Source organism: Haematobia irritans, chromosome 3 (assembly GCF_050003625.1).
Source record: "Haematobia irritans isolate KBUSLIRL chromosome 3, ASM5000362v1, whole genome shotgun sequence".
Classification (NCBI taxonomy): Eukaryota; Metazoa; Arthropoda; class Insecta; order Diptera; family Muscidae; genus Haematobia; species Haematobia irritans.
This window is the reverse complement of record NC_134399.1, coordinates 130,527,649-130,816,006: the sequence shown is the minus strand read 5'-3', so window position 1 is coordinate 130,816,006 and position 288,358 is coordinate 130,527,649. Positions and strand designations below refer to the sequence as shown.

The window sequence follows — 288,358 nt, the reverse complement described above, 5'->3', positions numbered from 1 at the left end:
TTATCAAATTTGCATTCTCTCTTCGCGGTTTATTAATAAAGGTACTCACGTACAAACAAATGCCCGTTTAAAAATCCAAATTATAACGGATACTTCAAAATAAAAAATGTTTTCTTAATTCCAAAAAAAAAAAACTTTAAACCAAAGACGCTAAATCCTCAAAATCAATATTTCAGTTAATTTAATGGTAATTTCTTTAAATCAAAAATGTGTTTCTTTACTTCAAAGAAATGCGACTTTAACGGAGGGACGAAAATTTACAAAGTTTTTGTCCTAAATTTAATGAAAAAAATTTTTGAAGCAAAGATTATAAACTTTATTTTTATTACAATTTCATTATTTTAGAGAAATTTGTCTTTAATATTTTGTAAATTTCGCATCTTAAAATTTAAGTTGCGTAATCTTTAATATCACGTTAATTTTTTTTTCAGTGTAGACTGATTTCACTTATTGAGGGTATAGAAGGCCCACTGATCATGAAAATTGCTTGAAACTGAATGCAAAATTTCCAGATTTTACTTCTCTTAGTCATTTAAATAATTGGGATGAAAATTCACAGATTTTAGATTTCAAATCAAGGCGTTATTTCATCATTTTCTTGTACAGTTACAAGAGATGTTTATGATACCTCTAAAACTCAAACAAAAAATTCAAAACTCAAAAAAATCAGAATCTGATCTAGTCTTCATAGGTCAAATTTTTACATTTATCTGTGGGAAGCGTACTGGTTGAACTGATCTGCTTGGGAAAATATCTGTCATCAAACTCCCCTGAAATTTTCAAACTAAACTATTATATTTGATTCATGGTGGTGGGTACATTCACTCTGATCCAAAAAAAGACCAAATTATGACTGTTTCTATCAAAGGCACCCCATGGTATGGAACATGGACAAAAAAGTATCTGTACAAAATTTCTTTAAAATAGCTCCATTATAGACCGTTGTAGCGATTTCTACGTTTTATAAAATGAATTTAGGAGTTGAACCCATGATCCTCTACACGAAGGGCATGCTAATATTGTACCCAAATTGTAGCCCCAATCTACTCCAAACTTACCTCGTTTATTCATTAACCATGATTACACAATACTTACATCTTTTTACCAACTGAAAAACTCTCTCCCTGTCTCTCTCTCGCTCTCTTTCTCAATCATATGAAATACAATAAACTCTCATGAACTAAAATTAAAATATTTCTCACGGAGAAACAATGGCACAATGAAAACTAGCAATTCAACCAAAAATTTTTACTCTTCTCAAATTGTTCCATTAATGGAAGTAAAGGAAGTGATACTCTACTCTACAAAAGATAGATCAAGAGTTGTTGCCCGAATTGGTCAGAGACGCTTTGTTAAAGCATTTCCTTATAAATCATGTAATTAAACACAAGATTATGTGTACGGGTAAACTGACACCTGAAAAATACAAAACTCCAATGGATGAAGATGATGATGACAAGGTTTTGTGGTTTTTTTATAGTCATTCTCTATTTAACTTATCCACGGGTTGTATCATTTACACATTATTTAGTGAAAACAGTGATTGAGAGAAGTGAATGTACGCACCGTGTAAAGATGTGATACTAATGAAACAAGTCATGTAGATGTTACGCTTCTTGAGGGAATAGACGTATTTTTTTACTTCTGTTGCCACTCGAGCCAAAAATAATCGACCAAAATTTGGAAACAATTTTACCAAAATCTACAAAACAAATCTTATTTTGCAAAATTTCATTTGTCAAAATTTATTTCTATAGAAAATTTTTTCAAAATTTTATTTCAATAGAAAATGTTTTCAAAATTTTATTTCAATAGAAAATTTTGTCAAAATTTAATTTCTATAGAAAAATTTCTCAAAATCTTATATGTATAGACAATTTTGTCAAAATTTTATTTCTATAGAAAATTTTGTCAAAATTTTATTTCTATAGAAAATTTTGTCAAAATTTTATTTCTATAGAAAATTTTGTCAAAATTGTATTTCTATAGAAAATTTTGTCAAAATTTTATTTCTATAGAAAATTGTGTCAAAATTTTATTTCTACAGAAAAATTTCTCAAAATCTTATATCTATAGACAATTTTATCAAAATTTTGTTTCTATAAAAAATTTTGTCAAACTTTCATTTCTATAGAAAATTTTGCCAACATTTTATTTCTATAGAAAATTTTGTCAAAATTTTATTTTTATAGAAAATTTTGTCAAAATTTTATTTCTATAGAAAATTTTGTCAAAATTTTATTTCTATAAAAAATTTTGTCAAAATTTTATTTTTATAGAAAATTTTGCCAAAATTGTAATTCTATAGAAAATTTTGTTTTTATTTCATTCCTATGAAATATTTTGTCAACATTTTATTTCTATAGAAAATTTTGTAAAAATTTTATTTCTATAGAACATTTTATAAAAATTTTATTCCCATATTATATTGTATATTTCTATCATATATATTTTGTCAAAATTTTATTTCTATAGAAAAATTTGTCCACATTTTATTTCTATAGAAAATTTTGTCAAAATTTAATTCTATAAAAAATGTTGTCTAATTTTATTTATATAGATTTTTTTTAATTTTTTATTTCTATAGAAAATTTTGTTAACATTTTATTTCTATAGAAAATTTTGTTAACATTTTATTTCTATAGAAAATTTTGTCCAAATTTTATTTTTATAGAAAATTTTGTCTAAATTTTATTTATATAGAACATTTTGTCAAAATTGTATTTCTATAGAAAATTTTATTTCTATAGAAAATTGTGTCAAAATTTTATTTCTATAGAACATTTTGTCAAAATTTTATTTCTATAGACAATTTTGTCAAAATTTATTTCTATAGAAAATTTTGTCACAATTTTGTTTCTATAGAAACTGTTGTCAAAATTTTATTTCTATAGAAAATGTTATCAATACTTTATTGCTATAGAAAAATTTGTCAAAATTTTATTTCTATAGAAAATTTTGTCAAAATTTTATTTCTGTAGAAAATTTTGTCAAAATTTTATTTGTATAGAAAATTTTGTCAAAATTTTATTTTTATAGAAAATTTTGTCAAAATTTTATTTCTATAGAAAATTTTGTCAACATTTTATTTCTATAGAAAATATTGTCAAAATTTTATTTCTATAGAAAATTTTGTCAAAATTTTATTTCTATAGAAAATTTTGTCAAAATTTTATTTCTATAGAAAATTTTGTCAAAATTTTATTTCTATAGAAAATTTTGTCAAAATTTTATTTCTATAGAAAATTTTGTCAAAATTTTATTTCTATAGAAAATTTTGCCCAAATTTTAATTCTATAGAAAATTTTGTTTTTATTTTATTCCTATAAAATATTTTGTCAACATTTTATTTCTATAGAAAATGTTGTCACAATTTTATTTCTATAGAATATTTTATAAAAATTTTATTTCTATATTATATTCTATATTTCTATCATATTTATATTTTGTCAAAATTTTATTTCTATAGAAAATTTTGTCATAAATTTTATTTCCATCGAAAATTTTGTCAAAATTTTATTTCTATAGAACATGTTGTCACAATTTTATTTATAAAGAAATTTTTTTTAGTGAATTGTTTAAAAGTGCACACATACTTTTATCGAGTACTGTATTAGTGTCATTGTCATTTGTCGCATGTTATTTGATATCCATCATACAAAATAATGCAATTCAAAGTAATGTTTGTTATTTATTTTCGGCTAGACGGACAATCACCATCACTCAGTCACTACTCTAATATTTGGACAACACCTCCCAAGAAAATGTACGTATAGACACATATCGAAGACGCATGCATTACATACGTGCTGCCGGTCGGTCATTTGTGGAGATTTCCTTCATTTGAGCCTAACCCTTTTGCTCAAGCCTAACCAACCATAAACTTAATCGTCGAATGTGTCTTTTTGTAAAGAGGTTTTGATGTTTTGTTGTTTTTTTTTTTTTTTGTTTTGTTTTTTTTTTTTATCAGCAAAAATAATAAAAACATACCTCCGTACAACTTTATATTGCTGGTATGTACGTGTAAAAAATGTTCTTCTTTACGACATAACAATACACGCTTTTTTGTTAAATTCTCAATTATAAATTAGTATGGGTATGAGGTTTTTTTGTTGCTTATTTTTATTTTACATAGTTTTATTTCATCAGTTTTTATTCGCCCGACTTCATCCCATATAAGATTGCATATTGGGAATTTTTTTTTCACCGCTATCATTTTAAGACGCAAAATACCATTAAATTTACAAGGAAAAGGTACAAAATTGTTGGTGGTGGTGATGATGATAGACGCCCAAGTTCTTTATGTCAGAGCCGTTGTAGGTTTTTGCCTTTTTGTGGGGGAGGAGAAAATAATGCTAAATAAATTGAACAAGCATACGTGGAAAAAACATGTTTACTGCAACTTTTTATAGGTTATTTCAAGCATTAAATTGTCACAAAAATCATGAATTTTATATTTGTGAAAAAAGAGTTCTGTGGTCCAGAAAAAATGGAGGGACTATAAGCATTTAAATGGTTCTCACAGATAGTTCTACTAAAGGGGAATTTTCTTGGGTATTATATTTTTGAAACACTGGTTTAAACAGCTAACGCATGTTTCCTTTTTCTGTTTCACTGTCAAACAAGGCCGTAGCCAGGATTTTAATTCGGGGGGGGTTCAACTTAAAAAAAAAATATTCATATAATCTCATGTGTAGAAAATTTTATTTATGCATAGGTATGCATACAATATTTTTATACCCACCACCATAGAATGGTGACGGGGGTATAATAAGTTTGTCATGTGTTACAAACACATCGAAATATCGATTTCCGACTATATAAAGTATATATATTATTGATCAGGGAGAAATTCTAAGACGATATAACGATGTCCGTCTGTCTGTTGTAATCACGCTACAGTATTCACTAATGAAGCAATCGTGCTGAAATTTAGCACAAACTCGTCTTTTGTCTGCAGGCAGGTCAAGTTCGAAGATGGGCTATATCGGTCCAGGTTTTGATATAGTCCCCATATAAACCGACCTCCCGATTTGGGGTCTTGGGCTTATAGAAATCGTAGTTTTTATCCAATTTGCCTGAAATTTGAAATCTAGAGGTATTTTATGACCATAAGGAGGTGTGCCAAAAATGGTGAGTATCGGTCCATGTTTTGGTATAGCCCCCATATAGACCGATCTTCCGATTTTACTTCTTGGGCTTATAGAAACCGCAGTTTTTATTCAATTTACCTGAAATTGGAAATCTAGAGGTATTGTAGGACCAAAAATACGTGTGCCAAAAATTGTGAGTATCGGTCCATGTTTTGGTATGGGCCCCATATAAAACGACCTCCCGGTTTGGGGTCGTTGGCTTATAGAAACCGTAGTTCTTATCCTATTTGCCTGAAATTGGAAATCTAGAGGTATTGGAGGACCACAAATACGTGTGCCAAAAATTGTGAGTATCGGTCCATGTTTTGGTATAGCCCCCATATAGACCGATCTTCCGATTTTACTTCTTGGGCTTATAGAAACAGCAGTTTTATTCAATTTACCTGAAATTGGAAATCTAGAGGTATTGTAGGACCAAAAATACGTGTGCCAAAAATTGTGAGTATCGGTCCATGTTTTGGTATGGTCCCCATATAAAACGACCTCCCGGTTTGGGGTCGTTGGCTTATAGAAACCGTAGTTCTTATCCTATTTGCCTGAAATTGGAAATCTAGAGGTATTTTAGGACTATAAAGAGGTGTGCCAAAAATGGTGAGTATAGGTCCATGTTTTGGTATAGCCCCCATATAGACCGATCTCCCGATTTTACTTCTTGGGCTTATAGAAACCGCAGTTTTTATTCAATTTACCTGAAATTGGAAATCTAGAGGTATTGTAGGACCACAAATACTTGTGCCAAAAATTGTGAGTATAGGTCCATATTTTGGTATAGCCCCCATATAGACCGATCTCCCGATTTTACTTCTTGGGCTTATAGAAACCGCAGTTTTTATTAAATTTACCGAAAATTGGAAATCTAGAGGTATTGTAAGACCACAAATACGTGTGCCAAAAATTGTGAGTATCGGTCCATGTTTTGGTATGGTCCCCATATTAAACGACCTCCCGATTTGGGGTCTTGGGCTTATAGAAGCCGTAGTTTTTATCTAATTTGTCTGAAATTGGAAATCTAGAGGTATTTTCGGGTCATAAAGAGGTGTGCCGAAAACGGTGAGTATCGGTCCATATTTTAGTATAGCCCCCATAAGAACGATCTCCCGATTTAACTCCTTGGGTTTCTAGAAACCGTAGTTTTTATCTGATTTGCCTGAAATTGTAAATATTATGGTATTTTAGGCTCACAAAAACGTGTATCGGATTAAGTTTTTATCGGTCCATTTGGTAATGCCTCCATATAAACAGACTTCACTTCTTCAGGGTGTAGAAGGCGCACTGATCATGAAAATTGGTTGAAACTCAATGTAAAATTTCCAGATTTTACTTCTACAGATTTAAGATTTCAAATCAAGACGTTATTTTATAATTTTCTTGCACACTTACAAGAGATGTTAATGATTCCTCTAAAACTCAAACAAAAATGGTTCTTATAAAACCAGAATCTGATATAGTCCTCATAGGTGAAATCTTTAAATTTATCTTCCGGAAGTGTCCTCAAGCCCTGCTGAAATTTCAAAGGAAACCCTAATATTTGGTTCATGGTGGGTATTTAAGATTCGGCCCGGCCGAACATACTGCTGTAAATATATACTTGTTATAATATTAAATTGAGCCGACGGGCTTTTTGGCCAGCAAATAAATGAATGACTTCTTCAGTCGGCACATTTATTCGGCGATGAACCGACATTAATGCCAATCCTTTGAGTCTACTCTCGCTAGTCGAATTTCTAAGATACGTCTTTAATCTCTTCATTGTTGAAAATGAACGTTCGGATGAGCACGTAGTAACTGCAGGGATGGAAAATGCAGTTCTATAGTACTTTTTTCAAACCTTTTTCACCCCGGTCAGTACCATAGTACCCCCGCGAATGATTTAGTACCTTTTGTGTAGACATTTTTGAGTCGATATCAGATTTATGGTACAATAGCTTTGACAAAATATTTTAATATTTTGAGAAATTACAAATTACAAATATGGCAAAACAGACCATGTGGGAAAAAAATCTATTTCGTAAAAGACATAGTCAAAAACAGGATTTTATTGAACTTCAAAAATGTTTTAGTCGAAAAACGAATGCGATTCTACATTATCGATTTTTTATTTCGGTAGAAAATGTTGTCAAAATTTTATTTCTATATAGAATTTTTGCAAAATTTTATTTTTATAGAAAATTTTGTCAAAATTTTATTTCAATTGAAAATTTTGTAAAAGATTTATTTCTATAGGAAATTTTTGCAAAATTTTATTTCTATAGAAAAAATTTTGCAAATTTTTTTTTTCTATAGAATTTTTTTTGCAAAATTTTATTTCTTTAGAAAATTTTTGCAAAATTTTATTTATATAAAAAATTTTATTTTCTTTAAAATTCAGTCTCTTGACAATAATATTCCAGTGAAATTTTTGTTGAAATTTAGTAAAATGTACCTTTCCGATCAAAACCTACCTTTTTGTACTTTCCTAAAAATTGTATTTTCCATCCCTGAGTAACTGGCAAAGTGACCAAAATTTTTAAAAGAATATGCACGTTTGGAAATATCTCTTTATTGCTTCCATCGCTAAATTAGGCAGGTTCTTTTCGCAGGTTTTGCGCCATTTCATTTACACATGTGTGTTTGGCTGTTTCGTTGTTGTTCTATGGCCAAACAAAGCGAGTCATGTTCACAAAAAGAACAACAAACACACATAAAAAGCAGAAATACATTTTCCAAAAATGAAATTTGTGGTGCGAAAACAAAAAAATTTGTTATTTTCGACCGTCGTTTGACGGACTTTTCAACTAGTATTCTATGATTTGTGCAAGTTTTATAGGTAAGCGTTTTTCAAAATAAAACCTCCAGCTTTTCTTCAACATCTTCGAAAAGATTTTTCTATGCAGCTAAAAATATATATTTATTTATATAAAAATATTCATTCATTTCGGGGGGGGGTTTGATCCCCCTCATCCCCCCCCCCTGAATACGGCCTTGCTGTCAAACATCTTCAAATCATTAAAAATTTTACCAATCTACCAAGCAGTAAGAAATCTACAAGTTTTGGTAGAATTCGACCAACTGTGGCAACCGTGGAAGCAACCCCTTGTCTATCTCCACTATAACTTTTCTATAGAAATACAATTTTGACAAATTTTTTATAGAAATAAAATTTTGACAAAATTTTCTATAGGAATAAAATTTTGACAACATTTTCTATAAAAAAATTTGTCAACATTTTCTATAGAAATAATTTTTTTTTTTTTAAATTTTCTATAGAAATAAAATTTTGTCAAAATTTTCTATTGAAATAAAATTTTTTCAAAATTTTCTATTGAAATAAAAGTTTGACAAAATTTTATATAGAAATTAAATTTTGACAAAATTTTCTATAGAAATAAAATTTTGTAAAAATTTTCTATTGAAATAAAATGTTGACAAAATTTTCTATAGAAATAAAATTTTGTCACAATTTTCTATAGAAGTAAAATTTTGTCAAAATTTTCTACAGAAATAAAATTTTGTCAAAATTTTCTATAGAAATAAAATTTTGTCAAAATTTTCTATAGAAATAAAATTTAATCAAAATTTTCTATAGAAATAAAATTTAGTCAAAATTTTCTATAGAAATAAAATTTTGTCAAAATTTTCTATAGAAATAAAATTTAGTCAAAATTTTCTATAGAAATAAAATTTTGTTTTGTTTTGTTATTGTTGGTTTTGTTCTTTAAGCATTGTTGTTGTTTTTTTATTTCAGCTTAAAACCATACATTGACTAAACTACAAGAGTAGCTTAACCAACAGAGGAAAAGAATGTTTGTCAAATTTATTTGGGCAAAGCCCTATAGACTGCAAGATGGTTGGATGGACGCACGTTTCGGAATTACCACATTCCTCATCAGCATCCTCTACTTGCAGCAAAACTATCAACCAATTATCAGAATAAATTCAATTGAATTTATTCTGATAATTGGTTGATAGTTTTGCTGCAAGTAGAGGATGCTGATTCAATTGAATAGAGGATGCTGATTCAATTGAATTTATTCTGATAATTGGTTGATAGTTTTGCTGCAAGTAGAGGATGCTGATGAGGAATGTGGTAATTCCGAAACGTGCGTCCATCCAACCATCTTGCAGTCTATAGGGCTTTGCCCAAATAAATTTGACAAACATTCTTTTCCTCTGTTGGTTAAGCTACTCTTGTAGTTTAGTCAATGTATGGTTTTAAGCTGAAATAAAAAAACAACAACAATGCTTAAAGAACAAAACCAACAATAACAAAACAAAACAAATGGAAAAAGAAGAGGAGGCACGCTCAAAATAAACCCAGCCATGTGAATTCAAATCGATGATTTGACAGTGGCATAGGAAAAGAGATATGTTTGTTTCGAGTTTATTTCGGCATAAGCCGGCTATCAATGTAAAACCTTTTTTCGGAGGGTTCAAGTGTGGTTTTTGTTGGGTTTAATAAACTGCCTGAATTTATTCTGATAATTGGTTGATAGTTTTGCTGCAAGTAGAGGATGCTGATGAGGAATGTGGTAATTCCGAAACGTGCGTCCATCCAACCATCTTGCAGTCTATAGGGCTTTGCCCAAATAAATTTGACAAACATTCTTTTCCTCTGTTGGTTAAGCTACTCTTGTAGTTTAGTCAATGTATGGTTTTAAGCTGAAATAAAACAAATAAAATTTTGTCAAAATTTTCTATAGAAATAAAGTTTTGTCAAAAATTTTTATAGAAATGAAATTTTGACAAAATTTTCTATAAAACTGAAATTTTGACAAAATTTTCTATTGAAATAAAATTTTGACAAAATTTTCTATTGAAATAAAATTTTGTCAAAATTTTCTATTGAAATAAAATTTTGTCAAAATTTTCTATAGAAATAAAATGTTGTCAAAATTTGCTATAGAAATAAAATTTTGACAAAATTTTATATAGAAATTATATTTAAATCTAAAGGTATGTTTCTATTGTTTCGTGGGCGCCCAAAACTATGCTCTGTAAATACAACTGTTTGACTATTTGCGTTGCTTGTGTGTTGATGGTTAACATATAACGATAATTGTCTGTTGATGACAATAACAACAACATAGCCGAGTGGATAATGTGTTGACTTAAAAATGTTGAATAAAATTTTTATAGAAATAAAATTTGGCAAAATTTTTTATAGAAATAAAAGTTTGAAAAAATTATCAAGAGAAATACAGTTTAAAAAAAATTGTGTAGCAAACAAAATTTTGCAAAATTTTCTATAGAAACAAAATTTTGCAAAATATTCTATAGAAACAAAATGTTGACTAAATTTTCTAAAGAAATACAATTTTGACTAAATTTTATATAGAAAAAAATATTTCTATAGTAATAAAATTTTGAATACATTTTTTATAGCAGTGAGTAAAGGGTGATGCGGTCAAAATTTGGTCAATATAAACTTGACGTATTTCTTTCAATTTTGCATTTAAAAAACCTGAACACCCCTCATTTTGAAGGTGAGTGTGTGTAGAATGTTGCTCCTATTTTGATTTTGGAATTCACTCTTCAGCTGTCAAAATGCCGTCCAAGCAAGAAGAGCAGCGTATCAAAATTTTGCTCGCGCATCGCGAAAATCCGAGCTACTCGCACGCAAAGCTGGCAAAATCGCTAAAAGTTGCCAAATCAACCGTTACAAATGTAATTAAAGTGTTTGAGGAACGTTTGTCGACAGCCAGAAAGTCTGGATCGGGGCGAAATCGAAAACCGGAAGCCGCTGAGACGACAAAGAGAGTTGCCGGTAGTTTCAAGCGAAACCCTAACCTCTCTCTCCGAGATGCCGCAAATAAGCTGGGTGTATCGTCTACAACCGTGCATCGAGCCAAAAAACGAGCCGGACTATTGAATTACAAGAAGGTAGTGACTCCAAATCGCGATGATAAACAAAATACGACGGCCAAAGCGCGATCCCGGAGGCTGTACACGACGATGCTGACGAAGTTTGACAGCGTGGTAATGGACGACGAAACCTACGTCAAAGCCGACTACAAGCAGCTTCCGGGACAGGAGTTTTATACGGCAAAAGGAAGGGGAAAGGTAGCAGATATTTTCAAGCACATAAAACTGTCAAAGTTCGCAAAGAAATATCTGGTTTGGCAAGCCATCTGTACCTGTGGCTTGAAAATCAGCATTTTCATAGCTTCCGGGACTGTCAACCAAGAAATGTACGTGAAAGAGTGTTTGAATAAACGTCTGCTGCCTTTCCTGAAGAAACACGGTTGTTCCGTACTGTTTTGGCCGGATTTGGCATCTTGCCATTACGGTAAAAAGGCCATGGAGTGGTACGCCGCCAACAACGTACAGGTTGTTCCCAAGGACAAGAACCTTCCCAACACGCCAGAGCTCCGCCCAATTGAGAAATACTGGGCTATTGTCAAGCGGAACCTAAAGAAGACCAAAAAAACTGCTAAGGACGAGCAGCAGTTCAAGGCAAACTGGCTTTCTGCGGCGAAGAAGGTGGACAAGGTGGCTGTACAAAATCTGATGGCAGGTGTCAAGCGTGAGGCCCGGCAATTCGGATTTGGAAAAGCGAAAGCCTAACTGAATATTTTTCCTTAATTTTATACTAATTGAACTTGAAAAAGAAATTTAATTTGATTTTTTAAATAAACGATTTCACCGATTTACACGCGTTTTCCCTTGACCAAATTTTGACCGTATCACCCTTTACTGCCTGGCACCGCCTAGGCATGGAGTCGACTAAGTTCTGGCAGATTGAAACAGGTATAGCGTACCAAGAATCCTGAATAAGTTGCCAAAGTTCATCAGAGTTGGACGGACATTTTCCTCTTATTGAAGTTTTTACGAAATTCCACAAGTTTCCAATCAGATTCAGATCCGGGGACTGTGGGAGCCACTCCAAGACAGTAATGTTATTGTCCTTAAATCACGTTTGTGTGTATTTTGCCGTGTGCTCGGGGTCCTTATCCTGTTGGAATATCCATTTGATTGGCATATTATCTTCAGCATACGGAAGCATACTATTTTGGAGAATTTCAACATAATTGACTGCTTTCATGATGCCCTGTATACGGTGCAAGGGTCCCACACCATTATACGAAAACGATCCCCAAACCATGATGTTACCACTGCCATGTTTGACGGTTTTAATGGTGTACTTGGGGTTTGTCGCTGCATTAACTGGTCTTCTTACGTGATGTAAACCTCGATCTGAGTTGAACAAATTGATTTTGGCACTTCGAGCTCTTAGATTTTCAAGAATAAGTGTTTTTCGAATTGTTGAAGTATCAACATCAATATTTAAATCATTTTTGATTTGTTTAGACGACGCAAATGGATTTTTTTTACACATGGCACTATGTTTTGGATATTTTTTTTTTTTGTTACTGGGTCACAGTGCTTCGATCTTGTTTTTGTCTTTATACGAACCAATTACTCCTTTTTATTCACTGTGCATATTAATTTTCATCGAGTTTTCTAACTTATTTAAGCGAATTAACTTGCTATCCCTACACGCTCACAAAAAATCTCTTCTGTAACATATACTCCCAAACATATTTTGCTTCAAGCATATACATTTTTGGCTATTGCCCAAACATTTATATGTTTGATCTCTTCCAATATATAATATGTTTGAAAGCATATTGGTTTAAACAATATATGTTTGGGTAGTCAATTTCCAAACATTTTGTATTTTTGCATCCAAATTCAATAATGTTGTCTTCCAAAAAACAATATGTTATTATGTGAACATATAATATGTTTGGAAGCATTTTGCACCCAAAAATATTATATGCTTAAAAAAATTCTCCCAAACAATATTGTGCTCAAAATTTTATTTATTTATTTATATATTTACAATCATAATGAATTATGAAAATAAACAGGTAATATAGGTGCTAACAACATAGGTTTTCGACCTGAATGCTCAAAATTTTGTTTCTGCCCAATTGTATATTCCCCCACATCTTTCTCACTTCCACGAGATTTTTTAGTTCTTAGCACCTTTTTCTGTAATACAAACATTGTAGAAGAATTTATTCAATTGTATGCTTTTTTTTTTTTAATTTTACCTTTTGCCGGACGGGGATTCGAACAGCGGACCACACAGTTTGTAAGGATCAAAGAAGTAGCTGATCAATTGCCCAAGGAAAAATAAAATGTTAATTTTGTAATAACAAGCAACAACCACCAACTTAATTCAATATCGCTCCCTGTTAAATAGCGCTCCAAGCTACTAAACACATATATGTTTATAGGCTATTTCTAAATTAATATATGTTTGCATCCAAGCATATTATATTTAAAAACATTTTATGTCCCAAACACAATATGTTCTAACATATTAACATATATGTCCCAAACATGTTATGCTAGTTTATGAACATTATATGCTTGCACTCAAAAATATTGTGTTTAAAAATTTGTTTTCCAAACATATAATGTTTATAGCCAAACATATGAAAAACAGTCTTTTTCATCCGTGTATAATTATGCACAACCTAACGCAAGACTTTTTGAAACGTTAGCACATTTTTCACAATTTTGTAACGGGATTTGTTGTTGTAGTATGTAAGCAAAACAATTTGTTGTACTCTATCAATCATTCTCTCATTTTACTTGCATTCGCAGGCAATCTTGGTCTTGCCAGTCACTGTCCATATTATTTCGCACATAACTGTATGTCCCAAACATGTTATACCAGTTTATGAACATTTTATGCTTGCACTTAAAAATATTGTGTTAAAAAATTTGAATTCCAAACATATAATTTTTCCACCCAAACATATGAAAAACAGTCTTTTTCATCCGTATGCACATATTATATTTATGGATAATGGATGTCACAAACATAATATAGTCTAACATATTAACATATGTGTCTCAAATGTTTTACGCTAATTTATGAACATTATAGTTTTGTATTTAAAAATATTAAAAAATGGTGTCTTATAAGCAATATAATTATACTATATAGTCAGAACAAACAGGACATGCCTCTAGATTTGTTTTATTCAATTACAAAATTAATTGAATGAATAATTTTTTAATTGAAATTGCTTCAATCAAGTAGCTTTGAAAATTTTAAAGCCTCACAATCCTCCGCCGTAAATGCAAACAGTGACCGACACAATTATCCCGTGGTTTTCGGCGATATACAAAGACTATATTAACTTATTGTATATTCCACAAAAGTTAATTAAGTAGTTTTTAATCTTTTAAATCCTTCCGGAGCTGATGGAATTACTCCGGCGAAAATGTAAATAAAGTCTGATAAAATTATCCCGTGGTTTACAAAAGCAGACAAAAGTTATTTTCGTCCCTAAAGCGAGAAAATATTTCCGTCCTTTGGGAATTGAATTGAATTATACAAATCTAGAAGAAATGCCGAGAAGTTATTCTCCACAATATGGTACTTTAAAGATGATTTAAAATCTACCGTGAATACATCTTATTTACCACTATTGAAACTTTCATAATTTAAAGGATACTGCCGTGTTTCATGTGAAATCAAAGAATGTTTTTTTATGGTTTTAATGGAATAACTTCAAAGGAAATAACGTGAGCAAATGAAATAAATAAAATCTCTATGGTTGGTTAGGGTTTATGCGAATACTTATGGAAGCCAAGAGAGATTATTATCAACACTGTAGAAACTAAAGTCTAGACTACTGAAGCCCCCCCCCCCCCAACCAATTTTACGAAAGTAATAGGAGGCGAGCATAGCTTCCTTTTTAAAGCCCCCCAAAATAAATTCAGCCTCTGGCCAAGCCAAACAAGCCGGTAGCTATCAGTTTGCCTTCATTGCTCTACTCTGCATTTTTTTTGTTTGTTTTCAAGGAGAGTTCATCAAAATGAATTTTCTTTACATTAAATTTAGATTATGGGAATTTTGTGGAACGCCGTGGGAAAATAATTAACTAAAATATGAAACTATTTAACACACAATGGGATCATTAAACAGTACAAACATCCCAACTAGAGTACTTAAAGTGAAGTGAGGAAGACTCAATGGACTGACTTAGAGGCCACAAGAAACAAACAAGACTAGCAGTAGCACTTAATTCACATTGTTTGGTATGTTCATGTCTCTGGGAGTAACATGATAGAATGTATTAAGCTGGGTTAACTAGAATTAATAAAATAAATTTGTAAATTATTTTCGAAAAATAGAAATGTTTTTTTTTTTTTGTAATCGCCAACGCTTTTTATTTATCCAGAATAAAGCTTATAAACCAAAAAAAAAAGTAATTCTTTCCTCCCAATTTTTAGACAGACAAATATCGTTTCCCATTAACAGGTTGGCTGATAAGTCCCCCGTAGGACACATAGATGTCGTCGCTAGTATTAAATGCATATTATTTTTATATAGTACCAACCTTCAAATGATTCGTGTTTGACGTCTGTAAGTCAACTAGTTTGTGAGATAGCGCATTTTGTAAAGCAACTTTTGTTATTGTGAAAAAAATGGAAAAAAGGAATTTCGTGTTTTGATAAAATACTGTTTTCTGAAGGGAAAAAATACGGCGGAAGCAAAAACTTGGCTTGATAATGAGATTCCGGACTCTGCCCCAAGTAAATCAACAATAATTGATTGGTATGCAAAATTCAAGCGTGGTGAAATGAGTACGAAGGACGGTGAACGCAGTGGACGCCCGAAAGAGGTGGTTACCGACGAAAACATAAAAAACAAAAATCCACAAAATGATTTTGAATGACCGTAAAATGAAGTTAATCGAGGCAGCAGAGGCCTTAAAGATATCAAAAGAACGTGATGGTCACATTATTCATCAATATTTGGATATGCAGAAGCTCTGTGCAAAATGGGTGCCGCGCGAGCTCACATTTGACCACAAACAACAACGTGTTGATGATTCTGAGCGGTGTTTGCAGCTGTTAACTCGTAATACACCCGAGTTTTTCCGTCGATATGTGACAATGGATGAAACATGGCTCCATCACTACACTCCTGAGTCCAATCGACAGTCGGCTGAGTGGACAGCGACCGGTGAACCGTCTCCGAAGCGTGGAAAGACTGAAAAGTCCGCTGGCAAAGTAATGGCCTCTGTTTTTTGGGATGCGCATGGAATAATTTTTATCGATTATCTTGCGAAGGGAAAAACCATCAACAGTGACTATTATATGGTGTTATAGGAGCATTTGAAGTTCGAAATCGCGGCAAAACGGCCCCATATGAAGAAGAAAAAAGTGTTGTTCCACCAAGACAATGTACCGTGCCACAAGTCATTGAGAACGATGGAAAAAATTCATGAATTGGGCTTCGAATTGCTTCCCCACCCACCGTATTCTCCAGATCTGGCCCCAAGCGACTTTTTCTTGTTCTCAGACCTCAAAAGGATGCTCGCAGGGAAAAAATTTGGCTGCAATGAAGAGGTGATCGAAATATCACCAGCATTACTGAGGTGGGATAATCCACCGCTGAAAAACTTTTTTTGGTGTTCGGTCGAAGCAGGAATCGAACCCACGACCTTGTGTATGGAAGGTGGGCATGCTAACCATTGCACCACGGTGGCTCCAAAAAAAAAAAATACGGTGGAAGCAAAAACTTGGCTTGATAATGAGTTTCCGGACTCTGCCCCAGGGAAATCAACAATAATTGATTGGTATGCAAAATTCAAAGCGTTGTGAAATGAGCGGAGGACGGTGAATGCAGTGGACGCCCGAAAGAGGTGATTACCGACGAAAACATCAAAAAAAAATCCACAAAATGATTTTGAATGACCGTAAAGTGAAGTTGATAGAGATAGCAGAGGCCTTAAAGATATCAAAGGAACGTGTTGGTCACATTATTCATCAATATTTGGATATGCAGAAGCTCTGTGCAAAATGGGTGCCGCGCGAGCTCACATTTGACCAAAAACAACAACGTGTTGATGATTCTGAGCGGTGTTTGCAGCTGTTAACTCGTAATACACCCGAGTTTTTGCGTCAATATGTGACAATGGATGAAACATGGCTCCATCACTACACTCCTGAGTCCAATCGACAGTCGGCTGAGTGGACAGTGAACCGTCTACAAAGCGTGGAAAGACTCAAAAGTCCGCTGGCAAAGTAATGGCCTCTGTTTTTTGGGATGCGCATGGAATAATTTTTATCGATTATCTTGAGAAGGGAAAAACCATCAACAGTGACTATTATATGGTGTTATAGGAGCATTTGAAGGTCGAAATCGCGGCAAAACGGCCCCATATGAAGAAGAAAAACCAAGACAACGCACCGTGCCACAAGTCATTGAGAACGATGGCAAAAATTCATGAATTGGGCTTTGAATTGGGCTTCCCCACCCACCGTAATCTCCAGATCTGGCCCCAGCGACTTTTTCTTGTTCTCAGACCTCAAAAGGATGCTCGCAGGGAAAAAAATTGGCTGCAATGAAGAGGTGATCGCCGAAACTGAGACCTACTTTGAGGCAAAACCGAAGGAGTACTACCAAAATGGTATTAAAAAATTGGAAGGTCGTTATAATCGTTCTATCGCTCTTGAAGGGAACTATGTTGAATAATAAAAACGAATTTTGACAAAAAAATGTGTTTTTCTTTGTTAGACCGGGGACTTATCAGCCAACCTGTTACTATAGTCAGGTGTGCCAAATTTGGTTGAAATCGGTTCAGATTGAGATATAACTCCCATATATATATTTCGCCCGATATGGACTTATATGACCCCAGAAGCCAGAGTTTTAGCTCAATCTTATTGAAATTTTGCGCTAGGAGTACAATTGTAGTGTAGTCAAGTGTGCTAGATTTGATTGAAATCGGATCAGATTTAGATATAGCACCCATATATATTTTTCGCCCGATTTTAGGTCATATGACCACAGAGGTCAAAGTTGTAGTCCGATTTCTGTGAAATTTTGCACAGGGAGTAGAATTAAAATACTAAATATGCATGTCAAATTTGGTTGAAATCGATTCAGATTTCGATATAGCTTCCATATATATGATTTTCCGATTTGAGCCAAAATAGCCAGAATCTCTATAAAATCGCCACTGCTAAGTCGAAAACTTGTAAAAGTGACTCAAATTTTCCTTTATTTCTAATACATATCTATCGACCGATAAATCATAAATACACTTTTGCGAAGTTGCCCCAAAATTGGTTCAGATTTAAATGTTTCCCATATTTATTATACCCTGCGCCACACTGTGGAACAGGGTATAATAAGTTTGTGCATTTGTATATAATGCCAAGAAGGAGTAATCATAGACCAACCTTTTAGTATACGGATCGGCTTAGAATTAAATTCTGAGTCGATTTAGCGATGTCCGTCTGTCTGTTGATGTATTTTTGTGTGCAAAGTACAGCTCGCAGGTTTAGTCCGATTGTCCTAAAATTTGGTATAGGGTCCTTATCCTTATTGATTTAGGAAAAAATCGGTTCAGATTTAGATATAGCTGCCATATATATTTTTTACCGATCTGGTCATAATTGGCGTGTATATTAACCGATCTTCCTTAAATTCCGTACATCCGAATATTTTATGAGTCTCGAAAAGCTTGCAAAATATCAGCCAAATCGGTTCAGATTTAGATATAGCTCCCATATATAGCTTTCGCCCGATTTACACTCATATGACCACAGAGGCCAATTTTTAACTCCGATTTGGATGAAATTTTGCACAGGGAGTAGAATTAGCATTGTAGCTATGCGTGCCAAATTTAGTTGAAATCGGTTCAGATTTAGATATAGCTCTTATATATAGCTTTCGCCCGATATGGACTAATACGGTCCCAGAAACCAGAGTTTTACTCCAATTTGGTTGAAATTTTGCACAGGGAGTAGAATTAGCATTGTAGCTATGCGTGCCAAATTTAGTTGAAATCGGTTCAGATTTAGATATAGCTCCCATATATAGCTTTCGCCCGATTTACACTCATATGACCACAGAGACCAATTTTTTCCTCCGATTTAGTTGACATTTTGCACAGGAGTAGAATTACCATTGTAGTTATGCGTGCCAAATTTGGTTGAAATCGGTTCAGATTTAGATATAGCTCCCATATATAGTTTTCGCCCGATTTACACTCATATGACCACAGAGGCCAATTTTTAACTCCGATTTAGTTGAAATTTTGCACAGGGAGTAGAATTAGCATTGTTGCTATGCGTGCCAAATTTGGTTGAAATCGGTTCAGATTTAGATATAGCTCCCATATATATGTTTTTCTGATTTCGACAAAAATGGTCAAAATACCAACAATTTCCTTGTAAAATCGCCACTGCTTAGTCGAAAAGTTGTAAAAATGACTCTAATTTTCCTAAACTTCTAATACATATATATCGAGCGATTAATCATAAATAAACTTTTGCAAAGTTTCCTTAAAATTGCTTCAGATTTAAATGTTTCCCATATTTTTTTACTAACATTGTGTTCCACCCTAGTGCATTAGCCGACTTAAATTTTGAGTCTATAGATTTTGTAGAAGTCTATCTAATTCGGTCCAGATCGAGTGATATTTAAATGTATGTATTTGGGACAAACCTTCATATACAGCCCCCAACACATTTGACGGATGTGATATGGTATCGAAAATGTAGATCTACAAAGTGGTGCAGGGTATAATATAGTCGGCCCCGCCCGACTTTAGACTTACCTTACTTGTTTTTTACTAACATAGTGTACCATCCCAGGGCATTAGCCGACTTAAATTTTAAGTCTATAGATTATAACTTTTGTTAAGATGGAGTCAAATTTAACTGTATGTATTTGGGACAAAAACCCTTTTATATAGCACCCAACACATTTAACGGATTTGATTAGTATCGAAAATGTGGATTTACAAAGTGGTGCAGGGTATAATATAGTTGGCCCCGCCCGACTTTAAACTTTCCTTACTTGTTTTTTCCTAACATTGTGTTCTACCCCAGGGCATTAGCCGACTTAAATTTAATGTCTATAAATATTGTAAAACACATTTGACGGATTTAATATGGTATCAAAAATGTGGATTTACAAAGTGGTGCATGGTATAATATAGTCGGCCCGCCCGACTTTAGACTTTCCGTACTTGTCTGTTATACAAACAATGTAGAAGAAAGGCGAATGGTAAACATTTAAAAATTTTACCTTTCGCCTGAACTAAGAATCGAATAGCGGACCATACTAGTTGAAAGCCAACACACTATCCACTTATTGTCATCAGCAGACAATTATCGCTATATTCAAAAACAGTTATATTTATATAGCATAGATTTGGACGCCCATGAGCGAATGTAAAGAAACTTTATTTAACAGAAACATACATTTAGATGGCCACAGTGGTTAGCATACCCGCCTTGCATACAAAAGGCCAATACCTTTCTTCGACCGAACACAATTTTTTTTGGAAACGAAAATAATATAATTTTACATATATTCCAAAAATGTTCGGAAGATTCCGAAAAAATATTCGACACTACATACTGCTATATAAAATTTACATACTGCTATATAAAATGTAAAACTTCAAATTGCGTCTTATAAAAGTCTTAAAGTCAGAATAGAACAGTGCTTGACATAAACGAAATACACACAAAATTTTTTTTTTCTGATTCAATCACGAAATTAATTGTTCCAATTAATTTTTTAATTCTTCAATCAAAAAATTATAGTATCAATTAATAATATAATTAAAAGTCAATTTAAAAATTAATTGATCCAATTAATTTTTGTGATGGATTTTTGTTTCAATTAAAAAATTTGTTGAATCAATTAAATTTTTAATTAAATATTTTTTAAAACTTAATTAAGAATTTCGTGAAATTGTTTTCTGTGTAGACTGTGTTTTTGGATCAATCATTTTTTTATTGGAAAAATAAAAATTTTTTAAAATTTTTTTTTGTGATAAAAGCTTGAAATTTCAGAAGAAATTCAAAAACCTCTATATGTTTTCAAAACTTTTTTTCTTAGCGCATAGTTTGAAAAGTATGCATTTTATTTTACCCTTTCTATTGTACATATATGCACATGAATACATAACGAGAAGTTGAGTTGGTAACAGATGTAATATTTGTCGGTAGAACACCTTATACGTTGATGGAATACTTAACTCTCTCATTTTATAATCAGAACGGACCACAGTAGTTTTGATGAAATAATGCATTGAGCAATATCCACAATGCCGCACCCACGAAGCCACAGCGGAATCCATATACAGGTTGGGTACTAAGTAATGCAATAAAATAAATCGCGATATATATATATATTTTTTTTTGCATTTTTTTATACCCACCACTATTGAATGGTGATGACCATCGAATTATCGATTTCGACAATGTAAAGTGCAGTATAATCTACCTAATTCGCAAACTCGCTTATCCGACTATCCACACGTAAAGAAACCGAAACACGCTTGGAAAATGTGTATATGTAAATATTTTTCTATTGGTAGAGTTTTTTCAATTGCTCCGAAAATTTCAAAGTTTTGTCACCAAACAAAAATTTTTTGTAACAAAATTTTTATTTTTGCAATAAAAAAATATTTTTGTTCAAAAACACAGTCCATTTCGTTTATAGCAAGCACTGTTCTTTTCTGACTTTAAGCCTTAAATGAACACACATTTTGACCAAAACACTTTTTGTGTTTGGTCGAAGCAGAGGTTGAACCCATGACTCTTTGTATGTAAGGCGGACATGCTAACCATTGTTCAACGCTGACCAAGTTTCTTCACATCGGTTTGTGGGCGCCCAAAAATATGCTATAAAAAATATAACTGTTTGACAGTTTGCGTTACTTGTGCGTTGGTGGCTATAGCGACAATTGTCTGTTGACAGTTACACAGAAAAAAAATTCACAAAAATTTTTCAATTAAAGTCTTAATTGAGTGTTCAATTAAAAATTTAATTGATCCAACAAATTTTTTAATTGAAACAAAAAGCATTCACCAAAATTAATAGTATCAATTAATTTTTTAAAGAGTAAAATGTGAGGGAAGATGTAATTAGCCAGAAAAGAATTCTTTTGAATTAGTTTTTATGAAATTGTTTTTGCATCCCATAGAAGAATTAACGTTTATCACAAAAAGTACGTACTTTCCTCCCAAACAAACTTCCTTACAGCGAAAAGCAAATGGAAAACGATTTTTGTGTGTCTAAAATTTCGTTTGGGAGGAAAGAATTATTTTTGTTGCGTGCAGTAGTCCGGATAGCTAATTTTTCTCTGACATTCTTTAAAAATTTTCTCTGTGGTCCGGATAGTATAAACTAAAACAATGCTAACAAACAGGTGTAGGAAGTCAATTTTCGTGTTAATAATTTATAGGATTTTATACGAGTAAGAAGAAAGCAAGGTACTTTCAGAGAAAAATTGTGGGATATGATAAATTATCTGCTAGCAATGGTTGTCGGGAAAATTTTTAAATTTAACCCTTAAATGTACAAGGTCACCGATTCCTCCGAAGAAATATATAATATGCAAAATGGTAAATAAATACCAAATTTTTTATAACCTGCACCATAGGATGGGGTATATTAACTTTGTCATTCCGTTTGTAACACATCGAAATTTTGCTATAAGACCCCATAAGTATATATATTCTGGGTCGTGGTGAAATTGTGAGTCGATCCAAGCATGTCACAAGTAGTTGTTATTGATGTAGGTCTGATGGTATTGCAAATGGGCCATATCGGTTCGGTTATATAAGGAAGCCTTTAGTAAAACACACCTTAAGCCAACAAAACTGGGTAAAATAAAAAGAAAATTTCGTTAAACCTGTTCAAGAGGCTTTGCAGCAAATAGTGAATTTTACCGTATAAATTTTTCTTGTGGCAAAAAAATTGGGGCATTAGAGGGTTAATATTTTATTTTAAAAAATTGAATAAAAAGTCAGACTTCAACATAACTGGACAATTAATTTATAATAAAGCAACTAATAGTTCCATAATTTTTCCCACACCCTCAAAAAAATCGCTTCTCTAACATATGTTCCAAACATATTTTGCAGGAAGCACATATATTATTGGATACTGCCGAAACATTAATATGTTCGTTTTATGTGAGCATATTATATGTTTGGAAGCATTTTGAGTCCAAAAATAGTATATGCTTGGGAGAATTCCCCAAAGAAGATTGTGCTCATTCCCTCACATAATTTTCACTTCCACGAAATTTTTGAGTTCTTCGCATCTTTTTCTGTAATACAAATATGCTGTTTTTTTCAAATGTCTATTCTCTGGTTCCGAATATTCATTCTAATATTCAAATTAAATAATATTTAGACTTAAGCATATTAAATTTTTGGCCTTATCATGAAACAGTTTTCCGAAACAACATATAAGCGGTTTCACAGAAATTGCTCTCATTTCATTCTCTCGCTGTGTTATGTTGATATCTCTTTATTCAACCCTCCCGGTTTCCATCTCTATTTCTTTCTCTATACTAACTCTCTCTCCCTCTCTCTCTCTGTCGCTCTCTGAATAAAGTATCCCAACATATATATGTTTACTCGAAATTTGTAAATTTATATATGTTTACATTCACACATATTATTTTTATGAAATATTCATGCCCCAAACATAATATATTCTAACATATTAACATATGTGTCCCAAACATTTTGTGTTAGTTTAGGAACATTACATGTTTGTTCTTAAATGTATTGTGTTTAACAATTGTGCCCGAAACACATTTTGTTTATATCGGAACATATGAAAAACATATTTTTCGAACAGTGCAGCAAAAAAAATTGGAAGTTGTTCTAAAGACACAACTTTATGATAAAAGCACTTCCAAAAATGTCCTCATTAAGATGCTAATTGTTTTAGCTATACAGGAAGTTTTTAAATTCAATTTCTACAACTTTTTTTTCATATTTTTAATGGGTATTTTTTTAAATACGTTAAAAAAGGGTAAAAATTAATAACATTTTGCCGCAAAAAAGCCAAATCTATTCTAGAAATATCGATAATTTTTGGATATGTTCGAGGTCAAACGTTTCGGTGTAAGAATGCATTAAAAAAATAAAAATTTTTTATTTGGAAAAATATCACACAAATTTATAATTCACATTCAAAACACTGAATTCAGATCACACCCTAGGTTAAAGTGGCAGCTCGATTAAGATTCAGGCTCACTTAGACTATTCAGTCCATTGTGATAAAATCACACCCTAAAAAGTCATTCAAATTCAGTGCATCAGCTGTTGAAATGGTGGACATCCGTCCTAGGACAATCCCATGTTAAATTCATAACTTCTGCGCCAATTTTCCACCACTTCCGGATCCAAATATAACATTTTCACTACCTTTTTGGTAACGCTTTTTTGCTGGATATATAAAAACAATGGAAAATCGTAAATAGGTTTTCAAATTCTGGGGGGGCTAAAATTTTTTTGGAGGTGTCTAAGCCCCCTCCCCAGAGGCCTTCCTACGCTTATGCTTTTACGTATAACCCCCATATAGACGGACCCCCACATTTGGCTTTCGCATCCTCTAAGAGAAGCAAATTTCATCCGTTCCGAAATTTGGTACATGGTATTAGTATATGGTCTCTAACAACCATGCCAAAATTGGCCCACCTCGGTCCATAATTATATATAGCCCCCATATAAACCGATCCCCAGATTTGACCTCCGGTGCCTTTTGGAGAAGGAAAATTCATCCGATCTGGTTGAAATTTCGTACGTGGTGGTAGTATATGATATTTAACAACCAGTATATGATATTTAATACCATTTTGGTAGTACTCCTTCGGTTTTGCCTCAAAATAGGCTTCAGTTTCGGCGATCACTCCTTCATTGCAGCCAAATTTTTTCCCTGCGAGCATCCTTTTGAGGTCTGAGAACAAGAAAAAGTGGCTGGGGGCAGATCTGGAGAATACGGTGGGTTGGGAAGCAATTCGAAGCCCAGTTCATGAATTTTTGCCATCGTCCTCAATGACTTGTGGCACGGTGCATTGTCTTGGTGGAAGAACATTTTTTCTTCTTCATATGAGGCCGTTTTGCCGCGATTTCGACCTTCAAACGCTCCAATAACGCCATATAATAGTCACTGTTGATGGTTCTTCCCTTCTCAAGATAATCGATAAAAATTATTCCATGCGCATCCAAAAAACAAGTATATACAGCACTATGTTCGGCCGGGCCGAATCTTAAATACCCACCACCATGAACCAAATATTAGGGTTTCCTTTGAAATTTCAGGAGGGCTTGAGGACACTTCCCGAAGATAAATTTAAAGATTTCACCTATGAGGACTATATCAGATTCTTGATTTATAAGAACCATTTTTGTTTGAGTTTTAGAGGAATCATTAACATCTCTAGTGAGTGTGCAAGAAAATTATAAAATAACGTCTTGATTTGAAATCTTAAATCTGTAGAAGTAAAATCTGGAAATTTTACATTGAGTTTCAAGCAATTTTCATGATCAATGCGCCTTCTACACCCTCAAGAAGTCGATATATATGGAGGCATTACCAAATGGACCGATAAAAACTTAATCCTATACACGTTTTTGTGAGCCTAAAATACCAGAATATTTACAATTTCAGGCAAATCAGATAAAAACTACGGTTTCTAGAAACCCAAGGAGTTAAATCGGGAGATCGTCCTTATGGGGACTATACTAAAATATGGACCGATACTCACCGTTTTCGGCACACCTCTTTATGACCCGAAAATACCTCTAGATTTCCAATTTCAGGCAAATAGGATAAAAACTTCGTATTCTAGAAGCCCAAGAAGTAAAATCGGGAAATCGGTCTATATGGGGGCTATACCAAAATATGGACCGATACTCACCATTTTCGGCACACCTCTTTATGGTCCTAAAATACCTCTAGATATCCAATTTCAGACAAATTGGATAAAAACTACGGTTTCTATAAGCCCAAGACCCCAAATCGGGAGGTCGTTTTATATGGGGACTATATCAAAACCTGGACCGATATAGCCCATCTTCGAACTTGACCTGCCTGCAGACAAAAGACGAGTTTGTGCAAAATTTCAGCACGATTGCTTCATTATTGAAGGCTGTAGCGTGATTACAACAGACAGACAGACAGACGGACAGACGGACATCGTTATATCGTCTTAGAATTTCTCCTGATCAAGAATATATATACTTTATATAGTCGGAAATCGATATTTCGATGTGTTACAAACGGAATGACAAACTTATTATACCCCCGTCACCATTCTATGGTGGTGGGTATAAAAACAGTGACCATTACATTGCCAGCGGACTTTTGAGTCTTTCCACGCTTCGGAGACGGTTCACCGGTCGCTGTCCACACAGCCGACTGTCGATTGGATTCAGGAGTGTAGTGATGGAGCCATGTTTCATCCATTGTCACATATCGACGGAAAAACTCGGGCGTATTACGAGTTAACAGCTGCAAACACCGCTCAGAATCATCAACACGTTGTTGTTTTTGGTCAAATGTGAGCTCGCGCGGCACCCATTTTGCACAGAGCTTCCGCATATCCAAATATTGATGAATGATATGACCACCACGTTCCTTTGATATCTTTAAGGCCTCTGCTATCTCGATCAACTTCATTTTACGGTCATTCAAAATCATTTTGTGGATTTTTTTCGATGGTTTCGTTGTTAACCACCTCTTTCGGGCGTCCACTGCGTTCACCGTCCTCCGTGCTCATTTCACCACGCTTGAATTTTGCATACCAATTAATTATGGTTGATTTCCCTGGGGCAGAGTCCGGAAGCTCATTATCAAGCCAAGTTTTTGCTTCCACCGAATTTTTTCCCTTCAGAAAGCAGTATTTTATCAAAACACGAAATTCCTTTTTTTTCATTTTTTTCACAATAACAAAAGTTGCTTCACAAAAGACGCTCTATCTCACAAACTAATTGACTTACAGACGTCAAATTTTGACACGAATCATTTGAAGGTTGGTACTATATAAAAATAATATGCATTTAATACTAGCGACGCCATCTATGTGTCAGACCGGGAACTTATCAGCCAACCGTTAATTAACTTCAGGAATAGTACCGTTTTGAAACAATCTGCTGAGAAAAGTATCTGCACTGAAAAAAATTATGCCTGGTTCCAAGTTGACCTTAACCAAATGAAATTTTCTTTCATGTTAAAATACACTCAAAAAAAAAGTTTACTAGTATCCAAAGATTTTGACCTTCCCTTAAGGATTTTGGTATTGATTCCGAGCCAAAGATGCGGCTACTTTAAAATAAAGAAATTTTTTAGAGACCTATCTGGCTTTAAATCTAGAGCCAATAAAATTAAAATTGGGATACAGTTCTCATTTATCAAATTTTCATTCTCCATTCGCGGTTTATTAATAAAGGATACCTCAAAGTAAAACATGTTTTCTTAATTCCAAAAAAACTTAAACCAAAGACGCAAAATTCTCAAAATAAGTCTTAGCCTATATTTGTAGCGTTTCATCTTAAATCTAAAGTGTCAATATTTCAGTTATTTTAAGGACAATTTCTTTAAATCAAAAGTGTGTTTCTTTACTTTAAGGAATATTAGCTTTAGTTCAAAGACATGCGACTTTAACGAAGGGACGCAAATTTACAAAATTTGTGTCCTAAATTTAATGAAAAAATTTTTGAAGCAAAGATTATAAACTTTATTTTAATTAAAATTTCATTATTTTAAAGAAGTTTGTCCTTAATATTTTGTAAATTCGCCATTCCAAAATTTAGGTTGCGTAATCTTTAATATCACGTAATGATTTTCTTCAGTGTACCCATTATTTAATTCGAATCATTTAACTATAAGGACAAAACGACTTTATTAAAAAGGTTATCGTCTTTGGATAAGGAAAGAAACTTTATATCAAAGATATGTGTCTTCTATGCTAAGCAAAATTCGCATTCGAATTTTAAAGGCCACTAAATCTTTGGCCTCACGACAATTTAACTATATTAGGCCTTTATAAAGTGTTCTGAAGGCCTGTTCTTTCATATCGGCTGGTATAACCACAGTGCGTAACTACCAGACACTCGTAGTTTAAACTTCCAATTAATAAAGTCTTGGGATTCATTTGCTCGGGCTAAAATCATCCAACATCACAAAAACACCAAGAAAACACACGCGACCACTGGGGTTATTTGAACTCGCGCCATGTCTTTGCTAAAATGAATATTTTACTTGCATAGGACATGTCTCACATTGGGGCTTTATAGTAGTAGCCATGGTGTTCATCAAGGCCTTTCTCTGTTGCCATTTTCCCACTCAACAAGCTGTTGCGCTCTTTGCGTGCTATAGTTGCAAAGATTTTTCCAGGCGTTGTTAAATGGAAAAATATGAGACAACAGCAGTAGTAACCACTTCATGAATTTTATATGAATTGCTCCAGGTAGCCTTCTGTTGGTGGGCGTTTTTTTGCGTGGAAATAACTCTTTTTTTCTTTTGCCTTTGCGTTAAACAGCAATTATACAAAATGAATGCTGCTTTAAGATTGGAAATATATTTGAATTGGAAATATATTTTTGTGATATTATAAGAAATTTTCCTTGGGATTTTTTTACATGGTGAGAACCAACAAATATAAACTTCCATATCAATTAGCTAGCTTTTTTTTTTGTTTTTGCAAAGCTATCAGGTTGGTTGAATATATTAAAAATATGCGATTTAAAAACTAAAGATTCCTTGAACCAAAATTACTAGTGTTCCCATTGAATTTAGTTGAACTTATTTGAAATGATTTTAAATGCACGATAGTTTTTTGTTATAAATATCATTTAAAGCAAGTGATGGAGATTTTTTATAACAAACTGAAGACATTCAAATAAAGCTGGTATGTCACACACGGTTGTCACAGTTGGTAGAATTCTACCAACTGTGATAAAATTTTGACAAAATTTTCTATAGACATAAAAATTTGACAAATTTTTCTGTAGAAATAACATTTTGACAAAATTTTCTTTAGAAATAAAATTGTGACAAAATTTTCTATAGCAATAAAATTTTGACTACATCTTCTATAGAAATAAAATTTTGACAAAATTTTCTATACAAAAAAAAAATTGACAAAATTTTCTATAAAAATAAAATTTTGACAAAATTTTCTATAGAAATAAAATTTTGACAAAATTTTCTATAGAAATAAAATTTTGACAAAATTTTCTATAAAAATAAAATTTTTGAGAAAATTTCCTTGAAACAAAATTTTCTAAAGATATAAAATTTTGACAAAATTTTCTATAGAAATAAAATTTTGCCAAATTTTTTGATAGAAATAATATTTTGACAAAATTTTCTATAGAAATAAAATTCTGACAAATTTTACTATAGAAATAAACTTTGACAAAATTTTCTATAGAAATAAAATCTTGACGAAAATTTCTATAGAAATAACATTTTGACAAAATTTTCTATACAATAAAATGTTGACAAATTTTTCTATAGAAATAAACTTTGACAAAATGTTCTATAGAAATAAAATCTTGACAAAATTTTCTATAGAAATAAAGTTTTGACAAAATTTTCTATAGCAAAAAATTTTTGACAAAATTTTCTATAGAAATAAAATTCTGACAACATTTTCTATAGAAATAACATTTTGACAAAATTGTCTATAGAAATAAAATTTTGACAAAATTTTCTATAAAAATACAATTATGACAAAATTTTGTACAGAAATAAAATGTTGACAAAATTTTCTATAGAAATACAGTTTTGACAAAGTTTTCTATAGAAATAAAATTTTGGCAAAATTATCTATAGAAATAAAATTTTGACAAAATTTTCTATAGAAATAAAATTTTGACAAGATTTTCTTTAGAAATAATATTTTGACAAAATTTTTTATAGATATAATATTTTGCCAAAATTTTTTATAGAAATAAAATTTTGTGCAAAATTTTCCATAAAAATAAAATTTTGTGCAAAATCTTCTATAGAAATAAAATTTTGACAAACTTTTCTATAGAACTAAAATTTTGAATAAATTTTCTATAGAAATTAAATTTTGACAAAATTTTCTATAGAAATAAAATTTTGACAAAATTTTCACAAGAAATAAAATATTGAAAAAATTTTCAAAAGAAATACAATATTGACAAAATTTTCTATAGAAATAAATGATTGACAAAATTTACTATAGGAATAATATTTTGACAAAATTTTCTATAGAAATAAAATTCTGACAAAATTTACTATAGAAATACAATTTTGACAAAAAATTCTATAGAAATACAATTTTGACAAAAAATTCTATAGAAATACAATTATGACAAAAAATTCTAAAGAAATAAAATGTTGACAAAAATTTCTATAGAAATAAAACTTTGACAAAATTTTCTATAGAAATAATATTTTGACAAAATTTTCTATAGAAATAAAATTTTGGCAAAATTTTCTATAGAAATAAAATTTTGACAAGATTTTCTATAGAAATAAAATTTTGACAAAATTTTCTATAGAAATAAAAGTTTGACAAAATTTACTATAGAAATAATATTTTGACAAAATTTTCTATAGAAATAAAATTCTGACAAAATTTTTAAAAGAAATGAAATTCTGACAAAATTTTTGAAAGAAATGAAATTGTGACAAAGTTTTCAAAAGAAATACAATTTTGACAAAATTTTCAAAAGAAATAAAATTTTGACAAAATTTTCTATAGAAATAAAATTTTGACAAAATTTTCCAAAGAAATAAAATTTTGACAAAATTTTCTATAGATATAAAAATTTTGGCAAAATTTTCGATAGAAATAATATTTTGACAAAATTTTCTATAGAAATAAAATTTTGACAAATATTTCATAGTAATAAAATTTTGACAAGATTTTCTATAGAAATACTGTTTTGACAAAATTTTCTATAGCAATAAAATTTTGACAAATATTTCATAGTAATAAAATTTTGACAAGATTTTCTATAGAAATACTGTTTTGACAAAATTTTCTATAGAAAAAAAATTTAAAAAAAATTCCTATAAAAAAAATTTTAAAATTTTCTATACAAATAAAATTTTGACAAAATTTCCTGTAGAAATAAAATTTTGACAAAATTTTCTATAGAAGTAAATGTTTGACAAAATTTACTATAGAAATAATATTTTGACAAAATTTTCTATAGAAATAAAATTCTGACAAAATTTTCAAAAGAAATAAAATTGTGACAAAATTTTCAAAAGAAATAAAATTTTGACAAAATTTTCTATAGAAATAAAATTTTGACAAAATTTTCCAAAGAAATAAAATTTTGACAAAATTTTCTATAGATATAAAAATTTTGGCAAAATTTTCGATAGAAATAATATTTTGACAAAATTTTCTATAGAAATAAAATTTTGGCAACATATTCCATAGAAATAAAATTTTGACAAAAAATAAAGTTTTGACAAAATTTTCTATAGCAATAAAATTTTGACAAATATTTCATAGTAATAAAATTTTGACAAGATTTTCTATAGAAATACTGTTTTGACAAAATTTTCTATAGAAAAAAAATTTAAAAAAAATTCCTATAAAAAAATTTTAAAATTTTCTATAGAAATAAAATTTTGACAAAATTTCCTGTAGAAATAAAATTTTGACAAAATTTTCTATAGAAATAAATGTTTGACAAAATTTACTATAGAAATAATATTTTGACAAAATTTTCTATAGAAATAAAATTCTGACAAAATTTTCAAAAGAAATAAAATTGTGACAAAATTTTCAAAAGAAATAAAATTTTGACAAAATTACCTGTAGAAATAAAATTTTGACAAAATTTTCAAAAGAAATATAATTTTGACAAAATTTTCTATAGAAATAAAATTTTGACAAAATTTTCAAAAGAAATAAAATTTTGACATTTTCTACAGAAATAAAATGTTGACAAAATTTTCTATAGAAATAAAATTGTGACAAAATTTTCTATAGAAATAATATTTTGACAAAATTTTCTATAGAAATAAAATTTTGGCAAAATTTTCTATAGAAATAAAATTTTGACAAAATTTTCTATAGAAATAAAAGTTTGACAAAATTTTTAAAAGAAATGAAATTGTGACAAAATTTTCGAAAGAAGAAAAAATTTGACAAAATTTGCAAAAGAAATAAAATTTTGACAAAATTTTCAAAAGAAATGAAATTTTGACAAAATTTTCTATAGAAATAAAATTTTGACAAAATTTTCTATAGAAATAAAATTTTGACAAAATTTTCTATAGAAATAAAATTGTGACAAAATTTTCTATAGAAATAATATTTTGACAAAATTTTCAGAAGAAATAAAATTTTGGCAATATTTTCTATAGAAATAAAATGTTGACAAAATCTACTATAGAAATAAAATTTTTACAAAAATTTTATAGAAATAAAATTTTGACAAAATTTTCTATAGAAATAAAATTTTGGCAAAATTTTCAAAAAAAATACAATTTTGACAAAATTTTCTATAGAAATAAAATTTTGGCAAAATTTTCTATAGAAATAATATTTTGACAACATTTTTTTATAGAAATAACATTTTGGCAAAATTTTCTATAGAAATAAAATTTTGGTCGATTATTTTTGGCGATATCGACCAATTTTTGTGTGATTGGGGATCGGCTACATATAACTATAGACCGATATGGACCAATTTTGCCATGGTTGTTAGCGGCCATATACTAGCGCAATGTACCAAATTTCAACCGGATCAGATGAATTTTGCTCCTCCAAGAGGCCGCGGAGTTCAAATCTGGGGATCGGTTTATAAGGGGGCTATATATAATTATGGAGCCATATGGACCAATTTGTGCATGATTGTTAGAGACCATATACTAACACCACGTGCCAAATTTCAACCGGATCGGATGAAATTTGCTTCTCTAAAAGGCTCCGTAAGCCAAATCTGGTGGTCGGTTTATATGGGTGCTAAACGCAAAAGTGGTCCAATATTGCCCATTTGCATTACCATCCGACCTATATCAATAACAACTACTTATGCCAAGTTTCAAGTCGATAGTTTGTTTCGTTCGGAAGTTAGCGTGATTTCAACATACGAACGGACGGACGGACATGCTTAGATCGACTCAGAATTTCACTACGACCCACAATATATATACTTTATGGAGTCTTAGAGCAATATTTCTATGTGTTACAAATGGAATGACAAAGTTAATATACCGCTATCCTATGGTGGAGGATATAAAAATGATTGAATCCGCGATTTTCGTTATGAAATCAAAATAAAAATTTTATGAGTATGTTAAGCAAAATTCATATTCGAATTTCAAGGACAAGAAATCTATGGCCTCACGATCCCAGCAAAAACTAGGTAACCACATCTCATTACAATTGACATTACCAGGAGTAAAGCTGTCATTACACGTTGCATTACATTGCGGCGAGTTATAATGACTAACTTGTAATGACAAAAATAAATACTTCTCGGTAATTTTCGAATTGTTATTCTCAAATTTTTAGGCAGTTGTAGTTAATATAATTATTCACATAATCGAGCACTTACATAAAAAATCAAAAAGAATATGTAATGTAACGGTAATTCTGAAGATTTTTCCGTTAGGAATTTTTTATCACAAATATTTCATAATAATTGTGTTTAATGACATTATCATATTATGCTTTAAATAAATGCTTTCTTATACCTCATTCACATTACACTTCCAAAATGCGTTTAAACTAAATTTCAAATGTCATTTGCCTTATAAAAAAGAGACTTAAAATCCACTTTTAGTAGATTTCGAACCTTATGTGAATTGGCTATTGGATATATTGTATCGTAATTCACGAATCCAACTACCTTAAACAACCTACATTTATTTCTATTTTAAGTGTGAAATTAATTTGAGTGTAATCTTATTTAGATTATTTATTAGAATTTTTGTTTATTTATACAATATTCGTTTCTATTCAAGTAGTTCTCCTATTACAGCACCACTCGCCATATTTTGATCCATTGTAATCGGCGATAGAAATCAATATTTTCGAGATTTGGTTGCCTGAGACAATAAGTGGCTATTTTGCAAGTTTTGGTGTATCTACGAATAAGTCATTACATATTAGGTGATTATATGCTTTAAATGCACTACTTATTTTATGGCCGATAGTATGCCTGGGAAGAAGTACTTCCCTCCTAGGACATGCGTATGTAAATGTAATCCGAAGCGATGCCAATTAATAAGTGGTTATTAATTTTTAAATAGGCTTACCTACAAGATTACCGGGTAATGAGAGTTTTTGCTGGGGATAATATATTTTTTTCAGTGCCTAAGGGCTCTATTAAAATATAATTTGATATAAATTCTCTCCAAAAATCGTATTCGAATTCTAGATGAATATCGAATTATTCTTTCAAATTTAATAAAAATTGTAAAAATCTATTTCTTAACTAACATTATTGAAAAATTTTATGTGACCGACTTTTTGGTGATATGTTACATTTGTGACCGGTTTAAATCGATTTCTGAAATCATGAATTTTGTGTTTTATTTTGACAAAGAAAAAATCGATGAATCGAAAAATGACTTTTGTATCCCTATTAACGTTAATTTAATCCGCATTAAACCATATTTGCAATTTATCGAGAATTTTGCTTTCTTAATTTTAATCAAATTTCCAAACCAATGAAGCAAAATGTAATTCGTAATAACCACATTTCAACAGACCTTGGGTATGGGAGGCTATAAAAGTCTATTTCAATGTGTAATTGATAACGTGAGACGGGATACATACAGCTCACAAAGCACTTGTGCACGCAAAAAAAATGTTAACATGATTTCAAAAATTTTGATCTCCACTGTGAGATTTCGATATTGGAAAATTTACATGATTTCAAAAATTTGGTATCCACTGAAAGATTTCTCTATTTATTCTTGGATACGTCTTCTTAAAAATAAAGATACTTTTTAGGAAGCAATGCAGTTTTCAATAAAGGTTCTATAAAACTAATTAATTATTAATTATGCTATAGATATAATTTGGCGAATTGCCTTTTTTCCTACTCACGAACAAAAAGTCAACGAAAATTTCTATAGGCGATGTAATTCTAATTTAGTTCATGAAAATTAGAAGATTATGAAAAATCATTTTATACGAACGAAGTACACAATTTTCTAAAACCCAAATGCGTATAAAATAGTTCATATTTTTATACCCACCACCATAGAATGGTGACGGGGGTAAAAAGGGTGATACGGTCAAAACTTGGTCAATATAAACTTGACGTATTTCTTTCAATTTTGCATTTAAAAAACCTGAACACCCCTCATTTTGAAGGTGTGTGTGTGTAGAATGTTGCTCCTATTTTGATTTTGGAATTCACTCTTCAGTTGTCAAAATGCCGTCCAAGCAAGAAGAGCAGCGTATCAAAATTTTGCTCGCGCATCGTGAAAATCGCAAAGCTGGAAAAATGTAATTAAAGTGTTTGGGGAACGTTTATAGACAGCCAGGAAGTCTGGATCGGGGGGAAATCGAAAACCGGAAGCCGCTGAGACCACAAAGAGAGTTGCCGGTAGTTTCAAGCGAAACCCTAACCTCTCTCTCCGAGATGCCGCAAATAAGCTGGGTGTATCGTCTACAACCGTGCATCGAGCCAAAAAACGAGCCGGACTATCGACTTACAAGAAGGTAGTGACTCCAAATCGCGATGATAAACAAAATACGACGGCCAAAGCGCGATCCCGGAGGCTGTACACGACGATGCTGACGAAGTTTGACTGCGTGGTAATGGACGACGAAACCTACGTCAAAGCCGACTACAAGCAGCTTCCGGGACAGGAGTTTTATACGGCAAAAGGAAGGGGAAAGGTAGCAGATATTTTCAAGCACATAAAACTGTCAAAGTTCGCAAAGAAATATCTGGTTTGGCAAGCCATCTGTACCTGTGGCTTGAAAAGCAGCATTTTCATAGCTTCCGGCACCGTCAACCAAGAAATTTACATGAAAGAGTGTTTGAATAAACGTCTGCTGTCTTTCCTGAAGAAACACGGTTGTTCCGTACTGTTTTGGCCGGATTTGGCATCTTGCCATTACGGTAAAAAGGCCATGGAGTGATACGCCGCCAACAACGTGCAGGTGGCTCCCAAGGACAAGAACCCTCCCGACACGCCAGAGCTCCGCCCAATTGAGAAATACTGGGCTATTGGCAAGCGGAACCTAAAGAAGACCAAAAAAACTGCTAAGGACGAGCAGCAGTTCAAGGCAAACTGGCTTTCTGCGGCGAAGAAGGTGGACAAGGTGGCTGTACAAAATCTGATGGCAGGTGTCAAGCGTGAGGTCCGGCAATTCGAATTTGGAAAAGCGAAAGCCTAACTGAATATTTTTCCTGAATTTTAGACTAATTGAACTTGAACAAGTATATACGGCCGTAAGTTCGGCCAGGCCGAAGCTTATGTACCCTCCACCATGGATTGCGTAGAAACGTCTACTGAAGCCGATGGCAAGGTATCATAAAACTTCCTAACAACGTAATATATACCACATAGTCCATACGTGGTATATATTAAACTACAAAACGGGCGATTAAATACGTATATAATTAAGTTTAAAGTTTCTATAGAAATAAAATGTTGACAAAATAAAATTTTGACAACATTTTCTATAGAAGTAAAATTTTGACAAAATTTTCTATAGAAATAAAATTTGGAAAAAATTTTCTATAGAAATAAAATTTTGACAAAATTTTCTATAGAAATAAAATTTGGAAAAAATTTTCTATAGAAATTAAATTTTGACAAAATTTTCTAAAGAAACAAAATTTTGACAAAATTTTCTATAGAAATAACATTTTGACAATGTTTTCTATAAAAATAAAATTTTGGTAGATTATTTTTGGCTCGAGTGGCAACCATGATTATGAACCGATATGGACCAATTTTTGTGTGACTGGGGATCGGCTATATATAACTATAGACCGATATGGACCAATTTTGGCATGGTTATTAGCGGCCTTAGACTAACACCACGTTGCTAATTTCAACCGGATCGGATGAATTTTGCTTCTCCAAGAGGCTCCGGAGATCAAATCTGGGGAACGGTTAATATGGGGGCTATATATAATTATGGACCGATATGGATCAATTCTTGCGTGTTTGTTAGAGACCACATTCTAACACCATGTTCCAAAATTCAACCGGATCGGATGAATTTTACTCCTCCAAGAGGCTCCGGAGGATAAATCTGGGGATCGATTTATATGGGGGCTATATATAATTATGGACCGATATGGACCAATTCTTGCATGGTTGTTAGAGACCATATACTAACACCACGTACCAAATTTCAACCGGATCGGATGAATTTTGCTCCTCTAAGAGGCTCCGGAGGTCAAATCAGGGGATCGGCTTATATGGGTGCTATATATAATTATGGACCGATGTGGACCAATTTTTGCTTGGTTGTTAGAGACCATATACTAACATCATGTACCAAATTTCAGCCGGATCGGATGAAATTTGCCTCTCTTAGAGCAAGCCAAATTTGGGGGTCCGTTTACATGGGGGCTATACGTAAAAGTGGACCGATATGGACCAATTTTTGCATGGTTGTTAGAGACCATATAGTAACACCATGTACCAAATTTCAGCCTGATCGGATGAAATTTGCTTCTTTAAGAGCAATCGCAAGCCAAATTGGGGGGTCCGTTTATATGGGGGCTATACGTAAAAGTGGACCGATATGGACCAATTTTTGCATGGTTGTTAGAGACCATACACTAACACCATGTACCAAATTTCAGCCGGATCGGATGAAATTTGCTTCTCTTAGAGGGTCTGAAAGCCAAATTTGGGGGTCCGTTTATATGGGGGCTATACGTAAAATTGGACCGATATGGCCCATTTGCAATACCATCCGACCTACATCAATAACAACTACTTTGCCAAGTTTCAAGTCGATAGCTTGTTTCGTTCGGAAGTTAGCGTGATTTCAACAGACGGACGGACGGACGGACATGCTCAGATTGACTCAGAATTTCACCACGACCCAGAATATATATACTTTATGAGGTCTTAGAGCAATATTTCGATGGGTTACAAACGGAATGACAAAGTTAATATACCCCCATCCTATGGTGGAGGGTATAAAAAGAAATTTAATTTGATTTTTTAAATAAACGATTTCACCGATTTACACGCGTTTTCCCTTGACCAAATTTTGACCGTATCACCCTTTAATAAGTTTGTCATTCCGTTTGTAACACATCGAAATATCGATTTCCGACTATATAAAGTATATATATTCTTGATCAGGGAGAAATTCTAAGACGATATAACGATGTCCGTCTGTCTGGCTGTCTGTCTGTTGTAATCACGCTACAGTATTCAATAATGAAGCAATCGTGCTGAAATTGTGCACAAACTCGTCTTTTGTCCGCAGGCAGATCAAGTTCGAAGATGGGCTATATCGGTCCAGGTTTTGATATAGTCCCCATATAAACCGACCTCCCGATTTGGGGTCTTGGGCTTATAGAAACCGTAGTTTTTATCCAATTTGGCTGAAATTGAAAATCTAGAGGTACTTGAGGACCATCAAAAGGTGTGCCGAAAATGGTCCGTATCGTTCCATGTTTTGGTATAACCCCCATATAGACCGATCTCCCGATTTTACTTCGATAGAGGTATTTTAGCACCATAAAGAGGTGTGCCACAAATGGTGTATATCGGTCCATGTTTTGGTATAGCCCCCATATAGACCGACATCCCGATTTTACTTCTTGGGCTTCTAGAATCCGACGTTATTATCCAATTTGCCTGAAATTGGAAATCTAGAGGTATTTTCGGGCCATAAAGAGGTGTGCCGAAAACGGTGAGTATCGGTCCATATTTTAGTATAGCCCCCATAAGAACGATCTCCCGATTCAACTCCTTGGGTTTCTAGAAACCATAGTTTTTATCCAATTTGCCTGAAATTGTAAATATTCTGGTATTTTAGGCTCACCAAAACGTGTATCGGATTAAGTTTTTATCGGTCCATTTGGTAATGCCTCCATATAGACCGACTTCACTTCTTGAGGGTATAGAAGGCGCACTGATCATGAAAGTTGCTTGAAACTCAATGTAAAATTTCCAGATTTTACTTCTCGGGTGTAAATATGCAGATTTAAGATTTCAAATCAACACGTTATTTTATAATTTTCATTTAATATAAATTTTCCCTAATATCTTGTACAAAGAAAAAAATTTCACGAACATTTTTCAAATTAAAATCTTAATTGAGTTTAAAAAATATTCAATTAAAAACTTAATTGATTCAACAAATTTTTTTGATTAAAACAAAAATCAATGACACAAATTAATAGTATCAATTAATTTTTTAATTGGCTGTCAATTAATTATTTAATTAATAGTATCATTTCTGTGATTGAAGACATTTCAATTATGAAATTAATTGGATCAATTAATTTCGTGATTGAATCAGAAACATTTTTTTGTGTAAATTATGTTGCATAAACTTTTAAGATTATACGATAGAAGATACGTCTCTGGAACACTCTACCACCCGATTTACAATGCATCAGCAACGCATCATCTTTTACGAAGAGTATTCAAAATTTATTTCAAAATTAAAATATTTATCATTAAAAATTTGCTTGTAGATATAATGCAATGCAATTGAATATTAAAAGTAATTTCTATATATATAATTTTTTCTATTATTATTAATACAACTTTTTATTTATTTTAATCTTAATTTATTTTCTTTTTATCTTTAAATTTAATTATTGTATATACTTATTATAAATCGGAGATGTTTTAACATTTATAATCCTGCACTTTAATTATAAGATTTTAATCTTGTTGTGTAGGTACTCAATAAAATGAAATGAAATGAAAGATTGTGGTAATCTTTTTCCCAGTGTGACATTGGCACACATTCATGTTCACGTTATTATTTTCAACATTCATTGTTTCAATGAATCTACTGATGGAGGTAAAAGGCAGAGGGTTTTTTATCCTGAAAATAAAACGTGCCATGCAACCAGCTACCAGGCATGAAAAACTCACATGGGAATGTCAACAGCATCGGATTAATGAAAAAAACGGAAATAGTTATTTGATATACCCGTGATATGTGGAACTCATCAAAGCTAAGTGACTTTAAATAACGTGCGTATTAAAATCTCGTTTAAATATTTTAATACTCTCACAATAATGCCACTTAATCATGTACTTATTGGAGAATTTTGTTTAACGTTTACCATGAAAAAAGTCTATGCAGCATAGTAAGTATAAAAAAATTGCGGTTTTATTGGATGTGTAAATTTAATTCAAAATGTTCACATAATAAACATAAGAATTATTCGATAATATTAATAATACGAGGGTTGCCTTCTCTATTTTAGGATTAAAGGACAAAAACAAATATTAATTATCGAAAAACGTTTTAATGATTTGTTAAAATATTCCCCCTTAATACGATCTATGCAATTTTGCTTGCGTTCGAACCAATTGTCTGATAGAGTTATCTGCAAAACATGCATTCTGAATGGATCAACAGCTTCTTCAGGTGTCGAGAAACGTTGAAATCTCATTTTATTTTTTACATACAGGAAGAAAAAAAAGCTATTCAATGCCAAATCAGGACAATATGGCGGGTGACCTATCTCATCGATATTTTGAGTGTTCAAAAATGCAGTTGTTTGAGCTATGATCACGGTTGCCACTCGAGCCACATATAATCTATAAAAAATTGGAGAAATTTCTACCAAAAAACTATAAAACAAAAAAATCTTCTGTGGAATTTATTTTTCAAAATTTTATTTCTTTAGAGAATTTTGCGATTTTTTTTCTATAGAAAATTTTGTCAAAATTTAATTTCTATAAAAATTTTTTCTCAAAATTTTATTTCTATAAAATATGTTCTCAAAATTTTATTTCTATAGAAAATTTTGTCAAAATATTATTTCTATAGGAAATTTTGTCAAAATTTTATTTCTATCGAAAATTTTGTCAAAATTTTATTTCTATTGAAAATTTTGTCAAAATGTTATTTCTATTGAAAGTTTTGTCAAAACTTTATTTCTATTAAAAATTTTGTCAAAATTTTATTTCTATAGAAAATTTGTCAGCATTTTATTTCTATAGAAAATTTGTCAAAATCTTATTTCTATAGAAATTTTTGTCAACATGTTATTTCTATAGAAAATTTTGTCAAAATTTTATTTCTATACAAAATCTTGTTAATATTTTATTTCTATAGAAAATTTTGTTAAAATTTTATTTCTATAGAAAATTTTGTCAAAATTTTATTTCTATAGGAAACGTTGTCAAAATTGTATTTCTACAGACAATTTTGTCAAAATTTTATTTCTATAGAAAATGCTGTCAAAATTTTATTTCTATAGAAAATTTTGCCAAAATTTTATTTCTATAGAAAATTTTGTCAAAATTTTATTTCTATAAAAAATTTTCTCAAAATTTTATTTTTATAAAAAATTTTCTCAAAACTTTATTTCTATTGAAAATTTTGTCAAAATTTTATTTCTATAGGAAATGTTGTCAAAATTTTATTTCTATAGAAAATTTTGTCAACATTTTATTTCTATAGAAAATGCTGTCAAAATTTTATTTCTATAGAAAATTTTGCCAAAACTTTATTTCTATAGAAAATTTTGTCAAAATCTTATTTCAATAGAAAATTTTGTCAAAATTTTATTTCTATAGAAAATTTTGAGAAAATTTTATTTCTTTAAAAATTTTTGTCAAAATTTTATTTCTATAGAAAATTTTGTCAACATTTTATTTCTATAAAAAATTTTGTCAAAATTTTATTTCTATAGAAAATTTTGTCAAAATTTTATTTCTATAGAAAATTTTGTCAAAATTTTATTTCTATAGAAAATTTCGTCAATTTTTTTTTCTATTGAAAATTTTGTCAAAATTTTACTTCTATTGAAAATTTTGTCAAAACTTTATTTCTATTGAAAATTTTGTCAAAATTTTATTTCTATACAAGATTTTGTCAAAATTTTATTTCTATAGAAAATTTTGTCAAAATTTTATTTCTATAGAAAATGCTGTCAAAATTTTATTTCTATAGAAAATTTTGTCAAAATTTTATTTCTATAGAAAATTTTGTCAAAATTTTATTTCTATGGAAAATTTTGTCAAAATTTTATTTCTATAGAAAACTTCGTCAATTTTTCAAAACTTTATTTCTATTGAAAATTTTGCCAAAATTTTATTTCTATACAAGATTTTGTCAAAATTTTATTTCTTAGAAAATTTTGTCAAAATTTTATTTCTATAGAAAATTTTGTCAAATTTTATTTCCATAGAAAATTTTGTCAAATTTTATTTCTATAGAAAATTTTGTCAAAATTTTATTTCTATAGAAATTTTTGCCAAAATTTTATTTCTATAAAAAATTTTCTCAAAATTTTATTTCTATAGAAAATTTCGTCAATTTTTTTTCTATTGAAAATTTTGTCAAAATTTTATTTCTATTGAAAATTTTGTCAAAACTTTATTTCTATTGAAAATGTTGTCAAATTTTTATTTCTATACAAGATTTTGTCAAAATTTTATTTCTATAGAAAATGCTGTCAAAATTTTATTTCTATAGAAAATGCTGTCAAAATTTTATTTCTATAGAAAATTTTGTCAAAATTTTATTTCTATGGAAAATTTTGTCAAAATTTTATTTCTATAGAAAACTTCGTCAATTTTTCAAAACTTTATTTCTATAGAAAATTTTGTCAAAATTTTATTTCTATAGAAAATTTTGTCAAAATTTTATTTCTATAGAAAATTTTGTCAAAATTGGATTTCTATAGAAAATTTTGTCAATTTTTTCCTATTGAAAATTTTGTCAAAATTTTATTTCCATAAAAAATTTTGTCAAAATTTTATTTCTATAGAAAATTTTGTCAAAATTTTATTTCTATAGAAAATTTTGTCAAAATTTTATTTCCATAGAAAATTTTGTCAAAATTTTATTTCTTTAGAAAATTTTGTCAAAATTTTATTTCTATAGAAAATTTTGTTAAAATTTTATTTCTATAGAATTTGTCAAAATTTTATTTCTATAAAAATTTTTCTCAAAATTTTATTGCTATAGTAAATTTTTGGATAGTAATACATTGAAAAATCTACGAAAACATCAAGAATTCTACCAATCTACCAAATAGTAAAAAAATCTCTAAATCTAATTTTAGGGAGAATTCTACCGTGGCTGTGATGGCAAAATTCGCCATGCAGCTCGTTTTTACCCACAAGGGTCATGGAGAAGGAAAGTATACTTTTTTCTAATATTATTCATTTGCAAATGTATTATTGAAAAAAATCTTTTCGAGTTATCCTGTTGAATTATTGTTTTGTTTTATTTAAATTAAAACGAAAATTGAATAAAATTTCCTTTCAAGTTAAATTTTAAATAGAAAGGAAAGGAAGATAGGGTAACGCCATCTATTGGATTTGAGAGACAATGACCAGTTGGGCAGTCAGCTGTTTATGACAACAGATGTGCGATGTGTGCGTGGGCACCCAAACGGCTATAGAAGAAATAGATGAACAGCAGAACGGGGCAGAATTTTATGTGGACCAGAGTAAAATTACGAACCCTTTGAAGGGGATCACTGGCTCAGCGTAGCGTCACGTGCGAAGTATAATCTTCGTTGGACAAACTCCTTCTCCCTTTGCCTGCGAGGTATAATCTTCTTCAGACGAACTCTTTCCCCCGCGCCTGTGAAGTATAATCTTCGTTAGACAAAAACATTCCCCGTGTCTGCGAAGTGTAATCTTCATCAGACAAACTCTTCACCCGCGTCTGCGATGGGTAATTTTCATCAGACAAAAACATTCATCCCCATCTGCGAAGTATAATCTTCATCCGACAAATTTTTCACACACATCTGCGAAGTGTAATCTTTGTCCGACAAACACCTTCACTCGCAACTGCGAAGTGTAATCTTCGTCAAACAAAGTCTTTCCTCCGCGTCTGTGAAGCATAATCTTTGTCAGAGGAACTCTATTCCCCGCGCCTGCGAAATAAAAGACAAAACATTCCCCGTGTCTGCGAAGTATAATTTCGTCAAACAAACTCCTTTCCCGCGCTTGCAAAGCATAATTTTCGTCAGACAAACTTCTAAAATGTCTGCGAAGTATAATCTTCCTCAGACAAAAACATTCCCCCGCATCTGCGAAGTATAATCTTTGTCAGGCAAACTCCTTTTTCTCGCCTGCGAAGTATAATCTTCGACAGACTAACTCCATTCCCGCGCCTGCGAAGTAAAATACAAAGATATTCCCCCGTGTCTGCGAAGTATAATCTTCGTCGAACTCCTTTCCCGCTCCTGCAAAGTATAATGTTCGTCAGAGTAACTCTATTCCCCGCGCCTGCGAAATAAAAGACAAACACATTCCCCCGTGTATGCGAAGTATAATCTTCGTCAGACAAACTCCTTTCCCGCGCCTGCGAAGTATAATCTTCGTCAGAGGAACTCTATTCCACGCGCCAGCGAAGTAAAAGACAAACACATTCCCCCGTGTCTGCGAAGTATAATCTTCAGCAGACAAACTCCTTTCCCTCGCCTGCGAAGTATAATCTTCGTCAGACGAACTCCATTCCCCGCGCCTGCGAAGTAAAATACAAAAATATTCCCCCGTGTCTGCGAAGTATAATCTTCGGCAGGCAAAAACATTCCCCCATGTCTGCGAAGTATAATCTTCATCAGACAAACTCCTTTCCTCCGCGTCTGCGAAGTATAATCTTCGTCAGACAAACATCTAACACGTCTGCGAAGTATAATCGTCGTCGGACAAAAACATTCCCCCGCATCTACGAAGTATAATCTTCGTCAGGCAAACTCCTTTCCCTCGCCTACGAAGTATAATCTTCGTCAGACGAACTCCATTCCCCGCGCCTGCGAAGTTAAATCTTCGTCAGAGGAACTCTATTCCCCGCGCCTGGGAAGTAAAAGACAAAAACATTCCCCCGCGTCTGCGAAGTATAATCTTCGTCAGACCAAAACATTGCATCGCATCAGCGAAGTACTCCTTCAGTTGCGACTGCGAAGTTTAATCTTCCCCAAACAAACTCTTTCATCCGCGTCTGCGAAGCATAATCTTCGTCAGACAAAAACATTCCACCTGTCTGCGAAGTATAATCTTCGTCAGACCAACTCCTTACCCGCGTTTGCGAAGTGTAATCTTCGTCAGACAAACTCCCCTCCCGCGTTTGCGAAGTATAATCTTCGTCAGACAAAAACATTCCCCCGCATCTGCGAAGTACAATCTGCATCAGGCAAACTCCTTTCCCTCGCCTGCGAAGTATAATCTACGTCAGACGAACTCCATTCCCTGCGCCTGCGAAATATAATCTTCATCAGACGAACTCCATTCCCTGCGCCTGCGAAGTAAAATCTTCGTCAGAGGAACTCTTTTCCCCGCGCCTGCGAAGTAGAAGACAAAAACATTCCCCCGCGTCTGTGAAGCATAATCTTCGTCAGACCAAAACATTGCATCGCTTCAGCGAAGTACACCTTCAGTTGCGACTGCGAAGTTTAATCTTCCCCAAACTTCGCTTCGCAGACGCGGAGGAAAGAGTTTGTTTGGGGACAAAAACATTCCCCCTGTCTGCGAAGTATAATCTTCGTCAGACCAATTCCTTACCCGCGTCTGCGAAGTGTAATCTTCGTCAGACAAATAGTTCAAATGGCCCATGCAGGAGAGTGACTTCCTGCATGTGCCATTTGAACTATTGGTTGTATATTTACCATTATTGAGTGATTTCTTGTGAACTCGCATTGTCGTAGTGAAGTGTGATCCGTCTTTGGTTGTTGATTTTCTTGATTTCTCGGAAGACAACTAGCAAACAAATGGATTTGGGTCATCTTGAAACACCCATACTTTCGGGTTTATATGCGCAAATAGATGTGTTTCGAAGCAACGCGATCTATTTGTGGAGCATTTATTTCGAGGAAGTTGGCATACCCAGAGAAGGAAAATGATCACCTCTTAGAGCAAAACGTAATTTTTGGACGGCGAACATGTAACATGTTTGTCGCAACCATGATATTTGCTCGGACATTTTTTTCTGATCTCAACAAGAATTTTATGTTTGGCTAAATTAGAGTCGAAATTAGTCTATATATTCGGCGGTGGCGTTCACTGCAAAAAAGGGTCGGCGGCGGCTAAAATCAGCAGCGTGACTCGGCGGCTTCATTCTCTGGTAAAGGTATATATGTTTATATATTAGAGCTTAATTAGGCCAATCCTGACATATGTGTCGAAGTCTAATGGAGTGGAAGTACAACTATCCAAAAACTCATAAGTAGCCAAGACATATGATGTTAATTTCTCGCAAACTACATTGTGTCTCCACATCTCGTCCACGCTTCCAATTTATCTCTTGGTAATGCTGAAGAGAAGAACTGACTTCCTTAGACATGTCCTTCCGAAGGTAAGCAAGACTTTCATTTTCCAATGCTAACCAATTTACGATTTCACCGATTTACACGCGTTTTCCCTTGACCAAATTTTGACCGTATCACCCTTTACAAGTCTAAAAGTGGCAACGCGGGCCGAATTGGATGAATGTGCTCGGGAGACACATATATAGATGTGGACCAATTCAACGGTCAGAAGGGCGACGAATTTACTATCGGATGACTCAGAGAAAAAAAAAGACTGGAATGGAGGAGAGTAGAACAACAGTCAGAATGTCCGTGAACCGGGCACCTAGAATTGAGAACACATCTGCGCAGAACAGGAGCAGCATGGGATGGTGCATGTAGTAATTTTGTCACTACCTTTAGGTTAGGTTAGGTTAGGTGGCAGCCCGATGTATCAGGCTCTCTTAGACTATTCAGTCCATTGTGATACCACATTGGTGAACTTCTCTCTTATCACTGAGTGCTGTCCGATTCCATGTTAAGCTCAATGACAAGGGACCTCCTTTTTATAGCCGAGTCCGAACGGCGTTCCACATTGCAGTGAAACCACTTAGAGAAGTTTTGAAAACCTCAGAAATGTCACCAGCATTACTGAGGTGGGATAATCCACCGCTGAAAAACTTTTTGGTATTCGGTCGAAGCAGGAATCGAACCCACGACCTTGTGTATGCTAGGCGGGCATGCTAACCATTGCACCACGGTGGCTCCCAATCACTGCCTTTACCACCATGCCAAGTTCCAAAGATTTTGTCTTTGCGCTAAAGATGTTGTTATTGATTCCGAGCCAAAGAAGCGGATAATTGAAGCAAGGATACAGTTAAGACATAATTCCCTTCTAAATTTGAGTTTTGCGTACTTGATCCTAGGAAAAAAATTTTAATTTATTCATTTTTTCAGCTTTCTTCTTCATGTGCTGCTTCAAAGTGCTTTAAAAACGTGTTAACCAAAATCTAAATTTTCAAATTCAGACTCGACTTCAAGTAGAAATTATGCTGTGATTGAAGTAAAACTCGTCTTTAAAATAAAGTTTGGAAAAACATGTCCTACTTTAAAAGGAATTTTTGCTTTGTTGTCAAGATGCAAAATTTCAACAAATTTAACAACGATTTCATTAATTTTAAAGAAATTTTCACAATTATTAAAAATAAGTAGGCCTTAGTCAAACAAAATCGGGAGACACAAGATACCATTTTTTTGAGTCGAAGCAATTAAATATAAAGACAAAACGACTTTATTGTGAAGTTGGTCGGCTTTTGGACAAGAAAAAAAACTATATCAGAGAAATGCGTCTTCTAACATATGCTAGGCAAAAACCGCATTCATATTTTAAGGACAATAACATAGATATTTGGCCTCAAGACAATATTTGTTTAGTGTAGGTAATTCAGAACCTGACCCAGCTTGAAAACAGGTAGTAGTGAGAGTTTTTTCTGGGTATTGAGAAAAATCAATGGACTCCGAAATTTAAATTAATTTCAAACATATTTGAATAAATAACAAGTATATACGGCCGTAAGTTCGGCCAGGCCGAATCTCATGTACCCTCCACCATGGATTGCTTAGAAGCTTTTACTACAGACTGTCATCCACAATCGAATTAATTGGGTTGTGGTAACACTTGCCGATGGCAAGGTAAAAAAAACTGCGTACCACCGTCTTCTCAAGGTTTAAGTTAGGTTAAAGTGGCAGCCCGATTAAGATTCAGGCTCACTTAGACTATTCAGTCCATTGTGATACCCCCGTCTTCTCAAAGAAGGCCGATTAAGTACGAATATAATTCAGTTTGACAAAATTTTCTGTAGAAATAAAATTTTGACAAAATTTTCTATAGAAATAAAATTTTAACAAAATTTTCTATATCAATAAAATTTTGACAAAATTTTCTATAGAAATAACATTTTGGCGAAATTTTCTATAGAAATAAAAATTTGACAAAATTTTCTATAGAAATATAATTTTGACCAAATTTTCTATAGAAATAAAATTTTGACAAAATTTTCTATAGAAATAAAATTTTGAAAAAAAATTTCTATAGAAATAACATTTTGACAAAATTTTCTATAGAAATAAAATTTTGACAAAATTTTCTATAGAAATAACATTTTTCCTAAATTTTCTATAGAAATAACATTTTGACAAAATTTTCTATAGAAATAAAATTTTGGCCAAATTTTCCAAATTTGGCCAAATTTTTTGACAAAATTTTTTGTAGAAATAAAATTTTGACAAAATTTTCTATAGAAATAAAATTTTGACAAAATTTTCTATAGAAATAAAATTTTGACAAAATTTTCTATAGAAATACAATTTTGACAAAATTTTCTATAGAAATAAAATGTTTACTAAATTTTCAAAAGATTTAAAATGTTGACAACATTTTCTACAGAAATAAAATTTTGCCAAAATTTTCTATAGAAATAAAATTTGACAAAATTTTCTATAGGAATAAAATTTCGACAAATTTTGCTAGATTATTTTTGCTCGAGTGGCAAGCATGATTATGAACCGATATGGACCAATTTTTGTGTGATTGGGGATCGGCTATATATAACTATAGACCGATATGGACCAATTTTGGCATGGTTATTAGCGACCATATATTAACACCACGTGTGCAAATTTCAACCGGACCGGATGAATTTTGCTCGTCCAAGTGGCTCCGGAGTTCAAATCTGGGGATCGGTTTATATAGGGGCTATATATAATTATGGACTGATATGGACCAATTTGTGAATGGTTCTTAGAGACTATATACTAATATCATGTACCAAATTTCAGCCGGATCGGATGAAATTTTCTTCTCTTAGAGCAATCACAAGCCAAATTTGGGGGTCCGTTTATATGGGGGCTATACGTAAAAGTGGACCGATATGGACCAATTTTTGCATGGTTGTTAGTGACCATATATTAACACCATGGATTGCTTCTCTTAGAGCAATCGCAAGCCAAATTTGGGGGTCCGTTTATATGGGGGCTATACGTAAAAGTGGACCGATATGGACCAATTTTTGCATGGTTGTTAGAGACCATATACTAACACCATGTACCAAATTTCAGCCGGATCGGATGAAATTTGCTTCTCTTAGAGCAATCGCAAGCCAAATTTGGGGGTCCGTTTATATGGGGGCTATACGTAAAAGTGGACTGATATGGACCATATACTAACACCATGTACCAAATTTCAGCCGGATCGAATGAAATTTGCTTCTCTTAGAGCAATCGCAAGCCAAATTTGGGGGTCCGTTTATATGGGGGGCTATACGTAAAAGTGGAAAAATTTTCTATAGAAATAAATTTTTTACTAAATTTTCAAAAGATTTAAAATTTTGACAACATTCTCTATAGAATTCAAATTTTGACAACATTTTCTACAGAAATAAAATTTTGCCAAAATTTTCTGTAGAAATAAAATTTCGACAAATTTTGCTAGATTATTTTTGCTTGAGTGGCAAGCATGATTATGAACCGATATGGACCAATTTTTGTGTGATTGGGGATCGGCTATATATAACTATAGACCGATATGGACCAATTTTGGCTTGGTTATTAGCGACCATATATTAACACCACGTTGCAAATTTCAACCGGATCGGATGAATTTTGCTCGTGCAAGTGGCTCCGGAGTTCAAATCTGGGGATCGGTTTATATAGGGGCTATATATAATTATGGACCGATTTGAACCAATTTTTGTATAGTTGTTAGAGACCATATACTAACACTATGTACCCAATTTCAGCCGGATCGGATGGAATTTGCTTCTCTTAGAGGCTACGCAAATAAAATTTGGGGGTCCGTTCATATGGGGGCTATACGTAAAAGTGGTCCGATATGGCCCATTTGCAATACCATCAGACCTACTTCAATAACAACTACTAGTGGCAAGTTTCAAGTCTATAGCTTGTTTAATTCCAAAGTTAGCGTGATTTCAACAGACGGACGGACATGCTTAAATCGACTCAGAATTTCACCACGACCCAGAATATATATATATATTTTAGGTGGATTGACAAAGTTAATATACCCCCATCCTATGGTGGAGGGTATAAAAAAAACAAGAAAAAATCATTTTGTACCAAAATTTAAGTTCCATACTCTTCAATATTACATTAATATTTTTTTCAGTGTACTCTTTCACACTATTTACTTGTTGTTGACCTAAGAGAAGTCTTACAGATCGCATTAGACGAAGTGTAATTAATTTCAAATCTTATTGTCAAGTCATCTCAGTGTAGTAGTAGATTCTACTGGAAATTCAAATCGATTCAAAATATGAGTGAATTATTTTTAGAAAAACAAAACGTTGCTCGTTACGACATTCATCGTCATCCAACTGTATTGTTGTCGACAAATGAATGTGAATCAAACCTTCTACAAGTTTGCAGCAACAGCACCAACAACAATAACAAAACGTTTAAAGCAGAGCAATCGACGAACTCACGTGTCGCAAATGCGTGACTTGCCGTTCGCACAAAAAACACTACCAAGAACAGCAGAGCACACTGACGTTGTGAGGCCACATAATCGTCGTTGGCCCAAAGACTGATTGCACTATGGCAAATTTATTACCAAGCGTTTTGAGAATTATATTTTGAGCATGTCATCAAACGTTACACCCTAACTACACGCATACACTAATAGAAAAAATTACATTCCAAAATCGTGAACGGGAGGTAACAAAATGAAACGGAAACGTGCACGAAAAATCAAAATGGGATGTTCTCGGGTTCGTCCACGTGCGTTCACGATTTCATGAACGGTTTTCATTTTCCTTTGGCTATGAAAAATCTTAAAATATTCGTTAGTCGTTCTTATGACGACTTCATCGTTGGAGCAGACGATCCAGGTTCGAGTCACGGTAGCGGATTTTTCTTCTAATTCGTAACCATTAGTTTTCAGGTAATGAACGCTGGTTGTTGTTTTGACAACGCATGGTGCAATTTTATCGTTGTCAGATTGACATCGCTGTGCTCCGTTTGACACCACATGTCTGTTGATTCACTTTCATGAACGGATCATTTTGGAAGGAGAACGCCGTTCATGATTTTTTGTGTAGAAGGAATATGGTCACTTCAAACAATTTTCAAGAGCACAATGTTATTTTTGACGGGGGACATGGAATATGTCACCTCAAACAATTTTCAAGAGCACAATGTTATTTTTGACGGGGGACATGGAATATGTTTGCCGAAATCAGATACATAAATGCCGGGAAAACAATATTGTTGCATCAAACATGCTCTTGAAATATGTTTGAGGTGATCATATTCCTTCTCTGGGAGCCACCGTTGTGCAATGGTTAGCATACCCGCCTTGCATACACAGGGTAGTGGGTTCAAACCCAGTTTTGACCAAACACCAAAAAGTTTTTCAGCGGTAGATTATCCCACCTTAGTAATGCTGGTGACATTTCTGAGTGTTTCAAATCTTCTCTATGTGGTGCAATGAGGAACGCCGTACAGTGGTTCCAAATCGCTTTTTTTGGAAATAATTCTGTAACTTTTGAACGTATAAAGATTTCAACATAATTTTTTCTGTGTGTGAAAGCTGAAGTGTTTTCCTCTAACTAGTGGGTCCACGGACTGACCTATCGGCGTTGAAAGTTTGTCACCTCGTCACCGCAATTTTGAACCGATTTCGATGATTTTTTCTTTCTACTGCCCCCACTTCGTAAAAATTTTGCAAAAAAAAATTGCACCCGCACGCGACATTTTTTGTAGGGGTTTACAAGTTCTACCCAGCATCGAAATAGCTTCAAAATTGCGGAGTTGACAGCTAAAACAAAATCTCATGCCCCCGAGGTGACCAACTTTCAACGCCTACAGGTCAGCCAGTGGACCCACAAATTTGCAAACTTAGAGGAAACCACTGCCGCTTTCATACACAGAAAAACATCCAAAATTATGTTGTTATCTTTATCCGTTCAATAGTTACAGAATTATTTCCAAAAAAGCGATTTGGAACCACTGGGCGCCGTTCGGATTCGGCTATAAAAAGGAAGCTTAACATAGAATCGGGCAGCACTCGGTGATATTTAAGAGAGAAGTTCACCACTGTGTATCAAAATGTAGTGAATAGTCTAAGGGAGCCAGAAATATCGGGCTGCCACTATATCTAACCTAACCTTCTCTGGGTGTACTGTAGCCAGGATTGTCAATTATTGGGAAGCAAAAATAGCTAGATGTTTCTTTACTTTAAGGAAAATTTGCCTTAGTTTAAAGACATGCAACTCTTCGTTAAAGTTGAAAATTTTCAAAATGTGTGTCCTAAATTTAATGAAAAAAAATTTTTGAAGCAAAGATTATAAACTTTCTTTTAATTAAAATTTAATTATTTTAAAGAAATTTGTCCTTAATAGTGTGTAAATTGCGCATCCTAAAATTGAGTTTGCGTAATCTTCAATATCACGTAAATATTTTTTTAGTGTAGGCGTGTACACACAAAATTGTTTTTTTCTGATTCAATCACAAAATTAATTGAACCAACTGAAATGTCTTCAATCACACACAATTGAAATGTCTTCAATCACACAGAAAAAATATCACGAAATTATTTCCAATTAAAAAGTAGATTGAAGTTGAAAACTTTATCAATTAAAAAATTAATTGATACTATTAACCTTTTAACCAATCTAGAAGCATCAGGTCAATTATTGAAAATTTGAAATTATCAATAAAAAATTAATTGATGCAGTTAACTTTTTAATCAAACTCGGAAGAGTAAGTCAGTTAAAAAATAAGAGATATTTTTTTTAATTATTTTTTACAAATTATTTTTTGAATCGAACTAAAAAGGATTAAAATTATTTATAGAAAGTGATTGATTTATAGAAGTGATTGAATAGTGATTAAAAATAGTTTCGCTTTTAATAAAAAAAAATAATTGAGTTTTGCAATCAACATCAATTAAAAATTTAATTGAATCAATAAAAAATTAATTGAAATTTGCTAATGAAGTCAATTAATTTTTAAATCAAGTATTGTTTTGAAGCCCAATTAAAACTGTGATTGATACTACCATTTTCGTGATTAAAGACATTTCAATTAAAAAATTAATTGGACCAATTATTATTTTTAATTAAAAATTGACTGAATGTTTCTAGTGTGATTAAAAGGTTAATAGTATCAATTAATTTTTTAATAGAAAAAGTTTTTTTTTTTTATATAACAGGTTGGCTGATAAGTCCCCGGTCTAACAAAAAAAAACACAATTTTTGTCAAAATTCGTTTTTATTATTCAACATAAAGGGTGATTTGTTAAGAGCTTGATAACTTTTTTAAAAAAAAAAACGCATAAAATTTGCAAAATCTCATCGGTTCTTTATTTGAAACGTTAGATTGGTCCATGACATTTACTTTTTGAAGATAATTTCATTTAAATGTTGACCGCGGCTGCGTCTTAGGTGGTCCATTCGGAAAGTCCAATTTTGGGCAACTTTTTCGAGCATTTCGGCCGGAATAGCCCGAATTTCTTCGGAAATGTTGTCTTCCAAAGCTGGAATAGTTGCTGGCTTATTTCTGTAGACTTTAGACTTGACGTAGCCCCACAAAAAATAGTCTAAAGGCGTCAAATCGCATGATCTTGGTGGCCAACTTACCGGTCCATTTCTTGAGATGAATTGTTCTCCGAAGTTTTCCCTCAAAATGGCCATAGAATCGCGAGCTGTGTGGCATGTAGCGCCATCTTGTTGAAACCACATGTCAACCAAGTTCAGTTCTTCCGTTTTTGGCAACAAAAAGTTTGTTAGCATCGAACGATAGCGATCGCCATTCACCGTAACGTTGCGTCCAACAGCATCTTTGAAAAAATACGGTCCAATGATTCCACCAGCGTACAAACCACACCAAACAGTGCATTTTTCGGGATGCATGGGCAGTTCTTGAACGGCTTCTGGTTGCTCTTCACTCCAAATGCGGCAATTTTGCTTATTTACGTAGCCATTCAACCAGAAATGAGCCTCATCGCTGAACAAAATTTGTCGATAAAAAAGCGGATTTTCTGCCACTGATTTTGGTAATAAAATTCAATGATTTGCAAGCGTTGCTCGTTAGTAAGTCTATTCATGATGAAATGTCAAAGCATACTGAGCATCTTTCTCTTTGACACCATGTCTGAAATCCCACGTGATCTGTCAAATACTAATGCATGAAAATCCTAACCTCAAAAGAATCACCCTTTAGTTCCCTTCAAGAGCGATACAACGATTATAACGACCTTCCAATTTGTTGATACCATTTTGGTAGTACTCCTTCGGTTTTGCCTCAAAAGAGGCCTCAGTTTCAGCTATCACCTCTTCATTGCAGTCAAATTTTTTCCCTGCGAGCATCCTTTTGAGGTCTGAGAACAAGAAAAAGTCACTGGGGGCCAGATCTGGAGAATACGGTGGGTGGGGAAGCAATTCGAAGCCCAATTCATGAATTTTTGCCATCGTTCTCAATGACTTTTGGAACGGTGCGTTGTCTTGGTGGAACAACACTTTTTTCTTCTTCATATGGGGCCGTTTTGCCGCGATTTCAACCTTCAAACGCTCCAATAACGCCATATAATAATCACTGTTGATGGTTTTTCCCTTCTCAAGATAAACGATAAAAATTATTCCATGCGCATCCCATAAAACAGAGGCCATACTTTGCCAGCGGACTTTTGAGTCTTTCCACGCTTCGGAGACGGTTCACCGGTCGCTGTCCACTCAGCCGACTGTCGATTGGACTCAGGAGTGTAGTAATGGAGCCATGTTGCATCCATTGTCAGAATCATCAACACGTTGTTGTTTTTGGTCAAATGTGAGCTCGCGCGGCACCCATTTTGCACAGAGCTTCCGCATATCCAAATATTGATGAATGATATGACCAACACGTTCCTTTGATATCTTTAAGGCCTCTGCTATCTCGATCAACTTCATTTTACGGTCATTCAAAATCATTTTGTGGATTTTTTTTGATGTTTTCGTCGGTTACCACCTCTTTCGGGCGTCCACTGCTTTCACCGACCCCCGTGCTCATTTCACCACGCTTGAATTTTGCATACCAATCAATTATTGTTGATTTCCCTGGGGCAGAGTCCGGAAACTCATTATCAAGCCAGGTTTTTGCTTCCACCGTATTTTTCCCCTTCAGAAAACAGTATTTTATCAAAACACGAAATTCCTTTTTTTTCATTTTTTTCACAATAACAAAAGTTGCTTCACAAAAGACACTCTATATCACAAACTAATTGACTTACAGACGTCAAATTTTGACACGAATCATTTGAAGGTTGGTACTATATAAAAATAATATGCATTTAATACTAGCGACGCCATCTATGTGTCAGACCGGGGACTTATCAGCCAACCTGTTATTGTAACAACGAATTTCATGTTTACGGAGACCATTTATATGGGAACGAAATTAATTGTAAAATTTCCTTATAAACAAAGAATAATTATGGGTATCGGTATTCATCCTATTTCTTAACGTGGTTTTCATAATGTTTTCATGGATGTACACTCGTTCAACTTTCACTAAGGCATAGAAGGAATAGTTATACCAAATTCAAAAGTAGCAAAATTGAAATCAAAAATAGTTAAATTTCTAGCTAATACACGCAAAAAAATAATTCCTCCCAAACGAAATTTTAGACAAACAAAGTTCGTTTCTCATTTGCTTTTCGCTATAAGGAAGTGTATTTGGAAGAAAAGTATATACTTTTTGTGATAAACGTTTATTCTTTTCCAGGATGTAAAAACAATTTCATAAAGACTAACTCAAAAAAAAATTTTTTTTCTGGCTAATTGCATTTTCCCTCACATCTTTCTCACTTCCACGAAGATTTTTAGTTCTTAGCACCTTTTTCTGTAATACAAACAATGTAGAAGAAATTATACGATTTTATAAATTTTTAAAATTTTTTTACCTTTCGCCTGGACGGAGAATCGAACCGCGGACCATGCACTTTGTAAGCCAACACACTAACCACTGAGCTATGTACCTGTTATGGTCATCAAGAGATAAATATCCATATAAGTTATATTTATATAGCATAGCTTGCGGCGCCCACGAACCGAATAAACAAAGTTTATTTAACAGAAACAAACATTTAGTTTGGCACCGTGGAGCAGTGGTTGCTACGTCTGACTCTCATGCCAAGGGTCGTGGGTTCGATCCCTGCTTCGACCAAAGTTTTTTTTTTTTTTGTTTACATACATTCTACATATGTTCGGAAGATTCCGAAAAAATGTTCAACATTACATTGTACTATATTAAATTTTGAACTGTAAAATGTGTTTTATTAAAGACCAAGAGTCAGAAAAGAAGAGTGTTTGATATAAACGAAATGGACTCTGTTGTTGTTTCAAAAATAACTTTTTTTATTGAAAAAATAAAAACTTTTTAACAAACGAATTTTTTTGGTGATAAAAGTTTAAAATTTTCGAAGCAATTCAAAAAACTCTAACAAAAGAAAAACGTTTTCGGTACACGTTTTCCAAACGTTTTTTTTCTTTGCGTGTAGCACTTAAACACGTTTTCTAGCAATTCAACATAAAAAATAGCTAAATCTAACTATAAAATAGCTAAATTGGCATCACTCACTGTAGCATACGAAAATGGAATGCAATTTACACCATAGAGAAAAAAATTTCTTAAGGTATAAATCGTAGTGTAAGAAGTAGTTTTGAACTAATGCCGCCTATACACTTTTGTTTAGTTTCACTTTATACCCATAGTGCAAAAATTGGGTTACTAATATTCTTTTGCACTCTGCAATAATAAATTTTGCAAACATGGCAATGAGGAGAGAAAGCCATCACTTTTACTTTTATTATAGAAACGCTAGACAAAAGCCATGACCACAAAGGGGATTCGGACGCCAGAAACATACACATTTTACTCAAGATAAACTGCGAGAGAGACAGAGAGAAATCACAAAGAGAATGAGAATACACGAAATTACCTATCGACATAAAGAACTAATAAGTCTATTGTAGCTGAGCAATCGTTAGTAAACTGCACATGTTTATACATTCATTCATTCAGGTCGATTATTTTTTCTATTTAACACCATGTTAATCTCAGATCTACGATTATTATGGGTATATAACGAACAGGTATAGTATGGTATGGTCCATAATATTCCTAAGTTGAGTAAATTTCGGAAATCCTAGAATCTCAAGAAGTAAATTTGTGAGATTGGTTTATACACCTAAAGAAAGTTGACTTGAGATGCAGCTACTACAAAATAAAGAAATTTTTCAAGAAGCTATCTAGCTAGACTTTACAATTTTAAAACTAGGTTACAAACAGAAAAAAATATCACCAAAATATTTCCACTTGAAAAGTCTATTGAAGTTGAAAATGTTTTCAATTAACAAGTTAATTGATACAATAAACTTTTTAAAAAAGATAGAAACATTAAATTAATTAAGTCAATGATTGAAAATTTTTAAATTTTTAATTAAAAAATTAACTGATACAATTTATATTTATTTTAATCAAACTCGGAAGACTAAGTCAGTTAAATTCAATTGTTAACTAAAACTAGAAACACTAAGCCAATTTAGAAAGTAATTGAAAATATTTAACTTTTTTAATTAAAAAATTAATTGAGGTTTGCAATCAACAGCAATTAAATTTTCAATTGAATATTTTTATACCCAATTAATATTCTGATTAATACTATGATTTTCGTGATTGAAAATTAATTGATCTAATTAAAAAATTCATTAGATCAATTAATTTCGTGATTGAATCATATTTTTTTTTTTGTGTGCTGATCTAATTTATCGAATTTTCATTCTCTTTTTGCGATATATTAACTGTTTGCTTAACTTCAAAAAAAAATTTTAAACCAAAGATAAAATAAATGCTGCATTTGATCTTTAATTAAAAGATTCAATATCTCAGTTAAATTAAATATTATTTCTTAAAATAAAAAATATTTTGTTTGTTTTTGGGGTTTTTTTTTAACAATTTTCTCTACTTCAAGGAAATTTTGCATTGTTAAAAAAATTTAAATGAAATTTTTCTCGAACTTTTATTTTTACAGATTAGAAAATTTTCTCAAAACTTTATTTATATATACAATGTTGTCAAAATGTTTTTCTATAGAAAATTTTTCCAAAATATTATTACTATTGAATGTTATTTCTACTGTTTTTTTCTATAGAAAATTTTGTCAATATTTTATTTCTATAGAATATTTTCTCAAAATTTTATTTCTATAAAAAATTTTATTTCTATAGGAAATTTTCTCAAAATTTTATTTCTATCGAAAATTTTGTCAAAATTTATTTTTTGAAGAAAATTTTGTCAAAATTTTATTGCTATAGAAAATTTTGTCAAAATTTTATTTCTATAGAAAATTTTGTCAAAATTTTATTTCTATAGAATATTTTCTCAAAATTGTATTTCTATAGAAAATTTTGTCAAATTTTGTTTTCTATAGAAAATTTTGTCAAAATTTTATTTCTATAGAAAATTTTGTTAAAATTTTACTTCTATAGAAAATTTTGTCAAAATATTATTTCTATAGAAAATTTTGTCAAAATGCTATTTCTATTAAAAATTTTGTCAAACATTTTAATTCTATAGAACATTTTCTCAAAATTTTATTTCTATAGAATATTTTCTCAAAATTTTATTTCTATGGAACATTTTCTCAAAATTGTATTTCTATAGAAAAATTTTATCAAAATTTGTTTTTCTATACAAAATTTTGTCAAAATTTTATTGCTATAGAAAATTTTGTCAAAATTTTATTTCTATAGAAAATTTTGTCAAAATTTTATTTCTATAGAATATTTTCTCAAAATTGTATTTCTATAGAAAATTTTGTCAAATTTTGTTTTCTATAGAAAATTTTGTCAAAATTTTATTTCTATAGAAAATTTTGTTACAATTTTACTTCTATAGAAAATTTTGTCAAAATGCTATTTCTATTAAAAATTTTGTCAAACATTTTAATTCTATAGAACATTTTCTCAAAATTTTATTTCTATAGAATATTTTCTCAAAATTTTATTTCTATGGAATATTTTCTCAAAATTGTATTCTATAGAAAAATTTTATCAAAATTTGTTTTTCTATACAAAATTTTCTCAAAATTTTATTTCTATGGAATATTTTCTCATAACTTTATTTCTATAGAATATTTTCTCAAAATTGTATTTCTATAGAAAATTTTGTCAATTTTGTTTTTAGAAAAATTTCCCAAAATTTTAGTTCTATAGAAAATTATTGCAAAATTTTATTTCTATAGAAAATTATGTCAAAATTTTATTTCTATAGACAATTGAATTGCCTCTTAATTGAAGAGGAATGTTATGCACAATCTACCAAAATCTCCAAAATTCTACCACTCTACCAAACAGTAAAAATTCTACCATTTTTGGTTGAATTCTTCTACACTCAAAAAAAAGTTTACTTGGATCCAAAGATTTTGACTTTCCTTTAAGGATTTTGGTATTGATTCCGAGCCGAGGATGCGGCTTCTTTAAAATAAAGACATTTTTTAGGGACCTCTCTGGCTTTAAATCTAGGATCGATAAAATTAAAATTGGATACAAATCTCATTCATCGAATTTTTATTCTCTGTTTGCGATATATTAATAAAGGTATTCATGTACAAACAAATTCCAGTTTCAAAATCCAAATTATGCCAAGTACTTCAAAGTAAAAACTGTTTTCTTAATGTTAAAAAAAAACTTTAAACCAAAGATTCAAATCCTTAAAATAAGTATTAGCCTATATTTGAAGCATATTTATCTTAAATTTAAAAATTCAATATGGCAGTTGAGTTAAAGACGATTTCGATTTTTCTTTATTTTAAGGAACATTTGCCTTACTTCAAAGATCTACAACTTCAACAGAGGGAGGCAAAATTTCAAGATTTGTGTCCTAAATTTAATGAAAAAAATTTTGAAGCAAGGTTTATAAACTTTCTTTTAATTAAAATGGCATTATTTGAAAGAATTTTGTCATTAGCATTGCGTAAATTTCGAGTCCTAAAATTTAAGATGCATAATCTTCCATATTAGGTCAATACTTTTTTTTCAGTGTACTACAACCCCTGTTGAATTCATCATACCGTCTTTGACGGAGCTTCATCGCTAAAAATTGAATTAAGTTCACCCATGCACTGTTGTCAAAATTCGTTTTTATTATTCAACATAGTTCCCTTCAAGAGCGATACAACGATTATAACGACCTTCCAATTTTTTAATACCATTTTGGTAGTACTCCTTCGGTTTTGCCTCAAAATAGGCCTCAGTTTCGGCGATCACCTCTTCATTGCAGCCAAATTGTTTCCCTGCGAGCATCCTTTTGAGAACAAGAAAAAGTCGCTGGGGGTCAGATCTGGAGAATACGGTGAGTGGGAAAGCAATTCGAAGCCCAATTCATGAATTTTTGCCATCGTTCTCAATGACTTGTGGCACGGTGCGTTGCCTTGGTGGAACAAAACAGTTTTTTCTTCTTCATATGGGGCCGTTTTGCCGCGATTTCGACCTTCTAACGCTCCAATAACGCCATATAATAGTCACTGTTGATGGTTTTTCCCTTCTCAAGATAATCGATAAAAATTATTCCATGCGCATCCCAAAAAACAGAGGCCATTACTTTGCCAGCGGACTTTTGAGTCTTTCCACGCTTCGGAGACGGTTCACCGGTCGCTGTCCACTCAGCCGACTGTCAATTGGACTCAGGAGTTTAGTGATTCAGCCATGTTTCATCCATTTTCACATATCAACGGAAAAACTCGGGTGTATTACGAGTTAACAGCTGCAAACACCGCTCAGAATCATCAACACGTTGTTGTGTTTGGTCAAATGTGAGCTTGCGCGGCACTCATGATATGACCAACACGTTCCTTTGATATCTTTAAGGCCTCTGCTATCTCGATCAACTTCTTTTTACGGTCATTCATAATCATTTTGTGGTTTTTTTTGATGTTTTCGTCGGTAACTACCTCTTTCGGGCGTCCACTGCGTTCACCGTCCTCCGTGCTCATTTCACCACGCTTGAATTTTGCAATTATTGTTGATTTCTCTGGGGCAGAGTTCGGAAACGCATTATCAAGCCAAGTTTTTGCTTCCACCGTATTTTTTCCCTTCAGAAAACAGTATTTTATCAAAACACGAAATTCCTTTTTTCCATTTTTTTCACAATAACAAAAGTTGCTTCACAAAAGACGCTCTATCTCACAAACTAATTGACTTACAGACGTCAAGTTTTGACACGAATCATTTGAAGGTTGGTACTAAAGGGTGATTTGTTAAGAGCTTGATAACTTTTTTTTAAAAAAAAACGCATAAAATTTGCAAAATCTTACTTTTGAAGATAATTTCATTTAAATGTTGACCGCGGCTGCGTCTTAGGTGGTCCATTCGGAAAGTCCAATTTTGGGCAACTTTTTCGAGCATTTCGGCCGGAATAGCCCGAATTTCTTCGGAAATGTTGTCTTCCAAAGCTGGAATAGTTGCTGGCTTATTTCTGTAGACTTTAGACTTGACGTAGCCCCACAAAAAATAGTCTAAAGGCGTCAAATCGCATGATCTTGGTGGCCAACTTACCGGTCCATTTCTTGAGATGAATTGTTCTCCGAAGTTTTCCCTCAAAATGGCCATAGAATCGCGAGCTGTGTGGCATGTAGCGCCATCTTGTTGAAACCACATGTCAACCAAGTTCAGTTCTTCCATTTTTGGCAACAAAAAGTTTGTTAGCATCGAACGATAGCGATCGCCATTCACCGTAACGTTGCGTCCAACAGCATCTTTGAAAAAATACGGTCCAATGATTCCACCAGCGTACAAACCACACCAAACAGTGCATTTTTCGGGATGCATGGGCAGTTCTTGAACGGCTTCTGGTTGCTCTTCACTCCAAATGCGGCAATTTTGCTTATTTACGTAGCCATTCAACCAGAAATGAGCCTCATCGCTGAACAAAATTTGTCGATAAAAAATAAAATTCAATGATTTGCAAGCGTTGCTCGTTAGTAAGTCTATTCATGATGAAATGTCAAAGCATACTGAGCATCTTTCTCTTTGACACCATGTCTGAAATCCCACGTGATCTGTCAAATACTAATGCATGAAAATCCTAACCTCAAAAGAATCACCCTTTATATAAAAGTAATATGTATTTAATACTAGCGACGCCATCTATGTGTCAGACCGGGGACTTATCAGCCAACTTGTTATAAAGCGTCTTTATCTTAATTCTAATGATTCAATATTTTAGCGAATTTAAGGACAATTGCTTTAAATCAAAAATGTGTTTCTTTACTTTAAGGAAAATTTGCATTAGTTCAAAGACATAAGACTTTAACGGAGCCCCAAAATTCCAAAATGTATGTTCTAAATTTAATAAGCAACATTTTTGAAACAAACATTATAGACTTTATTTTAATATCACGTAAATAGTTTATTCAGTTTATGAACCTTTCCAAATTTTAAACAAGTCGTAAAATTTCTGCGATTCTGATTACAAACCATATATCGCCACGAACATGTTATAGTAGATGTATAAATTCGACTTACACTTACCTTTCATTAAAAGTGTTATGTTAATAATTTTTTTATCGCTAGCATGGAGGCTACCTTTATATGTATATGTGTTTGTATTTTGTTTCTCAATTCCACATACACCGAGCTTAAGCGTCAGCCATCTCGAATACAAAGGGAGAATACAGCAGAATTCTATGCCACTGTCTATATGGCAACATTTTGTCAGGCAATTTATTCCATTTCTTACTCTCAGACAAGTCAATCATTAGTTTATGTGCGAAATTGTCGGAGTGAAGACCTAATAAAAAAACAGAATATCTCAGTGCAACAATTGTTCAAATTAAAAACAAAAAGATAAACAAATAAGCAAATCAAAAACAGAGTGAATGAAATAAAATAAAATAATATACAAATGTATGTAATTTAAAAATATATATATATTTAAAGTTACAAATTTTCATTGTCTGGATTGAATGAATAAATGAATAAAATTCAATATAAATTAAATAAAATTAAATGTAAAACTGTAATTAAAAAAAAAATAATAGTGTCTGTTGATTTAATCAAAGAAATTGTTCTACTAAAAATTATACATTAAAAACAAATTTAATAAGTACATGCAAAACATACTAAAAATTTTTTTATAGTGAATATTTAGAGAAACTTAAATATAAAATAAACATTTTAAAAAATTCAGTTATTAAACATTTTGTAACTATATAAGTTAAATATTTTCGGGGGCACAATAGAAAAACATAAAAATAATTAAAATTAAAAAAAAAACATATGAATTCATGAATTTTAAAAAGAACAAATATATACATTTCAATATAGAAATTGTGAAATAAAATAAATAACAAAGCAGTTGGTCAGAGTGCAGAGAATGTATTAAAATTTTATTCGTGCGGTACAAAAAAAAACATAAGATAACAAAAAAATCTAACAAAAAAGCTGACAAGCATACAAATAGTACAAATTTTCAATTTATTCAAAAATAGTAAGTTTATTAAGTTTAATAAAAATGTAAGTTATACATCTTTAACTTTTCACAACGAAATTTTTATCAGAAATTTTTTTTCTCCTGTAATAACGCAGAATTTGAAACCAACCAATCAAAATATTGATTGAGTTTAGGTCGAAAACCTTAGTTGTTAGTACCTTCATTTTATTGTATTTATCTTCATAATTTATTATGATTTTAAATAAACTAATAATAATAATAATAATAATAATAATAATAATAATAATAATAATAATAATAATAATAATAATAATAATAATAATAATAATAATAATAATAATAATAATAATAATAATAATAATAATAATAATAATAATAATAATAATAATAATAATAATAATAATAATAATAATAATAATAATAATAATAATAATAATAATAATAATAATAATAATAATAATAATATTGATTGAGTTAATTAATTGTTTAATCAAAGTAATAGTAAGATTATTAATTAATAAAAATGTAAGTTATACATCTTTAACTTTTCATAACGAAATTTTTATCAAAAAACATTTTTCTCCAAAAAAAATGCTAGAAAATTTTGTCAAAATTTTATTTCTATAGAACATTTTCTCAAAATGTTACTTCTATAGAAAAATTTGTTAAAATTGTATTTCTATAGAAAATTTTGTCAAATTGTTTCTTTAGAAAATTTTGTAAAATTTTTTCCTTAGAAAATTTTGTAAAAATTTTATTTCTATAGAAAAAATTGTATTTCTATAGAATATCATGTAAAATGTTTGTCAAAATATTATTTCTATATTTTCATAACGAAATTTTTATCAGAATTTTTTTTCTCCTGTAATAACGCACAATTTGAAAAAAATCCAATCAAAATATTGATTGAGTTAATTAATTTTTTAATATTCAGTAATATTCAATCAAAAATATCACACATTTTCAATTGCATCGATTATTTTTGTTTTATTTGATGTCGGTGATTGATATTATCAACTTCGTGATTGATATTATCAATTCCGTGAAGCATTTTGAATTGAAAATTATTTGAATCAATTAATTTTATTATTGAAAAAAAAATATTTCTGTGATATTATTTTTTTTACAATAGAAATTTAACCATATACAAATATTTTCTCTTTAACGTAATTACTTTGATAATTATTTCAAGACTAAAACTTCTATGAAATACAGTGAAACCTCTGAAACTTGAACGCTCTGAAAACCGGATACCTCTCATAACTAACCAAATGCCGTGAAATGTTTGCTATATTAACACATTAAAATTAAGCTCTCACAAATGTTGATAAAATTTAGGAATGTTTCACTTTTGAGAGGTTTTGCTGTACTTTGAAACCCAACTTTCACACTGCGAAATTTTCTATAGAAATAAAATTTTCACAAAATTTTCTATAGAAATTAAATTTTAACAAAATTTTCTATAGAAATAAAATGTTGTTATGAACCAATATGGACCAATTTTTGTGCGTTTGGAGATCGGCTATATATAACTATAGACCGATATGGACCAATTTTGCTATGGTTGTTAGCGGCCATATACTAACACCACGTTCCAAATTTGAACCGGATCGAATGAATTTTGCTCCTCCAAGAGGCTCCGGAGGTCAAATCTGGAGAACGATTTATATGGGGGCTATATATAATTATGGACCGATATGGATCAATTCTGGCACGGTTGCTAAAGATCATATACTAACACCATGTTCCAAATTTCAACCGGATTGGATGAAATTTGCTTCTCTTAGAGACTCCGCAAGCCAAATCTGGGGATCGGTTTATATGGGGGCTATATATAATTATGGACCGATGTGGACCAATTATTGCATGGTTGATAGAGACCATATACCAACACCATGTACCGAATTTCAGGCGGATCGAATGAAATTTGCTTCTCTTTGAGGCTCCACAAGCCAAATCTGGAGATCATTTTTTATGAGGGTTATATATAATTATGGACCGATGTGGACCAATTTTAGCATGGTTTTTAGAGACTATATACCAACACCATGTACCGAATTTCAGGCGGATCGGATGAAATTTGCTTCTCTTTGAGGCTTCACAAGCCAAATCTGTGGATCGGTTTATATGGGCGTTATATATAATTATGGATCGATGTGGACCAATTTTTGCATGGTTGTTATATACCATATACCAACACCATGTACCAAATTTCAGCAAGATCGGACGAAATTTGCTCCTCCAAGAGGCTCACAATGGACTGAATAGTCTAAGTGAGCCTGAATCTTAATCGGGCTGCCACTTTAACCTTTAACCTAAGAGGCTCCGCAAGCCAAATCTGGGGATTGGTTTATATGGGGGCTATATATAATTATGGACCGATGTGGACCAATTATTGCATGGTTGATAGAGACCATATACCAACATCATCTACCAAATTTCTGGCGGATCGGATGAAATTTGCTTCTCTTTGAGGCTCCGCAAGCCAAATCTGGGGATCGGTTTATATGGGGGCTATATATAATTATGGACCGATGTGGACCAATTTTAGCATGGTTTTTAGAGACTATATACCAACACCATGTACTAAATTTCAGCCGGATCGGATGAACTTTGCTTCTCTTTGAGGCTCCACAAGCCAAATCTGGGGATCGGTTTATATGGGGGCTATATATAATTATGGACCGATGTGGACCAATTTTGTTAGAGACCATATACCAACACCATGTACCAAATTTCAGCCGGATCAGATGAAATATGCTTCTCTTAGACGCTCCGCAAGCCAAATCTGAGGGTCCCTTTATATGGGGGCTATACGTAAAAGTGGACCGATATGGCCCATTTGCAATACCATCTGAACTACAACAATAACAACTACTTGTGCCAAGTTTCAAATCGATAGCTTGTTTCGTTCGGAAGTTAGCGTGATTTCAACAGACGGACGGACGGACGGACATGCTTAGATCGACTCAGAATTTCACCACGACCCAGAATATATATACTTTATGGGGTCTTAGGGCAATATTTCGATGTGTTACAAACGGAATGACAAAGTTCATCCTATGGTGGAGGGTATAAAAATTGTACAGAGATAAAATTTTGTTGAAATTCAAACACGAAATTAATAATTACATTTAATTTTTTAATTGAAAATTTTCCAATTTCTTCAACCACGTAATCATAGAATTATTTTGACATGATATATATACTTGATTAAAAATAGAATTGATTTCGACGACATTTGCAATTATTATTTTTTTTATTGATTTAATTATAATTTTAATCGCAAACCTCTATTAATTGTTTGAGACAATCAATTATATAAATTCGAGTTAACCTCTTTTTTACTTCATTGATTTTTTAATTGATTCAATTAAAAAGTACATCCGATCTAGCACTTTCTTATGTATTTTTAATTTATAACTATGGGTTTTCCATGGATTTGAGTTAAGAATAACAATAAATTTAATAATTTAATAATAATAATAGTGCACCTCGCAAAAACTCTCATTACTACATAATTTTCGTAAGCAGTTTTTCACCTCAAGTACACAGAAAAAAATTTCACGAAAATTTCTCCAATTAAAATCTTAATTGAGTTTTAAAAAATATTCAATTAAAAACTTAATTGATTCATCAAAATTTTTAATTGAAATAAAAATCAATCGCACAAATTAAAAGTATCAATTAAATATTTAATTGGATCAATTAATTTTTTAATTGACTGTCAATTAATTTTTTAATTGATACTATCATTTCTGTGATTGAAGACATTTCAATTAAAAAACTAATTGGATCAATTAATTTCGTGATTGAATCAGAATTTTTTTTGTGTGTACTTACGCATTTTTTGATGGTATATATAAATATATGAACTAATTATTTCCGAGCAAAATTTTCAAAAATATTTTTAATTAATTTAATTTTAATTTTTTAATTTAATTATTTTAATTTTTTTATTTAATTAAAATATTATTTAGGATAATTAACATTTTAATCGAAAACATTAAAAAAACGTTAATCATTTTCTTACTTGCTTTATTTTCTAGTTTAATTAAAAAGTTAATTATGTCAGTTAATTTTCTAATTGGTTTAGTAAAATTTTCATTTTTTCTGCGAAGCAGACATTTGTCTGGATTTAAAAAAATAAATCAAAATCCCTTAAATCAAATATACATAAAATAAATCTTATTTAAACAATTTAAAAGTGCATTTCTGATTATTTTAAATTAAAATGGAAAAAATGCATATTGTATACAAGCTTTCTTATTTAAATTTTGAAGATTCTGCTAAGAAAAAATTTAATCCAATTTAAACGTGAATCGTATTTGCGACCAATCAATATTTTATCGTACTATTAGCTTAGCTTAGTTTCACCGAGTTCAGGCCAACGATTTGATATCATGGGTGAACGAAGAAAAAAAAAATATTATATAAAAAATATTATAAATAGTAAAAAGTAAAGGGTGTTTTTTAAGAGCTATAGGAATAAACTACTCTTTGAATTCTTTATATTTATATCTATTCATGAATATATTCATAATTGTCCCTTCAGATCATCGTTTTTAACCTTTTCATTGAAGTTTTTAGATTTCATATCAGATCTTATTGACAAGTCTTATTACTATGATATTTTTTTTTTATTTGTTTAATTTTATGATTCATTATTATTTTTGCCATTGTTTACGGATTTAAAACGATTTGATTATGAGATCTACATTACAAACATCAGAAGTCACATGTATTGAGCACATTAAACATGTGTAACATAAACACTGACATTTGCGCAAAAGTCGATAAAATTTACACTCATCGTGAGACAAAGAGATTGGCGTTATAGAATGTCTCAGTGCAGTTAAAATCTCAGTACATTCAGTATCTCACCCACTCAGCATATCATCGCATTTAATACAAACAGTGTAAATGTGTTTTTGCTGTAGAAAAAACAAATTCTACACTATTTTTGGTATTGTTTACGTGTACTGCCTTCTGCCAGAGATGGGAAGTAGTATTGTTTTTATCACACTTTTTAGGTTAAAACAGGCAGCTGTTTGTTGTTATACAAGACAAAAAAAAAGATTGTTAGGTCCACTGTAATACGAGGAGGGTTTACGTATAGTCCCCATATAAACCGATTTGTCGTACGGAGCCTCTTAGAGAAACAAATTTCATCCGATCCTGTTGAAATTTGGTAAGTGGTGTTTATATATGGCCACCCACGCAAATTGGCCCATATCGGTCCATAATTATATATAGCCCCCACACTGAAAAAAATATTGTCGTGAGGTCAAAGATTTCATGTCTTTAAAATACGAATACAAATTTTGCTTAGCTTAGAAGACGCATTTCTCTAAAATAAAGTTATTTTCCTTGTCCAAAAGTCGATAAACTTTTCAATGAAGTCGTATTGTCCTTATAATTAAGTGATTTGACTTAAAAATGGGTATCTTAACATGACAGAAAAAAATTATAGGCTAAGGTCAACTTGACTTTAATAATTCAGAAAAATTCTTTAAATTTAATGAAATTGTCTTTAAATTTGTTGTCTTTTTGCATCTTAACTACACAGCAAAAAATCGTTCAAATATAGGACATGTTTTTCAAAACTTTATTTTAAAGAAGTTTTTTACTTCAAACATAGCATAATTTCTACTGGAATTCGAGTCCTAATTTGGAAAATAAAGTTGCCGTTAACTCGTTTTTAAAGGACTTTTATAGCATATGAAAAAAAAAAGCTCAGAAAGCGAAAAATTAAAAATTGCTTCCTAGAAGCAAGTACACAAAACCTAAATTTAAAAGAGAATTGTGTCTTAAAAGTATCCTTACTTGTATTCTCCGCTTCTTTGGCTCGGAATCAATACAAATTTTTTTAAAGTAAAGACAAAATCTTTGGAACCGAGTATGCTTTTTTTTCAGTGCATGTAAACCAATCCCCAGATTTTGCTTACGGATCCTCTGAAAGAAGCAAAATTCATCCGATCCAGTTGAAATTTGGTACCTGGTGTAAGTGTATGATCTCTAACACCTATGCAAAAATTGGTCAATATCGGTCAATAATATAATATAAACCCCCATATAAACCGACCCCCAGATTTGGCTTGCGGAGACTCTTAAAGACGCAAATTCCATCCGATCTGGTTGAAATTTGTTACGTGGTGTTAGTATGCGGTCTATAACAACCATGCATATCGGTCCATAATTATATATAGCCCCCATATAAACCGACTCCCAGATTTTGCTTGCGGAGCCTCTTAGACACACAAATTTCATCCGATCCGGTTGAAATTTGGTACGTGGTATAAGTTTATGGTGTCTAACAACAAAAATTGGTACATATTGGTTTATAATTATATATAGACCCCATATAAACCGACGCCCAGATTTGGCTTGCGGAGCCTCTTAGAGACGCAAATTCCATCCGATCCGGTTGAAATTTGGTACGTGGTGTTAGTATGCGGTCTATAACAACCATGCATATCGGTCCATAATTATATATAGCCCCCATATAAACCGGCCCCATATTTGGCTTGCGGAGAATCTTAGAGACGCAAATTCCATCCGATCCGGTTGAAATTTGGTCTAACAACAAAAATTGGTCCATATTGGTTTATAATTATATATAGCCCCCATAAAAACCGACCCCCAGTTTTGGCTTGCGGAGCCTCTTAGAAACGCAAATTCCATTCGATCCGGTTGAAATTTGGTACGTGGTGTAAGTATAGGTGTCTAACAACAAAAATTGGTCAGTATTGGTTTATAATTATATAGCCCCTATATAAACCGACCCCCAGATTTGGATTGCGGAGCCTCTTAGAGACGCAAATTCCATCCGACCCGGTTGAAATTTAGTACTGGTGTTAGTATGCAGTCTATAACAACCATGCATATCGGTCCATAATTATATATAGCCCCCATAGAAACCGACCCCCAGATTTAGCTTGCGGAGCCTCTTAGACACACAAATTTCATCCGATCCGGGTGAAATTTGGTATGTGGTATAAGTCTAACAACCATGCAAAAATTGGTCCATATTGGTTTATAATTATATATAGCCCCCATATAAACCGACCCTCAGATTTGGCCATAATCATATATAGCCCCAATACCATCGGTAGCTATTACCACAATCCAAGAAATTCGATTGTGGATGACAGTCTTTAGTAGAAGTTTCAACGCAATCCATTGTGGAGGGTGCATAAGATTCGGCCTGGCCGAACTTACGGCCGTATATTTTTGTTCTTCAATAAATTGTCGCATCAACCCAAAAAATAGTACATTCCCTTCATATTTTTACCCCTCTCCAGATATTCTTTGAGAATCACCCTTGTGAATCCCAGAAAAAGATCATCTTGTTGGATATAGTCCTGTTAACGCCAAATGCAAAATCCTTAATTTAAAAATTTCACATTTTCAGGTATACATGTGAAATGCCAATAGTTCTTCGCACCTTCATATGGGGATCTTCCAATGAGGGATAGTACAGTTTAGACACTTTATACAAGGCGACGTGGGCGCGGCTTACATTGAAATTGATAAACCAAGTTTTAACACGATTGTAGACATCCAAGAAAATTTATTTCGAGAGTTTCCTTCTTAAAACAAGGGAGCCACCGTGGTGCAATGGTTAGCATGTCCGCCTTGCATACACAAGGTCGTGGGTTCGATTCCTGCTTCGACCGCACACCAAAAAAGTTTTTTAGCGGTGGATTATCCCACCTCAGTAATGCTGGTGACATTTCTGAGGGTTCAAAGCTTTTCTAAGTGTAACGCCCGAACGGCTATAATGTGGAACGCCCGAACGGCTATAAAAAGGAGGTCCCTTGTCATTGATCTTAACATGGAATCGGATAGCACTCAGTGATAAGAGAGAAGAAGTCACCAATGTGATATCACAATGGACTGAATAGTCTAAGTGAGCCTGATACATCGGGCTGCCACCTAACCTAACCTAACCTAACCTTCTTAAAACAAAAACTGAAACACCGACCCATTTTGCTCATTTTTCATTATCATGAAATCCGCGGATACCTGGTTGCACTTAATAAAACCGGTTAAAATAAAAATAACAGTCCGATCTGCCTGCCATTTCGACGGTATATGTTTATAAGAGTGTAATACAAAGTATGCCAATTTGGAAAACATTAACTGTTTCTTTCTTTTCCAGGAGACGTTTTTTAATTTTCTTAGAGTGTATGTTAACTTTCAAAGCCAGAAGTAAAGGAAGTAGTGTATTTATTCATATAATATTTAAATAAGCTAAATATTCTAAGACAAAATATTAAAATTTTACTCCCACGTGTCTTGTGGCACTTTGTAAAACTTCCATCCCTGTCAATTCCAATGCATGAGTGACTTCTGTAAACATGGTTGTTATTGCCGTCGTAATACTGACTGCAGGTCTGAAGCCGGCTGACATATGTTCAGTGCACGTGAATTTAACTGAACCACAATGTACAGAGAGGAAGAGAGCCGAGTGTATGAACGAACACTCGCATTGTTTACGTCCCTCACACAGATGTGAATGGAATGCGTGTCTCTTGTATAATGCAAACTAACTACACAGTAACAAAAGCGCAATTCGAACTGAGAGTACAATGTGGATAAACAGGTGATGTAAACCGGCATGCCCGTAAACATTGAGAGCCATAGGTTGGTTCGTAAAAAATTTGGTATTTTTGCAATAAATGCGCTATTGAGCTGGTCTTTATAAAATTGTTTTTAAATCCCATTTAACATAATACGTCATCGTTTATCACAAGATAGGAATACTTTTTTTCCAAATAAACTTTTTATCGCTAAACGATGGTACACTCAAAAAGAAAAAATTTTAAAAACAACTGTATCACCTCACCCAGCCAGATCTTACTAGAGACTATGGAAATGTGGATTAGCCAACACTGAAACATATGTATAGTCAGGCTTGTAAGATGGGTATCTGGCATTTTCTTTTCAATAGCATAATAATACCAATTCCTTCAGTCCTATCAGGCTGACATAAAAATAGTAAAAAAAACAAAACTTTAGTTAACAGGAACATACCTTTATTTGGCCACCGTGGAGCAATAGCCAGCATGCTCGCCTTGCATACAAAGGGTCGTGAGTTCAAAAGTTTTGTAACAAAAAATTATTTTGGTTATAAAATTTTGAAATTTTCGAAGAAATTAAAAAAAAAACAAGTGTAGAATGAGGTACTCCAGTTTTATAAAAAAAATTTAATTTTATTGAATAATAATTATAAATCAGATTTTCACACAACAAATTTTTTTTTTAGAATAGAGAAAAAATTCTAGTGACAGGAAAAAGCAATTTAAACAATTTGCAATGATGTACTGTTTTTCCAAACGTTTTTTTTTTTCATTGCGTGTATACATGCTTCTTAGAAATTCCCCAATTTTTTTTTTAAATTAAGCATCCAACTTTAACTTCAATTCACTTGTTCTTAAATTAATTTTCTGATCATTTCTATCTAATATCAAACCCTTACTCAGCAGTCAACTTCACCTTGAATAGACTGATTGACCTTCAAATTCAAACATGAGAGACTATGAATTCACACATCCTGAAATAAATACATCCGATGCCTTCAAATAATTTTTTGACTAACGAAATACAACTTGGAATATTTTCGTATAAAATGAATAGGCCATGAATATTTCATGGAAACATTTAGATTTTCTTGCATCCACTTATGAATGTGTGTGCAATGTCGATAGACTACAAGCAGCACAAGAGGAAAAAATATTTGTAATTTCTAGAAAGAAATTAATTCCAGGTATGTGGAAGCACTATCTCTACCTCGCTCGTGTTGCTTTTATATCGAATAGAGATAGCATAAGGCCCACATGTTCGCATCGATATACACTAGCACATTGTTTAGAGTCGTGAATGCTACATTGGTGAACAATGTAATGACGGTGTTCTTGATGATGGAACATAACGTGATAAGCATGACGATGATATTTGGTGGTGTATCACTCAGAAACGGATTAACGAATTGATGAATAGTTTTTCCATCATTTTTTCTCTGATCCTGCCTAAGCAAAAGTTATAGAAGAATATATATAGAATGTTTTAGTCCGATATAGTTTAACTTAATTTTAATTAATTTCACTCAACCGCTACTTCTGGACCTCGCCAGGGCAAATCGTCGGTTACTGAAAGTACTATGGGGAGGTTGACTGCACTCAACGAACTGCTGCAGTTGTGGTGAGGGCACCGTGTGAACAATTCGCCCTGCAACTTTACCCCTTTGGTAATTAGGTGAAACCAATGAAAAATCTGGCGAACACTCATAATCCTCATTTATTAACGTTCTGCGTTCTGAGGCTATGAAATCGGAAGGTTGGTCAGTTTAAACGATTATGGTGAGGTTGTCTTAACAGTCAGTGTTGCCAGTATTTATATCTGGCTCTTCTCCCCAAATTAAGACGCTTTCGTCCCCAAAAACCCCCAATTGAAATCAAAATTCCTCACAAAAATCCCCAATAAATTTTCGTCAAGTTGTTATGAAAAAATAAAGAAATAGGTTCTTCGGTAGTGTATCGGTAATAATTTAAATAAATTTTAAAAAATATACAATTTATTGTCTTACCATTTTGCGAGCTCCAATAAGATCAATATTTCGAAACACAACACCAGGACACCATTGATTGTCTTCCAAATGTTCGAAAAATGAAAATGGAAGTTCAGTCACTATGTATTTATGAACGAAAATTTATTTCTAAATACTCAATAATAATAAAATTAAGCGGTAGATAAATATGAAGGTCATTTCTATATCAATTGGTTATATTGTCCATATCTTGGATCAACACTGATGAGAGGACAACGAAATGATTTCACAATGCACAGTGGTCGATTTGAAATATTTAGGCGGCCAAAAATATTTTTGGACGTTAATGGCTTCGAAAGACTGTATTTTAAAAAACTATCTATTTATTTTAAAAAATAAATAAGAAAAACATATATTTTATAATAAAAACACATTTTATTATCATAAAAAAATAAAAATGCATTAAATTTTCTTATTGAAAGATGTTTCTATCTCGACTTCTTCGTGCTCAATACTTGATTGTGTGTGGAGCTCGGCAGGTTCTCATAGTTCTATAACTTCACTGGAAAAAAATCTTGTGTGAAGTTTTCTTTAACGATCTTTCACTACTTACGAGTGGATCTGAAGTAAGAAGCAATCTTTGATAAATATCACGGTTGCATTCTTCCCTTGAAAATTTTCTTGAAAAATTGTGTCTGTATGACCGAAAATGTTTATTTCGTGCTTCTGCAGCCTCCTCCGACAATTGGCCGATTGGCAACAGTGCATTATCTATGATGGTCGGTAGATTTATGCATTGTTGGAGTCATGGGATACCAGTCGTATAATTCCACATACATTTGCGCGATGTTGAAGGCATATTCTTTGAATTTTGTTGTATTTATTTTGTGTCCACTTGAAATCGCCTCTAATAAGAATTTAAATCTATGTATTAATTCGTGGTTAATGCCTGTTATGTCCGCCGCTAATTCTGTGTTTTCAAAAAATCTCCTACTCGTATTGCCATCATTGGTATTACCTAAATTGGCTTTAGGCATGTCCACCAACAGCCCAATTTTTATTCCGCTTAGAACTGGGACATGCCTTTCTTGGATTTCTGCGGGATTCTGCGGATCTTGTTTTTTTATAGAAAAGCTAAATGTGTAACGTATTCAATAAACAAAAAATATGATCCGGACGAATCCTGATCCATAACAAAATTGATTTTGAAATTAAAAAAATTAAAATTTTTATGTGAAAAAGAGGGTATATTCACCACCGAAAAATATAACGAAAGTTAAAAATAAAAGTTTAAACTATTATTTATTTAATAGAAGCTTACTTGAGCTATGGGAATCACTTTCACTTCACTACACAACTTAAAATAAACATACATGCGTATTGCGAAATTTGATATAATTCGGGCACCCAAATAGAAATACGTATCAAGTCAACGATCAAATTGCGTCTAACTGCACGGAAGCGGTAACGTATGGTTGTTGAAAAAAAGGGTGGGGGGTAATTCGAGGAAGTGTTTACTATACGTAGACGTCAATATTTTGTGCCTACTACGTATTTAAGACTTTTGGCCGCCTAATTACTCAATATCTACCTATGTGCAATGTCTTAACCTACCTGAGTAAACTTATAAAATAGCGCTTGGGTCCCCAAAATGAAATCCTGTGTCCGTTTCTGGTCCAAATGCTTCATTCAAATTTATGGAAAATCACACGAACTCCCCAAGTCCTCAAAATTGTCATCCCCATCGACGAAAAAATATCTCCAATTTCTCAGACAAGGTAACGTCATTTGTCAGAATATGGAAAATCAATTAAATATTTGGCGAATTGCTGCAGTAACTCATAATCGTTTACCGTGCGAATGTATAGCCAGGGCTATACCTCTCTAATCGTTATCTATGAGAGAATGTCATTGGCTATATATCTTATAGTCGACGATATTAGTTTTACAACCAACGATAGTCGACGTTAGTGCCGTCCACAATAATGCGTTTTACAGATTATCAGTTATTCCGCACAAAATGTCGGTGTTTGTAAAGAATCTTACAGTGTGTCGGATCGATACGACTTGTCGGCGATGACTAAATAATCCGTAAATGTGTTATCGATCCCATAAACATGCAGCAGTATCGATTATGCCTTCGGACTTAACTTATAATGTGCACAATATATGGGATATGTTCGACACGAGCACTGTCGTCCGGAATAACTGATAGTCTGTAAAGCTCATAATGTACAGTGAAATGTCTCACAAGTGAACATCCAAAGTCGCCAAAGATTTATCCACATGCCCTCAAGCTAAAGCAGGAGGTCGGTATGAAACTCTTACCGATATCAACCAAATTCCACATATCTATTCCTAATATTAAGGTGTACAAAACCCACACCGGGTAACCGCTTAATCGGTTTCAATCACACACACCGAAAACGGATAGTGACAAAATTTGAATTGTTTAATCGGTTAACGGGTCTTCTGTATTTTAATGAAATTTCAATTACGATGCCTAGAAAACCAAGAAGTCTAATCGCGTAGATCGTTCTTCATAAGCCATTTGGGGGACATACAAAACTTGGTCGCATGATACTCGACAAGCCTATTGGTGCCTCTAGATTTCCAATTTCAGGAAAATCGGATAAAAATGGCCGTGTCGGGAATCCCAAGAATCCTCAACACGAGAGATAGCCTATATGGGAGCTATATCACAGCTCGGACCGAAACCGAACCCATGAATCCTCAACACGAGAGATAGCCTATATGGGAGATATATCACAGCTCGGACCGAAACCTAAACCGGGTAGTGACAAAATTTGAATTGTTAACTCGGTTAACGGGTCTTCTGTATTTCAATGAAATTTCAATTACGATGCCTAGAAACCCAAGATGTCTAATCGCGTAGATCGTTCTTCATAAGCCATTTGGGGAGATATACAAAAGTTGGTCACATGATACTCGACAAGCCTATTAGTGCCTCTAGATTTCCAATTTCAGGAAAATCGGATAAAAATGGCCGTGTCGGGAACCCCAAGAATCCTCAACATGAGAGATAGGCCTATATGGGAGCTATATCACAGCTCGGACCGATAAATACTATATTTGGCTTTCATATTTGTTGACCTAGGTTAGGTTAGGTGGCAGACCGATGTATCAGGCTCACTTAGACTATTCAGTCCATTGTGATACCACATTGGTGAACTTCTCTCTTATCACTGAGTGCTGCCCGATTGCATGTTAAGCTCAATGACAAGGGACCTCCTTTTTATAGCCGAGTCCGAACGGCGTTCCACATTGCAGTGAAACCACTTAGAGAAGCTTTGAAACCCTCAGAAATGTCACCAGCATTACTGAGGTGGGATAATCCACTTTTTGGTGTTCGGTCGAAGCAGGAATCGAACCCACGACCTTGTGTATGCAAGGCGGGCATGCTAACCATTTCACCACGGTGGCTCCCGTACCTCTAGATTTGCAATTTCAGGTAAATCGGAATAAAAACCCATTCCAAGAGGTAAAATCGGGAAACCGGTCTATACGTGGGCTATATCAAAACATGGACCGGTACACTTATTGTGGACCCAGAATACCTCTTGATTTTCATATCTGATAAACTTGCGGTATGTAGGTTAGGTTAGGTTAGGTTATGTGGCAGCCCGATGTATCAGGCTCACTTAGACTATTCAGTCCATTGTGATACCACAGTGGTGAACTTCTCTCTTATCACTGAGTGCTGCCCGATTCCATGTTAAGCTCAATGACAAGGGACCTCCTTTTTATAGCCGAGTCCGAACGGCGTTCCACATTGCAGTGAAACCACTTAGAGAAGTTTTGAAACCCTCAGAAATGTCACCAGCATTACTGAGGTGGGATAATCCACCGCTGCGGTATGTACATATTCAGGTTGTAGGGTCGATTTATATGACGGGTATATCAAAACCGGACGTTATATAATCCATCTTCAAACTTCAAAATCTCTGCCAAATTTCCGAAACATTGCATTATGGAAGGTTGTAGCGTGATTACAATAGACAGACAGACGGACATTATTATATTGTCTTATTGCATATACTAATATCGCGTACCAAATTATAACCGGTTTGGATGAAATTTGCTCTTCAAAGAGGCTCCGAAAGTCTAAACTGGGGATCGGTTTATATGGAGGCTATATATATGAGAATAAATCGATATAAACCAATTTTTGCATCGATGATAGAGGAACTATACTAATATCGCGTACAAAATTTCAACCGAATCGGACGAAATTTCTACCTCCAGGAAGCTCGGGAAATCAAATCAAGGGATCTAGTTTATATGTGGGCAATATATAATTATGGATCGATATGGAAGAATTTTTGGTTATAGCGCATATACTAACACCACGAACCAAATTTCAACCAGATAGGATGAAATTTGCACGTCTAAGGGGCTCAGCAAGCCAAATCTGAGGGTCGGTTTATATGGTGGCAATGCCTAAAAGTGATCCAATGCAGCCCATTTGCAATACCATCCGACCCACATCATAATAACTACTTAAGTTTCAAGTGGATAGCTGGTTTCGTTCGGAAGTTAGCGTAATTTCAACAGACAGACGGATGGACATCACTAGATCGACTCAGAATTTCACCACGACCCAGATTATATATACTTCATGGGGTCTGAGACCAATATTTCTATGTGTTACGAGCGGAATGACAGAATTAGGTTAGGTTAATCCACTGCTTAAAAACTTTTTTGTGTTCGGTCGAAGCAGGAATCGAACCCACGACCTTGTGTATGCAAGGCGGGCATGCTAACCATTGCATCACGGTGGCTCCCAGAGTTAATATACACGCAAACAAATAATTCTTTCCTCCCAAACGAAATTTTAGACAAACAAAGTTCGTTTCTCATATGCTTTTCGCTGAAAGGAAGTGTATTTGGAAGAAAAGTATATACTTTTTGTGATAAACGTTTATTCTTTTCCAGGATGTAAAAACAATTTCATAAAGACTAACTCAAAAAAAATTTTTTCTGGCTAATTGCATTTTCCCTCATATCTTTCTCACTTCCACGAAGTTGTTTAGTTCTTAGCACCTTTTTCTGTAATACAAACAATGTAGAAGAAATTATACGATTTTATAAATTTTTAAAATTTTTTTTACCTTTCGCCTGGACGGAGAATCGAACCGCGGACCATGCAATTTGTAAGCCAACACACTATCCACTGAGCTATGTAGCCGTTATTGTCATCAATAGACAATTACCCATATAAGTTATATTTATATAGCATAGCTTGCGGCGCCCACGAGCCGATTAAACAAAGTTTATTTCACAGAAAAATACATTTAGTTGGGCACCATGGAGCAGTGGTTGCTACGTCTGACTTGCATGCCAAGGGTCGTGGGTGCGATCCCTGCTTCGACCAAAGTTTTTTTTTTGTTTTTTTTTTACATATATTCCAGATATGTTAGGAAGATTCCGAAAAAATGTTCAACATTACATTGTAGTATATTAAATTTTGAACTGTAAAATGTGTCTTATTAAAGACCTAGTCAGAAAAGAACAGTGTTTGATATAAACGAAATGGACTGTGTTGTTGGTTCAAAAATAACTTTTTTTATTAAAAAAATTAACATTTTGTAACAAACGAATTTTTTTGGTGATAAAAGTGTATACTTTTCGAAGCAATTCAAAAAACTCTAACAAAAGAAAAACGTTTTCGGTACACGTTTTCCAAACGTTTTTTTTTTCTTTGCGTGTACGCTCGTACTATGGTGGGGCATATAAAAACTATCGATAGCCCTTATTATTGTTAATTTACCACATATATATCGATGTCTCCATTCCAAAGTAAGCTAAGCCTAAAAAGTGAATTTTACATGAAATAAGTTCAAAGTTTTTTTTTTGGAATTTCTCAAAAACCGTATAAGATATAAATTAACTCTTTTCGGTCTTAAAATCATGTTTACTGTAGATTTTTTTAGTATATACGAATTCAAAATAGTGATAATAGAACATGGCTAAAAATGATTTAGACCACTTTAGACCGAACAAAGCTTTTTTCCCTTTTTGAATTGGAAATTTTTAAAACTTAAATCACAGACTACGTACAATATTAACCATAACTTTTAATAGAAGCGTCCAATAATTTCGAACAACGAACTCCATCAAAAAACGCTAAGTCGACTTAGCGTACTCTGGAATGAGACATCGATATGTACTGTCTCAAAATGCTGGAATTTGATTGGATGTTAGTAGGATTTTCCAAATTGACATCCCTTCTGATGATGGTGATGAGTGTGCTTTTACACGCACATTTACACTGACGGGAAATATTCAAAAGAACATGTGCTGCCGCGCTTCAAAAAACACCGATGTTACTGACACGTGATACAAAACGGATACATGATACATAGAAGCAGATATAATCAAATTGATTTCATCAACAAACTTTCAGTTCAAGACTCAATGGCCACCAGTGATAATAGAAATAATTTGATATCAAGTTAAAAATAAAAGTAAATTGAAATGCTAAAAATAAGAATAAACAAATAAATATACAAAAAAAATATAACATAGATTTATAATTAAAAAATATAAATATTATTATAATAATTATAATATATTTTTATATTTTCAATAGATTATTGTCTGCAAGAAAATAATGTGATTTGAAAAGAAGTGCACTTTTTAAGAGGGAATAGTACAAAATAATATACGAATACAAAACGGAAATTTATATATCACTTCAAATATAAACTACTTACTGTTCTTAAGTATCAGCTGAAAAAAAATCCAAGATGGAAGGAGAATCTACAGAATCAACTCACAACACCAAGGTGTCCGATTCCGCATATTCCAACAGTTGCAGTAACAGTCAATCACAAAGAAGGTAATTGTTATATTTATCATTTTGTTCATTATTTTACAAGAGCGAATTAGTGTGCTATGATTTGAACCTATGAAGCATTGGTTGTAGTGGTTAACAATATTCCGAAATGGGGTAGCTGTCATAAATGGTGAGAATAATGTTGTAGTTACTAAGGTTCAATGGTTTGTATAATTTTAGAGTTAGGAAAAACAGAAAATAATTTGAAAGTCTCACACCCAGAGAAGGAATATAATCAAAAAGATCAAAATGTTATTTTTGGATGGTGACTATGTAACATTTTCATCGGAAATTATGTATCTGTTTTCAGAAAGCATTTTATGTTTGACGAGAGCACAACATTTTTGCGATAAACATGTTACGTGGTCACCATCCAAAAACAAAATTTTGCTCTTGAAACATGGTTGAGGTGATCATATTCCTTCTCTGCGTGAACATTTTTGTTGTTGTTGTTGTAGCCCTTTGGAGTTGGTATTTTCGAGTTTTTCGGGAAATAAGCATAGTCCAAATGGGGGTTTGCAGTCCTTGGACAGGGTTGAAAACCCTGTGTCCGCCCCGGGCCGTAGACCCGACTGCAACGAGGGCGGGTGTTGTTGTTGTTGTAGCAGTTTATTGTGATTTCATCCATTTTTATGTTATACGCTTTGGTACTTCAGCTTGTGGCCAGATCGAGGAACTCTGCGACTAATGTGGGGTGCATCCAGAGTGACCTGGCGGTAAGTCGGGTTGGTTTAGCTGGGCAAGAGAAAAGATGACGCGTGTCGTGTGGCCCTTGGTTGCAAATTGGACATACGTCAGCTACGCTGCTATCAATCACTGATAAATAGGAATTGAGGCTGCTGCACTTGCCTGATCTTAACTGGGCTAAAACTACCCTAGTCTGCCGTAGGAGGTCTCTTTCCTCCGGTGCTATGGGCGGTGGACGGACTCCGTGTTGCATACTGTATTAACGACCGTAGGTTTTGGGGTTCACACGGAAAGCTGCCTTGTGATGTAAGGTCAATGGCAATATTTCGCGCATTCATCCTGTATTGCTGTATTCAGAAGATAGAGGCAATTGTTAGTATGACCTCTTATTTGCGGTCATACTAACAAATAGGAGATATCTGGTTATTAACCAGGTGCCAGACTTCTGAAAATTAATCTGTGGTTATCAACGTCCGCAACATGTAAAACTTTCACAAACACGTCCGCATGTGCTTGCTCCTGAGCCGCTTTTGCCCAGTGCTCCCTATTGTAGCCTAGCATGTATCAATTTGCAATCTATGACCCTTCTGAAGAGTAATCAGATGGGTGCCACCCAATTATAGTAATTGGAAATGTGAAAAGCGTCATAAATGATTAGATAGAATATCGACAATTATCGGCTCGAAATCTGGCCTTAATCCAAGAAATGGATCACTGGATTTACGATAGCGGAATTAGACCAATCCTTATATAAGAACCGATAAAAGTGGTGAGCAAATACAACATAAGAATTTTTCAAACGAATCCATCCGAAATGCTGCTTTGAATAAATGAGGTCTACGTTAACTTGAGGACGTAAGAGCTATGGAGATATAGATAAGAAGCGATCATTTTGAAGATGTTGGGAGATTAGATGGAGATATGGAAAATGAAAACCAACCATCACAAGATAAAAAAAGGGAAAAGGCGAAGAAGACTGCGCCAGGATATGAAGACCTTGAAGCACTACCCATTTTACTGTCCTGTATTTACGAGATATGATCCCACTATATGAAGGAAGAGATGATGATGAAAACTTTGTTCATCTTGAAAACAGCGACTGGAAAATGGTAGCGGAATATATTGTGGGTACAGAGTTTCTAAAATAAGAGGAAGATAAGATGAAAAGCGAACACCGACTTGAGTATGCTCGTCTAAGTAATACAGGGAAAACTTGATCCCTTAGGTTAGGTTAGGTTAAAGGGGCAGCCCGATTAAGTTACAGGCTCACTTAGACTATTCAGTCCATTGTGATACCACATTAACTAAAAGTACCTATTATATATGGGCACTTCTAGATTTGACCGCTGAACCTTCTCTATTATTTTCTTCTGTTGAACCAACTAGATTGTTCCAAAAACATTAGCAGACTACTTAAGTTAACGTTTTGCAGGTCCGCCAGTAATCTAAAGCTATATGCCCCAAAATACACAAAATGCAGGACACTCACACAAGAGGTGTTTAATTGATTCCTTTTCCTCCGCATCATGACAGCTCATTATAATTCGCGCCAATAGTTTTTGCAAAATCGCCTATCAGACAGCGACCCGTTATAGCAGATATCAGGAGTGAAATCTGACGTCTTGAGTACACTAGCATATCTGTGTCATACCAACAGATTCTAGTTCCCCTAGAATATGTCAAGTACTTCCTAGCCTTGCTAAATCATCCGCTTCGCAGTTCCCCGGTATGTTTCTATGGCCAGGCACCCATATTAGGTGAATATTGTACTACTCAGCCATCTCGTTGAGAGATTTGCGGCAGCCGATGACCGTTTTCGAGTTGAGGAATACAGAGTCCAAAGATTTTATTGCAGATTGACTTTCTGAGTATATATTAATGCCCACATTTTTTGGAACATCACTTCTCAGCCAATTCGCCACCTCTCTTATTGCTAATATTTCAGCCTGAAAAACACTACAGTGATTAGGTAATCTTTTCGCTATTCGAAGTTCCAGGTTTTTAGAATATACTCCGAAACCCACTTGTCCATCCAATTTAGAACCATCAGTGTAGAAAACTATATGACGTTTATTCCCTGGGGTCTGTGTGCACCACGCCTCACTGTTTGAAATTGGAGTTTCAAACTTTTTGTCGATCCCTTGATCCCCGTTGGATGCAGACGGGTGATTAGATACCTGAAAATACTAGATCGTAGCTTAAATAGCACCCATCTGGTCTTCCTATGTAGCTATTTTCTCTTCCACAATAAAATGGTATTTCATCCAGTCCGATACTTCCCAGAAATGAGATAATGACATTGTGCAACACATCGACGTATCAAATCGACGATGATTAAAGTGATTCCAACAAATGTTACCCTCGTGGACGTAACATAATTTACTACTATATTGGGTCTTAATGTGTCAAAAGGATGGATGTTTCATCGTACAAAACTGATGCATACCGGGACAATTAGCATGGCACATTCCTGCGGCCGACCTCTACAGTATGCTTCAAAAACGTCATAACATATTGCACTAACAATTTAAGATAGCTCTACGAATTATGTGGATTTGCTGTAGGGGCGCCATCGGAATTTTTCGCTCTAATCGAAAGGCGACGCGGGTTCGTATCGGTCTCTTCTTACTGCTTCTCTCACTTGTGCAAGAACTTCGTTTCTAGCATCGACCAGGTTTTCACCTATTTGGGACAGATGTCGGAAATCAAACCTAAAGATTTATTAGCCTATAGTGGAATCTTCTCCCGTCTAATCGAAGTAAATAGCTTTAGGTTAGCCTTACCGTAGTTCACAAACATTCTGTTCTCAAGAGCTCTGTAATTAGGTCAATCATTACCATAATCGGGAGGTGGTCAGAGACCATCGTTATCTCTCCATGTCCTTTCGGAGTACAAGCTAAGAGCTGACCATTATTATATCCGGGAAGTTTCGGAAACCGCCGTGTGGGCCCTCGTTGAAGGGTGCTCCTCGTTCATGACACAGACGCCTATATCTACAGTAGAATCCGCTGCACCGCACGGAGTAGCCTCCCTTCGTAGCGGTCCCGAACAGACTGGACACTAAAAATGCGCTGCGTTGTCTTCAATGTCGTCGGCATAAAGGAGGGAAATACTGAGTAGATTGGCTGAATTTTCTTAAGATAGAGATAGGGAATGGGGTATTGATGATACTTAGGTTTCCCACTGAATTTAAATTTTGAGTGTCGAAGCAAATGTGCTTGCTTATCGTTGTCTCTTATAATCGGATCCTGCCCCTTTGAATGTTTAGCTCAATGGCAAATGACTTTCTTAAAGCGAATTTTGGACCGCGTTTTAACCAGGCAGCACGGTGAAAACCTGAGTATAAAGATGTTTTATATGGTCATCGATCTTCACGAAATATCGCCATCCTTAATTTTTCTTCGTCAAGTAGTTTAAAAATGCCTCTTTCTTTTCTTACAGTGGCAGTTCCAAATCTCGTCTGAGTGGAAGTCACTCATCAGGCAGCAGTGGTTATGGCGGCAAGCCATCCACACAAACAAGCAGGTTAAAACTTAATCCTCTCAATAATTTGTTCGATCAAACTAATTTTAGATATTTTCTCTATTTCCCAACCTTCAAGTGAAATTCATCTCACAAAACGTGGAAAGGATAAAGGCAGGAAAAAGAAGAAGCAAAAATGTTCATCCACAGCTGTGAGCAATAATTTGGATTCACAAGAGGATGTTACCAAGGCTAGCGAAACAAAAGTTGACGAAGAAAATGATCTCAATGATATAACTATGAGTAAGTAATTACCGAAATAAATAAATTGGAATATTCATTGACTCTTCTCCTTCGAGAATAGCTCAAAGTAATCGTCAAAAGGAAAATAAGGAAAACTTGGAAAATGACATCAGTGAACATAAATCAGAGAAATCTTTGCATCATTCTCCCATCCCATCACCATTATCAGGTAAGTTTAATAATGTGAATTATATCTTTATTTTATATACAACTGGAGGGAATATCCAAACATTTAATATCCAAATATTTTGTCAACATTTTATTTCTTAGAAAATTTTGTCAAAATGTTATTTCTATAGGTAATTTTGTTAAACTTTTATTTCTATAGAAAATTTTGCCAAAATTTTCTTTCTATAGAAAATTTTGTCAAAATTTCATTTCTATAGAAAATTTTGCCAAAACTTTATTTCTATAGAAAATTTTGTCAAAATTTCATTTCTATAGAAAATTTTGCCAAAACTTTAATTCTATAGAATATTTTATCAAATTTTATTTCTATAGAAAATTTTGTTAAAATTTTATTTCTATTGAAAATTTTGTCAAAATCTCATTTCTATAGAAAATTTTGTCAAAACTTTATTTCTATAGAAAATTTTGTCAAAACTTTATTTCTATAGAATATTTTGTCACAATTTTATTTCTATAGAAAATTTTGTCAAAATTTTAATTTCTATAGAATTTTTTTCAAATTTTATTTCTATCGAAAATTTTGTCAAAATTTTAATTTCTATAGAATTTTTTTCAAAATTTTATTCCTAAGTAATAGAAATAAAATTTTCTCATAATTTTATTTCTATAGAAAATTTTGTCACATTTTATTTCTATAGAAAATTTTGTCAACATTTTATTTCTATAGAAAATTTTGTCAAAATTTTACATCTATAGCAAATTTTGTCAAAATTTTATTTCTATAGAAAATTTTGTCAAAATTTTATTTCTATAGAAAATTTTGTCAAAATTTTATTTCTATAGAAAATGTTTTCAAAATTTTATTTCTATAGAAAATTTTATTTTTATAGAAAATTTTCTCAACTTTTTATTTTTATAGAAAATTTTGTCAAAATTTTATTTCTATAGAAAATTTTGTCAAAATTTTATTTCTATAGAAAATTTTCTCAACTTTTTATTTCTATAGAAAATTTTGTCAAAATTTTATTTCTGTAGAAAATTTTGACAAAATTTTATTTCTGTAGAAAATTTTGTCAAAACTTTATTTCTATAGAATATTTTGTCACAATTTTATTTCTATAAAAAATTTTGTCAAAATTTTATTTCTATAGAAAATTTTGTCAAAATTTTAATTTATATAGATTTTTTTTTTTAATTTTTATTTCTATAGAAAATTTTTATTAAATTTTAATTTCAATAGAAAATTTTGTCAAAGTTTTAATTTATATAGAAAATTTTGTCAAAATTTTATTCCTAAGGAATAGAAATAAACTTTTCTCAAAATTTTATTTCTATAGAAAATTTTGTCAAAATTTTATTTCTATAGAAAATTTTGTCAAAATTTTATTTCTATAGAAAATTTTGTCAACATTTCTATAGAAAATTTTGTCAAAATTTTATTTCTGTAGAAAATTTTGACAAAATTTTATTTCTGTAGAAAATTTTGTCAAAACTTTATTTCTATAGAATATTTTGTCACAATTTTATTTCTATAGAAAATTTTGTCAAAATTTTAATTTATATAGATTTTTTTTTTAAATTTTTATTTCTATAGAAAATTTTTATTAAATTTTAATTTCAATAGAAAATTTTGTCAAAATTTTATTCCTAAGGAATAGAAATAAAATTTTCTCAAAATTTTTTTTCTATAGAAAATTTTGTCAAAATTTTATTTCTATCGAAAATTTTGTCAAAATTTTATTTCTATAGAAAATTTTGTCAAAATTTATTTCTATAGAAAATTTTGTCAACATTTCTATAGAAAATTTTGGCAAAATTTTACTTCTATAGAAATTTTTGTCAAAATTTTATTTTTATAGAAAATTTTGTCAAATTTTTTTTTCTATAGAAAATTTTGTCAAAATTTTATTTTAATAGAAAATTTTCTCAAAATTTTATTTCTATAGAAAATTTTGTCAAAATTTTATTTCTATAGAAAATTATGTGAAAATTTTATTTCTATAGAAAATTTTGACAAAATCTTATTTCTATAGAAAATTTTGACAAAATTTTATTTCTAGAGATTTTTTTTTTAATTTTAATTACTACAGAAAATTTTGTCAAAATTTTATTTCTATAGAAAATTTTGTCAAAATTTTATTTCTATAGAAAATCTTGTCAAAATTTTAATTTCTATATTTTTTTTTTTTTTAATTTTAATTACTACAGAAAATTTTGTAAAAATTTTATTTCTATAGAAAATTTTGTTAAAATTTTAATTTCTATAGAAAATTTTGTCAAAATTTTTTTTCAATGGAAGATTTTGTCAAAATTATATTTCTATAGAAATTTTTTTCAAAATTTTAATTTCTATAGAATTTTTGTTTTTTAATTTTAATTTCTATGGAAAATTTTGTCAAAAGTTTAATTTCTATAGAAAATTTTGTCAAAATTTTAATTTCAATAGAAAATTTTGTCCAAATTTCATTTCTATAGAAAATTTTGTCAAAATTGTATTCCTAATTAATTTTGTCAAAATTTTGCTTGTATGGAAAATCTTGTCTTAATTTCATTTCTTAAATAGAAAATAATTATTCAAGCTTGAGATCGGAATTATACCAGAATTCATAAAAAATTCGATGAAAAACATTTACAAACGATCTCCAGCTTCAATAATTATTTTCTATTTAATAAAAAAGAAATATAGAATAAAATCAAAATTACTAAATTTCCTTTCTATAGAAAAATTTTTGTCTACATTTTATTTCTATAGAAAAATTTGTCAAAATTTCATTTTAATTTTATTGTATATATTTTATTTTTTCATATATCTCGTTTTATCATTATAGCAAATACCAATCAGGGCGTAAAGTCAGAGAAAACTTATGAATCTGCACCAGGAAAATTAGAAAGTTCAGGAAAAACTGAAAAACTTAAAGAGGTAAGTAGCAAAATTTCAAAAAAAAAACACAATTCCTAACAAATGGAATGAACTACATGTTTGCTATGTTAATAGGACAGTTTCTGCTGCGTTATCTCAATGCATGATGGTATCGTCCTCTATACCACACCCAGTATTACCGATGTACTCGGATTTCCACGGGATATGTGGTTGGGACGATCATTTATTGATTTTGTCCATCCAAAAGATCGAGCTACATTTGCTAGTCAGATAACCACTGGTATACCTATTGCCGAATCCCGCAGTAGCATACCCAAGGATGCTCGCAGTTCTTGTTGTGTAATGTTACGACGTTATAGAGGTCTAAAATCCGGAGGCTATGGCGTCATTGGTCGTTCGGTAAACTATGAACCCTTCCGTTTGGGATTAACATTTCGTGAAGCTCCAGAAGAGGCCAGATCAGATAATTCTTTACCCAGTGGCACAAATATGCTTTTAGTAATATGTGCCACACCCATAAAAAGCGCCTACAAAGGTAAGTTGTAAGCAAGTGGAGTTATGTTGATGGTGAATAATGACTTCGATTTCGATTATCCCATTTTACAGTTTGTGACGAATTACTTTCTCGAAAAACTCCTAAATTTACAATACGTCACACAAAGACTGGCACAATTTCCACAGTGGATGGTGGGGCAGTTTCGGCATTGGGCTATTTGCCTCAGGATCTTATAGGACGCTCCATACTCGACTTCTATCATCATGAAGACCTTATAGTTCTCAAGGAAATCTATGAGACTGTAATGAAGAAGGGACAAACAGCTGGAGCTTCATTTTGCAGTAAGCCCTATAGGTTTTTGGTACAAAACGGATGTTTTGTTCTTTTGGATACTGAATGGACTAGCTTTGTAAATCCCTGGTCTAGGAAATTGGAATTTGTTATTGGCCACCATCGTGTGTTCCAGGGTAAGATGACATTTTTTTTATTTATCCAAGAAACTATTCTACAATTGTTGGTGTTTTTTTTTCTAGGTCCAAAAAATTTAAATGTTTTTGATCCTCCCCCAAATAATAGTAAGCCCAAATTATCAGAAGATGCTTTGGCACGCATAACAAGATTGAAGGAAGATATAGTCAAACTTCTAGCTGAAACAATTTCTCGTCCATCCGATACAGTAAAACAAGAAGTATCCCGACGCTGCCAGGCTTTGGCTTCCTTTATGGAACCTTTAATGAATGAGGTAGCACGTAATGATCTAAAATTAGATTTACCCAATGAAAATGAGCTCACCGTATCCGAACGTGATTCAGTAATGTTGGGTGAGATTTCACCACATCATGACTACTATGACAGCAAAAGTTCCATTGAGACACCACCATCATACAATCAACTGAATTACAATGAAAACTTGCAACGGTTTTTTAACAGCAAGCCCATTACGGCTCCAACCGAATCGGATCCCATAAAATTGGAACAATCCTATTGTACGCCCGCCGATACCAGCAGCAATCTCAGTCCCATTCAATGCTTTGAGGATAGTGGTGGAAGCGGTTCATCTCGAAACTGTACTTCAGGCAGTAATGTGAATATGGGCAGTGTCACCAATACGAGTAACACTGGTACTGGCACATCTTCGGGTAGTGCTCCTCTGGTAACACTTACCGAATCATTACTTAAAAAACACAATGATGAAATGGAAAAATGCATGCTCAAGAAACACCGTGAGTCTAGGGGACGTGGTGGTGGTGAAAAGAATAAGAAACCTATTGATAAGGCAATGGAGTATAGTGGACCAGGCCATGGACTGAAACGGGTGGGTTGTCATTCATGGGAAGGTGATGCCAATAGGCCCAAACAACAACACACAAATTTGGTGGATATGCAACGTGAATTCATGGAACATCATAATAACGCACAAGCCTCCTGCAACACTAACAAAGTATTTCATAATCGCCAGAATGTCCTGGATAGCAGTGCCCTGAGAATTCCGTATCCGGCTAGTCTAAATTACACAAGAAATGTGAATTTATGGCCCCCATTTTCTGTGGGTCTCTCTACCCATACCACTCACACCTCACCCATTGCCCAAAATAGTTTTACACCTGCCCCACACAGCATGTTCCCAACGATATATTATATACCCGCTCCTGCACCAACTGCCGCCACTTCTGCTGTTCAAATTAAGCGTAACATAGCCGATATGCCCAGTACTTCAAATCAAACTCTGCCCTTACAGTATATGACCGGGGTCATGTATCCACATCCACCATTATTTTATACACATCCAGCAGCTGCTATGATGTATCAGCCAGTATCATTCTCAAATGTCACCAGCAACATGAGCATGGCAGCGGAAAGGAGTAATCCACCGGTTGACTATAGGACGGTATGTATGCAATTCGAAATAAGAAAAGAAAACAGATTTACAAAAATATTAATTTGCAGAATCCAAATCTGATGATAGCACCAACACCTGCCAAACCCCATCAACAACAATCTCAACCCCCTCAGGGAGCTTTTCATTCCATAACACCAGTACAAATACAACGTCCCTCATCACAGGCAACTTCGGTAAAAGCCGAACCAGGATCGAATATAGTAAGTTAATTAACAGAATAGAAAAATATAAATACAAGTATGCGAATTTATTGTATTTCGCTGAAGATTATTCCGCTCTCCAGAATTCAAGGCGGGCATGACAACAACCACCGAAGGTTTTCCAACAGCGATTCTTTAGAGCAATAGACCCGCAAACTCACCTAGAACTAACACATAAAGCTACATACTTCCACAAAATAATAAATAAATTTGATTGCATGTACACTATCTCAAACAATTGTCCATACACCAAACTGTTGAAAATATATTTCATCATATAGAAAATAATTATTCAAGCTTGATCTTTAAAATACAATTTACTTGAAACTAATATAGCTTTAACAGTTTGGTGTACTGCCATTTCTTCGAGATAGTGTATAATTAGTCATTATAATGGGAATCAGAGGATAAACAAGTATATACAGCCGTAAGTTCGGCCAGGCCGAAGCTTATGTATCCTCCACCATGGATTGCGTAGAAACTTCTTCTAAATACTGCCATCCACAATCGAATTACTTGAGTTGCGGTAACGCTTGCCGATGGCAAGGTATCTTAGATCCTCCTAATTGTAAATAAGTCCATAGGTGGTATATATTAAATTAAATAAGTATATAATTCTGTTTGACAAAATTTTCTATAGAAATAAAATTTTGACAAAATTTTCTATAGAAATAAAATTTTGACAAAAGTTTCTATAGAAATAAAATTTTGACAAAAGTTTCTATAGAAATAAAATTTTGACAAAATTTTCTATAGAAATAAAATTTTGACAAAATTTTCTATAGAAATAAAATTTTGACAAAATTTTCTATAGAAATAAAATTTCGACAAAATTGTCTAAAGAAACAAAATTTTAACAAAATTTTTTTTTAGAAAAAAATTTTGACAAAATTTTCGATAGAAATAAAGTTTTGACAAAATTTTCTATAGAAATAAAATGTTAACAAAAATTTCTATAGAAATAAAATGTTGACAAAATTTTTTATAGAAATAAAATTTTGGTAGATTATTTACCATGAATATGAACCGATATGGACCATTTTTTGTGTCATTGGGGATCGGCTATATAACTATAGACCGATATGGGCCAATTTTGGTATGGTTGTTAGCGGCCATATACTAACACCACGTTCCAAATTTGAACCGGATCGGATGAATTTTGCTCCTCCAAGAGGCTCCGGAGGTCAAATCTGGAGAACGGTTTGTATGAGGGCTATATATAATTACGGACCGATATGGACCAATTCTGGCACGGTTGTTAGAGACCATATACTAACACCATGTTCCACATTTGAACCGGATCGGATGAATTTTGCTCCTCCAAGAGGCTCCGGAGTTCAAATCTGGAGAACCGTTTAAATGTGGGCTATATATAGTTATGATGTGGATCAATTCTCGCACGGTTGTTAGAGACCATATACTAACACCATGTTCCAAATTTCAACCGGATCGGATGAAATTTGCTTCACTTAGAGGCTCCGCATGCCAAATCTGGGGATCGGTTTATATGGGGGCTACATATATTATTAACCGATGTGGACCAATTTTTGCATGGTTGTTAGAGACAATATACCAACATCATGTACCAAATTTCAGCCGGATCGGATGAAATTTGTTTCTCTTTGAAACTCCGCAAGCCATATCTGGGGATCGGTTTATATGAGGGCTATATATAATTATGGACCGATATGGACCAATTTTAGCATGGTTGTTAGAGAACATATACCAACACCATCTACCAAATTTCAGTCGGATCGGATGAAATTTGCTTCTCTTTGAGGATCCGCAAGCCAAATCTGGGGATCGGTTTATATGGGGGCTATATATAATTATGGACCGATGCGGACCACTTTTTGCATGGTTGTTAGAGATCATATACCAAAATCATGTACCAAATTTCAGTCGGATCGGATGAAATTTGCTTCTCTTTGAGGATCCGCAAGCCAAATCTGGGGATCGGTTTATATGGGAGCTATATATAATTATGGACCGATGTGGACCAATTTTTGCATGGTTATTAGAGACCATATACCAACACCATGTACCAAATTTCAGGCGGATCGGATGAAGCTCCGCAAGCCAAATCTGAGGGTCCGTTCATATGGGGGCTATACGTAAAAGTGGACCGATATGGCCCATTTGCAATACCATCCGACCTATATCAAACACAACTACTTGTGCAAGTTTCAAGTCGATAGCTTGTTTTATTCGGAAGTTAGCGTGATTTCAAGAGACTGACGGACAACATGCTTAGATCGACTCAGAATTTCACCACGACCCAGAATATATATACTTTATGGGGTCTTAGAGCAATATTTCGATGTGTTACAAACGGAATGACAAAGTTAATATACCCCCATCCTATGGTGGATGGTATAAAAAGAGTACTCACGAGAGATTATATCCCAATACTTACTCATATTGGGTATATACTTTGAATTTAATCATGGATTATAAATTACATAGATGGTTCCTAAAATTGAGACCAAAATAAAGTAAATTAGAAAATTGATTGAAAAGATTTACATTTTTTGTTGAAGTTCAAATGCCGTTCTATTAAGTTTTTATTAAAATAACATTTTAATTTTCAAGTATAATCCCGCCGTTAGGATTTGTCTATACCTTTTCTGCCTTCCGGTGCGAAAATAAGAACATTTTTCTAACGTCAAATGTCATCAGCCCCGCCTTTCGGCATCCGAGCTTTTTGACATTCATACTTTGTGACACTCTCGATTTTTGGCTTTTCTTTTACGAAGGTAAATAAATTTTGGTTTTTCTTCTACGAAGGTAAATATTGTTTCACGAGCAATAATTTATTAAATAAAGCCCAATATTTTGGTTCAAATTCTAAACCATTGCCTTTTTATTTATTTTACTTTTATGCGCATACATTGGTCCTTCGAACCGGATTAATTATCCCAATTAACATTCTAATTAAACAAAAAATATATATTCCAATTAAAAAAATAAATGATTTTTTTTTTTTCGTAAAAAATTAGGTTGCACTCAAATTAAAAGATAAATCCAACTGTAATTATAAGCGGAAAATGCCTAAAAAAGTATAAACTATTGTAAAATTATTATAAATATATAAACAAAAATATACTATTGCATTTTTGACGAAAATCAATTAAATTTTTAATTGAACCATTTAAAATATTAATTGAAGGTGCTGAAATAATGCAATTAAGTCAAGTATATTTTTTATTTCTAATTAATAATGCAATTAACTTTTTAATCAAGGAATAATGCAATTAACTTTTTAATCAAGTGTAGTTTTTATTTCTAATTAATTAATTAGTTTTTTCTGTGCACAGAAACAATATTTTTATGGTTGAATTACGATATTCATTGATCTAATTAATGTTTTAACTGAAATGTCTTCAATCACGGAAATTATAGTATCAAGTTTTAATTGGGCATAAAAAATAATTAATTAAAAAATTAATTGATATCATTAGCAAATTTCAATTTATTATTGCAAAACTGAATTAATTTTTAATTAAAAAATTTAAAATAGTAGTAGTAGTCTTCCGAGTTTGATTAAAATGTTAAAAGAATCAACTATTTTTTTAGTTAAAAATTAAAAAAAAAAATTCAAGCATTGACTTAATTGACTAAAAGTTTATAGTTTGATTAATTAAAGCTATGGTCACACTAGGCAAATGTTTGACCAAAATGAGTATCAAACATTTTCCAAATATCTGGAAACTAATCCTACCGTGATGTTATAGATCCCATATGAGCTAAATATGTTTTCTGGTTTGGCTGTGGCGACGGATTCATTTTTGATTTCTGTCAAATATTTGCCCAGTGTGACCATAGCATAATTAAATTTTTATACCCTCCACCATAGGATGGGAGGTATATTAACTTTGTCATTCCGTTTGTAACACATCGAAATATTGATCTAAGACCCCATAAAGTATATATATTCTGGGTCGTGGTGAAATTCTGAGTCGATCTGAGCATGTCCGTCCGCCCGTCCGCCCGTCTGTTGAAATCACGCTAACTTCCGAACGAAACAAGCTATCGACTTGAAACTTGGAACAAGTAGTTGTTATTGATGTAGGTCGGATGGTATTGTAAATGGGCCATATCGGTCCACTTTTACGTATAGCCCCCATATAAACGGACCCCCAAATTTGGCTTGCGAGGCCTCTAAGAGAAGCAAATTTCATCCGATCCGGCTGAAATTTGGTACATGGTGTTAGTATATGGTCTCTAACAACCATGCAAAAATTGGTCCACATCGGTACATAATTATATATAGCCCCCATATAAACCGCTCCCCCGATTTGGTTTGCGGAGCCTCTAAGAGAAGCAAATTTCATCCGATCCGGCTGAAATTTGGTACATGGTGTTAGTATATGGTCTCTAACAACAATGCAAAAATTGGTCCACATCGGTCCATAATTATATATAGCCCCCATATAAACCGATCCTCTGATTTGGCTTGCGGAGCCTCTAAGAGAAGCAAATTTCATCCGATCCAGCTGAAATTTGGTACATGGTGTTAGTGTATGGTCTCTAACAACCATACAAAAATTGGTCCACATCGGTCCAAAATTATATGTAGCCCCCATATAAACCTATCACCAGATTTGACCTCCGGAGCATCTTGGAAGAGCAAAATTCTTCCCATTCGGTTGAAATTTGGTACGTGATGTTAGTATATGGTATCCAACAACCATGCAGGAATTGGTTCCTATCAGTCCATAATTATATATAGCTCCCATATAAACCGATCGCCAGATTTGACCTCCGGTCCCTTTTGGAGAAGCAAAATTCATCCGATCTGGTTGAAATTTGGTACGTGGTGGTACTATATGATATTTAACAACCACGCCAAAAGTGGTCCAAATCAGTCCATAATCATTTATAGCCCCCATATAAACCGATCCCGAGATTTGGAGCCTCTTGGAGGAGCAAATTTCATCCGAGTGAGTTGAAATTTGTGCATGACAGTCTTTCGTAGAAGTTTCTACGCAATCCATGGTGGAGGGTACATAAGATTCGGCCTGGCCGAACTTAGTGCTGTATATACTTGTTTTAATTAAAAAGTTTTCAGTCAAAGCTTCAGCCAACTTTTTAATTGGAAATATGTTGGTGATATTTTTTCACCTCATCTTGGAACTGACTCAAAATTAGAACAAAATGTTAGAAAATTAGTCTTTGAGCTGACACATTTTTTCCGAGGAAATATACAGATCATGTATGCAGTCTATAATCTATGCTTTATATGAGTAACATGTATGCCACCGTGGTGCAATGGTTAGCATGCCCGCCTTGCATACACAAGGTCGTGGGTTCGATTCCTGCTTCGACCGAACACCAAAAAGTTTTTCAGCGGTGGATTATCCCACCTCAGTAATGCTGGTGACATTTCTGAGGGTTTCAAAGCTTCTCTAAGTGGTTTCACTGCAATGTGGAACGCCGTTCGGACTCGGCTATAAAAAGGAGGTCCCTTGTCATTGAGCTTAACATGGAATCGGGCAGCACTCAGTGATAAGAGAGAAGTTCACCAATGTGTATCACAATGGACTGAATAGTCTAAGTGAGCCTGATACATCGGGCTGCCACCTAACCTAACATGCATATCAGTACTCATACTCGTCAGCATTGTTGCCACATCTAATGTTTGAGCCTTCAGAAATCAGAGAAATTCAGCTACAGGTGCGAGGTCTTTGATTAGACATCACCTTTGTAGAAATTTAAGTCTACTTTTCTCTATAGACTGCACACTTCTTAATTTTAGCTAATAAATGCAAATTTGTACAGCACTATTTTGAATTTTAATTTCTATTATTTTTTTCGTAGGCCCCATCGGACTCTTCAAAAAAGGGTACTGCCGGTTCACCCATTGTATCTGTTATCGGTGACTATGTTTCGGATCAACACAATGAAAATATTTTAAAGGTAAATAAATATTATAGTGGCTCAACTTCTTGTCGAAATAACACCCTCGCTGTTTTTTATTAATATTTCTTTTCAGCCCAATACTGACAGTAATGGAAATAGTGATGACATGGATGGTTCAAGTTTTTCCTCATTTTACTCGTCATTTATTAAAACTACAGATGGTTCGGATAGCCCACAGGAAAATGATAATAGCAAGGAAGCAAGGAAATTTAAAGTATGTACATTTTCACAATAAATATTCTGTCGATGGTGGTTCTATTGTACTCTATTATATTTTGCAGGTACAACCTGAAGAAAAGATAGTTGAAAATGCTGAAGAAGATGAAACACAACATGGTGGATTGTAAATTGTTATTTCTAACAAGATAATAATGAAAGAATTAGGATATGAAGATGAAATGAGATTTTAAAAGTCTGCTATGCATCGCTCAAGTACAATATCGTAGAAACGAAGACAGTAAGTTCAGGTTTATTTGCATCTGTAATGGGAGATTGTGATTTTTTTCTTTTTATTTCATTTATCTTTCAGATTTTTTTATTCATATAGACATATATAGCCGTTTTGTACTATGAATTGTTTGCAGCTGTATAATTTGTTTTACTGTAGTAGTAATATTAAATGTTAATATATTTCAATAAACTTAAAAACATATACGATATGTATACATATAAACATACAACCTGATTTTTCCATTTATTTGCTACGTTTCTTTTTCGGACCTTGTAAGGATTCCTGTTTATGAGAGTCAGTTTGAAACTGACGTAGTTCGGAGCAAAAGAGAACCTGTAGAAGATAGATGAATATATTATTAAAATGAAGGAACAAATTGCTTTAAATTCGTTATGGAGAAATTATATTTTATTTCACCATGGCCGCAGTTTTATAAACTAATCGAATTTTGATCATGCTAACTATCCTCTTTTGTATTGATCAGTAGATCACATAACTCATCGAAAAATTACGTACGTTAAAGTTCGGCATTTAAAATTTTTCGGAAGTAATTTTTTCCAAAATTTAGATAGCAAAACAAATTTCTGCAAAATTTGGAAAAGTGTAGAATGCTGAATGCAAGGTTGCCACTCGTGCCAAAAATAATCTACCAAACTTCGAAGAAAATTTTACCAAAAATCTACTAAATTAAAAAATCTTATTTTGAACTTCTTGATCAAATTTTTGTGGTTAGAATAAAAAATGTTGTTTTATTCGAAAGAAATATTTAATATTGAATTTATAGAAAATTTTGTCAAAATTTTATTTTTATAGAAAATTTTGTCAAAATTTTATTTTTATAGAAAATTTTGTCAAAATTTTATTCCTATAGAAAATTTTGTCAATTTTTTTTTATAGAAAATTTTGCCAAAATTTTATATCTATAGAAAATTTTTTCAAAATCTTATTTCTATTGAAAAATTTGTCAACATTTTATTTCTATAGAAAATTTTGTCAAAATTGTATTTCTATAGAAATTTTTTTTCAAAATTGTATTTCTATAGAAAATTTTGTCAAAATCTTATTTCTATATGTCAACATTTTATTTCTATAGAAAATTTTGTCAAAATCTTATTTCTATAGAAAATTTTGTCAAAATTGTATTTCTATAGAAATTTTTTTTAAAATTGTATTTCTATAGAAAATTTTGTCAAAATTTTATTTCTATAGAACATCTTGTCAAAATTTTATTTCTATAGAAAATTTTGTCAAAATTTTATTTCTATGGAAAATTTTGTCAAAATTTTATTTCTATAGAAAATTTTGTCAAAATTTTATTTCTATAGAAAATTTTGTCAATGTTTTATTTCTATAGAAAATTTTGCCAAAATTCTATTTCTATAGAAAATTTTGTCAAAATTTTATTTCTATAGAAAATTTTGTCAAAATTTTATTTCTATAGAAAATTTTGCCAACATTTTATTTTTATAGAAAATTTTGTCAAAATTTTATTTCTATAGAAAATTTTGCCAACATTTTATTTTTATAGAAAATTTTGTCAAAATCTTATTTCTATAGAAAATTTAGTCAAAATTTTATTTCTATAGAAAATTTTGTCAAAATTTTATTTCTATGAAAATTTTGTCAAAATTATATTTCTATAGAAAATTTTGTCAAAATTTTATTTCTATAGAAAATTTTGTCAATGTTTTATTTCTATAGAAAATTTTGTCAAAATTTTATTTCTATAGAAAATTTTGACAAAATTTTATTTCTATAGAAAATTTTGTCAAAATTTTATTTCTATAGAAAATTTTGTCAAAATTTTATTTCTATAGAAAATTTTGTCAAAATTTTATTTCTATAGAAAATTTTGCCAACATTTTATTTTTATAGAAAATTTTGTCAAAATTTTATTTATGTTTATTTATTTAATCTACCAAACTTCGAAGAAAATTTTACCAAAAATCTACTAAATTAAAAAATCTTATTTTGAACTTCTTGATCAAATTTTTGTGGTTAGAATAAAAAATGTTGTTTTATTCGAAAGAAATATTTAATATTGAATTTATAGAAAATTTTGTCAAAATTTTATTTTTATAGAAAATTTTGTCAAAATTTTATTCCTATAGAAAATTTTGTTAATTTTTTTTTATAGAAAATTTTGCCAAAATTTTATATCTATAGAAAATTTTTTCAAAATCTTATTTCTATTGAAAAATTTGTCAACATTTTATTTCTATAGAAAATTTTGTCAAAATCTTATTTCTATAGAAAATGTTGTCAAAATTGTATTTCTATAGAAAATTTTTGCAAAATTGTATTTCTATAGAAAATTTTGTCAAAATTGTATTTCTATAGAAATTTTTTTCAAAATTGTATTTCTATAGAAAATTTTGTCAAAATCTTATTTCTATAGAAAATTTTGTCAAAATTTTATTTCTATAGAAAAAATTTTCACCATTTTATTTCTTCAGAAAATTTTGTCAAAATTGTATTTCTATAGAATTTTTTTTTCAAATTGTATTTCTATAGAAAATTGTGTCAAAATCTTATTTCTATATGTCAACATTTTATTTCTATAGAAAATTTTGTCAAAATCTTATTTCTATAGAAAATTTTGTCAAAATTGTATTTCTATAGAAATTTTTTTCAAAATTGTATTTCTATAGAAAATTTTGTCAAAATTTTATTTCTATAGAAAATCTTGTCAAAATTTTATTTCTATAGAAAATTTTGTCAAAATTTTATTTCTATAGAAAATTTTGTCAAAATTTTATATCTATAGAAAATTTTTTCAAAATCTTATTTCTATTGAAAAATTTGTCAACATTTTATTTCTATAGAAAATTTTGTCAAAATCTTATTTCTATAGAAAATGTTGTCAAAATTGTATTTCTATAGAAAATTTTTGCAAAATTGTATTTCTATAGAAAATTTTGTCAAAATTGTATTTCTATAGAAATTTTTTTCAAAATTGTATTTCTATAGAAAATTTTGTCAAAATCTTATTTCTATAGAAAATTTTGTCAAAATTTTATTTCTATAGAAAAAATTTTCACCATTTTATTTCTACAGAAAATTTTGTCAAAATTGTATTTCTATAGAATTTTTTTTTCAAAATTGTATTTCTATAGAAAATTTTGTCAAAATCTTATTTCTATATGTCAACATTTTATTTCTATAGAAAATTTTGTCAAAATCTTATTTCTATAGAAAATTTTGTCAAAATTGTATTTCTATAGAAATTTTTTTCAAAATTGTATTTCTATAGAAAATTTTGTCAAAATTTTATTTCTATAGAAAATCTTGTCAAAATTTTATTTCTATAGAAAATTTTGTCATAATTTTCTATAGAAATAAAATTTTGACAAAATTTTCTATAGAAATAAAACATTGACAAAATTTTCTATAGAAATAAAATTTTGACAAAATTTTCTATAGAAATACAATTTTGACAAAATTTTCTATAGAAATAAAATTTTGACAAAATTTTCTATAGAAATAAAATTTTGACAACATTTTCATAGAAATAAAATTTTGACAAAATTTTCTATAGAAATAAAATTTTGACAAAATTTTCTATAGAAATAAGATTTTGACAAAATTTTCTATAAAAATAAAATGTTGGCAAAATTTTCTATAGAAATAAAATTTTGACAAAATTTTCTATAAAAATAAAATTTTGACAAAATTTTCTATAGAAATAGAATTTTGGCAAAATTTTCTATAGAAATAAAACATTGACAAAATTTTCTATAGAAATAAAATTTTGACAAAATTTTCTATAGAAATAAAATTTTGACAAAATTTTCTATAGAAATAAAATTTTGACAAAATTTTCTATAGAAATAAAATTTTGACAAGATTTTCTATAGAAATAAAATTTTGACAAAATTTTCTATAGAAATACAATTTTGAAAAAAATTTCTATAGAAATACAATTTTGACAAAATTTTCTATAGAAATAAGATTTTGACAAAATTTTCTATAGAAATAAAATGTTGACATATAGAAATAAGATTTTGACAAAATTTTCTATAGAAATACAATTTTGAAAAAAAATTCTATAGAAATACAATTTTGACAAAATTTTCTGTAGAAATAAAATGGTGAAAATTTTTTCTATAGAAATAAAATTTTGACAAAATTTTCTATAGAAATAAGATTTTGACAAAATTTTCTATAGAAATACAATTTTGAAAAAAATTTCTATAGAAATACAATTTTGACAAAATTTTCTATAGAAATACAATTTTGCAAAAATTTTCTATAGAAATACAATTTTGACAATGTTTGGGAATAAACTAATGAAAGCTGAAAAAGAAAATTTTGCCTTTCGAAATAATAACACGTATAGAAATTAGATTTTAAATTCAAATTCAAACAAGTTTTATTTATAATTATTTCAAGTGTTATTTTAATTTTAGTTCATTATTTATGATTAGGTTTAAGTTTTAAATAGTAATTAAGTTTTACAACTAGATTTAAGAATTATTTACAAAAGCAATTAGATTTGAATTCAATTTTGGGAAATGGTGTAAATAAGGGTGAGTTTTAACTTTAACAAAATATACAAAGGGATTGTGCAATATAGTTGTAAGGCAAAATATTCAATGCAATGACATGGAACTTTAGTGCAATATAGAATTAAGTTAAAATTTCTATTATTGTGTGTACAAAGTGTTGTGATCTTTTTCCTTTTTTTTTGTTGATGACGTTTAATTATGTTGTCGGCACTTTTATGTTTGGGTTTCTTTGGTTTGAGGAGTCGATGGGGTTTTATATGTGTCACTAATTGTTCACTGTGTTTACCTGTAATTATATATGTTCTTTAATTGTTCACTTTAATGTTTTAATTTATTTTAAGGAATTGTTCAATAACAAATTTTCACTTGACTTTCGCGGGGGCAGACGAGTTCGCACGCACGTATTTGTTTACTTCACGATCGGTTCAAGACTGGTCGTTGCCCTTTTGAGTGATGCTTAGCAGCATAAACAAAGCTCAGCGACAAAGCTACAAGCATCGATCAAAGGGCAAACTTTCCAGGTAAACAAATAGAAAAGCAAAAGGACACAACGATTAAAAATTATTTGTGCCGCTATGCACAGTATGTCAAAACGGGTTCAAAGAAACTTTGAACATTCTGCCCCCCGCGAAAGAGTGTAGTTTACCTTACCTCTTCATCTCGTTTCCTGTGACGAACTACTCACTGGTCCCACAAACACGTATCCCCAATCGGTCAGCTGGGCGAAGACACGTCCTAAGCCGGTTTCGACAACTCCGTCTCTCCTGAGGTAGGCATATGGACCAGCACCAATTTCTACATCGATTGATTCATTGCCCCTTGGATCGATATCAGCAAGAGGTCGGGCTTCCATAGCGACGGTGGGATCTTCTATTATTGGGTCAGAGTAGGGTCTTCGTGGCAGGTCCCGTGTCACTAAGGCCTTTAGTCGATAAACGAGCCGACTACCATAAGTCCGGCATCGCAACCGAATACTTGCAAACCTGTGTCCATTTCTTTCGGTGGTTGGAATGCCAAGTCTCGTGATTGTGGAGGCCGCAACTCTTGTTGATGTAGCTGCCTGACACAGCAACACCCTGACACTGGCCCAGTCCTCGGAGTTTTCACCTGCCATATACACTTGCGCCGTTGGTATGAACACAGAGGATCGGTGATACGGCAATTCCACTGGAGGGGGCGTGTAGCGACCAAATGTTTCCCTCAGTTGAGGAGCCCCATGCAACATGGTATGGTGTCGCAAGTTACACTCCCTGCACGCCGTGAGGACTGGACAGTCTGGAGCTAGGTGGCTGCGTGCCAGGCAGTTGCGACAATAGCTACGTCGCTCTACAGTCTCGTACCGTTGGTATGGGGTCTGCTGGCGGAAACGATGACAATTTCTGAGTGGGTGGTCATCTTGACAAAGCCCACAAGCAAATTGCCAATGAGAAGGGCGATAGCGTGGGTCGTTGTTACGGCTACGGTGTCACTCAAGCCTGTGACGTGAACTAAATTCCTCACTGTAGGAAGTTGCAATCTATTTTTCATTTTTTCTGAAATAAATGTTGACTGTGATCCAGGGTCAATTATTGCTCTGGCATCATATTTTTGTCCCTTTGATTTTATCTGTACAATGGCGGTAAACAACAGTGTTTCTCTAGGTTGTGGAGTGGGTCTGCCTTCTTGCAGCGTAAGAGTCGTTATACTAGGCGTTTCAATATTCGATGTGGACTGTATACAAGGTAAATTCGATGATTGTTGAACAACGTTGGAACGAGCGGCAGCACTTGTATTAGGTTGTACTCCACCTCGATCCTGATTAACTAAGTTGAGAGCTCCAGTACTTGTACTAGGTTGTACTGTGTCTCGGTTATGATGAACAAGGGTGTTGAGAACGGCAGCACATGTACCGTCTCTTGTGTTTGTAGGGTCGCGGGCCTCATTACCCTTATGTAACAAGTTATGGTGTCTTTGATTACATTCCCTACAACTAAAACGACTTTTACATTCCCGTACTCCATGATTCTCAAATAAACAATTATAACAACGATTCGACTGTTTCACTATTTGAATTCTTTCATTAATAGATTTTTCCAAAAATTTGGGACAATTTCGCAGCATATGGTTTGTCCGACAAATTGGACAACCACTCTCATTATGCCTGCGACTAGGGTAAATATTTCTTGAATTGTTATCGGCTTGCGAATTACTACTGAGTCTTGAACCAGAATTATTTATTTTTTGATTTACATTGGTTTGAAAACTATTTACGCGACTCCCCCTTCTATCAAAATCAGATCTAGATTGATTGTATTTCGAGTTTTGAGTTTTAATATTTCCCACCGATTCCAAAGTTTTAAATTTATGTGACAAAAATTCATCTAATACGTGCCAACTTGGTAGGGTCGAACAATCCTCTAAACTATTCTCAAATTCTTCCAAAAAGGTGCGAGGTAATTTTGTTGAAACAAGGTATACTAAAATTGGGTCCCATTCTCCCGTGTCTACATGTAAAGTTTCCAAAGTTTGTGTACAAGTACTAATTGTGCGCTGTAATTTTTGTATAGTTGAAACATTTTCAATTGAAACAGTGGGCAAATTAAAAAGAATTCTAAGCTGTTCGTTAACTTGCATTCGTTTATTTTCGTACCTACTTTCTAAATTTCTCCAAGCTATATCGAAACCTTCATTAGTTAGGGGTACATTTGTAATAATTTCCCGCGCTTCTCCTGAAGTTTTTTGGGTCAAATGGAATAACTTTTCGACTTTACTCAATCGTGGGTTATTAATGTAGATTGCAGAGAATAAATCTCTGAATGTTGGCCATTCACTGTATCCGCCCTTAAAAATGTCTGTGTCACATGGTGGCAATCGCAAATTTGGGGTCGAATTTGGGTCTACTGCGATGTTTTGTGTCATTGATTCCCTAGCTAATTTTTCCTGACTTTCCCGTTCCTGACGCGCTAAGATTTGTGTGCTAATTATACTTAAACCCCGTTTATAGACGTCCATACCGTTTTTATAATGGCCGCGAAGCTTATCCTTATCCATCGGAGTCTCTCCCTCATCTGGAGTCCTATCCCGACAATTTATGTAAGCCCGCCTAACTTGATCCCATAACGTATTTAGCTCAACTCGAGCTGCCTCTAACGCATGGAGATCTTCGGTTGCCGCCTTAACAGAACAAATACTTTCAACGTCAACTAGGTCATTTAAACAATTAACAAATTTTTCTTTCAAAATTTTATCCATGATGTACTTTAAACTTTTTTGCACCAGTCAAAAAAAACTAAAATAAATCAAATTTCGCGAAAGAATAATTTAGTTTTACTCAAGAAAATTCGATTTTTCTAAGGGAAACTATATTAAATGTAAATATCTGCGCGAACGATAAAATTTGTGGGGTCAGAAATAAATTTGCGGGGTCAAAATTACGAAAAATTACAAAAATCAAATTTAACACAACCGAAATAGGGTCAGTAGACGAAATTGGGCCAAAGTTACGTAAAAAAATTTTTTAAAAATTCCCCAAGACTGGATATTCAAAAAACTTTTACAATAAATTTCCTAAAGGGCGAGGAATTAAACAAATTTAAAATTTCCCAAAACCACAAGGTCAAACAAATCAATTAAAATTTCCCAAAAAACAGGAAACCAAACAAACAATTTTTTTTTTAAAGCACGATGCTCAATTAAAATCAGCGATAAATCGCATAAATTAATAAATACAGATCAAGAGTAAAAAAAAAAAAAAATGTGTCAACAAATTCACTGAAAAAAAAAATAAAATTATCTTGGTGCCCAAAAAATCAAATATATATATATATATATTAAAAGAAATTTGTAATTTTCCTTACCTTTGTATGGGTCAGTGGGTCTTGAAAATTACAAAGATATAACCAAAGACTACAAATATGGGTCACCAAGATTTATAAATACAAAAATAAATTCAAGTTGAAAAAATCAAAAACTACAAATTTGGGTCGATTAACATTTGTTTCAGCTTTTTAAACTCCAAAGTAAAATGTTTCAATCAATCGATTTAAAAATTTTCCCAGCGCCAATTATTTTAATTTTCCAAAATGATCAAAAGTTTTTCTCGAAAAAATTTTCGTTAAATTTTTCACTCCAAAAAAAATAATTTTGCAAATTTTCACTTGTTTTTCCAAAAATAGTATTTAATTTCAAGCAAAAAAACGAATTTAAATTCAAAAAACATTTTTTTTCAAAATCAATATTTTTACCAAAAAATTTCTCTCTGTGTAAATTTTTACCGGTCAAAACTTTATCCCCATTTAATTTAATTTAAACAAAATCGAATTTAAATTCCCGAAAATTCCTCCAAAAAATTTCGAAACAAAAATTTCTTTCCGTGTAAATTTTCGCCAATCCAATTTCTATACCGATTTTTCTTAAATTTTTTCAAGTGTGTCAAAGCAAATGGGTCATCCAGTTGTGTCTTTTAGCATATCGTAAATTCTTTTTTCCTTTTCGTGTTCCAAAAAATTCAAAAAACTTGAAAAAACTGTACTCACTTTGAAGATTATAGGTATGTGTGTGTCCAAAATGTTTGTGATCCGTTACCTTTGTGGCGTCGATTTTTGATGTTGAGTCGCTGTGGTGTCGTGTTTTGTTGTTTTTTGTCGCCTTCCACTGGAAACTGTTCTGTATTTTGTTATTGGACAATTTGTAGTTTATAAAAACCGTTGTTACGGTTTTGTCCAATTTTTTCCACAAATTTTCTAATTTTTAAAAAGTTTTTGTTTTTGTTTTTTTTGCACGACCGAACCGATTGTTTTGTTGGATAAAATTTTAAACAAATGGGTTAATTTGGGTTTTGGGTCACTCACTGGCAATTTTTCAGTCAATTTTGCATCTTAAACAAGTTTTCAAAATTTTCACGAAAAGCGATTAATTTTTTAAATTTCCAAATTTTTCCGAATTTTTTGTACTTTTTACGTGAAAACAAGCCTTTTTACTGCCAAATTGATTGAAAAATTGCTAAAAAACACACACACAAAATGGGTCACAAAGATTCAATTTTTTCAAAAAAACACTAATTTTTTCCAAAATTTACTAATTTTTTTTCAAAAAATTTTCAAAAATTAATTGTCCAACGTTCACTTTTTATTTCTCACAATTTAAAGTTTTTCAATCATACCAATGCAGTAACCCTTTATTTTACTTACTGTAGTGCCACTTTGGTTACCCTTTTCTTGTATGTCCCATATATATGTATATACGCTTGTATATGCATATGGATATTTTTCGTTGTTTACTGCTTGTTGTTCGATCGATGGATCACTGGATGGTTGGCTGAGTAGTGTTGTTGTTGTTTTGATTTTTCTATTTCTTCTTTGGTTACTGTTGGTTTTCGTTTGTTGCAAGGGCACAGGCACTTTGAATGTTTTTCAATATTGTCTTTTGTAAAGGGTTTTTTTTTTTGCATTGATATTACACTGGGTATATTTGACAATGATATTACACTGTGTAATTTGGAATATTTTATTTTTTTTAATGTAAATGAAAGTTTATTAAATTTTTTTCTTTTTTAAACAAAACTAATTATTGGGTCACTGGTTTTTTTTTTTTTTTTTTTTTTTACACTTGGAAAAAAATCACATTACACCGAGAAAAAAATTTTACACTTTCAAAAAAATTATGTTTTTAATTATTTAAAAAACACAAATCCGGTTCGCAATGGACCAAAATGTTTGGGAATAAACTAATGAAAGCTGAAAAAGAAAATTTTGCCTTTCGAAATAATAACACGTATAGAAATTAGATTTTAAATTCAAATTCAAACAAGTTTTATTTATAATTATTTCAAGTGTTATTTTAATTTTAATTCATTATTTATGATTAGGTTTAAGTTTTAAATAGTAATTAAGTTTTACAACTAGATTTAAGAATTATTTACAAAAGCAATTAGATTTGAATTCAATTTTGGGAAATGGTGTAAATAAGGGTGAGTTTTAACTTTAACAAAATATACAAAGGGATTGTGCAATATAGTTGTAAGGCAAAATATTCAATGCAATGACATGGAACTTTAGTGCAATATAGAATTAAGTTAAAATTTCTATTATTGTGTGTACAAAGTGTTGTGATCTTTTTCCTTTTTTTTTGTTGATGACGTTTAATTATGTTGTCGGCACTTTTATGTTTGGGTTTCTTTGGTTTGAGGAGTCGATGGGGTTTTATATGTGTCACTAATTGTTCACTGTGTTTACCTGTAATTATATATGTTCTTTAATTGTTCACTTTAATGTTTTAATTTATTTTAAGGAATTGTTCAATAACAAATTTTCACTTGACTTTCGCGGGGGCAGACGAGTTCGCACGCACGTATTTGTTTACTTCACGGTCGGTTCAAGACTGGTCGTTGCCCTTTTGAGTGATGCTTAGCAGCATAAACAAAGCTCAGCGACAAAGCTACAAGCATCGATCAAAGGGCAAACTTTCCAGGTAAACAAATAGAAAAGCAAAAGGACACAACGATTAAAAATTATTTGTGCCGCTATGCACAGTATGTCAAAACGGGTTCAAAGAAACTTTGAACAGACAACATTTTCTATAGAAATAAGATTTTGACAAAATTTTCTATAGAAATAAAATGTTGACAAATTTTTCAATAGAAATAAGATTTTGACAAAATTTTCTATAGATATAAAATTTTGGCAAAATTTTCTATAAAAAAAATTGACAAAATTTTCTATAGGAATAAAATTTTGACAAAATTTTCTATAAAAATAAAATTTTGACAAAATTTTCTATAAAAATAAAATTTTGACAAAATTTTCTATAAATTCAATATTAAATATTTCTTTCGAATAAAACAACATTTTTTATTCTAACCACAAAAATTTGATCAAGAAGTTCAAAATAAGATTTTTTAATTTAGTAGATTTTTGGTAAAATTTTCTTCGAAGTTTGGTAGATTAAATAAATAAACATAAATAAAATTTTGACAAAATTTTCTATAAAAATAAAATGTTGGCAAAATTTTCTATAGAAATAAAATTTTGACAAAATTTTCTATAGAAATAAAATTTTGACAAAATTTTCTATAGAAATAGAATTTTGGCAAAATTTTCTATAGAAATAAAACATTGACAAAATTTTATTTCTATAGAAAATGTTGTCAAAATTTTATTTCTATAGAAAATTTTGTCAAAATTTTATTTCTATAGAAAATTTTGTCAAAATTTCTATAGAAAATGTTGCCAACATTTTAGTTCTATGGAAAATGTTGTCAAAAATTTATTTCTATTGATTATTTTGTCAAAATTTTATTTCTATAGAAAATTTTGTCAACATTGGAGAGGAAATTTTTGGCAACATTTTATTTCTATAGAAAATTGAACCTCTTAATTGGAGAGGAACATTTTGCAAAATCTACCAAAACATCAAGAATTCTACCAACAGTAAAAAATCTATAACTGTGGCAACCGTGTTGGTAATTCGTTTTGGAAACAGTTCATTTTGACGGGTTTTTGATCAATAAAAAATACATACAAAAAACATGAAAAAGGCGGTATGTTTCAATTGAAAAAATTATCTGCATTAAAATTAGTCCTTTTGAGGAAGAGTAACTGCAAAAATAAACTGATTTCCAAAGCGAAACCGAACATAGTACTACCTTAGATAGCATATACATTTTGAGAACTTCTTAAATTTATATGTATTTCTAATAATTTACTTACGGCTTGCGCCCAACCCGCATATTCTCCATATATATTCCGAAATGTACCAGCAATATCCTCATAAATTTTTGGGGTAACTGCTTTGACTCCACGTAAATTTGGCATATAAACATTTTGTGTTATTTTAAATATGTGTGTATCAATAGGTACAGATTCCAAGTGATTTAAGGACATAAGGCATATACAATCAGCAACTTTAAATCCAATTCCAGGCAATTGAACCAATTCGTTTCGAGCTTCATCATACGACAAGCTACGCAGTTTATCAAACCACTTTAAACCACCAAATTCATTAATTTTCTGAACCGATTGAGCTATAAACTTAGCTCTATATCCAAATTTGGCTGAGCGTAATCGAGACTCTAACTGAAAGGAAGAAAGGAAGTACAATATATATAAATAAATGAAATCAAATCTTTGATTTTATACAGACCTCATCTTGGTGCTTAACTAATGAATCCAATGATGGAAATGTGTACTCGTCTTTAGAATTGAAATGTCCAATTTTATTGCCATAGTTAGAACAAAGCCATTGTATCATGGTTGAAATTCTAAATACAAAAATGCAATGAATGAACAGTGGCCGAAAAACAACAAAATGAAACGAAATAATTTAATAAAAATTAAACAAACTATATTCAGAATCACAAATTAGAACAAATTATTTTTCTTATACAAATCGAGTTACTCTCGAACATAAAACCAATTATAATTTCAATTTCTGATTATAGAGAACAATATTGCCAGATTTTAGATTTATTGCCCAAGTTCTGATTTTTGAACTCGTATAACGCAAAATTTTGAAGTATCAATAACTCTATAAATAAATACCTTTGTACGATATAGTTTTTACATATACCTTTTTATATTGTTGTTCTGACTGCATATAAAAGATATTATATTCTCCAGTGGCTCCTGATCTAATACACGTACTGCTTTAAAGGAATTTAATCGGATCTCAAATTTTAGGTTGGATTTTTCTTCTACATTATTTGATTTTTGTAAATCATTAGATATTATATATTTTTAGTAATAAGCTTAGTCTGTAAGGATTGTAATGCAAATCCAAAGACTGAAATAAATAAATAAATAAATAGAATTACTGATGGTTTGGTAGAATTTGCGAAATATTCCTTTCCAACTAAAAGCTACACAAATTTTCTATAGACAAAATTTTCTTTACAAGTATAAATTTTGACAAAATTCTCTATAGAAATAAAATGTTGACAAACGTCTCTGTAGAAAAAATTGTGACAAAATCTTCTACACCGAAAGAATTCTCTTCGTTAATTTTACGAAGAATTCTTCATTAACTATTCTTCCTGAATTCTTCATTAAAATAACGAAATTTTCATTCATTTTCGTAAATTTTACGAAGAACATTTTACGAATATACGAAACTTCTACGAAACATTCTACATTAACTTTTCTTCGTACTAAGTTCGTACTTTTAACGAAACTTTCTTCATATTTCATGAATTTTGTGAAGAAGTTTTTACGAATATTTTACGAAACATTCTGCGTTAAAATTTCTTCATAAAAAGTACGAAACATTTTCTTTGAAATAACGAAGAATTTTCATTGAAAATGTAAAATTTCCGTTCGCGGCATTAAATTGTCTTTTATAATGTGCTTGAGTGTATTCCTTTATTCTATTTTTTATGCAAGTCTATGCTACTTCTCATTTGGGTGATAGCGCGCTATGAATAAAAGTGAACCAATAAAACTAAAAATTATTCAAAAACTTAAGATGTAAAGTAGTGATGTCATTTTTCACACTTGCAACTACAACCAAATGCACTTTCGACTATAAATTTTTTTTCTAAAAGTTCGAACATTTTTCAGAAAAAAGTACGAAAGTTTTTCATAAAAAGTACGAACATTTTTCATAAAAACTACGAAAATTTTTCATAAAAAGTACGAAACATTTTCATAAAAAGAACGAAATTGTTTCATAAAAAGTACGAAGATTCTTCATAAAAAGTACGCATTTTTTTCTTACAAACTACGAAAATTTTGGAAGAATTTTTCTTCGTAAAAAGTACGAAATATTTCGTACTTTTAATGAAAAGTTTCTTTGGTTGTAAAACAATGACAAATTTCGTACTTTTAACGAAATTTTTCGTTCTTTTTACGAAGAAAATTCTTTCGGTGTATAGAAATAAAATGTTGATTTCTATGGAAAACAAAATTTTGACAAAACTTTCTATAGAAATAAAATTTTGTTGTTTTTTTGATTTCAGCTTAAAACCATACATTGACTAAACTACAAGTGTAGCTTAACCATTTTCTTTTCAATGGCTCTATTAACCATGTTCCTTAATCTATATCTGTCCATAAAGCTCGAAAAATAATTGTATAATTAGATATAATGCATTTGGACGTCAATTGCCTGTTTCGGTATCAGGCTAACATGTAATATAATAAGCAACGATGAGCCCGTCGTAAAACTAGGAAAAACACGACTAATGTACGCGTTAGAATTGTTGTTGTATCCTGGAAACCAGTTTCTGTTAATTGCCATATGTTGTAGTTGACTGTAGAAAAAATAAGCATTGTTCGACTGTTCACCACTTAGGTGAATTCTAACAAATTAGCTTTCTAAAAATAAATTTCGTGTTGTTGCATTACTATGTAACAAAACGAAATAAAAATAAGATTAAGGGACTTGTAAGTTATATGAAAAGATGATGTACAGTGGGAGAAAAGATGATTCAATTTGTAAGAGGAAATTTCCCAAATGTTTTCTCCATAAGGAGTTAGCATAAAGGGCCCAAAATTGAGTTATCTCTCCCAGCCAGATCTATACTAAAGGCTGTGGAAAGGTTCATTCGCCCGAACCGAAACATGTACAGTCCAGGCGTGTATAGATTGGTATCTGGCGTTTTCTTTTCAATGGCTCTATTAACCATGTTCCTTAATCTATATCTGTCCATAAAGCTCGAAAAATAATTGTATAATTAGATATAATGCATTTGGACGTCAATTGCCTGTTTCGTTATCAGGCTAACATGAAATATAAAATAAAATTTTGTCAAAATTTTCTATAGAAATAAAATTTTGTCAAAATTTTCTACAAAAAATAAAGGTTGACAAAATTTTCTATAGAAATAAAATTTTGACAAAATTTTCTATAGAAATAAAAGAAAATTTTCTACAAAAAATAAAGGTTCACAAAATTTTCTACAAAAAATAAAGGTTGACAAAATTTTCTATAGAAATAAAATTTTGACAAAATTTTCTATAGAAATAAAATTGTGACAAAATTTTCTATAGAAATAAAATGTTGACAAAATTTTTTATAGAAATAAAATTGTGAAAAATTTTTCTATAGAAATAAAATTATGACAAAATTTTCTATAGAAATAAAATTTTGACAAAATTTTCCATAGAAATAAAATTTTGACAAAATTTTCTATAGAAATAAAATTTTGACAAAATTTTCTATAGAAATAAAATTTTGACAAAATTTTCTATAGAAATAAAATTTTGACAAAATTTTCTATAGAAATAAAATTTTGAAAAAATCTTCTATAGAAATAAAATTTTGAGAAAATTTTCCATAGAAATAAAATTTTGAGAAAATTTTCCATAGAAATAAAATTTTGAGAAAATTTTCTATAGAAATAAAATTTTGAGAAAATTTTCTATAGAAATAAAATTTTGAGAAAATTTTCTATAGAAATAAATTTTTGAGAAAATTTTCTATAGAAATAAATTTTTGAGAAAATTTTCTATAGAAATAAAACTTTGACAAAATAAGAGTTTTTCGTTTGGTTGGTTTTTGGTAAAATTTTCTCCAAATTTTGCTAGATTATTTTTGGCTCAAATGGCAACCGTGGATGCAAGTCCTCTATATAGAAAATTTGTCAGAAGATCCTAATTTTCGAGATGACTGCCTCTGAAAATTTTATATTTTTATAATCCAAAGTGATGCGCAAAGTGGGCTACCACAAACCCTAGGTTAGGTTAGGTGACAGCCCAATCAGGCTCACTTAGACTTTCAGTCCATTGTGATATCACATTAGGGAACTTCTCTCTTATCACTGAGTGCTGCCCGATTCCATGTTAAGCTCAATGACAAGGGACCTCCTTTTTATAGTCGAGTCCGAACGGCGTTCCACATTGCAGTGGGATAATCCACCGCCGAAAAACTTTTTGGTGTTAGGACGAAGCAGTAATCGAAACCACCCTTGTGGTATGCAAGGCGGGCATGATAAGCATTGCACCACGGTGGCTCCACAAACCCTAAGTATGTTAAGAAGAGTGGTCGAATTTTGCTTGTGCACAGGGTAGTTTTTTTTTTTTTTTCATTTCCTAACAAGTCCATTAACGAAGCTAAGATATTTGATACGTTTTTTGGTAAAAGATGATATATATATGTTTTTATATAGGAACCACGCAGCCTTCGATAATGTACTATAAATGGCCAACATTGATTCATATATTGATATAGCCCCTATATAGACATATCTCGCTACTTTTCTTTTTAAAATTAAACAAGTTATAGATATATGATATTGATCTCGAAAGTACTAAACAAACTCGAAATAAAGGTGGTCCATATTCATTAAGATTTTATTTTCTGAATTTTTAATTTCTCGAATTTCCTGACATAAGTAGTTTATATCAGCCAGTTTCTATAAGGTTCTAATGAAGACATTCTCCCTAATTTATGAGCTTGATTTACCTGAAATTAGCTTGATTATCTCTAGATTCGTAAATAGAAACGTCGATGTCGGCTTTATGTTGTGTGATATTAATTTATCCTCCACATATACTGGTTTCTTAGTTTTATATGTCCGGATTTTACAATGTACAATGTACATATTTGGATAATATATGTATAACTATACTAGGTATATTTTGTGCGATGATTATTGAATCTTAAATGAACGATAATGACAAATTCCGAACGACAATGAAAAATTTGTACTCCAATCGAGTTCCATAATACTTATACTGAAATGTCGAAATATCTCGGTGGATCATCTTCGGGTCCAAGGGTATGGTGGTTTATATTTACATATATTACATTTAGGTTTATTTTGTGCGATGGATACCGAATCTTAGAGGAACGATGGCAATTGCGGGACGGCCTTCCGACAAACAATATATGTACATTACATTTTGTACCCCAATCGGTCAACTTGTGGTAAAAGTAGATATAACGAAAGTTTTGTTGAGAGATATCTTACCGAAAACTTTGGCCTCCCAATAATGTCAAGTCTAAATTCAATTCAGTCTTATCCACTTCAATTGTCCCTTGAAATTCGGTCATATTGTGAGAACTCACTGAATATGGGAAGGCTTGGAAAAGTTGAAGTATTGGCGGCTTTTTTGCATAATTTAAAAACAACAAACAATTGCCGGTTGCCATCAAAATATTAAAATTGAACAGCTGATCGATTTTGAGTCATCGATAGGGTGATAAGAAAAATCAATTTCACACAAATATCACAATTGAATTGTAAATATATAAAGATAATCGATCAACAGCGGAAATTCATGTAAAAGTAGAATTTAGATAAGGCTATATTCTATTCAGACAAAATTTAGTTATTTTCACTACTTTTACATTCACTCATTTTAATACTAATTTATGTTACCCTGTGAATATGGCGATTATTTTGCTATCGAAAGTATCTCAGTCAGCTGTCTCATACAAGGGAATAATTTATCTTTCAAATTCTGCTAGAAATTATATTATCTTCTTCGAACAGTAATATTATGGTTTTGTGTAAATTTTTTCAACTTGGGACGTGCAGATTTGGTTCTAAATGTCACAATGAACATTTCGATGTTCGGCAAATTATTAAAAATGACGTGGAGGCCGCCATCAATGGTAAGCAGTGGCCTCTCTCTACCTATGGTCCCTTCAAGGATAAGCCATCCATTCCAAATTTCATCGAAGATCAAATGTTTGAAGAGGTACGCATGCTGTGCTATGAAGCCAAACAAAAGAATTTTTTTCAACAATTTCATGAGCAATTTACCAAAGAAGTTATGGAGGCTTCCAATAAGATGAAGACTTTGCTGCAAATGAGCCCAGAGGTGATTGATGTTGTTATTAAATGCTACGATGCTCAAGCTGTGGGTGTTGAAAACAAATCTGTTCAACCTGCAAACCCCTTCGCAAATTCTTCTGCGAACAACATATTTGGAAGCAGTAATCAAGGTGGCTTTACAGCTACAACAACAAACACAAATAGTGGTAATATTTTTGGAAGTACGGTAAACACAAATGTCGCAACACAAAATATTTTTGGTGGTGCCACGACATTCAATCAACCACAGCAACAATCTACAATCTTTGGTCAACCCCAACAACAACAACAGCAGCAGCAACCTACAAATAATTTTTTTGGAAACACTAATGTTCAAACAAATCCCAGTAACATATTTGGACAGATTCCACAGCAACAACAACCAGTTTTCGCGGCACCTCAGCAACAAAGTGCCAGTGGTTTCGGTTTATTTGCACAAGCCGCACAACAGTCATCACTCCCCATAGGTCAGACGCAACAAAGTGGTGGCAACATTTTTGGACAAGCAACTACACAGATATTTGCCGAAACCCCTTCCCAGCAACAACTCCAACAGGGTCCATTTGGACAAACTCCCATTCAACAAGGTACCTCTCAACTAATGACATGTTCACAGCCTGTTCAACAGTCCCAAAATTTGTTTGGCCAACCTACAAATGCCAATACGCAACAACTTAATCAAGTACCACCAAGTCAACAACAGGTCACAATAAACGCTGCTATTCCTTCTAGTTCTACAATATATAGTCCAATGGAAAGTTTGACTTCTGAAGAGATTGAAGCCTTTAAGGCTGATTGTTTTCTTCCTGGAAAATTACCACATAATCCTCCGCCCAGAGAATTAATAAATTAAAATATATTTTTCATTGGAATAATTCTAAATTAGATGTTGCTATACTAATTTGTTTAAATTTTATCATATAAACTTTTGTAACACAAAACAATATATTAAGAATATGTGTTATATTTGCCTACAATTCAAATATTTTACCAAATTAAGGTATAACAGCAAACAAAATGCTTGCCGATCGCATTTAGTCACCGGGATAATCCCGAATCCCGGATTTTTATTTTGAATACCAGGATTTTTCGGGATCCCGAAAAACTAATTATACCCTGCGCCACACTGTGGAACAGGGTATTATAAGTTAGTGCATATGTTTGCAACACCCAGAAGGAGACGAGATAGACACATGGTGTCTTTGGCAAAAATGCTCAGGGTGGGATCTTGAGTCGATATAGCGATGTCCGTCTATCCGTGAACACATTTTTGTAATCAAAGTTTAGGTCGCAGTTTTAGTCCAATCGACTTCAAATTTGGCACAAGTATGTGTTTTGGCTCAGAATAGATCCCTATTGATTTTGGACGAAATCGGTTCAGATTTAGATATAGCTCCCATATATATATTTCGCCCGATATGGACTTATATGGCTCCAGAAACCAGAGTTTTACCCTAATTTGCTTAAAATTTTGCACAAGAAGAACAATTAGTACTATAGTCAAGTGCGCCAAATTTTATTGAAATCGGTTCAGATTTAGATATAGCTCCCATATATAGCTTTCGCCCGATTTACACTCATATGACCACAGAGGCCAATTTTTAACTCCGTTTAGTTGAAATTTGGCACAGGGAGTAGAATTAGCATTGTTGCTATGCGTGCCAAATTTGGTTGAAATCGGTTCAGATTTAGATATAGCTCCCATATATATGTTTTTTTGATTTCGACAAAAATTGTCAAAATACCAACATTTTCCTTGTAAAATCGCCACTGCTTAGTCGAAAAGTTGTAAAACTGACTCTAATTTTCCTAAACTTCTAATACATATATATCGAGCGATAAGTCATAAATAAATTTTTGCGCACCCAATAAACACAAACGTTTGAAAAATACTAAAATTCAATAATTTTTCAAACATTTTTTCAAAGGATTAGGGTAATATTCAAGTTGAGAAATTGTTGAGAAAATCGCGTTCTCAACAAAAAACAGACATTACCCTCAACAGTAAAATTCAACACAATAGCAATAATTTCTCAATTGTAATCCTCAAATTGAAATGCATCGCTACTCAATAATTTCTCAAACATTTTTCAACGTGAGAAAAATAAAAAATTAGCATTGTTGCGAATCCTTTCAAACCACAATTTGTATGAAAGTCAATCCTAGTTCTAACTGAAAGTCAATACTAAATTTCTAGGGATTTTGTAAATTTTATTATTTTTTTCATTAACAAATATAATAATCTTAAAAATAACATTAATAATATATAAAAACAATAATATAATACCAATCAAAATGTAATTATCTTATTAAACGTATTAATAAATAAAACTATGAATACAACTTTAAATATCTTAAACATTTTTACATGTATAATTCCATTTCCTCCATAATGTTGGTGTCAAATAACTATTAATTAATATGCTGGCAATTTGAAATAATTACTATCGAGGAACTTGCTGGCTTGTGTGTTAGAATAGATTCCAGCAAGAGGAAATCACAAAATATCAACCTTATGACGGGATGTAAATTAATGTAATGCACATTTTCATCCAGAAGTTATTGATATAGGAATTGTTGCACTTTTTTTTAATTGGTTGCACTTTGTAAGTTTTCTGAAAACTTTTCTTTGTTGTTACCTTCATTGGTTTTTCATCGGCCAACATCTTCCAAGAATATACCATCCAATGATATTAGTTTTCTGCAAAACAATCGAGTTTTGTGATTTCCATTATGTTTTCATTTCACTTTTTATTTTGACTTACCAATTTGTATTTCTTCCAACTGACCACGTACTTCGTGATTTCCTCAAGAACGTTGGTGTTACAAAATTGTTGTTATTAAAATACTGGCAATTTTCAGGAACTTGATGACCAGATAATTGGAATAAATTTCCAGCAATTTCAATTCACAAAATAACAAATTAAACCGATGATGCGATGTAAATTAAACTATCGATGTGATGCGAATTATCATCCAGTAGTTGTTGATATGGAAAAGCATAAATACCAAGTTTTTTTGGTTGCACTTTGATTTATGGAAACTTTCTCTTCTCGATAAGCCACTACCATTGTTCATCGGCCAGCCTCCTAATGTGTCCAAGAATCAGCATCCAAATATTTTAGTCTTCTGCAAAGAGATTTGAGTTTAGTGACTTCCTTAAAGTTTTCATTTCGTGTTTTAGTTTTACTTACCATTTATTATAAGCATTTTCAATTGATTATTAAAAAATTTCCACATTTTTGTATTTCTTCCACGAACTTTGTTGTCCAAAGTAGTATTGAAACCCATGTGGTTTTTTCGTTGCATTTCAGGGTAGTGTTTTGTCAAAGTTTTCTCCAATTATCTTCAACACATTTTCAAAGTTTTCGTCAACATTTTGCCAAATTGGTTGTAATTCGCAAACAACTTGAAGATGTATTGAAGATGAGCTTTTTCAAGTCAAGTTGAATTTATGTTGAAAATTATATTTACCCTCAAACTGAAGAGGTGTTGCATTTGAAAAACGCTCATCCTGTGTTTATTGGGATGTGGTTTTTTCGTTGCATTTCAGGGTAGTGTTTTGTCAAAGTTTTCTCCAATTATCTTCAACACATTTTCAAAGTTTTCGTCAACATTTTGCCAAATTGGTTGTAATTCGCAAACAACTTGAAGATGTATTGAAGATGAGCTTTTTCAAGTCAAGTTGAATTTATGTTGAAAATTATATTTACCCTCAAACTGAAGAGGTGTTGCATTTGAAAAACGCTCATCCTGTGTTTATTGGGCAGTTTCCTTAAAATTATTTCAGATTTAAATGTTTCCCATATTTTTTTACTAACATTGTGTTCCACCCTAGTGCATTAAACTTAAATTTTGAGTCTATAGATTCTGTAGAAGTCTATCAAATTCTGTCCAAATCGAGTGATATTTAAATGTATGTATTTGGGACAAACCTTTATATAGCCCCCAACACATTTGACAGATGTGATATGGTATCGAAAATTTAGATCTACAAAGTGGTGCAGGGTATAATATAGTCGACCCCGCCCGACTTTAGACTTTCCTTACTTGTTCGAATTTGTGGCTTTTTAGCATTATTTATTAATAAATTGGAGTCTTCATTCAGTGCACACGGCCCTTAGATTTCATACCGACAATAAACATTTATGGTACACCTTGAATTAGTATTTATTATACATGAGGTATACTATAAAATGCACAATTTCATAAAAAATCAAAGAACCGATAAGGTCCCCAAGCAATGAACGTCCATCGACAATATGACATGATCGCGTTTATCTGCTAAAAATGTTAAAACCTGAAGTACAAAAGGATTAACACAAGTATACGAAAATATACCTAATCTAATCAAAATCCTTAATATGTTTTGCGAATTCGTTGACCAGAAAAGGGGAAAGACATTTTTAGTTGTAGTGAAAGGGATTAAATCACAGGGTTGTTAACTTATTTGTGTGAAATAATATGCCGGCCTATTTTTCCGTGCGAAAATCATCACCATCTGTACCAAAAAAAAAATACTCGCATTTATTCCGTCCAAACATTTTTTATATTGAGTATAACCGTTTCGTTCAAAAACGTGATTTTTATACTAGGCTTAAACTCGAGCTTAGTACCACCCTTAATATTCAGAGTAGACGTTAGGTTTTTATATATATTATTGAATACGATTATTTTGTCAAAATCTAGGCTTAGAATTACATACTCTGAATAAAAAAAACCAATTGATTTAAGTTTGCATGACATTTTTGGTCAAAAATATTTGCAAGAAAAAAAAAATAAATCAAAATAACGGAATTTTGTTCATTGACAAAAATTGCCACGAAATTTTAATTTGTTATTTATCACCCTATGAAAAAGCTATCGATACTATGTAAGTGTTATCGCCAGGTCGATAACTGTTGTTTTATCTGCGTGAAGATTATTTGTTTTATAAACAATCAGATTACCCCTGTCATTAGTTAATAAATTAGAAAAAAAAAACAAATATGCCAAGAAGCCTATGGGGTGAATTTACAGAAGATGAAAAACCACAGCAGAATGACGTGAGTAAAATGGTACCAGTAAGTGCAAAAAGACTGAAACTATCAGAGGTCCAGAATCAAATGCCGGTGGAAGTGAGCAAAAAGTAGGTTCTTCCTTAATTCTTGCAATATATATTTAAATGTTTCCCTTCTTCCAACCATATAGTGTAACAGTTAAAGTAAAAAATCCTTTAGTCACACAAACGATAGAAGTAATGAAACAAACGGAAATGTTACAGTCCTTAATTGACACATACTCCAATAAATCGGTGAGTAATTGAAATCTTTATAAAGGAACAACAGGTATAATTTGATATATTCTAGGGTACTTCCAACTATCTACTAAATCCTTGCCAAATGATTCCGGAGGTGAATTTCCCACCGGAAAATGTGGCCGATTTTGTGAGTGATGATAAATTTACCAAACCAATATGGTTTGTGCCTCCCCAGGACACAAACTTTGCTAAGGGTGTGCCTCAACACTATCCCCAAGTAACATCAGATATCTGCCGAGCATCCTTACGCAAAGCCGTATGTGGTCAAATGCGTGTGGCCGGTTTTACAGATACAGCGGAATCAGCTCTTATCCTTTTTGCTGATGCCTGTGAAGAGTTTATTTTGAACTTAATGCAATCTGTACGCGAGGTTCATGCCAATGATGAAAAATTAGAAACCCAACGTGACATCGAAGTTAAAAACCTGGAAAAGGCCTATTATTCCATGACCAATAATTCATTAACTCAAGTCCATAATTATTTCAAACATCATTTAATTGCAAAGGTATGTCGCTAAAACTTTTCATTTACATTTTTGTATTGATGATTATTTTGTTTTTTTAGAATCGAATGGAAATTGCTGAATTTAATGGTGTCTTCCAAGAATACGATAAACTTATGAAAGAGAGTCAACGTATGCAAAAAGAAGAATTCCACGAAGGCGATTTCATGAATATTTTCGAAATACCTTCAACATCAGATGGAAATAATTTGAATGTACAGGATTTTTCTAGTTCTACAACTGGGAATATTTCCAACAATGTAAATATAGTCAGCCAAAATACCCTAATGAATCTTTTAGATGGTCAAAATCAAATAACTATACAACAGCAGCAACCACAAGATGGTGGTGGGGCACAATCAACAGTTGAATTGCAGACCACATATACGACAGATATTAATGCTCACTTCCAAAATCAAGAGTAGAATATTTGCAAATAAAATAAAAATAGTGTAAACTTCGTTTCATTTCTATTTCCTGCAAATATAAAACTATTTATGAAAATAATTTGGGCAAATTACCTCAAGGGTTTATGATGATAGTTCTTATGTCATTGCCATTGAGAAACTTGTTGACCACTTTTGCAGTTACAGGCCGGTCATGATCGCCAATTAGGGAGGAATCTTTGTAAAAGTATATCAGCAGTATTTCACACACACACACCTCTAATTGAATTGTAACATTTGTTATGAGATCAGATTATGCCTACTCAACATATTGCTCTGGACCTACGGCGAACCAATTAATTTTTTTATGTAGCTTTAACCGGACAAATATTCCAGGCAGTAAGTGGTAGAGCCATATCAGTTCCTAATGGTTCATTGTATAATTTACAAAAGTTAAAGGGAACAAATTAAGGCAAAATAATTATAACATCATTATACGGAATGCATTTCTTTATTCGTCTATGTGAATTTATTAAGGAAAAGATAAGGAACCATTTATGGTCCACAAGACCACATTGTACGCTTTAGACTTCAAACCTATTTGAATCCTTCAATTATAATACATATTGTGAGAAGATGAACCATTTTGTTGGCCATAGCCATCGATTCTATGTCTTGGCTCAGGCGATTGGTTTCTGTAAGAGCGCGATGGAGAAGCTCTACTCGAAAAAGGTGAATTGTCTCTATACCATAGACATTATAATACATAGATAATCCACTATTCTCTTTAAAAAAATGTGTCAGTTCCAAAAATTATTTTAGCTTTGATTTTTTCGTAAAAAGTCAGTCCCAAACATTAATTTTCGTGCATTTGCTTTTGTTTTGTTTGTGAAGAGCAATGCTGCTCAAAATTAAATTTCGTATTTTCGCGGTTTTGGTCACAACTTTTTGTTCAAATATGAACTTTTAATATATTAATTTATTTATAAATCCTCTGGTGCATCTTAAACGTTCTAATTTTATGAAAAATTGGCAAACTACAAAAAGGAAAACGAAAGAGAATGTAAGCGTGCTCTTATTTTCTCCGATTGTTCTTAATCTTCGGAACTATCAAACATCGTTTGACACGGATGAACCATCTATATAATATAGGGTCTATGCTCTATACGATCGATTAGGAGAGCGATCCCTATACAAAGAAGATGAAGGGGGACTTCCTCTATTGTATTGTTTCGGGGATCGGTGCCCATACGATGACTCGGGTGACCTATCCCTATTAAAAGATTTTGGTGAACGTTCTCTGCTATAATAGTTTGGTGAACGCTCTCTGTCATAGGATTTTGGTGAACGGTTCCGATGGACAGACCTGTATGAACGATCCCTATTAAAAAGTGGTGAATGAGAACGATTCTTTGGAATATATTGCTCTGATCTGCTACTATAGTATGGATCATCGTCACAATTATACGATTCATTTTCCGTTAATCTTCGTGAAGAAGAATGGCTTGAACTTGGAAATTCATTATGGATGTCTTCATCGTCACTGTCAGGGTCTCCCAAGCGCTTACGCTCCTTTTTAATGAATTCTTTGCGTAAAGACGGTGTGGGACCCTCTGGTTGTCTTATGACTTCTGCATTTTCCACATACTTTTTTGGATCATAATCAGCGACATCAGTGTCATCCCAATTTTCTTCACACTCTATGGGTTCATGTTTTGGATGCTCTTCTTCAGCAACTTCGTCTGGTGCATCATATTTATATTGCGTTATTAGTTTGCGATCGGGGCAGTTGGTCACATGGTGCTGTCTCAAATAATAAAATTTACTTAATAAAAATTTCAATATTATCTTCAAATAGTTTACCGTAAATTCGGGTTCTGGAATCAAATGCGACAGATTGAATGGACATTTTCTAAGCTCAACATCCGGGTAATGTATTCGGCATTTTAACAGATGCGATTGTAAGCGCTTTCGAAGCATACGGTGCGCTTTGTTGTAAGGACACTCCACCATATCATCATCATTGGCGAACATCATTTTGAACAACGTACACTTTTTTATTTATATTTTTGTGTCGGAATTTTGATTTTTACTGTCAAGTGGCCTTTGTATTTTGTAAATTTCTAAATATATGTTTGGTTTATCCAACGTAGGTAACTATATTTGAGTAACTAGATATTCTGCAGCAATATATTCCATTTACTAAGAAATATCCTTTTGTGTAAACAGTTTTTTAAATGCGCGTCAGGACCCAAATTCTGATTACCGATTCCGAGTTTGTAACACAATGTTCAACCTAATTTTTGACTTTGACATTTTATAAATAAGAAGACGCAGCGTACTCTCCTTTATTGCGAGAGAGATAAAACATCATGCCGCTAGGTGGCACTAACAGGGGAACAGATTTTGTCCATTTTGCCAGTACAACTCAGGTCTTCAAAAACTAATAAAGCAAAGTCCACGATATTATTCAAATAAGAAACAACGTCTTGTCATAAATATTCAAATTTCATTTTCTTCAAAACAGCAAGCCTAATCGACGCGAATTTAATGACACCGTGTTGGTAGAGACATCTAGCGCATCAGTTTTGCAATGGCAAGTTTGTTGCTGAGAATGGATGGTCTCGCACGTTCATATGAAGATGTCGTGTTTCGTTGGTAGCCAACTTTCGACATCTTTCGTTGGTAGCCAACAATAGATGTCGCTGTAATATTAGACCTGTGTCTTTATACAGAAGGAAACCCCTAGTCGAACAAAAAATTCGAATCAATTTGGATTTTTGTATATTTGAAAGATCGTTTTGCTTGTTTTCACATTTTCGGCCTGAGAATTCATTCAAATCTTAAATTTTTTTTACTTCTTTCATATTATGTATAACTTCGTTTCCTACTCGCCAACGAAAAAAAATGAGAGACTTTCCTTTCGACATAGAGGCATAAGCGTAGAAAGGAGGGCTTAGCTCCCACCAGAACAGTTTTAGAGCGACTTTAGCCCCTGGCTAAAATTGTCTATATAAGGCAATGCATAGAGGAAGCCAATTCGTCTTTCTTTCATTTGAAATACGAAAGAAAGCTCTCATTTGATATACAGGAACGGGCAATAATAACATGGAGAGCAAGCAAACCCAATAATTTATGGTTATAAAACGGAGCTTCCCTATCCGATTGGCTTTGCAAATTTATATAAAATGAATAGTATGACTAACCATGATTAAAAAAAATTAAGAATTTTAATGAATATTAATATAAAAGAGTTTATCAATTAGTGAGATATTTGGCAATTTAGCAGAAAGTTCATTAGCTATTTTTTTATATTTAGTACTATTACTGATAAAGTACATCTCAAATCAGTTTAAACATGAAACCAAGAACGATATTTTGGCTTTATGTCTAAAAGTTCTTTTGCATGGATAAGTTGAAGGAAATTGTATCAAAATTTTAAATATATGCGAAAATAAAAGCCAAATTAACATTTCGAAATCTTTCGTACGTTCTTTTGTAGTATATTATTGATACAAAACCTGCTCAACCTAAAATGACTCTGCGACCTTCCTGGAACCTCGGGGCGTGCTCCCCATTTGGAAAGCGTTCTTATACAAAAATGCTGAAAATCCCAAATATGTTCAATCCGCCTTCTTTGCTGGGCCAATTAACTCTTCATGTTTGGGCTAGAACCAAACATGAAAATATTAATTGGCCTCCAAGAACACGTCACCTTTCTTTCTACTATATTTAATATTTTTTCGATATCAAAGCATATGCCAAGTTCCAGTATTAGTTAGTATTCCATTGAAATATTAGTACAAATTACGAATCAGAATCCATATTCAAAAATATTTATAGACAGTTTGTGGAAGTTTGCTTTTTCCATTCTTCATTTCTATCTGATGGTCTCATTTGCTAAAGCTCACCAAGACCAATTTTCCTCTTGATATGATAATGCAAAATGAAAAATGAATACGAGTGCTCAATTTTAATCAACATATTTTGAACTATGGTGTCTTTATCACGCCATACAGACCGAATACTTTATGTGTCATCTTGGATTCTATAGTCATTTGTAATATCATTCACTTAAAATGAGATATTGTTATTATTCAAAACTACCAAAAGGATGAGAGTAAAATATTTATTGTTGTATTTAACACCTAAACATAAAAAATCAAAATGTTATTTTGTTATATAGAAGATACCAGTTTTCTAAGTCATTTTATTAAAAATTAATCAAATTAATTCAATTATATTTACATAAAAAGAACTACGACAAAACTTCATTGGTACATTAAATGTTACCAATAGCACATAGCTAGTTGGTTAAAAGTTGAAATTATAAATGTATTCTTATTCTAAATGTAATTCAATCCAGTCTTTCCATTTATAACATAGAATGTGCAAAATATGTTGGTTTAAAACAAAAAACAAAGATCATACCCACAGAATTTAGAGACTTATTTAGTGGAATCCAACATCGGTAGATTTGGAGAACAATTTCTTCGTTTCACTTATTCAAAGCTTGCAATCTCTTTTTTTCGGCCATGCGAAAAGCAGATCGCTCAGAAGGAGACATACCAACAGGCAAACGTAAAACGTCTGATTGGATGGTAGTTATTGTTGGATTATAGCTGGGTACTTCGGGGTCGTCATCCCATGACTCCGAACTCTCTACAAATTCTCCGCCAATAATTGTCGCGTCACTTCTCATGCTAAAAGACATACTGGAATTATTTGCACTACTTTCACAGAAAGTACGATCAATGGATGAGGTCAATCCAACGATTGGTACTGGACGATTACGGAAATTTTCAAATGTTTTTCTTTCGAAACATGTGGAAAGATGCCACTACAATCATACAAATTGTTATAGTTGTTTTTTATAATGATAAAATCTAGTTTTGATTTACCTCCAACTCTAGTTTATTCACGCGATGAGTTACATTAAAAGGACAGGTTACTACCTCCGCTTTAGGATGAGAACGACGGCAACGAATCAAATGGACTTGCATTCGTTTTCTCATAATTAAATGCGATACTTCATAAGGACATTGTAGTAATTCCGTTTCAGATCCAATTGCACTAATTGGAACGCTCATATTCCTTAAAAAAATACTATATTAACAGAAGGAAAACTATTTTGCAATGATCAGCAAAGCAAGAACCAACGGTAAAAATGCAAAAACAACTAGTAATGATTCTCAAACTGTTTCTGAGTATGCAATCAGATACAGGAGTCATCACACTTGAAGATTGATAGTACAAGTGTTTGCCAAATGTTGGCAATAAAAAAACTGTCTGCGGTACGGTCAGGAGAACGAGCTTAATGCGCCGTGTAGATTGTAAGTTTATCCGGAGGACAGTGCTCTTGTCGAACATATTCCATATTATGGCCACACTATAAGTTAAGTTCGAAGGCATAATCGATCCTGCTGCATGTTTATGGGATCGATAACACATTTACCGATTATTTAATCATCGCCGACAAGTCGTATCGATCCGACACACTGTAAGATTCTTTACGAACACCGACATTCCGTCCGGAAAAGACTTTTATGCGCCTTATGCGCTTTAAAGACTATCAGTTATTCCGGACGACAGTGCTCGTGTCGAACATATTCCATATATTGTGCACAATATAAGTTAATGCGCTTTACAGACTATCAGTTATTCCGGACGGAATGTCGGTGTTTGTAAAGAATCTTACAGTGTGTCGGATCGATACGACTTGTCGGCGATGACTAAATAATCGGTAAATGTGTTATCGATCCCATAAACATGCAGCAGTATCGATTATGCATTCGGACTTAACTTATAATGTGCACAATATATGGGATATGTTCTACGCGAGCACTGTTGTCCGGAATAACTGATAGTCTGTAAAGCGCATAAGTCCGAAGGCATAATCGATACTGCTGCATGTTTATGGGATCGATAACACATTTACCTATTATTTAGTCATCGCCGACAAGTCGTATCGATCCGACACACTGTAATGCGCTTTACAGACTATCAGTTATTCCGGACGGAATGTCGGTGTTTGTAAAGAATCTTACAGTGTGTCGAATCGATACGACTTGTTGGCGATAACTAACTAATCGGTAAATGTGTTATCAATCCCATAAACAGGCAGCAGTATCGATTATGCCTTCGGACTTATGCGCTTTACAGACTATCAGTTATTCCGGACGGAATGTCGGTGTTTGTAAAGAATCTTATAGTGTGTCGGATCGATACGACTTGTCGGCGAATCAGTTATTCCGGACAACAGTGCTCGCGTAGAACATATCCCATATATTGTGCACATTATAAGTTAAGTCCGAATGCATAATCGATACTGCTGCATGTTTATGGGATCGATAACACATTTACCGATTATTTAGTCATCGCCGACAAGTCGTATCGATCCGACACACTGTAAGATTGCACAATATATGGGATATGTTCGACACGAGCCCTGTCGTCCGGAAAAACTGATAATCTGTACAGCGCATAAGATTCTTTACAAACACCGACATTCCGTCCGGAATAACTGATAATCTGTAATGCGGTTTGTAGATGATCAGTTAATCCGGACGACAGTAGGGCTGTTTTCTTTTAGCACTGGAAATGCTAAGCCGTTAAAGCCGGTATGCACCTCTAGCGACATTTTCGGTAGCAAAGATTTATTTAAGTCTACAACAAAAAAAAAAACAGGGCTGTGTACACAAATTTTGAACCAGCTAATCGCTATTAAAAATTGTTAATATATGTTCCAAATATTCCTCAAATAAATTGTTTATTATTTACAGACCTTTTAAAACTTTTACGCACACAATGATTGTAATAAATTAAATGTTTGCTGCCAAAATATGCTTTTGACAACCCTGTTATTTTCATTAGAGGTGCGTACCAGCTTACGAAATTGAACGCTACCGAAAATTTCGTTAGCATAAATAGCAATGCATTTCTTATGGGAATGAAATTTTTCGCTAGAGGTGCATACCGGCCTTTAAGGACTAAAAGAAAACAGAGTACTCGTTTATCCAAGCCATATTAATTAAAGGCCGGTATGCACCTCTAGCGAAAAATTTCATTCCCATAAGAAATGCATTGCTATTTATGCTAACGAAATTTTCGGTAGCGTTCAATTTCGTAAGCTGGTACGCACCTCTAATGAAAATAACAGGGTTGTCAAAAGCATATTTTGGCAGCAAACTATTTATTACAATCATTGTGTGCGTAAAAGTCTGTAAATACTAAACAATTTAGATGTTCTGGATAGAACACCAGTGCAACGATGTTCTGGACAGCCCATATAAATGTTGCATCCAGTGCAAAAAGAAAACAGCCCTAGTGCTAGTGTCGAACATATCCCATATATTGTGCACATTATAAGTTAAGTCCGAAGGCATAATCGATACTGCTGCATGTTTATGGGATCGATGACACATTTACCGATTATTTAGTCATCGCCGACAAGTCGTATCGATCCGACACACTGCCATAAGCGTAGGAAGGCCTCTGGGGAGGGGGCTTAGACCCCCCCAGAAAAAATTTAGCCCCCCCCAGAATTTGAAAACCTATTTACGATTTTCCATTTTTATAAAAAATAAACAAGCCCAGCCAAAAAAGCGTCGCCAAAAAAGTAATGAAAATGATCTTTTTGGATCCGGAAGTGGTGCAAAATTGGCGAAGAAGCGATGAATTTAACATGGTATTGTCATAGGACGGAAGTCCTCCATTCCAACAGCCGTTGCACTGAATTTGCATCACTTCTTTAGGTGTGATCCGAATTCAATGTTTTGAATGTATATTAAAAAATTCTGTTATATTTTGTCAAGTAAATAATTTTTATAATTTTTAATGGATTCTAATGCTTGTCGGAACGTTTGACCTCAAATATTTTTAAAAATTCACAAGTTTTTCAGATTGGATTTAGAATTTTTTTTTCGACAAAATTTAAATTATTTGTACCATTTTATGAATTCCTACTTCGTTTTTAAGGTATTTGAAACAAATAAGTTAAAATTTCCCATTAAAAGTATGAAAAAAAAACAAATTATAAAAAATTGAATTTAAAGAACTTCCTGAGTAGTTAAAATAAAGAACATCATTGGGAGTACATCTTCTGGAAGTGCTTTTAAAGTTGTGCCTTTGGAAGAACTACCAAATTTTTTTGCTGGGAAATGTGTGGAACTACTTTTAGTTGCTTTATTATAAATTAATTTTCGAGTTATTTTGATGTCTAATTTTTTTTATTCATATTTATGAAATAAAACATTAATTGAAATATAAATAAATGAAATATAAATTTTTAGCTAGGGGGGCTATAGCCCCCCCTAGGAAAATTGTCAAGCTACGCTAATGCACACTGCAAGATTCTTTACAAACACCGACATTCCTTCCGGAATAACTGATAGTCTGTAAAGGCCGGTACTCTGTTCGGTTTTCGCGTTGAAACTCCATACAAAAATAAAAAATGCGAAAAACTAGCGAAATTTTTCCATTTGTGGTACTTTGTTTTTTTTTTCGAGTTGAAAAACTGACGTTTATAGTATGGCGCCATTTGCAATGTGAATTAAGAAATTATTTATTTATTAAAACTATTTGTTTGGGTTTATAACACAAACACGGATTATATTTTTGTTCCGAAACTATACAAAGGATCAAAGGAGCAGCAGATCAATTACCCAAGGAAAATAAAATGTTAATTTTGTAATAACAAACAGCAACCACCAACTTAATTCAATATCGTTCCCTGTAAAATAGCGCTCCAAGTTACCTAAATAAACACCGCTTTCTATGTGCGAAATAATGGTTTCTATAACATTTTTTCGCAAGAATGAACATAGTACCGGCCTTAAAGCGCATAACAACAAAGGCTTTTGATCTATATGTGAGATCAATTTACAAAGGGATGAAATAATGTTTGTCTATTTTTATAGGGGTATTTTTGTACACCAATGGCAGATAGTTATTATGTGGTCAAACTACAAAACCTAATTCAATATATACTTACCAGAGATTTTCTTCAATTTAACAAAATGTATTAATTTAATTGTAAGTTGTTGCAATTAGAAAACTTTTTTTAGTTAAAATTTTCTGAAATAAACCTACGTTTTTTTCATGGTGGGTTAACTTTTTTTTGGTATACATTTTTTTTTTGGTATACCCAAAATTCATCGTAGAACAATGGGATTTTTTGTTTCATGGTTTCTCGATGTGAGGAGTTATCACCAAAGTTATCACTAAAAATACAGAACATGGATACAGATTTGACTGTACAATTCCTTTTTTACTCTCATGCACGCCTGCTGAATAATTTTTTTTTGTGGAAATGTACGGGAACAGACCTAATAATTTATTCTAGAGGCATTCAAAGCTTTTAAAACTGTTAACCACAATTTATTGAAATGCACAGTAGGCAGTCACATTCTTATTTCTGAAGATATTGCAAATAGTTAAGATCAATATTGTGAATTTCTCTATTAAATTATATCTCTATTACTCTTGCCACTGGCCCTTTTTTAAATATTTAAGTAAAGGGTGATTTGTTAAGAGCTTGATAACTTTTTAAAAAAAAAAAACGCATAACATTTGCAAAATCTCATCGGTTCTTTATTTGAAACGTTAGATTGGTCCATGACATTTACTTTTTGAAGATAATTTCATTTAAATGTTGACCGCGGCTGCGTCTTAGGTGGTCCATTCGGAAAGTCCAATTTTGGGCAACTTTTTCGAGCATTTCGGCCGGAATAGCCCGAATTTCTTCGGAAATGTTGTCTTCCAAAGCTGGAATAGTTGCTGGCTTATTTCTGTAGACTTTAGACTTGACGTAGCCCCACAAAAAATAGTCTAAAGGCGTCAAATCGCATGATCTTGGTGGCCAACTTCCGGTCCATTTCTTGAGATGAATTGTTCTCCGAAGTTTTCCCTCAAAATGGCCATAGAATCGCGAGCTGTGTGGCATGTAGCGCCATCTTGTTGAAACCACATGTCAACCAAGTTCAGTTCTTCCATTTTTGGCAACAAAAAGTTTGTTAGCATCGAACGATAGCGATCGCCATTCACCGTAACGTTGCGTCCAACAGCATCTTTGAAAAAATACGGTCCAATGATTCCACCAGCGTACAAACCACACCAAACAGTGCATTTTTCGGGATGCATGGGCAGTTCTTGAACGGCTTCTGGTTGCTCTTCACTCCAAATGCGGCAATTTTGCTTATTTACGTAGCCATTCAACCAGAAATGAGCCTCATCGCTGAACAAAATTTGTCGATAAAAAAGCGGATTTTCTGCCAACTTTTCTAGGGCCCATTCACTGAAAATTCGACGTTGTGGCAGATCGTTCGTCTATTCATGATGAAATGTCAAAGCATACTGAGCATCTTTCTCTTTGACACCATGTCTGAAATCCCACGTGATCTGTCAAATACTAATGCATGAAAATCCTAACCTCAAAAGAATCACCCTTTATATTGCTACTTGTTGTGTTGCCCATCGTTCGTAGCTAAGTTGGCTGCAGTTCCTATTGACAGCTGTCAAAATATGTGAAGTTGGCTGTAATTGTTCTCTTTCTTGTGTCGCTCTTTCTTCTGCGGTCTTTCGATCCAAGATGGTAGGAATTTATTAATACTTTGTGAAAATATTTTTAAATCTTGAATTTTTAAAACCATCATACGTGAAAAAGTTGAAATAATATTTAGAATGTATAAAAGACAATACAATTTTTGTTTCGTAGAAGATGTTTTGTGAAAGTAATTGGAAAATGTAATGGCAAAAGTGAAGTGAAATGGTGATTTAAAATTTTATGTTTACAAACTCTAAACGTGATGGTTTTAAGTTGGCAAAGATTTAAAATGTTATTTGCAAATAACAAATATGTGAATAAGGAATAATTTATTTTGTTTTTTCCGCAGACGAAAGGTACATCCAGCTTTGGTAAACGCCATAATAAGACACACACCTTGTGTCGTCGTTGCGGTCGCTCCTCCTACCACATTCAAAAGTCAACTTGTGCCCAATGCGGCTATCCTGCTGCTAAGTTGCGTTCCTGTAAGTATTTTTAAAAGAAATTGTAGAATACTATATTTTATGAAGAATAACTCATCTTGTAGATTTCTCATTAAAATTCATTTTTGTTATGGTTAGTGGCGCTTATATCGGGGTTTGGATCTTATTCCAGTAACCGTAAACGTTTGAAAGCCATTCGAAAACAATACGATTTCATACTATAACGTTTTTCAAGTCAACATGATTTAAATGTGCCATATGTATTTTATGATGAAACTTCATAAATCGAGTCGTTGTAGAATTGAACTTTCAGCGATCACTTTTTCCCCTATATTTTCACCAACACCATTTGGTGATGGGTTACAAAAATTTCATACAAATCTCTTTAATATCATGCGAAATCTATTGACACGGACTTCACTTGCTTTGAACGTCAGTACGGGGGAAATCGCCGTTAGGAGCTCAGTAGAATTGCTTGAGGGTCTTCTAACTTTGTTTCCAATGATAAAAGAAAATTTTTCAATATTCATCTCCAAATCTTGGAGTCATGTCAAAGGGAAACTTTTTTTCCCAAATGTTTATCCAATTTTTTTCCTACTTCATTTTTCCTGAAGACCCTATCAAACCATCATGTTTCCAATGTTACAAAAAATAGCCTAACTACATTTGGAGGAGCTTATATCTGATTATCTCATGTAATGTCCGGCAAATCTATCTCCGTCACAATAATTGGCGCCAATTGTCTATAGCAAAAAAAAGCTAATATGAAAGTGATCATATAAGGGATATTACTAAAAAAAAAAGAATATATGATTGATGTAGGGAAAAAATTAACTTAAGCTCCATTTTGGGAATTGAGAATTTTGTCTCTACAAATAAGGGTAACATTCTAAGCAGATTAGGAATTTTTAAAATATTTAACCCTGGAAAGTCTTCCTTATTTTTTGTACACTAACGTCATCCTTCGTCATTTTGACTACGGCTTATTTCACGACGCTATAATTTGCATCGCGAGCAAATATAAGAACCAAAATTGAGTTTATTTCCTTATTCAATTTGTTTTTAATTAGTATAAGATAAAAAATCATAAAATGGTTGAATTAGTATAACTTAAATTTATCATTTCCTAATCGACCAAAATGCATTTTAAATCGAAAATGAAATTACGCGTCGTCATTTTGACGAAGGATGACTGTCCAGGGTTAAAATTATTCTACACCAGTTTCGGTCAATTCCAAAAAGATATTAATCTTCATTTCTTGGTTAGCTCAGTAATGCTGGTGACATTTTGAGTGCTTCAAAAACTCCAGATGGATTCACCCATACAGCAGGTGTATTTCTCAAAAAAAGTTCTCCCCATAGAAACTTTAATCAATTCAACTTTCCAACTTAGAAACTATTTCAATAAGTTTTAAATATAAGTGAATTTAACCAATGTCTGTGTTTTGAAGATCTTTGCTCTTTTGCCATGGCATTGCGTCCCAAGCACACAGGCAGAATAATTGAAACTCTTCAAAATTCATGGGTTAAAGGGTATTTATATATATATATATCTCAGTAACCATTTGATTTGTTTTGTACATTGTATTCCATAAACATTTTTCCACAATTCTAATATCTGATTATTGATACTAATTCTCCAATCTCTTGTTTTTTTTTATTACAGACAACTGGTCCATCAAGGCCAAGAGGAGGAAGACCACTGGTACTGGCCGCATGCGTCATTTGAAGGTTGTCCGTAGACGTTTCCGTAACGGATTCCGTGAAGGCACTCAAGCCAAACCCAAGAAGGCTACCCAAGCTAAATAGATGCTATGTATCTAAATAGTTGTCAGTCGTCGATTTGTGGTTTGCCGATGAAGTGAAACCTTTTCTTTTTTTTAATGACCATATGTTTTTTATGTTAATGAGTTGTTTATTGAATGAACAACGTCCGAGAGTAATGTGGATAAATTGTGCATAAAACAAAAGATTAATAAAACAAAATCCGTTTTGAAAAAAAGATAAAGGTATAATTTTGTGTTGTTAAATTTTCGAAGGCAAACATTTACTATAAAATTATAATACTGATTTTTAGAGAAGAAACAGCAATGTAAACAAGTATATCCGGACGAAAGTTCGGCCAGGCCGAATTTTATGTGCCGTGTTTTACTCAACCCAGATAGTTCTACTAAAGACTCATTTACAACCGAATACTTGTGCTACTATCTTAAAACTTTTAATTGATAATTTTATATAGTGGAGCCTATTTATAAATATTAACCTGATATGGTTCTATATATAGAGGGCAAATACTGATTTTTAGAGAAGGCGCTATCTGGGTGAAAATTTAAAAGGAATCTAGACTCCACTTTGTGAAGGATTAAGAATCATCTCGTGAGTCGATCAGGAATTGGCTGTCCATCCATTCATTTTTATCCATTATACTATCTGTCCGTTGTTCGCAAGATATATATTGTACCAAAGTGCTTTGTTTTTGGTACAATGACGATTGGGTTCATATTAAATGTAAACAAGTATATAAAGTACCACCAGGCCGAATTTTATGTGCCCTCCACCGTGGATTGAATATAAAGTTCTACTAATGACTGTTCAACAATGTGGTATCACAATGGACTGAATGTCTAAGTGAGCCTGATACATCGGGCAGCCACCTAACCTAACCTAAAGACCGTCATCCACAACCGAATTAATTGGGTTGGGCTCCTAAAACTTTTCTAAATTTTGATTTAGATCATATGGAATTTACGTTAGATAAAATAGAAAGGCGCCATCTACATTCTTGATAATTTTATATAGAGGATCCTATATACACATGTGGACAGAAAAATAGGTGTAAGATTTTTTTTTTTTTAAACAAGGCCATGGTTTTTCTATTTTATGTTTTTTATTGAATATTTCGGAATTATTTATAAAGTAGACATATGTCGTGTATTTAAAAATTAGTTTAGATTTCGGATAGGACTAAATAATAAATTAAAATAAATTAAGTTAAAACAAGTGTATACGGCCGTAAGTTCGGCCAGGCCGAATCTTATGTACCTCCACCATGGATTGCGTAGAAACTTCATCTAAACACTGCCATCCACAATCGAATTACATAAGTTGCGGTAACGCTTGCCGATGGCAAGGTATCTTAAAACCTCCTAACACCATCTTCTAAATTGTATGTAAGTCCATACGTGGTATATATTAAATCAAAAAAGATCGATCCAATACGTATATAATTCAGTTTGACAAAGTAGACATAAAATTTTGGCAAAATTTTCTACAGAAATAAAATTTTAACAAAATTTTCTATAGAAATAAAATTTTAACAAAATTTTCTATAGAAATAAAATTTTGACAAAATTTTCTATAGAAAGAAAATTTTCACAAAAATTTATACAGAAATAAAATTTTAACAAAATTTTCTCTAGAAATAACATTTTGACAAAATTTTCTATAGAAATAAAATTTTGGTAGATTATTTTTGGCTCTAGTGGCAACCATGATTATGAGCCGATATGGACCAATTTTTTTGTGATTGGACCAATTTTGGTATGGTTGTTAGCGACCATATACTAACACCACGTGCCTAATTTGAACCGGATCGGATGAATTTTGCTCCTCCAAGAGGCTCCGGAGGTCAAATCTGGAGAATGTTTTATATGGGGGCTATATATAATTATAGACCGATATGGACCAATTCTGGCACGGTTGTTAAAGATCATATACTAACACCATGTTCCAAATTACAACCGGATCGGATGCAATTTGCTCCTCTTTGAGGCTTCGCAAGCCAAATCTGGAGATCGGTTTATATGGGGTCTATATATAATTATGGACCGATGTGGACCAATTTTTGCATGGTTGTTAGAGACCATATACCAACATCATGTACCAAATTTCAGCCGGATCGGATGAAATTTGCTTCTCTTTTAGGCTCCGCAAGCCAAATCTGGAGATCGGTTTATATGGGGGCTATATATAATTATGAACCGATGTGGACCAATTTTTGCATGGTTATTAGAGACCATATACCAACACAATATACCAAATTTCAGCCGGATCGGATGAAATATGCTTCTGTTAGAGGCTCCACAATCCAAATCTGAGGGTCCCTTTATATGGGGGCTATACGTAAAAGTGGACCGATATGGCCCATTTTCAATACCATCCGACCTACATCGATAACAACTACTTGTGCCAAGTTTCAAGTCGATAGCTTGTTTCGTTCGGAAGTTAGCGTGATTTCAACAGACGGACGGACGGACGGACGGACGGACGGACATGCTTAGATCGACTCAGAATTTCACCACGACCCAGAATATATATACTTTATGGGGTCTTAGAGCAATATTTCGATGTGTTACAAACGGAATGACAAAGTTAATATACCCCCATCCTACACCGAAAGAATTCTCTTCGTTAATTTTACGAAGAATTCTTCATTAACTATTCTTCCTGAATTCTTCATTAAAATAACGAAATTTTCATTCATTTTCGTAAATTTTACGAAGAACATTTTACGAATATACGAAACTTCTACGAAACAATCTACATTAACTTTTCTTCGTAAAAAGTTCGTACTTTTAACGAAACTTTCTTCACATTTCATGAATTTTGTGAAGAAGTTTTTACGAATATTTTACGAAACATTCTGCGTTAAAATTTCTTCATAAAAAGTACGAAACATTTTCTTTGAAATAACGAAGAAGTTTCATTGAAGTTATAAAATTTCCGTTCGCGGCATTAAATTGTCTTTTATAATGTGCTTGAGTGAATTCCTTTATTCTATTTTTTTTATGCAAGTCTATGCTACTTCTCATTTGGGTGATAGCGCGCTATGAATAAAAGTGAAGCAATAAAACTAAAAATTATTCAAAAACTTAAGATGTAAAGTAGTGATGTCATTTTTCACACTTGCAACTACAACCAAATGCACTTTCGACTATATTTTTTTTTCTAAAAGTTCGAAGATTTTTCTGAAAAAAGTACGAAATTTTTTCATAAAAAGTACGAAAATTTTTCATAAAAACTACGAAAATTTTTCATAAAAAGTACGAAACATTTTCATAAAAAGTACGAAGATTTTTCATAAAAAGTACGAAGATTCTTCATAAAAAGTACGAATTTTTTTCTTACAAACTACGAAAATTTTGGAAGAACTTTTCTTCGTAAAAAGTACGAAATATTTCGTACTTTTAATGAAAAGTTTCTTTGGTTGTAAAACAATGACAAATTTCGTACTTTTAACGAAATTTTTCGTTCTTTTTACGAAGAAATTTCTTTCGGTGTGGTACAAAAATCCATCAATTGTATTTATATAAGATGTATCGGACCTACTCCCTCCCACATTTCCTCCTCAATTTTTAACAGTTTTTTTTTGTAAATCTAAAATGCAATTCTTTCCATTTCGGACGACGAACATTCCTTTCTGTATCATTACCAAGCAGATTGAATTTAGTTTCGTCGTTCCAAATGATTTTTCACCACTTTTTCCTCGTTTTGTTCAGTACCATGTTTTATGTACCAAAGCTCAACCTCCTCTTTATGTTTGCTTAAATGTTCAAAGGAACTTTCCGAACTAACAGGTTGGCTGATAAGTCCCCGGTCTAACAAAGAAAACACACATTTTTTTGTCAAAATTCGTTTTTATTTTTCAACATAGTTCCCTTCAAGAGCGATACAACGATTATAACCACCGTCCAATTTTTTGATACCATTTTGGTAGTACTCCTTCGGTTTTGCCTCAAAATTGGCATCAGTTTCGGCGATCACCTCTTCATTGCATTTTTTCCTGCGAGCATCCTTTTGAGGTCTGAGAAAAAGAAAAAGTTGCTGGGGTCCAGATCTGGAGAATACGGTGGGTGGGGAAGCAATTCGGAGCCCAATTCATGAATTTTTGCCATCGTTCTCAATGACTTGTGGCACGGTGCGTTGTCTTGGTGGAACAACACTTTTTTCTTCTTCATATGGGGCCGTTTTGCCGCGATTTCGACCTTCAAACGCTCCAAAAACGCCATATAATAGTCACTGTTGATGGTTTTTCCCTTCTCAAGATAATCGATAAAAATGATTCCATGCGCATCCCAAAAAACAGAGGTCATTACTTTGCCAGCGCACTTTTGAGTCTTTCCACGCTTCGGAGATGGTTCACCGGTCGCTGTCCACTCAGCCGACTGTCGATTGGACTCAGGAGTGCAGTGATGGAGCCATGTTTCATCCATTGTCACATATCGACGGAAAAACTCGGGTGTATTATGAGTTAACAGCTGCAAACACCGCTCAGAATCATCAACACGTTGTTGTTTTTGGTCAAATGTGAGCTCGCGCGGCACCCATTTTGCACAGAGCTTCCGCATATCCAAATATTGATGAATGATATGATCAACACGTTCCTTTGATATCTTTAAGGCCTTTGCTATCTCGATCAACTTCATTTTACGGTCATTCAATATTATTTTGTGGATTTTTTTGATGTTTTCGTCGGTAACCACCTCTTTCGGGCGTCCACTGCGTTCACCGTTCTCCGTGCTCATTTCACCACGCTTGAATTTTGCATACCAATCAATTATTGTTGATTTCCCTGGGGCATAGTCCGGAAACTCATTATCAAGCCAAGTTTTTGCTTCCACCGTATTACTGTCCTTCAGAAAACAGTATTTTATCAAAACACGAAATTCCTTTTTTCCATTTTTTTCACAATAACAAAAGTTGCTTCACCAAAGACGCTCTATCTCACAAACTAATTGACTTACAGACGTCAAATTTTGACACGAATCATTTGAAGGTTGGTAATACTAGCGACGCCATCTATGTGTCGGACCGGGGACTTATCAGCCAACCTGTTATTCTATTTTGTTTACTAGAATATGTTGGAGACAGTTATGCTACCATACGCTGAGGAAACTATGCCACCTGTTTGGAGATAACGACCCGAAACAATAATCAAAGTTGGTGAGTGAATGGTTTCGGGGTCATAAATCGAACGTTGTTGAGTGGTCAAGTCAGTCCACCGACCTCAATCGCATTGACAACCTTTGGGGCGAACTCAAGAGAGATTTCTCCAAGCTTCCCTGCAGGTACAAAAAAACAATTTTGGGAAAATATTCAAAAAGTATGGTATAATATACAAGTCGATATATGTCATAAGTTAATTTTATCCATGTCTAAGAGAATTGAAGCAGTCCTTAAAAATCCCGGAGAATATACAGGATATTAGCGACCTTGTTTGATGCTTAGTGCAAACAGTAACTTTAATGTACAAATTCTTATATTATTTTCATGTTTTTTTCATATACACCTATTTTACTGTCCACATAAAATTCGATGATGTTTTGAATTTAATTTATTTTAAGTTATTATTTAGTCCTATCTGAATTCTAAACAAATTTTTAAATACACGACATACAGTTTGTCAAGAAAGTGTTTTGACAATGGGATAAAAATTATGTTTTGTTCCAAAATTAAATATAATGAAATTAAAAAAAAAAAAATATTTTATTATGTATTTTGCAAAGTATACATACGTACACAGAATTAAAAATTTAATAAAATATTTAATATTTCAATTATTTCTAGAATTTGAAATATTTGGCAATGTCAAAAGACTTTCTTGACATACTGTATGTCTACTTTATAAATAATTCCGAAATATTCAATAAACAACATAAAATAGAAAAATCATGGCCTTGTTTAAAAACAAAAATTCTTACACCTATTTTTCTGCCCACATGTGTATATGTAAATATTAACCTGATATGGTTCTATATATAGGGGGCGTATACTGAGATCGTACACAAAATTTCAACGGGATTGGACTCAATTTGTTCCTCGATGAGGTTCAGTAAGTCAAATATGGGGCCGGTTTGTTTGGGTGCTAGATATAATTATGGACCGATATGGACAATTTTTTGAGGCCTTGTTAAAGGTTATGTCAGTAGATTTCAACTGAATCGGATGACCATAAGAGGAGGGCTCAGAAGTCAAATTGGAACGGTTTTGTCTTCAGCAAACAACTTCATGGTTCGTAAGAACACGGAATTCCGAAGTAAAATTGAGGGAATATCACCAACTGCTGTATCACAATGGCCTACAGAGTCTCAAGTGAGCTTTAAATAACCAGCTGCTACTATACTTAATCTGACATAGTTGTTCAAGAAATAATTAAAACCAAGACAGTTCACGTTAGCGAACTTCAGCGAATTTCAGAACAAAACAAAGTCATATTGGGGAGTTTTACACGTTCTAGCGTGATAGTATTTTATTTTTATTATTAGTTATATTAATTTCATGAAAAAATTAAAAACAAAGAGATTGGAAAACAAGTAAGGAAAGTCTAAAGTCGATACCATATCACATCCGTCAAATGTGTTGGGGGCTATATATAAATGTTTGTCCCAAATACATACATTTAAATATCATTCGATCTGGACAGAATTTGATAGACTTCTCGATGCACGGTTGTAGACGATACACCCAGCTTATTTGCGGCATCTCGGAGAGAGAGGAACTACCGGCAACTCTCTTTGTCGTCTCAGCGGCTTCCGGTTTTCGATTTCCCCCCGATCCAGACTTCCTGGCTGACGACAAACGTTCCCCAAACACTTTAATTACATTTGTAACGGTTGATTTGGCAACTTTTAGCAATTTTGCCAGCTTTGCGTGCGAGTAGCTCGGATTTTCGCGATGCGCGAGCAAAATTTTGATACGCTGTTCTTCTTGCTTGGACGGCATTTTGACAACTGAAGAGTGAACTCCAAAATAAAAATAGGAGCAACATTCTACACACACACCTTCAAAATGAGGGGTGTTCAGGTTTTTTAAATGCAAAATTGAAAGAAATACGTCAAATTTATATTAACCAAATTTTGACCGTATCACCCTTTAGAAAACTTTGTCAAACTGAATTACATACGTATTTAATCGGTATTTTTTGATTCAATATATACCGCGTATGGGCTTACTTACAATTTAGAAGACGATGTTATGAGGTTTTAAGATACCTTGCCATCGGCAAGCGTTACCGCAAGTAATTCGATTGTGGATGACAGTGTTTAGAAGAAGTTTCTACGCAATCCATGGTGGAGGGTACATAAGCTTCGGCATGGCTGAACTTACGGCCGTATTTACTTGTTTACCTTCAAACGAGGAAATTTTCTTTAACAAGTGAAAATAATTAATTATTTTTAATAAATTTTCTCGAATTAGCCGAAAAATATTTACTTAATTTAATGATATAACTTGTCTGGTATTTAAGTGTTTAGCACCCCAGGACCCCCTAGCTACACCAACTTAAATATAATTTTTGAAAATAAAAGAACTACTACATTTTATTTTACAAATTCTTGGTTTTCAATTTTATTTCGTATTCTTTCTTTCTAACATTTTCTGTACAATTGTATGGCTTAATTAACAAAACGAAAAAAAAAACAAAATCAAAAAACGAATGACTAAAAAACCTTAATAAGTTCGAATGAAAAAATAAAATACGAATAAAAATAATACTACACATGAAGCAAGTGTTGCTACGCAAATGTATATATGTATGTCTATGTACAGGAATACCATCGATTTAATGTATAAAAATTAATTTAGGACTATAATGAAAATGCGCTTAGATGAGGAAAATAATAAAAAAAAACAAATATACATCGAATTAAATATCACTACAACTAAATTAAAAACTATTAAATACAAATAAACCTACTAACACATACTCGTATGGACGTGTTTATGTGATGGTGTATACATTATAGACTTGGCCAATATCCACTTGTTAATGGAAGTTGGAAATCGATCTTCTATTCGGAGTGTAGATGTTGTGATGATTTTTCTATTGTTGAGGATGAGATGGACGAGGATGAAACTTCTTCAGAAATCCTTACGGATTTATTACTTTGGTTGCTATCAGATGTTGTGTTGATGACTTGTGATGAGGTTGCTTTGGTTGGACGTTTCATAAGTAATTTACGTATATTCTGGAAGGGAGCATCGAATAGGACAGTTAGTGCCACCGAGGCTAAGAAGATGCAAATATATTCATTGGTATCAAGCTGTTGGAAGAGACAATAAATGAATTAGTAAGAGCATTTTAAATATTTCCAAAACGGATTTATAAATATTTACCATCATTGACACGAAGTTATAATAGTGATGCACATGACGACGACGCCCCACATTGAAGAAATAGGCTGGGAATTGTGTCAAATATATGGCATACGATAATTTTGTTGTTACTTGGAAACCTTTCCATGAGAACATTCTTGTTATTATATCTGTAATGAATAGAAAAAGATACGTTAACAAATGAGTTGATTTCAATATATGTTTAAATTAAATTTTATTCCTATAAAAAATTTTGTCAAAATTTTATTCCTATAAAAAATTTTGTTAAAATTTTATTCCTATAAAAAATTTTGCCAAAGTTTTATTTCTATAGAAAATTTTATCAAAATTTTATATCTATAAAAAATTTTGTCAACATTTTATTTCTATAGAAAATTTTATCAAAGTTTTATTTTTATAGAAAATTTTGTCAAAATTTTATTTCTATAGAAAATTTTGTCAAAATGTTATTTCTATAAAAAAATTTGTCAAAATTTTATTTCTATAGAAAATTTTGTCAAAATTTTATTTCTATAGAAAATTTTGTCAAAATTTTATTTCTATAGAAAATTTTGTCAAAATTTTATTTCTATAGAAAATTTTGTCAAAATTTTATTTCTATAGAAAATTTTGTCAAAATTTTATTTCTATAGAAAATTTTGTCAAAATTTTATTTCTATAGAAAATTTTGTCAAAATTTTATTTCTATAGAAAATTTTGTCAAAATTTTATTTCTATAGAAAATTTTGTCAAAATTTAATTTCTGCATTGTTGATTGTTTTTTTATTTCAGCTTAAAACCATACATTGACTAAACTACAAGAGTAGCTTAACCAACAGAGGAAAAGAATGTTTGTCAAATTTATTTGGGCAAAGCCCTATAGACTGCAAGATGGTTGGATGGACGCACGTTTCGGAATTACCACATTCCTCATCAGCATCCTCTACTTGCAGCAAAACTATCAAACAATTATCAGAATAAATTCAGGCAGTTTATTAAACCCAACAAAAACCACACTTGAACCCTCCGAAAATTTCTATAGAAAAGTTTGTCAAAATTTTATTTCTATAGAAAATTTTGTCAACATTTTATTCCTATAGAAAATTTTGTCAAAGTTTTATTTCTATAGAAAAATTTGTTAAAATTTTATTTCTATAGAAAAATTTGTTAAAATTTTATTTCTATAGAAAAATTTGTCAAAATTTTATTTCTATAGAAAATTTTGTCAAAATTTTATTTCTATAGAAAATTTTGTCAAAATTTTATTTCTATAGAAAATTTTGTCAAAATTTTATTTCTATAGAAAATTTTGTCAAAATTTAATTTCTATAGAAAATTTTGTCAAAATTTTATTTCTATAGAAAATTTTGTCAAAATTTTATTTCTATAGAAAATTTAGTGAAAATTGTATTTCTATAGAAAATTTAGTCAAAATTTTATTTCTTTGAAAATTTTCTCAAAATTTTATTTCTATGGAAAATTTTGTCAAAATTTTATTTCTATAGAAAATTTTGTCAAAATTTTATTTCTTTAGAAAATTTTGTAAAAATTTTGTCAAAATTTTATTCCTGTAGAACATTTTGTCAAAATTTTATTTCTATAGAAAATTTTGTCAAAATTTTATTTCTGTAGAAAATTTTGTTAAAATTTTATTTGTATAGAAAATGTTATTTCTATAGAAAGTTTTGTCAAAATTTTATTTCTATAGAAAATTTTCTCAAAATTTTATTTCTATAGAAAATTTTGTCAAAATTTTATTTCTAAAAAAAATTTTGTCAAAATTTTATTTCTAAAAAAAATTTTGTCAAAATTTTATTTCTATAGAAAATGTTGTCAAAATTTTATTTCTATAGAAAATTTTGTCAAAATTTTATTTCTATATAAAATTTTGTCAAAATGTTATTTCTAAAAATATTTTGTCAAAATTTTATTTCTATAGAAAATTTTGTCAAAATTTTATTTCTATAGAAAACTTTGTCAAAATTTTATTTCTATAGAAAATTTTGTCAAAATTTTATTTCTATAGAAAATTTTGTCAAAACTTTATTTCTATAGAAAATTTTGTTAAAATTTTATTTCTATAGACAATTTTGTCAAAATTTTATTTCTATAGAAAATTTTCTCAAAATTTTATTTCTATAGAAAATTTTGTCAAAATTTTATTTCTATATAAAATTTCTATATAAAATTTTGTCAAGATTTTATTTTCTATAGAAAATTTTGTCAACATTTTATTTCTATAGAAAATTTTGTTAAAATTTTATTCCTCTAGAACATTTTGTCAAATTTTTTTTTTCTATAGAAATAAAATTTTGTAAAAATTTTATTTCTATAGAAAATTTGTCAATATTTTATTTCTATAGAAAATTTTGTCAAAATTTTATTTCTATAGAAAATTTTGTCAAAATTTTATTTCTATAGAAAATTTTGTCAAAATTTTATTTCTATAGAAATTTTGTCAACATTTCATTTCTATAGGATATTTGGTCAACATTTTATTTTATAAGAAATGTTTTCAAAATTTTATTTCTATAGAAAATTTTGTAAAAAATTTATTTCTATAGAAAATTTTGTCAAAATTTTATTTCTATAGAAAATGTTGTCAACATTTATTTCTATAGAAAATTTTGTCAACATTTTATTTCTATAGAAAATTTTGTCAAAACTTTATTTCTATAGAAAATTTTGTCAAAATTTTATTTCTATAGAAAATTTTGTCAAAATTTTATTTCTATAGGAAATTTTGTCAAAATTTTATTTCTATAGAAAATTTTGTCAAAATTTTGTTTCTATAGACAATTTTGTCAAAAATTTTATTTCTATGGAAATTTTGTCAAAATTTTATTTTTATAGAAAATTTTGTCAAAATTTTATTTCTACAGAAAATTTTGTCAAAATTTTATTTTTATGGAAAATTTTATAAAAATTTTATTTCTATAGAAAATTTTGTCAAAATTTTATTTTTATAGAAAATTTTGTCAAAATTTTATTTCTATAGAAAATTTTGTCAAAATTTTATTTCTATAGAAAATTTTGTCAAAACTTTATTTCTATAGAAAATTTTGTCAAAATTTTATTTCTATAGTAAACTTTGTCAAAATTTTATTTTTATAGAAAATTTTGTCAAAGTTTTATTTCTATAGAAAATTTTGTCAAAGTTTTATTTCTATAGAAAATTTTGTCAAAATTTTATTTCTATAGAAAATTTTGTCAAAATTTTATTTCTATAGAAAATTTTGTCAAAATTTTATTTCTATAGAAAATTTTGTCAAAATTTTATTTCTATAGAAAATTTTGTCAAAATTTTATTTCTATAGAAAATTTTGTCAAAATTTTATTTCTCCCAAGTAGTTAGATTTATTAATAAAGTAGGATTGGTTCAGGGTATGATATATTAGACCCCGACATTCTACTTTACTCGCTTGTTTTAATTCATTTCATTTTCATTCAACTTACTTGTATATCCATTGTGTGAAACAAATACCACCCAACAGAAAAATATGCACCAGGTAATGGGTATAAATGCTGCATAGATGGCCGAATGTGTACTATTATATTCATAGCTCATATCACCCATAGGTGCTGGACCCAAAAGGGAAATTAACAAGCAAGCAACAGCAATAAACCATCCCCAACGTAGTTTACTGCGTGACAAACGCATACCACGCAATTTGCGTAAACCAAAGCCCAAGAATATACCCATAATGTAAACGGTCGAACGTAATGGTGGGAAGGAGTACATACGATCAGCTGTACGGAATAGGCGTTTAATGCTATAGAAAAACAAAAAAGATTTAAAATAAATTTAGGACAACTACAATTTTTCAAATTTTTATTGTATACTCACTTTGTTCCAAAATAAATGTAATTGGATAATTCATAGAAGACTGTCACATAATAACGTCCGAGTGTAGCCAATAAAGCTAATGCCACCAAAGCCATAGCACCTTTACGGGGCCATTTCCACATGGTGAAAATCATTAGAGGAGCTACCGTAAATAATTGTGTATCGATTCCCAGATGATGAGTGTGTGTCAGACACATATTGCTGAAGCCAAAGTAATTGTGGATGAAGAGTAGATTACGCCACCAATGTTTTTTGCATATATCAGCATGATGTCCTACGACCAGATTCCATTGTGGTCCCGAACCCATCATGGGTAGAATGAATGTACAGAATAGAATTAGAGCAGCTAGTGGTGGTACAATACTGAAAATATTATAACGTCGAAAATAAGATAAAATATATATAAATATAAATATTTTATTGAAATTGACTCATTGTTTTTAATAATTTTCATTGTCAACTTATCGACATTTTGTTATTACTGAAAACGAATTTTGATATTTGACAAAAACGACCTTGTTGACCATAATCGATTTGCCCAAGCCGAAAATTCGACTGCTACAAATGTTAAAAAGTCGACTTGTAAATTAAAAAGATCAAAATTTTGAAATGAAGAAGTACGAAATGTCATTTGTTCTAATTTGTATATTAAAATAATGACATAGTTATTAGGGTTTTGATCAAATATTCGTCTTACTCAAATATTCCAAATTTTTGGATTTGCAGATTTCCATTTTTTTGCAAATTTTCAAATTTGATTTATAGGATTTCGATGTTTATTAATACCGTCTCAATTTGGTTTTTAATGTTGGCGAACATCAAATCATCAATTTTTATAGTTGGCCAAAATCGATTATTAAAGCCGTAGATATCGGAGACGATTGAAAACGAAAGATTTAAGACACAAACTCCACATGGTAGAACAAAAACACCCTCACAATTATTAAAAGAAAATTCTCATTAAATTTAAGTCTAGTTTTTGATAATTTAAAAAACTTAGTAAAATATCTAATCCACTAATTTATTTTCCCGTTCCGCTCTCGGTCTGAAAAAAATATTCCGCTCCGACCCAAAAAGGTTCACACCGCTACCGCTCCTTTTTAAATACAAGAAGTGAGACTGAAGTAATACCGGCCGTAATCAAGACCGAGGAATTCATAAGGAATCACAATTGAAAGTGTAATAAAAAAGGGTATATTTATAAATAAATTTTATATAACTTACCGTATAAAACGGCTAATATATTCATTTTTCAGTTTTATGCTTTGACCCTTATTTAAGCGTCCAAAGAACGAATAAGCCGTTAACATACCACTGAATAATAAAAAGGGATCAGTATATAAAGAAGCTGCACGGCCAATGACAGTCCAAGAACGTCCCAAGCCCTACGAAAAAAAATATTTTTTTTTATTATTTAAAATCTAATGGTTTTTTTAATAGTTTGTTTCATACTTCAGCCATTTCGGTGCGATTGTTATATGGATTAAAGAATATCGCCATTGATTTATGGGAGAACAGCAACATTAGGGCATTCATAAAACGTAAACCATGCACAGCTTCTATGTCATCAGGCGAGGAATTGGTACTAAAAAGCCAAGATAAATTCTTTTGCAAGGAGAAGGCAATCAGCCAATCATCTAAAAAATATTGAATGAAAAAAAAAAAAACAAAAAACAAAAATCGGTAAATATATAAAATAAATGTATATTAAATATATTACAATTCATCCAACATTTTATTATTTGAAATGCAATAGCTTAGTTGTTTTTACGAATTTAGGGAATTTGTTGGTCGGAAATTCTATTGTAATAACCAAACATTTTTTTATGTAAATAAAAAAATCTATGTTATTTTTCGTTAAACGAAATAAATTTTATTTATACCCATGGTCCTTTACATTGAACATACTTACTAGGTTTCTGGTTTTTTGTGCAAACATGGTATACTGTTGACAATATTGTAATTGAAAGAATTATGGTAAAGAATCGCCTGTAAAATATTAGAGAAAGACGCAAAATGAGTTTTAATTTCAAAAATAATTGTTTATTTTTTTTTTATATTCAATACAAATACACACACACATAAATAATACATTCTACCGAGATGAACGACATACACTCAAGAAAACAACGAGGAAGGAAAATGTTGGTTAATTTTAAAAAATGTGGGTTAAGTTTGAAAAAAAAAATTAACTAAACGGTATCACGCCGATTTCACAAAAATAAGTAAATATTTTTCGACAAATTCAAGAAAATTTATTAGATATAATTTTTTTTTTCACTTGTAAAAGAATATTTCGTAGTTTGGAGGAAAATTTTGGAGTTCAAAATTGCAAAAATGTCTTTAGTGCCACACTAAGTTCAAGACAGACGCATTTTAAGAAATTCTGAACTATCTTCTGGGAAATACCAATTTAGTAAATCTTTATACTTCATTTGTATACATCCAGAAGTAATGAAAATATTCTTTTTGGATCCGAAAGTGGTGAGAAAAATTGGCGCATTCTAACGCTTGTCTGAAACATTTGACCCCAAATATTTTCAAAAATTCGCAATTTTTCTAGAATGAATTTAGAAGTGTTTTCGTAATTTCTACCATTTTATTAATTCTTACTCCTTTTTAACCTATTTGAAACAAAAAAAGTTAAATCACACATTAAAAATATGAAAAAAGCGAATTATAAAGAATTTGATTAATAGAACTTCTTGAGTAGTTAAAATAAAGAACATCTTTGGAAGTGCTTCTAAAGTTGTGCCTTTTTTCTTTGTTTTAGTTCAATTAATTAATGTAAAAAAATCTTAAAGTTAAGGAAACTTTTTGTACCCTCCACCATAGGATGGCGGTATATTAACTTTGTCATTCCGTTTGTAACACATCGAAATATTGTTCTAAGACCCCATAAAGTATATATATTCTGCGTCGTCATGAAATTCTGAGTCGATCTAAGAACGTCCGTCCGTCTGTTGAAATCACGCTAACTTCCGAACGAAACAAGCTATCGACTTGAAACTTGGCAAAAGTAGTTGTTATTGATGTAGGTCGGATGGTATTGCAAATGCGTATAAATGGGCCTCGAAATTTGGCTTTCGGAGCCTCTAAGTGAAGCATTTTCATCCGATCTGGCTGAAATTTGGAACATGGTGTTGGTATATGGTCTCTAACAACCATGCCAGAATTGGTCTATATCGGTCCGTAATTATATATAGCCCTTATATAAACCGATCCCCATTTTTGACCTCCGGAGCCTCTTGGAGGAGCAAAATTCATCCGATCCGGTTGATCGGATGAATTCATCCGATCCGGTTTTAGTATATGGTCTCTAACAACCATGCAAAAATTGGTCCATATCGGTTCATAATTATATATAGCCCCTATATAAACCGATCCCCATATTTGACCTCCGGAGCCTCTTGAAGGAGCAAAATTCATCCGATCCGGTTGAAATTTAGTACATTTCGCTAGTGTATGGCCGATAACAACTATGCAAAAATTGTTCCGTATCGATCTCTATTATATATAGCCCCCAAATAAACCGATCCCCAATCGCAACTCGAGCCAAAAATAATCTACCAAAATTTTATTGCCATAGAAAATGTTATCAAAATTTTATATTTCTATAGAAAATTTTGTCAACATTCTATGTCTTGAAGAAATTTTGTCAAAATATAATTTCTATACAAAATTGTGTCAAAATTTTATTTCTATAGAAAATTTTGTCAAAATTTTATTTCTATAGAAAGTTTTGTCAAAATTCTATTTCTATAGTAAATATTGTCAGAATTTTATTTCTGTAGAAAATTTTATCAAAATGTTATTTCTATAGAAAATTTATGAAGCACTTCGTAGTTGGAGAGGAATATTGTGCAAAATCTTCCAAAACATCAAGAATTCTACCAATCGACCAAACGGTAAAAAATCTGCCATTTTTGGTAGACTCGTGTTCATAATTGTATATATCCCCAAATATAAACCGACCTCTATATTTGAATTCTGGCTCTATAATTACCGCACAAAAGTTCATATCGCTTCGTAATTATTTCTTCGCTATATGTACCGGTCAAGAACTGAATATATACGTATTTAATCGATCTTTATTTTGTCTACTATATATCTCGCACGGACTAACTTACAATTTAGAAGAGGATGTTAAGAAGTTTTATGATGCCTTGCCATCGGCCGCAACCAAAGTAAAGGGTGATTCTTTTGAGGTTAGGATTTTCATGCATTAGTATTTGACAGATCACGTGGGATTTCAGACATGGTGTCAAAAAGAAAGATGCTCAGTATGCTTTGACATTTCATCATGAATAGACTTACGATCTGCCACAACGTCGAATTTTCAGTGAATGGGCCCTAGAAAAGTTGGCAGAAAATCCGCTTTTTTATCGACAAATTTTGTTCAGCGATGAGGCTCATTTCTGGTTGAATGGCTACGTAAATAAGCAAAATTGCCGCATTTGGAGTGAAGAGCAACCAGAAGCCGTTCAAGAACTGCCCATGCATCCCGAAAAATGCACTGTTTGGTGTGGTTTGTACGCTGGTGGAATCATTGGACCGTATTTTTTCAAAGATGCTGTTGGACGCAACGTTACGGTGAATGGCGATCGCTATCGTTCGATGCTAACAAACTTTTTGTTGCCAAAAATGGAAGAACTGAACTTGGTTGACATGTGGTTTCAACAAGATGGCGCTACATGCCACACAGCTCGCGATTCTATGGCCATTTTGAGGGAAAACTTCGGAGAACAATTCATCTCAAGAAATGGACCGGTAAGTTGGCCACCAAGATCATGCGATTTGACGCCTTTAGACTATTTTTTGTGGGGCTACGTCAAGTCTAAAGTCTACAGAAATAAGCCAGCAACTATTCCAGCTTTGGAAGACAACATTTCCGAAGAAATTCGGGCTATTCCGGCCGCAATGCTCGAAAAAGTTGCCCAAAATTGGACTTTCCGAATGGACCACCTAAGACGCAGCCGCGGTCAACATTTAAATGAAATTATCTTCAAAAAGTAAATGTCATGGACCAATCTAACGTTTCAAATAAAGAACCGATGAGATTTTGCAAATTTTAGGCGTTTTTTTAAAAAAAAAAGTTATCAAGCTCTTAACAAATCACCCTTTAATTTAATTGTGGATGACCGTCTTTAGTACGCAATCCATGGTGGAGGGACATAAGATTCGGCTTGGCCGAACATACGGCCGTATATACTTGTTCATACAAGGAAATTTCATTTTTTCATTTTCTAACTCAAAATTTTTGTTGATTCTTTAACAAGTGAAAAAATCAATTATGTGTAATAAATTTGAATTTGTCGATAAATATTAACGTGTGGCTATCTGCGTTTGTAACATACTTTAGTTAGTAATTTACATTTTCATTCCTTTCCATTCGATTGGAATAGCACACGATCTCCACAAGAAGATGTCTTGGGGCAAAATTTCAAGTCGATCTCCCTATTCGATCGAAAATTTGCCTTACCGATTCAGAACCTTACCACGATCAAGAGTACGTATAGTGGTGCACTGAAAAAACTATTGTCGTGAGGTCAAAGATTTCATGTCCTTAAAATACGAATCCGAATTTTGCATAGCAAAGAAGACGTATTTCTCCGATATAAAGTTTTTTTTCCTTCTCCAAAAGTCGATAAACTTTTCAATGAAGTCGTTGTTTCCTAGATTTAAGTGATTCGATCTAAAATTGCGTATTCTAATATAAAAGAAAAATTTGTTCGATTGAACATTTGCCTTACCGATTCAGAACCTCACCACGATCAAGAACACGTATAGTGGTGTACTGAAAAAACTATTGTCGTGAGGCCAAAGATTTCATGTCCTTAAAATACGAATCTGAATTTTGCATAGCAAAAAAGATGTATTTCTCCGATATAAAGTTTTTTTTCCTTCTCCAAAAGTCGATAAACTTTTCAATGAAGTCGTTGTTTCCTTACATTTAAGTGATTCGATCTAAAATTGCATATTCTAATATAAAAGAAAAATTTGTTCGATTAAAGTTGACTTGGCTTTAAAAATTCTGAAAAATTCTTCAAAATTAATGAAAATGTCTTTAAATTTGTTGACTTTTTGCATCTTGATTACAAAGAAAAAAAAATCGTTTAAAAATAGGAGATCTTTTTTGCAACAATTTATTTTAATGGCTTTTTTACTTAAAACATAGCTAATTTTGTAGTCAAGTCCGGATTTGAAAATTTAAGTTGTCGTAAATATGATTTTAAAGGACTCTGATAGCACATGAAGAAAATAGCTGAAAAAACGAAATAATTAAAATTTGTTTCCTAGAATCAAATAAGCAAAACTTAAATTAAAAAAAGAGAATTGTGTTTTATATGTGTCCTTACTTCAATTTTCCGCTTCTTTGGCTCAGATTCAATACTTAAATCATTAGCGTATAGACAAAATCTTTGGAACTGGACATGCTTTTTTCAGTGTGGTGGGTTCACTTTTTTTTTGAGAATATCAAAATTGTAGATTGACAATTGAGTATTGTATGGTCAATAATACCCACTTCGAATCGCCCACGATCTCCACAAAAAGAAATATCAAGTCGATATCTCTATTCGATCGAAAGTTTTCTTAACCGATTCCGAACTTCACCGATCAAGAGTACGTATATCAGTGGAGAGTATAAACCGATTGGTCAAACAATTTGTTTCTTTATTTAATTCAAATATTTTTAAAATATATTTTTGTGTGTGCATATTAATTATTTGTACTTACACAGCCCATGTTGTACCATTATCCCAGGGTTTGTTCTCTCTAACTTGACACATTTTTGGTTCCACTCGAACTTTGAAAGATACTCCAGTTGACACGGTTACATTATTTAGGAACTCTTTTACGCTGTACTCGACATCTTTGTGGGAACATGACGAGGGAACACAAATGCCCCAATTGATGAGAAAGAAACGAGGTACACGATGGCCAGGCTGTAAATAAAAAAAGATAACTCATATATTAATTTGTATTCCAAATAAAGAGTGTTTATGGAAAATGTAATAAAAATTTTTGGAAATAAAAAAAAATTACACTCAACAAAAAACAAACTGCTAAAATTAGCAGTCGTTGCCTGCTGTTATATTTGCGATCCTCATGGTCTGATGAATAGCAATTCGTAACAGTATTCGTAATTGGATGTGATTATTTACAAAATAATTGGATTAATTATGTTTGTGATTTAATTAGATTTTTTTACTGTGTACGAATTAAATTATATTACAAAGTAGTTTCATTAAAATGGTATAAATGTTTTATTTGTTTCTCAAAAAAAAAAAAATAAATAAATAAAATATATAAGACAATATAGTTTTTTTTTTCAAAACACACCTATTATAGTCACTGCATTCCTTTATGAATATTTATAAAAAATAGACAAAAATACAATAAAGCAATATGGATGCAAAAAAAGACAAAAAACAAAATAAAATTTAAACTTGAACTTGAAATTTTAACATTATATTAAATTAAACTAAATTACCAAATCGGATATGTATATTGGTTTATAAGCATTTATTTAGCATCTAATTTTGAGATTTTTCGTTGAACAAATACCCAAAAAATTGGAAATTTTTGAATCATTAATCAGACTGCGTGGTAGATTGACCGAACAACCAACAAATCATAACATTAAGAAGAAATACCAACAAAAATCTTAAGATTATCAATTTAAATCGCATCTTTAAAAAGTTCATTGCACTCTGAAGACTGGTCATTAATGATTCAAATATTATATGTTATTTGTATTTGGAATATAAGAATACCGGTATAGAAGCATACCCTTCCATATAAACATGAATTTGAGTATGAATAATAATTATATGAGACATGTAAATTGTGTATAATGGGTAAAAAAAACCATATAATTTACCCACAGTCTTAGGTAATCACTGTAACAAAAGACTTAAGGAGCAAACTTCTTAAGAAATGTAAATGATACAACAACTGATACAACAGTTGTTGTTTGGAAATTAAAAAAACAAAATGTTTGGAAATTATAAAAAACAAAACTCCAAATTAATAGCTTGCCTTTTTCCGGTAAAATCAGGGATACAAAAGTCGAAGTCTACTTTTGGTAATCGACTAATTCCAATTTATAGACAAGAAAAGTTGAGCTTTAGGAATGGAAAAATGAGACATTGATATGGAGCGTGGTCAAGTGAAAAAATGCTTACTTATTTTTGTGACATCGGCGTTCAGTTAAAATTTTTTTAAATAATCTCAATTTTTTACACCCAAAGAAATTTGTTAGTAGAATTGTTGAATAAGCAAACATTGTCTGCTATTTTTATACCCTCCACCATAGGATGGGAGGTATATTAACTTTGTCATTCCGTTTGTAACACATCGAAATATAGCTCTAAGACCCCATAAAGTATATATATTCTGGGTCGTGGTGAAATTCGGAGTCGATCTAAGCATGTCCGTCCATCCGTCCGTCCGTCTGTTGAAATCGCACTAACTTCCGAACGAAACAAGCTATCGACTTTAAACTTGGCACAATTAGTTGCTATTGATGTAGGTCGGATGGTATTGCAAATGGGCCATATCGGTCCACTTTTACGTATAGCCCCCATATAAACGGACCCCCAGATTTGGCTTGCGCAGCCTGTAAGAGTAGCATATTTCATCCGATCTAGCTGAAATTTGGTACATGGTGTAAGTATATGGTCTCTAGCAACCATGCAATAAATGGTTCATATCGGTCTATAATTATATATAGCCCCCATATAAACGGACCCCCAGATTTGGCTTGCGGAACCTCTAAGAGAAGCAAATTTCATCCGATCCGGCTGAAATTTGGTACATGGTGTAAGTATATGGTCTCTAGCAACCATGCAAAAAATTGTCCATATCGTTCCATAATTATATATATAGCCCCCATATAAACCGATCCATAGATTTGGCTTGCGGAGCCTCTTAGAGGAGCTAAATTCATCCGATCCGGTTGAAATTTGATACGTGGTGTTAGTATATGGTCTCTAACAATCATGCAAAAATTGGTCAATATCGGTCCATAATTATATATAGCCCCCCTCTTGCAGGAACAAAATTCATCCGATCCGGTCCATAATTATATATAGCCCCCATATAAACCGATTCCCAGATTTGTCTTCCGGAGCCTCTTTGAGGAGCAAAATTCATCCGATCCGGTTGAAATTTGGAACGTGGTGTTAGTACGTGGCCTCTAACAAACACGCAAAGAATTGGTCCATATCGGTCCATAATTATATAGAGCCCCTATACAATTCGATCCATATCGGTCCATAATTATATATAGCCCCCATATAAACCGTTCCCCAGATTTGATCTCCGAAACCTCTTGGAGAAGGAAAATTCATCCGATCTGGTTGAAATTTGGAACGTGGTGTTAGTATATGGCCACTAATAACCATGCCAAAATTGGTCCATATCGGTCTATATAGCCGACCCCAAACACACAAAAATTGGTCCATATCGGTTCATAATCATGGTTGCCACTCGAGCCAAAAATAATCTACCAAAAATTTATTTCTACAGAAAATTTTGTCAAAATTTTATTTCTATAGAAAATTTTCTCAAAATTTTATTCCTATAGAAAATTTTGTCAAATTTCATTTCTTTAGAAAATTTTGTCCAAATTTTATTTCTATAGAAAATTTTGTCAAAATTTTATTTATATAGAAAATTTTTACAAATGTTATTGATCCCAAACTCAAAAATTTTATTTCTATAGAAAATGTTGTCAAAATTTTGTCAAAATTTTATTTCTATTGAAAATTTTGTTTAATTCTATAGAAAATTTTGTCAAAATTTTATTTCTATAGAAAATTTTGTCAAAATTTTATTTCTATAGAAAATTTTTACAAATTTTATTGATTCCAAACTCCATTTGTATTTTGGATTTTTTGCTGGGATGGCACTGCAATTTGCACCCGAAATGGGTACATTTGAAGTGGGAGGTTTGAGTGGGTGGTCTATTATGGTAAACGAACACATTTTTTTTTGCAGCCAAAATCGATCAATTTGAATGAACACTTTTCTCCTCACGAAATGGATTCTTTATTTCTTCTATCCAGGCTTTGACCTAGCCATTCTTATTCCACCGTATATTCCCTCAAACAGTTTTGTAAATTATGCCATGCTAAAAAAAACCTCCTGAAGGGTTCCTTCGGTTCTTTAGATCTGCATTGTGGTTGATATTTCTGTTACAAACTTGTTTTTTATTGTATTTCTCTTATTGAGAACTTAGCTATAATTATTTCCGAACGAATGTACCATGGATCCATGGTTAAAATACCTTACGCTTCAAGACCGAAATCTGAAAAAAATACACCACAATATTGTCCCACGATTCTTAAAACAATCATTACAGCTGGCAATATTTCTGGTATATACTAGACAAAAAAGGTATATAGGTAAGTCTACAAATAATTACGAATCTATATGGACTTCTGCACGGTACTTAGAAAGCCAGATTTTAAATTATGAACTTGACATGGACCAATTTTTGTGTGATTGGGGATGGATTTATCTGATGGCTATATATAACTATAGACCGATATGGACCTAGTTAGGCATGGTTGTTAGAGACCATATACCAACACCATGTACCTTTTTTCAAAAAGATCGGATGAATTTTGCTTCTCCAAAAGGCACCGGAGGTCAAATCTGGGGATCGGTTTATATAGGGGCTATATATAATTATGGACCGATATGGACCAATTCCTGCATGGTTGTTAGAGACCATATACTAACACCACGTACTAAATTTCAACTGAGCAGAAGAATTTTGCTCCTCCAAAAGGCACCGGAGGTCAAATCTGGGGATCGGTTTATATGGGGGCTATATATAATAATGGACCGATATGGGACAATTTTTGTACGGTTATTAGGGACCATATAGTTACACCATGTACCAAATTTGAGCCAGATCGGATGAAATTTACTTCTCTTAGAGGCTCCGCAAGCCTGGGGATCGGTTTATATGGGGGCTATATATAATTATGGACCGATATGGGCCAATTTTTGTACGGTTATTACACGGATGAAAAAGACTGTTTTTCATATGTTTGGCTATAAACATTATATGTTTGGAACACAAATTTGTAAACACAATATTTTTGAGTGCAAGCATATAATGTTCATAAACTAGCATAACATGTTTGGGACATATATGTTAATATGTTAGAACATATTATGTTTGGGACATAAAATGTTTGTAAATATAATATGCTTGGATGCAAACATATATTAATTTAGAAATAGGCTATAAACATATATGTGTTTAGTAGCTTGGAGCGCTATTTAACAGGGAGCGATATTGAATTAAGTTGGTGGTTGTTGCTTGTTATTACAAAATTAACATTTTATTTTTCCTTGGGCAATTGATCAGCTACTTCTTTGATCCTTACAAACTTTGTGGTCCGCTGTTCGAATCCCCGTCCGGCAAAAGGTAAAATTAAAATAAAAAAAATATAAAATTGAATAATTTCTTCTACAATGTTTGTATTACAGAAAAAGGTGCTAAGAACTAAAAAATCTCGTGGAAGTGAGAAAGATGTGGGAGAATATACAATTAGGCAGAAACAAAATTTTGAGCATTCAGGTCGAAAACCTATGTTGTTAGCACCTATATTACCTGTTTATTTTCATAATTCATTATGATTGTAAATATATAAATAAATAAAATTTTGAGCACAATATTGTTTGGGAGAATTTTTTTTAAGCATATAATATTTTTGGGTGCAAAATGCTTCCAAACATATTATATGTTCACATAATAACATATTGTTTTTTGGAAGACAACATTATTGAATTTGGATGCAAAAATACAAAATGTTTGGAACTTAGACTACCCAAACATATATTGTTTAAACTAATATGCTTTCAAACATATTATATATTGGAAGAGATCAAACATATAAATGTTTGGGCAATACCCAAAAATGTATATGCTTGAAGCAAAATATGTTTGGGAGTATATGTTACAGAAGCGATTTTTTGTGAGGGTGAAGGGACCATATACTTACACCATGTACCAAATGTCAGCCAGATCGGATGAAATTTACTTCTCTTAGAGGCTCCGCAAGCTAAATCTGTTTAAATCGGTTTATTGGTGGCTATAAGTAAAAGTGGTCCGATATGGCCCATTTGCAATACCATCCGACTTACATCAATAACAACTACTTGTGCCAAGTTTCAAGTCGATAGCTTGTTTCGTTCGGAAATTAGCGTGATTTCAGCCGACGGACGGACATGCTCAGATCGTCTCAGAATTTCATCACCCAGAATATATATACTTTATGGGGTCTTAGAGCCATATTTCGATGTGTTACAAACGGAATGACAAAGTTAATACACTCCCATTCTGTGGTGGAGGGTATAAAAAGTGAACGCTATATGACACTAAAACCAATCTAATTCGATTCGTAGAATTCGGCCATGAAATTATTATGTTTTTAGAAAGTTTCCTTGACTCTAATATTTTTTTCTGTACGGTAGTTAAATGATACTAAAGACGTTTTTGCAAATTTTGAACTCCAAAATTTTTCTTCAAACTAAATACGAACATTTCTTTAACAAGTGAAAATTTTTTTCTGGTTTTAACCTAAAATTAACCTAAATTGTCTAAAAATTATGGGAACTTTTATTGCTGAGTGGTTCACCGTTTTTTGAGTGTATTCTAGCATAAAAAGTCCACATTGTTTCCATTGGTATGCACGACGAAAATCTCTAAACACACAGAAAAATTACTAAGAATTTGGCTGTTGTTATTTTTTATGTTATGACATAATTTATAATTTAATTATATAAATTATACACTTAAAAAATATTGACCTAATATAAAAGATTATGCAACCTAATTTTTGGGACACACAATTTATGGAATATTATGTATCATTTTCTTTAAAATGATAAAATTTTAATCCAAAAAAGTTTATAATCCCTGCCTCAAAATCTTTTTCCATTACATTTTCGACACGTATCTTGGATATTTGCGTCCCTCCGATAAAGTCGTATGTCTTTGAACTAAGGCAAATTTTCCTTAGTCCAAAGACAAGAGAAATCGTCTTTAAAATAATTAATATATTGAATCTATAAATTTAAAGAGGCATTTTATGGCACGTGAATAGTTTCATTAAAACATCACTAAAAGAGAATAAAAATTCGATAAATTAGATGTATATCCTAACTTTGATTTGATTGATACTAGATTTAAAGCTAGATAGGTATTTATTTTAAGAAAGCCGCATCTTCGGATCATATCAAAGTCCTTAACGAAAGGTCAAAATCTTTGGATCCATGTAAAGTTTTTTTTTTGTTTGAGTGTAGACATTGATAAAAATAAACCCAAATTTATTGTTTTAGAAAATTAACATACAATCATAAATATCTTTATATAATAGAAAATGTTGGGCCATAAAATAAATTAGATTTCTGTTATGTCTTTTGGCAGAATTTAAATCAAATTTTGCATTTTTATTATTATTTTATGATACAAAAATAAAATAAAATAAAATAGAAAGGTTCAAAAAAATATTGATTTCACAGAAATGCTGTCTATTATGGGAGAAAAAGTTCGCATATTTATTATCAAATTAGCAAAAAAAAAATATTCGAAATTTTAGCATAAAACGGATTGAAAATTAACCCTTAAATGCACAAGAACACCGACTCCCTCGAAAAATATATAATATGCAAAATGGTAAAAACAGAAACTATTTTTAAATTAAGATACAACAAAGTACACTAATAGAAAAAATTGCGTTTCACAATCGTGAACGGACGTTGTCAAAATGAAACGGAAACGTTCACAAAAAAATTAAAACGGAATGTTCACGATTTCGTCCACGGGCGTTCACGATTGCATGAACGGCATTCGTTTTTCTTTGGTCATGAAATGTCTTAAAATAATCGTTAGACATTGTTATGTCAACTCCGCCGTTGGTGCAATGTGCTAAGGCGACTGTTAACGTGTATCGTGCAGGCAACACAGGTTCGAGTCACGGTAGGGGAAATCTTTTTTTAATTTTGTTTATAAATTCGTAACCATTACGTTTTCAGATCATGAACGCTGGTTGTTGTTTTGAAAATGTATGGTGTCATTTTTACGTTGTCAGATTGTCCCCATCTGTTCTCAGTTTGACAACACATGTGTGTTGATTCACTTTCATGAACGGATCGTTTCAAAATGACCACGCCGTTCATGATTTTTTCTATGGGTGTAAAGTGCGCATTAAACTAAGTTTTTGTTTACAAATAAAAAAATTGATTTTAGTAGTAGAATAGAGAGTAGACATATTTTTACACTACACAGAGTTTTTGTTAACATTGCTTTTAGTTTTGGTAAATATTGTCTGTCTTCTATCTATTTATCAATTTGTAGGTTTTTAAATTTTCGTTCAAAACTTGATTTTCAAGATTACACGGAAGTATTGTAGATTTTACGGAAAAATATATTTTTATACCTTTCACCACTACTGTGGTACAGGGTATAATAAGTTTGTGCATTTGTATGTAACACCAAGAAGGAAAAGTCTGGGACCCATCGTTTAGTATACCGATCGTCTTAGAATTAAATTTTGAGTCGATTTAGCGATGTCCGTCTATCTGTCTGTCCGTCCGTCTGTTCCTGTATTTTTGTGTGCAAAGTACAGGTCGCAATTTAAGTCCGATCGTCCTCAAATTTGGCATAGGGTCTTTTTTTTCGGGACAAAGACAATCGCTATTGATTTTGGAAAAAATCGGTTCAGATTTAGATATAGGTGCCATATATATTTATCGCCGATGTGATCATAATTGGAGTGTTTATCAACCGATATTCTTCAAATTTCGTACATCAGAATATTTTAGATGTCTCGAAAAACTTGCAAAATATCAGCTAAATCGGTTCAGATTTAGATATAGCTCCCATATATATCTTTCGTGCGTACCACAGAGTCCAAAGTTTACTACCGATTTTCGTGAAATTTTGCACAGACAGCAAAATTGACATTCTACCAATGCTTGGTAAATTTGATGGAAATCGGTTCAGATTTAGATATAGCTGTCATATATATCTTTCGACCGATTTGAACTTATATGACCTCAAAAGCCAGAGTTTTGCCCCGACTTACTTCAAATTTTGCACAAAGAGTACGTTTAATAGTATCGGTAAGTGTGCCAAGTTTGGTTGAAATCGGTTGTGATTTAGATATAGCTCGCATATATATTTTTCGCCCGATTTTCACTTATATGGCCTCAAAAGCCAGAGTTTTTGCTTCAAATTTTGCAAAATGGGTACGTTTAATGATACTGTTATGTGCGCCAAATTTGGTTAAAATCGGTTCAGATTTAGATATAGCTCTCATATATATCTTTCGTCCGATTTGGTCTTATATGGCCTCAAAAGCCAGATTTTTGCCCTGACTTGCTTCAAATTTTGCACAAGGAGTACGTTTAATAGTATCATTAATTATGCCAAATTTTGTTGAAATCTGTTCAGATTTAGATATAGCTCCCATATATATATTTCGCCCGATTTATACTCATATGACCATGGGGGCCAAAGTTATACTCCTATTTGTATCTGGAAATGCAAACCTTTATATAGCTCCCAGCAAATTTGAAGTAGTTGAGATGGTAACACAAATGTTGGTCTACATAGTGGCGAAGGGTATAATATAGTCGGCACCGCCCGACTTTAGGTCTTTTCTTACTTGTTTAAAACTGTGTTATGATGTTTTAAAACTTTAACAAACTTTTTCGTAGAATTCGGCCAAACTTTAAAGATTTAAGAATTTTTTTCTGGTTGTATCCTAAAAGATACAGTGCGCATTTATGTGTTAAAAAAAAAAAACTTATTATTTTAATAGAAAATTAATATACAATAATAAAATCCTTATATAATAGAAAATGTTTGCCATACGATAAATTAGTTCTGTGTCTTAAAAATATCTTTTTGGCAGAATTTAAATCAAATTTTTGCATTTTTATTCTTATTTTGCATGGAAAATATTTGGTAAACAAAACGAAAAGAAATAGAAAGATTCATTGAATTATTCGATTCACAGAAATGCTGGCCATTATTGGAGAAAAATGTTTGCATATTTATTATCAAATTAGCAAAAAAAGCTTTCGAAATTTTTGCATAAAACGGAATTGAAAATAAAGAAAACTCATTGATAGTGCAGATTAAGAGAAATTATTCGTAAAATCGGAATTCATCTTAGTCAAATTGAAAGCAAATTATTATCATAATTTTATAACGATCGAAGTTAAGTACACTGTTAGAAAAATATGTTTTTCATACGTACCGATATAAACAAAATGTGTTTCGGACACAATTTTAAACACAATATATTTAAGTACAAACATGTGATGTTCCTAAACTAACACTAAATGTTTGGGACACATATGTTAATATGTTAGAATATATTAAGTTTGGGGCATGAATGTTTCATAAAAATAATATGTATAAATGTAAACATATATAAATTTACAAATTTCGAGTAAACATATATATATTGTGATATTTTATTCAGAGAGCGACAGAGAGAGAGAGAGAGAGAGTATAGAGATGGAAACCGGAGGGTTGACGAAAGATATCAACATAACACAGCGAGAGAATCAAAAGAGACCAATTTCTGTGAAACCGCTTGTATGTTATTTCGCTTGTACTGTTTTATGATAAGGCCAAAAATTTGATATGCTTAAGTCTAAATATTATTTAATTTGAATATCAGAATGAGTATTCGGAGTAAAGAGAATAGACATTTGAAAAAAACAGCATGTGTTTTCGACTTGAGAGCAACATTTCGGAACGTACGAGGAGTAAGTCAAAATATTCAGGATAAGGAAATTAAAAAAATGGTGGAAATATACAAAAAACAAGTATTTACATGAATAAAATATAATAGTTTCCTTTGAAAACTCTTCGTCGGTGCGGGTATCTTGATAATATATGTAGGATTTAAGAGGGTTTGATGACAGATATTGTTCCAAGCAGATCAATTCAACCAGTACACTTCCGGAAGATAAATTTAAAAATTCTACCTATGAATACCAGATCATATTTTGGATTTATAAGAACCAATTTTGTTTGAATTTTAGAGAAATCATAAACATATCATATGTAAATGATGAAAAAAGCCATGATTTGAAATCTTAAATCCGTAGATTTTTACCGCCAATATTTAAATGATAACGAGGAGTAAAATCTGGAAATGTTACTTTTAGTTTCAAGCAATTGATATGATCCTACCCTCAAGAAGTGAAATCGGTCGATCGATAAATGTCTTACATAATGGACCGGTAGAAATAAATGCGATACAAATTGTTGATGGTCAAAAATACCAGTATATTTATATTTTCAGGCAAAGTGGATAAAAAAATACAGCCTAAGAACTAAATCCGGAAGGTAGGTCAATATGGGGGCTATACCAAAACATGGACCAATACTCAAAATTTTCGGCACACCTCTTAATGTTCCCCAAATACCTCTAGAATTCAAATTTCAGACAAAGTACGAAATCTAAAATCGGGCGATCAGTCTGCACACCTATTTGTGGTCCTAAAATACATCTCGATTTCCAATTTTAGGCAAATCGAATTAAAAACTACGGTTTCTAGAAGCTCTGGACCCCAAATCGGGGGATCGCTTTGTATGGGAGATATATCAAAACTGGGACCGATATTCCCCGTTTTGGACACACCTATTTGTGATCTTAAAATACCTTTAGATTTTCAATTTCAAACAAATTGGATAGAAAATACAGTATCTATACGTCCAAGAAGTAAAATCGGGAGATCGGTCTATGTGGGGGCTATACCAAAACATGAACCGATAATCCCCATTTTCGACACCCCTATTTGTGGTCTTAAGATACCTCTAGATTTTCAATTTCAGACGAATTGCATAAAAACTACGGTTTCTATAAGCTCAAGACCCCAAATCGGGAGGTCGGTTTATATGGGGACTATACCAAAACCTGGACCGATATAGCCCATCTTCGAACTTGTCCTGCCTGCAGACAAAAGACGAGTTTGTGCAAAATTTTAGCACTATTGCTTCATTATTAAAGACAGTAGCGTGATTACAACAGACAGACAGACAGCCAGACAGACAGACGGACATGGTTATATCGTCTTAGAATTTCACCCTGATTACAACAGACAGCCAGACAGACAGACGGACATGGTTATATCGTCTTAGAATTTCACCCTGATCAAGAATATAAAGGGTGATTCTTTTGAGGTTAGGATTTTCATGCATTAGTATTTGACAGATCACGTGGGATTTCAGACATGGTGTCAAAGAGAAAGATGCTCAGTATGCTTTGACATTTCATCATGAATAGCCGAACGATCTGCCACAACGTCGAATTTTCAGTGAATGGGCCCTAGAAAAGTTGGCAGAAAATCCGCTTTTTTATCGACAAATTTTGTTCAGCGATGAGGCTCATTTCTGGTTGAATGGCTACGTAAATAAGCAAAATTGCCGCATTTGGAGTGAAGAGCAACCAGAAGCCGTTCAAGAACTGCCCATGCATCCCGAAAAATGCACTGTTTGGTGTGGTTTGTACGCTGGTGGAATCATTGGACCGTATTTTTTCAAAGATGCTGTTGGACGCAACGTTACGGTGAATGGCGATCGCTATCGTTCGATGCTAACAAACTTTTTGTTGCCAAAAATGGAAGAACTGAACTTGGTTGACATGTGGTTTCAACAAGATGGCGCTACATGCCACACAGCTCGCGATTCTATGGCCATTTTGAGGGAAAACTTCGGAGAACAATTCATCTCAAGAAATGGACCGGTAAGTTGGCCACCAAGATCATGCGATTTGACGCCTTTAGACTATTTTTTGTGGGGCTACGTCAAGTCTAAAGTCTACAGAAATAAGCCAGCAACTATTCCAGCTTTGGAAGACAACATTTCCGAAGAAATTCGGGCTATTCCGGCCGAAATGCTCGAAAAAGTTGCCCAAAATTGGACTTTCCGAATGGACCACCTAAGACGCAGCCGCGGTCAACATCTAAATGAAATTATCTTCAAAAAGTAAATGTCATGGACCAATCTAACGTTTCAAATAAAGAACCGATGAGATTTTGCAAATTTTATGCGTTTTTTTTTTAAAAAAAGTTATCAAGCTCTTAACAAATCACCCTTTATATACTTTATATAGTCGGAAATCGATATTTCGATGTGTTACAAACGGAATGACAAACTTATTGTACCCCCGTCACCATTCTATTTATGGTGGTGGGTATAATGGGATCTTCATAAAAATAACGAAAGGGCACTATACTCTTTTTAGAGTTGGGACAGTAAAATGAAAAAAGGAGGAAAAAGGAAAAAATTTAACAGTAAAATGTATACAAACAAAGTTTCCTTTTTATACCCTGCGCCACACTGTGGAACAGGGTTTTATAAGTTAGTGCATATGTTTGTAACACCCAGAAGGAGACGAGATAGACAGATGGTGTCTTTGGCAATAATGTTCGGGGTGGTTCCCTGAGTCGATGTAACCATGTCCGTCTGTCCGTCCGTCTGTCTGTCTGTGATCAAAGTCTAGATCGCAGTTTAAGTCCAATCGACTTCAAATTTGGCACGTGTTCCTATTTTGGGTCAGAATAGAACCCTATTGATTTTGGAAGAAATTGGTTCAGATTTAAGATATAGCTCCCATATATATCTTTCGCCCAATATGCACTTAAATATATGGATCCAGAAGCCAGATTTTTATCCCGATTTGCTTGAAATTTAGCACGAGGAGTACAATCAGGCTCACTTAGACTATTCAGTCCATTGTGATACCACATTGGTGAACTTCTCTCTTATCACTGAGTGGTGCCCAATTCCATGTTAAGCTCAATGACAAGGGACCTCCTTTTTATAGCCGAGTCCGAACGGCGTTCCACATTCCAGTGAAACCACTTAGAGAAGCTTTAAACCCTCAGAAATGTCACCAGCATTACTGAGGTGGGATAATCCACCGCTGAAAAACTTTTTGGTGTTCGGTCGTAGCAGGAATCGAACCCCCGACCTTGTGTATGCAAGGCGGGCATGCTAACCATTGCACCACGGTTGCTCCCAATTGGTAGTATAGTCGAGTGTGCAAAATTTAATTGAAATCGGTTCAGATTTAAATATAGCTCCCATATATATCTTTTGCCCGATATGGACTTATATGGCCCCAGAAGCCAGAGTTTAGGCCCAATTTGGTTGAAATTTTGCACATGGAGTACAATTAGTAGTGTAGTTAAGTGTGCAAAATTTTATTGAAATCGGTCCAGATTTAGATATAGCTCCCATATATATCTTTCGCCCGATATTGACTAACATGGTCCTAGAAGCCAGAGTTTGGCCCAATTTGGTTGAAATTTTGCACTAGGAGTAAATACAACTAGAAGTGTATTCAAGTGTGCCAAATTTGATTGAAATCGGTTCAGATTTAGATATAGCTCCCATATATAGCTTTCGCCCGATTTACACTCATATGACCACAGAGGCCAATTTTTTACTGCGATTTAGTTGAAATTTTGCACAGGGAGTATAATAAGCATTGTTGCTATGCGTGCCAAAAATGGTCAAAATACGAACGAAAAGTTTGTGAAGTTTACTTAAAATTGCTTCAAATTTAAATCTTTCCCATATTTTTTACTATCATTGTGTTTCACCCTAGTGCATTAGCCGACTTAAATTTTGAGTCTATAGAATTAGTAGAAGTCTACCAAATTCTGTCCAGATCGAGTGATATCTAAATGTATGTAAAGGGTGATTTGTTAAGAGCTTGATAACTTTTTTTAAAAAAAAAACGCATAAAATTTGCAAAATCTCATCGGTTCTTTATTTGAAACGTTAGATTGGTCCATGACATTTACTTTTTGAAGATAATTTCATTTAAATGTTGACCGCGGCTGCGTCTTAGGTGGTCCATTCGGAAAGTCCAATTTTGGGCAACTTTTTCGAGCATTTCGGCCGGAATAGCCCGAATTTCTTCGGAAATGTTGTCTTCCAAAGCTGGAATAGTTGCTGGCTTATTTCTGTAGACTTTAGACTTGACGTAGCCCCACAAAAAATAGTCTAAAGGCGTCAAATCGCATGATCTTGGTGGCCAACTTACCGGTCCATTTCTTGAGATGAATTGTTCTCCGAAGTTTTCCCTCAAAATGGCCATAGAATCGCGAGCTGTGTGGCATGTAGCGCCATCTTGTTGAAACCACATGTCAACCAAGTTCAGTTCTTCCATTTTTGGCAACAAAAAGTTTGTTAGCATCGAACGATAGCGATCGCCATTCACCGTAACGTTGCGTCCAACAGCATCTTTGAAAAAATACGGTCCAATGATTCCACCAGCGTACAAACCACACCAAACAGTGCATTTTTCGGGATGCATGGGCAGTTCTTGAACGGCTTCTGGTTGCTCTTCACTCCAAATGCGGCAATTTTGCTTATTTACGTAGCCATTCAACCAGAAATGAGCCTCATCGCTGAACAAAATTTGTCGATAAAAAAGCGGATTTTCTGCCAAATTTTCTAGGGCCCATTCACTGAAAATTCGACGTTGTGGCAGATCGTAAGTCTATTCATGATGAAATGTCAAAGCATACTGAGCATCTTTCTCTTTGACACCATGTCTGAAATCCCACGTGATCTGTCAAATACTAATGCATGAAAATCCTAACCTCAAAAGAATCACCCTTTATTTGGGACAAACCTCTATATATTCAGCACCCAACACATTTGACGGATGTGATATGGTATCGAAAATTTAGATCTACAAAGTGGTGCAGGGTATAATATAGTCGGCCCCGCCCGACTTTAGACTTTCCTTACTTGTTATAAATAAGTAGTCCAAGAGGAGTTGACAGACACCTTCAAATATAAAAGCGGGCATTAAGTTCGAGTTTTGCAGCTAAAACAATTGAAAACGTTTATTTTCTTTAAAATGAATTATTAAAGAAAAGTAAAAGGCAAAACAGGGTCATTTTAGAGCGATAATGCCAACTTAATACCAGCCTTAAAAGCATAAATGAAACGGAGTACAAAACACGATAAGTTTTACATGCATTTAAAATGGTGTTAAATTAAAAGAAAAAAACTTTTTACGCCTATATAAATTTATGTGTATATTATAGAATTATTTATGTATGTTTATACTCGACTTCACGTTCTTCTTTTGTTAGAGTTTTTGAATTCCTTCCAAAATTTCAAACTTTGTTTACTAAAAACACTTTTTTGTTACAAAATTGTTATTTTTGCAATAAAAAAATAATATTTTATCCAAAAGCTCAGTCCATTTCGTTTATACCAAGCACTTTTTCTGACTGTAAATCTTTAATAACCCATTCTTCGAAGTTCCATTATATAATTTTAATATAGTATAACTATAAATGTGTAAATTAAAAAAAAAAATGGCGTTCGATCGGAGCAGGGATTGAACCCACGACTCTTTGCATGCAAGGCAGACATGCTAACCACTGCTCCACGTGGCCAACAAATGTTAAATTATGTTATGTTTGCATGGGCTCGCGGGCGCTGAAAACTATGCTATATAAATGCAACTTATAAAGATAATTGTCTACTGGTGACTATAACAGCTACGTAGCCCAGTGGATAGTGTGTTGGCTTACAAACTGTATGGTCCTCGGTTCGATTCTCCGTCCAGGCGAAAGGTAAAATTTATAAAATTGCATCATTTTTCCAACATTATTTGTATTACAGAAAAAGGTGCCAAGAACTAAAAAATTTCGTGGAAGTGAAAATTATGTGAAGGAATGAGCACAATCTTCTTTGGGGAATATTCTTCCAAGCATATAATATTTTTGGGCTGAAAATGCTTCCAAACATATAATATGTCACATAAAACAAACATATTAATGTTTCTGCACTATCCAATAATATATGTGCTTCCTACAAAATATGTTTGGAACATGTGTTAGAGAATCGATTTTTGTTTTGAGGGTGTAGTAACTTATGTTAGATTATCAAACCAATATTCTGCCAATTTATGTTATTGATAAAATTTATTTATGGTAAAATTTTAAGAAATTCTGAACTATTTTGTGGGAGACACGAATTGTTTTTTTAGTTTCATTTCATTTTTTTTTTTTTAATTTTTTTCATGTGGATTTCAGTACAACAAGATAAAAATCTTATTAATTTAGTACTAAAATTACATTGTTATAAAATAATAATAATAAATTTAAAAAATTAGTCTACCTAACGTACGCAAAAAATTAGTAAAGTTAAGAAAACTTTCTCAAAAACATAATAATTTCATGAACTAAAATAGAGTTAAATTGGCTTTAGTGAAATATGGGGTTCACTTTTTTTGAGTGTAAAAAATATCAATGTGTCGATAATCTCAAGAATGAGTCCAAATACTATAGATCCACTTTCTTGCAGCGAGTGATGGCTTTGTTGGCCGTTTAAAGGCCATAATTCGTGCCAAAGGTAGTCGAACAAATCTAAACTGATTTTTAAATGTTATTGTTTGGTTTTGAAAAATAAAATTAAGAAAATATATATTGCACTTTACTTCACATTTTTAAATTTGTGACAAAATTTTCTTTATTGGAAAATATTTTTTTAATTCAGCAAAATCGGTTCATTAAACTTTTTTTGTTGCAGAAATTTGCTGTAAAAACTATAAAACAGCGTTGAAGTTCACCGTCAAATACGAAATACTTTTTGCAAAATAGTCTATTCATTTAAATTTAAATACTATTAGAAGATGGCCTTGTAATAGTAATCTTTGTAATTTTTAGTGCATTTTAACATTGAGTGAGTTTCAAATTTTGTAGTAGTAATCGAATGAAGTTTGTTCTAATTTTACCATATTTGAGTTATGCGTATAGCTTATTAAATATTTCCATTTTGTTGTGAATACTGGTTTTATTAGCAATTTTATATTTGGTAGTTTTGTGTTGCAAACGAGAATTCTCTTATCTTCAGGCAAAATATAGTTTGTGTCTTAAGTCTTTTGTTTTAAACCGTTCCTTTACTTTGAATTACAGTTTAGAAGTTTGAGCTTTGTTTTTTTTTTATGAATGAAAGAACAATAATATGTAAAATTAGGTGTGAAAATATGTAGATAGAAATATTTGAATATAAATTAATCAAGATTAAAATTTCTACCTTGATGACATCATCTAAAAAAGGGGTTTCCAATTCGGTCTATCCAACCCTTTGGTATTAACTATTTATCTGACTATTATATTGTTTTATCATTTGGAAATATTTCTTCTTAGACATTTGATATTATTAACATAATTCTGTCCATTTCCTTTTCATTGGAATAATTTTTTTTTCTTTAACTTTAAATGAAGTGGATATGTATGTTATATCCACACTTAATTCGTCTTTAAAAAAATCCCATAAATTCTGTTTATGTTTGTATTATAAATTATCAAACTTTCAGATGACTTTGCAAAATATTTAAAATTCGGTAAAATCACAATAGTATTTGAATTTCTAATCAGCATGCCGGGCATATTAAATCAAATATTCTAAGAGAGTTTATGACTCTTTTACGTAATGTCATATATACGAGGTTGATTTCAATGCATTAGACTTTAGCTTATTCCGAAATATATAACCTAACACTTTTTTACCTAGTTAGATGCAGTGATTTTTCCTACACTGAAAAAAATATTGTCGTGAAGATGCCATGTCCTTAAAATACGAATGCAAATTTTGCTTAGCGTAGAAGACGCATTTCTCTAATATAAAGTGTTTGCCCTTGTCCAAAAGTCGATAGACGTTTCAATAAAGTCGTGTTGTCCTTATAATTAAGTGATTGGGCTTAAAAATGGGTATCATAACATGAAAGAAAATTTTTTGGTCTAGGGTCAACTTGACTTTAATAATTCAGAAAAATTCTTTAAAATTAATGAAATTGTCTTTAAATTTGTTGTCTTTTTGCATCTTGACTACAAAGCAAAAAATCGTTCAAAAATAGGGCATGTTTTTCAACACTTTATTTTAAAGACGTTTTTCACTTGAAGCTAGAGGTGTGCACGTAAGTAATATTTTACTCACGCACACTCACGATGGAGTGTGCGCACGATAATGGTTGGTAGGACTCACGTACCGTGAGTCATGGTAGGAAAATACCGTGAGTCATGAAAAATGTCGTGACTCACGAATAATTTTATGACTAATTTACCTTAGGGACGTGTTTGAAAACATGAGCGTGATTAAAATCGAGAGCGTTATTAAACTCGTAACATCTCAGATGTCACTAAAATTGTAAATGAATTCATCTCGTAAGCCTTTTATGTCCAGCGTTTGTTCGTGAGCGTATTCGTGAGCGTATTCTTCCGAAATTCGTTACTCACGCACACTCACGAAGAAATTTTTTTCGAGACTCACGCACGACTTTTGGTTTGTTTATCACGCTCTTTACTAAAATGCGTCAAAAGAGAAGTCTGTCCAAATCTACACTCAAAAAAAAAAGGGTACTTGGATCCGAAGATTTTGCCCTTCCCTTAAGGATTTTGATATTGATTCCAAGCCAAAGATATGGCTTCTTTAAAATAAAGACAATTTTAGCGACCTATCTGGCTTTAAATCTAGTATCAATAAAATTAAAATTTTTGCGGTATATTAATAAAGCTATTCACGTACAAACAAATGCCAGTTTAAAAATCTAAATTATAACGAATATTTCAAAGTAGGAAGAGTTATCTTAATTCAAACAAGTATATACGGCCGTAAGTTCGGCCAAGCCGAAGCTTATGTACTCTTTTTGACAAAATTTTCTATGGAAATAAAATTTTGACAAAATTTTCTATAGAAATAAAATTTGACAAAATTTTCTATAGAAATAAAATTTTGAAAAAATTTTCTATAGAAATAAAATTTTGACAACATTCTCTATAGAATTAAAATTTTGAAAACATTTTCTATAGAAATAAAATTTTGCCAAAATTTTCTATAGAAATAAAATTTTATAAAATTTTCTATAGGAATAAAATTTTGACAAAATTTTCTATAGAAATAAAATTTTGGTATATTATTTTTGGCTCGAGTGGCAACCATAATTATCAACCGATGTGGACCAATTTTTGTGTGATTGGGGATCGGCTATATATAATTATGGACCGATATGGACCAATTTTGGCATGGTCGTTAGAGACAACATACTAACACCACGTACCAAATTTTAACCGAATCGGATGAATTTTGCTCCTCCAAGAGGTTCCGGAGGTCAAATCTGGGGATCGATTTATATGGGGGCTATATATAATTATGGACCGATATTGACCAATTCTTGCATGTTTGTTAGAGACCACATACTAACACCACGTTCCAAATGTCAACCGGATCGGGTGAATTTTGCTCCTCCAAGAGACTCCGGTGAGCAAATCTGGGGATCGGTTTATATGGGGGCTATATATAATTATGAACCGATATGGACCAATTTTTGCATGGTTGTTAGAGATCATATATTAATACCATGTACCAAATTTCAGCCAGATCGGATGAAATTTGCTTCTCTTAGAGGATCCGCAAACCAAATCAGGGGATCAGTTTATATGAGGGCTATATATAATTATGGACCGATATGGACCAGTTTTTGCATGGTTACTAGATACCATATATTTACACCATGTACCAAATTTCAGCCAGATCGAATGAAATATGCTACTTTTAGAGGTCCGCAAGCCAAATCTGGGGGTCCGTTTATATTGGGGCTATATATAGTTATGGACCGATATGGACCAATTTTTGCATGGTTGTTAGAGATCATATATTAATACCATGTACCAAATTTCAGCCAGATCGGATGAAATTTGCTGCTCTTAGAGGATCCGCAAACCAAATCAGGGGATCAGTTTATATGAGGGCTATATATATTTATGAACCGATATGGACCAATTTTTGTATGGTTGCTAGATACCATATACTTACACCATGTATCAAATTTCAGCCAGATCGGATGAAATATGCTACTTTCAGAGGCTCCGCAAGCCAAATCTGGGGGTCCGTTTATATTGGGGCTATATATAACTATGGACCGATATGGACCAATTTTTGCGTGGTTGCTAGAGACCATATACTTACATCATGTACCAAATTTCAGCCAGATCGGATGAAATATGCTACTTTTAGAGGCTCCGCAAGCCAAATCTGACAAAGTTAATATACCCCCCATCACCCATCCAAAAAAATTTTGAAGCAAAGATTATAAACTTTATTTTATTTAAAATTTCGTTTTTTTTTTAAAGAATTTTGTCCTTAATATTTTATAAATTTCGCATCCTAAAATGTAGGTTATGTAATCTTTAATATCACGTAAATATTTTTTTCAATTCGATTACTTTTGGTCCCGAACTCGTATTTTATTTACATATATATCGTATGCTAAGCGCAACTCTATATTAAGTAGCCGATTTAGCCACTCCGAGTGAAAACAAACAACAGTTCCGTTTCTTGTTTTCACTTGGAATAACTTAGATATTAATTTTGCTAAAATGTCTTTTGATGGAGCATATACCTATTTCACTTTCTCTTCTAAGGGAAGGGAAAGAGGAATGTTTTCCAATTCTCTCTGAAATCATTTAAAATTTTTTGAGTTTAGGACGGTGATAAAAATGTAAATTCGAAATATGTGAAATCTAAAAAACAACTCGTAAAAAGTCTGTCCGGTGTGGGTGATTCGGCATAACCATTCACAATATGACTAAGGAAGATATACAAGATTGTGAGAGGTCCTCCCGCCATTCGAAGTGAAGTTGAGACTCTGATTCAGACTCAGGATAGCATTATAAGTAATTGATAATTCAATAAATAAACCTATTTGAAGCTATCAATCTGTCACAATGGAAAGATAAAACTAACTAACAAATTATCATTCAAAATATGCTTGTGTTTTAAGCCTTTTGTATTATTCCAATAACGTGTATTATTCCTACAAGTGCTTGTATATTCTGCTATTGTCCTATTTTCTCTTTTCTCTTTATCATATTTTGTTAAAAATTCTATTAATACAAATTTTATGAGTTATAATTAAATGCATATGAGTTATAATTAAATGCATTCCATGATGAGTAAGCTATTCTTATAACAACTTTTTCTGATTTTATTTTGCAAGTCATCCAAATATTGAGGTTAATTGGTTAATTTTAGAAAATTTAGATCAATTTTAGAAAATGTTAACTAACCACACTGAAAAAAAGCATGCCCGGTTCCAAAGATTTTGTCTTTACTTTAAAAATTTGGTATTGATTCCGAGCCAAAGAGGCGGAGAATACAAGTAAGGATACTTTTAAGACATAACTATCTTTTAAATTTGAGTTTTGTGTACTTGATTTTTGAAATCAAATTTTAATTTTTCGTGTTTTCAGCTTTTTCATAAGCTATCAAAGTTCTTTAAAAACGAGTTCACGACAACTTTATTTTCCAACTTCAGACTCGACTTCCAGTAAAAGTTATGCTATGTTTCAAGTAAAAACCTCTTTAAAATAAAATGTTGAAAAATATGTCCTATATTTGAACGTTTTTTTGCTTTGTAGTCAAGATGCAAAAAGACAACAAATTTAAAGACAATTTCATTAAATTTAAAGAATTTTTCTGAATTATTAAAGTCAAGTTGACCTTAGCCCAAAATTTTTTTCTTTCATGTTATGATACCCTTTTTTAAGTGAAATCTCTTAATTATAAGAACAATAGGACTTCATTGAAAAATTTGGAATAAATCGGTTCAGATTGACATATAGCTGCCATATATATTTATCACCGATATGGTCATAATTGGTATGTTTATCAACCGGTCTTCTTCAAATTCCGTACATCTGAATATTTTATGAGTTTCGAAAAACTTACAAAATATCAGCTAAATCGGTTCAGATTTAGCTATAACTCCCATATATAGCTTTCGCCCGATATGTACATATATGGTCCCAGATGCTAGAATTTTATCCTTATTTGCTAACAATTTTGTACAAGGAGTACAATTGATGTTGTCGTCAACTGTGAAAAATTTAATTGAAATCGGTTCAGTTTTAGATATAGCTCCCATATACCTTTCGCCCGATTTAGACTTATATGACCACAGAGGCCGAAATTTACTACCGATTTACGTCAAATATTGCACAGAGAGTAGAATTGATATTCTACCAATGCTTGCTAAATTTGGTTAAAATCGCTTCAGATTTAGATATAGCTCCCATATATATCTTTCGCCCGATTTAGACTCATAGTTTTAACACCGATTCACGTAAAAGTTTGCACAGAGATTCGAACTGATATTCTACCAATCCTTGTTAATTGTGCTTGAAATAGGTTTAGGTTTAGATATAGGTCTCATATATACCTTTCGCCCGATTTAGACTCATATGACCATGGAGGCCAAATTTTTATTCCGATTTATGTGAGACTATGCACAGGGAGTATTTTTTAGGAGCTATATAGTTAGTATGCCACTAATATTGAGTCCACTTTAAAAAAAAAGAGAAAATCGCTCAATTAATGTGGGTAATAAATTCAAATTCGTGGAAATCGGACAATATTGTAAAAGTTACATGTAAGTCTACATATGATCGGATAATACATAAAAATTTGAAACTTGATTAGTATTGATTAATAAATAAGAATGTTGTGACCAGATTTGGGAAAATCGAGCGATGTATATATATGGGAGCTATATATAAATCTTAACCGATTTGGATGATATATTCCAGGTTTGCATACTACCTCAGAAGGTTAACTTGTGCAAAATTTGGATAAGATCGGTTACTAAATAAGCCTATTATGGTCAGAAATAAAATTATAAAGGGTAAATTTTTCAAAAACGGGCGATACATATATATGGGAGCTATATCTAAATCTGAACCGATTTAGATTATATTTTTCGGGTTTGGTTGATGTTACAGGAGATTACCTTGTGCTGAATTTGAGAAAGGTCGGTTAATAAATGGTCCCACTATGGCCAAAAATAAGGTTATAATGGGTAAAATTTTTAAAAAATTTCGGGCGATTTGGATGACATTTCTGAATCAATCGGTATATATTTCATGGGTTCTAAAATCAACTTTTCTGGTAGGCAAATTTTTTGGCAGCTCAAAGTTATTATACCCTGACCACAATGTGGTTTAGGGAAGTTAGCGCGATTTTAACAGACATATGGACGGACATTGCTAGATCAACTCAAAATTTCAGCACGACCCAGATATATATTTTATGGCGTCTGAGACCAATATTTTGATGTGATCCTAAGGAGGAGGGTATAAAAACTGTATTAGGAAAATAAATATATATTACAGAGCCTACCATGCTACGTAATGGTAACATATTTGTATATTGAAAGAGTCCCCCATTTCAACATTTAAGAGTAGCGGAAATAAAATATTTAAGCGCTCCAAACGACAAGTGTAGTCAGTGAACAATTGTTCAGTATAGCGGAACATCGTTTTTCCAAACGAATATCGAGCTTCCATGGAGGCAATGTGCAAAATTTTTGGCCCAAAAAAAACCCGCATTGGTTGTTATGCAAAATTGACGCAAATCGACCAAAATCTTCTCGAAATTACTGAAATACTAAGACGACAACCTTTTTATTGGCTCTTGTGTCTTTCAGTTAGCAATCAATATGGAAATTTTCTTTTAAACACATGCTGTTCTATTTAGTATTGCCTACTATCAAACCTGGATAATGCCTCAAGTGGGTTGGAAGTAACAGACCATGCTATGTTTGTGTCTTAAGTCTTTTGTTTTCTCCCATAATAGCGGCAGATTCTGTCTACCGCTATTATGATATTTCCCCTCTTTTTATGTGATTTGTTTAGGAATGCTATAAATATATTCATCACATGTCTATCATAATATCAAAGCTTGATGACTGGGCGAAAATTTCATACTGGTTAAACTTATATGCTTTCATGATGAGTAAGCTAATTTTTGATTCAAATTCTTTACCAAAAGATTGCGGTTTTTTTTAATTCTATTTGGGTTTGCAAATAACGTATCTGTTATTCTATTTAATTTTGTATGGTTTGTCTCAAGTTATCAACAAAAATCTAACCGTCAAAGGGCAATAATTATCAAGCCTATCAACAACATTGTCATTTCTAGAAGTGAGTTTAGTGTGTTTTTATACCCTGCACCATAAGATGGGGGTATATTAACTTTATCATTCCGTTTGTAACACATCGAAATATTTCTTTAAGACTCCATAATGTATATATTCTGGATCGTGGTGAAATTCTTTGTCTATCTAAGCATGTCCGTCCATCTTTTGAAATCACGCTAACTTCCGAAAGAAACAAGCTATCGACTTGAAACTTGGTACAAGTAGTTGTTATTGATGTAGGTTGGATGGTATTGCAAAAGGGCCATATCGGACCATTTTACGTATAGCCCCCATATAAATCGACGCTCAGATTTGGCTTGCGGAGCCTCTTGAGGGAGCAAATTTTATCCGATCCGCTTGAAATTTGGTACATAGTGTAAGTATATGATCTCTAACAGCTATCCAAAAATTGGTCCACATCCGTCTATAACTATATATAGCCCCCATATAAACCGATCCACCGATTTGGCTTTCGGAGCCTCTAAGAGAAGCACAGTTCATCCGATCCGGCTGAAATGTGGTACATGGTGTTAGTATATGGTCTCTAAAAACCATGCAAAAATTGGTTCACATCGGTCCATAATTATATATAGCCCTCATATAAACCGATCACCAGATTTGGCTTGCGGAGCCTCTAAGAGAAGCAAATCTCATCCGATTCGGCTGAAATGTGGTACATGGTGTTAGTATATGGTCTCTAAAAACCATGCAAAAATTGGTTCACATAGGTCCATAATTATATATAGCCCCCATATAAACCGATCCCCAGATTTGACCTCCGGAGCCTCACGGATGAGCTAAATTCATCCGATTCGGTTCAAATTTGGTCTTAATTATATATAACCCCCATTTAAACCTATCCCCAGATTTGACCTCCAGAGCTATTGGAGGAGCAAAATTCATCCGATCCCGTTGAAATTTGGTACGTGGTGAAATTTAGTATATTGCGCTAGTATATGGTCTCTAACAACCATGCCAAATTGATCCATATCGGTCTTTAGTTTTATATAGCCAATTTCCAAAAATGATCTACCAAAATTTTATTGCTATAGAAATTTTGTCACAATTTTATTACTATAAAAATTTTGTCAAAGTTTTATTACAATATAAAATTTTTGTTGTTTCTTATTCCAGCTTAAAACCATACATTGACTAAACTACAAGAGTAGCTTAACCAACAGAGGAAAAGAATGTTTGTCAAATTTATTTGGGCAAAGCCCTATAGACTGCAAGATGGTTGGATGGACGCACGTTTCGGAATTACCACATTCCTCATCAGCATCCTTGTTTCGAATTTATTTTCGGCATAAGCCGGCTATCAATGTAAAACCTTTTTTCGGAGGGTTCAAGTGTGGTTTTTGTTGGGTTTAATAAACTGCCTGAATTTATTCTGATAATTGGTTGATAGTTTTGCTGCAAGTAGAGGATGCTGATGAGGAATGTGGTAATTCCGAAACGTGCGTCCATCCAACCATCTTGCAGTCTATAGGGCTTTGCCCAAATAAATTTGACAAACATTCTTTTCCTCTGTTGGTTAAGCTACTCTTGTAGTTTAGTCAATGTATGGTTTTAAGCTGGAATAAGAAACAACAACAATGCTTAAAGAACAAAACCAACAATAACAAAACAAAACAAATATAAAATTTTGTCAAAATTATATTTTTATAGAAAATTCAGTCAAAATTTAATTTCTATAGAAAATTTAGTTAAAATTTAATTTCTATAGAAAATTTAGTTAAATTTTTTTTTCTATAGAAAATTTTGTCAAAATTTTATTTCTATAGAAAATTTTGTCAAAATTTTATTGTTATAGAAAATTTTGTCAAAATTTTATTGCGATAGAAAATTTTGTTAAAATTTTATTTCTATAGAAAATTTTTATCAAAATTTATTGCTATAGAAAATGTTGTCAAAATTTTATTTCTATAGAAAATTTTGTCAAAATTTTATTTCTATAGAAAATTTTGTCAAAATTTTATTTCAATGGAAAATTTTGTCAAAATTTTATTTCTATAGAAAATTTTGTCAAAATTTTATTACTATAAAAAATTTTGTTAAAATTTTTCTGCTATAGAAAACTTAGTCAAAATTTTATTTCTATAGAAAATTTTGTCAAAATTTTATTTCTATAGAAAATTTTGTCAAAATTTTATTTCAATGGAAAATTTTTTCAAAATTTTATTTCTATAGAAAATTTTGTCAAAATTTTATTTCTATAGAAAATTTTGTCAAAATTTTATTTCTATAGAAAATTTTGTCAAAATTTTATTGTTATAGAAAATTTTGTCAAAATTTTATTGCGATAGAAAATTTTGTTAAAATTTTATTTCTATAGAAAATTTTTATCAAAATTTATTGCTATAGAAAATGTTGTCAAAATTTTATTTCTATAGAAAATTTTGTCAAAATTTTATTTCTATAGAAAATTTTGTAAAAATTTTATTTCAATGGAATATTTTGTCAAAATTTTATTTCTATAGAAAATTTAGTCAAAATTTTATTTCTATAGAAAATTTTGTCAAAATTTTATTTCTATAGAAAATTTTGTCAAAATTTTATTTTTATAAAAAATTTTGTCAAAATTTTATTTCGATAGAAAATTTTGTCAAAATTTTATTTCTATAGAAAATTTTGTCAAAATTTTATTTCAATGGAAAATTTTGTCAAAATTTTATTTCTATAGAAAATTTTGTCAAAATTTTATTTCTATAGAAAATTTTGTCAAAATTTTATTTCTATAGAAAATTTTGTCAAAATTTTATTGCTATAAAAAATTTTGTTAAAATTTTTTTGCTATAGAAAACTTAGTCAAAATTTTATTACTATACAAAATTTTGTCAAAATTTTATTTCTATAGAAAATTTTGTCAAAATTTTATTACTATACAAAATTTTGTCAAAATTTATTTCAATGGAAAATTTAGTCAAAATTTTATTTCTATAGAAAATTTTGTCAAAATTTTATTTCTATAGAAAATTTTGTCAAAATTTTATTTTTATAAAAAATTTTGTCAAAATTTTATTTCGATAGAAAATTTTGTCAAAATTTTATTTCTATAGAAAATTTTTTCAAAATTTTATTACTATACAAAATTTTGTAAAAATTTTATTTCTATAGAAAATTTTGTCAAAATTTTATATCTATAGAAAATTTTGTCAAAATTTTATTTCTATAGAAAATTTTGTCAAAATTTTATTTTTATAGAAAATTTTATCAAACTGAATTATTTACGTATTTAATCGGCCTTTTTTGTTTAATATATACCCCGTATGGACTAACTTACAATTGAGAAGACGGTGTTAATAAGTTTTAAGATACCTTGCCATCGCAAGTGTTACCGCAACCCACGTAATTCGATTGTGGATGACAGTCTTTAGTACAAGTTTCTATGCAACCCTATGGTGGAGGGTACATAAGATTCGGCCTGGCCGAACTTACGGCCGTATATACTTGTTTTGTTTCTTCAAAGATTGTATGTTTTCGACTATGTCTTAGATTTTTTGTTTCACTTAAAGCAATTCATTGAATAATCTTGTTTACGAACAAACAAAAAAACCCTACATAATTATTTTAATAAAACTTTGTCACTGAGTATACAATCTGATGGGTGGGTAGTTGAGCGTTGGCATCCATTTGTGTAATGGTAAATAGAGATAATTTAAAAGTTTCGGGTGTGATTGCACGATTAATTGCCCATATTGTCGAGTTTGGTGGACAGCCTTTGGGCTATTTAATCTTTTATTATATCATATCTAACCAAAAGCATGACTTGGTATAATTTGTTTGTGAATAATTGTTTTTGCATGTGTTGGGCAAATAGTTTTAATTGTTGTCATGCTTAACTGAAAAGTGTGAGTTCTTTATCTTAATCAAGTTAAAAATAACTCAAGACGAAACTTGCTATAGCATACATTATTTTTTTATTTGATTGAAATGAAAGTAATTATTTATTTATTGTGACTTATTTATCTATACAGAACAGATCGCAGTAAATCATTGTTAAGTACGGTGAATTAAATTTCAATTAAGTTGAGAAGTAAATGCAAATTTTTAACAAGCTAATGCGTATAAATGATATATTGATGACAGATGTAGGAATGGGGTCGGCTTACTTACAAATATTATTAGAACTTTTAATAAATTATTAAGTAATAATTAAATATTTAATTAATAACTTATAATGGTTTTTTCTATCAAATAATTGATAGGATATAATATGCTCTTCAAATTATGATAGAATAAAATATGAAAATGCTAAAGCCCATTATATCATTGCTTATATTAACCCTATTGCATTTTTATATTATCGTATTATGAAACAATTAAATTACCCTTAAATTCAAGAAAATTTATTAGTCATAATTACTTTTTTTCACTTGTTAAAGAAAATTTTGTAGTTTGAAGGAATAAATTGGAGTTCAAAACTGCAAGAATAAAGGGAGATACGGTCAAAATTTGGTCAATATAAACATGACGTATTTCTTTCAATTTTGCATTTAAAAAACCTGAACACCCCTCATTTGGAAGGTGTGTGTGTGTAGAATGTTGCTCCTATTTTGATTTTGGAATTCACTCTTCAGTTGTCAAAATGCCGTCCAAGCAAGAAGAGCAGCGTATCAAAATTTTGCTCGCGCATCGCGAAAATCCGAGCTACTCGCACGCAAAGCTGGCAAAATCGCTAAAAGTTGCCAAATCAACCGTTACAAATGTAATTACAGTGTTTGGGGAACGTTTGTCGACAGCCAGGAAGTCTGGATCGGAGGGAAATCGAAAACCGGAAGCCGCTGAGACGACAAAGAGAGTTGCCGGTAGTTTCAAGCGAAACTCTAACCTCTCTCTCCGAGATGCCGCAAATAAGCTGGGTGTATCGTCTACAACCGTGCATCGAGCCAAAAAACGAGCCGGACTATCGACTTACAAGAAGGTAGTGACTCCAAATCGCGATGATAAACAAAATACGACGGCCAAAGCGCGATCCCGGAGGCTGTAGACGACGATGCTTACGAAGTTTGACTGCGTGGTAATGGACGACGAAACCTACGTCAAAGCCGACTACAAGCAGCTTCCGGGACAGGAGTTTTATACGGCAAAAGGAAGGGGAAAGGTAGCAGATATTTTTAAGCACATAAAACTGTCAAAGTTCGCAAAGAAATATCTGGTTTGGCAAGCCATCTGTACCTGTGGCTTGAAAAGCAGCATTTCCATAGCTTCAGGGACTGTCAACCAAAAAATTTACGTGAAAGAGTGTTTGAATAAACGTCTGCTGCCTTTCCTGAAGAAACACGGTTGTTCCGTACTGTTTTGGCCGGATTTGGCATCTTGCCATTACGGTAAAAAGGCCATGGAGTGGTACGCCGCCAACAACGTGCAGTTGTTTCCCAAGGACAAGAACCCTCCCAACACGCCAGAGCTCCGCCCAATTGAGAAATACTGGGCTATTGTCAAGCGGAACCTAAAGAAGACCAAAAAAAAAACTGCTAAGGACGAGCAGCAGTTCAAGGCAAACTGGCTTTCTGCGGCGAAGAAGGTGGACAAGGTGGCTGTACAAAATCTGATGGCAGGTGTCAAGCGTGAGGCCCGGCAATTCGGATTTGTAAAAGCGAAAGCCTAACTGAATATTTTGCCTGAATTTTATACTAATAGAACTTGAAAAAGAAATAAAATTTGATTTTTTAAATAAACAATTTCACCGATTTACACGCGTTTACCCTTGACCAAATTTTGACCGTATCACCCTTTATCTTTAGTGCCACACGATCAATTAATTGATTGAAGACAAAAATTAACTATAGCTTCGAATATCAGATTGTGATAAACATATACCCCTTAATGTTTTTATACCCACCACCATAGAATGGTAATGGGGGTATAATAAGTTTGTCATTCCGTTTGTAACACATCGAAATATCAATTTCCGACTATATAACAGGTTGACTGATAAGTCCCCGGTCTAACAAAGAAAAACACATTTTTTTGCCAAAAAATGGAATTCTAGAGGAATTTTAGGACCATAAGGAGGTGTGCCAAAAAAGTGATTATCGGTCCATGTTTTAGTATAGCCCCCAATAGACTGATCTCCCGATTTTACTTCTTCAGTTTCTACAATTTATAATTGTTATCCAAATTGGCTAAAATTAAAAATCAAGAGGTATTTTAGGACCACAAATGCGTGTGCGAAAATGGCGTATATCGGTCCATGTTTTGATATAGCCCCCATATAGACCGATCTCCGGGCTTCTAGATACCGTATTTTCAATCGGATTTGCTTGAAATTTGAAACCTAGAGGTATTTTAGGAACACAAATACGTGTGCCGAAACTGGCCTGTATTGGCCCACGTTTTTATATAGCCCCCATACAGACCGATCTCCCGATTATACTTCTTGGACTTCTAGAAGCCGTAGTTTTTATCCAATTTGCCTGAAATTGGAAGCTAGAGGTATTTTAGGACCATAAAGAGGTGTGCCGAAAATGGTGATTATCGGTCCATATTTTGGTATAGCCCCCATATAGACCGATCTTCCGATTTTACATCTTGGGCTTCTACAACCCGCAGTTGTTATCCAATTTGCCTGAAATTGGAAATCTACAGGTATTTTAGGACCATAAAGAGGTGTGCCGAAAAAGGTGATTATAGGTCCATGTTTTAGTATAGCCCCCAATAGACAGATCTCCCGATTTTACTTCTTGAGTTTCTAGAATTTTTAATTGTTATCCAATTTGCCCATAATTAAAAATCACGAGGTATTTTAGGACCACAAATACGTGTATAAGTATATGTTTTGATATAGCCCCCATATAGACCGATCTCCCGCTTTTACTTCTTGTGCTTCTAGAAACTGTAGTTTTTATCCAATTTACCTGAAATTGAAAATCTGGAGGTTTTTTTAGTACCATGGCTATATATGGCTATAGGTGTGCTGAATATATTGTTTATCGGTACAGGTTTTGACATAGCCCCCTTGTAAACCGGCCCTACGATTTTGTTTGGTTTGGTTCAAAAATGGTTCTTATAAATGCAGAATCTGATCAAGTCCTCACAGGTAGAATTTTTAAATGTATCTTCGGGAAGCGTACTGGTTGAACTGATCTGCTTGGGAGAATATTTGTCATAAACCCCCTGAAATTCTAAATATTATCAAGTAACTACGCTACGACTACGACGAATTTTCAAAGGAAAATATTATATTTGATTCATGGTGGTGGGTATTTAAGATTCTGCCGGGCCGAACTTACTGCTGTATATATATTAAATATGGAAATGCGTTATATCTCGCAAACCTATACCAACGATATCCCACAATAAATTTTTACTAATTTTTGGGTTTACTTACTTGTTTAATAATTGGCTCAATATTTGTGGTATACTAATTCTGAATGTGTAAACTACACTGTTAGAAAAATATGTTTTTCATATGTTCCGATATAAACAAAATGTGTTTCGGGCACAATTTTTAAACACAATATATTTAAGTGCAAACATGTAATGTTCCTAAACTAATACAAAATGTTTGGGACACATATGTTAATATGTTAGAATATATTATGTTTGGGGCATGAATGTTTCATAAAAATAATATGTGTGAATGTAAACATATATAAATTTAAAAATTTCGAGTAAACATATATATGTTGTGATACTTTATTCAGAGAGCGACAGAGAGAGAGAGAGAGTTAGTATAGAGAAATAAATAGAGATGGAAACCGGGAGGGTAGAATAAAAAGATATCAACATAACACAGCGAGAGAATGAAATGAGAGCAGTTTCTGTGAAACCGCTTGTACACACAAAAAATTTTTTTTCTGATTCAATCACGAAATTAATTGATCCAATTAATTTTTAATTGAAATATCTTCAATCACAGAAATGATAGTATCAATTAAAAAATTAATTGAAGGCCAATTAAAAAGTTAATTGATCCAATTAAAAAATTAATTGATCCAATTAAAAAATTAATTGATACTATTATTTTTATGATTGATTTTTGTTTCAATTAAAAAATTTGTTGAATCAATTAAATTTTTGATTGAATATTTTTTAAAACTCTATTAAAATTTTAATTGGAAAAATTTTCGTGAAATTTTTTTGTGTGTATGTTGTTTCGGGAAACTGTTTTATAATAAGGCCAAAAATTTGGTATGCTTAAGTCTAAATATTATTTAATTTGAATAGTAGAATAAGTATTCGGAATAAAGAGAATAGACATTCGGAACCAAGAGAATAGACATTTGAAAAAAAACAGCATATTTGTATTACAGAAAAAGATGCAAAGAACTCAAAAATTTTGTGGAAGTGAAAATTATGTGAGGGAATGAACACAATCTTCTTTGGGGAATTCTTCCAATCATATACTATTTTTGGACTCAAAATGCTTCCAAACATATAATATGCTCACATAAAACAAACATATTAATGTTTCGGCGGTATCCAATAATATATGTGCTTCCTGCAAAATATGTTTGGAACATATGTTAGAGAAGCGATTTTTTTTGAGGGTGTAAGTATAACTTCTACTTGTAAATTTATAAAATCGAAAAGTCGCCTTCAATTACTGTTCCCAACATTATTTAGTTATGTCAACTAACTTTACTCCAAAATCGAACTGATAAAAAAATCTAACAAGTCAAAAATTTCAATATACACAAATGATTAAATGATAGAAAATATGTTGACAAGAATTATGGAAGTGAAATGTAGTGTTTTACAATTTGCACTTTTAATCCAAATTAGCACGATATGGATTAAAAATCAAAAAATCAAAAATAACAAATGAATTAAAAATCATTTCAGAAATGAAATGTCTTGTTAATCGGCTACCACAAAAAAAAATTAGTATGTCCCCATTTCTTTCCAAATTAAATCATTTCTTAAATAAACAATTTAATGCAATCATCGTTAGCATTGATAATTGTGCTCATTGGTGAAGTTGTACACAATGTATTACTTATTGATTTCAACCTTACTTTATGAAGTAAACGCCAATTATATCGTGCAATTCCTCATAACCTGGGAATATCTTGATGATTATTACGAAAACTCCTTTTTTTCTTCTATAAAATTGTCCCCATACGTTTTTTTTGTTTTCATTCAACAACATGTACTTACATCATCAAATTCACTATGGAATGGTCCATGGGATTGTACGAGATTGAAAAATTTTTGCAAACGTTTGGATTTATGTGGTAATTCAGGTTGAGCATAAGCTAAACAATATTGTCCCTTGATTTCATCACTATCTCCAAGTGTGCTGCCATCTGCACCGGTAGGTGCATTCATTTTGTTCGCTATACCCAGACATTGATCGAAATCGCCGATTTGATTGATGTTGCCATTTATGATGCCAGAGTTAAGTTTTCCCGTAGAATCATGCACTGTAATGGGATAATGAAAGGAGAAAACAAAGATTTTTTTGCATTAAATTATGAAAAGTTAGGAATAAAATAAAACTAACTCTAATATAAGTCTACAACAAAGTATTGGTTATATTGTTTCAGTGTTAAACATAAATAACAAAATATATCTACAAACCGAAATCATGTGGGAACGTTTTTAACAACATTTAACAAATTTAATTATACCCTGCGCCACACTGTTGAACAGGGTATTATAAGTTAGTGCATACGTTTGCAACACCCAGAAGGAGACGAGATAGACACATGGTGTCTTTGGCAAAAATGCTCAGGGTGGGCTTCTGAGTCGATATAGCCATGTTCGTCTGTTCGACTGTCCGTCTGTCCGTCTGTCCGTGAACACATTTTTGTAATCAAATTTGGCACAAGTATGTGTTTTGGCTCAGAATAGAACCCTACTGATTTTGGAAGAAATCGGTTGAGATTTAGATATAGCTCCCATATATATATTTCGCCCGATATGGACTTATATGGCCCCAGAAGCCAGAGTTTTACCCTAATTTGCTTAAACTATTGCACAAGAAGAACAATTAGTACTATAGTCAAGTGTGCCAAATTTTATTGAAGTCGGTTCAGATTTAGATATAGCTCCCATATATATCGTTCGGCCGATTTACACTCATATGACCACAGTGGCCAATTTTTTACTCCGTTTTAATTGAAATTTTGCACAGGGAGTAGAATTACCATTGTAGCTATGCGTGCCAAATTTGGTTGAAATCGGTTCAGATTTAGATATAGCTCCCATATATAGCTTTCGCCCGATTTACACTCATATGACCACAGTGGCCAATCTTTAACTCCGTTTTAATTGAAATTTTGCACAGGGAGTAGAATTAGCATTGTAGCTATTCTCCAAACATAATAATTCCATAAACTAAAATAAAGTTAAATTGGCTTTAGTGAAATAGAGAGTTAAATTTTTTTTTGAGTGTACAGTGTATTTTTCAAATACAAATTTCTTCAATACCATTCACATACATGGAATTGGTGAATTATATGGTATCCCAGCAAAAAAACCGTCGCCAAAAAAGTAATGAAAATTTCCTTTTTGGATCCCGAAGTGGTGCAAAATTTACGCAGAAGCGATGAATTTATCATGGGCTTGTCATAGGACGGAAGTCCTCCATTTCAGCAGCCGTTGCACTGAATTTGCATCACTTCTTTAGGTGTGATCCGAATTCAATGTTTTGGATGTAAATTAAAAAATTCTGTGATATTTTGTCAAATAAATAATTTTTATAATTTTTTTATAATTTTCATACACACCACCATAGAATGGCGACGGGGGTATAATAAGTTTGTCATTCCGTTTGTAACACATCGAAATATCGATTTCCGACTATATAAGTTATATATATTCTTGATCAGGGAGAAATTCTAAGACGATATAACGATGTCCGTCTGTCTGGCTGTCTGTCTGTTGTAATCACGCTACAGTCTTCAATAATGAGGCAATCGTGCTGAAATTTTGCACAAACTCGTCTTTTGTCTGCAGTCAGGTTAAGTTCGAAGATGGGCTATATCGGTCCAGGTTTTGATATAGTCCCCATATAAACCGACCTCCTGATTTGGGGTCTTGGGCTTATAGAAATCGTAGTTTTTATCCAATTTCCCTGAAATTCGAAATCTAGAGGTATTTTATGACCCTAAAGAGGTGTGCCAAAAATGGTGAGTAACGGTCCATGTTTTGTGTATAGCCCCCATATAGACCGATCTCCCAATTTTACTTCTTGGGCTTATAGAAACCGCAGTTTTTATTCAATTTACCTGAAATTGGAAATCTGTAGGACCACAAATACGTGTGCCAAAAATTGTGAGTATCGGTCCATATTTTGGTATAGCCCCCATATAGACCGATCTCCCGATTTTACTTCTTGGGCTTATAGAAACCGCAGTTTTTATCCAATTTACCTGAAATTGGAAATCGAGAGGTACTTTAGAACCGTAAAGAGGTGTGCCAAAAATGGTGAGCATCGGTCCATGTTTTGGTATGGTCCTCATATAAACCGACCTCCCGATTTGGGGTCTTGGGCTTATAGAAACCGTAGTTTTTATCCAATTTGCCTGAAATTGAAAATCTAGAGGTACTTTAGGACCATCAAAAGGTGTGCCACAAATGGCGAGTATCGGTCCATGTTTTGGTATAGCCCCCATATAGACAGTTCTCCCGATTTTACATCATGGGTTTATAGAATACGTAGTTTATATACAATTTGCTTGAAATTGAAAATTTATAGGTATTTTAGGACCATAAAGAGGTGTGCCACAAGTGGCGAGTATCGGTCCATGTTTTGGTATAGCCCCCATATAGACCGATATCTCGATTTTACTTTTTGGGCTTCTAGAATCCGAAGTTTTTATCCAATTTGCCTGAAATTGGAAATCTAGAGGTATTTTCGGGCCATAAAGAGGTGTGCCGAAAACGGTGAGTATGGGTCCATATTTTAGTATAGCCCCCATAAGAATGATCTCCCGATTTAACTCCTTGGGTTTCTAGAAACCATAGTTTTTATCCGATTTGCCTGAAATTATAAATATTCTGGTATTTTAGGCTCACAAAAACGTGTATCGGATTAAGTTTTTATCGGTCCATTTGGTAATGCCTCCGACTTCACTTCTTGAGGGTATAGAAGGCGCACTGATCATGAAAATTGCTTGAAACTCAATGTAAAAGTTCCAGATTTTCTACAGATTAAGATTTCAAATCAAGACGTTATTTTATAATTTTCTTGTACACTTACAAGAGATTTTAATGATTTCTCGAAAACTCAAACAAAAATGGTTCTTATAAATCCAGAATCTAATATAGTCCTCATAGGTGAAATCTTTAAATTTATCTTCGGGATGTGTCCTCAAGTCCTCAAGCCCTCCTGAAATTTCAAAGGAAACCCTAATATTGGGTTCATGGTGGTGGGTATTTAAGATTCGGCCCGGCCGAACTTACTGCTGTATATACTTGTTAATGGATTCTAACGCTTGTCGGAAATGTTTGACTTCAAATAATTCCAAAAATTCACATTTTTTTCATATTGGATTTAGAATTTTTGTCGACAAAATTTATATGATTTGTACCATTTTATGAATTCTTACTCTGTTTTTAACCTATTTGAAACAAGAAAAGTTAAAATTATCCTTTAAAAGTATGAAAAAAAAAACTAATTATAAAACATTGAATTAGAAGATCTTCCTGGGTAGTTAAAGTAAAGAACATCATTGCGACTGCAACTTCTGGAAGTGCTTTTAAAGTTGTGCCTTTGGAAGAACTTCCAAATTTTTTTGCTGGGATGTTAGTCAAAAACAATGACATTTTTATTTTATATTATAGAGATTTTATCCATATATCGTTTCATGTCTTTAGAGATACGATTTCATTTTTGACAAAATTTACATGAGAATAGTTTTGTATTTAAGTGAAGCGATAGATTTAATCGCCTCCATGGGTAATTTGTTACATCGTCACACCATGTGTCATGTTGGGATCACTAAAAGTTAATTACATTTGGCCTTTGTCATCGCATGGGGGGTCATAAGCAAGGGGCCAAAAATTTATGCATTTTTTTAGTGTTAGGCATTAAAATATTGTCAATAGCTTCTCATACTAAAATATGAGTAATGTTCACAAAATTTAGACTAACATTAAGACATGCAATAAATTAATATTTGAATATTTCAAAATATTTTATGTCACAATATTTAATATGGAAAATTAAAGAAACATTTAACGAAATGACAGAAGTTCACATGGACTGCACAGAAAAGAAAACATCACTAATATTGTTTCAATTCATATTTTAACTGAATTAAAATTATAATTGAAAATGTAGTTTCAACAATTGTTTAATCACAACAAAAATCAATCCCAAAAGTTAATAGTATCAATTGTTTTTTTTTAGCTTGAACCGGGAATTTTTTTTTGGTTGGTGGAGATTGTTAAAAAATTTCGAAAATCTTCAATCCAAATAGGCAAAAACCTCAAAGTAAGTTTTAACCTATATTTGACGATTTTTCATCTTTTATCCGAGGATTAAATATCTCACTTAATTTAAAAATCATTCTTTTAAATTAAAGGTGTTTGTTCTTTACTTTAAGGAAAATTAAGGTAGAGACGCACTTTTTAGAAACCCATGCCCTAAATTTAACGAAAAGAAGTATATACAACAGTAAGTTCGGCCGGGCCGAATCTTAATTTTTTTATGACAGATATTCTCCCAATCAGATCAGCTCAAGTTCAGTTTCAGTATGCTCCCCATATTTGTTTGAGTTTTTGAGGAATCATAAACATCTCGTGTAAGTGTAAAAGAAAATGATGAAACAACGCCTTTATTTGAAATCTAAAATCTGTAGATTTTTCCCCATTATTCAAATGCTTACGAGAAGTAAAATCGGGAAATTTTACATTCAGTTTCAGGCATTTTTCATAATCAGTGCGCCTTCTATAAAAAGTGAAATTTGATCTATATGGAGGTCTTACCAAATGGATCGATACAAATTAAATCCGAAACAAGATTTTGTGCACCGATACACATCATAATCAGAACACCTAATTGTGGTTCTGAAAAACATACAGAATCTAGACCCTAAATCAGAGGGCCGGTTTATAAGGGGTATAGATACACAATATATTCGGAACACCTATTTATGGTCCTAAAAACCTCTAGATTTCCAATTACAGGAAAATTGGATAAAATCTACGATTTCTAGAAAAAAAATTGGGAGATCGGTCTATAAGGGGGATATACCAAAATATGGACCGATACCGATTTCCGGCCCACCTTATTGATCGAACTAATATACCTCTAGATTTCCGTCAAATTGGATAAAATCTCCGGATTCTAGAAGACCAAGTAGTAAAATCAGCAGATCGGTATATAGTGGGCTATTTCAAAACATGGGCAGATTTTCACCATTTTCGGAACACCTCTTTATGATCCTAAAATACCTCCCGATTTCCAATTTCAGGCAAATTGAATAAAAACTACGGTTTATATAAGCCCAAGAAGTAAAATCGGCAGATCGGCATATAACAAAACATGGATCGATAGCCAAACATGGATCGATACAAAATAACAGGTTGGCTGATAAGTCCCCGGTCTGACACATAGATGGCGTCGCTAGTATTTTTATATAGTACCAACCTTCAAATGATTCGTGTCAAAATTTGACGTCTGTAAGTCAATTAGTTTGTGAGATAGAGCGTTTTTTGTGAAGCAACTTTTGTTATTGTGAAAAAAATGGAAAAAAAATGAATTTCGTGTTTTGATAAAATACTGTTTTCTGAAGGGAAAAAATACGGTGGAAGCAAAAACTTGGCTTGATAATGAGTTTCCGGACTCTGCCCCAGGGAAATCAACAATAATTGATTGGTATGCAAAATTCAAACGTGGTGAAATGAGCACGGAGGACGGTGAACGCAGTGGATGCCCGAAAGAGGTGGTTACCGACGAAAACATCAAAAGAATCCACAAAATGATTTTGAATGACCGTAAAATGAAGTTGATCGAGATAGCAGAGGCCTTAAAGATATCAAAGGAACTTGTTGGTCATATCATTCATCAATATTTGGATATACGGAAGCTCTGTGCAAAATGGGTGCCGCGCGAGCTCACATGTTGATGATTCACGTGTTGATGATTCTGAGCGGTGTTTGCAGCTGTTAACTCGTAATACACCCGAGTTTTTCCGTCGATATGTGACAATGGATGAAACATGGCTCCATCACTACACTCCTGAGTACAATCGACAGTCGGCTGAGGGGACAGCGATCGGTGAACCGTCTCCGAAGCGTGGAAAGACTCAAAAGTCCGCTGGCAAAGTAATGGCCTCTGTTTTTTGGGATGCGCATGGAATAATTTTTATCGATTATCTTGAGAAGGGAAAAACCATCAACAGTGACTATTATATGGCGTTATTGGAGCGTTAGAAGGTCGAAATCGTGGCAAAACGGCCCCATATGAAGAAGAAAAAAGTATTTTTCCACCAAGACAACGCACCAGATCTGGCCCCAGCGACTTTTTCTTGTTCTCAGACCTCAAAAGGATGCTCGCGGGGAAAAATTTGGCTGCAATGAAGAGGTGATCGCCGAAACTGAGGCCTATTTTGAGGCAAAACCGAAGGAGTACTACCAAAATGGTATCAAAAAATTGGAAGGTCGTTATAATCGTTGTATCGCTCTTGAAGGGAACTATGTTGAATAATAAAAACGAATTTTGACAAAAAAATGTATTTTTCTTTGTTAGACCGGGGACTTATCAGCCAACCTGTTATATTCGGCACACCTCTTTATGGTCCTAAAATGCTTATAGATTTCTAATTTCAAATTTAAGATAGATTTCTAATTAAATTTTATATTTTTTAAAATTTTATATTTTATAAAAACTACGGTTTCTACAAGAAGTAAAATCAGAAGATCGGCCTATATGGGGGCTATATTAAAATGTGAACCGATACGCACCATATTCGGCGTACTTATTTGTGGACCCAAAATACCTCAGAAATTCGGGCAAATTGGATAAAATCTACGGATTCTAGAAAACCAAGAAGTAAAATCGGGAGGTCGGTCTATATGGGGGCTATTTCAAAACATGGACCGATTTTCACCATTTTCGGAACACCTCTTTATGGTCCTAAAATACCTGAAGATTTTCAATTCCAGGCAAATTGGATAAAAACTACGGTTTATATAAGCCAAATAAGTAAAATCGGCAGATCGGTCTATATGGGGGCTATACCAAAACATGAACCGTTACACAATATATTCGGCACACCTCTTTATGCTCCTAAAATGCTTCTAGATTTCCAATTTCAGGCAAATTGAATAAAAACTACGGTTTCTACAAGCCCAAGAAGTATGTTAAAATCAGGAGACCGGGCTATATGGGGGCTATATCAAAATGTGGACCGATACGCACTATAATCGGCGTACCCAAAATACCTCCAGATTTAGAAATTCAGGCAAATTAGATAAAATCTACGGATTCTAGAAAAACAAGAAGTAAAATCGAGAGGTCGGTCTATATGGGGGCTATTTCATGGACCGATATTCACCATTTTCGGAACACGTCCTTATGGTCCTAAAATACCTATAGTCTTCCAATTTCACGCAAATTGAATAAAACCTTGGGAGTTTATAAGACCAAGACCCCAAATAGGGAGGTCTGTTTATATGGGTAGTATATCAAAAGCTGGACCGACATAGCCCATCTTCGAACTTGACCTGACTGCAAACAAAAAACGAGTCTGTACAAATTTCGGGAAATTATAGTCAATCTTGAAGGCTGTAGCGTGATTTCAACAGACAGACGGACATACTTATATCTTCTTAAAATTTCTCCCTGATCAATAATATATACTTTATATAGTCGGAAATCGATATTGCGATGGGTTACAAACGGAATGACAAAGTTATCATACCCCCATCACCATTCTATCGTGGTGGGTATAAACATTTTTAAAGCAAAAATTATGCAATTTTCTCTTAATGAAAATTTCTTTAATTTAAAATAATTTATCCTTAATATTGTGTAAATTGTGGATCCTAAAAATAAGGTTGCATACATTTTCATATAATTTCAATATTTTTGTTTTGCAGTGTATTCACAATTTTTATGTGATCCACAATTATTATACACTGACCACATAGTGACATAAAAATGTGTGGTGTTTCTTCTCTAATAAAATGGAAATATTTCGATAAGTGTTCATGAGAAAACAATGGCACCGTAAATGTTATTGCCTCAAAACAATTGACAAACTTACGTAAACTATATTTATTACCGGTCGTTATAACAGTTTATAATTTAAATGAGTAGTAATTGTCATATATATTCATTTTAAAATTTTTTATATTTATTGAAATGTAACGAAATGCGTCATATGTCTGAAAATGAAAGTATCAAACCGAAAAACCGGTACTATGTGAAAACAAAACATTTCGTATTAATCTCTATTGGGGAAAATAGTAAAATGAATACAAAAAATAAATATAGTAATCCACTACACCAACGTTCGATGTTGTCAATGTCAAGGTCAAAATGCTGACCATATCCGAAATCAAGCAAAAGATGATATGACTGTGACTTCCGTATACGGATGAAATTTATGACCGAAGAGACACGCTCAACTACAAATTGTACAAAAAAATAATACAGATGGGATAGATGGTTGTCATCGAAAATTATATGATACGATACGAAAATGTTTTTATGTTTGACCCATTCACTCGTTATATTCATTTTTTTATTTTGATTAACAGGTGTGAACTGACTGATGGTGCCCTGTTACTATTAAAGAAAAAAAAAAAAAAACAAAAACTATCTCAAATCACTTCCCCACTAGGGCCACTTACTTATGGCGATAAATCAGATTTTGAGCGATCATATTTATAGCCGGTCGATTTTGTTTAAATAGTTAATCCATTTTAACAATTCGTTTATGTTAATTTTGTTTGGAACTTGGGTGGGAAAATAGACATCCAATTAATTTTAGGTAAATTAAATAAAAAAAAAAAACACCTCTGCTCAAATTTCATTCATAGGTTGACCATGCCGTGGACGGTCAGTCGTCTAAGCCCTAAACTAGATTTGACTATTTTGTACAAAGCTACCTATGTGTTAGTGGGTCAATGGGTCCTACTATGATACCATTTAGGGTAACGAGTGAGTGATCGAAATTGATATTTGAAAAAACAAAAAAAAAAAAATTATGGCAGCATTTGTGAAATATGAGATGAGATTGATAGACATAATTATTTTTTTTTAACTTGTTAAAGAAAACTTTTTAGGTTTGATGAAAAAAATGGGAGTGCAAAAGTGGTAAAATGTCGCCATACGAAGTTCAAAATGAAGCGTTTGTGATAAAATTTACAAATTTTAAGAAATTCTGAACTATTTTGTGAGAAATACGAATTTAGTAAATTTGTATGCTTTATTTGTGTATATGGTAATTATACAATCCACCATGGGATTGGGGTATACTAATTTTGTCATTATGGTTGTAACACATAAACAATATTGGTCTCAGACCCCATAAAGTATATATATAATGTTTGCTAGATTGAAAGAATTCATGATATTTTGTTAGATTTTTCGGGGGACATTCCTCTCTAACTAAGAGGTGCTTCAATTCTCTACAGAAATAAAATTTTGGAAAAATGTCGTATAAAAATTCTGCAACATTTTCTCTCTGTTGGTTAAGAGAATCTTGTAGTTTAGTCAATGCCTGGTTTCAAGCTGAATTCAAAATACCAATAAACGTTTTATTTCTATCGAAGATTTTGTCCAAATTAAACTACAACAGTCACATGACCAACAGAGAGAAAATGTTGTCAAAATTTTATTTCTATAAAAAATTTTGTCAAAATATTATTTATATAGAAAATTTTGTCAACATTTACTTCTATGGAAAATTTTGACAAATTTTCATTTCTATAGAAAAATTTCTCCAAGTTTAATTTTATAGAAAATTTTGTCAAATATTTATTTCTATAGACAATTTTGTCAACATTTTATTTCTATAGAAAATTTTGTCAACATTTTATTTGTGCAGAAAAATTTGTTAAAATTTTATTTCTATAGAAAATTTTGTCAAAATTTTATTTCTATAGAAATTTTTTTCAAAAGTTTAGTTCTATAGAAAATTTTGTTAAGATTTTATTTATATAGAAACTTTGTAAAAATTTTATTTCTATAGAAAATTTTGTCAAAATTTTATTTCTATAGAACATTTTGTTAACATTTTATTTGTATAGAAAATTTTGTCACAATCTAATTTCTATTCAAAATTTTGTCGAAATTTTATTTCTATAGAAAATATTGTCAAAATTTTATGTCTATAGAAAATTTTACCAATATTTTATTTATATAGAAAATTTTGTCAATTTTTTTTCTATAGAAAATTGTGTCAAAATTTTATTTCTATAGAAAATTTTGTCCAAGTTTCATTTCTATAGAAAATTTTACTTCTATAGGAAACTTTGTCAAAATTTTATTTCTATAGAAAATATTGTCAAAATTTTATTTCTATAGAAAATTTTGCCAATTTTTTTTCTATAGAAAATTGTGTCAAAAGTTTAATTCTACAGAAAATGTCAAAATTTTATTTCTACAGAAAATTTTGTCAAATGTTTTTTTTTTATAGAAATTTGTGTCAAAATTTTATTTCTATAGAAAATTTTGTTCAAATTTCATTTCTATAGAAAATTTTATTTCTATAGGAAACTTTGTCAAAATTTTATTTCTATAGAAAATTTTGTCAAAATTTTATTTCTTAAGAAAATTTTGTCAATTTTTGTTCAATAGAAAATTATGTCAAAATATTATTTTTTTAGAAAATTGTGTCAAAATATTATTTCTTTAGAAAATTTTGTGAAAATTTTGTCAAAATTTTATTTCTACAGAAATTTTTTTCAAAATTTTATTTCTACAGAAAATTTTGTCAATTTTTTTTTTATAGAAAATTGTGTCAAAATTTTATTTCTATAGAAAATTGTGTCCAAATTTCATTTCTATAGAATATTTTATTTCTATAGGAAACTTTGTCAAAATTTTATTTCTATAGAAAATTTTGTCAAAATTTTATTTCTTAAGAAAATTTTGTCAATTTTTTTTCAATAGAAAATTGTGTCAAAATATTATTTCTTTAGAAAATTGTGTCAAAATATTATTTCTTTAGAAAATTTTGTCAAAATTTAATGTCTATAGAAAATTTTATAAAATTTTTATTTCTATAGAAAATTTTATAAAATTTTTATTTCTATAGAAAATTTTGTCAAAAATTTATTTCTATAGAAAATTTTGTCAAATTTTTTTCAATAAAGTGTGTCAAAATTGTATTTCTATAGAAAATTTGTCCAAATATTATGTCTATAGAAAATTTTGTCAAAATTTTATGTCTATAGAAAATTTTGTAAAAATTTTATTTCTATAGAAAATTTTGTCAAAATTTTATTTCTATAGAAAATTTGTCCAAATATTATGTCTATAGAAAATTTTGTCAATTTTTTTTTTTAGAAAATTGTGTCAAAATTTTATTTCTATAGAAAAATTTGTCAAAATTTTACTTCTATAGAAAACTTTGTCAAAATTTTATGTCTATAGAAAATTTAATCAAAATTTTAATTCTATAGTACATTTTGTCATAATTTTATTTCTATGGAAAAATTTGTAAAATTTTTATTTCTAAAGGAAAAATTTGTCAAATTTTTATTTCTAAAAGAAAAATTTGTCAAAATTTTATTTCTATAGAAAATTTTGCCACAATTTCAGTTCTATAGAAAATTTTTTTAAAATTTTATTTCTATAGAAATTTCTGGGATACAGTTGTGGTACAATTTGCTTCAAATCACCCTATGGGTTATTTTTAGATGTCCAAATATTCCATATGAATACTGCGGAAATTGAAAGCATAACTAAAAATATTCAAAATAAATGGTACAGAAGAGTAACTAAACTACCTCTTCGTGGGTAGTGAATATTTTCAAAAATCTTCATAATTACTAGCAAGCAGCAAAACTTCTACCAAATTTGGTAGAATTCTATCATCTGAGGCAAACGTGCTTCTATGGTCAAATTATTTTTTCTATCACGTATTATACCGTAAAAATATCGACATATACACCCAGAAAAAAGGGGCTCTAATGACAACTGAACCTTATTTTAGTTCATGAAGATTAGTTGATTTTAGTTAAATCTTATTTGAATAATTTTTTGCTACCTTTAATTAACTAAAACTAAGAAAAAAGTTGTATACAAATATAGTGCACAATTTTACTACAAAATGAAATAGTTCATATTTTCCTGAAATGGCAGAAGTTCGCTTAAATTGAGTTCATAAGACTCTCAAATGAGTAAATTTTACTAAAATTGTACCTGTCTTGAACTTCGTACAGCGCTAAAGACATTTTAACAATTTTTAAATCCAATTTTATCTTTCAACATATAAAATTTTCTTAAACAACAGAAAAAAATTAATTATTTTAAAAAAAATTTCTTCAGTTTGAAAAAAAAGTATTAACTTATTTATAACATGTTGCAATTAGAACTATTTTAGTTAAAATTTTCTAAAATAAATCTACATTTTCTTCCACGGTGGGTTCACTTTTTTTTGGTGTACATATATTTGGATGACTTAACTTTTGAAAAAATGTTTCAATCAACATATTTTTTTAAAATAACTTAAATCGTTTCATATTTAAGTCGGGTTTTTTATGTCTCTACCTATAAACCATTCTATATTAAATTAACATATTATTATTAGCATATTAAGAGTAATGGGAAATCCACAACAGAATCGCATCTTCATGTGATCCACCAACCAAGGAAAAAATGTCAACGAAGTTGTAAAAAAAAAAGAAAATAAAATAGAAATTGTATTAATTTTTTTTATTGTAAAAATGAAAGTTGTTTTCTTTGACAATGACTGGCGATTTTTTGAGATTTACTTAAGATCACCCAAATTTACATTTCAATACTGATTTAAGTTTAATATTTATATGCTTCATATAGATTCACATGATCAATATTTAGCCTAAAATGATGTTTGCTAGAATAATCTACCACCATGGCGATGATTTCACCCAATATCATCATATTGACGTGGATTTTATTGACTTATGGTAGAAATTTTCCGTAATGTGGAGAAATATGTTTGTAGCGTTAACATTTAAATGTATATAAGGCCTAATTATGATTTTATTAATTTATTTATAAAACTATTAAATAATAATAATAAAAAATCAAAAATCAGTTTCATTCCGTTAAGTATGAATTTACCTACATACGTAAATTTTATGGAACTATTTAAAACTATTGGAAAGTCTCTCGTATCTTTTCAAACGTATTTGAGATGTAATTTTGATTCACTTTTTAGTAAAAACTGCAACATTTTGAAATATGGTTACGTAGTCTAAGAGGCTATTTAATATTTTTCCCATTTATAGCTTTAGCCAATGCACAATGCCTTAATTTGTATATGTTGACAATACGTGTAGATGTAACACTGGTGTAAAACTTTTTCGTAGAATCGAAATCATCCCAAATTTTGAGTTTTAAAGAAAATTTTGTCAAAATTTTATTTCTATAGAAAATTTCATTTCTGTAGAAAATTTTACTTCTGTAGAAAATTTTGTCAAAATTTTATTTATCAAAAATATTGTCAAAATTTTATATCTACAGGAAACGTTGTCAAAATTCTATTTCTACAGAAAAGTTTGTCAAAATTTTATAGCTATGGAAATTTTTGTCAAAATTTTGCCTCTACACAAAATTTTTTCAAACTTTTGTCTCTATAGATTTTTTTCAAAATTTTATCTCTATAGAAAATTTTGTCAAAATTTTATTTCTATAGAAAAATTTTTCAAAATTTTATTTCTATAGAAAAATTTGTCAAAATTTTATTTCTATAGAAAATTTTGTTAACATTTTATTTCTATAGAAAATTTTGTCAACATTTTATTCCATTAGAAAATTTTGTCAAAATTTTATTTCTGGAGAAAATTTTGTCAAAATTTTATTTCGATAAAAAAGTTTGTCAAAATTGTATTTCTATAGAAAATTTTGTCAAAATTTCATTTTTATAGAAAATTTTGTTTCTATAGAAAATTTTGTCAAAAAGTTGTGCTTATAGAAAATTTTGTCAAAATTTTATTTCTATAGAAAATTTTGTAAAAATTTTATTTCTATAGAAAATTTTGTCAAAATTTTATTTTTATAGGAAATTTTGTCAAAATTTTATTTCTATAGGGAATTTTGTCAAAATTTTATTTCCATAGAAAATGTTGTCAAAATTTTATTTTTATAGAGAATTTTGTCAAAATTTTATTTCTATAGAAAATTTTGTCAAAATTTTATTCCTTTAGAAAATTTTGTCAAAATTTTATTCCTTTAGAAAATTTAGTCAAAATTTTATTTCTAGAGAAAATTTTGCCAAAATTTTATTTCTAGAGAAAAATTTGTCAAAATTTTATTTCTATAGAAAATTTTTTCAAAATTTTATTTCTATAGAAAATTTTTTCAAAATTTTATTTCTATAGAAAATTTAGTCAAAATTTTATTTCTATAGAAAATTGTGTCATTATTTTATTTCTATCGAAAATTTTGTCAAAATTTTATTTCTATAGAAAATTTTGTCAAAATTTTGTGCTTATAGAAAATTTTCTCAAAATATTATTTCTATCGAAAATTTTGTCAAAACTTTATTTCTATAGAAAATTTTGTCAAAATTTTATTTCTATAGAAAATTTTGTCAAAATTTTATTTCTATAGAAAATTTTGTCAAAATTTTATTTCTATAGAAAATTTTGTCAAAATTATATTTCCATAGAAAATTTTGTCAAAACTATATTTCCATAGAAAATTTTGTCAAAATTATATTTCCATAAAAATTTAGTCAAAATTTTATTTCTAGAGAAACTTTGGTCAACATTATAGAAAAATTGATCAAAATTTTGCCATCATTTGATTTTTATAGAAAATTTTGTCAAAATTTTATATCTATAGAAAATTTTGTCCACGTTTCATTTCTATAGAAAATTTTGTCAAAATTTTATTTCTATAGAAAATTTTGTCAAAATTTTATTTCTATAGAAATTTTTTTCAAAATGACATTTCTATAGAAAATTTTTTCAAAATTTTATTTCTATAGAAAATTTGTCAAAATTTTATTTCTATAGAAAATCGTGTCAACATTTTATCTCTATAGAAAATGTTGTCAAGATTTTATCTTTATAGCAAATTTTGTCAAAATTTTATTTCTATAGGAAATTTTGTCAAAATTTTATTTCTATAGGAAATTTTGTCAAAATTTTATTTCTATAGGAAATTTTGTCAAAATTTTATTTGTATAGCAAATTTTGTCAATATTTTATTTCTATAGAAAAATTCGTCAAAGTTTTATCAACATTTTATTTCTATAGAAAATTTTTTCAAAATTTTATTTCTATATTTGTCAAAATTGTATTTCTATAGAAATTTTTTTCAAAATTTTATTTCTATAGAAAATTTTTTCAAAATTTTATTTCTATCGGAAATTTTGTCAAAATGTTATTTCTATAGAAAATTTTGTCAAAATTTTATTTCTATAGGAAATTTTGTCAAAATTTTATTTCTATAGGAAATTTTGTCAAAATTTTATTTCTATAGGAAATTTTGTCAAAATTTTATTTATATAGAAAATTTTATAAAAATTTTATTTCTATTGAAAATATTGTCAAAATTTTATTTCTATAGAAAATATTGTCAAAATTTTGTTTCTATAGAAAATTTTTTCAAAATTTTATTTCTATAGAAAATTTTTTCTAAATTTTATTTCTATAGGAAATTTTGTCAAAATGATATTTCTATAGAAAAATTTGTCAAAATTTTATTTCTATAGGAAATTTTGTCAAAATTTTATTTCTATAGGAAATTTTGTAAAAATTTTATTTCTATAGGAAATTTTGTCAAAATTTTATTTATATAGAAAATTTTGTCAAAATTTTATTTATATAGAAAATTTTGTAAAAATTTTATTTCTATAGAAAATTTTGTAAAAATTTTATTTCTATAGAAAATTTTTCAAAATTTTATGCCTATTCAAAATTTTGTCTCTATAGAAATTTTTTTCAAAATTTTATCCCTATAGAAAATTTTGTCAAAATCTTATTTCTATAGAAAATTTTGTCAAAATTTTATTTTTATAGAAAATTCTGTCATAATTTTATTTCTATGAAAAATATTGTCAAAATTTTATATCTATAGAAAATGTTGTCCAAATTTTATTTCACTGAATTACTAAATGTCGTGCTATACTTTATACCTTCTTTGTTTATGTTGGAAATAAATTTATGTATGCGTAAATTCTACTTAATTCTAAGACCTTGTCTAATACCATTAACTATGAAATTATAAATTAGCATTGAAACGTAACTCTATGTTGGACTATTTGATAGTCAATGTTAGGGTCGTTATGGGGCATCACTAAACGTTTTCGTCACTAAACCTTTTCAAATGTTGTAAAAAAATCACAAAATTAATTCACTCTGAAGTTGTTCTTGCCTAAAAAATTCTTATTACGATGTTAATTGAGCCGGAGGTGTAAAGTCGAAAAAAAATTTAACGCTGCATCGTATGCTGCGTTTGTTGTTGTTGCATATCGACCTTGTGGTCGGACTCTAAATGTGGTTTTACTCAAATTTGCTGATTTAACACTGGTAACACTGCCACCGTACTAACCCAATGACTGAAAGATAGACAGCCATGCTAACTGACGTGCTGGCTGAATGCCAATTACACTTGACACAATGCTGTTGCTGTTGTTATTAATGCTGCACTTGCAATTTTTAGCTGTTTTTTGGAACTGGCAACTGCTGCTACTGACTAACTGGCATTGACTTATGGAGCAATTGGTTACAATGCTAACCGATGCTAAAACCTTGCCCGTGCCGACATGGCGGGGTTGAGATATTTGCTTGGTTCTGTTTGTTTCCAGTTTGATGAGGGGAGGATGTTGATTTCGTCTAATTGCCGATCATGCGAATTGTTGTTCAACGAACAAATGTGGGTAAAGTTCGTTGAATAACCTTCTAATGTTGCATGATCTTTGGATTCCATCCTCGAGCATTATTGCCATTGAATTCATTTTAGTTTTTCATGTTAGGTTAGATTATGAATTCAATTTTGTTTGTTAATATTGAAATAGAATTAGAATTAGAATGACAACTATTCTAGAAAGAAAATCTATTTAAAAGTATTACTTTGGATTTTCAATCATTATACAAGTAGAGAAAAATTAAATTTAAATTAAAAGTGAAAGAAATCGATGTTTTTAATTTGGCATTATAATTATATTTAATTATCGCTACTGAAAAAATACAATAGAAATGTGGAGAAAAAATGATACACTGAAAAATGTGAAATGAAAGTTTGTGTGACATAAATTTTAGTATATAGCATTAAAGAAAAAATTCTTTAAGATATGGAAATTTAAAAAAAATTGAATTTAAAAAAACTCGTCATTGAAGTTTGCATCCATTCGCGTATATTTATAAAGGTAAATTTTAAGGAAAGGCTGTTTTATACAATGTGCCACTTTCCAGATCTACATTTTCCATACCATTATCGGTCGATATATATGTAGCATATTGGAGGTATAGGAAAATTGGAGTAATTGGACTAAGATTTTGAATGTTGTGTCTAAAACATTTTTGCACCCTGAAGTGTGTACTCTAATTTTGATAGTGAAACTTCAGTTTATCTGTTTGTAAATGACTTTGTTAACTTATCGTAAAAAAGAAAATAGATGAAACACACAGAAAAAAAAATCACGAAAATTTTTCCAATTAACGCTTTAATTGAGTTTTAACCAAGTATATACATCAGTAAGTTCGGCCGGGCCGAATCTTTAATACCCACCACCATGAATCAAATATTATAGTTTCCTTTGAAATGTCAAGGGGGTTTAATGACAGATATTCTCCCAAAAAGAGCAGTTTAACTAGAACACTTCCGAAAGATACATTTAAAGATTTTACCTATGAAGACAATATCAGATTCTGGATTTATAAGAAACATTTTTGTTTGAGTTTTAGAGGAATCATTAACATCTCTTGTAAGTGTGCAAGAAAATGATGAAATAACGCCTTGATTTGAAATGTAGAATCTGCAGATTTTCACCTCCATTTAAATGATTTCGAGAAGTAAAATCTGCAAATTTTACATTCAGTGCGCCTTCTATACCCTCAAGAAGTGAAATCGGTCTATATGTAGGCCTTACCAAAGGGACCGATACACGTTATTATGTGTACAAAATACCAGTATATTTACAATTTCAGATAAATTGGATAAAAACTACGGATTCTAGGAGTTAAATCGGGAGATCGGTCTATATAGGGCCTATACTAAAACATTGACCGATATTCATAAATTTTCAGTCCTATGGTCATAAAGAAATTCTTGATTTCAAATTTGATGCAAATTTGATAAAAACTATGGTTTCTATAAGCCCAAGAAGTAAACTCGGGAGATCGGTCTTTATGGGGGATATACCAAAAAATGGACCAGTACACGCCATTTTCGGTACATGTATTTGTGGTCCTACAATACCTCTAGATTTACAATTTCAGGCAAATGGGATAAAACCTACTGATTCTAGAAGCCCAAGAAGTAAAATCGGGAGATCGGTCTATATGGGGGCTATACCAAAACATGGACCGATACTCATAATTTTTGACACACTCTTTATGGTCCTAAAATACCTCTAGGTTTCCAATTTTAGGCGAGTTGGATAAAAATTACGTTTTCTATAAGCCCAAGACCCGAAATCGGAAGGTCGGTTTATATGGGGACTATATCAAAACCTGGACCGATATAACCCATCTTCGAACTTGACTTGCCTGCAGACAAAAGACGAGTTTGTGCACGATTGCTTCATTATTGATAAAAATTAAATCCGAAACAGGTTTTTTAGGGTATATATATATATATATATATATATATATATATATATATATATATATATATATATATATATATATATATATATATATATATATATATATATATATATATATATATATATATATATATATATATATATATATATATATATATATATATAATTTCAGGCAAATTGAATAAAAACTATGAATTCTAGAAGCCCAAGAAGCAAACTCGGTAGATCGGTCTATATGACGGCTATGCCAAACACATGGACCGATACACACGATTTTTCGGCATATCTTTTTATGGTCCTAAAATACCTCTAGATTTTCAATTTCAGGCAAATTGGATAAAAACTACGATTTCTATAAGACTAAGACCCCAAATCGGCAGGTCAGTTTATGTGGGGACTATACCAAAACCGGGACCGATATAGCCCATCTTCAAACTTGAATTGCCTGCAAACAAAAAACGAATTTCTGGACGATAGCGCCATTATTGAAAGCTGTAGTTTTTATACCCTGCGCCACACTGTGGAACAGGGTATTATAAGTTAGTGAACATGTTTGCAACACCCAGAAGGAGACGAGATAGATATATGGTGTCTTTGGCAATATTGCTCAGGGCCAGCCCCTGTGTCGATCTAGCCATGTCCGTCTGTCCATCCGTCTGGACTTTAGCGCCATTATTGAAAGCTGTAGTTTTGATACCCTGCGCCACACTGTGGAACAGGGTATTATAAGTTAGTGAACATGTTTGCAACACCCAGAAGGAGACGACATAGATATATGGTGTCTTTGGCAATATTGCTCAGGGCCAGCCCCTGTGTCGATCTAGCCATGTCCGTCTGTCCATCCGTCTGGACTATAGCGCCATTATTGAAAGCTGTAGTTTTTATACCCTGCGCCATACTGTGGAACAGGGTATTATAAGTTAGTGAACATGTTTGCAACACCCAGAAGGAGACGAGATAGACATATGATGTCTTTGGCAATATTGCTCAGGGCCGCCCCCTGTGTCGATCTAGCCATGTCCGTCTGTCCATCCGTCTGTCTGTGAACACATTTCTGTGATCAAAGTCTAGATCGCAATTTAAGTCCAATCGACTTCAAATTTAGCATAAGTATGTGTTTTGGGTCAGAATAGAACCTTATTGATTTTGAAAGAAATCGGTTCAGTTTAAGATACAGCTCCCATATCTATCTTTCGCCCGATATCTACTAATATGGCCATAGAAGCCAGAATTTCAGTCGGATTTGATTTAAATTTAAATTTAAATTTGCCCATGAAGTGCAAGTGATAGTGTCGTAAAGTGTGCCGAATTTGGTTGAAATCGGTGCAGATTTAGATATAGCTCCAATATATAGCTCCTATATATACAGTATTGGACAAAACATTTGCAACTACCATAGGTTAGGTGGCAGCCCGATGTATCAGGCCCACTTAAACTATTCAGTCCATTGTGATACCACATTGGTGAACTTCTCTCTTATCACTGAGTGCTGCCCGATTCCATGTCAAGCTCAATGACAAGGGACCTCCTTTTTATAGCCGGGTCCGAACGGCGTTCCACATTGCAGTGAAACCACTTAGAGAAGCTTTGAAACTCTCAGAAATGTCACCAGCATTACAGAGGTGGGATAATCCACCGCTGAAAAACTTTTTGATGTTCGGTCGAAGCAAGAATAGAACCTACGACCTTGTGTCTGCAAGGTGGGCATGCTAACCATTGCACCACGGTGGCTCCCTGCAACTACCATAAATTTTCAATATTTTGCCATAAGAAAAAAACGGTGCGTTAGAATGTTCCGATTTTTTAATTTATTTGTAGATATTTTGTACAATCTGCCTAATAAAGGGTGATTCTTTTGAGGTTAGGATTTTCATGCATTAGTATTTGACAGATCACGTGGGATTTCAGACATGGTGTCAAAGAGAAAGATGCTCAGTATGCTTTGACATTTCATCATGAATAGCCGAACGATCTGCCACAACGTCGAATTTTCAGTGAATGGGCCCTAGAAAAGTTGGCAGAAAATCCGCTTTTTTATCGACAAATTTTGTTCAGCGATGAGGCTCATTTCTGGTTGAATGGCTACGTAAATAAGCAAAATTGCCGCATTTGGAGTGAAGAGCAACCAGAAGCCGTTCAATAACTGCCCATGCATCCCGAAAAATGCACTGTTTGGTGTGGTTTGTACGCTGGTGGAATCATTGGACCGTATTTTTTCAAAGATGCTGTTGGACGCAACGTTACGGTGAATGGCGATCGCTAACAAACTTTTTGTTGCCAAAAATGGAAGAACTGAACTTGGTTGACATGTGGTTTCAACAAGATGGCGCTACATGCCACACAGCTCGCGATTCTATGGCCATTTTGAGGGAAAACTTCGGAGAACAATTCATCTCAAGAAATGGACCGGTAAGTTGGCCACCAAGATCATGCGATTTGACGCCTTTAGACTATTTTTTGTGGGGCTACGTCAAGTCTAAAGTCTACAGAAATAAGCCAGCAACTATTCCAGCTTTGGAAGACAACATTTCCGAAGAAATTCGGGCTATTCCGGCCGAAATGCTCGAAAAAGTTGCCCAAAATTGGACTTTCCGAATGGACCACCTAAGACGCAGCCGCGGTCAACATTTAAATGAAATTATCTTCAAAAAGTAAATGTCATGGACCAATCTAACGTTTCAAATAAAGAACCGATGAGATTTTGCAAATTTTATGCGTTTTTTTTTTAAAAAAAGTTATCAAGCTCTTAACAAATCACCCTTTATATCAAAAAAAAAAAATAATTTAACTAATATTTAACATTTTATGAAGCAAAATAAATGCATAGTACACCGAAAAAAAGTAAACTGTTTTATAGAAAGAATAAACTAACTTGTACGAAAATTGAATTAAATTTTACTCCACATTTTGAGATTTCCACAAAGCGTTGTTAAAACCAGGAAAATTTAATGCCCCGTTACACCCTCTCATAGAAGAAAACATTAACTAAAATGAAAGAAGAAAATCATTGGCGCCAAATCATAACCATTTTAACCATACAGTAGTTCATTCTTACTATTTTTGGGAATCGTACAAAAATTCATTTGCTTTAGTTCATATTGAACTTATGTGTACAGTCATTGAACTTTATACTCACGTATAGTTATTAAAATGTTTGAGACCTTCTTAAAAAAACGAAATTTTCATTGGGCTCTGGAAAATTTCGCAAAAAATAATAAAATTTAACATAACTACAAACAAATATTTTTTTTGCAAAAAAATAAGTTTAATTTGGCGTTAGGTTAACTACGGAAATTTTTTTCTGTGTACCAAATTGGATAAGACAAATTAATTGCAACTCATAACATCTTGTATTCTAAGGCTTAATATTTTTGAATTTTTTCCCAATCCTTTATTTTTGGTAACAGCTATGCATCGTTGGGACATGGACTTTATTAAATATTTAATTGCTTCCTATAATATATTATTCCATGCACCCTTTAGCCTCACGAAACAATGGTCACTATTTCTTACAATATTCTGATAAATATTTTTTCCACAATTGGCCAAAGGATTTTGATCGGATTAAGATGCGGTGATTGGCGAGACCACTACATAACATTAATACTGTAATGCGGAATCCACGTTTTTACAAGGTTTGAAGCGTGTTTTTCGTTGGTTTTGGGTTGTTATCCTGTTGAAACGTTCAACGTGACGATATTTTCCATTCCGTATATGGTTACGTAACATCATCGACAATGTTTTTGTACACCCAACTATCAATTATACCAGTAATTCGATCCAGTGGATCTAGCCCATTGGCCAAAAATCATCCCCAGACCATGACGTGGTCTGTAGCGTTTTTCCTCCATTTTGTCAGATCCAAATAAGAAGTACTTTCGTATTAGGCACCACAGTATTATGTTATCATAAGTTTGCATAACTGTGATGCCTCATAGGAAATTACATCTTATTTTTTTAATTTTTCCTTTATATACATATTTTCTATGTTTACTAAATTTCCTTTCTAAAAATAACCATTTATTCTAAAATGAGTTTTAAATTTGAATTTAAAATGCAAGTGATACTTCTCGTTTAATTTACGTTGTAATAATTTAATAAAAAATAAAATAAAATTAAAAAAAAACTTGTGCAATGAAAGACAGCCATGCATTTTCGTGGTGGCATCAAAGATCATGCAACATTTGAAAGTTATCAAACTAACAATAATTCCTATGATCGACAAATAACACCCCTCTTATTAAAAGTGGATATTATAATTAATGATTTCAATTGTAGCACTAGCATAGAGTTTCGCGGCGATAACTCAATATATCACATAAATTCCAAAAATCAATGCATTAAATATTAGGGATTGTATTCAAAATCAGAAAGTAGCCTTTTCGTGTTCGTCACATTTTAAAAATTTAGAATAGTCTATATTTCGACCTCATAAACTATAGAAAATTTTGTTGAAATATTTCTTTCAGTTTATATTAGTCCCTATTATATATTTGTGCATGATCCAATATAACATGTGATTTCATACCATATTTAATGCATGCCAACAAATGTATTTACTGCTCTGCTTAAGCCTTTCAAGGTCACAGATAATCCAGTGCAATGGATTTTGAGGCGTACATTCTTGTCACGTATGGGGGATTTTTGTAATATATTGAAATTTGAATTAAATTTTTAGCAAAAAAATTCCAAACATGTATGGCTTAAAATAATTGCACAATATTTGGAGTATTCGTATGAGACATAAGTCCTCCAAGACATGTCCCAATCTTTTCAAGAGAATTTGCCAACGCTAATGATTTCAATTCATTCGAACAAGCTGTCAAATATTTACCCACAACTGAAAATCAAATAAGCCAACTAAGAAGTTTATTTAGTCATCAGTGTTTTTTTTATTTTTTGTTTTGGACAATTCACTATATGCCACTCAACTAAGCCGGCATATAAATCCCTGACGACAAGTCTAAACCCAAAGCCTAAATCCAAAAGTCAACAGAAGAATATAAAAAAAAAAAACTTTTAAAAATCCCCTATTTGGTAATACATGCCAATATGAATTCGTTATTCTTCAGTTAACTCTTGAAGAAGAACTCAGTCGTGTCTTTGTTATTGACTTTAATGCAATTTGTTCATCATCATCACAGTAGGACCACCACACTGACATGACAGACATTTGACAGACAATTTGTCAGCGACAATAACACCAATGAAAACAAATTATGCATGAACAATTTCCATTCCATGTAACATGGAATGTAAGTGATTCAAGGCTATTGTTGCAATGGTGGACTTTGACCATCAATGCATTAACTAGAAATATTGGCAATTAATAATTAAATAATTTCTACTTGAAAATACTTGGGGAATATTATAAACAAAATTTGTCAAAATTTCATTTCTATAGGAAATTTTGTCAAAATATCATTTCTATAGGAAATTTTGTCCAAATTTCATTTCTATAGGAAATTTTGTCCAAATTTTCATTTCTATAGGAAATTTTGTCCAAATTTCATTTCTATAGGAAATTTTGTCCAAATTTAATTTCTATAGGAAATTTTGTCAAAATATCATTTCTACAGGAAATTTTGCCAAAATTTCATTTCTATAGGAAATTTTGTCAAAATTTAATTTCTATAGGAAATTATATCAAAATTTCATTTCTATAAGAAATTTTGTCAAAATTTCATTTCTATAGGAATGTTTATCAAAATTTCATTTCTATAGGAAATTTTGTCAAAATTTCATTTCATAGGATATATTGTGAAAACTTCATTACTATAAGAACCTTTGTCAAAACTTCAATTCCATGGGAAATGTTGTCACAATTTCATTTCTATAGGAAATTTTCTCAAAATTTCATTGCTATAGGAAATTTTCTCAAAATTTCATTTCTATAGGAAATTTGGTCAAAATTTCATTTCTATAGGAAATTTTGTCAAAATTTCATTTCCATAGGAAATTTTGTCAAAATTTAATTTCTATAGGAAATTTTGTCAAAATTTCATTTCTATAGGAAATTTTGTCAAAATTTAATTTCTATAGGAAATTTTGTCAAAATTTCATTTGTATAGGAAATTTTGTCAAAATTGCATTTCTATGGGAAATTTTGTCAAAATTTCATTTCTATAGAAAATTTTGCCAAAATTTCTTTTCTATAGGAAAGTTTGTCAAAATTGCATTTCTATAGGAAATTTTGTCAAAATTTCATTAATATAGGAAATTTTTTCAAAATTTCATTTCTATAGGAAATTTTGACAAAATTTCATTCATATAGGAAATTTTCTCACAATTTCATTTCTTTATGAAATTGTGACAAAATTTCATTTCTATAGGAAATTTTTTCAAAATTTCATTTCTATAGGAAATTTTGACAAAATTTAATGCATATAGGAAATTTTCTCACAATTTCATTTCTATATGAAATTGTGACAAAATTTCATTTCTATAGGAAATTTTGTCAAAATTTCATTTCTATAGGAAATTTCGACTAAATTTCAATACTATACGAAATTTTCTAAAAATTTCATTTCTATAAGAAATTTTGTCATAATTTCATTTCTATAGAAAATTTTGTCAAAATGTCATTTCTATAGTAAACTTTGTCAAATTTCTTTTCTATAGGAAATTTCGACTAAATTTCATTTCTATAGAAAATTTTCTCAAAATTTAATTTCAATAGAAAATTTTGTTCAAATTTAATTTCTATAGGAAATTTTGTTAAAATTTCATTCCTATAGGAAATTTTATCAAAATTTAATTTCAATAGAAAATTTCGACTAAATTTCATTTCTATAGAAAATTTTCTCATAATTTAGTTTCAGTAGAAAATTTTGTTCAAATTTAATTTCTATAGGAAATTTTGTCAAATTTAATTTCTATAGGAAATTTTGTCAAAATGTCATTTCTATAGTAAACTTTGTCAAATTTCTATAGAAAATTTTCTCAAAATTTAATTTCAATAGAAAATTTTGTTCAAATTTAATTTCTATAGGAAATTTGGTCAAAATTTCATTTTTATGAGAATTTTGTCAAAATTTCATTTCTATAGGAAATTTCGTTTCCATAGGAAATTTTCTCAAAATTTCGTTTCTATAGGATATTTTGACAAAATTTCATTTCTATAGGAGATTTTCTCAAAATTTCACTTCTATAGGAAATTAGTCAAAATTTCATTTCTATGGGTAATTTTGTCAAAATTTTATTTCTGTTTATTTCTGAAGGAAATTTTTTTCAGAATTTCATCTCTTCAGTCAAAATTTCATTTCTTTTGGAATTTTTTCAAAATTTCATTTCTATAGGAAATTTTATCAATATTTCATTTCTATAGGAAATTTCGACTAAATTTCATTTCTATAAGAAATTTCGACTGAATTCCATTTCTATACGAAATTTTCTCAAAATTTCATTTCTATAGAAAATGTTCTCTAAACTTCATTTCTATAGGAAATTTTCTTAAAATTTAATTTCAATAGAAAATTTTGTTCAAATTTAATTTCTATAGGAAATTTCGACTAAATTTCATTTCTATGGGAAATTTGGCCAAAAATTTCGTTCATATTTGATTTCTGCATAAAAAGTAATTTTCTTACATATAATACTCCTAGTCTAAATAGATTTCACTTACTTTTCAACGCCCATAAATCGAAATTATTCAAACCCTGCATAAATAGTCTGGTGTGAAGACGGCATTTCTCTGAGGCATCAGGGTTTCGTGAGGCATCAAAGGGATTTGCAATAGAGATGAATCTCTGCCCAATACTGTACATATATTCTGGAAAGAAAATGAAAAAGAATTAATTATTAATTAGCTGAGACTTGAAATAAAAAATATTGTTTTGTAAAATAAAACGCAAATGTATCTAAGTCGTATTATAATATCTTCAAAATGGATTAATTAATTTTATTTTTGTATTGACATTGAATTAATAAAAAAAAACAAACTCGATTATTTGTTACAACTTTTTGGTATGCAATTTGATAGAGCATTTACTATTTTTATTAAAACCTAATTTATATGTATTAAAAAAGTTTTGATTTAATCTAAGAGTATAAAGTAGAAGGCCATTTAATAGTTTATTTAACACTTGAATTGATATTTTATCACTTAAATAGAGAACGCTGATCGAAGTGCAGTAACCTTCATGTGGCGCTATTAAATCAAGTGTTTGTTTTATGTTGGCCATAGTTCAATCTCTTATATTGTCTACCGTGGTATCATTTAATTTAATTTGTTTTGATGAACTTTAAAAAACTCTTTATTTTTTATTTGGATAAACAAGTCAAATACAAATAGAACGGTGTATACATGGCTATCGAGAAATCAAAACATTGTTTGATATCTTCCAGGACCTATTTTTATGGGACTAAATTATAAAATTGGGTATAAATAATCATATTAGATTTGTTCAAATTAGCTACCAAACGGCCGACAAGTACACTGGATCATTTTTATTACAAAAAACAGATTCGGTAACTGGTCACTTTCGTGAAAGCGAAAGCACCTCTTTGGCTCTTTCGACGTTGAGCTCTTGCACTATTTGGAATTTCAATATATATAAAACACCCCATACACAGAAAAAATTTTCACAAAAATGTTTCCCATTAAAATCTTAATTGAGTTTTAAAAAATATTCAATTAAAAATTTAATTGATTCAACAAATTTTTTAATTGAAACAAAAATCAATCACACAAATTAATAGTATCAATTAATTTTTTAATTGGATCAATTAATTTTTTAATTGACTGTCAATTAATTTTTTAATTGTTACTATCATTTGCGTGATTGAAGACATTTCAATTAAAAATTAATTGGATCAATTAATTTCGTGATTGAATCAGGAAAGATTTTTTTTGTGTGTAGAAACGAAATTTTGACAAAAGTTCTTATAGAAATTAAATTTTGACAAAATTTCCTATAGAAATAAAATTTTGACAAAATTTCCTATAGAAATGAAATTTTGAGAAAATTTTCTATAGAAACGAAATTTTGAGGAAATTTCCTATAAAAATGAAATTTTGACAAAATTTCCTATAGAAATGATTTTTTTCCTATAGAAATGAAATTTTGATAAAATTTCCTAAAGAAACGGAATTTTGACAAAATTTCCTATAGAGATCAAATTTTGACAAAATTTCCTATAGAAATGAAATTTTGAGAAAATTTTCTATAGGAATGAAATGTTGAGAAAATTTGCTATAGAGATGATTTTTTTCCCTATAGAAATGAAATTTTGACAAAATTTCCTATAGCAATGAAATTTTGACAACATTTCCTATAAAAATGAAATATTGACAAAAAATCTTATAGAAATGATTTTTTTCCTATAGAAATGAAATTTCGAGAAAATTTTCTATAGAAACGAAATTTTGAGGAAATTTCCTATAGAAATGAAGGTTCGAGAAAATTTCCTAGAGAAATTAAATTTTGAGAAAATTTCCTATAGAAATGCAATTTTGACAAAATGTCCTATAGAAGTGCAATTTTGACAAAATTGAAATGAAATTTTGACAACATATAAATGAAATTTTGACAAAATTTCCGTAGAAATTACTTTTTCACAAAATTTGCTATAGAAATAAAATTGTGACAAAATTTCCTATAGAAATGAAATTTTGACAAAATTTCCTATAGAAATAAAATTTTGATAAAATTTCTTATAGAAATGAAATTTTGAGAAAATTTTCTATAGAAATGAAATGTTGAGAAAATTTCCTATAGAAATGAATTTTTTTCCTATAGAAATGAAATTTTCATAAAATTTCCTAAAGAAACGAAATTTTGACAAAATTTGCTATAGAAATGAGATTTTGGGAAAATTTCCCATAAAAATTAAATTTTGAAAAAATTTCCTATAGAAATAAAATTTTGAAAAAGTTTCCCACTGAAATGAATTTTTGAGAAATTTTCCAATGGAAATGAAATTTGGAAAATTTTCCAATGGAAGTGAAATTTTGACAAAATATCCTATAGAAAAGAAATTTTGACAAAATTTTATATAGAAATGAAATTGTGACAAAATATCCTTACAAATGACTTTTTCACAAAATTTCCCATAAATATTAATTTGACAAAATATCTTATAGAAATGAAATTTTGACAAAATTTCCTATAGAAATGAAACTTTGACGGGATGTTCTATAGAAATGAAATTTTGAGAAAATTTCCTATAGAAATGAAACTTTGACAAAATTGAAATGAAATTTTGAGAACATAGAAATAAGATTTTGAGAACATTGAAATGAAATTTTGACAAAATTTTCCATAAAAATTAATTTTGACAAAAATTTCCTATAGAAATAAAATTTTGACCAAATTTTCTATAGAAATTAAATTTATGACAAACGAAAGAAAGTTTGACAAAATTTCCAATAGAAATAAAATTTTTAGAAAATTTCCTATAGAAATGAAATTTTGAGAAAATTTCCTATAGAAATGAAATTTTGAGAAAATTTCTTATAGAAATAAAATTTTGACAAGTTTTCCTATTGAAATTAAATTTTGACAAGTTTTCCTATTGAAATTAAATTTTGAGAAAATTTTCTATAGATATGAAATTTTAAGAAAATTTCCTGTAGATATGAAATGTTCACAAAATTTTATATAGAAATGAAATTTTAAGAAAATTTCTTATAGAAATGAAATTTTGAGAAAATGTCTGTCATCAATAAACTTTTCAATGTATCCGGATGATTTTCAAAAATTATCTATAAATATTTGTATATAATAAGAACAAAGTCATTGTAAGTGGTACACAAAATTTTTAATAGAAATAAAATTTTAACAAGTTTTCCTATGGAAATTAAATATTGACAAAATTTCTTATAGAAATGAAATTTGAGGAAATTTTCCTATCGAAATGTAATATTGACAAAATTTCCCATTGAAATGAGATTTTGAGAAAATTTCCTATAGAAATGAAATTTTAGAAAATTTCTAACTGTCATCAATAAACTTTTCAATGTATCCGGATGATTTTCAAAAATTATCTATAAATATTTGTATGTAATAAGAACAAAGTCATTGTAAGTGGTACACAGATATTTGATATAAATATCTGGGTCAACATTGTATGCATGCTAATTGGAATCCTAAATGGTGGTATCATTAGAATGACAACATTCAGTTAATATTTTACTACATACCTTTAAATATTGAGAATTTATTGTTTGTTAAGTGTAAATGACAACACAGCTTATTGAAATTCTTAATTAACACTTGTCGGTCTTGCACATCCTTCATAGACTTCATCATCAGAAATAGATAACTAATCTATATAATATGGAGTTTATTGCTAATTATATTTTCGTTATTCTATAATATGGTTTAAGTGTTTATTGATCTGAATGTATGAATAATAGATCAGATTATGTTTGAATTAGTCATTTGTATGAAAGTATCTAAAGATTTCTTATAAGTCAAATTTTTATTAAATTCTATGCAATGAAGTTAAATTTGTTGAATAGAATAGAAAAAACTAATTAAACAAATCTAGAAATGTACTATCTGTTTTAACTATTTTGGTTTTGATGGATATAACTTCAAAGACATATCACTATATAACGGTGGGTCTAGAGTATAAGCTGCCTTCGGACGGTTTAGGTTGAAGAAGACTAAATAGGTTTCTTCTAAAGGGTGATTCTTTTGAGGTTAGGATTTTCATGCATTAGTATTTGACAGATCACGTGGGATTTCATGGTGTCAAAGAGAAAGATGCTCAGTATGCTTTGACATTTCATCATGAATAGACTTACGATCTGCCACAACGTCGAATTTTCAGTGAATGGGCCCTAGAAAAGTTGGCAGAAAATCCGCTTTTTTATCGACAAATTTTGTTCAGCGATGAGGCTCATTTCTGGTTGAATGGCTACGTAAATAAGCAAAATTGCCGCATTTGGAGTGAAGAGCAACCAGAAGCCGTTCAAGAACTGCCCATGCATCCCGAAAAATGCACTGTTTGGTGTGGTTTGTACGCTGGTGGAATCATTGGACCGTATTTTTTCAAAGATGCTGTTGGACGCAACGTTACGGTGAATGGCGATCGCTATCGTTCGATGCTAACAAACTTTTTGTTGCCAAAAATGGAAGAACTGAACTTGGTTGACATGTGGTTTCAACAAGATGGCGCTACATGCCACACAGCTCGCGATTCTATGGCCATTTTGAGGGAAAACTTCGGAGAACAATTCATCTCAAGAAATGGACCGGTAAGTTGGCCACCAAGATCATGCGATTTGACGCCTTTAGACTATTTTTTGTGGGGCTACGTCAAGTCTAAAGTCTACAGAAATAAGCCAGCAACTATTCCAGCTTTGGAAGACAACATTTCCGAAGAAATTCGGGCTATTCCGGCCGAAATGCTCGAAAAAGTTGCCCAAAATTGGACTTTCCGAATGGACCACCTAAGACGCAGCCGCGGTCAACATTTAAATGAAATTATCTTCAAAAAGTAAATGTCATGGACCAATCTAACGTTTCAAATAAAGAACCGATGAGATTTTGCAAATTTTATGCGTTTTTTTTTTTTTAAAAGTTATCAAGCTCTTAACAAATCACCCTTTATAAAGCGTGAAAAACTCCAGCTGGGGATTTGTTATTTTATTTTCGGCTCGCTTAGACTGTTCAGTCCATTGTGGTACCACATTGAGTGCTGCCCGACTCTATTTTCAGCTTAAAAACAAGGGACCTCTTATTTATAGCGTGTCACACAATGTGTGAAATCGCGTCGGGAAGCTTTGAAACACTTAGAAAAGTGAACATTATTTCTGAGAGGAGACAAATCACTGCAGAAAAACTTTTTGAAGTTCGGACGAAACTAGGATCGAACCTTTGTATGTAAGACGGGTATGCTAATCATTGTACCACGGTGGAACCAAGCATATTTCAATTCAAGGGCACCGATTGCTATTAGAACGATCTCTTTACATCCGGTCAATGTGAAGGATGCTGATGAGGAATGTGGTCATTCCGAAACGTGCCACCCAACCAACCATCTTGCAGTCTGTAGGGCTTTGCCCAAATAAATTTGACAAACATTCTTTTCCGCTGTTGGTTAAGCTACTCTTGTAGTTTAGTCAACGAAATGGTTTTAAAGCTGAGATCAAACCAACAAATATGAAATAAAATTTTGACAACATTTTCTATAGCAATAAAATTTTGTAAAAATTTTCTATAGAAATAAACTTTTGACAAAATTTTCTATAGAAATAAAATTTTGACAAAATTTTCTATAGAAATTAAATTTTGATAAATTTTTCCATAGAAATAAAATATTGATAAATTTTGACAAAATTTTCTATCGAAATAAAATGTTGACAAAATTTTCTATAGAAATAAAATGTTTACAAAATTTTCTATAGAAATATAATGTTGACAAAATTTTTTATAGTAATAAAATATTGACATAATTTTCTATAGCAATAAAATTTTGACAACATTTTCTATGGAAATAAAATGTTGTCAAAATTTTATATAGAAATTAAATTTTGACAACATTTTCTATAGAAATCAAAAGTTGACAACATTTTCTATAGAAATAAAATGTTGACAAAATTTTCCTTAGAAATAAAATTTTGACTAACTTTTCTATAGAAATAAAATTTTGACAAAATTTTCTATAGAAATAAAATAATGACATAATTTTCTATAGCAACAACATTTTGACAACATTTTCTATGGACATAAAATTTTGACAACATTTCCTACGGAAATAAAATTCTGATAAAATTTTCTATAGAAATAAAATTTTGACAAAATTTTTTATAGAAATAAAATTTTAACAAAATTTTTATAGAAATAAAATATTGATAAATTTTGACAAAATTTTCTATAGAAATAAAAAGTTGACAAAATTTTCTATAGAAATAAAAAATTGACAAAATTTTTATAGAAATAAAATATTGACATAATTTTCTATAGCAACAAAATATTGACAACATCTTCTATGGAAATAAAATTTTGACAAAATTTTCTATAAAAATTAAATTTTGACAAAATTTTCTATAAAAATTAAATTTTGACAAAATTTTCTAGAGAAATAAAATTTTTACTAACTTTTCTATATAAATAAAATATTGACATAATTTTCTATAGCAACAAAATTTTGACAACATTTTCTATGGACATAAAATTTTGACAACATTTCCTATGGAAATAAAATTGTGATAAAATTTTCTATAGAAATAAAATTTTGACAAAATTTTTTATAGAAATAAAATTTTGACAAAATTTTTTATAGAAATAAAATATTGATAAATTTTGACAAAATTGTCTATCGAAATAAAAAGTTGACAAAATTATCTATAGAAATAAAATGTTGACAAAATTTTCTATAGAAATAAAAAGTTGAAACAATTTTTTATAGAAATAAAATATTGACATAATTTTCTATAGCAACAAAATATTGACAACATTTTCTATGGAAATAAAATTTTGACAAAATTTTCTATAAAAATTTAATTTTGACAAAATTTTCTATAGAATAAAATTTTGACAAAATTTTCTATAGAAATAAAATATTGACTTAATTTTCTATAGCAACAAAATTTTGACAACATTTTCTATGGACATAAAATTTTGACAACATTTCCTATGGAAATAAAATTCTGATAAAATTTTCTATAGAAATAAAATTTTGACAAAATTTTTTATAGAAATAAAATTTTGACAAAATTTTTTATAGAAATAAAATATTGATAAATTTTGACAAAATTGTCTATCGAAATAAAAAGTTGACAAAATTTTCTATAGAAATAGAATATTGACAAAATTTTCTATAGAAATAAAAAGTTGACAAAATTTTTTATAGAAATAAAATATTGACATAATTTTCTATAGCAACAAAATATTGACAACATTTTCTATGGAAATAAAATTTTCACAAAATTTTCTATAAAAATTTAATTTTGACAAAATTTTCTATAGAATAAAGTTTTGACAAAATTTTCTATAGAAATAAAATATTGACATAATTTTCTATAGCAACAAAATTTTGACAACATTTTCGATGGACATAAAATTTTGACAACATTTCCTATGGAAATAAAATTCTGATAAAATTTTCTATAGAAATGAAATTTTGACAAAATTTTTTATAGAAATAAAATTTTGACAAAATTTTTTATAGAAATAAAATATTGATAAATTTTGACAAAATTTTCTATCGAAATAAAAAGTTGACAAAATTTTCTAAAGAAATAAAATGTTGACAAAATTGTCTATAGAAATAAAATGTTTACAAAATTTTTTATAGAAATAAAATATTGACATAATTTTCTATAGCAACAAAATATTGACAACATTTTCTATGGAAATAAAATTTTGACAAAATTTTCTATAGAAATAAAATGTTTACAAAATTTTTTTATAGAAATAAAATATTGACGTAATTTTCTATAGCAACAAAATATTGACAACAGTTTCTATGGAAATAAAATTTTGACAAAATTTTTTTATAGAAATTAAATTTTGACAAAATTTTCTATAGAAATAAAATATTGACATAATTTTCTATAGCAAAAAAATTTTCACAACATTTTCTATGGAAATAAAATTTTGACAAAGTTTTCTATTGAAATAAAAAGTTGACAAAGTTTTCTATAGAAATAAAATTTTGACAAAATTTTCTATAGAAATAAAATTTTGACAAAATTTTCTATAGAAACAAAATTTTGACAACATGGAAAAAAAATTTGATAAAATTTTCTATAGAAGGAGAATTTTGACAAAATTTTCTATAGAAATAAAATGTTGACAAAAATTTCTATAGAAATAAAATTTTGAAAAAATTTTCTATAGAAATACAATTTTGACAAAATTTTCTATAGAAATACAATTTTGACAAAATTTTATATAAGAAAGTTATATAAAAACAATGATCGATATATACCGATCGACATACCTCCAGATAAACATAGATCTAAAAAATTTTTAGATTTCAACGCAAATTGGATTAAATTTTGCGGCCTCTCTCAAGCCGCCAAAGCGGGAGATGCAACTTGGATAAAAGTTGGGGTGTCCGTGTCCGGGGGCTATATCAAAACATGGACAAATATATACCATTTGCATTTCAAGCAAATGTCCCAACTTCGAGCTTGAACTATCTGCAGAAACAAGAGTTTATGTAAAAATTTCCTCAAGATAGCTTCTTTATTGAAGGCTGTAGCGTGATTACGAGGTTTGCCTTTTATATTTCGGTATAGTACAACCTTAGAATTTCAATCTGCCAACTGAAATCTCTATCGTAAATCTAAGTTTAAAGCAACTTAAAAGTTTCATATTGCCAAACAAATAGAATTAAATCGTGAGCATTTGCGTGCGATTATTTTTTACAACCTTCAACGTGGGTTAACTCAACAACAGTACATCGATGAACTTAATTCAATTTTTGGCGATCAAGCTCCGAAAAGGACCGGTCTTATGGGAAATTCAACGGAGGTCGCAATTCACTCCAAGACAAATTGAGTGAAAGTTGTCCAAAATCAGTTTCGGAAACTATCGATGCTGTGTCAACTAATATTGCAAGATCGTCATATGACCTTGAGACAACCTTAGATATTAGTGGAACCAGCATACATTCAATATTGTATGAACATTCTACTATGAAAAATTCTTCGTGTTGTATTCCACACATTTTGTCAATCGCTAACAAAAGTCCTCGTGTCGATTGGTTGTAAGAAATGCTCCAAGAATAAGATCGCGGTGCTTCGAAACACGTCTATGACGTCGTTATAGGTGATGAATCGTGGATTTACGCGTCTGAGCCCGAAAATAAATAGCAGCCGAATGTATGGGTGTTACAGGATGAACCAAATCCAACAAAAGTTGCTCGCGCACGAAACAATCGTGTGTTTTTCGGAGAGACTTGAAATGTCGCAATCGTACCACTAATACAACGCAGACGTTCTTATACATCACAACTGCATTTGTGACCACTTAAAACATCGATTTGATGGGTCATCCGACGTACAGTCCTGACTTGGCATCGAATGACTTCGTTTTATTCCCGTACGTAAAAATAAAATGAGAGGTCAACGTTTTTCGACACCTGAAGAAGCGGTTGATGTTTGGAGATACCTCGAGTAGAGCGGAAAAGTGCTTCGACAATTGGTTCAAATGCATTAAAAAGTGTATAGATCTTAATGGAGAATATTAAAAAAAAACATACTAAAATTGTTATTTGTTAATATTTGTTTTGTTCTCTAATTCCGAAATATAAAATCCGAGATGACCATAACCACTGAGTGTGAAGTCCTGACTCCTGAAAGATCCGGGGAAGGGGGCCCCAGAGCAGATACAAGAGTGAAATAACCATTAGACGCATAGATCGAAGATAGGTGTGTGGATCATATACCAATTGCCGGACCTCTCGAATTATATAAAAACAATTATTATTATTTTATTCGAAAAGGTTCCTATGAACTATTATGTATTTCCCTTTAAAGAACAATTTCATTTCGGAGGAAATAATTATTGTATTCAGTTTATAATTGTATCCGTAATACTGCCCTACATGGATAGTCCTTGAACAGACATTTTTGGTAAAAAATATTTCTCCATCAATTCTATCATTTCATAGCAACTACTCATCAATCAGAGATATGATGGTTACGAATATATTTAAATTTAAGCTTGTAATTGACCATACTTGAAATATTGTTAACCTCAAATGAGAGAACATATTCTCGATAATAAATATTCTAAGCATTTCTTTCTACGCAAATAAATAACATTTCATATTATTTCTATCTCTCTTGCATCCATTACGGTTTCAGTAAACTGATTATCTGTCAATAGTGAATTTTGTTATTTCTACGGTTCGCTTTTATGCAAATATTTCTTGAAAAAAGAATCACAAATTATGCGGTTCGAATATCAATCAATATAGAACTATGAAAATTTCCCAAATCGAAAAATATCGCTAAGTATTGAAATGATAAATTGGCGAATGTGAAAAGAATTACAATATATTTGTTTCTTTTACATATTAAAAAGTAATTTTTAGACACAGACATTGTTGGGTAGTTGTAGGTTCCATGAAAAAAAAAAAAAATAAGGAAGTTTGTAAAATTTATTCTATATGGCATAGTCATGAACAGTTGACGAAATTATTGAAACCGATAAGCATATTGAGTGAAGATTTCAACTAAACCTATTTAATTCAACTACACTGAAAAGAAGGCATGCCCGGTTCCAAAGAAATTTCTTTTAAATTTAAGTTTTGCGTACTTGATTTTAGGAAATACATTTTAATCTCCTTTAAAAACGTTTTAAAGGCAACTACATATTGAGATACAAACTCTACTTCAAGTAGAAATTATGTTATGTTTCAAGTACAAATTGTCTTTAAAATAAAGTGTTGAAAAACATCTACTATTTTTAAACGCTTTTTTGCTTTGTTGTCAAGATGAAAAAGACAACAATTTTAAAGACAATTCGATTAATTTTGAACAATTTTTCACAACTATTAATGACAAGTTGACCTTAGTCTAACACAATTTTCTTACATTTTAAGATACCAACTTTTAAGTCAAATCAATCAAAAAGTCTTTACAACTTTATATCAAAGAAATGCTTCTTCTATGCTAAGTACAACAAGTATATAAAGCAGTAAGTTCGGCCGGGCCGAATCTTAAATGCCCACCACCATGAATCAAATATTATAGTTTCCTGTGAAAATTTCAGGGGGATTTGATGACAAGCAGATCAGTTCAACCAGTACACTTACCGAAGATAAATTCAAAGATTTTACCTATGAAGACTAGATCAGATTCTGGATTTATAAGAACCATATTTGTTTGAGTTTTAGAGGAATCATAAACATCGTGTGCAAGAAAATGAAATGAAAATGAAATAACGCCTTGATTTAAAATCTAACATCTGTAGATTTTTACCCCCATTATTTAAATGATTACCAGAAGTAAAATCTGGAAACTATAATTCAGTTTCAAGCAATTTTCATTATCAGTGCACATGGACCGATATTCACCATTTTCGGCACACCTCTTTATGTTCCTAAAATACTTCTAGATTTAAAATTTCATGCAAATTTGATAAAAACTATGGTTTCTAAAAGCCCAAGAAGTAAAATCGGGAGATCGGTCTTTTTGGGAGATAAACCAAAACATGGACCAATACACGCCATTTTCGGCTCTCATATTTAAGGTCCTAAAATACCTCTAGATTTCTCATTTCAGGCAAATTGGATAAAAACTACGGATTCTAGAAGCCTAAAAAATAAAATCATTTCTTGCACACCTATTTGTATTCCTAAAAACCTCCAGATTTTCGATTTCAGGCAAAGTGGACAACAATTACGGTTTCTAGAAGCCCAAAAAGTAATATCGGGAGATCGGTCTATCTGATGGCTATATCAAAACATGGACCTATACTCACCATTTTCGGCATACCTTTTTATGGTCCTAAAATACCTCTAGATTTCCAATTTGAGGCAAGTTGGATAAAAACTACGGGTTTTATCCAGTTTGCCTCAAATTGGAGATCGGTGTATATGGGGGCTATATTAAACATGGTCCGATACTCATAATCTCTAGATTTCTAGTTTCAGGCAAATTGGATAAAAACTACAGATTTTAGACGCCCAAGAAGTAAAAACTGGAGATCTGTCTATATGGGGGCTATACCAAAACATGGACCGATACTCACAATTTTTAGCACACCTCTTTATGGTCCCAAAATACCTCTAGATTTCAAATTTCAACCAAATTGGATACGGATTCTAGAAGCCCAAGAAATAAAATCGGGAAATGGGTCTATATGGGGGCTATACCTAAACATCAACCGATAGTCACCATTTTTGGCACACCTCTTTATGGTCTTAAAATACCTCTAGATTTCCAATTTCAATGGGGCCTATAGCAAAATGTGGATCGATACTCACCATTTTTGGCACACCTCTTTGCGGTCATAAAATACCTCTAGATTTCCTATTTCAGACAAATTGGATAGAAACTATGGTGTTTATAAGCCCAAGACCCCAAATCGGGAGGTCGGTTTATATGGGGACTATATCAAAACGATATAGCCCATCTTCGAACTTGACCTGCCTGCAGACAAAAGACGAGTTTGTGCGAAATTTCAGCTCGATTGCTTTATTATTGAAGACTGTAGCGTGATTACAACCGACAGACAGCCATACAGACAGACGGACATGGGTATATCGTCTTAGAATTTCTCCCTGATCAAGAATATATATACGTTATATAGTGGGAAATCGATATTTCGATGTGTCCCCTCCAACTTCGAGATTCACAAATTTTCTACAGAAATAAAATGTTGACAAATTTTGTAGGGAAATAAAAATTTGGCAAAATTTTCTATAGAAATAAATTTTTGGCAAAAGTTTTTTTTATAGAAATAAAATTTTGACAAAATTTCCTATAGAAATGAAATTTTGACAAAATTTCCTATAGAAATGCAGTTTTGACAAAATTTCCTATAGAAATGAAATTTTGACAAAATTTTCTGCAGAAATGAAATTTTGACAAAATTTCCTATAGAAATGAAATTTTGACAAAATTTTCTGCAGAAATGAAATTTTGACAAAATTTACTATAGAAATGAAATTTTAACAAAATATCCTATAGAAATGAAATTTTGCAAAATTTTCTATACAAATGGGAGCCACCGCGGTGCAATGGTTAGCATGCCCGCCTTGCATACACATGGTCGGGGGTTCGATTCCTGCTTCGACCAAACACCAAAAAGTTTTTCAGCGATGGATTATCCCACCTCAGTAATGCTGGTGACATTTCTGAGGGTTTCAAAGCTTCTCTAAGTGGTTTCACTGCAATGTGGAACGCCGTTCGGACTCGGCTATAAAAAAGAGGTCCATTGTCATTGAGCTTAACATTGAATCGGGCAGCACTCAGTGATAAGAGAGAAGTTCATCAATGTGGTATCACAATGGACTGAATAGTCTAAGGGAGCCTGATACATCGGGCTGCCACCTGACCTAACCTAAAAGGAGGTCCCTTGTCATTGAGGTTAACATGGAATCGGGCAGCACTCAGTTATAAGAGAGAAGTTCACCACTGTGGTATCACAATGGACTGAATAGTCTAAGTGAGCCTGATACATCGGGCTGCCACATAACCTAACCCAACCTAATCTAACCTAACCTAACCTCTATACAAATAACATTTTGCATTTTTTTGTTTTGTACTTTTTTGGTAAAATTTTCTCCAAAATTTGGTACATTATTTTTAGCATGAGTGGCAACCGTGCTTTTAGATTTTCACTACCACTTTATACCTTTAAAATTTCAATTCAATTCAAGTAAATCGACTAAAGAAGTCAAATCGAGGGATCGGTTTATATGCGAGCTATGCCAAGAAATGGGCCGAAATAGCTCATCTTCCAAGTTAATGTTCTTGAAGAGGGGTCTATGCCAAATTTCAGCACGATAGTGTTAGTTCTAAAGGCCGTAGCGTGATTACAACAGATACACAGATAGTCAGTCAGTCAAACCAACTTCGTCGGTCAGTTGGTTAGATCGTCCTAGAATTTCACTCTAATCAAGAATATGTATATGAACAAGTTCTAAGTGTTACACACTGGAATGGCATAGATATGATGAATGGAAAAAAGATGGTCTATTTTGTAGAGCATGAAGTTTTAATTGAAACAAAAGTATTTATTTCTGCTATTTTGTTATTGATCAGTTATAAAAGTTTTTTAAACCAGAGTTTGACTATTCAAATCGATGCGAGTTAAGCTCTACCAACTTAGATCTGTTCTGACTTGTTATTTTCTTTTGTTTATGGACGATTTAGAAGCGCCCTAAAAAATGTCAAGTAATGCTCTATTATTAATTTTAAGTTTTCTATAAAACTCGTTTTCTTGTAGTTACTACGAATACTTTTCAGCATGTATGATGGCCAAAATGACAAAATCGCAATATTTAAATAAAGACACTTATAAGCTTAGAAAGGCATGAAGGTCATTGATCAAACCAAACGTGCTCACCAGAATATATTAAATCACTTGTTATAATTTTCTTTATTACTCAACCGTGGTAGTCTTTGGTTTGTTAAAAAAAAAACATAAATAAAAGCAAAGTTTAAATAAACGTTTTTTTGTTTTTTTTTTTTTTAATTTTGAAAAAAATATTTTTGATTGTACAAAATTATTGTACAAAAAGTTCTCCATTCAGACATAATATAAAAATAAATATAATTGATTTTAATTGAGTTTCATTAGAACTCTTAACATAAGGCACTATTAAGTTTTCTTAACATCTTCAAATTATATGTAATTATTTTTTGTTTATTTTTTCATTCACAACTTCATTTAGCGCGTATATATATTTAAACTTTATTGTACTGAACTTAAATACTTTTAAACAAAATATAAACACACAAAAAATCGAGTTGTTGTGTAAATGTTTAGTGTTGTCGAGTTAACAAGCAATTTGCTTATTTTGGTGTGTTGGTTCTTGTTTTTGTATTTGAATTTTATATTCTCTATACTGATATTATCTTGATAATAAGGTGGATGCAGCCTACACTTTGAGATTCAAACAAACAATTTTTATGAGAAAAAATAAAAAAAAAATCTTTGATAAAAAGTTTAACAGAAATCTGATAGATTAGAATGGAATATCAAAATCTATTTGAATGAGTAACCCCCTTTTCTGTATTTTTGGTTCTGGTATACACAGAAAAAAATTCTGTAGTTAAACTAATGCTAAATTTAACTTATTTGTATTGCAACAAAATTATTTGTTTGTAGTTAAATTTTATTATTTGTTTTTTCGAAAGTATGACAAATTTTAAATTTTGACAAAATTAACTATATAAATGAAATTTTGACAAAATTTCCCATAGGAATGAAATTTTGACAAAATGACGGAAATGAAATTCTGAGAAAATTTTATAGAAAAATTAAATTTTGACAAAACTTCCTATATAACAGAAATTGTGACAAAATTTCCTATTGACATTAAATTTTGTCACAATTTCTTATAGAAATAAAGTTTTGACAAAATATCCCGTAGAAATAACATTTTGACAAAACGTACTATAGAAATAAAATGTTGACAAAATTTTCAATAGAAATAAAATTTTGACAAAATTTTCTACAGAAATTAAATTTTGACAAAATTTCCTATAGAAATAAAATTTTGACAAAATTTTCTATAGAAATAAAATGTTGACAAAATTTTCTATAGAAATAACATTTTGACAAAATTTTCTACAGAAATTAAATTTTGAGAAAATTTTCTATAGAAATAATATTTTGACAAAATTTTCTATAGAAATAAATTTTGGACAAAATTTTTTATAGAAATAAAATTTTGAAAAAATTCTATAGAAATATAATTTTGTATAGAAATAAAATTTTGACAACATTTTCTATAGAAATAAAATTTTGACAAAATTTTCTATAGAAATAAAATTTTGACAAAATTTTCTATAGAAATAAAACTTTGACAAAATTTTCTATAGAAATAAAATGTTTAAATAAACGTTTTTTTGTTTTTTTTTTTTTTAATTTTGAAAAAAATATTTTTGATTGTACAAAATTATTGTACAAAAAGTTCTCCATTCAGACATAATATAAAAATAAATATAATTGATTTTAATTGAGTTTCATTAGAACTCTTAACATAAGGCACTATTAAGTTTTCTTAACATCTTCAAATTATATGTAATTATTTTTTGTTTATTTTTTCATTCACAACTTCATTTAGCGCGTATATATATTTAAACTTTATTGTACTGAACTTAAATACTTTTAAACAAAATATAAACACACAAAAAATCGAGTTGTTGTGTAAATGTTTAGTGTTGTCGAGTTAACAAGCAATTTGCTTATTTTGGTGTGTTGGTTCTTGTTTTTGTATTTGAATTTTATATTCTCTATACTGATATTATCTTGATAATAAGGTGGATGCAGCCTACACTTTGAGATTCAAACAAACAATTTTTATGAGAAAAAATAAAAAAAAAATCTTTGATAAAAAGTTTAACAGAAATCTGATAGATTAGAATGGAATATCAAAATCTATTTGAATGAGTAACCCCCTTTTCTGTATTTTTGGTTCTGGTATACACAGAAAAAAATTCTGTAGTTAAACTAATGCTAAATTTAACTTATTTGTATTGCAACAAAATTATTTGTTTGTAGTTAAATTTTATTATTTGTTTTTTCGAAAGTATGACAAATTTTAAATTTTGACAAAATTAACTATATAAATGAAATTTTGACAAAATTTCCCATAGGAATGAAATTTTGACAAAATGACGGAAATGAAATTCTGAGAAAATTTTATAGAAAAATTAAATTTTGACAAAACTTCCTATATAACAGAAATTGTGACAAAATTTCCTATTGACATTAAATTTTGTCACAATTTCTTATAGAAATAAAGTTTTGACAAAATATCCCGTAGAAATAACATTTTGACAAAACGTACTATAGAAATAAAATGTTGACAAAATTTTCAATAGAAATAAAATTTTGACAAAATTTTCTACAGAAATTAAATTTTGACAAAATTTCCTATAGAAATAAAATTTTGACAAAATTTTCTATAGAAATAAAATGTTGACAAAATTTTCTATAGAAATAACATTTTGACAAAATTTTCTACAGAAATTAAATTTTGAGAAAATTTTCTATAGAAATAATATTTTGACAAAATTTTCTATAGAAATAAATTTTGGACAAAATTTTTTATAGAAATAAAATTTTGAAAAAATTCTATAGAAATATAATTTTGTATAGAAATAAAATTTTGACAACATTTTCTATAGAAATAAAATTTTGACAAAATTTTCTATAGAAATAAAATTTTGACAAAATTTTCTATAGAAATAAAACTTTGACAAAATTTTCTATAGAAATAAAATGTTGACAAAATTTTCTATACAAATAAAATTTTGACAAAATTTTCTATAGAAATAAAATTTTAACAAAATTTTCGATAGAAATAAAATGTTGACAAAATTTTCTATAGAAATAAAATTTTGACAAAATTTTTATGGAAATAAAACTTTGACTAAATTGTTTATAGAAATAAAATTTTGACAAAATTTTCTATAGAAATAAAATTTGGACAAAATCTATATATATAAAATTCAAATTATGTTTGTTTATTTGTTTGTTTGTTTGTTTGTTTATTTGTATGTTCCGGGTTGGCGCGAAAACGGCTGAACCGATGTACTTGAAACTTTCAGAGATCGTGGGGGGCACTCATGTGCTGAAAATAGGGTACCTCATTTTTTGACATATGGTCGCGGAGAGGAACCTCCCCTTTGTCCGACTTTTTGAAAATTAGACCAAAGTTGACCGATTTGCTTGAAATTTTGATTGAAGATTGGGGTTGGCATCTAGACAAAGATCCGCTACTTTTTATTTCGATATTTGGCGGCAGAGGGGGGCCTCCCCTTTGTTCGACTTTTTTAAAGTACAGTGAAAAAACTAAAATTCTCTAAATTATCTGAGATTTACAGAAAACATGTGGTGAGGTTATGGAATTAATATGGGGTACCCGATGATTTCATATGTGGATGGGGAAGTGGACCTCCCCCTTGCCCTTCTTTTTGAAACTTGGAACAAAATTATGCGATTTGCTTGAACTTTTCATTGAATGTTGGGGTTGGCATCTAGACAAAAATCCGCTACATTATTTTTCGGTATTTGGTCGGCGAGGGGGACCTCCCCTTTGCCGATTTTTTTGTTTGTTTTGAAAGTACAAACAAAACTAAACTCCCCCGACTGAAATTTTACGGAAAAAACGGGTTATGAAATTTATGTCAGGTTCCTGACTTTTTAATAAAAATAAAAGGGCATAGGGAGACATCCGCTTCTCTTAAGTACATACAGAGAAACAATTAAACTTTACCGAGTTACTTGAGGACTGGGGAGAGGTTACGATATTAATAGTTTGTACCTGATTTTGTGATATTTGGACGGAAGAGAGGCCGCCCCTTTAGGCTTATAATTTGTTTGACATTTTCTGGGACGTTTACAAAAGATACGCTACATCACTTTTCGATATTTGGTCGGGGAGGAGGTCCTCCTCTAAAACTGCAAAAAAAAATTAAGTTTTCTTGAAATTTGCAAAAGCAGTGGGGGGAAGGTTATGAACGAAGAGGCAACCTTCCTTGCCCCACACTTGAAGGAAAGTTTTAAGAATTTTCAGGGAAGGCTAGGGGTGCTATTCACTACGGTGTTTGTCGATATTGTATCGGGGAAATTGACGTCCCTTTAAAACAATAGAGCAAAATTTAAACATCGACGATCTACTTGAAATTTACAGGGAACGTGGAAGGAGGTGATTAAATTTATACAGGATTTTTAAATTAGTATATGATTTTTCGATATCTGGTTGGGGAAGGGGAAAATTGAAATAAACTTTGTCGATTTACTTCAATAGAATTTATAGGGACCATTGAGTAGTTGTGAAATTAATATAGGGTACGTGATAGTCCGATATCAGGTCGGAGTGGAGCGAAGGTGGGGAGAGGGTTCCCTTTTTTTTGTTTCTTAAATTGAAAGTAGAGGGTTGTCCATAAATGGGAACTCGGTACATAATTTTATGATTTTTGCACAGGCTTCTGCCAGACTTCTTTTTAGTAAAGAACTTAAATTTACATGAAATTGGTAGCCAACGTTTTAGCAAATGTTAATGTGGTACAATTTTTTACTACGTTTGCTTTTTCCGATTTATTGGATAATATAGTGCTTAATTTTCAGATTTGTTGAGGGAAAGGATACCTTTCCTTGACAAACCACACTTAAAATTCACAAGAAATATAGAAGATTGTCCAACTACTTGAATACAGAACATTATTAAAAAAATTTGGAGGAAAGGGTACACCCTCTCCCGCCGTATTGTACCTATAAACGAAAAATCAAGTAGTCCGATTTGTTTAAAAGAATTCAAATCTTTTCGAATTTGTTTTCAGCACGAAGGATATAGTTGACTAAGTTAACGCAAAATGTTCCTCCAAATACGCTTCGGAAGGCGCAGCGAAGCGGGCCGGGTTACGCTAGTTTTCTATAGAAATAAGATTTTGACAAAAATTTCTATAGAAATAAAATTTTGACAAAATTTTCTATAGAAATAAAATTTTGACAAAATTTCCTATAGAAATAAAATGTTGACAAAATTTTCTATAGAAATAAAATTTTAACAAAATTTTCTATAGAAATAAAATTTTGACAAAATTTTCTATAGAAATAAAATTTTGACAAAATTTTTATGGAAATACAACTTTGACAAAATTTTTTATAGAAATAAAATTTTGATAAAATTTTCTATAGAAATAAAATTTTGACAAAAACTTCTATAGAAATAAAATTTTGACAAAAATTTCTATAGAAATAAAATTTTGACAAAATTTTCTATAGAAATAGAATTTTGACAAAATTTCCTATAGAAATAAAATGTTGACAAGATTTTCTATAAAAATAAATTTTTTACAAAATTTTCTATAAAAATAAAATTTTGACAAAATTTTCTATAGAAATAAAATTTTGACAAAATTTTCTACGGAAATAAAATTTTGACAAAATTTTCTATAGAAATAAAATTGTGGCAAAATTTTCTATAGAAATATAATTTTGACAAAATTTTCTATGGAAATAAAACTTTGACAAAATTTTCTATAGAAATATAATTTTGGTAGATTATTTTTGGCTCGAGTGGCAACCATGAATATGAACCGATGTGGAGAAAGTTTTGTGTGATTGGGGATCGGCTATATATAACCATAGACCGATATGGACCAATTTTGGCATGACTGTTAGCGGCCATATATTAATACCACGTTCCAAATTTCAACCGAGAGGGATGAATTTTGCTCCTCCAAGAGGCTCCGGAGATCGAATCTGGGGAATGGTCTATATATGGGGGCTATATATAATGATGGACCAATATGGACCAATTTTTGCATGGTTGTTAGAGACCATATACTAACATCACGTACCAAATTTTAACCGGATCGGATGAAATGTGCTTCTCTAAGAGGCTCCGCAATCCAAATCTGGGGGTCGGTTTATATGGGGGCTATACGTAAAAGTGGTCCAATATGGCCCATTTTCAATACAATTCGACCTACATCATTAACAACTACTTATGCCAAGTTTCAAGCTTGTTTCGTTCGAAGTTAGCGTGACTTCAACAGACGGACGGACGGACATGCTTAGATCGACTCAGAATTTCACCACGACCCAGAATATATATATATATATATATATATATATATATATATATATATATATATATATATATATATATATATATATATATATATATATATATATATATATATATATATATATATATATATATATATATATATATATATATATATATATATATATATATATATATATATATATATATATATATATATATATATATATATACTTTATGGGGTGTTAGAACAATATTTCGATGTGTTACAAACAGAATGACAAAATTAATATACCCCTTCCTATGGTGGAGGTTACACAAACATCTTTGGGAAAACATTTTTGGAAGTGCTTTTAAAGTTGTGCCTTTATGCCTAAAGAAGATTCCTGGAATTTGTAAATTTTCAAAATGCAACTTCAATTGTACACCCAGAGAAGGAATATGATCACCTCAAACATGTTATTTTTGTTATTTTTGGGGTGTGACCATGTAACATGGTTTTCGCAACCATGTTATTTTCTCGGAAATCATGTATTTGATTTCGGCAAGCAGGTTATATTTGACGAGAAAATAACATTTTAGTGACAAACATGTTACATGGTCACCACCGTGGTGCAATGGTTGTTAGCATGCCCGCCTTGCATACACAAGGTCGTGGGTTCGATTCCTGCTTCGACCGAACACCAAAAAGTTTTTCAGCGGTGGATTATCCCACCTCAGTAATGCTGGTGACATTTCTGAGGGTTTCAAAGCTTCTCTAAGTGGTTTCACTGCAATGTGGAACGCCGTTCGGACTCGGCTATAAAAAGGAGGTCCCTTGTCATTGAGCTTAACATGGAATCGGGCAGCACTCAGTGATAAGAGAGAAGTTCACCAATGTGGTATCACAATGGACTGAATAGTCTAAGTGAGCCTGATACATCAGGCTGCCACCTAACCTAACCTAACCTAACCTACATGGTCACCATACAAAAATAACATTTTGTTCTTGAAACATGTTTGAGGTGATCATATTCCTTCTCTGCGTGTATGTAACACCGATTCCAAGAAATATAAAATAATCTTTGAGTGCATTGATTCATATATGTAATCAATCCCATGAATGCGTTTGTTCTTTGATTGTTTTGTGATTTTGGTGACATGATCATACTTTCATACATACATTCTTCTTCACATTCCTCAATGAACTCATTAAAAAAAATCTAATTTAAGCTTTTACGTCACTTAAGTTTTTTTTATTTGCAAACATAAATAAAGTATGTGCAAATATTCCAAATATTTCATATATGGCTTTCTCCAAACAACGTTGTTAGTAGAGCAAATTATTAAATATAAACATTTAAACTAAAAGCACAAAACACATTGACATATTTCCCTATATATATTATTTTGAAAAAAATGACACTAACCAAAAATTTTTGCGTGGTCATATTTCCATGCAAACAACTACTCTACACCTATAAGACCTCTTCCAGAAATCCCAAACCTCTAGCTATAATCAATTCAATAAAAAAATACTTCAAAAAAAAAAAAAACATAAAACAAAAACGAAATAAAAAACGTCAGCACTTGTATATAATAGGTAGGTAGTTTTTTTGTTTGTTTTTGAAGTCCAGCTGGAAGTGAATGTTTGGGGGAGCGCTCTTACTAAGCACCATTAAACAATTCATAATTTCATTTTTTTTTTACTTTTTGCAATACAAACAAGGGCTTGTAAATATATTCACGAGGTAATGACAATAATTATGGGCAACCACAAAATATTTACAATTAAAAATTTGATTGAAGTTGAAAACTTTTTCTATTAATAAATTGATGCAATTAACTTTTTAATCAAAATGGAAACATTAAGTTAATTAAGTCAAAAATTCTTTAATTAAAAAATTATTAATCAAATTAAACTTAGTTTTTACTAAGTCAATAAAGAAAGTAATTGAAAATATAGGGTGATACGGTCAAAATTTGGTCAATATAAACTTGACGTATTTCTTTCAATTTTGCATTTAAAAAACCTGAACACCCCTCATTTTGAAGGTGTGTGTGTGTAGAATGTTGCTCCTATTTTGATTTTGGAATTCACTCTTCAGTTGTCAAAATGCCGTCCAAGCAAGAAGAGCAGCGTATCAAAATTTTGCTCGCGCATCGCGAAAATCCGAGCTACTCGCACGCAAAGCTGGCAAAATCGCTAAAAGTTGCCAAATCAACCGTTACAAATGTAATTAAAGTGTTTGGGGAACGTTTGTCGACAGCCAGGAAGTCTGGATCGGAGGGAAATCGAAAACCGGAAGCCGCTGAGACGACAAAGAGAGTTGCCTATAGTTTCAAGCGAAACCCTAACCTCTCTCTCCGAGATGCCGCAAATAAGCTGGGTGTATCGTCTACAACCGTGCATCGAGCCAAAAAACGAGCCGGACTATCGACTTACAAGAAGGTAGTGACTCCAAATCGCGATGATAAACAAAATACGACAGCCAAAGCGCGATCCCGGAGGCTGTACACGACGATGCTGACGAAGTTTGACTGCGTGGTAATGGACGACGAAACCTACGTCAAAGCCGACTACAAGCAGCTTCCGGGACCGGAGTTTTATACGGCAAAAAGAAGGGCAAAGGTAGCAGATATTTTCAAGCACATAAAACTGTCAAAGTTCGCAAAGAAATACCTGGTTTGGCAAGCCATCTGTACTGTAGAAATTTACGTGAAAGAGTGTTTGAAGAAGTGAAGAAACACGGTTGTTCCGTACTGTTTTGGCCGGATTTGGCATCTTGCCATTACGGTAAAAAGGCCATGGAGTGGTACGCCGCCAACAACGTGCAGGTGGTTCCCAAGGACAAGAACCCTCCCAACACGCCAGAGCTCCGCCCAATTGAGAAATACTGGGCTATTGTCAAGCGGAACCTAAAGAAGACCAAAAAAACTGCTAAGGACGAGCAGCAGTTTAAGGCAAACTGGCTTTCTCCGGCGAAGAAGGTGGACAAGGTGGCTGTACAAAATCTGATGGCAGGTATCAAGCGTGAGGCCCGGCAATTCGGATTTGGAAAAGCAAAAGCCTAATTGAATATTTTTCCTGAATTTTATACTAATTGAACTTGAAAAAGAAATTTATTTGATTTTTTAAATAAACGATTTCACCGATTTACATGCGTTTTCCCTTGACCAAATTTTGACCGTATCACCCTTTAGTTTTTATTGAAAAAAAAAAATGCAATCAACACCAATTAAATGTATAATTGAATCAATTAAAAAATTAATTGAAATTTGCTAATGAAATCATTACATTTTTTAATAAAGATATTTTTTATTGTCCAACTAAAACTGTGCTTGATACTATAATTGAAGAAATTTCAATTAAAAAATTATTTGGATCAATTAAAAAATTTTTTTGTGTGCATATGTAGGGTCCATTGTGATACCACATAGCTAAAAAAATCATATTATACATATGGTCTACAATAACCATGCAAAAATTGGTCCACATCGGTCAATAATTATGTGTAGCACTCATATAAACCGATCCTCAGATTTGACCTCCGGAGCCTCGTGGAGGATCAAAATTCATCCGATTCGCTTGAAATTTGGTACGGTGTGTTAGTATACGGTCTCTAACAACCATGCAAGAATTGGTCCATATCGGTTCATAATTATATGTAGCCCCAAATAAAACCGATTCTCAGATTTGAACTCCGGAGCCACTTGGAAGAGCAAACTTCACCCGATCTGGTTGAAATTTGGTACGTAATGTTAGTATATGGTATCTAACAACTATGCACAAATTGGTCCATACCGGTCTTAATTATGTATAACCCCCATTGAAACCGATCCCCAGATTTGGCCTCTGGAGCTCTTGGAGGAGCAAAATTCATCCGATCCGGTTCAAATTTGGTACGTGGTGAAATTTGGTACATTGCGCCATATAGGCCGCTAACAACCATGCCAAAACCATCCATATCGGTCTATAATTATATATAGCTGATCCGCAAAACTAATCTACCAAAATTTTATTTCTATAGAAAATTTTGTCAAAATTTTATTTCTAAAAAAAATTTTAGTTAAAATTTTATTACTATACAAAATTTTGTCAAGATTTTATTTCTATAGAAAATTTTGTCAAAATTTTATTTCTATAGAAAATTGTGTCAAAATTTTATTTCTATAGAAAATTTTGTCAAAATTTTATTTCTATAGAAAATTTTGTCAAAATTTTATTTCTATAGAAAATTTTGTCAAAATTATTTTTATAGAAAATTTTGTCAAAATTTTATTTCTATAGAAAATTTTGTTAAAATTTTATTACTATATAAAATTTTGTCAAAATTTTATTTCTATAGAAAATTTTGTCAAAATTTTTTTAATATACAAAATTTTGTCAAGATTTTGTTTTTATAGAAAATTTTGTTAAAATTTTATTACTATACAAAATTTTGTCAAAATTTTATTTCTATAAAAAATTTTGTCAAAATTTTATTTCTATAGAAAATTTTGTCAAAATTTTATTTCTATAGAAAATTTTGTCAAAATTTTATTTCTATAGAAAATTTTGTCAAAATTTAAAAAAAATGTACGTATTTTATCGGCTTTTTATACCCTGCGCCACACTGTGGAACAGGGTATTATAAGTTAGTGCATATGTTTGCAATACCCAGAAGGAGACGATATAGACACATGGTGTCTTTGGCAAAAATGCTCAGGGTGGGCTTCTGAGTCGATATAGCCATGACCGTCTGTCCGTCTGTCCGTGAACACAGTTTTGTAATCACAGTCTAGGTCACAGTTTTAGTCCAATCGACTTCAAATTTGGCACAAGTATGTGTTTTGGCTCAGACTAGAATCCTATTGATTTTGGAAGAAATCGGTTCAGATTTGGATATAGCTCCCATATATATATTTCGCCCGATATGGACTTATATGGCGCCAGAAGCCAGAGTTTTACCCTAATTTGCTTAAAATTTTGCACAAGAAGAACAATTAGTACTATAGTCAAGTGTGCCAAATTTTATTGAAATCGGTTCAGATTTAGATATATCTCCCATATATATCGTTCGCCCGATTTACACTCATATGACCACAGTGGCCAATCTTTTACTCCGATTTAATTGAAATTTTGCACAGAGAGTAGAATTAGCATTGTAAAGGGTGATTTGTTAAGAGCTTGATAACTTTTTTTTAAAAAAAAACGCATAAAATTTGCAAAATCTCATCGGTTCTTTATTTGAAACGTTAGATTGGTCCATGACATTTACTTTTTGAAGATAATTTCATTTAAATGTGGACCGCGGCTGCGTCTTAGGTGGTCCATTCGGAAAGTCCAATTTTGGGCAACTTTTTCGAGCATTTCGGCCGGAATAGCCCGAATTTCTTCGGAAATGTTGTCTTCCAAAGCTGGAATAGTTGCTGGCTTATTTCTGTAGACTTTAGACTTGACGTAGCCCCACAAAAAATAGTCTAAAGGCGTCAAATCGCATGATCTTGGTGGCCAACTTACCGGTCCATTTCTTGAGATGAATTGTTCTCCGAAGTTTTCCCTCAAAATGACCATAGAATCGCGAGCTGTGTGGCATGTAGCGCCATCTTGTTGAAACCACATGTCAACCAAGTTCAGTTCTTCCATTTTTGGCAACAAAAAGTTTGTTAGCATCGAACGATAGCGATCGCCATTCACCGTAACGTTGCGTCCAACAGCATCTTTGAAAAAATACGGTCCAATGATTCCACCAGCGTACAAACCACACCAAACAGTGCATTTTTCGGGATGCATGGGCAGTTCTTGAACGGCTTCTGGTTGCTCTTCACTCCAAATGCGGAAATTTTGCTTATTTACGTAGCCATTCAACCAGAAATGAGCCTCATCGCTGAACAAAATTTGTCGATAAAAAAGCGGATTTTCTGCCAACTTTTCTAGGGCCCATTCACTGAAAATTCGACGTTGTGGCAGATCGTTCAGCTATTCATGATGAAATGTCAAAGCATACTGAGCATCTTTCTCTTTGACACCATGTCTGAAATCCCACGTGATCTGTCAAATACTAATGCATGAAAATCCGTGCCAAATTTAATTGAAATCGGTTCAGATTTAGATATAGCTCCCATATATAGCTTTCGCCCGATTTACATTCATATGACCACAGAGGCCAATTTTTTGCTCTAATTTAGTTGAAATTTTGCACAGAGAGTAGAATTAGCATTGTAGCTATGCGTGCCAAATTTAATTGAAATCGGTTCAGATTTAGATATTCAGATAGATAGTTTTACACTCATATGACCACAGAGGCCAATTTTTTGCTCCGATTTAGTTGCACAGGGAGTAGAATTAGCATTGTAGCTATGCGTGCCAAATTTGGTTGAAATTGGTTCAGATTTAGATATAGCTCCCATATATATGTTTTTCTGATTTCGACAAAAATGGTCAAAATACCAACATTTTCCTTGTAAAATCGCCACTGCTTAGTCGAAAAGTTGTAAAAAATGACTCTAATTTTCCTAAACTTCTAATACATATATATCGAGCGATAAATCATAAATAAACTTTTGCGAAGTTTCCTTAAAATTGCTTCAGATTTAAATGTTTCCCTCAATTTTTTACTAAAATTGTGTTCCACCCTAGTGCATATTTTGAGTCTATAGATTTTGTAGAAGTCTATCAAATGTATGTAAATATTTGGGACAAACCTTTATATATAGCCCCCAACACATTTGACGGATGTGATATGGTATCGAAAATTTAGATCTACAAAGTGGTACAGGGTATAATATAGTCGGCCCCGCTGACTTTAGATTTTCCTTATTTGTTTGTTAGGTTAGGTGTCATATAAATCGAAAAAAAATGTTCCATTTGAAATTAAAAAGGTTTCTTTTGTTATGGATTCATTGGATTTGAAAACCATTTTTTTTTTCTTTAGAAAAAAAGTATCAGTTCAAAACTAAGATTTTAATTGGAAGTAAGAATTCTTTATATAGTTCCATTTCGTTTACTACATTATCATACTACCTTCGTATCGATGGGTAATATTAAATTAAATGTCTAATACTTCTGCCAATTTATTATTACTCGAGCGTCCATCACCATCATCACTAACAGGTGGGACGCATATGAACTTTAGACAAAATTTGAAATAAAACCCTCAACACTTAAAAAATCCCAACTTTTATTACAAAGTGGTGAAATTTCATAAGTATTAAGTGAATATTTTTTCTTCTCTCGATTCTATAGTAAATACTTGAAACACTTCACTTAACGGCACAAGTATTGGGTTATGGCACGAAGTAGCAATTTGCAAAAAAAAAAAGCTACAATAAAAAGACAAATTATAAAAGAGTCGATTTGCAGGGGTTTCATTTAAAACTCTTTTGATATTACAAATTAAATTAAACAAAAACAAAAAAAAAAACAAACAAATAAATATATTTGCCGTATACAATTTGTTGGTACTTTTTTTGTGGTATATTTAACTTTTGGACAATTGGTTTTGCAGAGATTTACTTGCATTTGAAGGTTATGGTATGTATGGCCGATATTGAGGTAGGACTATTGATTACATGACAATGCGGACGGACAGTTTAAAAATGGGCTTGCCATTGATACAAAAATCCATGAATGTCGGCAGATATGATGTTTGTGGGATTTGACTTTTTTTTGGTTTCTTTCATTGATATCATTTTTTTTTTGGCACCATTCAATTTTTGTAATGTTTAATGGAATGGGTTAAGATTAAGACCTAAAATTGGCTATATGAAATCGGCAATCAATACAGATTTTTTTTATCTTTGTTTTATTTCCCATTCTTTTAAATATCGTTATAATTATCATTCAAATAATTAAATAAAATACATTTTCTTAGCGATCTATGTCTTATCTAAGAATATAAATGTTCTCTCTTAAATGTTAACTGGTAGTCCAGCCCATTCAATAAATTAATCAATTGGGAGCAATCCAATAAAGTCCTCTAACCCGAAAAAGGGAATAAAAATCGGGTCACAATTTTTTTTCTATGCTACTTAAAACTACTTAAAACTAGTTATGAAGGTATTTACATGAATAAAATAAACAAAATTAAAATAATATAAATTAAAATAAAATAAAATAAAATAAGATAAAATATTTCATATCCAAGTTAATTACTGGGTGATATCGTAGACGGGATCTGAAAATTCTAATCTGCCATATCTCCTGTGGTAGTACATGAGTCTGCCGTCATTGTCATAGAGCAACCCACTGTCCGCCATGTGTGGCAATGCTGTCGGGGGAAACAGTTTTCCAGTCGTCCTAAGTTGGTCAAAAAGTTGTCTGTTAAGTCTAGTCTCCCTGACTAATTCGTTAGGGTGTGTGTCATATGCTCGAAGACGCTCGATAGACATGCCAACCATGAAAGAGTCGATCCTGTTAATGACACTCTTCTCATATATAGTTCTGTTGGACGGGTTGCGAAACTGTCCATCAGCCGTAATGCGGGGCCTAAGGTCCAAAGAATATTTCAACATCTTCCTCTCAAAAATTCTCAGTCTCTCCATTTGGTGGGAGGAGATTATCGACCATGCGGGAAAAGCGTATGACAATACCGGTCTCACTATCTGTTTATATATGGTGACTTTGACCCTGGAGCTTAGTCCACCTCTCTTTTTCAATAATCTGCTATATCCCTGGAATGCCGCTTTACCCTTTCTAAGCACGTTGTCTATGTGCCTTGTAAAGGAGATCTGCCCCTGGAAGATAACTCCCAAGTATTTCAATTTGTCTGTGCTTGGTATAATCTGGCCACCTATTCTCACATTAGGTATATATTTACGTGCGTTCTTGTAGAGGTTTTTTCGTTTCCCCTTTAGTGCTATTGCCTCGCATTTTTCTATGTTGAGATTTAGTCGCCATTCCGTAAAATATATATTAAGAGTATCCAGGTATCTTGACAGGTTTTTTTCGGCTGTTTTAGGTCTTGCATGTGTGGACGCCACTAAAATGTCATCTGCATATATAAGCAGTAGCTCGCCTGTTGTGGGTTGCGGAATATCAGCTAGGTATATGTTGTAGAGGACCTGCCCAAGGACAGATCCTTGAGGTACTCCAGCATACACCTGTTTTCGCTCAGATACAGAATCACCGACAGACACTGTAAAAGATCTGTCACGAAGATAGCTATTCATCATGTCACACATATGTTCTCTGAAGCCATATTTCTCTTTCATCTTTTTCGTTATTCCAGCTTGCCAGACTGTATCAAAAGCCTTTTTGAAGTCCAGGCTTACTGCTGTTGTTGGACTGCGTGCATTTATTCCATTAATTACCTTATGCATGAAGGTGGTGAGTGCATGTGTTGTTGATGTGGCTCGTCGAAAGCCTAATTGTGACCTGCTTAATGTTCCGTTTTCTATAATATGTTCCTCTAGCCTTGCCAATATCAAAATTTCAAATAGTCAAATACAGATAAAGAAGTAAACTGTTTTATAGCAAGAATGAACTGCCTCGTGGGAAAATTGAATTATATTGTTCTCCACATTTGGAGATTTCGTTAAAACCAGGAAAATGTAATGTAAAAAATTAATTTTATAAATTAATTTCGTGATAGGATCAGAAAACAATTTTTTTTTGTGTAATTATTGAGCAATAGGTTAAGTTACTTTGAAAAACGTTGACCTTAGGCCAACAAAATTATCTTTCATGTTAATATATCCATTTGTAAGTCGAATCACTTATCTCTTATCATCACTTAAGGACAATTCGACTTTATTGAAAAGTCTGTCGATTTTTTGACAAGGAAAAGCAACTTTACTAAATAATATTCGCATTCGTATTTTAAGAACCTAAAATCTTTGGCTCCTTGACAATATTTTTTTTCAGTGAACCTAAGCCAGTCGTTGACTTGTTGTGTGCTCTAACTTCGTTCTTTCCATCGTACCCTTCTTTTATTCCTGGAACTCTGTGTCTCTAACGAATTACTTAATTTGTTTCTACGCAGAAAAAAATATCACCAAAATTTTTCCAAATCAAAAATTGATAGAGGTTGAAAATTTGTTCAATTAATAAATTAATTGATACAATTTAACTTTTCAATCAAGGAAGAAACTTTAAGTTAATTAAGTCAATGACTTAAATTTTTAAAAATTTGAATTAATAAATTAATTGATACAATTCAAATTTGTTCCAAAGGCATAACTTTAAAATCGCTTCCAAAAATATCCTCATAAAGATGTTCTTTATTTTCACTACACAGGAAATTCTATTAATTGAATTTTTTAAAACTCGCTTTTTCATATGAGAATTTTTATCTTTTTATACCCTCCACCATAGGATGGGGGGTATATTAATTTTGTCATTCCGTTTGTAACACATCGAAGTATTGATCTAAGACCCCATAAAGTATATATATTCTGGGTCGTGGTGAAATTCTGAGTCGATCTGAGCATGTCCGTCCGTCCGTCTGTTGAAATCACGCTAACTTCCGAACGAAACAAGCTATCGACTTGAAACTTGGCACAAGTAGTTGTTATTGATGTAGGTCGGATGGTATTGCAAATGGGCCATATCGGTCCACTTTTACATATAGCCCCCATATAAACGGACCCCCAAATTTGGCTTGCGAGGCCTCTAAGAGAAGCAAATTTCATCCGATCCGGCTGAAATTTGGTACATGGTATAAGTATATGGTCTCTAACAACCATGCAAAAATTGGTCCACATCGGTCCATAATTATATATAGCCCCCATATAAACCGATCCCCCGATGTGGCTTGCGGAGCCTCTAAGAGAAGCAAATTTCATCCGATCCGGCTGAAATTTGGTACATAGTGTTAGTATATGGTCTCTACCAACCATGCAAAAATTGGTCTACATCGGTCCATAATTATATATAGCCCCCATATAAACCGATCCCCCGATTTGGCTTGCAGAGCCTCTAAGAGAAACAAATTACATCCGATCCGGTTGAAATTTTGTACGTGATGTTAGTATATGGTCTCTAATGACCATGCAAAAATTGGTCCATATCGGTCAATAATTATATATAGCCCCCACATAAACCGATCAGCAGATTTGACCTCCGGAGCCTCTTGGAAGGTCAAAATTCATCTGATTCAGTTGAAATTTGGTACGTGATGTTAATATATGGCATCAAACACCCATGCAAAAATTGGTCGATATCGGTCAGTAATTATATATAGGCCCCATATAAACCGATCCCCAGATTTGACCTCCGGAGCATCTTGGAAGAGCAAAATTCATCCCATTAGGTTGAAATTTGGTACGTGATGTTAGTATATGGTATCCAACAACCATGCAGGAATTGGTTCCTATCACTCCATAATTATGTATAGCTCCCATATAAACCGATAGCCAGATTTGACCTCCGGTGCCTTTTGGAGAAGCAAAATTCATCCGATCTGGTTGAAATTTGGTACGTGGTGGTAGTATAAACCGATCCCGATATTTGGTTTTGGAGCCCCTTGGAGGAGCAAATTTCATCCGAGTGAGTTGAAATTTGTGGATGACAGTCTTTCGTAGAAGTTTCTACGCAATCCATAGTGGAGGGGACATAAGATTCGGCCTGGCCGTACTTACGGTCGTAGATACTTGTTTTATCTAAAATATGTTAAAAACAGACAACGAATCCATAAAATGGTGCAAGTTATTAAAATTATGTCGAAAAAAAGCTAAATCCAGTCTAGATAATTTGCGAATTTTTAAAAATATTTGAGGTCAAACGTTTCAAGAAAACATTAAAAATCGTAAAAACTTATAAAAATGATGATCAAACAAAAAAATTTAATTTTGTCAAAATTTTATTTCTGTGGAAAATTTTGTCAAAATTTTATTTCTGTGAAAAATTTTGTCAAAATTTTATTTCTATAGAAAATTGTGTCAAAATTTTATTTCTATAGAAAATTGTGTCGAAATTTTATTTCTATAAAAAATTCTGGTCAAACTTTTATTTCTATAGAAAATGGTTTTCTATAAAAAATTTTGGTCAAACTTTTATTTCTATAGAAAATTTTATCAAAATTTTATTTCTATAGAAAATTTGATCAAAATTTTATATCTTTAGAAATTTTGATCAAAATTTTATTTCTATGGAATATTTTGTCAACATTTTTTTTCTATAGAAATTTTTGTCAAAATTTAATATCTATTGAACATTTTGTCATAATTTTATTGTTATAGAAAAATTTGTGAAAATATTATTTCTATCGAAAATGTTGTCAAAATTTTATTTCCATAGAAAATGTTGTCAACATTTTGTTGCTATAGAAAATTTTGTCAAAATTTTATTTCTGTGGAAAATTTTGTTAAAATTTTATTTTTATAGGAAATTTTGTTAAAATTTTGTTGCTATAGACAATTTTGTCAAAATTTTATTTCTATAGAAAATTTTGTCAGAATTTTATTTCTATAGAAAATTTTGTCAATATTTTATTTCTATAGAAAATTTTGTCAAAATTTTATTTCTATCGAAAATTTTGTCATAATTTTATTTTATGAAAATTTTATTTCTATAGAAAATTTTGTCAAAATTTAATTTCAATAGAAAATTTTGTCAAAGTTTTTTTTGTATAGAAAATTTTGTTAAAATTTTATTTCCATAGAAAATTTTGTCAAAATTTTATTTCCAAAATTTTGTCAAAATTATATTTATAGGTAATTTTGTCAAAACTTTATTTCTATAGAAAATTTTGTCATAATTTTATTTCAATAGAAAATTTTGTGAAAAATTTTTTTCTATAGAAAATGTTGTCAAAATTTTATTTCTATAGAAAATTTTGTCAAAATTTTATTTCTGTAGAAAATTTTGTCAAAATTTTATTTCTGTAGAAAATTTTGTAAATATTTTTTTGTATAGAAAATTTTGTCAAAATTTTATTTCTATTGAAAATTTTGTCGTAATTTTATTTCTATAGAAAATTTTGTGAAAATTTTATTTCTATAGAAAATTGTTTCAAAATTTCATTTCTACAGAAAATTTTGTGAAAATTTTATTTCTATAGAAAATTTTGTGAAAATTTTATTTCTATACAAAATTTTGTCAAAATTTTATTTCTATATTTCTATATATTTATAGACATTTTTGTGATAATTTTTTTTTGTCATAATTTTATTTCAATTGAAAATTTTGTGAAAATTTTATTTCTATAGAAAATTTTGTCAAAATTTTATTTCTATAGGAAATTTTGGCCAAACTTTTATTTCTATAGAAAATTTTGTGAAAATTTTAACATACCTCTTCTAGATTTATGTTTATTGATTTACATTTAAATTTGCCAATTAATATCCACGACAAAGTAACCCCGCCTTAATGTAACCTCTCTATATAAGTGACATGTTACTTTTATGCCCATTGGTAACTATGATACAAATAACTGACAAGTGTAATTGATATTTAATGTGAACCATGAACAACCAACTAAAACATTTATAAAAAAAATACCAATTGAGAAAAATAAATCAAAATTTCAAACTTACCCCTTTCACTTTCGATAATGTCCTCATCATCATCGCCATCATTGCCTTTTCCTTGAGACTTGATAGTAATTTCCTTTTCAATGGCTGCCAATGTTATGTTGGCTATTGTTGTACCACTGAGATTACTCTCCAAGCTATTGTATTCCAAAATTGTTTCATCGGCAAATATTTGCATGCTTAAATTCACCTTATCCTCGAAAACTGAAGCAATTTTTCCTTCTAAATGTTTGACATCGCCAACCTTTTTCTCACCACCCAATAAATTATCTTGAATGTTACAATTATCCTTGAGCGTACATGTTGCACCAGGATTTGTGGCATCCAAAGAGTGACAAAACTGTTGTCGTCCACCGCCGAAGACAGCGATAAACAGGAATATTAGGGAAATACCCTTGTTACGCATTTTGCTCAATTTGTTTTCAAAACCGTCCTTTGATTATTTCGTTTCACTTTATTGTTTATTTTCACTTTTTCCGTTCCAAATTATTAGTACAATATTGAATTTTGGTAGATGTTTTTGTTCGAGTTTTTTTTTTATTTCTTATGCATTTTATTTTTCTTTTAAAAATTTTTCCTGTGAAAGAGATATAATTACATAAGTTTTTTTTTTATTTAGGTATAAAAATGGTTTAATATTTCTATATTGTATATTGATTTCTTTTTAATGGTGTCAATGATAAATATTTGATTGCATGTGTCAAGAACAAGAACATTTTTAAAACGTATTAAAATTCATTACAATTTTTCAATGTTCCATTCCTATAGTAAATTTTTGCGAAATTTCATTTCTATAACAATTTTGTCAATATTTAATTTTTATAGAAAATTTTGTCAACATTTATTTCTATAGAAAATTTTGTCAAAATTTTATTTCTATAGAAAATTTTGTCAAAATTTTATTTCTATAGAAAATTTTGTCAAAATTTTATTTCTATAGAAAATTTTGTCAAAATTTCATTTCTACAGGAAATTTTGTCAAATTCATTTCTGTAGGAAATTCTATTAAAATTTTATTTTTTCAGGAAATTTTGTCAAAATTTCATTTCTGTAAGAAATTGTGACAAAATTTCTTTTCAATGGAAATATCCATAGGAAAGAAAATTTTGCCAAATCTTTATTTCTATAGAAAATTTTGTCAAAATTTCGTTTTTATAGATAATTTTAGCAAAATTTCATTTCTATAGGAGACGTTATCAAGATTTCATTTCTATAGGAAATTTTTTCAAAATTTAATTTCTCTAGAAATTTTTTTGAAAATTTAATTTCTATAAGAAATTTTGTCAAAATTTCATTTCTATATGAATTTTTGCTAAAATTTAATTTTTATAGTGAATTTGTCAACATCTTAATTTCTATTGGAAATTTCTACAAATTTCATTTCTGTAGGAAATTGTGACCGTAATTTTTCATTTCTAAAGAAAATTTTGCCAAATTTCATTTCTATAGGAAATTTTGGCGAAGTTTCAATTCTATAGGACATTTTGTTAAAATTTCATCTCTAGCGGAAATTTTATCGAAATTTCATCTCTAACGGAATTTTTATCGATATTTTGTCAAAACTTCTTTTCTTACTATAGAAAAGAAAAATTGTCTCAAAATATCATTTCTATGGGAAATTTTCTCAAAATTTAATTTCAATAGAAAATTTTCACAAAATTTTATGCTAACATGAAATTTTCTCAAAATAAAATTTCCATGGGAAAGTTTTGATAAATTTCTATAGAAAATTTTGTCAAAATTGTATTTCTATAGGAAATTGTGCCAAATTTCATTTCTTCATTTCAGTTTTGCTAAATTTAATTTCTTTAGGAAATTTTGTCAAAACTGTATTTCTATAGGAATTGGTGACAAAATTTCATTTCCATAGGAAGTTTTTACAAGGAAATGAAATTTTGAGAAAATTTCTTATAAAAATTAAATTTTGATAAAACTTCCTATAAAAATGAAATTTTGACAAATATTCCTATAGATAAAATTTTGTCAAAATTTCCTATAGAAATGCAATTTTGACAAAAGTTTCCTATAGAAATGAAATTTGGACAAAATTTTCTAAAGAAATAAAAATTTGACGAAATTTTCTATAGAAATGAAGGTTTGACAAAATGTCCTATAGGTTAGGCAGCCCGATATTTCAGCCTCACTTAGACTATTTAGTCCATTGTGATACCACAGTGGTGAACTTCTCTCTTATGACTGAGTGCTGCCCGATTCTATGTTAAGCTCAATGACCAGGGACCTCCTTTTTTTATAGCAGAGTCCGAACAGCGCTCCACTTTGCAGTGAAATCACTTAGAGAAGCTTTGAAACACTTAGAAATGTCACCAGCATTACTGAGGTGGGATAATCCACAGATCAAAAACTTTTTGGTGTTTGGTCGAAACTGGGTTTGAACCCACGACCCTGTGTATACAAGGCGGGCATGTTTACCACTTCACCACGGTGGCTGCCAAATGTCCTACAGAATGAATATTTTACAAAATTTCCTAAAGAAATGAAATTTTGATAAAATTTCCTATAGAAATGACATTTTGACAAAATTTCCTATAGAAATGAAATTTTGACAAAATTTCCTATAGTTATGAAATTTTCATAAAATTTCATATAGAAATGAAATTTTTACAAAATTTTCTATAGGAACGACATTTTGACAAAATTTTCTATAGGAAAGACATTTTGACAAAATGTAAATAAATTTTTGATAAAATAGAAATCAGGTTTCGAAAAAATTTCCCATAGAAATGAAGCATTGACAAAATTTATTTTTATTTATATTTATTTATATTTCTTATAGAAATGAAAATTTGGCCAAATTTCTTATAGAAATGAAATTTTGATATAATTTCCTATAGAAATGAAATTTCGACATAATTTCTATAGAAATGAAATTTTGACAAAATTTCATATAGAAACGAAATTTTGACATAATTTCTATAGAAATGAAATTTTGACAAATTTTCATATGGAAATGGAACTTTGAAAAAATTTCCTATAGAAATGAAATTTTGACAAAATTTCCTATAGAAATGAAATTTTGACAAAATTTTCTTATACAAATGAAATTTGGACAAAATTTCCTGTAGAAATGAAATTTTGACAATATTTCCTATAGAAACGAAATTTTGACAAAATTTTCTTATACAAATGAAATTTTGACGAAATTTCATATAGAAATAAAATTTTGACAAAATTTCGTATAGAAATGAAACTTTGAAAAAATTTTCTATAGAAACGAAATTTAAAAAAAAATTTCCTGTGGAAATGAAATTTTGACAATATTTCCTATAGAAACGAAATTTTGACATAATTTCCTATAGAAATGAAATTTGACAAAATTTCATATAGAAATGAAATTTTGACAAAATTTCGTATAGAAATGAAACTTTGAAAAACTTTCCTATAGAAACGAAATTTTGACAAAATTTCCAGTAGAAATGAAATTTTGACAAAATTTTCTTATACAAATGAAATTTGGACAAAATTTCCTGTGGAAATGAAATTTTGACAATATTTCCTATAGAAACGAAATTTTGACATAATTTCCTATAGAAATGAAATTTGACAAAATTTCATATAGAAATGAAATTTTGACAAATTTTCATATGGAAATGGAACTTTGAAAAAATTTCCTATAGAAATGAAATTTTGACAAAATTTCCTATAGAAATGAAATTTTGACAAAATTTTCTTATACAAATGAAATTTGGACAAAATTTCCTGCAGAAATGAAATTTTGACAATATTTCCTATAGAAACGAAATTTTGACAAAATTTTCTTATACAAATGAAATTTTGACGAAATTTCATATAGAAATAAAATTTTGACAAAATATCGTATAGAAATGAAACTTTGAAAAAATTTTCTATAGAAACGAAATTTTAAAAAAATTTCCTGTGGAAATGAAATTTTGACAATATTTCCTACAGAAACGAAATTTTGACATAATTTCCTATAGAAATGAAATTTTGACAAAATTTCATATAGAAATGAAATTGTGACAAAATTTCGTATAGAAATGAAACTTTGAAAAAATTTCCTATAGAAACGAAATTTTGACAAAATTTCCTATAGAAATGAAATTTTGACAAAATTTTAAATATAAATGAAATTTGTCAAAGTTTCCTAGAGATGTGAAATTTAAAACAAATTATTTCTGCAGCAAATGTTGTCAAAATTTGCCTTATTTTGATTATTTTGTCAAAATTAATTTTTTTTAGTATTGTCAAAATTTAATTTCCGTGGTATTTTTTTCATTTCTTTGTGATTTTGTTTTCAAAATTTCATTTCTATAGGTAATTTTGACCCAATTTTATTTCTATAGGAAATTTTGACCAAAATTTACTTCTATCCTTTCCTTCGACTTTTCGATTCTCATTACAAAAGTCGAAAACTCGACAAATGTGGAAATATTCGAAAATCGAATTATTCAAAATTAAAAATAAAATTTTAACAAAATTTTCGATAGAAATAAAATTTTGAGGAAATTTTTATAATGTTTTTAATATAGTACAATTTTCATATAATTTTCAATAGAAATAAAATTTTTACAAAATTTTCTATAAAAATAAAATTTTAACAAAATTTCCTGTAGAAATAAAATTTTGACAACATTTTCCATAGAAATGAAATTTTGAAAAAATTTTCTATTGAAATAAACTTTTTACAAAATTTTCTATAGAAATAAAATTTTTTACAAAATTTTCTATAGAAATAAAATGTTGACAAAATTTTCTATAGAAATAAAATTTTTGTAAAATTTTCTATTGAAATAAAATTTTTGTAAAATTTTCTATAGAAATAAAATTTTGACAAAATTTTCTATAGAAATACAATTTTGACAAAATTTTTTATAGAAATAAAATTTTAACAAAATTTCCTATAGAAATAAAATTTTGACAACATTTTCCATAGAAATAAAATTTTGAAAAATTTTTCTATAGAAATAAAATTTTGAAAAAATTTTCTATAGAAATAAAATTTTGCAAAAAAAATCTACAGAAATAAAATTTTGACAAAATTGTTTATATTTTTTTTTAAATATAATACAATTTCGACAATATTTTCGATAGAAATACAATTTTGTTGACATTTTCTATAGAAATAAAAGTTTGTTGACATTTGCTATAAAAATAAACTTTTAACAAAACTTTCTATAGAAATAAAATTTTAACAAAACTTTCTATAGAAATAAAATTTTCACAACATTTTCCATAGAAAAAAATTTCTATAGAAATTGTGACAAAATTTTGTTCCTGTACGAAATTTTGTTAAAATTTAGGAATTTTTGACAAATAGGAAATATAGACAAAGTTTCAGTTCTTGAGGGTGGGCACTAAGATTGAATTAAGCCGCTAAAATCAAAAATAAATCTATAAAAACAGTATGACATTACAAATTTTGATTAAGTCTTATTACAACTTGTGAGGGAATGAAAAAGTTTTTTTTTTGTAAATTAATTATTGAATAATTTTTTTTAGAAAATTAACAAGATTGAATTTCTTTAAGAAAATTAGTTTTTAGTTTTAAGAAATTCCTCTCTTTATACGATACCAATTGTCCGTAGTGTCAATATTATATGGATACATGGTTAAGCATATATTTCAATTTAATTTTTTTTTAAGCTTGTTGTCTTTGCCATGCATTGGATTTTGTTTAAACGCAACATTTTCTTGGAAAACAAGTATGCAATAATATAGCCTTTTTTACACACATAAATAACACTTTATACTATATAACATTGAACAATTATATTGTAGTCAAAATATTTTCATTTTTCATAGTTGTTCTTTAATTTTTTTTTCAGTTGGTGTCAAGAACAACCAGCACAATAATAATTTTTGAAAATTTTCAATAAATTTTCATAGACTCATTCGTTATTAATATGGAGACCACCATTACGGTCACATATGTGCTTAATATATTTAAAAAGATATATATGCATTGAAAAAATCAAAAAAAAATAATTAGCCAAAAAAAAGTCAAAAAAGTTTATTTTTTTTTATTTAATATTTTTTGTGTGTTTCTTTTTATGAAATTGTTTTAATTGTTTTAAATTTTCGCGTTGTATTATATTTTTATTTAAAAATTAAAAATATTTTATAATTTTCTTTTTTTCATATTTATTTGGTTTAATTCTTTATATAAATTTAAAATTTAGTCAGTGTATTTTTTCTTGTTAGCCTGATACTGAAACAGGCGATTAACGTCCAAATGCATGATATCTGAATTTACAATCAATTATTATTCGAGGTTTATGGACAAATTAGATTTTTTTATAATTTAAATTGTAATTATTTGGTTGTCATTCCACAATAGTTTTATTATTTAAAAAATTCCAATACTATTTTTTTTTCTTATTTATTTTCTTAAATTCTTTTTATCATTACACACCTTTTTCACTTTAATTTTTATTCACTTTGTTTTTAATTTTCAGAATTTTTTTGTTAGATTTCAAATTTTGTAACCGTTTTCCGAGTCGCTACAACCGCTTAGATGCGAATTTCAATTCGAACTAAAGTCTTCGAATGTCTGAATGTTGGCTAGAAACTGAAATAAGCCAAACCAAAACCGATTTAATTTTGAATTATTCATATAAAGTGCGCGCGCTTGATTTGTTGAGCAGTAGTCGTTCAAAGAAAGAAAAAAACAAAACAACAACATAATAACGACAACGACAAGTAAAAACAAATCTCAATATCCCCCTGTTGCCATCGTCATAGTATTCGAATCAGTAAGAAGCTAACGTCTAAAGTTGAAACATGGTGAGAAGAATACTAACTATGCTATGGCTTAAAGCCCAAACTAGAGGTGTCGCCATAGACATCAAGTAAACTAGACAGAATTTCAAAATTTTTCGAAAACCGAAAAAACAACAACGATTACTTAGATTACAATTCGTCACTGAGTAAAACTCAGTCTGACAACATTTAGCATTCTCTCTTACCTATGGCTTAACAAAGAGTGGTGGGGTGATGTGGGGGGGAATAAAATTTCAAACACATTTATTCGATCACATTTTCGCTCTACTATACAGTGTCTGAGAAGACACCAACGAATCAAGCAAATATTTTTGTGACTTTTTGGCCATTCGCTATATATGTATGTATTTTGATTTGGGTTCTTACCACACTAAGATGTGGCTTACTGAGCAACAGAGCGAGTGAGAGAGAGAGAAATGGATTGTTTTGTTAACATTTCTGAGAGCATAATAAATGTTAGTTGAATTTTGTAGTGTTATGTTACATTAGTGTATTAGCATTATTTTTGTGTTTTTGTTTTCATTGGTAGCAAAAGCCGGTCGGGCATTCAAAACATATGAATGCTATCAATCAAATTAGCACTTGGCTTTGCCAGCTTAAGCGAGAGGTGTAGGAGAAGTTTTACATTAAGTCAGCAAAAAAAAAACAAAACAAGTATATGCGGCCGTAAGTTCGGCCAGGCCGAATCTTATGTACCCTCCACCATGGATTGCGTAGAAACTTCTGCGAAAGACTGTCATCCACAATCGAATTACTTGGGTTGTGGTATCTTAAAACTTCTTAACATCGTTTTCCAAATTGTGAGTTAGTCCATACGTGCTATATATTAGACAAATAATTACGAATCGACATGGACTTTTGCACGGTACGTAGAGAGCCAGAATTGAAATATGGGGGTCGCTTATATGGGGACTATATAGAATTAAGAACTTGATACGGACCAATTTTTGGGTTATATATAACTATGGACCGATATGGACCTACTTAGGCATGGTTGTTAACGGCCATATACTAGCACAATGTTCCAAATTTCAACTGACTCGGATGAAATTTGCTCCTCCAAGAGGCTCCAAAACCAAATCTCGGGATTGGTTTATACACGCAAAAAAATAATTCTTTCCTCCCAAACGAAATTTTAGACAAACAAAGTTCGTTTCTCATTTGCTTTTCGCTGTAAGGAAGTGTATTTGGAAGAAAAGTATATACTTTTTGTGATCAACGTTTATTCTTTTCCAGGATGTAAAAACAATTTCATAAAGACAAACTCAAAAAAATTGTTTTCTTGATAATTGCATTTTCCCTCACTACTTTCTCACATCCACGAGATTTTTTAGTTCTTAACACCTTTTCCTGTAATACCAACAATGTAGAAGAAATTATACAATTTTATAAATTTTTAATTTTTTTTTTACCTTTCGGCTGGACGGAGAATCGAACCGCGGACCATGCACTTTGTAAGCCAACACACTAACCACTGAGCTATGTACCTGTTATGGTCATCAATAGATAAATATCCATATAAGTTATATTTATATAGCATAGCTTGCGGCGCCCACGAACCGAATAAACAAAGTTTATTTAACAGAAACAAACATTTAGTTTGGCACCGTGGAGCAGTGGTTGCTACGTCCGGCTTGCATGCCAAGGGTCGCGGGTTCGATCCCTGCTTCGACCAAAGTTTTTTTGTTTTTTTTTTTACATATATTCCAGATATGTTCGGAAGATTCCGAAAAAATGTTCAACATTACATTGTAGTATATTAAATTTTGAACTGTAAAATGTGTCTTATTAAAGACCTAAAGTCAGAAAAGAACAGTGTTTGATATAAACGAAATGGACTGTGTTGTTGTTTCAAAAATCAACTTTTTTATTGAAAAAATAAAAATTTTGTAACAAACGAATTTTTTTGGTCATAAAAGTTTAAAATTTTCGAAGCAATTCAAAAAACTCTAACAAAAGAAAAACGTTTTCGGTACACGTTTTCCAAACGTTTTTTTTTCTTTGCGTGTATGGGGGCTATATATGATTATGGACTGACATGGACCACTTTTGGCATGGTTGTTAAATATCATATACTACCACCACTTACCAAATTTCAACCAGATCGGATGAATTTTGCTTCTCCAAAAGGCTCCAGAGGTCAAGTCTGGGGTTCGGTTTATATGGGGGCTACATATAATTATGGACTGATTTGAACCAATTCCTGCATGGTTGTTGAATACCATATTCTAACGTCACGTACAAATTTCAAGCGAATCGGATGAATTTTGCTCTTCCAAGGGGCTCCGGAGGTCAAATCTGGGGATCGGTTTATATGGGGCCTATATATAATTATTGACCGATTTCGACCAATTTTTGCATGGGTGTTTGAGACCATATGCTAACACCATGTACCAAATTTCAGCCGGATCGGATGAAATTTGCTTCTCTTAGAGGCTCCGCAAGCCAAATCGGGGCATCGGTTTATATGGGGGCTATATATAATTATGGACCGATGGGGACCAATTTTTGCATGGTTGTTAGATGCCATGTACTAACATCATGTACCAAATTTCAACCGGATCGAATGAAAGTTGCTTTTCTTAGAAGCTCCGTAAGCCAAATCGGGGGATCGGTTTATATGGGGGCTATATGTAATTATGAGCCGATGTGGACCAATTTTTGGATGGTTGTTAGAGACCATATACTAACACCATGTACCAAATTTCAGCCGGATCGGATGAAATTTGCTTCTCTTAGAGGTTCCCCAAGGCAAATCGGGGGATCGGTTTATATGGGGACTATATGTAATTATGGACCGATATGGACCAATTTTTGCGTGGTCATTAGAGACCATATGCTAACACCATGTTTCAAATTTCAGCCGGATCGGATGAAATTTGCTTCTCTGAGAGGCTCCGCAAGCCACATCGAGGGATCGGTTTATATGGGGGCTATATATAATTATGGACCGATGTGAACCAATTTTTGCGTGGACATTAGAGACCATATGCTAAAACCATGTACCAAATTTCAACCGGATCGGATGAAATTTGCTTCTCTTAGAGCAATCGCAAGCCAAATTGGGGGATTTCTTTCAATTTTGCATTTAAAAAACCTGAACACCCCTCATTTTGAAGGTGTGTGTGTATAATGTTGCTCCTATTTTGATTTTGGAATTCACTCTTCAGTTGTCAAAATGCCGTCCAAGCAAGAAGAGCAGCGTATCAAAATTTTGTTCGCGCATCGCGAAAATCCGAGCTACTCGCACGCAAAGCTGGCAAAATCGCTAAAAGTTGCCAAATCAACCGTTACAAATGTAATTAAAGTGTTTGGGGAACGTTTGTCGACAGCCAGGAAGTCTGGATCGGGGGGGAAATCGAAAACCGGAAGCCGCTGAGACGACAAAGAGAGTTGCCGGTAGTTTCAAGCGAAACCCTAACCTCTCTCTCCGAGATGCCGTAAATAAGCTGAGTGTATCGTCTACAACCGTGCATCGAGCCAAAAAACGAGCCGGACTATCGACTTACAAGAAGGTAGTGACTCCAAATCCCGATGATAAACCAAATACGACGGCCAAAGCGCGATCCCGGAGGCTGTACACGACGATGCTGACGAAGTTTGACTGCGTGGTAATGGACGACGAAACCTAATTCAAAGCCGACTACAAGCTGCTTCCGGGACAGGAGTTTTATACGGCAAAAGGAAAGGGAAAGGAAGCAGATATTTTCAAGCACATAAAACTGTCAAAGTTTGCAAAGAAATATCTGGTTTGGCAAGCCATCTGTACCTGTGGCTTGAAATGCAGCATTTTCATAGCTTCCGGGACTGTCAACAAAGAAATTTACGTGAAAGAGTGTTTGAATAAACGTCTGCTGCCTTTCCTGAAGAAACACGGTTGTTCCGTACTGTTTTGGCCGTATTTGGCATCTTGCCATTACGGTAAAAAGGCCATGGAGTGGTGCAACGTGCAGGTGGTTCCCAAGGACAAGAACCCTCCCAACACGCCAGAGCTCCGCCCAATTGAGAAATACTGGGCTATTGTCAAGCGGAACCTAAAGAAGACCAAAAAACTGCTAAGGACCAGCAGCAGTTCAAGGCAAATTGGCTTTCTGCGGCGAAGAAGGTTGAAATCACGCTAACTTCCGAACGAAACAAGCTATCGACTTGAAACTTGGCACAAGTAAAGGGTGATTCTTTTGAGGTTAGGATTTTCATGCATTAGTATTTGACAGATCACGTGGGATTTCAGACATGGTGTCAAAGAGAAAGATGCTCAGTATGCTTTGACATTTCATCATGAATAGACGAACGATCTGCCACAACGTCGAATTTTCAGTGAATGGGCCCTAGAAAAGTTGGCAGAAAATCCGCTTTTTTATTTTGTTCAGCGATGAGGCTCATTTCTGGTTGAATGGCTACGTAAATAAGCAAAATTGCCGCATTTGGAGTGAAGAGCAACCAGAAGCCGTTCAAGAACTGCCCATGCATCCCGAAAAATGCACTGTTTGGTGTGGTTTGTACGCTGGTGGAATCATTGGACCGTATTTTTTCAAAGATGCTGTTGGACGCAACGTTACGGTGAATGGCGATCGCTATCGTTCGATGCTAACAAACTTTTTGTTGCCAAAAATGGAAGAACTGAACTTGGTTGACATGTGGTTTCAACAAGATGGCGCTACATGCCACACAGCTCGCGATTCTATGGCCATTTTGAGGGAAAACTTCGGAGAACAATTCATCTCAAGAAATGGACCGGTAAGTTGGCCACCAAGATCATGCGATTTGACGCCTTTAGACTATTTTTTGTGGGGCTACGTCAAGTCTAAAGTCTACAGAAATAAGCCAGCAACTATTCCAGCTTTGGAAGACAACATTTCCGAAGAAATTCGGGCTATTCCGGCCGAAATGCTCAAAAAAGTTGCCCAAAATTGGACTTTCCGAATGGACCACATAAGACGCAGCCGCGGTCAACATTTAAATGAAATTATCTTCAAAAAGTAAATGTCATGGACCAATCTAACGTTTCAAATAAAGAACCGATGAGATTTTGCAAATTTTATGCGTTTTTTTTTAAAAAAAAGTTATCAAGCTCTTAACAAATCACCCTTTAGTTGTTATTGATGTAGGTCGGATGGTATTGCAAATGGGCCATATCGGTCTACTTTTACGTATAGCCCCCATATAAACGGACCCCCAAATTTGTCTTGCGAGGCCTCTAAGAGAAGCAAATTTCATCCGATCCGGCTGACATTTGGTACATGGTATTAGTATTTGGTCTCTAACAACCATGCAAAAATTGATCCACATTGGTCCATAATTATATATAGCCCCCATATAAACCAATCCCCCGATTTGGCTTGCGAGGCCTCTAAGAGAAGCAAATTTCATCCGATCCGGCTGAAGTTTGGTACATGGTGTTAGTATATGGTCTCTAACAACCATGCAAAAATTGGTCGAAATCGGTCCATAATTATATATAGCCCCCATATAAACCGATCCCCAGATTTGACCTCCAAAGCCCCTTGGAAGAGCAAAATTCTTCCCATTCGGTTGAAATTTGGTACGTGATGTTTGTATATGGTATCCAACAACTATGCAGGAATAAGTTCCTATCAGCCCATAATTATATCTACCTCCCATATAAACCGATATCCAGATTTGACCTCCTGTGCATTTTGGAGAAGCAAAATTCATCCGATCTGCTTGAAATTTGGTACGTGGTGATCGTATATGATATTTAACAACCATGCCAAAAGTGGTCTATATCAGTCCCTAATCATATATAGCCCCATATAAACCGATCCCGAGATTTGGTGTTGGAGCCTCTTGGAGGAGCAAATGTCATCCGAGTGAGTTGAAATTTGGAACATTGTGCTAGTATATGGTCGTTAACAACCATGCCTAACTAGGTCCATAGACTTAACTATACATAACTTTTTTGTCTAATATATACCACGTATGAACTAACTCACAATTTAGAAAACGATGTTAAGAAGTTTTAAGATACCACAACCCAAGTATTTCGATTGTGGATGACAGTCTTTCGTAGAAGTTTCCGCAATCCATGGTGGAGGGTACATAAGATTCGGCCTGGTCGAACTTACGGCCGTATATACTTGTTAATTGGTAATTTTAACTTTTTATACTCACCACCATTGAATGGTGATCGGGGTATAATAAGTTTGTCATTCCGTGTGTAACACAACGAAATATCGATTTCCGACTATATAAAGTATATATATTCTTGATCAGGGAGAAATTCTAAGACGATATAAGCATGCCCGTCTGTCTGTTGTAATCACGCTACAGCCTTCAATAATGGCGCTATCGTCCTGAAATTTGGCACAGATTCGGTTTTTGTTTGCAGGCAGGTCAAGTTCGAAGATGGGCTATATCGGTCCAAGTTTTGATATAGTCCCCATATAAACCGACTTCCCGATTTGGGGTCTTCGGCTTATAAAAACCGTAGTTTTTATCCGATTTGCCTGAAATTGAAAATCTAGAGGTAGTTTAGGACCATAAAGTGGTTTGTCGAAAATAGTCCGTATCGGTTCATGTTGTGGTATAGCCCCTATATATACTGATCTTCCGATTTCACTTCTTGGGCTTCTAGAATTCGTAGTTTTCACCCAATTCGTCTGAAAGTCGAATTCTAGAGGTATTTGAGGAACATTATGAGGTAGTGAGTATTGGTCTATGTTTTGGTATAGTTCCATATAGACCTAACTCCCGAATTTATTTCTAGGAGTTCTGGAATCCGGCTGACCACAAATAGGTCAGACGAATATGGTGTGTGTCGACCCATGTTTTTGTATAGCCTCCATATAAACCGATCTCCAGATTTAACTCCTTGGGCTTCTAGAAACCGTAGTTTTTATCCGATTTGCACAAAAATGTAAATATACTGGAATTTTAGACCCTCAAAAATCTGTATCGCATTTTTTATACCAGTCCGTTTGGTAAGGCATCGATATGGATCGATTTAACTTCTTGAGGGTACACCCAAAGAAATAATATTTTCCTCCGGAATGAAATTCTAGACAATCGAAATTCCCCTTTCGTATAAAGTATTTTCGTTCAGAGCAAACTAATCCGAATTTTTGATAAGCGATTCAACGATTGTCTCTAAGATTTGTGTTAAAAGAAAACTTTCCTTGTCTAAAATTTCGTTCCTCAGAAAAGAAAACACTTCTTTCAGGGTATAGCAGGCGCACTGATCATGAAACTGGCTTGAAACTGAAAGTAAAATTTCCAGATTTTACTCATCTTATTCATTTAAATAATGTCGGAAAATATCTACAGATTTAAGATTTCATATCAAGGCGTTATTTCATCATATATACGATATGTTTATGATTTCTCTAAAACTCAAACAAAATTGGTTCTCATAAATCCAGAATCTGATCTAGTCTTCTGATTTGCTTGGGAAAAAATTTGTCATCAAACCCCCTAAAATTCTATATATTATCAAGAAACCCACTACGACCAAGAGTTTTCAAAGTAAACTATTATATTTGATTCATAGTGGTGGGTATTAAGATTCGGCCCGGCCGAACTTACTGTTTTATATACTTGTTTTGTTTCAAATTGGTTAAAAACAGATTAAGAATTAATAAAATGGGACAAATTATTCAAATTTTGTCGAAAAAAATGCTAAATTTAAATTTATAATTTTTAGTGTTTAAATTATAAAATTTAAAATAAATAATTTTTAATTTATATTTCATATTAACTTTTTACCCGCATATTAACTTTGTCATTCCGTTTGTAACACATCGAAATATTGGTCTAAGACTCCATAAAGAATCTGGGTCGTGGTGAAATTCTGACTCGATCTAGCGATGTCCGTCTGTCTGGCTGTCCGTTCGTCTGTGGAAGTCACGCTATCTTTCGAACGAAACAACTTATCGACTTGAAACTTGGCACTTGGTAGTTATTATTGATGTAAGTCGGATGGTATTGCAAATGGGTCATATCCGACCACTTTTACGTATAACCCCCATATAAACCACACCCAGATATGGTTTGCGGATCCTCTTAGAGAAGCAAATTTCATCCGATCCAGTTGAAATTTGGTACATAGTGCTAGTATATGACCCCTAACAACCATGCAAAAATTGATCCATATCGGTCCATGATGATATATAGCCCCCATATAAACCGATCCCCAGATTTGGTCTGCGGATACTCTTATAGAATCAAATTTCAACCGATCTGGTTGAAATTTCGTACGTGGTGTAAGTATATCGCCTCTAACAACCATGCAAAAATTGGTCCACATTGGTCCATAATTATATGTAGCCCCCATATAAACCCATCCCCAGTTTTGGCTTTCGAACCCCCTGGAGGATCAAATTTCATCCGATGCGGTTGAAATTTTGTACGTGGTGCTAGTATATGGCCCCTAAAAAAAATTGGTCCATATCGGTCCATAGTTATATAAAGCCCCCAGATAAACCGATCTCCAGATTTTACTTCATCCTGGATAAGCAAATTTCATTTGATCTTGTTAAAATTTGGTACTAATTACACAAAAATTGGACCAACTATATATGTTCTTAATTGTATATAGATATCATCCATATAAACCGACCACCATATTTCACTTCTGACTTTCTAATTACCCCGCAAAAGTTCATATCGGTTAGTAATCATTTTTATACTTCTCCAAATATACCGGTCAAGATTTGAACTGGGCTAAATCCGTTTGGACTAACTTACAATTTAGGAAACAATGTTAAGAAGTTTTAAGATACCGTACACTATCATACCAAGTATTACCACAACCCAAGTAATTCGATTGTGGATGACAGTCTCTAGTAGAAGGTTCTACACAATCCATGGTGGAGGGTACATAAGATTCGGCCTGGTCGAACTTACGGCCGTATATACTTGTGTTTACTGATTTGTTATAAATTCTAACGATGATCTGAAATGTGTTTTTTTTTGTTTTCAAAAAGTCTCATATTTTCTAGAATGTATTTAACATTTTTTCTGCAAAATTTAAATAATTTGCACCATTTTATTAATTCGTACTATGTTTTTAACTTATTTGAAAGGAAAACAAATTTAAAATTACTCATTAACAAGTGAGTAAAGTAGAAAGTCGGGCGGGGCCGACTATATCATACCCTAAACCACCCCTACTGAATTAGTAAACATAAGCATTTGTGGGTTATCTTTGGAATAGGTTTTGGAGTATCATTGGTATAGGTTTTGGAGAACATAAAGGGGGGTACATGTTTATGGGTGTCTTGTCACAATCTGAGCAGAAATGTCTAATATTAGGAGCTATAGTTTATTATGCACCAACAGAGTTAGTATGCCACTAATATTGAGCCCATTATTAAACAAGTAAGGAAAGTCTACAGTCGGGCGGTGCCGACTATATTATACCCTGCACCACTTTGTAGATCAAAATTTTCGATACCATATCACATCCGTCAAATGTGTTGGGGGCTATATATAAAGGTTTGTCCCAAAAACATACATTTAAATATCACTCGATCTGGACAGAATTTGATAGACTTCTACAAAATCTATAGACTCAAAATTTAAGTCGGCTAATGAACTAGGGTGGAACACAATGTTAGTACAAATTTGGGAAACGTTTAAATCTGAAGCAATTTTGAGGAAACTTCGCAAAACTCTATTTATGATTTATCGCTCCATATATATGTATTAGAAGTTTAGGGAAATTAGAGTCATTTTTACAACTTTTCGACTAAGCAGTGGCGATTTTACAAGGAAAATGTTGGTATTTTGACCATTTTTGTCGAAATCAGAAAAACATATATATGGGAGCTATATCTAAATCTGAACCGATTTCAACCAAATTTGGCACGCATAGCTACAATGCTAATTCTACTACCTGTGCAAAATTTCAACTAAATCGGAGTTAAAAATTGGCCTCTGTGGTCATATGAGTGTAAATTGGGTGAATGCTATATATGGGAGATATATCTAAATCTGAACCGATTTCAAGCAAATTTGGCACTCATAGCTACAATGCTAATTCTCTTCCCTGTGCAAAATTTCAACTAAATCGGAGCAAAAAATTGGCCTCTGTGGTCATGTGAGTGTAAATCGGGCGAAAGCTATATATGGGAGCTATATCTAAATCCGAACCGATTTCAATAAAATTGGGCACACAGACTATAGTACTAATTGTACTTCTAGTGCAAAATTTCAACCAAATTGGGGTAAAACTCTGGCTTCTGGGACCGTATTAGTCCATATCGGGCGAAAGATATATATGGGAGCTATATCTAAATCTGAACCGATTTCTTCCGAAATCAATAGTGATCTATTCTGAGCCAAAACACATACTTGTGCCCAATTTGAGGTCGATTGGACTAAAACTGTGACCTAGACTTTGATTACAAAAATGTGTTCACGGACAGACGGACATGGCTATATCGACTCAGGAGCCCACCCTGAGCATTTTTGCCAAAGACACCATGTGTCTATTTCGTCTCCTTCTAGGTTAATAAATAAGAGTATTATGGCCAAATATGACAAAATCGAGCGATGCATATATATGGGACCTATATCTAAATCTGAACCAATTTGTATAATATTTTTCAGGTATGATTGATACCACAGAAGGTCACTTTGAAGAAGGTTCTACACAATCCATGGTGGAGGGTACATAAGATTCGGCCTGGTCGAACTTACGGCCGTATATACTTGTGTTTACTGATTTGTTATAAATTCTAACGATGATCTGAAATGTGTTTTTTTTTTGTTTTCAAAAAGTCTCATATTTTCTAGAATGTATTTAACATTTTTTCTGCAAAATTTAAATAATTTGCACCATTTTATTAATTCGTACTATGTTTTTAACCTATTTGAAAGGAAAACAAATTTAAAATTACTCATTAACAAGTGAGTAAAGTAGAAAGTCGGGCGGGGCCGACTATATCATACCCTAAACCACCCCTACTGAATTAGTAAACATAAGCATTTGTGGGTTATCTTTGGAATAGGTTTTGGAGTATCATTGGTATAGGTTTTGGAGAACATAAAGGGGGGTACATGTTTATGGGTGTCTTGTCACAATCTGAGCAGAAATGTCTAATATTAGGAGCTATAGTTTATTATGCACCAACAGAGTTAGTATGCCACTAATATTGAGCCCATTATTAAACAAGTAAGGAAAGTCTACAGTCGGGCGGTGCCGACTATATTATACCCTGCACCACTTTGTAGATCAAAATTTTCGATACCATATCACATCCGTCAAATGTGTTGGGGGCTATATATAAAGGTTTGTCCCAAAAATATACATTTAAATATCACTCGATCTGGACAGAATTTGATAGACTTCTACAAAATCTATAGACTCAAAATTTAAGTCGGCTAATGAACTAGGGTGGAACACAATGTTAGTACAAATTTGGGAAACGTTTAAATCTGAAGCAATTTTGAGGAAACTTCGCAAAACTCTATTTATGATTTATCGCTCCATATATATGTATTAGAAGTTTAGGGAAATTAGAGTCATTTTTACAACTTTTCGACTAAGCAGTGGCGATTTTACAAGGAAAATGTTGGTATTTTGACCATTTTTGTCGCAATCAGAAAAACATATATATGGGAGCTATATCTAAATCTGAACCGATTTCAACCAAATTTGGCACGCATAGCTACAATGCTAATTCTACTACCTGTGCAAAATTTCAACTAAATCGGAGTTAAAAATTGGCCTCTGTGGTCATATGAGTGTAAATTGGGTGAATGCTATATATGGGAGATGTATCTAAATCTGAACCGATTTCAAGCAAATTTGGCACTCATAGCTACAATGCTAATTCTCTTCCCTGTGCAAAATTTCAACTAAATCGGAGCAAAAAATTGGCCTCTGTGGTCATGTGAGTGTAAATCGGGCGAAAGCTATATATGGGAGCTATATCTAAATCCGAACCGATTTCAATAAAATTTGGCACACAGTCTATAGTACTAATTGTACTTCTAGTGCAAAATTTCAACCAAATTGGGGTAAAACTCTGGCTTCTGGGACCGTATTAGTCCATATCGGGCGAAAGATATATATGGGAGCTATATCTAAATCTGAACCGATTTCTTCCGAAATCAATAGTGATCTATTCTGAGCCAAAACACATACTTGTGCCCAATTTGAGGTCGATTGGACTAAAACTGTGACCTAGACTTTGATTACAAAAATGTGTTCACGGACAGACGGACATGGCTATATCGACTCAGGAGCCCACCCTGAGCATTTTTGCCAAAGACACCATGTGTCTATTTCGTCTCCTTCTAGGTTAATAAATAAGAGTATTATGGCCAAATATGACAAAATCGAGCGATGCATATATATGGGACCTATATCTAAATCTGAACCAATTTGTATAATATTTTTCAGGTATGATTGATACCACAGAAGGTCACTTTGTGTAAAATTTGAGTACGATCAGTTAATAAATGAGGCCCTATGGTCAAAAATAAGGTTATTAGGGGCAAATTTTTCAAAATTGGGCGATACATATACATGGGAGCTATATCTAAATTTGAACCGATTTCGATGAAATTTTGCACTTACAGTTAGTGCTATAGAAAATTACATTTAGCCAACTTTGGTTACGATCGGTTTATAAATAAGGGTTTTACGGCCACATTTGACCAAATCGGGCGATACATATATATGGAAGCTATATCTAAATCTGAACCGATTTTGATGAAATTGCGCACATACAGTTAGAAGTATAGAAGATTATATTTAGTCAACTTACTATATACTATCGGTTGATAAATAAGGGTTTTACGGGTAAATTTGGCAAAATCGGGCGATACATATATGGCAGCTATATCTAAATTTGAACAGATTTCGATGAGATTTCGCACATACAGTTAGAGCTATAGTAGATTATATTTAGCCAACTTTGAGCACTATCGGTTGATAAATAAGGGTTTTACGGCCAAATTTGGCAAAATCGGGCAATACATATATATGGGAGCTATATGTAAATCTGAACCGATTTCGAATATTTTTGGCACATATTGCCAGTACCATAAAAGATTAGAGTAAGCCAAGTTTGAGTAAGATCGCTTAATAATTAAGGTTTTTATGGCCAAATTTGGGAAAATCGGGCGATACATATATATGTGGGAGCTATATCTTTAATCTGAACCGATTTCGATGAAATTTTGCAGACTTAAAGGGTGATGAAAAAGTATACCATGTGCAAAATTTGATGGCGGTCGGTTTGTAAAAAAGCGCAACGTGACTCCATTTGTCGAAATCGGGCGATTCATATATATGGGAACTATATCTAAATTTGATCTGATTTGTTCCAAATTCAATAGCGTTCGTCGTTCTGCCCAAAAAACATCCTGTACCAAATTTCATCCAAACCGGTTAATAATTGCGACCGGAATCCTGTGAACAACAAATACATGGACAGACGGACGGACGGACACCAAGCGCTAGATCGACTCAGGAGGTGATTCTGAGTGGTTTAGAGTATAAAAGTAGGAAAAAAGCGATTTATAAAAAATTTAATTAAAAGAACTCTACCTGTGTAGTTCGAATAAAGAACATTTTTGGGAGGAAATTTTTGGAAGTGCTTTTAAAGTTGTGCATTTACCTTTTGCTGGTATGTAGTGTAAGTGAGGCTGTAGAAACAAACACCCGACACAAACCGACACGATTTTGTCCAAATGTACCGTGGGTTTTCGGAATCTCCTGATAAGTGCCGTATTTCTTATTCGTATGAAATGAAATCTACTTTCTTACTATAATGAAGGATTGAAAGTTAACAGAAACAGCATTTGGAATTAAACCAATCGGTTTGGTTATTGCAAAAGTGTCCAAGCTCGCTGACAATAATATCCCCAATATTAATGATAAACAATTTGCACATTGAATTGATTATCCATATGTATGTAGTATTGACTAAACTGGTATTGCGTCCACTCCATACAAGAAGCTTATCAACAAAATTCTATGATTAGTAAAATGGTTATCCAATATAGAAGTTTCAACTTTTTCTGGTTTTCAAATATCCATGGGTAGATGTGTTATTGATTTTTTTTTGCAAATTCCAGTTTTAGGTAATAAAACAAAAACACTTAATTGATATGAAAGTCATTCCTTTAGCGAAATTTTGAATACATCGCCAATTTTGTTTAAAAAACAAACATCTACATAATAAATTTTATAATGTGAACTTAATACAAAAGTGCGGTGCTTTCATTAATTTAGTATTTCCTTTCATTATGGAAGAATCTAATAATACAAACAATTGTAGAAGTTCCTTTGCAACCACAATTAAGGTGTGTCTTATCATGCCTTTCTAAAGACATATTCCATATCAATGACATTAAATCAGCATCATTAACATTTTATCCCATTTGGTGAACAAAACATTTTGCTTAACATAGCAATTTAACGAAAATGTTTTCATCGTTAAAAAAGTGCTAATTTTGTCTTAAACCCAATTAAATATTCGAATTTTGCAATCTAGTTTTGTTTCGATAAGTGTCGCCTTGTTAACTGGCAAATAGTTTTCGATGTAGTTAGCACATCCGTAATAATCAAATTTTGATACAAAGATACAAAACTATAGACATTTATATTTTTTTGCTTATGGGATAGAATTAGATTCTTAGAGATTATGGGGAGTAAAATTATTAAAGCTATGAAATACTATCTTTGTTTATCTTTGAATGTTAAAAATTAAAAAAAAGTATATACGGCCGTAAGTTCGGCCAGGCCGAAGCTTATGTACCCTCCACCATGGATTGCGTAGAAAATTCTACTGAAGACTGTCATCCACAATCGAATTACATGGGTTGCGGTAACATTTTCCGATGGCAAGGTATCTTAAAACTTCCTAACACCGTCTTCTAAATTACAAGGTAGTCCATACGTAGTATATATTAAACTAAAAAAGGCCGATTAAACACGTATGTAATTAAGTTTAAAGTTTCTATAGAAATAAAATTTTGACAAAATAAAATTTTGACAACATTTTCTATAGAAGTAAAATTTGGAAAAAATTTTCTATAGAAATAAAATTTGGAAAAAATTTTCTATAGAAATAAAATTTTGACAAAATTTTCTATAGAAATAAAATTTTGGCAAAATTTTCTATAGAAATACCATATTGATAATGTTTTCAATAAAAATAAAATTTTGGTAGATTATTTTTGGCTCGAGTGGCAACCATGAATATGAACCGATATGGACCAATTTCTGTGTGATTGGGGATCGGCTATATATAACTATAGACCGATATGGACCAATTTTGGCATGGATATTAGCGGCCTTATACTAACACCACGTTGCAAATTTCAACCGGATCGGATGTATTTTGCTCCTCCAAGAGGCTCCAGAGATCAAATCTGGGGAACGGTTTATATGGGGGCTATATATAATTATGTACCGATAGGCACCAATTTTTGCATGGTCATTAGAGAACATATACCAACACCACGTACCAAATTTCAGCCGGATCGGATTAAGTTTTCATTTCTTAGAGGTTTCCGCAAGCCAAATCGGGGGATCGGTTTATATGGGGGCTATATATATGGACCGATGTGGACCAATTTTTGCATGGTTGTTAGAGACCATATACTAACACCATGTACCAAATTTCAGCCAGATCGGATGAAATTTGCTTCTCTTAGAGCGATCGCAAGCCAAATTTGGGGGTCCGTTTATATGGGAGCTATACGTAAAAGTGGACCGATATGGCCCATTTGCAATACCATCTGACCTACATCAATAACAACTACTTATGCCAAGTTTCAAGTCGATAGCTTGTTTCGTTCGGAAGTTAGCGTGATTTCAACAGACGGACGGACGGACATGCTCAAATCGACTCAGAATTTCACCACGACCCAGAATATATATACTTTATGGGGTCTTAGAGCAATATTTCGATGTGTTACAAACGGAATGACAAAGTTAATATACCCCCATCCTATGGTGGAGGGTATAAAAAATTCAAAAGAAATTATGGATCGTAACCTGCACTTAATTTTTGGCATGGTAAAGCTCACGACCATATGGTCGTCATCTTTATACGAGGGCAGTTCGGAAACTTCTTAGCCTAGCACAAAAAGCGCGGTATAAACAGAAAAAAGTTAAGTGTTTTGGAAACTTCCATCTCTGTTGTGCACACATGTTAAATTTTGTTTCGATCCGGCGACACCTTCATATAGAAACAGGTGTTCAAAAAAAAAAAACGCATCCGCAATTTTTTTACAATGGAAAAATTAGAAATGCGTGCTGTCATTAATTATTTACATAAAAAAGTTTATCGGGACAAGAAAATCATAATGATACGGTGAATGTGGTGAATCTAAATTTTCGATAACATATCACATCCGTCAAATGTGTTGGGGGCTATATATAAAGGTTTGTCCCAACTACATACATTTAAATATCACTCAATCTGGACAGAATTTGATAGATTTCTACAAAATCTATAGACTCAAAAATTTAAGTCGGCTAATGCACTAGGGTGGAACACACCTGTTCCACAGTGTGGCGCAGGGTATAAATATGGGAAACATTTAAATCTGAAGCAATTTTAAGGAAACTTCGCAAAAGTTTATTTATGATTTATCGCTCGATATATATGTATTAGAAGTTTAGGAAAATTAGAGTCATTTTTATAACTTTTCAACTATGCAGTGGCGATTTTACAAGGAAAATGTTGGTATTTTGACCATTTTTGTCGAAATCAGAAAAACATATATATGGGAGCTGTATCTAAATCTGAACCGATTTCAATAAAATTTGGCACACTTGACTACACTACTACTTGTACTCCTAGTGCAAAATTTCAACCAAATTGGGGTAAAACTCTGGCTTCTGGGACCGTATTAGTCCATATCGGGCGAAAGATATATATGGGAGCTATATCTAAATCTGAACCGATTACAATAAAATTTGGCACACTTGACTATAGTACTAATTGTTCTTCTTGTGCAAAATTTCAAGCAAATTAGGGTAAAACTCTGGCTTCTGGGGCCATATAAGTACATATCGGGAGAAAGATATATATGGGAGCTATATCTAAATCTGAACCGATTTCTTCCAAAATCAATAGGGTTCTATTCTGACCCAAATTAGGAACATGTGCCAAATTTGAAGGCGATTGGACTTAAATTGCGACCTAGACTTTGATCACAAAAATGTGTTCACAGACAGACGGACGGACGGACAGACGGACATGGTTATATCGACTCAGGGACCCACCCTGAGCATTATTGTCAAAGACACCATGTGTCTATCTCATCTCCTTTTGGGTGTTGCAAACATATGTACTAACTTATAATACCCTGTTCCACAGTGTGGCGCAGGGTATAAAAATTGGGTTGCTGAATTTAACCCTTTCGACCCTAAAGTTGCCTGTGGGCAACTTTTTATGTTTTGAGACTCGCTGTCAGCGTTGTTTTTGTTTTTGTTCATAAAACTGTAACGGTATCGAAAGCTACAAGTGTTTTCTTCAAGTCGAATGAAAAATCAGCTAATTTGGTTGTCAATTAGCAAAAAAAAAATTTTCATTAATACGCACGTGAGTCAAGAAAAAAATATTTGGGAATTTAAAAAGAGGTTTTTATACATGTGACTTTTTTCAAAAATTTCAACTAAAATTTTGAAAGTTTTTATTAAATCTGTTGTACACCCAGAAAAAAGTGCCTTCGAAACTAAAGGAAAAAATTTTCATCAATATAGTTTATCCATTTTGTTTCCATTAAGGTAAAATTTTGTGAGAAATAATAAAATTTACTCGTTTCAGTAAAAATATCCTATACTGTAAGCAGTTAGGAATAGTTCATTAACTAGAATAAGGCATGGAATTTTACTCATACTATTTTCTTCGCTGGGTATAAGAATTTACTACTGAACAAGAAAATTTTATTCACCGATAACAAAGCAAAAATGTCTTTGGCGCTATACGAAGTTCAACTTTCTTCACAATGAGTTCATTTTAACTTAAAGAAGGGGTCACTTTTTTCTGGGTGTAGTACATGTCGAATAAAATATTTCTGGAAGTCAAATCTTAGAATTGCAAAAACACAACAGATGAGAAATTTTTAAAATTGAAAAGTTGCCTGTGGGCAACTTTGGGCAATTGTGGTAGTAAAATTACATATTTTTGAACATAAGACCTAGAGAAAAAAGGTTTGAAAAACAATGATTTTGAACAAATTTTGAACTTCGATTGGGATGTCCCCAGAGATGGTCTGTATCAAACTTTTTTAGGTTTGCGACTGTCGCAAAGTTGTAAACGTCGTAAACGTCACATACGCGTCGTAAATGTAAAAAAAGTAACAAAAGTCGAAAACTCAAAATACTTTAGTTGCGTCAGCTAGGCAGCGAATTCGATGATATCCAAGACGATGGTATGTGCGAAGAAGTTTCAATTCTTAGGAATGTCCACATTTTTCGGTTTTAGTCCCCACATTTTCCCTATTGCATTTTGCAAGAGTACCGTGGATTTTCTCAACCTTTCTTAGCTCTAAGTTCAGTCTCCTGTCCAATATAACTCCAAGGTATTTTGCACACTCACCAACTAAGAAAATAGGCTTGACCGTGGGAAAACTTTCACAAATTTCTGCAGAAACTCACAGCGAATGCTGTCAAACTACATTAAAAAATGATCAGGATTTCTTCTATTCAAAATTAGGTTTTATACAGTAGGTTTACGACTTTTGCGACATACGTATTATACCGTCGCAAATGTATGTCGCAAAAGTCACAGTTTGTGACAGACCAACCCTGGATGTCCCAGTGACGAGAAATGCAGCGATGTTGTGGAAAACCTATCTGCAGTGCAGGGGGAATTTGGAAGGAATCGTACAAAGGGAGGAAGCCATAGATATCGACTTTCTTGGCAACATACTAGTGGATTTGCCCGAATATTGGCGCTTTATAATACTTTGGTTTATTTACACTGCCAGTTAAATTGGCATGGGTTCAAAACAAAAAAAAAAAAACAAAACATTTTCGTGAGTCACGCTTGATTCACGCGAAGCCGTGAATGAAATTTAAAGGAAATCCCGCGAATGTGCGTGAACGGGACTAAACAAAAATGTGTGGCGCGTGAGCGTGAGTAAAAATCAAATTGTGTTAATGATTGTAAGTGAGTAACATTTCTCCGAAATCACGCTCCCGTTAAAAATTCACTTTTACGATCCAACTCACGCTCATGATCCAACTCACGCTTAAGATAAAATTCACGTTCACGATAAAATTCATGTTAACGATAAAATTCAATCACACTCACGCTAAAACAGAGACACGAAAAGTCACAATCACGACCAAATTCACGTTCACGATTAAATTCAAGCTCACCGATTTCATCACGGTTAAGATTTCAATAGGGTGAGTCACGAGAAATTTCGTGAATTACGAGAATTTTATTGAGCCACGAAAATTGTCATGTTCCGAAAATATTCGTGAATCACGAGGTTTGTCGTGAAGTACGAAAATTGTCGTGAATCGTGCGAAAGCGTGAGGCATAAACGTTGTTCATGTGTGAGCGAGCGCGAGTATAACTTTTCATTTCGTGAATTGACGTGAGCGTGAATTCCTACCCACATGGCGTGCGTGAGTACAAATATTTCTTCGTGAATGTGTTTGAGCGTGAGTGAAATTCCACTCACGCGCGCACCTAAGTATATATTTACTGTAAAATAACAAAAAACTTAAAAAAAAATCCAATAAAACGTAACACGTCTATCTTTACAAAACAAACTATTTTGTAGTCACAATTGCCTAAAGTTGCCCACAGGCAACATTCTCTACAGCCTAAACGAATGGGCGTGGCGACCCGAAATTTTGGCTAGACGCTTCTTAAATGACTTCAACATGATTAAAAGTAAAAAAAAAAAAAAATTAGCGATACCTATAAAAATTCGGGGTCGAAAGGGTTAAACGTGGTCGTACAAGCATTGAAGATGAACCACGTAGTGGACGTCCAAAAACAGCAACAACAACAGAAATTGTAGCCAAAGTTCATGATATGGTATTAAATGATCGACGAATAAAAGTGCGTGAAATTGCATCTCAAATGATCGAGTCCATTTAATTTTGCATGAAGAACTACAGATGAAAACGCTTTCGGCAAGATGGGTGCCGCATTAGTTAACAGTCGATCAAAAACCCATAAGAATGAACATTTCTCATGCTTGTTTGGATCGTTTTAAGCGTTTTAAGCGAAATAAAATTGATTTTAAGCGTCGTTTCATAACTGTTGATGAGACATGGATCCACCACTATACTCCAGAGCCAAACAATGGACTGAAGCTGGAGGAAGTGCCCCAAAGAAGGGAAAAACAATTCAATCGGCTGGTAAGGTTATGGTAACGGTTTTTTGGGACTTCAAAGGTATTTTATTGATTAACTATCTGCAAAAGGGTAAAACAATAAATTCAGAGTACTATTGGAACCTTTTGGATCTATTAAATGTACAAATTCGAGAAAAACGTAGTGGCTTACAACACAAAAAAAATATTTTTCATCAAGACAACGCACCAGCGCACAAGAGTGTTTTAACAATGGCTAAAATCAAGGAATTAAAATACGAGTTGCTTGACCACCCACCTTATTCTTCTGGTTTAGCTCTCAGTGACTTTTACTTGTTCCCAAATCTAAAAAAATTCCTTGCTGGCAAGCGTTTTACCTAAAATGAAGATGCAATTACAGTTGTAAACAGGGCTGTGGAGTCGCAGTCTTGGAGTTGGAGTCTGAAGATTTTGAAAAACACTTCATATCATTGTAACTAAAGAAATATTTCGACAAATTAGATTCCATTCAAAGTGTATTAATATGGGTGAAATTTCACGGTGTTATCAAAAGCAGGTTTTACTAGAATATGGGCTGAATTGATCAATTGTATTGCCCATTTTTAACATATTAAAATATAGATTTTTGACCCTATATATACTCTTGATAAAGGTAAAATTTTAAAGCAATATAGCAGTATAACCTAACGTTCTGAATTTTTGTTAGGCATGTCGAGTTCGAAGATGGGTCATACCGGACAATTTTGTGATATAGCACCAACATATAAACCCACATCCGATTTTTTTAAAGAAATTTTTCCCAGTCAAAAATGTTCATAAGGTTTGTCAGAAATTTTGAGTTATTTGGGATCCACATATGACAAGTAAGAAAAGTCTAAAGTCGGGCGGTGCCGACTATATTATACCCTGCACCACTTTGTAGACTTAAATTTTCGATACCATATCACATCCGTCAAATGTGTTGGGGGCTATTTTAAGGAATTTTCGCAAAAGTTTATTTATGATTTATCGCTCGATATATATGTATTAGAAGTTTAGGAAAATTAGAGTCATTTTTCCAACTTTTCGACTAAGCAGTGGCGATTTTACAAGGAAAATGTTGGTATGTTGACCATTTTTGTCGAAATCAGAAAAACATATATATGGGAGCTATATCTAAATCTGAACCGATTTCAACCAAATTAGGCACGCATAGCAATAATGCTTATTCTACTCCCTGTGCCAAATTTCAACTAAATCGGAGTTAAAAATTGGCCTCTTTGGTCATATGAGTGTAAATCGGGCGAAAGCTATATATGGGAGCTATATCTAAATCTGAACCGATTTCAACCAAATTTGGCACGCATAGCAATAGTGCCAATTCTACTCCCTGTGCAAAATTTCAACTAAATCGGAGTTAAAAATTGGCCTCTGTGGTCATATGAGTGTAAATCGGGCGAAAGCTATATATGGGAGTATATCTAAATCTGAACCGATTTCAACCAAATTTGGCACGCATAGCTATAATGCTAATTCTACTCCCTGTGCAAAATTTCAACTAAATCGGACCAAAAAATTGGCCTCTGTGGTCATATGAGTGTAAATCGGCCGAAAGCTATATATTGGAGCTATATCTAAATCTGAACCGATTTCAACCAAATTTTGCACGCATAGCTACAAAGCTAATTCTATTCCCTGTGCAAAATTTCAACTAAATCGGAGCAAAAAATCAGCCTCTGTGGTCATATGGGTGTAAATCGGGCGAAAGCTATATATGGGAGCTATATCTAAATCTGAACCGATTTCAACCAAATTTGGCACGCACAGCTACAATGCTAATTCTACTCTCTGTGCAAAATTTCAACCAAATTGGGGTAAAACTCTGGCTTCTGGGACCGTATTAGTCCATATCGGGCGAAAGATATATATGGGAGCTATATCTAAATCTGAACCGATTTCAATAAAATTTGGCACACTTGACTATAGTACTAATTGTTCTTCTTGCGCAAAATTTTAAGTAAATTAGGGTAAAACTCTGGCTTCTGGGCCATATAAGTCCATATCGGGCGAAATATATATATGGGAGCTATATCTAAATCTGAACCGATTTCTTCCAAAATCAATAGGGATCTATTCTGAGTCAAAACACATACTTGTGCCAAATTTGAAGTCGATTGGACTAAAATTGCGACCTAGACTTTGATTGCAAAAATGTGTTCACGGACAGACGGACAGACGGACATGGCTATATCGACTCAGGAGCCCATCCTGAGCATTTTTGCCAAAGACACCATGTGTCTATCTCGTCTCCTTCTGGGTGTTGCAAACATATGCACTAACTTATAATACCCTGTTCCACAGTGTGGAGCACGGTTCAGATTTAGATATAGCTCCCATATATATCTTTCGTCCGATATGGACTAATACGGTCCCAGAAGCCAGAGTTTTAACCCAATTTGGTTGAAATTTTGCACTAGGAGTACAATTAATAGTGTTGTCAAGTGTGCCAAATTTTATAGAAATCGGTTCAGATTTACATATAGCTCCCATATATATCGTTCGCCCGATTTACACTCATATGACCACAGTGGCCAATCTTTTACTTCGCTTTAATTGAAATTTTGCACAGGGAGTAGAATTACCATTGTAGTTATGCGTGCCAAATTTGGTTGAAATCGGTTCAGATTTAGAAATAGCTCCCATATAGAGCTTTCGCCTGATTTACACTCATATGACCACAGAGGCCAATTTTTTGCTCCGATTTAGTTGAAATTTTGCACACGGAGTAGAATTAGCATTGTAGCTATGCGTGCCAAATTTGGTTGATATTGGTTCAGATTTAGATATAGCTCCCATATATATGTTTTTCTGATTTCGACTAAAATGGTCAAAATACCAACATTTTCCTTGTAAAATCGTCACTGCTTAGTCGAAAAGATGTAAAAATGACTCTAATTTTCCTACACTTCTAATACACATATATCGAGCGATAAATCATAAATAAACTTTTGCGAAGTTTCCTTAAAATTGATTCAGATTTAAATGTTTTTACTAAAATTGTGTTCCACCCTAGTGCATTAGCCGACATAAATTTTGAGTCTATAGATTTTGTAGAAGTCTATCAAATTCTGTCCAGATCGAGTGATATTTAAATGTATGTATTTAGGACAAACCTTTATATATAGCCCCCAACACATTTGACGGATTTGATATGGTATCGAAAATTTAGATCTACAAAGTGGTGCATGGTATAATATAGTCGGCCCCGCCCGACTTTACACTTTCCTTACTTGTTTAACGATGAAAACATTTTTGTTAAATTGCTAAGTAAAATCTTTTGTTCACCAAATGGGGTAACATGTTAATGATGCCGATTTAATATACATCGATTTAAAATATGTCGTTAGAAAGTCATAATAAGACTCACCTTAATTGTGGATACAAAGGAACTTCTACAGTTGTTTGTATTATTAGATTCTTCCAGAATGAAATGAAATACTAAATTAATGAAAGCACCGCACTTTTGAGTTCACATTATAAAATTTATTATCTAGATGTTTGTGTTTTTTTAAACAAAATTAGCGATGTATTAAAAGTGTCGCTAAAAGAATTACTTTCATATTAATAAAGTGTTTTTGTTTTATGACCCAAAACTGGAATTTGCGAAAAATTCAATAACAAATCTACCCATGGATATTTGAAAACCAGAAAAAGTTGAAACTGCTATATTGAATAACCATTTTACTAATCACAGAAGTTGTTTTATTAGCTTCTTGTATGTAGTTTAGTCAATACTACATACATATGGATAATAAATGCAAAGTGTAAATTGTTAATCATTAATATTGGGGATATTATTGTCAGCGGGCTTGGACACTTTTGCAATAACCAAACCGATTGGTTTAATTCCAAATGCTGTTAGCTTCTGTCAACTTTCAATCCTTCATTATAGTAAGAAAGTAGATTTCATTTCATACGAATATGAAATACGGCCCTTATCAGGAGTTTCCGAAAACCCACGGTACATTTGGACAAAATCGTGTTGGTTTGTGTCGGGTGTTTGTTTCTACAGCCTCATTTACACTACATACCAGCAAAATAAATTTGGAAGTTCTTCTAAAGGCACAACTTTAAAAGCACTTCCAAACATGTCCTCCCAAAGATGTTCTCTGTTTTAACTACACACACCCTCAAAAATAATCGCCTCTGTAACATATACTCCCAAACATATTCTGCTTCAAGTATATATATTTTCAAAATTTTTTCAAACAAAAAATTTTTGTAGTATGCAAATATGCTATGTTTCATCCTAGTAAGCATATCATTTTTCAGGGCCCAAATGGTTAATTCCAGTTTCGAGTCATTTCAGCAATCAATACTTTTATTGTGTAAATTGCTATTATATTATACTCGTATTTAATAACATGTGATGTTCCAAATATAATATGTTCTAACATTTTAACATATAAAACGAATTACAATAAATTTTAATTTTTTGTTGATTTTTAATGGAAAACATATATTTATACATAACAAGTAAGGAAAGTCTAAAGTCGGACGTTGCCGACTATATTATACCCTGCACCACTTTGTAGATCTAAATTTTCGATACCATATCACATCCGTCAAATGTGTTGGGGGCTATATATAAAGATTTGTCCCAAATACATACATTTAAATATCACTCGGTCTGGACAGAATTTGATAGACTTCCACAAAATCTATAGACTCAAAATTGAAGTCGGCTAATGCACTAGGGTGGAACACAATGTTAGTAAAAAATAATACCCTGTTCCACAGTGTGGCGCAGGGTATAAATATATGGGAAACATATAAATCTGAAGCAATTTTAAGGAAACTTCGCAAAAGTTTATTTATGATTTATCGCTCGATAAGAAAAATTACAGTCCTTTTTACAAGTTTTCGACTAAGCAGAGGCGATTTTAAAAGGGAAAATGTTGGTATTTTGACCATTTTTGTCGAAATCAGAAAAACATATATATGGGAGCTATATCTAAATCTGAACCAATTTCAACCAAATTGGGCACGCATAGCTACAATGCTTATTCTACTCCCTGTGCAAAATTTCAACTAAATCGGAGTAAACAATTGGCCTCTGTGGTCATATGAGTGTAAATCGGGCGAAAGCTATATATGGGAGCTATATATAAATCTGAACCGATTTCAATCAAATTTTGCACACTTAACTATACTACTAATTGTACTCCTAGTGCAAAATCTCAACCAAATTCAGCCAAAAATCTGGCTTCTGGGGCCATATAAGTCCATATCGGGCGAAAGATATAGATGGGAGCTATATCTAAATCTGAACCGATTTCAATCAAATTTGGCACGCAATCAAATTTGGCACCCATATCGGGCGAAAGATATATATGGGAGCTATATCTAAATCTGAACCGATTTCAATCAAATTTCGCACACTTGACTACACTACTAATTGTACTCCTAGTGCAAAATTTCAACCAAATTGGGGTAAAACTCTGGTTTCTGGGACCGTATTAGTCCATATCGGGTGAAAGATATATATGGGAGCTATATCTAAATCTGAACCGATTTCAATAAAATTTGACACACTTGACTATAGTACTAATTGTTCTTCTTGTGCAAAATTTTAAGCAAATTAGGGTAAAACTCTGGCTTCTGGGGCCATATAAGTCCATATCGGGCGAAATATATATATGGGAGCTATATCTAAATCTGAACCGATTTCTTCCAAAATCAATGGGGATCTATTCTGAGCCAAAACACATACTTGTGCCAAATTTGAAGTCAATTGGACTAAAACTGCGACCTAGACTTTGATTACAAAAATGTGTTCAAGGGCAGACGGACATGGCTAAATCGACTCAGGAGCCCACCCTGAGCATTTTTGCCAAAGACACCATGTGTCTATCTCGTCTCCTTCTGGGTGTTACAAACATATGCACTAACTTATAATACCCTGTTCCACAGTGTGGCGCAGGGTATAAATATGAGAAACATTTAAATCTGAAGCAATTTTAAGGAAACTACGCAAAAGTTTATTTATGATTTATCGCTCGATATATATGTATTAGAAGTTTAGGAAAATTAGAGTCATTTTTACAACTTTTCGACTAAGCAGTGGTGATTTTACAAGGAAATGTTGGTATTTTGACCATTTTTGTCGAAATCAGAAAAACATATATATGGGAGCTATATCTAAATCTGAACCGATTTCAACCAAATTTGGCACGCATAGCTACAATGCTAATTCTACTCTCTGTGCAAAATTTTCACTAAATCGGAGCAAAAAAATGGCCTCTGTGGTCATATGAGTGTAAATCGGGCGAAAGCTATATATGGGAGCTATATCTAAATCTGAACCGATTTCAACCAAATTTGGCACGCATAGCCACAATGCTAATTCTACTCCCTGTGCAAAATTTCAACTAAATCGGAGTTAAAAATTGGCCTCTGTGGTCATATGAATGTAAATCGGGCGAAAGTTATATATGGGAGCTATATCTAAATCTGAACCGATTTCAACCAAATTTGGCACGCATGGCTACAATACTAATTGTACTCCCCGTGCAAAATTTCAATTAAATCGGAGTAAAAGATTGGCCACTGTGGTCATGAGTGTAAATCGGGCGAACGATATATATGGGAGCTATATCTAAATCTGAACCGATTTCAATAAAATTTGGCACACTTGACTTTAGTACTAATTGTTCGTCTTGTGCAAAATTTTAAGCAAATTAGGGTAAAACTCTGGCTTCTGGGGCCATATAAGTCCAATTCGGGCGAAATATATATATGGGAGCTATATCTAAATCTGAACCGATTTCTTCAAAAATCAATAGGGTTCTATTTTGAGCCAAAACACATACTTGTGCCAAATTTGAAGTCGATTGGGCTAAAACTGCGACCTATACTTTGATTACAAAAATGTGTTCACGGACAGACGGACATGGCTATATCGACTCAGAAGTCCACCCTGAGCATTTTTGCCAAAGACACCATGTGTCTATCTCGACTCCTTCTGGGTGTTGCAAACATATGCACTAACTTATAATACCCTGTTCCACAGTGTGGCGCAGGGTATAAATATATTATGATAATAACAAAATAAAAGCGATGAATATTTTTTTTTTTGAAAAATGTTTGATAAAAAATCGCCGCTGGTGAGATTTGAACGCGTTCTTTATTTGTTCATTCATAATATTAAAGAACTTCTCAGAAAGTGTGCTTAGTGTGTTATGGTACCAACAGAGCCAGGTTCAAACCCCGGCGGAAGTGAAGAAGTTTTTCAAGTTGTAAAAATTAGATAATTGGAAAATAAAAGTGTAACAAAAAATACTGATAAAAATAAAAAAAGTGTAATTGGAGAAAAAATTTAGTTTTTTATTTAATTTCTTCATCCAAATGAACTTCCAAGGCACAACTGCTAAAGCATTGAAAAGGATCCAAAAATGGAGTACTTTCGTCCCATGGCAAGTTGACATTGCGTCTCTATATAGTATTAAAGAACTTCGTAATTTGATTTTCTTTTGTGCTTTCAATACAACAATAGATACACCCAGAAAAAAAAGGGGCTCTAATGTCAACTGAACTTTATTTTAGTTCATGACGATTAGTTGATTTTAGTTAAATTTTGCACAATATGAGTAAATGTTCCTTATTTGAATAATTTTTTGCTAACTTTAATGACGTGAACTAAAAATAAGAAAAGAAGTTGTATACAAATATAGTGCACAATTGTACTAAAAAATAGTTCATATTTTCCTGAAATGGCAGAAGTTTGCTTAAATTGAGTTCATAAGTCTCTCAAATGAGTAAATTTTACTAAAATTGTACCTGTCTTGAACTTCGTACAGCGCTAAAGACATTTCAATAATTTTTAAATCAAATTTTTTCTTTCAACTATGAATTAAAAAAAAAACAGAAAAAAAGTAAATATTTTTAAAAAAATTTCTTCAGTTTGACAAAAAGTATTAACTTATTTATAACATGTTGCAATTAGAAAACTATTTTAGTTAAAATTTTCTAAAATAAACCTACATTTTCTTCCACGGTGGGTTCACGTTTTTTTTTTGGTGTACATCTTTTTCTTCTTTATTTATTTTATTAGCATTCGATTAAAATGTTTTTATAAATATTTGCATGCATTTTAACCTGTGTTAATTTCTGTTAACAAAAAATGAATATCCGTTAATTTTTAAATAATGCTTCGGTGCACATAAGAAAAATTTCTTTGTATAAAAAAATCGGGATTTTTTTGACTTATATAGGCATTTGTATATATTTTCTAAGAATCTGAATCAGAATGTGAACAATATTTATTTTAATCTTTTGTTTTGTTTTAAGATGAAGCTCACCAATCTTCAAATGAATAAATTCAATATTTAAGTAAAATATTTTTAAGTATTTATATCCTAATATTATTTTTCGAAACATTTGTGTCATCATCGCTTAAGTTAGTATGGTTTTTAGCTACTCTGTGTGTTAATTGTTCACGGGGAAAAATATTTCGCACACTCATTAAAGGGAATTTCAATGTGAAGATGGATATGTGCATCGAATGAAAAAAAAACACTCTTTCCGGAACGAAATTTTATAAAGTATTGTCTTTAAATGCCAATAAAGTTGAAATTATGGCAAGCACTGTAACAATTGTTTCTAATCTTCTTTATTTGATGTTAACATTGTTAAGCGTCAAAAGAAAACTTCTTGTGTCTAAAACTTCATTTTTCAGAAAAGAAAACTCTTACTTCAATGTGGCACTTTTATGTCGCTATTTAATTAATTTTTGCAAGGTATCCGTATCATTTTTTCTACACTCAAAAAAAGTTTACTTGGATCCAAAGATTTTGACCTTCCCTTAATTATTTTGGTATTGATTCCGATCCAAAGATGCGACATCTTTAAAATAAAGAAATTTTTTAGTGACCTATCTGACTTAAATCTATAAAGATTTGTCTGGACAGAATTTGATAGACTTCCACAAAATCTATAGACTCAAAATTTAAGTCGGCTAATGCACTATAGTGGAACACAATGTTAGTAAAAAACAAGTAAGGAAAGTCTAAAGTCGGGCGGGGCCGACTATATTATACTCTGCACCACTTTGTAGAACTAAATTTTCGATACCATATCACATCCGTCAAATGTGTTGGGGGCTATATATAAAGGTTTGTCCCAAATACATACATTTAAATATCACTCGATCTGGATAGAATTTGATAGACTTCAACAAAATCTATAGACTCAAAATTTAAGTTGGCTAATGCACTAGGGTGGAACACAATGTTAGTAAAAACAAGTATATACAGCAATAAGTTCGGCCGGGCCGAATCTTAAATACCCACCACCATGAACCAAATATTAGGGTTTCCTTTGAAATTTCAGGAGGGCTAGAGGACTTGAGGACACTTCCCAAAGATAAATTTAAAGATTTCATCTATGAAGACTATATCAGATTCTGGATTTATAAGAACCATTTTTGTTTGAGTTTTAGAGGAATCATTAACATCTCTTGTAAGTGTGCAAGAAAATTATAAAATAACGTCTTGATTTGAAATCTTAAGTCTGTAGAAGTAAAATCTGGAAATTTTACATTGAGTTTCAAGCAATTTTCATGATCAGTGCGCCTTCTACACCCTCAAGAAGTGAAGTCGGTCTATATCGAGGCATTACCAAATGGACCGATAAAAACTTAATCCGATACACGTTTTTGTGAGCCTAAAATACCAGAATATTTACAATTTCAGGCATATCAGATAAAAACTACGGTTTCTAGAAACCCAAGGAGTTAAATCGGGAGATCGTTCTTATGGGGGCTATACTAAAATATGGACCGATACTCACCATTTTCGGCACACCTCTTTGTGACCCGAAAATACCTCTAGATTTCCAATTTCAGGCAAATAGGATAAAAACTTCGGATTCTAGAAGCCCAAGAAGTAAAATTGGGAAATCGATCTATATGGGGGCTATACCAAAATATGGACCGATACTCACCATTTTCGGCACACCTCTTTATGGTCCTAAAATACCTCTAGATTTCAAATTTCAGGCAAATTGTATAAAAACTACGATTTCTATAAGCCCTAGAAATATAATCGGGAGATCGGTCTATATGGGGGCTATACCAAAACATGGACCGATACTCATCATTTTTGACACACCTCTTTATGGTCCTAAAATACCTCTAGATTTCCAATTTCAGACAAATTGGATAAAAACTACGGTTTCTATAAGCCCAAGACCTCAAATCGGGAGATCGGTCTATATGGGGGCTATACCAAAATATGGACCGATACTCACAATTTTTGGCACACATATTTGTGGTCCTACAATACGTCTAGATTTCCAATTTCAGATAAATTGAATAAAAACTGCGGTTTCTATAAGCCCAAGAAGTAAAATCGGGAGATCGGTCTATATGGGGGCTATACCAAAATATGGCCCGATACTCACAATTTTTGGCACACGTATTTGTGGTCCTACAATACCTCTAAATTTCCAATTTCAGGTAAATTGAATAAAAACTGCGGTTTCTATAAGCCCAAGAAGTAAAATCGGGAGATCGGTCTATATGGGGGCTATACCAAAACGTGGACCGATATTCACCATTTTTGGCACACCTCTTTATGGTCATAAAATACCTCCAGATTTAAAATTTCAGGCAAATTGGATAAAAACTACGATTTCTATAAGCCCAAGACCCCAAATCGGGAGGTGGTTTATATGGGGACTATATCAAAACCTGGACCGATATAGCCCATCTTCGAACTTGACCTGCCTGCAGACAAAAGACGAGCTTGTGCAAAATTTCAGCACGATTGCTTTATTATTGAAGACTGTAGCGTGATTACAACAGACAGACAGACAGACAGACAGACAGACGGACAGACGGACATCGTTATATCGTCCTAGAATTTCTCCCTGATCAAGAATATATATACTTTATATAGTCGGAAATCGATATTTCGATATGTTACAAACGGAATGACAAACTTATTATACCCCCGTCACCATTCTATGGTGGTGGGTATAAAAATATGGGAAACATTTAAATCTGAAGCAATTTTAAGGAAACTTCGCAAAAGTTTATTTATGATTTATCACTCGATATATATGCATTAGAAGTTTAGGAAAATTAGAGTCATTTTTACAACTTTTCGACTAAGTAGTGGCGATTTTACAAGGAAAATTTTGGTATTTTGACCATTTTTGTCGAAATCAGAAAACATATATATGGGAGCTATATCTAAATCTGAACCGATTTCAATAAAAATGACTATATTACTAATTTTACTCCTAGTGCAAAATTTCAACCAAATGGGGCCAAAACTCTGGCTTCTGGGGCCATATAAGTCCATATCGGGTGAAAAATATATATGGAAGCTATATCTAAATCTGAACCGATTTCAATCAAATTTGGCACACATGACTATACTACCAATTGTACTCCTTGTGCAAAATTTCAAGCTAATCGGGATAAAACTCTGGCTTCTGGGTCCATATAAGTGCATATCGGGCGAAAGCTATATATGGGAGCTATATATAAATCTGAACCGATTTCAATCAAATTTGGCACGCATAGCTACAATGCTAAATTTACTCCCTGTGTAAGATTTCAACCAAAGTGCACAAAAATTCTGGCTTTTAGGACAATATTAGTCCATATCGGGCGAAAGATATATATGGGAGCTATATCTAAATCTGAACCGATTTCAATAAAATTTGGCACACTTCGCTATACTACTAATTGTTATGTTTGTACAAAATTTCAAGCAAATCGGTATAAAACTCTGGCTGCTGGGTCCATATTAGAGCATATCGGGCGAAATATATATATGGGAGCTATATCTAAATCTGAACCGATTTCTTCCAAAATCAATAGGGTTCTATTCTGACCCAAATTAGGAACATTTGCCAAATTTTAAGGCGATTGGCCTTAAATTGCGACCTAGACTATGATCACAAAAATGTGTTCACAGACAGACGGACGGACAGACGGACATGGTTATATCGACTCAGGGACCCGCCCTGAGCATTATTGCCAAAGACCCCATGTGTCTATCTCGTCTCCTTCTGGGTGTTACAAACAGGGATCCGGAGCGGTCCATTTTTTGCGCTCCGCTCCGGAGAAAAAAAAATCGCTCCGCTCCGAGAAAAAAAAAATCGCTCCGCTCCGCTCCTCTTCGAGAAAATTATAGTACAAACATTGTATTATTTGTTCAATTGAGTTTTATTTGATGGGGGCACAGCGTGACCCCATTTGTCGAAATCGGGCGATACATATATATGGGAGCTATATCTAAATTTGATCCGATTTCAATAGCGTTCGTTCTTGTGCCCAAAAAACTCCCTGTACCAAATTTCATCAAAATCGGTTAATAATTGCGACCGGAATCCTGTGAACAACAAATACATGGATAGACGGACGGACGGACACCAAGCGCTAGATCGACTCAGGAGGTGATTCTGAGTCGATCGGTATATATTTTATGGGGTCTAAAATCAATATTTCTGGTAGGCACATTTTTTGGCAGATCAAACTTATTATACCCTAACCACTATGTGGTTTAGGGTATAATGACTTTAAAACAATGTTTTGAAACGTTTTATTAATTTTGAAGATTTTTTCAGAAATATTAAATCCATTTTGACTTCATTAAAACGAAATTTTCATTCATGTTAGGATACACATTTTTATGTCGAATCACTTAGCTATAAGGACAAACAGACTTCATTGAAAAGTTTAGAGACTTTTAGACAAGGAAAAAACTTTATTTCAGAGAAATACGTCTTCTATTCTAAGCAAAATTCGTATTCGTATTTTAAGCATGTGAAATATTTGGCCTCCCGACAATATTCTTTGCGGTGCACCATCTACTATTTAATATGTGATAGAAACCAAATTTATGAAAATGGACCAAAATGGACCAAATTCTGTTTGGTCCGACCATCGGACCAAATTTAAAAATTAGAAATATTTTGGACTAATTTTGGTCCGATCGGACCAAAACGGCAACGCTGCTTGGAATTGAAAGTCTATACACAGAGTAGAAGTAACTACTCTCCGAAAGTTGTATTTAGTTTTGCAACAGACGTAGAGAAGAGGTTTTGTTTATTTGTAATGTGTGTGTACACAGAAAAAAATATCACCAAAATATTTCCAATTAAAAAGTTAATTGAAGTTTAATTTTTTTTTTCAATTAATAAATTAATTGGTACAATTAACTTTTTAATCAAGATAGAAACATTAAGTTATTTAAGTCGATGATTGAAAATTTTAAAATTTTTAATTAAAAAGTTAATTGATACAATAAACTTTTAATCATATTCGGAAGACTAAGTCAGTTAAAAAAGTGATTAACATTTTTTTAAATTTTTAATTAAATTTTTTTTCAAACAATCAATTGTTAATCCAAATAAAAATTCTAAGCCAATTCAAAAGGTAATTGAAAATAGTTACCTTTTTTTAATTAATAAATTGATTGAGTTTTGCAATCAACATCAATTAAATTTTTAATTGAATCAATTAAAAAATTAATTGAAATTTGGTAATGAAATCAATTAATTTTTTAATCAAGATTTTTTCTATGCCCAATTAAAACTGTGATTGATACTATCATTTTCGTGATTGAAGACATTTCAATTAAAAAATTAATTGGATCAATTAATTTCGTGATTGAATCAGAAAAAAAATTTTTTGTGTGTATGTTTATGTTTGCAACAACCTCCATCGAAATCAGTCCGTGGTATACCTACGAATATTCTTACTCAGATCTAGTGTTACCTAATTTCGCTTTTTCCCCTTTATTGTAAAAATACATTTTCGAACAGCGT

General features: G+C 31.9%; 9 protein-coding genes and 1 long non-coding RNA gene across 11 annotated transcripts; 4 read left to right on the top strand and 6 right to left on the bottom strand.

The window, feature by feature from the left end:
- The first annotated feature begins 63,117 nt into the window (after positions 1 to 63,117).
- Positions 63,118 to 97,895, top strand: per (period circadian regulator). Of its 2 annotated transcripts, none has more exons than XM_075299640.1 (14): positions 63,118 to 63,277; positions 80,990 to 81,238; positions 85,364 to 85,447; positions 85,524 to 85,687; positions 85,749 to 85,856; positions 88,645 to 88,736; positions 88,812 to 89,232; positions 89,304 to 89,660; positions 89,727 to 91,081; positions 91,141 to 91,293; positions 97,114 to 97,212; positions 97,289 to 97,429; positions 97,497 to 97,672; positions 97,745 to 97,895. In XM_075299640.1, exons 2-13 carry the CDS (start codon positions 81,147 to 81,149, stop codon positions 97,560 to 97,562), a joined length of 3,132 nt encoding a protein of 1,043 aa, XP_075155755.1. In that variant the 5' UTR covers positions 63,118 to 63,277; positions 80,990 to 81,146; the 3' UTR covers positions 97,563 to 97,672; positions 97,745 to 97,895. The 2 variants fall into 2 exon arrangements, with proteins under 2 accessions (XP_075155755.1, XP_075155756.1); XM_075299641.1 differs by lacking the exon at positions 63,118 to 63,277 and adding an exon at positions 63,622 to 63,860.
- On the bottom strand, positions 97,808 to 115,258 carry Ogg1 (8-oxoguanine DNA glycosylase). Its single transcript, XM_075299642.1, has 4 exons — positions 115,058 to 115,258; positions 110,293 to 110,410; positions 109,860 to 110,225; positions 97,808 to 97,999 (listed from the first exon to the last, which is right to left on the bottom strand). The coding sequence occupies exons 1-4, from the start codon at positions 115,237 to 115,239 to the stop codon at positions 97,910 to 97,912; spliced, it is 756 nt and encodes a 251-aa protein (XP_075155757.1). The 5' UTR covers positions 115,240 to 115,258; the 3' UTR covers positions 97,808 to 97,909.
- LOC142229100 (uncharacterized) lies at positions 102,196 to 103,611 on the bottom strand. Its single transcript, XM_075299643.1, has 2 exons — positions 102,826 to 103,611; positions 102,196 to 102,460 (listed from the first exon to the last, which is right to left on the bottom strand). The coding sequence occupies exon 1, from the start codon at positions 103,397 to 103,399 to the stop codon at positions 102,830 to 102,832; it is 570 nt and encodes a 189-aa protein (XP_075155758.1). The 5' UTR covers positions 103,400 to 103,611; the 3' UTR covers positions 102,196 to 102,460; positions 102,826 to 102,829.
- Positions 115,259 to 115,510: 252 nt separating the features above from the next.
- Positions 115,511 to 116,883, top strand: LOC142229097 (uncharacterized). Its single transcript, XM_075299639.1, has one exon. It carries the CDS (start codon positions 115,590 to 115,592, stop codon positions 116,757 to 116,759), a length of 1,170 nt encoding a protein of 389 aa, XP_075155754.1. The 5' UTR covers positions 115,511 to 115,589; the 3' UTR covers positions 116,760 to 116,883.
- A 1,373-nt stretch (positions 116,884 to 118,256) lies between these two features.
- Positions 118,257 to 120,469, bottom strand: LOC142229096 (uncharacterized). Its single transcript, XR_012720332.1, has 3 exons — positions 119,101 to 120,469; positions 118,672 to 119,035; positions 118,257 to 118,607 (listed from the first exon to the last, which is right to left on the bottom strand). It is a non-coding gene; the product is annotated as an uncharacterized LOC142229096 (long non-coding RNA).
- A 342-nt stretch (positions 120,470 to 120,811) lies between these two features.
- Spt7 lies at positions 120,812 to 122,164 on the top strand. Its single transcript, XM_075299637.1, has 4 exons — positions 120,812 to 121,034; positions 121,097 to 121,199; positions 121,255 to 121,710; positions 121,770 to 122,164. The coding sequence occupies exons 1-4, from the start codon at positions 120,895 to 120,897 to the stop codon at positions 122,130 to 122,132; spliced, it is 1,062 nt and encodes a 353-aa protein (XP_075155752.1). The 5' UTR covers positions 120,812 to 120,894; the 3' UTR covers positions 122,133 to 122,164.
- A 410-nt stretch (positions 122,165 to 122,574) lies between these two features.
- On the bottom strand, positions 122,575 to 124,391 carry LOC142229095 (uncharacterized). The gene is made up of 2 exons (XM_075299638.1): positions 123,957 to 124,391; positions 122,575 to 123,896 (listed from the first exon to the last, which is right to left on the bottom strand). The coding sequence occupies exons 1-2, from the start codon at positions 124,128 to 124,130 to the stop codon at positions 123,249 to 123,251; spliced, it is 822 nt and encodes a 273-aa protein (XP_075155753.1). The 5' UTR covers positions 124,131 to 124,391; the 3' UTR covers positions 122,575 to 123,248.
- A 1,872-nt stretch (positions 124,392 to 126,263) lies between these two features.
- On the bottom strand, positions 126,264 to 127,273 carry LOC142228751 (gametocyte-specific factor 1 homolog). The gene is made up of 2 exons (XM_075299260.1): positions 126,995 to 127,273; positions 126,264 to 126,933 (listed from the first exon to the last, which is right to left on the bottom strand). The coding sequence occupies exons 1-2, from the start codon at positions 127,181 to 127,183 to the stop codon at positions 126,592 to 126,594; spliced, it is 531 nt and encodes a 176-aa protein (XP_075155375.1). The 5' UTR covers positions 127,184 to 127,273; the 3' UTR covers positions 126,264 to 126,591.
- A 5,273-nt stretch (positions 127,274 to 132,546) lies between these two features.
- On the top strand, positions 132,547 to 135,094 carry RpL37a (ribosomal protein L37a). Its single transcript, XM_075299883.1, has 3 exons — positions 132,547 to 132,684; positions 132,986 to 133,121; positions 134,746 to 135,094. Exons 1-3 carry the CDS (start codon positions 132,682 to 132,684, stop codon positions 134,886 to 134,888), a joined length of 282 nt encoding a protein of 93 aa, XP_075155998.1. The 5' UTR covers positions 132,547 to 132,681; the 3' UTR covers positions 134,889 to 135,094.
- A 7,300-nt stretch (positions 135,095 to 142,394) lies between these two features.
- Positions 142,395 to 254,038, bottom strand: drd (drop dead). The gene is made up of 12 exons (XM_075299355.1): positions 253,902 to 254,038; positions 247,514 to 248,087; positions 213,537 to 213,683; positions 187,182 to 187,447; positions 153,757 to 153,965; positions 148,931 to 149,007; positions 148,471 to 148,655; positions 148,243 to 148,403; positions 147,019 to 147,381; positions 146,628 to 146,944; positions 143,193 to 143,341; positions 142,395 to 143,119 (listed from the first exon to the last, which is right to left on the bottom strand). The coding sequence occupies exons 2-12, from the start codon at positions 247,914 to 247,916 to the stop codon at positions 142,868 to 142,870; spliced, it is 2,529 nt and encodes an 842-aa protein (XP_075155470.1). The 5' UTR covers positions 247,917 to 248,087; positions 253,902 to 254,038; the 3' UTR covers positions 142,395 to 142,867.
- Between the last annotated feature and the right edge of the window lie 34,320 nt (positions 254,039 to 288,358).

What these genes read in the sequence shown, in the direction of transcription:
- per (XM_075299640.1), top strand. Translation starts at nt 81,147, where the DNA reads ATGGAAGGAGAATCTACAGAATCAACTCACAACACCAAGGTGTCCGAT. An exon ending in AACAGTCAATCACAAAGAAG is followed by an intron (nt 81,239 to 85,363) that starts GTAATTGTTATA and finishes CTTTTCTTACAG; the next exon opens with TGGCAGTTCCAAATCTCGTC. An exon ending in ACAATGAAAATATTTTAAAG is followed by an intron (nt 97,213 to 97,288) that starts GTAAATAAATAT and finishes ATTTCTTTTCAG; the next exon opens with CCCAATACTGACAGTAATGG.
- LOC142229100 (XM_075299643.1), bottom strand. Translation starts at nt 103,399, where the DNA reads ATGTTGCATGGGGCTCCTCAACTGAGGGAAACATTTGGTCGCTACACG.
- Ogg1 (XM_075299642.1), bottom strand. Translation starts at nt 115,239, where the DNA reads ATGGCAACCGGCAATTGTTTGTTGTTTTTAAATTATGCAAAAAAGCCG. An exon ending in TTGGGAGGCCAAAGTTTTCG is followed by an intron (nt 110,411 to 115,057) that starts GTAAGATATCTC and finishes TTTTGTATTTAG; the next exon opens with AATTTCAACCATGATACAAT. An exon ending in TAGTTAAGCACCAAGATGAG is followed by an intron (nt 110,226 to 110,292) that starts GTCTGTATAAAA and finishes TCTTCCTTTCAG; the next exon opens with TTAGAGTCTCGATTACGCTC.
- LOC142229097 (XM_075299639.1), top strand. Translation starts at nt 115,590, where the DNA reads ATGGTTTTGTGTAAATTTTTTCAACTTGGGACGTGCAGATTTGGTTCT.
- Spt7 (XM_075299637.1), top strand. Translation starts at nt 120,895, where the DNA reads ATGCCAAGAAGCCTATGGGGTGAATTTACAGAAGATGAAAAACCACAG. An exon ending in CCGGTGGAAGTGAGCAAAAA is followed by an intron (nt 121,035 to 121,096) that starts GTAGGTTCTTCC and finishes CCAACCATATAG; the next exon opens with TGTAACAGTTAAAGTAAAAA. An exon ending in AACATCATTTAATTGCAAAG is followed by an intron (nt 121,711 to 121,769) that starts GTATGTCGCTAA and finishes TTGTTTTTTTAG; the next exon opens with AATCGAATGGAAATTGCTGA.
- LOC142229095 (XM_075299638.1), bottom strand. Translation starts at nt 124,130, where the DNA reads ATGATGTTCGCCAATGATGATGATATGGTGGAGTGTCCTTACAACAAA. An exon ending in TTCCAGAACCCGAATTTACG is followed by an intron (nt 123,897 to 123,956) that starts GTAAACTATTTG and finishes TATTTGAGACAG; the next exon opens with CACCATGTGACCAACTGCCC.
- LOC142228751 (XM_075299260.1), bottom strand. Translation starts at nt 127,183, where the DNA reads ATGAGCGTTCCAATTAGTGCAATTGGATCTGAAACGGAATTACTACAA. An exon ending in TGAATAAACTAGAGTTGGAG is followed by an intron (nt 126,934 to 126,994) that starts GTAAATCAAAAC and finishes GTATGATTGTAG; the next exon opens with TGGCATCTTTCCACATGTTT.
- RpL37a (XM_075299883.1), top strand. An exon ending in TGCTGCTAAGTTGCGTTCCT is followed by an intron (nt 133,122 to 134,745) that starts GTAAGTATTTTT and finishes TTTTTATTACAG; the next exon opens with ACAACTGGTCCATCAAGGCC.
- drd (XM_075299355.1), bottom strand. Translation starts at nt 247,916, where the DNA reads ATGCGTAACAAGGGTATTTCCCTAATATTCCTGTTTATCGCTGTCTTC. An exon ending in CATTATCGAAAGTGAAAGGG is followed by an intron (nt 213,684 to 247,513) that starts GTAAGTTTGAAA and finishes TTTTCTTTCCAG; the next exon opens with AATATATGTACAGTATTGGG. An exon ending in TCCATAGTGAATTTGATGAT is followed by an intron (nt 153,966 to 187,181) that starts GTAAGTACATGT and finishes TTTTATTTACAG; the next exon opens with CCTGGCCATCGTGTACCTCG.